Raw genomic sequence first — 241,393 nt, forward strand, 5'->3', positions numbered from 1 at the left:
CTTTAAAAAGCATCCTATTGTCTTTTTAAACCTAGAAATACAGAAAAAAGACCAGCAGAGATCAGGTAGCCCAATCTACATGGCTTAGATCAGCTCTGAGACTCCCACAGCTGTGGCCTCTTTCTATCTTTACACCCATAATTCATATAAATGTTAATGATTAAATGTGGAGGAAAAAAACATCACAGGAAGTTATTAATTTACAGAAACACTGAAGAAGATCTTTATCGGATCATTGTGGAGAACATGCATCCTTTCTGGTTTTATATTCTCTGACTTTTTATAAGCTAGTCACGTTTTATTACAAAGTTTCTGGCTTTAGTTTGTATTACAGCCTTTATTATAAAAATTAAAACGTTACAAGCACAGGTTATTTAAAACCTTTTGAAAATAATCACTGCAATAACATTTACCGGATGTCAAGGTTGACATTTTAAAGATATGCTTTTCAGTTTGAGTTTCTCGTGCATTTAATTTTTTCTATAATAACATATATGCATTTATTATGTATGAAATACTTAACCCCCCCCACATTATTATGGAAGAAAAACAGTCTCATTGGAATCTACTTTTTTTTAACACTGAATTTTAAACACTGAATTTTTTTAACAACGAATTTTAAACACTGAATTTTTTTATACATTGAATTCCTTACATTCAATTTTTACCTGGTAAAAATTGAGCTGCAAAAAAATTCAGCTGCAAAAAATTCAGCTGCAAAAACTTCAGCTGCAAAAATTCAGCTGCAAATAATTCAGCTGCAAAATAATTCAGCTGCAAAAAATTCAGTGGCAAAGAATTCAGAAGCAAAAAATTCAGATGCTAAAATTCAGCTGCAAAAATGCAGCTGCAAAAAATTCAGCTGCAAACTGCTGACCTTTTGGTGAATTTAAGCCAAAGCAATCTGCACTCGAACTAACTCTAATAGCTGTCTGTTAGTGGCTAACTGACGTTTTGTAATTCTGTTTAACAAAAAAAAAAAAAAAAATTCCTCATTCAGCCTGGAACAGCGCTGAACGCAGCTGTGGCACGTGACGAAATAAGCTAATTTCATTGGCTAGAAGCTGCTGGACTCTATCGAGTGTAGATTGCTTTGGCTTGAGTTCACCAAAAGGTCAACACTTTTGCAGCTGAATTTTTTGCAGCTGAATTTTTTTGCAGCAGTTTTTTTGCAGCTGAATTTTTGCAGCTGAATTTTTTTGCAGCAGTTTTTTTGCAGCTGAATTTTTTGCAGCAGGTTTTTTGCAGCTGAATTTTTTGCAGCTGAATTTTTTTTTGCAGCAATTTTTTTGCAGCTGAATTTTTTGCAGCTGAATTTTTTTTGCAGCTGAATTTTTGCAGCTGAATTTTTTACAGCAGTTTTTTTTTGCAGCTGAATTTTTACCAGATAAAAATTGAGTGTAAGAAATTCAATGTCTAAATAAATTCAGTATTTAAAATTCGGTGTTAAAAAAAAGGCAGATTCCAATGAGACTGTTTTTCTTCCATACATTATTCACCCCCTTGGCAGATATACATAAAAAATATGTCTGTATACCTTTTAGAGTTGATAAAAGATAAGATGGGCATCTATTAGAAAATAATAGTTAAAAGAGAGTGTAACATGCAAGCCCTTTTAATAATTTTGGCCCCTCCCTGCATGTTACCATGGAGATTTTGATAATTCGTGTTCAGTAATTACCTCCAAATGGTTGAGGTCATGAGAACTACTTGCAATCACCCTAATCTACTCCTCTGTCTATAGATTCTATAACTGAATTCAAGTTGAAAGTCAAAGGAAACATGATCTTTAATCTGCCAGTGGTGTGAATAAATCTGAGCTTAACTGTGGATTTTGCATCGCTTAGTTGAGAAAAGCACTTATATTGTGTGCACAAAGTAAAGAGCATTTTAATTAGTCATTTTATGTATATAAAAAAAGAATCAAAATACATTTAAGGGTTTATGCATTTAAGGATGTTTCATTTGGAGAAATTTATGTTTTTTTAAGGCAATGAAAATCAAAATGTCATGATAACATCTGATACTGTTGGAACCCTGATTTTTATGTAAACTAACACTGAATTATTCAAATGTTATTTTGATTTTTTTTTTTTTTTATACGTAATAAAACACTGAGTGTGATAAAACTTTGTTGTCTGGGAGTTTTCATGCATTTGGATGAATATACTGATCATTTAATTATTTTAAGCCTTTCTTTTTCATGCTAAAGGGTCTCAATTTTGTGCTTTACAACAAAGATGGCATCAACGATTGCGTCTCTGGAAATATCGGAAACGCGCATCAATAATTCACCTGATAAAAGGGAATTTATCCTCAGTCCTTTTAGACACGGGGATATATTTCAGTTGACGTCACATTTTAATCCCTAAAGAGTTTCTATTTAAGTTTCTGCTGCATTTGCACCATTTTCTTCTGATCACTGCTGCACTTTATAAATGGAAATGTTTATTTCACTGCTAAGCTGCTCATTCACTCTTGAAAAGCTGTATGCATTGAAATTTCATTTTGCATACACTCTGTTTATACAAAATGAATACAGTAAAGTTTGTCTAAGTCTAACATAGTCTGCTGTGAGCATGTGTTAATATGTGCTTTGAGGCTCCCTGTGCAGCAAAGAAAGAGAGGAGAAATGATCTCTGGTCAGGTCAGAGCCAGAGATCGCTGTAGCTGTGAATGATGAAGACAAAAATTATAAAGTTTAGCAGCAAGAAAACAGAAACTAACAAATAAATAGCTGGACCAAGCGTAATGAGGCCACATAACTGTGTGTGTAAAGCGCCGCTGAAGATGCCTGACCACTGGAGGGTTGATGAAACTCTGCTCCAGTTAATGATCTAGAAGTCGCTCTGTGGGGTTTGAGGCTCCAAGTCATCTTAGGTGACAGGTCATCGTGTTTCTGCTTGTCATTTTCAAGCTGCTCTCTCTAACACAGTGTTTTTCAATCCTGGTCCTCAAGGCACCCTGCTCTGCATGTTTTGGATGTTTCTGAGGTTCAGCACACCTGATTCAGATGATTGCAGTTCAGCAAAGCCTGATAATCTGCTATCAATTGATAACAGGTGTGTGAAAGCTGGGAAACATCTAAAACATGCAGGGCAGGGTGCCTTGAGGACCAGGATTGAAAATGCCCATGTCAGTTCCTGGGCTCCACAATATTCCGACGTCTAATGAAATTAGGTGGGGAGCACTGCTGCCTGCAGGTTCGATTCCCAGCCTGCGGTCTTTCTGCCTGGAGTTTGCATGTTCTCCCTGAGCATGCATGGGTTCTCTCTGGGTACTCCCCCTTCCTCCCACAGTCCAAAAACATGACTGTTAGGTTAACTGGCTTCTCTAAATCCTCCTTAGGTGTTAGTGTTTATTTTTTTTTGTCTCTGTGTTGTCCTGCAATAGACTGATCTGTCCAAGCTGTGCCCTGCCTCTCGTCATTAGACAGCTGGAAGTAATGGAGATAATGAAATGATTTGTTTAGTCAGTTTGGTTCTGTTTATAGTAAAAGTTATAAAGGCTGATTTAAGAAAAAAAAAAGCCCTATGTGACTTTGTTAGTGGAGATAATCAGCAGAGGGCGCTGTTGCTTGGTTTTAAACTGCCAATCATGTTGGGTTCAATGAAAATGGAAAAATAAAAATTAGAAACCTTTGGAATAATAATTCATTATTTCCTCTAAAGATCCATTTCGAGGTTATTTAACAACATATGCTTTAAACAAAAAGTTGCGTTTCTTCCCACCTGGTTAATCCCTTTAGCCGATCACTGTTGTGGTAATTTTTGTCAAGTTAATTGCATGTCATTTTCTAATTTTGGATTTTCTTTATTTTAAACTTACTTGTTAGTGTCATTTTTGTGTGTTGCATGTGTTTTTCTGATTTTGTTTGGAGGTCACATTACCGCTCACACCTGGACACGCCCACAGCAGCGGCACAGGTGTTCCCTATCAGCCAAGCAGCGTGCAGACTGGGACACTGATAAAAAGGCAGCTGTTTGGTTGGAGGGAGTGAGACACTGGACATGGGAAGCTGAAGCCGGACACGGAGAGAGCCAAACAGCGGGTGAGGGAGAAGCAGCAGGAGAGGTTTAGAGACTGGTTGTCGCAGGCGCGCTGGAGCGGGGCGCGCTGGAGCGGGGCGCACTGGAACCATAATCGGCTTGCCATAGGACCGCGCCCTCCATCGTGCCAGCTAGAGCACATCTTTTCACAGACTGTTCCATTGACTCTGCTGCTCCTGATGCCCTGCATTTTTATCTATCTTTTTTTTTTATCTCTTTCTTTTTAACTTATTTTATTTAGCAAACCTTTTTTTAGTGAACTCCTTTTTTAAAATAAATTATTGAACTTTTAAACTATTAAAATGTTTGAAGCTCTGCTCAATCGCCGCAGTCTGTTTTAGTTTAGTTTGGTTTATTTAGGATCCCCATTAGCTGTAGCAAGCTACAGCTATTCTTCCTGGGGTCCAACAACAAAACATGAAATAAAAAATTGCTAATGAAATAAAATTAAAATTATGTGGACATTAAAACAACATATACATATACTTATATACCCATATACATAAACAGAAACAATCCAAACTAATCAAAACAAACTACAAAGCACAGCAAGTGAAGAAGACAGTCCTAATCGTGTTTTACCTCCATATTTAATAAATGTTCTTTCAATGATTTTTTTAAATTTCCTTAAATCAGTTATCAGTTTAATGTAATTCGGCAGTAAATTCCCTGCTTTCATACCTCTATACATAACAGTTCTTTTTAAGGCATTTGACTTTACTTTAGGCAAACTAAAGTTTCCTTCAGTTGCATGCCTAGTCATGTATTCGTGATTCTCTGAACTAAAAGTAAGGTTTGTAAATAACATAAGGTGTTTTTAATACAGATACATTTCTAATCATAACAGTCAATGAGTATGAAAGTCTTTCTTTAACCAACAACCAGTTTAACTGTTTTGTTTTATGTTTTTTTTTTAGATGATCACACCACTCGGGTGCCACATTATCATGGTTGTCTGACTGTTTAAAATATTATGTGAATCAGCACAGTAACATTAAATATCTCTATTAAATTATATTAACTTCAAATGGAATCTATATATTTAGGCCTAATTGATGCCAATGTTATTAATTAAATATTTATTCAATAAATCTATTTATTTTAGTATTTCTAATTTTTATAAATCGTTGATACTTTTAAGCCATTGTTAAATTATATATTTATTGTACTAGTCTACCTAAAAAAATCAGTTAAACAGCTGCAGCTCATTCAGAACTCTGCTGCCCGAGTTCTCACAAAGACCAGAAAAGTGGACCACATTAGTCCAGTTCTCAGGTCTTTACACTGGCTGCCGGTCCATCAGAGAATAGACTTTAAAGTTCTGTTGCTGGTCTATAAAGCTCTGCATGGTTTAGGCCCAAAATACATCAGTGACCTCTTGACCCAGTATGAACCTACTAGACCCCTCAGGTCATCCGGATCCGGCCTTTTATCAGTTCGCAGAGTCAGAATCAGACATGGAGAGGCTGCGTTCAGCTTCTATGCTCCACATGTCTGGAACAAACTCCCAGAAAGTCTCAGATTAGCTGAAACACTTAGGCCCCGTCCACACGAAGTCAAAACGAACACGAAACGCTAATATTTTCCAGAACGTTTGCCGTAAAGACGGAGACGTAAAATAAATGTGAGCGTCCACACGAATACATGAAAACGCTGCAAAATGTATGCCAGGCCTGTAAGTGGCGCTGTGGTGCCAAAGCAAAAATAAGCGACGAAATGTTGGGCATGCGCACTAATATTTATACATGGTTGCCCTGCGGGTCCATTTTCGTGGTTCAGTCAAATTCAGGTGCTGAACTATGTGGTCGATATTGCTCTGTTCTTCCTGGAGATATTCCAGAAGAAGAAGATTCTGTTGTAAGCCCGACAGCAGGGTGAGTAGCATTAGCAGCAACCATTCAACACAGTACGGCGCCATTGTTGTTGTGATACTGTGTCGCGCATGCGTGTTTAGAGGCGACGCTATGACGCACTGCGTGTAAAAAAAAAAAAAAATGCGGTTAGAGCTTAAAGATGGAAACGCGAAAACGGCGTTTCAGAATCTTCCCACTCTGAAGGCTGAATAAAAAAAGATTGTTTACAGACCCCCGAAACGCCGGCTTCGTATGGATGAGAGGCTGGTTTGGTGAAAAATTTGTGCGTTTAGGGTTTGACTTCGTGTGGACGGGGCCTTAGTTTATTTAAATCCAGGCTGAAGACCCACCTGTTCTCAGCTGCATTTACTTAGATTCTATTCAAAAGTTAAATTTCGCACGTCTCTGTATTCTCTCTTTTTAATCTTAAATGTTTTTAATTTTGAATCACGCTTTTAATTGTTTTCTCTCCCTTTTGCTTATAATGTTTCACGTAAAGCACTTTGAATTGTTCTGTACATGAAATGTGCTATACAAATAAACTTGCCTTGCCTTGCCTATTGCATGTTACATGATTTAATATGACATTCTTTTTCTTTAAACACTTCAGATTAAAGTTTACATATGATGTTTATATTAATTTATTTGCTCTTATTTTTTTCTGCTCTTAACTTCAGCCTATTTCTGCTTTTTTAAACATTCACGCTGCATTTTTGCAGGAGATGCACATTTTCCTAGTTTCCTCTTCTACACTAATATATACATTATAAATCAGTTTCTTCTTTTCTAATGTATATCATAACAATTATATATATTTTTTTTGTACATTTATTTTCTGTTATTCTAAAATACTATAATTGCTTATAAATGTTTGTTTTAAGGTCTAAAGAATCAAGATGTAAAAAAGTAATAAACTTTCAGTCAGAGAAACTATAAAATAGAAAAGCTGTGAAAAACTTGAGGAAATAATGCAGTTTTAATCATTTTGGAAACTATTTCTTTGTGTTATTAGTTTTAAATAAACCAGTTTTATCTATAGGGAACCGAATATTTGAAAATTAGGGTCCAAGGGTCTGGGTGAGGTAAAGTTTTATGGAGATAAAAATGAAATTTTCTATTTCTGCTTATAATTCTGTCGATTTTTTATTTTTTGTCTTAATTGTTAGATATTTTTTCCCAAGTCTCTGCTGTTAATATTAATTTATTGGCTCTAATCTGTTTTTTTTTTCTGCTCCTGACTTCAGCCTATTTCTGGTTTCTTAAACATACACCAACCACTCTGCATTTTTGCAGGAGATGCACATTTTTCTAGTTTCCTCTTTGCTCACTCATCAGAGAGAAAAAAAATATCTAAAGGCATTTGGTGCAAAAAAAATGTGAAAGAATTATAAACAGAAACCTGTTTTGCTCATCTTTTACATTTTTCTGTTTGAATAAAGTATTTTATTTAATTTTGTTTTATTATTTTTGGGTGTATCTCTTTTCCGTTATACGGATGTTGTGAATCACATGACCGCTCGTGCTGCCTTTACGGTCTCACATAAATGTCCGTAAAATAGAGTTTTCCATGAAAACTCACTGAATTTAGCGACAAATTAAGTAGAGTGGATTTTATACAGATGGATTGATCATTTATTCTCGTTTTGTCTATTTTATCTTCGTAGTTTACCAATAAATGTTGGATAAGTTGCTTCCACATAGATTTAAGCTTTTGTGTTAATCATATTTCCGGTGGTCATTGAATGCATCATTGGTTTATTAGAGCAGGACTGCAGCTTGGAGCAGATCAGAGACAGACTGAAATGGTCTGCATGTTTGGATCTTTTTGATGTTCGCTGGAGAGGAAAACATCTGATGATGATCAAAGAGATGGAAGCGCTTTAGTTCCGCTGTCAGCAAAAAACAAAAACCTTCAACACGGTCCTGGAAAAAAGGACAAAGTTTACGACAGAGGCTATAAAGTTTAAAAAGTTTTCCAGAAGTTTCCGAGGAGAAAGATAGTTTGGAAAAGTCTTGGAGCAGTTTTGTTGGGAGTTTTCAGAGATGTCTGGAGGAGCGGAGAAAAGCGAAAACATTCCTGACGCGTCTGCAGGAAAAGGAATCCCGAACGGAGGAAACTCTGCAAAGACCCAGGAGGTGAGAGCAGGAAGACAAACAAGCTGCTCGAAAACTCCTGGACTCCTGAAGCAGAGGAGCAGCTGATGGAGAATATGGATCAGAAAAAATCAAAATCTAGATAAGTCCCTTTTTCTTAAAATAAGTGCATTTGTTCTCGAATTGAGAAGGTAACAGACACATTTTGCCAATAGAACAAGACAATTTACATTTAAAATAAGAAAACACAGTTGCATTGTCTTATTTCCAGTGCATTTTATCTAATTATCCTATTTTAAGAGTTAAAATACTCATTGCATTGGCAAATCATCTCATTTACCTGCTCAAATTAAGGGTAAATACACTTAATTTAAGAATTTCTTACTTATATCTAGATTGTTTTTCCAGTGAGGAAAAAGCCTTTCTGATCGTTGAAAATGATAAATGGATATTTTTTATCTCACCTGGACAGGATAATACAGGCTAATGCGTCTAAAAGTCATTATTCATATTTAGTTATATGTCCCATGCATCCTTTGCTTCTTTTGTCTCCATAGCAGGGCACAGAAATTAGTTAAAAATGTGTTTGTGTGTGTGTGTGTACCTGTCTAGCCATCAGAGTGAGGACCAGTTGTTGCAAAGTGAGGACATTTTGCTGGTCCTTACAAGCTGTTTTGCTAATGGTTAGGTTTAGGGCTAAGGTGTCAATTGGTTAGGGTTAGGGTGAGGTATGCATTGGTAATGGTTGGGGTTAGTTTTAGGGTTAGGGCGTAGAAAGGGTTGAAAATGACAAGTCTATTGGAGTCAACACAGGGTTCTCACTACATATAGCAGAACGTGTGTGTGTGTGTGTGTGTGTGTGTGTGTGTATGTGTAGATAGATAGATAGTAGAGGTGGAACGGGTCACAAAATCCTTGGTTCCGTTCACGGTTTCGTGGTCACGGTTTTCGGTTCGGTATATGTTGATTGTTACACCGAAATCCCATAAAAATTAATGCAATTAATGAAAAAAATCCCCAAAAATTAATGAATTGTAATTATTTTTAATGATCCGCGGAAACCCTGGATCATTTCCGCATGTTTTGCTGCTTTGAATTTAATCATCTGGCGCATGCTCTCTACGATCTCCAAGGAACTCAGAGCGGAGCGGACGGGAGCAACAGTGGAGGCTGTAGGCTTTGCTTTGTGCAGGCGGTCTGGAGCGCAGCGGGGCGGAGCGCTGACGGAGTATGAGGGATTTCGGGGTTAGCATGACATGTTGGTCGTGTTGCTGTTAGCATAAACAAAACGTGTTGCACAATGCTTGCACACTGTTGCACTTTTATCCCCACATTTCTTTCCCCTGTCATTGTAGGTCACTCTAAATGCAAAGTGGTCCCATACAGCAGACCTATAAAGTGCTGCTGGCGCGTCTTCCAACTCCTGTTCTTTCCCACTCGCCATACCCACACAATTCTCCACAACAACTGATTTTTTTCTGCTACACCCGGCTACGCTGCTTCGCTTCTTCTTCTTCTTGTTTACTACTGGTGGTCGGCTTTAGTCGCAGTACCGCCACCTTCTGCTCTGGAGTGTAAACGCTTCGCCTATGAGGAAAAAGGAGCAGCGCATGAACCGAACGAAACACATGCCAACTGAACGGTTCAGACGGTTTTCATAAACCGTTCCATCCCTAATAGATAGGGATGAGACCGTCGGAGGGGCAGGTGCTCAAAGTTAAAAGGGACACATGGGGCACGGATGGAAAACACGACACAGAGACGTACCTTGCTATACCACAAAAAGTAAAAAAAAAAAAAACAATCCACTGGACTTTGTTTCCAAGTTTGAAGACGTTTCTCTTCCCATCCAGGAAGCTTTTTCAATTCAGAATGTCAGAAACAGCGTTGAGTTCAAGGCTTTATACAGTCGCCTTGTTTTTGTTTAGAAAACATGCCAATTGAAACGGACGAAATGGTCCACCCCTTTGGAATGGGGGTCAATTGGCTTCTTTTGTTAGCCTGCAATGTCCTATACCTGTCTATGTCTCTGAAAGGGGGGTCGTTAAAGGGAATTGTTGGCCTGACTAAAATAGGCGAGGTCTTCTGTTCCCCTGTAATGTGGTTGGGGCTGCGATGTTAGCGGGAAGGGATCAACTCAGTTGCTGCATTGTAGGTTTTTGAAAGCTGAAATCTGAGTCCACTCTCCTCTGCTTAAGTTTGTTTTTTCTTAACATAGATGGCTTCCTTCACGCCACTCTTAAACCACCTATTTTCTTTGAGAAGGGCATGAAGGAAGCCATCTATGTTAAGTAAGAAAAAACAACGTTAAACAGAGGGCAGCCAACAATTCCCTTTAATGACCCCCCCTTTCAGAGACATAGACTTGTATGGGGCATTGCAGGCTAACAAAGAATCCAAATGGGTGGACCCATTCGTCCGTTTCAATTTGCATTTTTTCTAAGCAAAAACAAGATTTTGTTGGGCTGCTGTATAAAACCTCGAACGCTTCCTGGATGGGAAGCGAAACGTCTTCAAACCTGGAAATTAATTCCAGTGGATTTTTTTAAATACTTTTTTTGAACGATCATGACCTGGATGACTGAGAATCTTCACCAGCATACCTTTCTATACAACCGATTGAATTGTACCAACCCATTCTACAACGAATGTAACCTGGAATCACAACACAGCATATCACACCTACTCACATATTTGTTAGAGGTCAGTGCAAAGCGAGATGAGCCTGTGTTTTACCTCATGGGTAAATCGAACAGCTTCTGTTGAGGGGGTTGGTGCTGCTGTGTTGCTGGAGGTGGGCTGTATTGATCTGATGGTGTAGACGCTAAAAACAGCATGGGAGAGATAGTAGCTGATTAAACAAGTGGTATGCTTTCATTAAAAATGGCTCAGTGTGACTGACCTCCCACACTGCTGATAGTTTGGAGGAGACCACTTGCTGAGAGAGGCTGTTGCCAAGGCTGGCCACTTAAAACCAAGTTGCTCATTCGAAGCCACAAACACATGTAAGAGTTCAAGATGAAAGGTTTCTACCTGTATTTATTAACAACATTAATGGGAGAAAGACAATAGAGACAGGGTAGGTCTGTAATTATGTCTGTTCCTGAGTTTTTTAGTACACATCATAGTGGCATTTTACTTTTTTGCAGTTCTAACAGCAACTTCCTGTTGCCCCTGCTCTTAAAAATGGCAATGACTTCACTGAGGTTGACAGAAATATCCTTTTCAATTGCCAGTAAAAGAAGCTCTGACAACCTCTCTTCTGTGGAAAGGCTGCAAAATTTTATTTTGACCAGTTTGAGTTTTGAGAAAGAGCGTTCAACAGTAGCTGTAGAAACTGGAAAAGCGCCACGAGTCTTCTTTGGAGAAAAACCAGATTTGCATTGTCTTCTTTGAGCACTGAAAGAATAGATGTAACACTGATGGGTGAAGGACATGAGTATGAACTGTAGAAGACCTTTAGTTCCGTCTACCATTTGTCTTCTTCAACATTGTAGAACTTGTAGAGCCTTTTCAGAGCTTGCATTGCCTCTGCTGGAATTTGTGCTGCTTTCCAGTTCTCTGGGAGTGTTAGGCAATGGAGGGCATTCAGAAATGGAGTTATCTTCAGCTTCAAAGAGTCTCTGAAGCTCTTATGTCATTGTGTCCACAAAAAAATGTAATACCCTTTAACATGGTAGTACTGCTGCCTTGTAGCAAGAAGGTTCTGGGTGTTATTCCCAGCCTTGGGTCTTTCTGTGTGGAGTTTGCATGTTCTCCCTGCGCATGAGTGGGTTCCCTCCGGGTACTCTGGATTCCTCCCACAGTCCAAAAACATGACTGTTAGGATAATTGGCCTTCTGAATGAATGGTTCTTTGTCTCTGTGTTGCCCTGCGATGGACTGGCGACCTGTCCAGGGGTACCCCGCCTCTTGCCCGTAGACAGCTGGAGATAGGCACCCCTTGCGACCCCGCTTAGGCTAAGCGTGACGGAAAATGGATGGATGGGTGTATAGTCTTGCAAAGTAGGGAATGTGTGGTCAGCAGTTGCTGTTTTGGCAATACATTGCTGGCATTTTCCTCCTCTGAGCTTGACCAGGAATCTCAATTGGGGGATCCAGGCCCACTGATGTACCGAGAAGGCTGCATCTCAAACGCGTCCTTAAAACCTCTGATGTTCTCAAACGTGCATCTCGAACGCGTCCTCGGTTCTGCAGTAGGTCTACTGTATATCGTTCTGCTGCAAAGCATCAGAGGCCATTAGAGTCACCTGCAAGATTGGACAGGTGATGTACAGACAGGAAAAATTCAAAGCTGATGCTCTTGAGAAGAATCAAGTAACCTGACTCTGCCAGATGGATTTGCTCCGCATATCCATCTGGAAACCTTCTGTTGAAGTAATTTTGGGAAGGGGCGAAAATACTGGTTAGCTGATTGGCCTATGTTGGTGATAGACGGGCCAAATAAACCAATCAGATCAACGAAGCATATGATGTACTAACAGAGCGACGACGAAAACACAAGCCAGGCTTCTCTTGCGGAAACCAGTCGGGAGAAGAGCAAAAACATCTTTTCCTCTGAGAAAAGCCTCCAGAGCAGTGTTTTGCTCTTCTTTCAGTGAAGAAATACTCTGTAATTCCGATAAAACTTGCTCGATAGCCACACTAACGCTAGTTTCATCGACTGAAGCCGCCATGTTCTTTAGACTGAACTGTCGCGCTTCTCGTTGCGTCACACCTCAACCCGCCTCAAAGCCAACGCTGATTGGACATTCGTTTGGTGAACGGCTCCAAATTTTCTTCAAGGGAGAGTCTCCAGACTGATTAGCGAGTGAAATCTTGAAAGCTCGCAAGATCAGGATGGTCTCACGAGGCTAAAGAATCAATGCATCATCTGCTGAAGAGTTTTTGTGGGTTTTGTTGTGTCATTTCCTCAACAAACTGCATGACAGTCGGAAGGACCTTCCTTAGACTGTGAAGGGCAGTTTCTCTGCAGGCCTCTTACATGCATTTTTAATGCAAACTGATTTTTTTTTTCTCAGGAGACTTAGGCAGAGAACAGGATAAAACGTCGATCTGTCTTTTAACAAGCGCCTTTTGCATTTTCAGGATTTTGACCTGGCCACCATCTACGTGTCAGATGCCCAGAACAACAGAAACATTTACTTTGACACGTCCCCTCAGGCTGTCAGGTAAGACATCTTTACTGGAAACTGTTTGTTTGCCTATTTCCATTTGTAAGTCTTTGTTTCACCTCTCCTGGGTTTTATGAAGTCTAGCTTTGAATGTATTTTTAAAAACAATCTTAACAGTTGGGGTCGTAGAAAGTTTAGCTTAGAGGATGGAGATTTGATGTTCAGAGGTCTCTTTAACACCAGTGATGAGGAATTGGTTGCAGCTGTGAGGGATTCCTTTTATTTTTTCACTTTTGTAATTATTATATTAAGTACCTGGCAATTTAAAAGTAAATAATGTCTCAGACAAGCAAAACACAATATTTTCCAGATAAATGTAGTTAAAGGTATAGAGGACGATGTTTTATTTCCGGGTGGATCATTTCAATAAGTGGTCCTCCTATTTGTCAATCATTCCAGTGATACGTTTACGTAAGGTCATCCTACATGCTCCTCCCGTTAGCTTTCAGGCGTATATCTGTGGTGAGCTAGGGTTTCAGACAGTCATTGAAGCTCACCTTTCTCACCGCGGTTTTTTGAAAATGGCCGAGCGTTGCAAGAGAAAGTGTTCATAAAGTGTATGAGAAGGAATGAAAGGCCTCAGAAGAGGCAGATATATCCCATAGTGCTTTGCGTGGAGAGCTCTCCTGTGTCAGCTCTCCTCGCTGACACAGCTCCCCGCTGTCGCTAAAGGCTGTTGCAGCCCGACAGCGGCGACTAATAACAAAAATGGTGCAGGCATGTGGAGGAGGAGTTACGTGACCAACGGGGAACAAAAAGCAGTGATCATATGTCCAATGGGAAGGAGGATGCATGAGGAGAAATGGGCTCGTGCATGTTCTCGTATTCGTTTATTAGGTGTTCGCTCTCTGGAACGGGAACAGGGTTGTGCATGTGCATCTTTTTTTAATAGGAGAAGGTAGGTCTTTTAAAAAAGCTGCAAAACTCCTCCATTATACCTTTAAGTTCTCCAGGCTGTTGTCTTAAATAAAACAAATCTAAAGACAACTGAATCAGTAGTCTGATTTCTTTAGGATTCGAAAGAAGAATAGCAATGTTGTCTTCATACCAGGACAACAGCCTTGAAGCACACCTAGTAGGCTTAAATTATTATGATTCTCTTGGCATATTAGCTGTTATGCTAATATGGTCTTGTGTCTGCCTTTGCTTAAAATATGAGCAAAGCGAGATTTGATCAAAACAAACTATATTCCCTCTGAAAGAAAATCTGCACATTTATACATCACATAACATGTATTGCAGCTGAGAAGTGCACACACCTCCAAATTGTACATATTGTGTAGTTGATAAAAATTTTCCTGGTTGTAATAATAAAACAAAATATTAGGGATGCAGGATATTGGGATTTTGGCCGATATCCGATATGCCGATATTTTAAAACTCATGTAGCCGATAACCGATATCGATACCGATGTTAAAGCTGGACAAAAATAAGTAGTCATTGAAAATAGCAGTTTTGTTATCCATTTCTGACACTTTGAAAAATAATATACTCAAATATATTTTTATATGCTGATATCAAATAGATTTTTAAAAACGCGGTATCGATCTATTTTACTTTCAAAATCTCGTGAAATTTCATCGTTCTGTTACAAACTCTGGTGATATTTTGCAAATTCTTGTGAGATTTTGTTAGTAAAATAGATCGATACCGCGTCAATATATCAACATATAAAAATATGGCAACATTTGGTGAATTTTCGGGGGATTTCGTAGCATAACGATGACATATAGCAATATTTCATTAGTAAAAGAGATTAATATGGTGTTTTTAAATGGCAATATATCAGCATATGAAGATATTGTGATATTTTAATATATCAATATTTTTTCCCTCGTCTTTAGAAGTTTTAAGTCTGTAAAAAATAAGTTTATGAGGAAGAAGAAGTAGTATTTTTTTTTTTTTTTAGACTGATCAAATATCGGGTTAAATATCGGTGGGGTGGCCGATGTCCGATATTCAGTTTTAAGGCCGATACCGATAGGGGGCCGATTATATCGTGCATCCCTACAAAATCTATGTTTCTTATATTGTCAAAAGATCCTAGTTAGTCATTAGTAGTACGGGCGGAGAAGCATGAGCAGTCACTGGGGGGGTTATGTCTACACTGACAAGCCTGTTTAAAAAAAAAAAATGTTTTACTGCTTTGCATCCAGAGAAATTTAGGAAATTAAATCTTTACATCGAAAGGTCTTGGAATGAGGAGGTGGGGGTAACTAATGAGGATATGTGATGTGTTTATGTTTCCAGACTCTACCTCCTCTACAACCACTGGATCCTAAAGGTCCTGCTGTTCTTCTTCATCCTGGTCACTCTGTCCCTGGCCATATTCGAGGACCCGGCTGTGTTCTCTCTGCCCACGTGGGTACGATGGTAGACTCTGCTGGACACACACAGAATGTGCCCCCCCCACATCCCATGATTAGCATCTCATACCTTTACATCTTCTGTCTGCTCCATGTTCACAGCAGAATGACACACAAACCATATTAACCAGCAGCTTTCAACACAGTGTTTATTAGATATAAATCAATAAATTTTATTTATAAAGCGCCAATTCCCAACACACGTCATCTCAAGACATTTTACAGTTCAACTAGATCATCCAGTCAAATTGATTTAAAGTTTTCCACCTAAGGAAAACCAGGTGATTGCATTGAATCATTGGCTCGAAGGCAATCCCTCACACTAAGCATGCTTGTAGCGACAGTGGAGAGGAAAAACTCCCTTTTAACAGGAAGAAACCTATATATAAACCTTAAATATAATTAGATTTTAAAATATAGAGTAGAGAATTCTGAGAAATGGAAAATCGGTTATAGTAAGGGTGACTTTCCCGGATTTATTTCATTCTTAAAACAAAAATGAGAACTTCTGGTCACACTCTGAATATAAATCAAAGGAAATAGCTTTTCAAGTGTAAAGAAGATGCCATCTTCTACCCATAGTTAAAATGTTTTTCTTTTTCCCTTTGATTCATTTTAAACCAGAAATAAAACCATTTAAAAGGCTAAAGAGGTTTTAAGGTGCATAGATTATAACATGCCCTCTCTTTTTTTCAATCTCAATAGATCTTCAGCATTGTTTATATTTTAAATTTATTTTTCAGAAAACAAATTATTAAGCTGCAGTCAGTGTTTTGCTCCAAAATGTTTTTAAAAATACATAAAAATAATAGGACTATTTTGTTAATTCTTTTTTTTTTTTTTTTTTTATGTGGTTCAAGTTTAGACTTCAGTAATCTGAACATTTAACAGATGTTGATGAACCAGACATTACAGACCATTCTCCTCCCGCTGGGCGAGTTCCCTTTCAGAGTTATGAACTAAAAAAGAAACGCGTCATAAAAGAGCTTAATGAGCTCTAAAGTCCAATCTTATGAACAGTGATCGGTTCGTCTCCCGCTTTTTCACCAGAACTCGGAGGAAAACGTATTCAGTTTCTCCAACACTTTTTTATGCATCTTTTACAAACCATAAAGTGGCCTGCTCTCTTTTAAAGTAATGCCAATCCTTCAGGTTTCACTTGGAACTGAAACTTCTGTTTATTTTAATATATTAGGCGACATAAAAAGAGCAACAATTCAGCTTGTTGGGAAGCAAAAAAACAGGCTCTTCATCATCCTTTAATCAGTAAGGTGATAAATCCAGGTTTGCTAGAGAGCATTAGTGAACAAGCGGCATCATGAAGACCAAGAAACAGCAGATGGGGAAGGGAGAAGACGCCATGCATGGTGCAAAATAACGGTACAAATGACTATCTTCACAGAAAAACGTGGCGGTGGTGGTGGCACCATGCTGAAGGGAAAAATCGACTCTGGACCAAAGATTAGGTCGAACACCCTAAGCAGGCAGCCAGAGCTCCAGCGGGACGGTTTGGGGAGTGGCGGCGTGGTTAGGGCATTTTGCTTGGAATCCAGAGGTTCAAGGCCCACTCCCACAGGCTGCCACTCTGGCTTTCTGAGCAAAGACCCTTAACTCCCACAATGCTCCCCAAGGGGATGTGTTAAATGCAGTGTTCTTTTCGTTGCTCTGTAGTTGTGACAGTTTAATGACATTAAAAAAGCTGGAAAAACAAAGAGATCCCAGTGTTTGATGGGTTAGATTGGCCTAGTCAAAGTCTAGCTCTAAATCCAAGAGGAAATCTATAGAGTTTTCAAAATCACTAAGCTGCATCCATCTGGTCTGACTGGGCTTGAGCTATTTCCCCAAGAAGAATGGGTTTAATGTCAGTCTATAAATGGACAGCGGCCGCAAAGAAAAAAATGTTGCTTCCAGCAAGTTTGATTTGTATAAAAACGGTTTTCTTCAGACAGCTGGTAAAAAGTTAATCAGAGTGAATCAGTAGATCCAGAAGTGCTGCTGAAACGTTGTTTTCATCTATCCAGGTCACCATGCTGGTGGAGCTGCTCTGCCTGCTGGTCTTCACCGTGCGACTGGTCCACTACGCCAAGGTGATTCCCAGAGACAAATTCTGGAAGGACCCCAAAAACATCTGCATCATCGCCGTCCTCTTGGTAGGTCCTCGGCTACATCGCCTGTCCCCGCTTTAAAATGCTCTTAGGAAGAGGGGAGCGACCATGAATTTGGCACTAAAGATGAACTCAAGAGTCTGATTCACATTTTCAATGTAATTTCTATCTTTATACTTACAAAGGAAAATGACCAGAAGGGTAAAAAGTTAAATATACATTAACTTTAAACTACATTTGCATCCTATCAAAAAAACAGCTTATTTAGAACAAAAAAACACAGCTGTATCTATGTACACATAAAAAAAAAAAAAATAAAAAAAAAAAAAAAAAAAAATAAATAAATGTGTATGTATATATATATATATATATATATATATATATATATATATATATATATATTCCATTAGGTTTCATTATAACTTTAATAAAGGACAGTTTTTTTCTTCTGGTCCTGTTGCCTGGTCTGGTTGGTAAATGTAAATTTTCAGCTCTGAGTTTTCTGGCTTAGTTGTTTGGCCTCTTTGTTATTTACAGACATGCAATAGGCTCAATAAATGCTAGATCAATCCTGGTTTAATTCTTCTCGAAAAATGCAAACGAAGCAAAAAGAAACAAAACAAATGTACAACTATGTTCCCTTTCAGACGGCACCCAGCTGGTCCTCATCATTAATTTAGAATAACTAAGTAGTTGTAGCCAGCAGATATCTTATTATACTTAGCAGGTTAATAATCTATCGTTAATTTGAACTATTCAGTTAACAAATCTTTCTTTAAAGTCATAGGGAAGTAGCCGTTCCAACCATTGCATTTCTGAATTCTCCAGATTGGTGCACGACTTTACACGAGTGAATAAAGTGAATGTGATTGGTCGATTATCAAGGGGGCGGGATTGTTGTGGTGGAAGGTTCGCAAGCAGTTTGGTTGTGGTCGGTTTGTCGGAAGCATCTTGCTAACATCGTGCTACTTGGTCCCAATTGGAAATTCCATTGGGACCAAGTAGCACTAAATTGGTGACTTAGAAACGACGCTGTCAAGGAACGCTATGGACAGCGGAAACATGCAAGAGGAGGAGAGTTTAGTGTCGGAGGTCGTGGATGAGTCTCCTCCGTCATCCATTTTTTATTTAGAGGAGGAAAGCGGGGATGAAGATGTTGTGGAAGAGGACGCCAGGGCGGCAGAAGCTTAGTTTGGTGTAGAAGGCTTCCAGCCGTACGTGTTTATGCCCTTGCCTCGCAACGCTGCCAGTTCTGTTAGCTCTACGCCTGCTGAAGACACAGACGTCCATCCCCGTGAACACTGGGACGCAACTCAATGGGAAAGGAAAGGATTCTGATTTCTGATTTCAACCATTGTTTATATTAGCTGCGACATATGAATCAAGATGCTATGACCGAAAAAAGTTGATTGACAGATGACGGTTGATATATGATTGGCCGAATTTAGGTGTTCAGGCTGACGTAGAACTAACTGGCCTGCAGAAGAGAACGGGAAAAAAAACCCCCATAGATTTTAGGACAGGATTTTTTTTTTTTTTTTTTTTTTTTAAGAGAAATTTTCAATATGATCAGATAAAAAGTACATTTATATACATGTTTAAGGCTGAATAATTTGACATTCAAATATGATTTCCCTACGATTTTAAAAACTGAGTCATGGTATTGGCCTGGAGTAACGGTATTGGACGCCTTCTCCCTCTCTCCTCTTTCTTCTTTCTCTTCCCTCTTGAAAACCAGACTTTGGGGCCCTGATTTTTCAGCACTGATGCTTATTTATACATTTTTCTAAATTTGTTTAATTTTTTTTTTGTATCTCTACGTTAACTGATGCTTGCGTGACATTTAAGCTCCTGTATGAGCAAACTGCTGGTGACAGACGGGGAGACCTGATGCCACATGCAGGACCTAAGGACCAAACCATTTATTGCAATTTCATGGGCGGATAAATTATCTTTTTAAGAACACAAAGATTATTTTTTTCACTGCTGGATTTCCTTTTTATATTCGAAAAAATTATAGCAGGTCAAATCTTTTCTTCTTCACTGGAAAAAAATCAAAATGTAGATAAGTCATTTTTTTTTCTTAAAATAAGTGCATTTGTTCTTGGATTGAGGCGGTAAAAGAGATATTTTGCCAATGGAACAGGACTATTGACATTTAAAATAAGAAAACACAATTGCATTTACTTATTTCAAGTTCAAATGATCTAATTATCTTATTTTAAGAGTAAAAATATTAATTCCATTGGCAAACTGTCTCATTTGCCTGCTCAAATTAAGGGTAAATACACTTAATTTAGGAGATTTTTACTTATTTCTACATCGTTTTTCCAGTGTTTTGGGGGCCCTCCACACTCAAGGGCCCTTAGAATCTTCCTAACTTTTCTATGCGGCCCCTGATTAGGAAATCGACGAAAGGAGCATTTGCCTGTCAGTGTATGTTCGTGTTTTCTGTGTATGTGGGATGGATGCGCTGCGCCGAGCAGCGTTCCTGCCTGAATGTGCTGAGGAGACGTTCCTGCTGTTGTGACATATCCTTTAGCCAGAAGTATTGTCTAGTCAGCGCCTTTAAAGCAGCAAAGACTTCCTGGTGACTCTGAGGCTCACTATCAGCTAAAACAACATGAAGTACTCCGCAGTTGTAATTCTTCTTCTCTTTTTATGGCCCAGTTTAAAACCTTAGTGCTTCTTTTTCTAACTACATCATGTGCTCGTTTAGAAATGAATGTCAGAGTCGGTCTAAAAATGGCCAAAAGCTTAGTTAATGTTTCACCTTCAGGTTTGATGTGATCGCTCACTTTATTAGTCTGTTATGCAGGAATATTTTAAAATTTGCCAACAAAAGTTTTCTGTGTAAAAAAAAAAAAAAAAACCGCAATTTTTTTTTATACGTACTTGCAATGGATACAAATGTAGTTTTATAAATACCATTATTATTATTACTACCCATAAATATAATATAAAATCCACATTTTTCTAATTCCTTCCTTTCTCTTCCATCATTCTGATGTCGTCCACCATCTTAGACGCAGTCACCTGTATCAGCCAGACTCCATATGAGCGACAGTTCAGTTCCTAATAGTTGGAATATAAATACCGGCAAACATTGTATTCTAAGCAAGGCTTTGGAAAATTCATATTACACACTCTGACAATAGAATGGGAGCAGATCTATTATTCAGCCCTGATCTGGATTATTGATGACAGAAGCTCGTTGCCACCAGTGCAGAGCTTGCTCAACACAGGAAGGAGATGAAGGCAGTTGATTAGTAACTTTGACACCAGGAGCTTCTAGGCTGTCATTTTTGCCAGAAAGAAAAAACATTTAAGACGGTTTGAGGGTCAGAAAGAAACAGGAAGACGGACGGCAGAGGATTATTTCGGTTATTTTCTATGATGGACTTTCTTTTAATTGTTCTTGTAAAGAAAAGGCTGTTGTTTTGTCCACATACTTAGCTTAGCTTAAAAAAGTGGTTAACGGGCACCTCATATTGATATGTTGGAGGAGCATTTTACAGATCAGATCTAGTCCTTTTGGATTCTATTTAATTTTAACAAACTACAAAATTGGTTTCCATTTAAGGGTCCGACACTCTGGGACTTCTACATTAAAAGTCTCGGTCGGCGGTCTGCAATCTGTGGATCTAAAATGGCTCTTAATAGTGGCTAAAAACAATAGTCAGTTTTTGATATACCGGTAGTTTATTAACAAATACCCTTCTTACAAGCTTCAGCAGTTTTTTAAAAGAACATTTACATTTAATTTTAATTACAAAATGACATTAAAGAACCAGAAATATGCTTTTAGATCTAGATTTCTTGTCGTTTTTTTCAAATAACACAATATCATATAGAACAAAATCCAAACACAATGCATTTTAAGTTGTATCCTTTGTTTTAAAACTAAAAACAGCAAACGTTTTTGATATAGTTTATTAACAAATACCCATACAAGTTTCAGCAGTTTTTTAAAAGAACATTTAAATTTAATTTTAGATCTAGATTTCTTCTCATTTTTTTTTAAAATAACACAGTATCTTATAGAACAAAATCCAAACACAATACTGTTTTTAGTTTTAAAGCAAAGGATACAACTAAAAAGCATCGTGTTTGGATTTTGTTCTATAAGATACTGTGTTATTTAAAAAAAAAATTAGAAGAAATCTAGATCTAAAATTAAATTTAAATGTTCTTTTAAAAAACTGCTGAAGCTTGTAAGAAGGGTATTTGTTAATAAACTATATAAAAACATTTGCTGTTTTTAGTTTTAAAGCAAAGGATACAACTAAAAAGCAAACGTTTTTATATAGTTTATTAACAAATACCCTTCTTACAAGCTTCAGCAGTTTTTTAAAAGAACATTTAAATTTAATTTTCATTACAAAATGACATTAAAGAACCAGAAATATGCTTTTAGATCTAGATTTCTTCTTTTTTTTTTAAGATAACACAATATCACATAGAACAATATCCAAACACAATGCTTTTTAGTTGTATCCTTTGTTTTAAAACTAAAAACAGCAAACGTTTTTCCTATTTAAGATATTTAGCAAAAATATAAAGTTGTGTTTTATTTAAAGGCCATGTAATATTTGTGGCTCGAGGTAAAATGGCAATGGGAAGAGGCTTTGCAGCAATCGATGCAGACTCAGCAGATTCTGCAACAGCTTCTTCCCCACCGCCATCAGACTGCTGAACTGTTGTCTCAGACTCTGCCTCTAGCTGATAACACCAAACCAAAATATGCTGCATATTTGCACCATATATATTTAATGCTCTTAACTTCCATATCAATGCATTTTTTGCACCATGTTTTTTTCTCCCACACTGTTTACATTTGATCCCTGCTTCACTTTATGGAACGAAAAGGTTCATTTACTGTCTGAAAGGTTCTACTAGACAAATTTCCAATTTTGCGTGCTGTAATTTGCGCTCGCAAACTGGAATTTTGCGCGAGGGGCTGAACCATGATTGGCGGGTGATTTAACAAGAGCGATTGCGTAACTAGTGGCAGGTGCAAAACTGTTGGAGACGCCCTATTTAAATGATGGTTTTGTGCGTTTTGTGGTTTGCGGCAAAGTAGTTTGTAGTTTGTACAAACTAGTGCATTAAGAAATTTAAATCTTGTAGTGACACCCCCACCCCCTCCAAAAAAAAAAAAAAAAAATATATATATATATATATATATATATATATATATATATATATATATATATATATATATATATAAACTTTGGCAACCTTTATTCCCTAAGGTGGTATGTGGCTGAATTTCTACTTCACTGCAGTAAAAAAAACAAACAAAAAACAGGTGTTTTGTATCGGCCTGTAGAAAAATGCACATACCAAATGGCTCACAAGAAGTGACTGTGGATGAGATTACTGCGCGTACGCATCCCCGCAGCATTGGCATGTTGCTCCACAGGCGCAGGGGGAGAACCCACGACCCTGTCGGACAGCACTTCTGAAAAAACGAGATTGGGAGATCCCAGCTCTCGCTGCAACCGTACGCTGGAATGACCCAGATGCAAAAAAGTGCAATGTTGCAAGGAGTTTAGTGATATCTGGTATTGCGTGGGTCCTCCTTGTGGCTGGCTCCAAATCCCTTCGGAGTTCCCCCAACAGCTCCAAAATGGCAATGCTGGATAAACGATATGTTTTGATGATCGTTTCCTCGTTCATTCCAAAAATATTCACACGGAGTGAAAAAATGCGTTCTCTGCGTCTCCTTGCTTCATTTCCATGTCTCCTTCTTGCGACAATAACCGCTGCCATGTGTGCGCAATTACGCATACAGACCATTTGCACCTTCTTTTGAAACGTGTTAAATATAGAGTCAGATACCGTTAAAAAAAATTGCTTTCAGGTTTGATAAATCACTTTGCGAGTGCTAAATTAATATATTTACATGTTCTCCTCCCACAAGACGCACTTTTGCGTGTAAACGCCCCATATTGCATATTCATTACAGAAAAAGTACTAAATGGATAAGAGGCGCTATTTAGCACATTTTAAAGACCAAATCCTTTTAGCACGCTGTTGATAGATCAGTTTGTACATTTTTTAGCGTGCACAGTGAAATAGCTCACGTTTTTATATACGCAAACCTTTGATAGATCCGGCCCTCTGTGTATACAGAACGACAATAAAAGTTGCCAAAGTCTAAAGTAATTTCTAATTTGAAAGGTTTCAGACTCATTTTCATTTCATTCATTTACTGTTTATTTGAAAGGGGACAGTGTACATTAATCAACATTAAAACAATGTAAATATACCCGAGTTAGCTAAGGAGCGCTAATTTTCATCACTAGTCCCCCAGCCAGGTATAAAAAAAGTATAAAATCACAAGATAAAATTACAATACCAATTACATAAAAAAACCCACTATGGTTAAGAAATACAATTCATGTAAAATAATTAAAAATTCATTGTAAAATTATTTAAATATACACAGAAAACCTTAGTGCCCACAAATTTGTCTCTCTACAAGCCATTTTTTTTTTAATTCTTTTTGAATGAAGAGAATGACAAAGAGTCTCTGATGGTTTCTGGCGCTGTGTTCCATTGCTGAGATGCTCTCAGGAGAAGACAGCCCGACCAAAGGCTGTTTTTCTCCGGGGGATGATGTCACATAGTGGAGGTGGTGCTAAACCATGTCTGATTTTATAAATTAAACAGATGTTTTTGAACTTGATAAGATTGTTCCAGGTAAGTAACTGATATTTCCTCAGAATACTACAGTGGTGGTAATGGTATGGTTTTTTTATCCAGGATTTTTAATGCTTGTTTATATAATGTTTCTAATGGTTTTATTGTAGTAAAGTGAGTATTGGACCAACTTATTAGACAATATGTTATATGGGATAAAATCATGGGAAAAAAATATGATTTAGCAGCTTCAGTTGAAAGAAAAACTCTAATGAATCTGAAGTTTGCTAAACTAAACTTAATCCTATTATCCTGCAATAGAAAAAAATCGAAATCTAGATAAGTTGTTTTTTCTTAAAATAAGTGTATTTGTTCTTGGATTTAGTAGGTAAAAGAGAGATTTTGCCAATGAAACAAGACAATTTACACTTACAATAAGAAAACACAATTGCATTCTCTTACTTCAGGTGCATTTTATCTAATTTTCTTATTTTAAGAGCAAAAATACTCATTCCATTGGCAAACTATCTCATTTACCTACTCAAATTAAGTGTAAATACACTTAATTTAAGACATTTCTACTTATTTTTAGATACTTTTTTCCAGTGTGGTCTAGGTGGATCATTCTATAATATCTAGCTCTTTTTTTTTCTCCCATTTCCTTTCTAACCGACTACATTCTGCATTTAAACTGTTCCAGTCTGTGTAAACACACATGTTCCTCTGTGTGCCATCCAGCTGACTTTAATTGACATCATCATCTACGGAGGGCTGAAAGCTGCGAACTATTACAGCGTCCGCTGGTCTCGAGTGCTGCGCCCGCTCCTATTGATCAACGTCACTGAAGGACGGCAGGTGAGAAGATCCATGACCTCCATCAAATAGAGAGTTTGATGTTTTATTAAGACCAATAATCAGCCACTAAATGCAAGTTTTACAAATAAATAGATTTATTTGGTAGGAGTTTATGCACCAAAGGTAGGAGGAAGCGGAGGGAATATTAGAGTGAATTATTTTGGAAAAGTTCTATTGCTGCTGATCATGTACTTTGTCTGTTGGAATTTCCTGCTGCTAAATGTGGTAATGAATCAGTTTTTAATGAGCTGATGGCACCTGAACGCATCGTTAGCTTGTGTCCATGCGGATGAGGGCGAATGGTTTGAGACCCTCAGGGAGGAGATGCGTCATTGGTTTGTTTATTTTGCGTGTCGGTCTGTTTGTGTTCAGCTCCGCAGAGCGTTCAGGAGCATCCGGAACGCTCTTCCTGAGATCTCCTCCGTCTTTGTGCTCTTCATATTCAGCATCCTCATCTTCTCCCTCATGGCCCTCAAGCTGCTGGGCAAAAGGTATGACGGCTCATTTTTTTATATATTGGTGGAGCTGCTGGTAGTTATTGCACAGAGGGCAGGAAGACATGTAGCAACCATCCCTGGGTTGGGATTCAAACTCAACTAAAACTATGCTGAGGATTAAGGCTTCTGTATGTGGGTCTGATGATGATGATAGTTTTTTTTTAAATTTTGTATTTTTTGCTTTCACACTGCATAAAGTTGATTTTGGTTGAACAGGAATCTTTTCCTTTGCTCTTTGAACATGTCCAGCTTAAATCCTAATAATACTTGGTTAAATCTCTATATCAGGTTTTAGGGATGCACGATATAATCGCCCCCCTATCGGTATCGGCCTTAAAACTGAATATCAGACATCGGCCACCCCACCGATATTTAACCCGATATTTGATCAGCTTCTGAGTTTCTAAAGTCAAAAAAAAAAAAAAAAAAAATACTACTTCTTCCTCAAAAACTTCTTTTTTACAGACTTAAAAACTTCTAAAGACGAGGGAAAAAATATTGATCCATTAAAATATCACAATATCTTCATATGCTGATATATTGCCATTTAAAAACACCATATCAATCTCTTTACTAATGAAATATTGCTATATGTCATCGTTATGCTACGAAATCCCCCGAAAATTCACGAAATTTTGCCATATTTTTATATGTTGATATATTGACGCGGTATCGATCTATTTTACTAACAAAATCTCACAAGAATTTGCAAAATATCACGAGAGTTTGTAACAGAACGATGACATTTCAAGAGATTTTGAAAGTAAAATAGATCGATACCGCGTTTTTAAAAATCAATTTGATATCAGCATATGAAAATATATTTGAGTATATTATTTTTCAAAGTGTCAGAAATGGATAACAAAACTGCTATTTTCAATGACTACTTATTTTTGTCCAGCTTTAACATCGGTATCGATATCGGTTATCGGCTACATGAGTTTTAAAATATCGGATATCAGCCAAAATCCCAATATCGTGCATCACTATCAGGTTTAGTTATGTTGTTTTCTCCTCTGACTGATATCATAACTAATACTTTGTGCTCCGTCATCATTTATTTCATTACATTTAATCTTAATAAACCAGGAGAAGAGCTTAACATACTTTAATCTATAAATGTAAGATAGATTTTAGTGAATTACCAAATTCAGTTTTTTTTTTTAATGGTCATAAAAGTTTGCATTAATTCTAAATGGTGAGGCCTGCATTTTTTTTAAAAACATAAAAGGTATTTCAATTTTTAAAATGTTTTTATTCAATTTCTTACGTTTATTGAAAGTTACATTAAAGCGGCAAAAGTAAATCGAATTATGATAAATGCAGACTAACTTTTTATGTATAAAACTGTACGATTCTGTTCTTTAAAGCAACATTTTCAATGATTACTTTTTTTTTTTTCGGGAGCTTTTTACTGCCATCACTACTGTCAAATTGAAAAAAAAGAAACTGATTATTTATTAAACATTTAAGTAAAAATGGCCCAACCCAATGTTGATATTGAAGAATATTGGATTAATCAGAATGGGACATTTTTTGAAGTATTTTCTTAGAAACTCTAAAGTCTTTGTTCCCAGGATGAAGGTTTTATTGGAAATAAACAGAATAATTTTAGAGTAACTGAGCCTCATTTGAGTCAGATTCTCTTAAAGTCAATCAAGGAATCAAAATTCCCTTTTTTCAATTTCAAACATGGAACAAAGTTTTCACAAGAATTTCATTTTATTTGAAAGGATCTGATCCACTTCAGCTTTAGGTGTTTTCAAGGATTCTGTCTAAAGATTGTTTCTAACCCCGCCCCCTTCATTGAGAAACAATGCTTTAAACTGATCTCATATTATGCTTTTAGCTTAAAGGGAATCTGGATTTGCGTCCCTAAAACTCTCCCTCCTATAAAGCATTGTACCATGTAAGTTATCAACCAAAGCTTTATCCCTCAACTTTATCATCCAAAAGCCCTGATGAACAAACTTTTTGAATGTTTGTTTTCCCAAATCTTAAAGCATTTTGATGAAACTTAACAAAAATTCACTTGCTGATGTTTTCAGGGAGCATTTATGTCCATAGAAGACCAGTGGCGGTTCTAGACTAAATGTACCAGGGGGCCAGCAGGGGGCCAGCGTGTTTTTCATGGGGCCACAGAAAAGCATGAAACAGGAGAGCTGCAGGATGTGAAATTTCCATTCAATTTGGTTCAATTGCAATTAAGTCTTCCAACTAAAAATATTTCATTTTAGCTTCAAAATGGTCATTTGGATTATTGAAATAAAAATCCCTTAGCAGAGCAAAAAAAGCAAAAAAATAAATAAATAAATAAAATAAAGCTATTATTAGGTCAATATACATTCATAATTTAGTAATTTTAAATATTTTTAACTTAATTTAAAATTACAGTTTTGTATAAAATCAGACTTAGAAATCAAGAAAAACTGATAAATTCAGCTGTAGAAATTAGAGCACTTTTTAAAATTTGTTTTAAAAAAAGCAGATGATAAGCAGATTTAGCAGATGAAAACTGAGATCCTATCTCAATAACACTGAAGCTATCACCTTATTGTTTTTAAATAATTAGTAAAACAGATTTTTTTTAAGGAAAAAAAAAAAAAAAAAGAAATCAGTAACCATGTTCCAGCCATGTCATCATTAGAATTTCTTTTAGTGTTATGTCTTTGGTCCAGGGGGCCAGGACCTGATCTATAGGGGCACTGGCCCCCGTTGGCCCCTGTCTAGAACCGCCCATGAGCGTATTTGTTGTTCTTGTCTGCAGAGGCCTGACGACCATTGAAGGAACTCCCTACTTCACCAACTACCTGGACATCGTGTTTGAGCTGTACGTCCTCGTCACCACAGCCAACAGCCCCGACGTCATGTAAGGAAACCGCGCTCACATCTGAAGCCTGATCCCTGCAGCTCTAAACCTTCAAAAAACACTTACATTTTTTAGTGTTTTTCATATATTTTCAAGGCTCTAGGGCCTTTTTTTTTTTTTTTTTGAAAGTATTCAGACAGGAAATTGGAATAGAAGGAAGGGGAAGACATGCAGCAAAGCTCTGCAGGTAAAAAAAACCCCTGAAAAACGCCTCAGGTCAAGTTTATATTACTTGGATAGCTCTGAGAACAAACGATGTTGGGTTCCTTGTTTCCAGCAACTAAACAACCCACAGACCACTGGGGGAGTGTGAGGAAAGACTGCAGCGTTTTTCTTCTCATTTAGGCTTATTTCCCGGTCATATTTTGGACATTAAAGTCCTTCTGCATAACCTGTTTTTTTTAAGCCTTTCAAATTACTTAAAATGCAAATATACAATTTATACATCTTTAAAACTATGTGGTTGTTAATTTGTTAGGAAATACACAGTAAAAACAATCCAGAAATAAGTAAATATGCCCTAAATTAAGTGTATTTACCCTTAATTTGAGCAGGTAAATAAGATGATTTGCCAATCTTAAAATAGGATAGGATAATTAGATAATATGCACTCAAAATAAGACAAACTAATTGTTTTTTCTTATTTTAAATGTTAATTGTTTTCTTCCAAAGTGTCTCATTTCCCTCCTCAATTCAATAGAAAATGCACTTATTTTCAGCAAAACTGACCTATTTAGATTTCAATTTTTTGCAGTGTAGTTGTTTTCTTCCAATCCTGATCACTGTCCTTCAAAGCCAAGCCTCCTGTCCCCCCTGGGTGCCGCCGTTCATTTCCCCACTTCTAAACGCTGACGAATATAGAGACTTCTCTCAGCCATAAAACAGATTTTCACAATATAGAAATTAGCTCACAAAGGAAAGGTTGCTGCCCTGTGCAGGTTAGCAACTAAAAGAGCCACTTTGTCTAAACTTGGAGGCGTAATCAGGGCGCTTTGCATCACACGCCCCCTCTATGAACACAGAAAGGGGGCATTTAATTACAGTGCAGGCATAGTGTGGTTAGGTTAGCTGCTTTCTGGAGGGATTAAAACTCATGAAGAGCACTAAGAGATGCATGACTCAAGCGAAATGACTCTTTGCAGGATTTCAATGATGTAAGAGCATCATAACATAGTTAAAATGTTTATATGATATAGGTCATTTAAAACAAAGTAATCCAAATGTTTTTTGGTCTAAATCTGTGCTTTAATGTCGGCTCCAGGCTTTCCATCCCTGAATGTGTCGATTTTAAAGCTGTGTCGTTGTTCAGATAACAATGACCCTAATAACCTGCCTTCTGAGGCGCACAGAAACAAGGAAATGACCGATGACTAAGCATCTTTGTTTATCTGCTAACTTCTGTTTTTAGCACTGAATATTGTCTGCTTCTTGTTTGCAGGATGCCGGCCTACAACTCCAGCTCTATTTTCGCCGTATTCTTCATCTTTTACATCCTCGTCAACACGTATATCTTCATGTCGGTCTTCTTGGCTGTCGTGTTCAACAACTACAAAAAATACCTCAAGGTAGCGATTACTGACGGATGAATAAATACTAAAAACACAAAGACATTTTTCTAGAGCCAGGGTTGTTACACCCATATAAACTTCTGCCTGGATAGATCTATTGTTCTAATTTTCACATTAGAAGCTATGAACTAAAAACGCTGTAGGAAACCTTTACAATTTCAAGTTTAAATAAATTTATATATATAATTTTTTATTTATGAGACATAGATGACTACTGAAATGTCAGGTTTTCCTTTTACGAAAAAAATGATGAAAAAATGATGAAGCCGCCAGCCGCCATATTGGTACTCCCTAGTTAGACCGGTTGCAATGTAAACGATATGTGCGCTACAGCATCAAACAACGATGATGTTCTCATTTTCAGGGCGGCTTAAAACTTTTAAAATAAAGATAAATTCATCACTTTGACACACTTACTGTTTCATAGCATCAGTAGATTAACTTTAACTTATAATAAAAAATAGGCCCATCACATTGCATGAACGCAATGAAGTCTCTAAATCATCACAACAAAATTAATGTTTTAATGTAGCATACTAATATAGATGTGCCAAAAGTGCTAAATTGATTATGTAAATGTAATAGACGTGTATTGATGACATTGTTGTGGTGATTACACATTATAAACAATTTAAAGATTTAACATCAAATATGAATTACAAGTACAGGTCTGTTAATACTATAGTTTTTACCTATTTGCAGATTATGCATTCAAGATGCCATATACTTTTCTGCTGTGTCTGTGCATTAGCCTTTAAATATAAAATAGATTTAAAATAGAGCTAAATTAATAAACAAATTCAATACTTTCACAGAGCTTCAGTTTCTACGCTAGCAAAATCACATCAATTGGCAAAATAACAGGCAACCTCAAATTCATATTTTGCTTTTTGCTCATAGTTACTAGCCTGGTGAGACCATCCTGATCTCGCGAGCTTTCAAGGTTTCACTCGCTAATCAGTCTGGAGACTCTCCGTTAAAGAAAATTTGGAGCCGTTCACCAAACGAACGTCCAATCAGCGTTGGCTTTGAGGCGGGTTGAGGTGTGACGCAACGAGAAGCGCGACAGTTCAGTCTAAAGAACATGGCTGCTTCAGCCGATGAAACTAGCGTTAGCGTGGCTATCGAGCAAGTTTTATCGGAATTACAGAGTATTTCTTCACTGAAAGAAGAGCAAAACACTGCTCTGGAGGCTTTTCTCAGAGGAAAAGATGTTTTTGCTCTTCTCCCGACTGGTTTCGGCAAGAGTAGCCTGGCTTGTGGTTGTGTTTTCGTCGTCGCTCTGTTAGTACGTCATATGCTTCGTTGATCTGATTAGTTTATTTGGCCCGTCTATCACCAACATAGGCCAATCAGCTAACCAGTATTTTCGCCCCTTCCCAAAATTACTTCAACGGAAGGTTTCCAGATGGATATGCACAGCAAATCCATCTGGCGGAGTCAGGTTACATAGTTACAGCAAGGAAAAACAAAAAAACGAAACTGTTTTCTCACCCCTCGTGGGGTGGTATGTGTCATCCTCAAGCTCGGGTCCTCTACCAGAGGCCTGGGAGTTTGAGGGTTCTGCGCAGTATCTTAGCTGTTCCTAGGACTGCGCTCTTCTGGACAGAGACCTCTGATGTTTTACCTGGAATCTGCTGTAGCCACTCTCCCAGTTTGGGGGTCACAGCCCCCAGTGCTCCAATTACCACTGGCACCACTGCTGCTCTCACTTTCCACATCTTTTCTAGCTCCTCCTTCAGTCCTTGGTATTTCTCAAGCTTCTGGTGTTCTTTCTTCTTGATGTTGCTGTCGCTTGGGATTGCCACACAGAAAAAATGTGTATATGTATATATATATATATGTGTATATGTGTATATATATATATATGTGTATATGTGTATATATATATATATATATACACATATATATATATATATATATGTGTATATATATATATATATATACACATATATATATATATATATATATATGTGTATATGTATATATATATGTGTGTGTATATATATATATATATACACATATATATATATATATGTGTATGTGTATATGTATATATATATATATATATATATATATATATATATATATATATATGTGTATATGTATGTATATATGTATGTATATATATGTATGTGTATATATATATATATATATATATATATGTATGTGTATATATATGTGTGTATGTATATATATATATACATACACACATATATACACTATATTGCCAAAAGTATTTGCTCACCCATCCAAATTATTGGAATCAGGTGTTCCAATCACTTCCATGGCCACAGGTGTATAAATTCAAGCACCTAGGCATGCAGACTGTTTTTACAAACATTTGTGAAAGAATGGGTCGCTCTCAGGAGCTCAGTGAATTCCAGCGTGGAACTGTGATAGGATGCCACCTGTGCAACAAATCCAGTCGTGAAATTTCCTCGCTCCTAAATATTCCACAGTCAACTGTCAGCTGTATTATAAGAAAATGGAAGTGTTTGGGAACGACAGCAACTCAGCCACGAAGTGGTAGGCCACGTAAACTGACGGAGCGGGGTCAGCGGATGCTGAAGCGCATAGTGCGAAGAGGTCGCCAACTTTCTGCAGAGTCAATCACTACAGACCTCCAAACTTCATGTGGCCTTCAGATTAGCTCAAGAACAGTGCGCAGAGAGCTTCATGGAATTGGTTTCCATGGTCGAGCAGCTGCATCCAAGCCATACATCACCAAGTGCAATGCAAAGCGTCGGATGCGGTGGTGTAAAGCACGCCGCCACTGGACTCTAGAGCAGTGGAGACGCGTTCTCTGGAGTGACGAATCGCGCTTCTCCATCTGGCAATCTGATGGACGGGTCTGGGTTTGGCGGTTGCCAGGAGAACGGTACTTGTCTGACTGCATTGTGCCAAGTGTAAAGTTTGGTGGAGGGGGGATTATGGTGTGGGGTTGTTTTTCAGGAGCTGGGCTTGGCCCCTTAGTTCCAGTGAAAGGAACTCTGAATGCTTCAGCATACCAAGACATTTTGGACAATTCCATGCTCCCAACTTTGTGGGAACAGTTTGGAGCTGGCCCCTTCCTCTTCCAACATGACTGTGCACCAGTGCACAAAGCAAGGTCCATAAAGACATGGATGACAGAGTCTGGTGTGGATGAACTTGACTGGCCTGCACAGAGTCCTGACCTCAACCCGATAGAACACCTTTGGGATGAATTAGAGCGGAGACTGAGAGCCAGGCCTTCTCGTCCAACATCAGTGTGCGACCTCACAAATGCGCTTCTGGAAGAATGGTCAAAAATTCCCATAAACACACTCCTAAACCTTGTGGACAGCCTTCCCAGAAGAGTTGAAGCTGTTCTTGCTGCAAAGGGTGGACCGACGTCATATTGAACCCTATGGATTAGGAACGGGATGTCACTTAAGCTCATATGTGAGTCAAGGCAGGTGAGCAAATACTTTTGGCAATATAGTGTATATATATATATATATATGTGTGTGTATATATATATATATATATATATATATATATATATGTGTGTGTGTGTGTATGAATTACATATATATATATATATATATATATATATATATATGTGTATATATATATGTGTGTGTGTGTATGAATTACTTTCTGTTTACTCTATTATCTAAGGTTAGACACAATGCCAAAGGCTAACTCAGTCAATATCTTTGAGTCAGTCAGAGATAGCCAGACTAATGTTACACTGCACTACTGCTATTTCTGCACAAACAGATAAAACCTAACAATCAAAGGGGAAATCGCCACATAAGGTAAAAAAAAATAGCTGTAATTGCTCAAAATGTGTTTCCTTTTTCAGTTGACTTATTCAGAATTAATATCACTGAAGTAAAAGTTGAGCCATTTCTTGGAATTTTGTTCTTTCTGTCTTCAGGATAAAAGGATTTTAGTTATAAAGTCTGTAAAGATTCAGCATAAGATGGTGGATACTCCTCATCTAGATATTTCAACGTCTTTATTTTTTATTTTTTTAAGCTTTGTTGAGCATTTTATAACAGAGCCGATCACCTTTTGCTTCCTTAAAACAGGAGGAGATACGGCAGCTGGTGAGGGCCAAGCGGCACAAGATGGCGCGAGCGTTCGGCGTCCTGCAGGAGCAGAGGGAGGGAAGCGGGCCGCCTGTGGTCAGCCACGAGAACTGGACCAAGCTGGTCCGACAGGTGCGACCCGACATCAGCGACCCACACAGAGAGCTGCTGTGGAGAGTCTGCGATGACGACAACCAAGGCTTCATTGGTGGGTCCAACATGGCCGAAACGAGGCCTGGGCTGAACCCGAGCAGCACATTTCCTTTTTTTAACAGAAAGATGCAAACTAACATGTGGAAAATGATGCTAGTCATGATGCGGTTCACACTTCAGGCCTCAGAGAGGCGGCTTTGCTGATGCACTTTCTTCACACCTTTCCTCCACTAAGAGGAAGTGGAAGTGCCTGATCATGCTGCTCTGCTCAGACTTCTCTTTACGTTGTTCATCCAAACGCCATGTTCACTTTCAGAAGCACGTTTTTGGTTTATTTTGACGCAATCAACTCATCTCAACTCTCCTGTTACATTTTAAACTTTTATATTGTATTCTTTATAAGGAATGATTAGTTAATTTTAAATGAATTTATTTCTAATTAAACATCATATCCAAGTTTTAAACAGAAAAATAAGCTTGCATCATGTAGGAAGGAGATTTCATGTAGTTATGAATATGATCACCTACTGATTATTTTCTAATTATTATTAGAGCTCATCATTGATAGACTCAGAAAGTATTTACACTGCAAAAAAATTAAATCTGAATAAGTAATTTCTTCTTAAAATAAGTGCATTTTTTCTTGAATTATGGATTTAAGTGAGACATTTTGCCAATGGAACAAGACAATTTACATTTAAAATAAGAAAAAACAATTGCATTGTCTTATTTCAAGTGCATAATATCTAGATACCTTATTCTAAGAGTAAAAATACTAATTCCATTGGCAAATCATCTTATTTACCTGCTCAAATTAAGGGTAAATACCCTCAATTTAAGACATTTTTACTCATTTTGTAGTGTATCTGTTATCACTAATCTACTCTCATTTAATGAAGTAAAAACAAAGAGTAAAACACTAACAAAATGTAAACTTTAAAGGAGAATTCCGGTTTTTAACACTTTTAGCCCATTTTCTGTAGTGTCCAGGATGAAATCGAATGATCGACACCAAAATTTTGACAATTGGTCCTGTCTCTGCTATTTGGCTCATGCAGAATCCCCCCCTGGCTGCTTTAGAATGGCTTCCATAGTGCATGTCCGATAATGTCCTTAAAACAACCTTAAACGTTCTTTTTTTTAAATATGCTACTCACCGGGTCGTCAGCGCTGTTCAATGACGTTCCAAAAAAAGTTTTGTGAAGAAAAAACGTTCCTGTAGTGTTTTATTTAGCATTTTGTAAATCCCATTGAGTTCTGTTGGAATAGTCAATATTCCCCTGCCACCGGAAACGGAAATGGGGCCTGTTTACACTTAGTTGTAGTCTTTTCGCTTCACTCTGTGTACTCCGACGTCGAGGTGCTAACGTCTCTGTTAAACACTTTTAAAAAAACTCTGAAAATGGAATACGAAAGGTGGATTCTTGAGGACATATTGGACTTTGAGTTTGACGGTAGAGGATACCGTTTTGAACCGGAATATACTGAGGAGGAGTATATAGAGACATTGTCGCCAACTAGTGGTCTGGAGTGTGCAACACTTCCGATTCGAACGGGAGGCGGAAGTTTATAAGCGGTTGTGATGTATCGGAAAAAATAGTTCTGGGATTTACAAAATGCTAAATAAAACAAGACAGGAACGGTTTTTCTTCACAAAACTTTTTTTGGAACGTCATTGAACAGCGCTGACGACCCGGTGAGTAGCACATTTTAAAAAAAGAACGTTTAAGGTTGTTTTAAGGACATTATCGGACATGCACTATGGAAGCCATTCTGAAGCAGCCAGGGGGGGATTCTGCATGAGCCAAAAAGCAGAGACAGGACCAATTGTCAAAATTTTGGTGTCGATCATTTGATTTCATCCTGGACACTACAGAAAATGGGCTAAAAGTGTTAAAAACCGGAATTCTCCTTTAAACTAAGTCTTAAACCTTTACAATCCAGAGCCATTTTTGACTTCAGTCCAGCTAATAAAACCTGCTGAGAGCTGCAAACATGACATGAATCTATTATATTTAATAAATATCTAACATAGAAGATTTGTCCTTTTTTAAATAACTACTGTGTGAATTCAAATTTTAGAATTGAAGAAAATAATTGTGACAAGAGAATAAATGAAAAATTAATAAGTACCGGTAGCTGAAATCTGTAGGAAATAATGTTTAAAAAAAGAGAGAAAAAAAATGTTTTACCCACTTAAAAAAAACAGAAAAAATGTACTTTTTAATTTAATGTATTTAGTCAATGGAAAAAAATGCTAAGCCAAGGATTTGTTAATATATCTATAAATTAAGTTTATTTAGCCAAAGCTAAGCTGAGCCGTTAAAGAGCCACATGCTGCCACTTGAAATAAGTCAATGCAATATTTTTTTTCTTCAGGTGTAAATTATCTTATCTGAGAAAGTGTTTCCCTTACCTCCTCAATTCAAGAGATTAATCGTTTTGACTTTGTCCCCGATTGGAGTTATTTTAATTAGATAATCATGATTTGCTAGCCTCATGAGACCATCCTGATCTCGCGAGCTTTCAAGGTTTCACTTGCTAATCAGTCTGGAGACTCTCCGTTGAAGAAAATTTGGAGCCGTTCACCAAACGAACGTCCAATCAGCGTTGGCTTTGAGGCGGGTTGATGTGCGACGCAACGAGAAGCGCGACAGTTCAGTCTAAAGAACATGGTGGCTTCAGCCGATGAAACTAGCGTTAGTGTAGCTATCGAGCAAGTTTTATCGGAATTACAGAGTATTTCTTCACTGAAAGAAGAGCAAAACACTGCTCTGGAGGCTTTTCTCAGAGGAAAAGATGTTTTTGCTCTTCTCCCGACTGGTTTCGGCAAGAGTTTGATCTATCAATTGGCTCCTCTTCGTCGTCGCTCTGTTAGTACGTCATATGCTTCGTTGATCTGATTGGTTTATTTGGCCCGTCTATCACCAACATAGGCCAATCAGCTAACCAGTATTTTCTCCCCTTCCCAAAATTACTTCAACGGAAGGTTTCCAGATGGATATGCGGAGTCAGGTTAATGATTTACTCCTTTGGGAATCTTTTCTAATTTATTAGATTTTGGTTGTGGGAAAGATGATGGATGGAGTAATGAGTGGGTAACGGTAGAGAAGCTGCAGAGATGTGTTAGACTATAACTCTGCTTCCTCTCCATCCTGGGTTGTCAGTGTTTCGGAGGACTAACAAATTCGTCCAGATTCCTAGAAAGAAGAGCTGCACCATCTAAATTGGGATGAACGCCGTCTCTCCGAATCCTAATATGCAAATATAGTCATTTTCACACAGAAGAGTAGCAGACTGGCCAGGCTGTTTGGCGTTCATCAGAGTGAGAGTCTGGGAGGAAACATCTCTATGGAAGCTGGTTCTGCAAACAGAGCTCACGTTTTTTTTTTTTTTTTTTTTTTTTTATGAAGCAGAATATTAATGTCAGAAGTGTGGTTGGGATTTTATTTTATCTGCCTTCATGCACTGGGGAAAATCAATATCTAGATAAGTCATTTTTTTTTATTATAAGTGTGTTTTTTCTTGAATTGAGGAGGTAAGTGAGACACTTTGCCAATGGAACGAGAAAATTTACATTTAAAATAAGAAAAAAACTATTGCATTGTCTTATTTCAAGTGTATATTATCTAATTACCTTATTTTAAGAGTAAAAATTCTCATTCCATTGGCAAATCATCTTATCAACCTACTCAAAACAAGGATAAATACACTTAATTTAAGACATTTTGACTTATTTCTAGATCGTTTTTGCAGTGTGGTCTTAAAAGCGATAGGAAAAGAATATAAGACGGCAGCAATAATTCTGGATTCTACTCTCACATGTTGCCCTCCTCCCTCTAAACAGGTCTGAGCAAATTGTTTTGAACACACACTGGAAAAATGATCTAGAAATAAGTAAAAAATTCTCAAATTAAGGGTATTTACCTGTAATTTGAGTCAGTAAATGAGATAGTTTGCCAATGGAATTAGTATTTTCACTCTTAAAATAGGATAATTAGATAATATGCATTTGAAATAGGAAAATGAAATTGTTTTTTTCTTATTTTAAATGTAAATTATCCCGTTCCGTTGGCAAAATGTCTCACTTTACTCCTCAGTTCAAGAAAAAATGCACTTATTTTTAAAAAAAATTACTTATGTAGATTAACATTTTTTTGCAGTGCATGATGGCATTACTACGGTGGCCCTGAAGTGCAAACTGCAACTACAAATCTAAAAGCGCAACTACATTAAGTAAAATAAAACTATATAAAGCAAAGCGCAACTACATTAAGGAAAACACAATTACATTAGCCTACCGGAAAAGGTAGGTACCAGTGGCAAACATGAGACATCGCAGATTGGACAACGGCGCCGTTTGACCCTTGAACCGGAAGTCATTCTGCCTCCTGCGGCTTTTGAAAACATGGATATTGTCGGCGCCCCAAACTTAGCTGCCGTTATCCAGGAATATTTTGAATCAGGACATACGTACGAGGTGATACTGGATATGCTCAAGACTAATCACGAAATTTCAGTTAGTTTGCGTACACTGAAGACACACTGAAAAGTAGCTGGACTGTTCAGACGACGCAACTTCCGGTTCAAGGGTCAAACGGCGCCGTCGTCCAATCAGCGATGTCTCATGTTTCCCACTGGTACCTACCTTTTCCGGTAGGTTAATGTAATTGTGTTTTCCTTAATGTAGTTGCGCTTTTAGATTTGTAGTTGCAGTTTGCACTTCAGGGCCACCGTACATTACGCTGCTCCAAAGTTATAAAATGCATAACTGTATTTGTAAGAGACGTCTGTTAGTAGGATAAATATGTTCTGGTCCCTAAAGTGTCTCCCTGACTGCATGGCTCTCCTCTTTTGTGTCTGTTTATCCATTAGGCAAAGTGGCTTTTGTGCAGCTGGCTGACCTCCTGAATATAGAAGTGATCACAATCAAGTGCAGACCACATCCACTTCAGAGTTTATTCCCCAACTTGTACGAGTCGGCTCCGAGCCGCTTGCTCTGCAGAGTGGTCCAACACCGGTGAGCGTCCGAACCACCAGCTGCTGCACCTTAAAGCGTCTGATGTAAAGTAAAACATAAAGAGGAGGAAGGCTGATAGAAGCGTTTGGATTCTGTGGTTTTAGACATGAACATTTCTTCTTTTAATTTAAGGGGATTTGTCATCACTTTCGACCTGATCATCATGGTGAACGCCGTGTTTATCGGCCTGGATGAGGAGAATCCACTGATCTCCAACTCTGAGTGGGCTTTTCTGGCTCTCTACGTTCTGGAGATCCTGCTGAAGCTCTACGTCTTTGAGCCCAGGGCCTTCTTCTCCAAACACAGCTTCTGGAACTGGTGAGAGCCAGCTTGTTGCCTACAGCAATAATTATCCACTGCTGACTTTAATAGATTCCAAGGTAGAAATAAAACCCAAAATTAAATTATTGTTCTTTTTTTTTTTTCCTCTTGCTTCTTTTTCAAATATATTATTTCTTCACAAGAACAAATAACTGAATCCAGTTGTTGCAATTAGAAGAATTGATGCATAAATGTGTGAAGGTCGCAGTTCCTTTCGCTTTAATGCACCACCTTTCTTTCAGCAACAGGTGGGGGAGGATCAGTGCAGAGAGAAGTCTAGTTTTTCTGCACACTTTCTTTTTAAAGATCATTTGAACTTTAACAATGATTTTATGGAGACATTTTTAGCAGTTATGAAACCATAAATTCATCCCTTTTCCTTTTTAATAACTAAATAATTCTACATTTCTCTGTTTCACTTAATTAGGCTGTTCTGTTTTGGTTTATTTACTAATAAAATTCTACATCTTTTGGGAAGTTGATTATAACTTCCAACTAACTGAATTTCCTCCCAATACGGTAAGTCATGAAGCTGAGGTAGGTGACTGCTTTCCTTCCTGTTTGTATGTTTTTACCCACCGAGCTAAATGTCTGAAGCTCTGCGGACGGTTGCTGTTTGTTAAAGAAGAACCCAGAATCATGTTTTAAAGCTCTCTGGGTCTCAAAACGGCAAATTACAGGAAGCGAATGTTCTCTGTTAACAAACTTATACTGATTCTCTATTTACCTCATGAAAAACTAAATCCTATCTATATAATCAACGAGCCGTGTCACATCCGTCCCAAACAGCTTATCTACATCCCAGATTATAAGCACCAGGTATGTGGCACATCTGCCCTTTTTTTTATCAGCAGCTTTTTACTGCGTACATCCAGCCGCGCTTGGAGCAGCTTTGATGCTTAAAACAGCCGTTTCATTTAGGTGGAAGCAAAGCAGCTTCTGAGCCATGGAGCTTCAAAAAAAAAAAAAACACAAAGGGGAAAATATGGCACCATTTGCTGCGCAAAAAAAATGCTGTTTGCTGTGCACTAAAAAAAAGGATCTTACAATAAGTTTAAAAAAAAAAATTAAATAAGTGTATTTACCCTTTGTTTGAGTGGGTAAATAAGATGATCTGCCAGTGGAATTGGATCAAAATAAGACAATTTGCACTTGAACTATATTAAAACTATTATACTATGCACTTGAAATAAGATATTGCAGTTTTTTTTCTCATCTTAAATTTAAATTATTATTCCATTGGCAAAGTGTCTCCCTTACTTGCTCAATTCAAGAAAAAAAAAGCACTTAATTTACAAAAAAATTGACTTACTTAGAATTATGTTTTTTACAGGGTGTATTTTTTTACATACCAGACAGCAAACAGCCGGCTATGTTATTACAGCAATGGGACATGTTGGTTGTTTTTCTCGTCCGTGTTGGTTTTTAGTTTCAGATTTACTCCGTTTTTCAAAGAGGATCTTTAAGTTTCTCTTCACTGACGCAGATGGATCCAAGTTAGATTTGATACACATATGTTATAAAATAATAAACAAATTAATGTACAAATATTTTTACAGTAGATTAAAAAAAACTATTTTATCATTTTCAAAATTCATAAAAATCCTTTAGGCAACGCAATACAACTTTTAGCCACTAAGGGCCTGTGACTTTCAGGTTAAGCTCTACTTAAAGGCACACTATGCAACATTTTTCAGTTAATTAATGTGTTCCATAACGTTTTGGATGATTAAATGAGTCATTTCAGGTCGAATAAAGGTTTTCTCGGCCGCCCTGGTGGTCTGTAGGGGAAATACCGTACTTGCAACTGCAGGAGCCCTCGGCCCGCACCCACAGGCTCAGAAGTCTCGTGCATCGCGAGAGTCATTCTTGCTTTACGGCGAGAACTGCTACACGCCCCCAGTGTAAGGCATGCTAGTTGCTAGCGCGGTGGCGATATTTGTGCAGTTATCATGGCGGAACCAGCGAGAAAACAGCGAAAGCCCATGTTGGAGCAGGCAAGAAAGAGGAAAAGGGCTCTCTACCGCAGTAGACATGGTGATTCGTGGCGTTCGCCTGTCTGCTAAGCTCAAAATAACCGCGCCTGGCTTGACGGAGAAACCAGGATAACAGCTGAGCATATTTACGACAGTGCACTTTTACTTTCGCCCTCTGGGGGGAGCCTCGCTGGAAAATCAACACCGGTTGCATAGTATACCTTTAAAGCAACTGGCCACTCTGCACTGCCATGAAATGAACCATCTTTGCTTTGGGATCTGTCCACTTTGGATCAGCAGATGAAGAAGTCACGGAGTTCCTGTTAAATTAAAGCCCACATTTACTACTCAATTAAATCCAGAAATGTTTCTGATTAGGCAAGCATATCTGTTTTTTTCTTTTGGTAACCATTTCCAAAAAAAAAAAAAAAAAACCAATCCCCTGGAATTTGTTTCCAAGTTTGAAGATGTTTCCCTTCCCATCCAGGAAACTTTTTCAATTTAAATGTCAGGAATGGCGTTGAGTTCCAGGTTTTATCCAGCAGCCCAACAAAGCCTTTGATTCTGTTTAGAAAACATGCAAATTGGAACAGATGAACGGGTCCACTCCTTTGGAATGGGGGTCGTTTGGCTTTTTTTTGCCTCCAATGCCTCATACCGGTCTATGTCTCTGAAAGGGGGATCTTTAAAGGGAATAGTTTGCTGTAAAGGGGTTGGGGTTGCAATGAATTGAACATTTGAATAGAAAAAGCTTCCTGGATTTGAAGCAAAACGTCTTCAAACTTGGAAACAACGTCCAGTGGATTGTTGAACTTTTTTTGAATGGCTATGACCTGGATGACCGCAAATCTTCAGCAGCATTTGGAAAACTATATTTTTATCATGTCTGTCTTTCATATTTGGGGGAACGCACACTGCTCTACAGGGGAACTCTACGTTGCATCATTGATTCAGTGACTGATCCGACCCTCTCGGGTTCGTTAGAGGATTTTTCGATAACTGCAGCCCGAAATGATCAATACAATATTGACCAGAAGAGTCATTGAATATATTTCAAAGTAAGCCAATACTTTATTAATGCAACCTTGCGTAACATTTTTAGCCAAGTAAACCAAATGGATGCAGAGTCCTTTAGGTACGCAGATATTAAATGGTGCCTTAATGGTTATGAAGTGGAATTATTTAGGTATTAAATGGCATGAAATGGTTATGAAGAGGGGGGCGCCGGAGCTGGTAGTGTTTTGCTGGGGGAGTTGGTTCGCTTGTTCTTTTGACCTTGGATTCATCCGAGGAGTGATACTCACTTTTTTTAGATGTTATTTTATATTTCTGTAACTAAATCATTTTATTTTAGAGACGGTTTTTAGTTCCTGAGTGAGTTTAAACTATTTTCTTTCATAACTGATGCGCTCCATGAGATCTGGGGATGGCGATGGACGATAGTCCCGACTCTGATGAGGAGCTCAGATCCCAGGCTAGTCCATTTTAAATAGTCGGATGCTGGGCAGGAACCAGTCAGCTAGTCTCCAGATAAGAGGTTCTCCAATCATCTTTGCTGAAGATCGATCCAGGCAGCCCGCTAGATAGAGAACTGAGAGACGAACAAAGATCCTCTGGGAAAGAAAGCGGCAGCCTTTGACCTAAAAACCCAAATCGGTAAAAACAACTTAACCTTAGCCAGAGTTATAAGTGCATCTCTGCCCTGTGAATGCTTCAATTTTTTGACTTTATTGTAAGTGAAATTTAGCTTTCTCTTTTGCTATAAATCTAAAAGACAGCTTTTTTTTTTTTTTTACTAAAATATTTATAATAGCTACAATAATAAATGTTGCTCTACTGGTACATCTGATAAACAGGCTATTTAGTTGAGTAATCTTTACAACCTTATGGCAAGGCAAGGCAAATTGATTTGTATAGCACAATTCAGTACAAAGACAATGCAAAGTGCTTGATTATTAAAATACAGGAAGATAAAACAGAATCAAAGCAAGTAGGGAAAAAAAAATAAAAAAAAATGCAGAAACAAAAAAGAATATTAAAAACAGTTGGACTAAAGAAAATATGTTTCAGTTGAACTGTTTAACTAGAACAGTGGAAGGCAATCCTAAACAAATGTGTTTTTAGTTTTAATTTAATGGAACTCAGGCTTTCCGCACTTTTACAGTTTTCTGGAAGTTTGTTCCAGATAAGTGGAGCATAGGAACTAAATGCTGCTTCTCCATGTTTAGTTCTGGTTCTAGGTCTGCAGAGCAGGCTGGAGCCAGAAGACCTGAGTGGTCTGGAGGGTTGATACACTGATAGCAAGTCTGTGATGTATTTAGGTTCTAACCCATTCAGAGATTTATAGACTAACAACAGTAATTTCAAAGTCTATTCTCTGAGATACAGGGAGCCAGTGGAAGGACTTTACAACTGGGGTGATGTGCTCTACTTTCTTAGTCTTAGTGAGGACATGGGCAGCAGCGTTCTGGATCAGCTGCAGCTGTCTGATCCACTTTTTAGGCAGACCTGTGAAAACACCGTTGCAGTAATCAATTCGACTAAAAATAAACGCATGGATTAGTTTTTCCAGATCATGCTGAGACATTAGTCCTTTAATCCTGGAAATGTTCTTCAGGTGATAGAAAGCCGACCTTGTAATTGTCTTTAAATGCTTTTGGAGGTTCAAGTCTGAATCCAGCACTACACCTAGATTTCGGGCCTGATCAGTGGTTACTAGCTGAAGCTCCAGTTGTTTTGAGTATATTGTCCTTATTTTCAGATTATTTGGTGCAGTTGCTTGCAGCCTGCTGGGAGCAATGCAGCTGTGTGACTCCTATCAGAAACGTTCGGATGCTTTGGGGATGAATTACAAGAGCTGGATTGGGAACACAGTTTCACATGGGGAATAAAATCACTCATGTGTTTCCTAGTTATAAAACACACAAAAACATTTTTTTATATATATATTTTTTTTTACATAAAGTTGGCAAAATCCGTCCCTCTAATGTCTTCAATGATGTTCTCCATCCATTTCTTTTGATCCATTCTCATCACGTTTCTGAGGCTTAGCATATTTAGTGTTTGAGTGACAGGCTGCCAACTGAAAACTGCTTTTCTGTCTCCAGGTTTGACACCATCGTGGTCATTGCTGCTTTAATCGCCACAATCATCAACTCTGCCCTAAAATCATGTAAGGCCTGATTCTTCCTCATTCAATAAATGATTTGTTTAATTAATATTTTGTTCTTTAGTTCAACGGTAAGTCAGACCAAAAGACTATTATATCAATCATAAAACTCCATCCACTTGCATGGGTCAGTACCCGATTTTTTTCAACAGCAGCATCACAGCATGCAGGAAAAAAAAGTACAATTTATTATGTATAGTGAAAAACCTACTACTGTATTTAGGAGATGTACAGTTGCAAATCATAAGAATGAGCATGGCTGTCATCAGAGAGAGACTATGCTTTTAACTGGATGGCTGCTTTTAGGGCAAACATTAAGGTTAAAGGAATAGTACACCCAAAACATGATTAGCCTTCATTTTCTACTCACCCCCATGCTGAACAACACTCTGGAGTACTTTTTTGATATCTCAAATGCATCTGGAGATCTGGGAGGCTTCTTGCTGTCTGCTGACATTCAAATAATGGAGGTCTATGGTGCCCGAGGCAGAAAGGTCCATAAAAGTCCACAAAAAACGTGTCAATATTCCTCCATACTGCTCGTCCAATGTATTCCAAGTGTCCTGAGTGGGTAGCATCCAGAATTTACTCGAAACGAAGTCATTTAGAATGTTTTTAGGGCATAAACAGTAGTGTATAGAATTTCCTAAAAGCGCGTTCACGAGTCTACGGAAACCGCGGCAGACCAAACCAGATGAAAGTGCGCATTCAGCTCAGCAAAGAACTCATGCTCTTCCTCAACACTGAAGTCCTCAGACATTTTTCTTTCGTTGTTTCTTTCTTTGCACAGGTAAACAGCACATTTCTTCTTCTACGCTTGCATTATCGGCAGAGCAGACGCTGAATGCGCACTTTCATCTGGTTTGGTCTGCCGGTTTCCGTAGACTCGTGAACGCGCTTTTAGGAAATCCTATACACTACTGTTTATGCTCTAAAAACATTCTAAATGACTTCATTTCGAGTAAATTATGGACGCTACCCACTCAGGACACTTGGAATACACTCCAGAGTGTTGTTCAGCATGGGGGTGAGTAGAAAATGAAGGCTAATCATGTTTTGGGTGTACTATTCCTTTAAGTATTGAGGTGATGGTAGATGGGGTTAGTTTGAAGGTCAAAGCTCCACTAAAAAATTCTTAACTATTACAGAAAAAAAAAAGTGTAATTTCCTGCCTTCCATTGGAAGTAAAATAAACAGGAGTTTGGGCCAAATTCTGCAGATTTAATGACATAGAAAGAATTTCAAAAATAAAAGCCTTACATTTCAAAATAAAAGCCTTACATTTCTTTTTTTATTTATACAAGAGAGAACTGCACATACATACTATCATATGTCCCCTTCCCCTCCAGGGTAAACAACATAAAGTAAACAAACAGCAAAAAATTATAGCCAATTAGTTTTGGAATGAGTGTATTTTTTTTTCTACTTTTAGCTGTTAACATAATTTGCCAACAGAGTAAGATTTATGTTTAAAATAGGAAATGTCCTTTATCGTATGTCAAGTGAATAATATGCAGGGAAAACTAAGGAGTGAGTGGTAAACTTTTGCAGAAGCCCCCCCCCCCCACCCTCCCCCCCCACCCCCCCCCCACTGCAAAAACGATCTAGAAATAAGTCAAAGATTTTTAAATTAAGTGTATTCACCCATAATTTGAGCAGGTAAATTAGATAGTTTCCCAATGGAATGACTAATTTTACCCTTGAAAAAAAAAAAATTAGATAAAATGCACTTGAAATAATAAAAAACACACTTATTTTAAGAAAAAATGACAAGAACTTTTCACAACAAAAGAACATTCCCTGAGCCAAGAGCAATGAAATCAATAACAGAAATACTGATGCCACATATACAATATTTCAACATAAATGCAGCACGATAAACCAGGTCACCTGAAACTTTGAATACCCTACAAGAGAGAACTGTAACATATGTACATATACATACACACAAACCCACACCCCTCCCCTTCCCCACCAGGGTGCTCCCCCACAGGCCAAAAATACAACATAAAGTAAACAAACAGCAAAAAATTACATATATAATATATATCCACCTACATACGGTGGCCCTGAAGTGCAAACTGCAACTACAAATCTAAAAGCACAACTACATTAAGAAAAACAAAACTACATTAAGGAAAACACAATTACATTAACCTACCGGAAAAGGTAGGTACCAGTGGGAAACATGAGACATCGCTGATTGGACGACGGTGCTGTTTGACCCTTGAACCGGAAGTTGCGTCGTCTGAACAGTCCAGCTTCTTTTAAGTGTGATTTCAGTGTACGCAAACTAACAGAAATTTCGTGATTAGTCTTGAGCTTATCCAGTATCACCTCGTACGTATGTCCTGATTCAAAATATTTCTGGATAACGGCAGCTATGTTTGGGGCGCCGACTGTTGGGAGCTGGAGAAGTTCCATCTTTCTCCAGCAGAGTCCGCCATGGATCCTCCTGAGCTGAGCCTTCGACACATCTCATCATCAGAGGATCCACAGTATATAACCTGCCTTCAGACCTTGCCTCGACGCCGCAGTGTTAAATCCAGTTTGGTTAGCACCTGAGCCTAGCATCTTCTGAGAATCTTTGTTGCTATGAATCCAGATAGGATTCTAATCCTTTTGTCTCTGCTTTCAGGAATCCTGTTTTTCTCTTGTGAGCTCTGGATGAGCTTAACCTGCCGAGCCTGCCCTCTGAGCCAAACCCGAAGACTCTTCTCTGGATTCCCATACAGCTCTGGACTAAGAGCTGGAAACCCAAAGCCAAGGTCTGCCCTCACGCTAGAAGTAAGACGCTGAAGCAGTTATCGGACTCTGCTGAACGAAACAGTCTCTGGACCCAACAGTTCCTCTCTCAAAGCCTAAACCGGACTTCTCAAGGTATAAACCTGAAACACTCAAACTCAACTGCGTCCAAGCTAACGGAACTATCTCCCACACAGACTCCAGTGAACCAGCCCCCAGGCCTGAACCAGTACCAGTGTCATTTCCATGTGCTTGTGAACAATAAACTTGTTAAACTTTTATTCAGTCTCTGTGGTGTTCTGCATATTGGGCTTTTCAGTAACCCATCATGACACCGACAATATCCATGTTTTCAAAAGCCACAGCAGGCAGAATGACTTACGGTTCAAGGGTCAAACGGCGCCGTCGTCCAATCAGCGATGTCTCATGTTTCCCATTGGTACCTAACCTTTTCCGGTCGGTTAATGTAATTGTGTTTTCCTTAATGTAGTTGCACTTTGCTTTATGTACTTGCGATTTCCTTAATGTAGTTGCGCTTTTAGATTTGTAGTTGCAGTTTGCACTTCAGGGCCACCGTACCTACATGTATACATACCCATACATATACACGTACATACTTTAGGAAAACCGATGACAGAGCAGATTGTGATCCATTAGAATCACTACAGCCCAAAATCACACACCCAAATATAATTTCACCAAATGCCATCTTTGATTAAACTTGTCCACTTTAAGTTGTAAACATGCGGCCATTTTTTTCCATCATATACACTTGTTTTACCCTATTCTTCCACTCTGCTATAGTTGGTGACAAAACTTGTCTCCAGTTAGCTGTTATAGTTTTTTTTAGCTACTAATAGTAAAATGTGCAAAATATACTTTTGGTCTACGTTAAAATAGTCTGGTATTTTATTTAAAGCCTTACATTTCAGAGTGAATGTTCTGTATTTTTCTTGTCAAGCAACCAATGCTCAACACAGGATAAACATGTATTGTATCACAACATGTTTCATGTTCTCACGTAACTCAACATGTTCTGTTCTGGTGCAGCTGGCGGCTACACGAGCCGGCAGGTTCTGGACATCGTCTTCATCCTGCGAGTCCTCAGGTTGATCCGGGTGGTGGACAGCATCAAAAGGTTTTATTCTGGTGTTTGCTGTGATGCATTGATGGGGGATCATCTTCTAATACCTTCTTTCTGTTGGAAAATTGGAAGCAACATTTTTCTTTTTTGGTCATGTGAATTTCACATTTCGACCTGTCTTACACAGAGTAGTTTTCGTCTTATTTCATAAAATATATAAAATCCTTTCTCATCATCTGGATCATATGGATCTGCTGGAGGTTTCTTCCTGTTAAAAGGAGTTTTTCCTCTCCACTGTCGCTACAAGCATGCTTAGTGTGAGGGATTGCCTTCGAGTCAATGAGTCGATGAAATCAACTGGTTTTCTTTAGATAGACAACTTTGAATTAATCTGAGTGGACGATCTGGTTGAATTGTCTCTATAAAGTGCATTGAAATTAAATTATTTGTGAATTGGCATTATATAAATAAACTGAATTGAAGTATATTATTTGCATCCACATGCTTTAAAAAAAAAAAGACAAAACTGCAGCATTTTAAATATTAATGAAGCAGGAAGTTGCATCTCTACCATGCATGTCTCTCCAACTACTTTGTCTTGTGACTTGATCATCTGTGTTTATTTATGTATTTTAGGTCCAGCTAACAAACAAATGTTTACTCTTCTAGGTTTCGTACAATCATCAATACGCTGATCAGAATTGGACCGGCAATTCTCACATTTGGACAGCTCATCCTCGTAAGTAGATCGTGGTTGGACTTGCTGTCATGGCTCCTGAAGGCCATCAAAGTCAGAATGAAAACCTTAAAAAAATATTTGAAAATCACAGCAGCCTTTAAATAGAGTATTTAGCAAAAAGATCTATTTCTTTTCATGTTTTAATTTAGTTTGAGCATCTCTATCACTGAGTTATTTATCACATCTGAGTAATACAATCTATGTCAGGATTTGGTGTTGGTTTGAGGACCCAAATGCAGAGGCAAGTAGGCAGAGGTGAATTTAAGTGGGTTTAATAAGGTTCACAGGAACTGAGGCAGGAGTAAAAAAATCCAACAAAATAACAACGAACCAGAACCAAGGAGACATCACGGGAAAACCAAACTCTAGGAACCAGGGAGAGACGAGGAAGGCAGACAGACGTTAGACGAGGATCCAGCAAGCAGGAACTGAATAGGGAGGGCTTTTAAAGGGGACAGAGACAAAGAGGGGGCTAACGAGGGAATTGAAAACAGGTGAGGGCAGAGCAGAAAACAGAGCAAGGGAAAGAGGACACAAGAGGGCAGCAGAGGACAACAAATGGAAAACCAAGAAGACTGAATACTAAAAAGAAAATCATAACAGAAACAGAAACCTAACAATTTATACCATAAAGACACTTTGCCCATCAAAATTCAAACAGTTTTTTTAAATAAGAAGCAGCAAGATGCAGTTATTTTAAAGTAAATAATTTCATACAATACAAAAAAATAAAATGATAAATAAGCAATTAGTTTTGGAATAAGTGTGTTTTTTTTCTACTTTTAGCTGTTAACATAATTTGCCAACAGAGTAAGATTATTTATGTTTAAAATAGGAAATATCCTTTATCTTATGTCAAGTGAATAATATGCAGGGAAAACCAAGGAGCGAGTGGTGGACTTTTGCAGAAGCAGACCCAACCACTGCAAAAACCATCTAGAAATTAGTAAAAATGTCTTAAAGCTACAGTGTGTAATAATTACAGGGATATAAAGTCAGAAATTTAATATATTATACATAACTATGTTATTTATCATCACCTATGAGCTCAGCCTTTTAACCATAATATTTGCGTTGCCTTAGAATTCGTTATTTATAATTACATAGGAGCGGGTCTTGCAGCCATGGAGGCAGACATCTTTGCGCTACGGCAGCGCAGAGCCAACAAACTAGCTTTTGCGAGATCGCCCATTACGCTCGAAAGTAACTACGGCAAGTTGAGAGAGATGAACTGAGACGGTACTGAACAATAGATGGCAGTATTATGCCTGAGAAGCGTTTAGTCTGCCTGAAACCAAAGAAGAAGAAGAAGTAGGTATACTGCGCTTCAGTAACAAGAAAGGTGAACAAGGCGGCAGGCGTGAGTGACTTTGCAAACTGTTTGGCACTGTGTGGCCAAACATCAGACGAATGGAGGATCATGCCTACTCTGTATCACAACGAAAAGCGGCGGACACCGAACCCCCGTCATCTAAGAAGTGGAAACACGACGAGAATAAACGCAAGCGTGACAAGAAACGGCAAAAAACACGGATCAACATTGGCACGGCATTTACACGATGGAAGTCACTGATGGAGGAAAAAGGTTTTCAAAGTGACGCTTGAGTTGCCAGTTTTCTGTTGGACAGGTAATTAATCCTACACACACAATTGTCTTTTTATACACGTAATACCCCACCCCCACAACCCGTTTCAACCAAACTATTGTCAAGATGTCAGGTAGCATTACCTAGATAAGGCCACAGCTTCATAAAATTACCACAGCTGATAGTGGCGTGTGTGAGTGTGAGAGAGACAGATATATGAAGCTGCATATTAGCGAGATACGGATATATACCTCGGTTACATCTCTCCGGCTCCTTTGGAGATCTTCAAGCCTTTCCTCCTCTGCTCTAGTCACTCCACTGGTACCTCTCCCTCGCCTGGCCCTGGCTGCACGCTCACCCCGGCCTCTCTGCCCTCTTCCTCGCCCTCTTCCTCGCCTTGTAACCCCCGTGCCACAAACTTGACTTGGACTCTGTAAACGGGGAATATATATTCTTCCAGCGAACACAATCTCGCTGTTAAACTAATGACTACAATTACTTCGTCTGTTTATATCACCATGCAAAGCAGCTCACCAAAACGTCACAACGATGTAGAAAAAATAACGGGTATATTTATTATCTTAAGTCTACATGAAATCTATACCCTACACAGACTAATGAAATACTATCTGTAAAATTATCTATGTAAACAAACCTCATCAGTTGAGAAGGTAGGTGATGCAGACGTCGTGGAAGACATTTTGTCCCGTAACGCTCGCCGTACTGTTGGGGGGGAGAAGCGGTGGGGGGGAGATGTTCATGTTGCTGCGGTCTGCAGTCTGGACGCTAGATGTCGCTGAAAATTACACACTGTAGCTTTAAATTAAGTGTATTCAGCCATAATTTGAGCAGGTAAATGAGATAGTTTGCCAATGGAATGAGTAATTTTACTCTTAAAATAAGATAATTACATAATATGCACTTGAAATAAAACAATGCAATTGTGTTTTCTTATTTTAAGTGTAAATTGTCTTGTTTGCATTGGCAAAAAGTCTCTTTTACCTCCTCAATTCAAGAACAAATGCACTTATTTTAAGAAAAAATGACTTGTCTAGATTTATATTATTTGCAGTCACTGGTGAACATCCAGGGAACGGATATTGAGACAGTGGACTCTTATAAGTACCTCAGAGCAGACTCCTCCTGCTGAGGAGACTTTAGGGGTGCAAGGGGCGCTCCTAAAGACCTTTTATGACTCTATTGTGGCATCAGCCATCATCTTTGTAGCAGTGGCTTACCTGTAGCTGAGAGAAAGCAGCTAGATCAGCTGATCAGGAAGGCCAGCTCTGTGATTGGATGCCCTCTGGACTCAGTGCAGGAGGTGGGAAACAGACAGATCCTAACTAAATGAACTAAATGTACATCTCTGTTGGATAATGTCCCCATCCCCATGCATGAAGCTGGTGCTGAACCGGATAGCTCCTTCAGTGACAGACTGCTGCTCCTTAAATGCACCAGGGAGCGTTATCACAGATCCTTCCTCCCAGCAGCTGAAAGACTCTAGATCCACCACTGTTCACATCAACCTCATTTAAGTGACTAATACTGAAACTGCAAAATCGGCATTAATGTAACAACTTATTAAAATGCTGCGGTCATTTTGCACATCTCTGATGTTGCTGCCGTTTTACTGTAAAAATGTCCATAGCTGTATACTGGTTATTTATTCTCCAGGTGCACAGTTTTTATGCTATTATTACCCTTTACAGTATAGTATTCTATTTTGTATCTTTAACTCTTCACTGGTACGTTATTCTTATACACTTTTCTGAGGTCCTTATTTGTGTAACCATTGATTTCTATAATCTTTTTGCTGCTTTAAACACCAGAATTTCCCCATTTTGGGACAATAAAGGGATTTTCTATTCTAATATCTAATCACTTTATTTTGAGGGGAAAATCTTGATTCCATTAGCAGATTACTTTATTTTACAGCTCAAATTAACGGCAAAAACACATTTAAAAATATTTTATTTATTTATAGTGATTGTTTTGTATTGTAAAATAGATTCCAGGCTCCCTTTGTTTGGGCTCATAAGATGTTGAAATCCGAGGCTGAAGCTGCCATTTTGTCTTCTCAGGTGGTGTATTACGTATTTGCCATGGTGGGGATGGAGCTGTTCAAAAACAAAGTGAGGTTCTTTCCAGACTCCAGCCATCCGGAAGCAGCGTACTGTGGAAACCCTTTACTGAACGGCAGCACCTTCGCACAACTCAACTACTGCAAAAACAACTTCAATAACGTCCTGTCCTCCTTCGTCCTGCTGTTGGAGCTCACCGTGGTCAACCAGTGGCATGATATCCTTTCACTCAAACATCTCTCAAAGCTTCGCCGCTGGTCACCAGGAATCCTTACTTAGTTTAGACTTTGAAGATTAACTCCGAGTGCACTGGAAAAAATCAAAATCTAGATATTTTTTCTTAAAATAAATGCATTTATTCTTGCATGGGGAGGTAAAAGACAAATTCTGCCAATGGAACAAGGCAATTTACATTTAAAATAAGAAAAAAAGAATTACATCGTCTTATTTCAAGTGCATATTACCTAATTATCTTATTTTGAGAGTAAAAACACTCATTCCATTGGCAAACTATCTCATTTTTCTGCTCAAATTAAGGGTAAATACACTTAATTTAAGATATTTTTACTTATTTCTAGATGTTTTTTCCAGTGTGTTTGGCTCCTTTGGATTCCTTAATCTGATCCCACTGCTCAGCAACGGGTTTGCCACCGTCACTCATAAATCAGCCCTGATCTTCTTCGTCCTGTTCCACGTCATGGTTGTGATCGTCATCATCAAGTAAGATCTGTTATCATTTATTTATTTCAGTTTATTGCTATAGCCTCAATTCACAACATGTCATCTGTAGGCACTTACAGTTCTACAGTCAAATTGATTCATTGTTTCCTATCTAAGGAAACCAGTCCTACTTAAAAACATTCCCACTTATTTGTCCCCCCGCCCAGACACCCACACACAACATAATCTCATCCCTTCTGTTTTGTTTTTTAGCATCTTTGTGGCGTTCGTTCTCGAGGCGTTCTTTGTGGAGTATTCTGTGGGGAAAGGCGATCTGCAGACATCTCTGGAGAGAAAGATCGCGGAGCTTGAGCTTGCTATAGCACAGTAATGTTACTTCCTTCCTTCATGCACTGCAGTAATATGTACGTTACGATGTAACGTTCAAGGATTTATGTGGCTTTATGTTGGTCTTTTCAACAAGAGTAAGAAAAGTTGGATTGTTTTAATGTAGCTGAAATCTGCATGCTTTTCTTTTGCATTTATGATGCATTTTCTGAGGTTAAAGTAACAAACAAAAAAAGTTTCGTAAGATATTTGATCATTTAAAATCTACAATGGAGTATTAGGGCCTGGCTAAAGATAAAACATTTTTTTTTTTTTTTTGAGAATAAAGTCGTAACATTACGAGAATGAAGTCGTAACATTACGAGAATGAAGTCGTAACATTACGAGAATGAAGTCGTAGCATTACGAGAATGAAGTAGTGGCATTACGAGAATGAAGTCGTAGCGTTACGAGAATGAAGTCGTAGCGTTACGAGAATGAAGTCGTAGCATTACGAGAATGAAGTAGTGGCATTACGAGAATGAAGTCGTAACGTTGCGAGAATGAAGTCGTGGCGTTGCGAGAATGAAGTTGTAACGTTGCGAGAATGAAGTCGTGGCGTTGCGAGAATGAAGTCGTAACGTTGCGAGAATGAAGTCGTAACGTTGCGAGAATGAAGTCGTGGCGTTGCGAGAATGAAGTCGTAACGTTGCGAGAATGAAGTCGTGGCGTTGCGAAAATGAAGTCGTGGCGTTGCGAGAATGAAGTCGTGGCGTTGCGAGAATGAAGTCGTAACGTTGCGAGAATGAAGTCGTAACGTTGCGAGAATGAAGTCATAACATTGTGAGAATGAAGTCGTGGCGTTGCGAGAATGAAGTCGTGGCGTTGCGAGAATGAAGTCGTGGCGTTGCGAGAATGAAGTCGTAGTAACGGTGCGAGAATGAAGTCGTAGTAACGGTGCGAGAATGAAGTCGTAGTAACGGTGCGAGAATGAAGTCGTAGTAACGGTGCGAGAATGAAGTCGTAGTAAGATTGCGAGAATGAAGTCGTAAGATTGCGAGAATGAAGTCGTAAGATTGCGAGAATAAAGCAGTAACATTACGAGAACCCATTTCAGAAAGAAAGCTAATTTTACGACATTATTCTCTGAATTTTATGACTATTCTCGTCACTTTTAAAAAAAATTATATTTACCAAAAAAAAGAACTGGTCTTTGGGTCAACTTGATGCACAAACAAGAAAAATACCAGTGAGACTGAGACGAGGTTATCCCTGGAGAAAGGTCTGATGGAAGTACATTCGACAGAGATGGAGAAGCTTCCAGGACTCAAATCACAGATGAATCCATTTCAGCTGCTTTCTTTTCTTCCTAAGACTTTTTTTTTTCTCTGTCATGTGCTCTTACTGTATTTACCAGGGAGAAGCTGGAGGATAATTTGGTTAACGCCATGGAAACCATGGATAACGACTTGGGGAATGGGCAGTCACCCACAGCAAACCTGCCTACGCTTCTATTTAAGGTGGCCTCAAAAAGTAAGTCCTTGTATGAATGGTTAAAGTAAAGTAGGGACCTGGAACATGTCAAGCAGTTTTTATTATTTTCACTTTTACAACTGAAAAATCACAGAATAGATAGTTCTTTTATTTCTCTATACGTCTCTCTTGTGTTAAACCGTGGATGGTTTTGTGTTTTTTTTTTTTTTTTTTTACAGGGTACAGGACGGTGGACGCTTTGTTGCAGCGGATGTTCGAGGCGGATCTCGACCCGGAAGATTTTGCCGAGAATGACATTCCTGAAGAGCCGACTGGAAACTTTGCAAACCCAACTTTTGGCGCAGCATAGATGAAACTGTCTAGTTATCTATTCAACCATGTATGAAAGGGAAACTGTATCATTAGACGTACGTTTGCATGTTGAAATGTGCGGCTTGAGCCGGTGCAATGTGTCATCTGTGCGATCGTGTCATTATTTTATTTTTATACTTGCTTCCAGGAGAAAATTGTAGACGCGAAACAAATTTGTATTTTCAGATAAAAGAATATTTACACAGATGTCTTAAGTGTTGACTATTTAAATAAAAAAAAAAAAAATTTAAAAAAACATTTGAGAAGTAACCAGCAGATTTTAATGGCTCTGAAAAAAATAGCATGTTGTTTTTATTCTCTATCTGCGACCCCTAGGGGGTCCATGGTGGTACTGCATGGAGGTTGCAAAAGTTTTGGTTGATTAGACTTTTTTTTTTTATACCCCACCCCCTGCCCCCCTCCAATTTTTGAAAAATCTTTAAATCCACGTTAACATGAATCCAACAGACTGTAGTAAACAGATAAATGGAGGCAGAAGATCTTTAAGTCATCAATGCACACATTCAGGGACACAAAGGAGCTCTTTCAAGCTGGACACCGTTTCATTCACAACACCTGTCCCATCAACCAGGAATCAGAATCAGAAATACTTTAATAATCCCAGGGAGAAATTACTTTCGTTACATGACTCCATCTGTAATAGAGTGACTATAGGACCAGTTTGATATGACACCATTTCATGCAATATATAATTAGGGGGTCCCCGCTTCATCTCGCCATCAGTTTGGGGGGGTCCTTGGCCTGGAAAACGTTGAAGACCCCCTATCTAAATGACTGTAGCATCAAACCCTCAACCTATATTGTTTGCAAACTGTCATTATTTTGATGATTATGGGTTGTATGACAAAATTCAGTTTAATTAAGACCGATAAAAGGTTTTTAACATGGAATTTCTATGATATGATCTGTTACGAAGTGGAAGACTGCCTGGTTCTGCTGGAGGTTTCTTCCTGTTAAAAGGGAGTTTTTCCTCTCCACTGTCACTACAAGCATGCTTAGTGTGAGGGATTGTTGAAGAGTCAATGCAATCCACTGGTTTTCCTTACATAGAAAACTTTGAATCAATCTGACTGGATGATCTAGTTGAACTGCAAAGTGCCTTTAGATGACATGTGTTGTGGATTGGCGCTATAGAAATAAACTGAATTGAATTGAAGACTGCTATAGCTCTATAGCTGTCTAAGCCAGAACATGTAACTACTGGGGAAAAAATGCTGGATTTCAAGAGCTGTAATAAATGAGATTTGTGGAAATTTAGTTAGCAGGGAAAATTGTGCAAGGAAGATTGTGCAAGGCAACGGTGATAACTATATTTGGGAATTTTGAGATTTAGAAAGTTTGGACTGCAGCAAGAGTCAGAACCTCAGAGCCACATAAAGATGTAGGCAGGACATGGGCTCCAACTATTTTTAATGCTTCTCCTCGACCAGTGATGTCGATGATCAAAACTGTGTTTGGGAGAGAAAAACTAGAGACTATATTCAGTTGTTTCTTCAAAGTTCTGTTCATTTAAAAAAATAAAATAAATATATATATATATATATATATATATATATATATATATATATATATATATATATATATATATATATATATATATATATATATATATATATATATATATATATATATATATAGCAGTGTCTGAGATCAGCCACCAGGGGGCGCGGTAGGTCTACAGCTTGGAATCCAGAGAGGCCGAGGAAGCGTGTGATGCTGATGCTGAAGAGATGGAGCAGAGGGAGTGGAAGCTTCCCTGTTCCTCCGGACGGAGAGCAACATTCAGGTAAGACAGGCGGAGAAATCAGCCCGGATTTAAAATATTATCGAACTGGTCGCTGAGCCAAAAAGTAAACCGGTGTTCAGAATAGACAGTCTGTCTGTGAGTGTGAGGCCATGGGCTGCGTGGATGTCCGACTAAAAACAACACCAGGTTATTCCAGCTTCGCTGGCGGTGAGATATCTGATTGTTTAGTTTAATTAGTCAGGAAGCAGCGATGGAGGACAATATTTATTACTGGAACGGGCCCAAACAGGATGAGGCGTTCAGGTGATGCTGGCAGGGTGGGAATTACCAGCTTCCCATGCCTCACCCAGCGGCTGCTACGTTTAGATTGTGATTTATGGAGTTTAATTTGATATAGTTTGGGAAGACGGAGTGTGAAAGTGTGGAGAAATATAGTTTAGTTATGTATTTGCTATAGGATTCAATTCAGTTTATTCCTATCACAATACATGTCATCTGAAGGCACTTTCCAGTTCACCAGATCATCCAGTCAGATTGATTCAAAGTTTTCTATCTAAGAAAAACCAGCTGATTGCATCGACTCATTGAATCGAAGGCAATCCCTCACACTAAGCATGCTTTGAGCGACAGTGGAGAGGAAAAACTCCCTTTTAACAACAAATGATTGGCAAGACTTCACAGTTAAATGTTGTGTTCTGGTCAGACAGGCTAAAAGTGTTGCAGGTGCTCACATGGTATCAAATTTAGATTTTTTAAAATTTAAATAGTAAATATATACATTTTTATCCATTTTACCCGCTCAACAGTAAACTAAGTTTGCAGTATTTGAACTAAACCATCAAAGCAGCCTAAAAGCTGCAATTTACACATAGAGGAAAAAAACAAATTAAAAGGTTTGAAAATCATAATCAATAAAATGATGCAGATGTATTGCAGTTCTGCGTGGATTTTATGTTTGAAACCAAAATTTTTTCGTGAAGAGTTGTGAATGAGGTCAAGAAAGCTTGTAAACTAGAGCCATTGGAAAGTGGTAAATAACACATTATTTGGTAAAACAATCTCATTGGGGGTGATTGAAAGAAATGAAAATAGTTGTTTTAATGGTTATAGAGTCAGATATGTGGCGGGTAATGTTTGGTTTATCTAAAGGTTTTAATCTGTTACTGATTAAATGGGTTTGGCTGTAACTTAAGGACAGATTCTAATATATCTGCAGTGTGGGAACTATAAATCTGACAGGAGTTTAATTTTTTTATTGTTGTTTTGCACAATATGCTTAACTACGTATTTTTTGTTGTTGAATATTAGAGATTTTGCAGATATATTTTGTAGATACATTGTTTAAATTTACTTATATATTTCTAACCCTTTTATAGAATAGAATAGAAAATCCCTTTATTGTCCCACAATGGGCAGATTTACAGCAGCAGAAAGATTATTAAAAATGGTCACACGAGGACCTTAGAAAAATGTATAAGAATAACATAATAGGGAAGAGTTAAAATATAAACAATAAAATACTGTAAAGTTTTTTAACAATATAAAACTGGAGAATAAATAACCAACATGCAGCTATGGACATTTTTACAGTATTTGAAAATAGCAGCAACATCAGAGATGTGCAGAATGACAGCAGCAGGTTATTTAACTGACTAAGGTTTCTATCATTACATTTGATTTTATTTGTTCCTGCTCCCAGTGGTTGGAACCTTTATTCCACTCTGGATTCTTGTGAGTGTAGTCTTTGTTCACTTTAACCTTTGAAAAAAATAAATAAATAACAAACAGTTTTGAAAACCTCAGTATTCATTCTTTTCCTGCTTTGTGTGTCAACTTTCACGGTTGCTAAGCAACAGAGCATACGCCGGTAAAACCCGCCGAAGGGTAGACCTCTTCGAATTTACAGCCAAAACTCTTCCGGTCTCCTTATTTTCAAGGACTTCGAAGGATCCAGTCTAGGTAGACCGCGTCCTTGGAGGATGCAGCCCAGGTTTTCGAACAGAGCCTCTGATTAAGAACAGGGCTGCCCGCACTGACGCGGCTCAGGGATTACGTCACACGGAGCGTCGTGCGCAGTGAAATCAGGACATTTCCTCCAGGACGTGAAATACGGATATGTCCCGGGAAATACGGACGTTTGGTCACCCTAGGATATAGAGATGCGTCTACTAGGGTTGTCAAAAGTGTCGATACTCAAAAAAGTATTGATACTAAAACGTTGTATCCAGATAAGATACTCATTTTCAAAAGTATCGATACAGTCCTACCACCAGTGGCACCTAAACAATCATTCATCTAAAGTGCAGAATAGAGGAAAATGCACTTTCTGAACACTGTGTGATTGAATAATTCTGTGCACTTTTCAGTTTCAGACGTTTTTTGTAACCAGTGCAGCTGCTGAGAATTATTTTTGTTTGTTAACCGGTTTGGCTAGTGTCATTGCTATGTGTGCAAAGCATAGCCAAGGAAGGAACACTTTATTCTGTTAGGTAAGCTTGATAAAAAAAATAATATTGTGCACAGCATACAACCTCAAAATATTGTTCTTATTGTTTATTGTATTTATTTATTTTTGTATTTTATTTATTAATGAAATATTTCTGTTAAATTTATGGTCTTTGTTTTTATCCTTCTGGTATCGAGTATCGAATATTTTCCTGAGTATCGGTATGGAGTTGAGCGTTTTAGTATCATGACAACCCAGGCGTCTACCTCTATACCTGGTCACCATTAGCTTTGCTGGTTAGCTTTCAGAACACATATAAAATATATGAAATGATCAGATATCTTAAAAAAAAACTGAATTGTTTAACTGGACAGACTTCCACTGTCTTCTCTAGACCTGATACCTGTGTTATTCTCTTTTTTTGGGAGGCTAAGGCGTCTCCAATGCTCAGGAAAGTTCAGTCTGTTCTGGCTGTGTTCTCTGTGCGTCTGTGACCGGATGGCCCAGCCTGCAGCTAGCTGTGTCCTTTATTGAGGCCTCATGGTTCCTCCAGTCTGGGACCTTTGGCTCCAGGCCTCTCATTCAGATGCTTCTGTAAACTCATAGAAAATGTTGTAAACATTTTATTTTGCAGCAGTCTGGTTCTGCACTGCAAAAACTAATCTTAAATTATGTAAAACATTGTCAAATAAGTTTATGTTCCTTGAATGGGAGCAGGTTATATAAGACAGTCAGCCAAAGGAATTCGTATTTTTCCCCATAAAATAAAATGAAATATTATGTCCTTGAAATAAAATTGTGGATTTTTTTTTTTTTTTGTATTTTATACATAAATCTTCTTATTCCAGGGCTCTGTATGAGGTGGAAAAACGACAAAGCAGATAAATCTAAACATGTAACAGAATAAAAAAGCAACCCAGAGCTGATTAATTTATATCTTAAATTAGTATTTTTATTTTATTTTTTAAATAATAGTTTTTAGTGTCACAAACTGGAAGATGTGTAATTTTAAATGTAATTCTTGACTTTCCAAGGCTGGTTTAAATATAATTTATATATTATTGTGTATTTTAACACAGGAACGTGAAATAATCTATTAGATCATTATTAGAAATTGTTATATTTACTTAATAACATAAAATAATATTTAGCTGATGCCTGTATGATTACACACACACACATATATTTAATAAATTCCTTATTTATTTTTAGGTTTCCAAATATTTATGACACATTTACATAACTATTTAATATGTTATTAATTTTTTCTATTGTGGCACTCGTCACCCTCCATACCTGTTGCCCTTTTAAGAAGAACATTTTCTTCATTTTGTTTTTATACCTCTTTGTATTTTACCCAAAATATTTAGATTTTTTTCTTTAGAAAAATTCACAATAATTTTTTTATTTTAAAAAGTTTTAAATATAATAAATTTTTAATATTTATTTTTAAAAGTTTTCCATTTTTCTAATACCTTTTAGCATTTTTTTTTAGAATAATTCATAAATGTTTATAATTTTACTATTTGATTGTTAAAATGTCCTTTTAAAAATATTAAAAATATTTATTTTAAAAGCTTTTAAATTTAATAAATGTTAAATATTTATTTTAAAACGTTTTTCATTTTTCTAATACCTTTTTTTTTAGAATAATTCACAAATATTTATACTTTTACTCCACCTCAAAACTATTTTCCTACTATGACCTTCTAAAAATATTTATTTTAAAAAGGTTTCCATTTTTCTAATACCTTTTTGCATTTTACCCAAAAAATTTAGATTTTTATTTTCAGAATAATTCCCAACTGTTTATAATTTTACTATTTGATCGTTAAAATGTCATTCTAAAAATATTTATTTTTAAAAGGTTTAAATATTTATTTTTTTAAGTTTTAAATATTTATTTTTAAAAGTTTTTAATTTTTCTAATACCTTTTTTTTTTTAGAATAATTCACAAATATTTATTTTAGTTTTAAATATAATAAATCTTAAATATTTATTTACATAAGTTTAATTTTTCTTATACCTTCTTTTTTTAATAATAATTCACAAATATTTAGAATTTTACTCCACCTCAAAACTATATGATCGTTAAAATGTCCTTCTAAAAATCTTTATTTTGGAAACTAATCAACATCTCCGGACTAGTGAATTGGCGCTATATAAATAAACTGAATTGAATTGACTAGCTGTGACGTTCAGGGTTAAAGGAATAGTACACCCAAAACATGATTAGCCTTCATTTTCTACTCACCCCCATGCTGAACAACACTCTGGAGTACTTTTTGATATCTCAAATGCATCTGGAGATCTGGGAGGCTTCTTGCTGTCTGCTGACATTCAAATAATGGAGGTCTATGGCGCCCGAGGCAGAAAGGTCCATAAAAGTCCACAAAAAACGTGTCAATATTCCTCCATACTGTTCGTCCAATGTATTCCAAGTGTCCTGAGTGGGTAGTAAGGCTGTCAAAAGTATCGAAAGTCAAAAAAGTATTGACACCAAAATGTTGTCTCCGGATACAATACTCATTTTTAAAAGTATCGATACAGTGCCACCACCAGTGGCACCTAAGCAGTCATTCATCTAAAGTGCAGAATAGAGGAAAATGCACAATCAGAACACTGTGTGATTGAATAATTCTGTGCACTTTTCAGTTTCAGATTTTTTTTTTTGTAACAGGTGCAGCTGCTGAGAATTATTTTTGTTTTTTAACCAGTTTGGCTAGTGTCATTGTTATGTGTGCAAAGCATAGCCAAGGAAGGAACACTTAATTTTTTTTATCAAGCTTGCTTAATATTGTGCACAGCATACAACCGTTATTATATTTATTTATTGTATTATATTTATTAATGAAAATTTTCTGTAAAATTTTGGAGTCTTTGTTTTTTTCCTTGTGGTATCGAAAATGGTATCGAGTATCGAATATTTTCCTTAGTATCGGTATCGAGTTGAAAAGTTTAGTATCATGACAACCCTAGTGGGTAGCATCCATAATTTACTCGAAACGAAGTCATTTAGAATGTTTTTATAGCATAAACAGTAGTGTATAGGACTTCCTCAAAGCGCGCGCCAGATGGAAGTGCGCATTCAGCGTCTGCTCTGCCGATAATGCAAGCGTAGAAGAAGAAATGTGCTGTTTACCTGTGCAAAGAAAGAAATAACGAAAGAAAAATGTCTGAGGACTTCAGTGTTGAGGAAGAGCATGAGTTCTTTGCCGAGCTGAATGCGCACTTTCATCTGGTTTGGTCTGCCGCGGTTTCCGTAGACTCGTGAACGCACTTTTAGGAAATCCTATACACTACTGTTTATGCTCTAAAAACATTCTAAATGACTTCGTTTCGAGTAAATTATGGACGCTACCCACTGAGGACACTTGGAATACATTGGACGAGCAGTATGGAGGAATATTGACACGTTTTTTGTGGACTTTTATGGACCTTTCTGCCTCGGGCGCCATAGACCTCCATTATTTGAATGTCAGCAGACAGCAAGAAGCCTCCCAGATCTCCAGATGCATTTGAGATATCAAAAAAGTACTCCAGAGTGTTGTTCAGCATGGGGGTGAGTAGAAAATGAAGGCTAATCATGTTTTGGGTGTACTATTCCTTTAATTGCGGGGATTTTATTGTGAAAGAGCCTACCGGATGTTGTGGTGTGGCTGGTGTGCTGCTGCTGCTGATGGAGGCAGAGCTGCAGTGCGGACAAACAGGCTGGAGCCGGAGATCCAACAGCCTCGCTCACCGCCCTGCAGCGGGGCAGCCTCAGGCTGGAGTCGCTGGTTCCGGTTTTTCCTCTCATTAGTCTTTCGGATCTGATCCAAGAGGAGGAAGGAATCACTCCGCCTTCTCCTCCACCCTCTCCTCCTCCTCCTCCCTCTCCTTCCTCCTCTTCCTCCTCAGCATCATCAGAAGCTGCAGCATCAGATGAGTTCAGGACAGCAGCGTTCCTCCGATACTAGAACCTTATCTTTGTTTCTGGGTCTAGTTTCTGCGGACTCGGACGCCTGGATTTAGGACGGACCCGGTCAGGGCGCCCCCCATCCCCTCCATCCATCCCTCCCTGTTTGAGGAGAAATAAATAAATGGTGATTTAGTCCTGTGGGAGTCTGAGGCCCAGACCTCGACCCCTTCTTTAGAGGAACGGTGGGTTTTCTGGACCAGAACGTTTTGTGCCGAAGTAAAATCCCAGATGAAGATTCCCAAAAGGCGGAAAAGGAGCGGACGGTGTGCCAGGTAGGCCCGATCCGGACCAGTTTGGCCCCCCCGGTGTCGCTCATTACAGCATTTAGTGGGTGTGTGTGGGAAACGTTTACACTCGATGGAAGTGGAAAATAATTTCCAGCAACATTTGATCCAAATTAGACCCGAAAAGCCTGCGGATTAGACAGATTAGTGTTTCTGTAATGTTCTTTAATTCCTAACGTTGTTCAGTTTTGGCCAAATGTATTGATTGGAGAGATGTGATGGTGCGCATGCGCGCCGGGGACCCATGACTGTGCACTGCAGAGAGGAGCGGTTGATGCTGCAGGGATGCTGCGGTGGATGGAGAGCTGGATCAGAGCGGAAATGCGCCTCTCAGGCTTCCATATCAATCACTGCTTCTCTGACTACTTTTTATCTATAGTGCAAAAACGCATTTAAGGCTAGAAATAAAAACCTGCAATTTAAAAATAAACCGATGTTGATAATCTAAGCTGATTTAGATTAACCAGTAGCTTATTAATTAAATATCTCAAGCTTAAAAATAATATCAGAGGAGGATTATCATAATAATAAGCCTCTTATAATTAATTAACTTAATATTTGCCATAGAGCAGAGGTCTTCAACAGGGGGTCCCCGACCCCTAGGGGGTCCATAGAGGTACTGCATGGGGGTCATGAAAGTTTTAGTTGATTAGACTTTTTTTTTTTTTAACTATTCCCCACTGCATTTTTTTCCACTAATTGAAATGTCTTTAAATATAAATTAACATGAATTCAACAGACTGTAGTAAACAGATAAATGGAGGCAGAAGAAGCGACGCACAGGAGCTCTTTCAGGCTGGGCACCGTTTCATTCACAACACCTGTCCCATCAACCAGGAATCAGAATCAGCAATACTTTAATAATCCCAGGGAGAAATTACTTTAATTACAATAATCCATCTGTAATATATGGCCAGTTTAATAGAATACTATTTCATACAATATATAATTAGGGGGTCCCCGCTCCATCTCGCCATCAGTTTGGGGTCCTTAGCCTGGAAAACGTTGAAGACCCCTGGCATAGAATATAAAACAAACTAAAAACAGCCCATAGATAGAGCAGTATTTTACTATAGTAGAATAATTTCACACAAGATTTCACAATTTTCCTTAGAAATTTTCCATATCCTTCAAAGTTCAGTTCAAATTAATTTATTTCTATAGCTCCAATTCACATCATGTCATCTCAAGGCACTTTCCAGTTCACCAGATCATCCAGTCAGATTGATTTAAAGTTTTCTTTCTAAGGAAAATTAGTTGATTGCATCGATTCATTGACTCTTCAGCAATCCCTCACACTAAGCATGCTTGTAGCGACAGTGGAGAGGAAAAACTCCCTTTTAACAGGAAGAAACCTAAATATTTTGTCTAAATATTTTTGCGCAAGACATCAGATTTGCGGATATATCTTTAGTTTTTTTAATGAAAATAGACTTTAAACTACATGGACGGGCGTGTATTCCTTTAAGTCATGCACAAAAAATAAAAATTAAAGTGAGATTGCTTCAAAAACACTTAATAAAACACCAAAACTAAGTAATTAGATTTTTTTTTGTACATGAGTAAAGGGATACATGTCCGTTGAGGTAGTTTGAAGTAAATCTTTCGTAAAAAACTAATGGGATAAATGGGTATTGACTATTGGTATGCTGGTCTGACCGGGTATCCTCATCTCACAGAACAACGGCCATGGAACAATATTAACTTACTTTTTATTGATTAACCATTTGTTCAGCCTCCAGATTTAATTATCAATATTCTTTGTGGCCGTAACTAAGGCTTTTGGTGGGGGAAACGGGCCCGCAGCATCACCGATCATCTGCCATGCTTAACTATGGGCATTAGGGGTGAAAGAAAAAAATCATTACTGTCAAATGTCGTGATATTTCATTAGACGATATTGGTATTGATTTGAATTATGGCTGAAACTATGTTAGATGTAAAAAATATTTTATATTTATTGATTCTTACTTTTATATAACAGTTAAATCTCCAGCCACAAGATGGCAGCACAATGACAGAAGCCAGTAGTGACGTTTTCCAGAGGTGCATTTTAATAAAAATCGCAATATATCACCTTTGTTATTGTATTGGAATAGATCGGATTAAATTGTAGCGTGAAACCAACTTTAAAGGAATAGTACACCCAAAACATGACTAGCCTTCATTTTCTACTCACCCCCATGCTGAACAACACTCTGGAGTACTTTTTTGATATCTCAAATGCATCTGGAGATCTGGGAGGCTTCTTGCTGTCTGCTGACATTCAAATAACGGAGGTCTATGGTGCCTGAGGCAGAAAGGTCCATAAAAGTCCACAAAAAACGTGTCAATATTCCTCCATACTGCTCGTCCAATGTATTCCAAGTGTCCTGAGTGGGTAGCGTCCAGAATTTACTCGAAATGAAGTCATTTAGAATGTTTTTAGAGCATAAACAGTAGTGTATAGGATTTCCTAAAAGCACGTTCAGGACGCTACGGAAGCCGGCAGACCAAACCAGATGAAAGTGCGCATTCAGCGTCTGCTCTGTCGATAATGCAAGCGTAGAAGAAGAAATGTGCTGTTTACCTGTGCAAAGAAAGAAACAACGAAAGAAAAATGTCTGAGGACTTCAGTGTTGAGGAAGAGCATCTTTGCCGAGCTGAATGCGCACTTTCATCTGGTTTGGTCTGCCGCGGTTTCCGTAGCGTCGTGAACGCGCTTTTAGGAAATCCTATACACTACTGTTTATGCTCTAAAAACATTCTAAATGACTTTGTTTCGAGTAAATTATGGACGCTACCCACTCAGGACACTTGGAATACATTGGACGAGCAGTATGGAGGAATATTGACACGTTTTTTGTGGACTTTTATGGACCTTTCTGCCTCGGGCGCCATAGACCTCCATTATTTGAATGTCAGCAGACAGCAAGAAGCCTCCCAGATCTCCAGATGCATTTGAGATATCAAAAAAGTACTCCAGGGTGTTGTTCAGCATGGGGGTGAGTAGAAAATGAAGGCTAATCATGTTTTGGGTGTACTATTCCTTTAATACGTATTGTATCGCCAAATTTACACCCCTAATGGACGTGTGGAATTTTCCCATTTATTGGTGCTTTTTTTTTCATTTAACCCACCTGGACAGTTTTTTTTGTTTTGTTTTTTCGTCAAGAAAAAGCTAAATCTTAGTCTCATATATTGTAATTCTATAGTTGAATTTCCAATGAATCTGATAAATAGTTATTTTCTCTTCAACTTTCAATTTTCCTGTGTGAAAATATGCTACTGAGTAAAATATATTCTGAGGCTTTTTGTACATAATTAGCAAAGAGTATACCTGATCTGAAGGAGGAATATGTTTTACAATCAAGACTTAGAGATAATAACATTAGAAAATCATTTGTTAAACAGATGTATAAAAATTCCAGAGCAAAGTTTGACTCAGGTGGTGTTATTGGATTGGGATATAAGGATTTATTTTTCGATAGAAAAACTGGCAATCTATCAAATTTGAACACATGAATTGTTGTTTTTTTTACTTAGTTTTTTTTTTTATTTATTAAATCCACTAATCCGATCCGCTGCAGGTAGTATTTGCTGTAATCTTGTTTGACTTGTTTTTAAAAGAAACTTGCAAGAGGTCAGATCAGCAATACCTTGAGAATTATATATATTCTTTCTGATATGACTTTGCAACAGTTGATTTGTTGTTGATTTAAAACAGCGATGGACCATTTTCCACTGCTTTCCTAAAAGTGTCACACTGTGCTCTTGCTTTAGCAGCAGTGTGTCTGCCCAGGTAGGCACAGCTGCCCCGTCCACATGCATCCAGTTCACAGATACGGCGTTCTCCTTCTCCATCTAATGGCAGATTCACCATGAAACACTGGATTGGGTTCAGAAAAGCTGCAAACCGTTGCTGAGCTGTGGGGTACTGCAGTGCATTAATATTTACTAACTGTGAAGTTATTGTTTAAATTATTCCTTTTAGTCCTTTTTTATGTAGTTAACCCTAAACAAAATACAGTTCACTTCAAGTTGACTTCAATTGCTTCATAAAACCGAGTCCTCCTGCAGAGCAACGCAATGTATCACCCGTACTTTCTTATTGCAATACATGCATGTTAAAAAGTACTGTCTAGAATGCAGTAAATGTTGAGCCTTTGATTATCAGGACTTAAAAATCCTTTAATTTGAGTGACAGGTTTCTCCTGGCTAGAGATCATATTAATCTTATAGAGCATGCCAGGCAAAAAATCAGTGGGAGGAGCTAAAGGTTTGGACAATGGAGTTAAAAGGCTGATTTATACTCAGAAACCAGGTTGTCTGCGTTTGTTTAGCAGTTAACGCAGATATGCCACGCCCCTTTCGCAGACACTCTGCTGAACCAAAATCGTAGGTGACCGCAGACAGGAGGCCTCTGATTGGTCAAATCTACATCCGCTCTACACTATGTGTATTTCCTGTTTTGTACCTTACCGGCTTGTTTTGTCTGTATGACCGCCATTGCAGAAAACGACTGGTGAAGTTGGACCAGCTGGGACCCTTTTTCTACCTGGATCCCTGCTCTTTTTCGCCCTCATGTCCCTCCGTCGTACAAAGTTGCCCCCACTTCCTCACCGCCTTGACCGTATCTAGACCCACAGCTAGTGTCCCTAAAAACAGAAAACCGTCCGAACCGTTCGGTTCGACTGTCTCGGTTCGGTTCGCGTGTGTTGCGTTCGGTTCATGCGCTGCTCCTTTTTCTCATAGGCGAAGCGTTTACACTCCAGAGCAGAAGGTGGCGGTACTGCGACCAAAGCCAACCACCAGTACTAAACAAGAAGAAGAAGAAGCGAAGCAGCGTAGCCGGGTGTAGCAGAAAAAAAATCAGTTGTTGTGGAGAATTGTGTGGGTATGGCGAGTGGGAAAGAACAGGAGTTGGAAGACGCGCCAGCAGCACTTTATAGGTCTGCTGTATGGGACCACTTTGCATTTAGAGTGACCTACGATGACGGCGGAAAGAAAGTTGTGGATAAAAGTGCAACAGTGTGCAAGCATTGTGCAACACGCTTTATACTATACAAGATATGATAGATTTTCCTAACAATCAACATATACCGAATCGAACCGAAAACCGTGACTACGAAACCGTGAACCGAACCGAACCATGGATTTTGTGAACCGTTCCACCCCTATTGCGTTGTGGCGTGGAATAACATAGCGCAGACCACGCTTTGAGCATAAATCAAAAATGTCTGCCTCATACCTGCGACACACTGCTGTGGGAGGATAACCAGCCCTTAAGGCCCAGGCCCATTTCTCTCACTTGCACTCGTTTTGGACTCTAGCACTCGGTTTAGAGCGTTCATGTGTAAAGTTAGTGTGCCCCAATAAGTTTGAATGGGAATGGGACTCTCTTACACTACCCTTGAAAAACCGTGCCGAGACCGGTCCGAGCTCAGTAACTTGGATAACTTATGGTGTGTAAATGGAAAGCAAACTGAACTGAACTGAGCTAGACACAACCGGACCGAGCTAACTGCAGACCAGTTCCAGAGGTGGGCTCGGCTCGGTTTTTCCCTGGCTCGGTTCTCTGGTAACAAGAGCGCATGAGCAGAACGCGTTATCTCCGTCTGGCTGCACATCGCGATTCACACTCCATTCCAGTAGTTGGCGGTAATGCCCCTCCGGAAGTTGCTTGCCAACCGACACAAAACAGAAGAAGAAGAACAACTATAAACAACAATCGAAATCTTCTCCACGCAACATTTTAAATAATGGTTGCCGTCTTCGCCTCACCCTCAACAAACACCAAAGTACAGCAATAATAATCGAGCATAACTTTCTGAATGTGACGGGCGCTGCCATTTTGATTTGCTTGATTCCCTCCTTCTTCGTCTTCTTCTTCTTGTGTTTTATGGCGGTTGGCAAACAACTTTTGATGCATTACCGCCACCATCTGCTTGATTTCCTCCTTCAATACTGGCAGTAATACCATAGATCGTCACTAGGAGGCGAAGAGTTGAGGAACCGAGATAGCATGATGTGTAAACTGTCGTCAGAACCGAGCTCGGATCGGTCTTAGCATGGATCGGTTTTTCAAGGGTAGTGTGTATGGGGTATTATCGTTAAATTAATAATAAACTGATTGGGTTTTAACTTTGGCAAATCAAAGTCATGCCGACAACTATCAGATCAGTTGGAAGTTTCTTGTCGTCAGTGGTGAGGAACTACAGTACCCATTAAGGCAGGCATATACTCTATGATACTTATATCTTATTTATATCAGATCTATCATATTCAGCTACAACGCAAACCACAGGGTTCACTAGCTCTAAAGCGCTCTACCTGCTCACACTCTACGACCAAAAACCGCCAAATAGACTCAGCCCAGTAGAGAGATGCTGATCGGACTCGTCTATCAGGAAGTAAAGTCGGAGAAGAAGAAGAAATCCCTTCTTTAAACATGCTAAATACGCAAGCTGGAGGTAAATGGGCTCATTCTGCTCATTACTACAGGAAGCATGATAAAGCAATTTTTCTTGCACGACTGAGAAATTGGCCCAAATAGGGACAAAAAACTGCAGGATTGTAGTTTTTGATCCAAACAAAGGAAACTACTGTAGAAAGAAAAACACTACAGTTACTATTAAATAAACTTAACACTAATTCATCAGTGGTCTTTTTTTGTCACATAGATCCATTTAGTCCTTGCTTTTGAACTTGACCCAATGTTCTTACCTTTACTCCTAGTTCTGTTTAAATATATACATTTTTTAAAATGAAATGATGATAATAATGATCACAAAATGTGATTCAAGGAATTCAAATAATTATTATTTGAGGATGAAAGCCTTAAAAAACAAAACGTGATTTGAATCACTCTTTATTTTAATCAGTGAATATTTTTGTCTTTGTGAAACTTACCTGAGGAAGTTTTAGTAATGCCCAGAAAACCTCAGAAAAAATGAGGAAAACAAGCTTTTATTTATGTATATCTTAGGGGTGTAAATAATAATCGTTTTGTATCGATGCATCGATCCAACAGCCGACGATCCGATGCATCGATACGTCCGCAAGAGAATCGAATCATGTTTTTTTTTTTTCCTCCGGTCTATTTTTACCCATTTGCTCCTGGGCGTAATTGTCCTCCCGTGCTGCGGTGGCGCTAAACCTATTTTGCCCTCCTACCTCGCTTCCTGGTTATACTCTTACAGCAGTGTGTTGCAGTGAGCTTGACACAGAAATTTTTGATTTATGATCAATATTGAAGCGTGGTCTGTGCTACACGCTGTGGGTCTAGATACGGCCGAGGCGGCGAGGAAGTGGGGGCGAGTTTAATCCGACGACGGAGGGACATGAGGGCCAAAAAGAGCGGAGATCCAGGTGGAAAAAGGGTCCCAGCGTTCTCGCGCACCTCGCTCTTCTAGCGGGTCAAACTTCACGAGTTGTTTTCTGCAATTTCGGTCATAAAAACAAAACAAGCCGGCCTCCTGTCTGCGGTCAGCTACAATTTGGGAGAGGAGCAGCGGAGCGTCTGTGGAGGGGGCGGGGCATCTGGAGCCGAGGTATTGCATTGCACTCATTGCACTGATTATGTGCAGTATTTTTTGATGCAACTTTTCTACTTATGTTATTTGCTGTTGTTTCTGAAAAAAACAGCATAACGATATTACAGCTTTCATTGATTTATTTCAAACTTGAAACTTTGTTTAGCCTGTAAGGTGTAAAAAACAAAAAATAAATTAACCGATTAATCGATTAACCGAATCAAATCGTATCGTGGTGTATTCTTGAGTATCGAAAATAATCGAATCGTTGGGTCAGGAAATCGATACTGAATCGAATCGCCATGATGGATGTGATTTACACCCCTAGTATATCTGAAAGAATTACCAGCATAAATGTATTTGTGGAAATGAGGCTTAGTGAGGACCTTCTGCTGACTGAATGACAGGAACCGGTGTTCTGTCAGCTCAGCATACCGCGTCAGGCCAGCATACCCTTAGTGGTATCCTCTGTCTCCGCTCTTACAGCCAATCAAGCTGTTTTATTCCCCAATATTAGTCAGGTTTTTGTCATTGTTTTGTCCATAAAACAACAAAAAAAGTCCTTCACTAGGTCCGTTACGCACATTAGCTTCAAAGGTCCGTTTGACAGGGATCCTATTAAAGGATTATTAGGAGAATGAAATACTTATAGGGAGAGGATTCTACAACTGATTTGACAGGATATCTGATTTATTTGTCTTTGGTTTGTTTAACATGAGGACATGCGGATCATTTTATTTTTATTTGTTTATTTTTACAGTACATGAAATTATTTTAAGATTGCACATAAATAGATTAATAATTAAATGGGACTAATAACTGCTAATAACGATCATGCTGGGCTGACGCCCTGAGCTGACAGGACACCGGGACCCCGACACAGATTCATACAGCGTTTAAACGATGCAATGAAACCTCCCAGTTTTGCTTTGTGGTGATTCTAGCATTATATGGTCATTCCAAATGAAAACATTCTTTTTTTTTTTTTTTTTCTGACCTTTCTACTGTACAGTTCATCTCTGAGGTTTTAAAGATGTAATCCGTGTTGATGAAGTCCTGCCCCATAATGTCCTTCATTCCTGAAGCCAGGACAGGCAGTCGGTGGCCGTTCTCCTCATCCTCTGACGGTTAACTCTGCCCTCTGTTTTGGCTTGTAGGCTGACAAAGGAACAGGAAGGGTTTTTTCCCGCTCAGGATTTGTTGTAAACCATCAGGTTTTCCGGGAGCTCAGAACTATGGTGAGCTCTGAGTGAATTTATCAGCTCAAAACTGGAATGATGACAACTCGGCTACTGGCAAAGCATCCCACCCTCTCCTCCACAATAATAAACTGATAGATTGGTAGACGAAGGAGAATAGAAGAAGACGAGAGTGTGGTTTGATTGTAGAGGAGGTGTCTGTCAGGATGATTCACTTTGATTTGCTGCTGAGGTCCTGTTCCCACCCGTAGTTTACTGCTGCTGGACCACTAAGCCTCCTCCTCTATTGTACACATCAGTCCTGAATGCTGTTTTATTTGTACATATAGACATTATGTTACATCACTAACATTATACTTTATACCTTAGTTAAAATTATAGATTATTAGAGGATTAGTTAATGGTCATTAAGACTTTTTAAAGTGTCCTGAAATACGCTATTTGCATATATATATACTTATCTTTATGCAATATTGTAGTTTTAGATGCAGTTTTGATGGTAAAACACACAGAAAAAAGAAATCTAGCATCTGTTGGATCTATTTAAGCATTTTAGTTACTTCAACTCTAATTTTTTGTGTCTACATAATGTGAAAAATCAGCATGTTCAGTTGAACTTCATTAAAACTTAAACGATTAATTTAACTCTTGATAGCAGGTGCCATAAAATTGAAAATTATATTGTCACAAAGTTCAATAAATGAAAACGCGTGTTATTTTGTGTAATATAGATAGGTGTGACTAATGTTCAAGATGTTTAAGAGCTGAACTAAATGAAAAGGAACAGTCAAATTAATTCTTCTAAATTAATTCTTGACTTGAAGTAAACTGCTTCCCTGGTTGCTTAAAAATGCACTGTTGGTTCACACTTAACATCACAAAGACGTCAGGAAACAAAATATTTCAGGGGAAATAAATGTCACACGTAGGAACCTTTCCCATTTCTCTAGGTCTAGATTCAAAGTCTAATAATTTAATTTTTAATGGACCGGAAGAACGGCTCACAGAATAAGGAGAGGCGCACATCAACCCACAGGTCGCAGGATGATCTCCTTTATCACCGAGTTTTAATTGATTAAATAGTGTTAGACGGAAGTGATTGAGTTGCATTGAAGAAGCTAACTGGTTTTGAATTTACTTTGTAGATTTCTGCCAAAGCAACGGGTTGGTAGGACCTCGATCCTCTGCTGCAGAGGTCACAGATTAGCGGACCGGGGCCCAACTGCTGGCTAATCCGGACCCAAACTGATTTAAAACTAACTTCAATATGTCTAGCTTCAATTCAATTCAGTTTATTTCTATAGCGCCAATTCACATCATGTCATCTCAAGAAAATTTACAGATCATCCAGTCAGATTTATTCAAAGTTTTCTAATAAAGGAAAATCAGTTGATTGCATCGCCTCATTGCCTCAAAGGCAATCCCTCACACAAAGCATGCTTGTAGCGACAGTGGAGAGGAAAAACTCCCTTTTAACTAGGGATGGGATCGAAACCCGGTTCTATCAAGGACCCGGTTCCACTTTTTTCAAAACCCGAAAAACAATAACGTTTGGGCTTATCGATACCACTATCGAGTCTGGTCGTTTTTTTTTTTTTTCTCCGGAAAAGCGAAATGCAACTTATGTTGCAAAATCATCTCTTGTAAAGGGGGGGACCAAACCTCAATGGCCAAGCACATTAGTATTGTGCATGAAATAAAGGCCAAATGCAGTACCTTCGACTGTCTCTGGGTTGAAAAGACTCCTCCTCCTCCTGCTGCTGCCGCCGCACCACAGTCAGGCCCGTCTTCATCATCCACTCAGAGTACCACTGGTTAGCGCGCACACAGACTTTGTAGCTTGTCCGGTCAGTTAAAAATAGTAATTGTGAAATCCGTGTTGTAATCGGAAGCATACAAGCTAGTTAGCTTGAAAAGTAAATAAAGTTTCAGACGTGATGCGTGATGATGTGTTCAGATTGGCTCAGTAAAACGACAATTAGGTTATCATGATGCGTTCAAGTGTAACGTAAGGAAAAGGGAAATTTAGTTTTTGGCGAGAAACATGAGTAATGCAGTTGTATATTGCTCTAATTATTTTAGAATATATAATTAAACTACTGATGCCAATATTTATTAAAAATTACATTTAATTTAAAATACAATTATTTATTTGCTAAATATTTTCCTAATTACTAAAAACATGATGACATGAAGTGACAGTAAACAATACATTAGCCAACAATTGTGAAAATTTATATATTTTTTTTAAACCAAAACAAGAAATTTCTTCAAAATATAGGACATTTCTTCAAATATTTTTTTTCCCACTTCCTTTCTGTCTGTTAAAAACATATTGTCGCATCGTCTTTCCACCAAATAACAGAAAAGTATCAATAGTGGTATCGATAAAGACTCGGATCGATAAGGAGTATTGATAAAGGTATCAATATCAATAAATATTAACGATCCCCATCCCTACTTTTAACAGGAAGAAACCTCCAGCAGAACCAAGCTCAGTGTGAGCGGCCATCTGCTGAGGCCGACTGGGGTTCAAGGAGACAGAAGCAGACATAGAAAAAGAAGCATAGATACAAAAGGCACCTGTCCACCCGTTCCACAGGCGGCCCCCATCCAAGAAACACACAGCCAGGCAGAAGAGCTCCAAACCAGCACCTATGTCAGAGGATGAAGAGAGCACATCCAGTTAGTCACAGTCAGAGAAACAGGACTACACTGAAAAACAGGCTGTGTTTCAGACATCTATAAACAATGTTGATGGCAGCAGCACAGCTGATATTTCTCTCCAGGATGGAGTCACAGCCAAACAGGAACAGACCAGATGAAGCTACTATGAGAAAAAGCAGAGAGAGCAGAACGTTAGAGATTGAACTAACAGATTCTGCAGAGTGGGAGAATAGAGATAGAATGAAGCAGAATGATGAAAAAGGGGTCCCTATGTCCTCCAGCAGTCTAAGCCTATAGCAGCATAACTATAGAGATAGCTCAGGATAACCTGAGCCACTCTAACTATAAGCTTTATCAAAAAGGAAAGTTTTAAGCCTAGCCTTAAAAGTAGACAGGGTGTCTGCCTCACGGACTAAAACTGGTAGTTGGTTCCACAGGAGAGGAGCCTGATAACTAAAAGATCTGCCTCCCATTCTACTTTTAGAAATTCTAGGAACCACTAGTAAACCTGCAGATTGAGAGCGAAGTACTCTGTTAGGAACATAAGGAACAATCATATCTCTGATATCAGATGGAGCTTGGCCATTTAAGGCTTTATATTCCAATTTAATGAACTGTAAATAACTAATTACACTTTAAAGGTGGTATTGTTGCGATTTAAAGGATATTATTGTAGCTTATTTTAATGCATTTCTTTGTTCGACTGTTAAAAATATTGCGATGGATGTGCTTCAGGGGGAGGAGCCATTATGAGGTACCAATTAACCAATCAAAAGCACATCTAAAAACGTCTTCTTCAGACGTGAACTCCAACAATATCAGGAACCTATTTATCACCCAAAACAAAGCTTTCACAAAATATTATTAATAAGTTTATCAAAACACAAGCTTATATTGATAAAATGAACAATAGACCCTGGACATTTTAAAGTTAGCTGGTATTCTGAACAAATAAAAACAGTTAAAGTTAAAATGCTTAATGTAAAACTGTTGATATTATTGATAAAAATAGGTGGAATAATAATAAAAAGACCTGTTTTGAAAGCAGAGATTGGTCATATATGTCAACAACATAATATAATTGTGATATTCACGTATTAAACATCTCTATATCAAGTAAAACAGCAGTTTCTGATGTGTTGACGGGTATGTCAGACTGTTGCCGTGCTTTCAGGGAAACTTAGTGGTCCCTCTCCTCTGCAGTGGCCGGAGTCTCAGCAGCGTGTTGAATTCTGCCGCAGGTTTCACTGCATCTCCAGTGTTGCAGCTGCCGGTGGCTGCGTATCTGTTGACGATATCGGTACTGCTGTTAATGAACTGTATCACTGAAGATACAGAGAAGCCTCCTCTTTTCCTTTGCAGTCTTTCCAGTCCTCTAAGAGGGCTGGTCAGACCGGAAATACAGAGAGCACTCTAAATATTCCCCTTAGTGCGCCTGAACTCTGCATGCACCGATGACGGCTTGGGCATTGCATGCGGAAACAGCATGGTTTGGGGACTGACATGCATCATTTTGAACTTACGGTTATCCCGCAAATTCACTGGAAGCTGATAACCATCCATGGCCGATATCCAAGAGGAGGAAAAAAAAGCTGATGTGAGACTGATGTTAGCAGTCACTAGAGGGGATGAAAAGGTTTTATGCTTCTCTAGCTCAGAATAATCACATCCTTTGAGATTATAACACTTTGGAGTTGAAACAGTTAACCCATCCTTTTTGTTTAAGAAGTCACCTTTAAACAGATGCTCTGATGTTTTAAATCTGCAGCCACTTTAAATGCAATTAACTATAAAGGTTTCCTGGATTCATTTTAATTACATTTTGAAAAGCTCAGTTTAGAAAGGGTTTAAATGAAACTCAAATTATTCAGATAATCAAGAAAGGGAAGAAAAAAGTTGTCCAGCTCAATTTTACGTGAGGAAATTCTGCTCGGTCATATTCTGAATTAAAACTTCCGAAAGTTCTTTAAATATTAAATTATTACACACTGTTCAATAAATGATAAGTGTTGTTAATTCAGATTAATTTTCATGTGAATGTGCTTTACTGGAGGTATCCATGTTTGTCAAAGAACACTACTGCCACCTACTGGTTAGTGACGTCACGGTGCGGTATCGGCTGTTGATCAAGTCCCAGTGCTGTATCTGGTGTTTGTCACAACGCGCTATTATCCAAGTCATCTTGAAAACATTCTTCTTCCAAATGTTGGCAAGTTGGCAATCATTGGATCATGAATCGGAAAAGTGAAATTACTCATTTGTATCGTAAGTCTTTGAGTCTGTTAGATAAAGTAATAGCTGTAATAGCTGTAAGAGATATAAATAAAATGCCCATTAAAGGAGCCACCACTGTCTTCGACATGTGTTGCGGCCATGTTGGATTGTAAAATCAGGTTTAATGATAGGCGTATGTCATATGGTGCTAATTACGTACCATTATGGTTGCAAGCAGATAACAGATTCTGTAATTGGAAATAATAAAATTAAGATGCAATCCAGACTTAAAATATAGATAAATTTTTTTATTTTTTATTTTTTTATCCCTTTATTTTATTTTTCAAAAGTTTTTTTTTTTATTCTCTTTTTCACTTTGCATTTTACGAATTGCACTCTTTTCAGATTACATTTTACAGATCAGATCACCTTTACTTCTAACTTGACTCTGCCAGATGGATGTGCTGGATTTGCTCCGCATATCCATCTGGAAACCTTCCGTTGAAGTAATTTTGGGAAGGGGCGAAAATACTGGTTAGCTGATTGTCCTATGTTGGTGATAGACGGGCCAAATAAACCAATCAGATCAACGAAGCAACGAGGAGCCAATTGATAGATCAAATTCTTGCCGAAACCAGTCGGGAGAAGAGCAAAAACATCTTTTCCTCTGAGAAAAGCCTCCAGAGCAGTGTTTTGCTCTTCTTTCAGTGAAGAAATACTCTGTAATTCCGATAAAACTTGCTCGATAGCCACGCTAACGCTAGTTTCATCGGCTGAAGCCGCCATGTTCTTTAGACTGAACTGTCGCGCTTCTCGTTGCGTCACACCTCAACCCGCCTCAAAGCCAACGCTGATTGGACGTTCGTTTGGTGAACGGCTCCAAATTTTCTTTAACGGAGAGTCTCCAGACTGATCTGCGAGTGAAACCTTGAAAGCTCGCAGGATCAGGATGGTCTCACGAGGCTACTTTACTTTTGGGGGCTTCTCTCTGTAGGGCAGAGGGAAGCTGCATTTCTGTTGGTCTGCATGGATGTTAGCAACAACATTTTTAGGCCCGAGCAGCGAAGCGCTGCGAGAGCCTATTATATCTATTAGGTTTCTTATTATTATTTTTCTTGTCTCACTTTGAACGCATTTTACGGGGACTTAGCATGTTCAAAAACTCAGGAAAACTTGGCAGTAAATTGTCCCCTCGCATGAAATCGCATGATTTTAATGGAATCCAAAATGGCCGCCCCCAAATTACTCCACAGCGCCCCCTAACGTGATTTGGGGTAAACCGTAAGTCACAGAGATCTAAAATTTTGCACACAAGTAGATCTCCTCAAATCATGAAAAAAAGTCTCTTGGAGGTATGCCCTAAAACCCATAGCAAGTCGGCCATTTTGGGTCAAAATGCGATTTTTGGCCATTTTTCATTGTTATTATTTTTATATGTGTACATCCAGTGTGACGATCTCTGTACTGGGCCTGAATTGAACAGAATGGGATCTGTAAAACACAATAATAATAAAAAAAATATTAAAATCCGCAAAACGCAATCTGAAAAAGAGAAATATAAAACAAAAAATGAAAAAGAAAATTAAAAAATACTTTCAAAACACAAAAAAGAATAATTCTAAAGAATAAAATCCGAGAACAAAGCAACGTTCCTCTCAAAACAGTTTTTTGATTAAGAGGCTTTTTAAAGGTTTATTTATGTATTGATTTTGTTTTTCTTTAAATTTCTATTTATAGAACATGTTGCTTGCTTCCAACAATAATGGAACTAAATTCACCCCATACTTTAATCCAAATAGGCATGAGCTACTGTGACATTTAACATGTGGTTAAAATACCACGCCAATATTCACAAAATCAACCAAATTAAAAGTCATTTTAATTTAGGGTCATTAAATATTTTCAATAATCGTAGTTGTTTATTGTTTTTTGATTTTCATAAATAGATTAAATCTGAAATATAAAGAAAATCTGTGTTATTCAGTTGTTTTGACGTGCAAAGTAATTATTCAGATTATTCTGAACTAGATTAGTTATAATGTGTTTAGATGTATAACCTGTTTAACTAGTTGGGCTTTGTCAGTTTTTTTGTTTAGTTTTTTTTATTTAAAACCAACTATTTCTGTTCTTTGCAACTGATTGTATTTTAAAGTGGTAAAACATGGCCATGTTGTTAAAGTGTAGAAAGTGAGAAGTCTCCTGGAGCAGTTGAGGAAGGGGGAATGCTTTGCTGCTCTAAGTTCATAGATCTAGAAAAATCTTTGCTCACTCCTAAATTAAACAAAAACAAATTAAAAAAACGTGACTTTTTCCACATTTTCTTGAAGTGGATCATGATAATATTAACTAGCAGGGCAGAAATATTTCTAAAACAAGCTTAAGAACAAAGGAAAGTTTTTAAAATGTATACATTTGCTCAATTTTCACTCTTATGACAAATAAAAAGTACCAACTTTATACACTTCTTTTGAACCATAGATTGGCAGAATTTATTTTTCACGTAGGCAGACGTTTCCACTCTTGGCAGTCAACTGCATATTGCAGATGTCAGGAAACTGAAGAGCCTTAGAACATCCAGCTATAGTTTAGGCTCAAATCTGACCCCTTGTGATGGAGTTTGAATCTCCTCTGACCCTGATTGGATCACTTCCGTGTGCCATGCTCAGCTGTTGGTTGATGTACTTCTGGTTTTCAAAGATTGGCTTTAGTCGATGCCTGCGGCTGCAGCCAGGCCAAGGCCAAAGGGCCCAGCTGCTTCCTCTGCAGAAATGATATTTGCTTCAATTAGTGCAAATACCATCACACTCCCTCCCCTCGCCACAACGCCAACTGCAACCCTCCTACCAGCCTGTAGCCTGATCCAGCTCAAGAATGGCTTCTCATAGCAGTCAGCCATATCTAATGCTTGTTGTTATACTGGACTGCTATAATTCTCAGAGGAGAAAGCTGGAGGTTCATCTCCTGGTATCCGATGATGAAATATTCTACCTTGCATTTCCTGTCCATCCTCTTTTCTTCTTCCACCTCCTTCCCTTTCCTCGCAGATAAATGGCTCTTTTAAGCTTGGAGCTGCTCGAGTTCTGGCTAGTTGGCAGATGCAGTGCCTAGTCCCCGGCCTCCAGGACAACGGCAACATGAACGGGACGTCCGAGCAGGCCGACATCCTGCCGCCAAACTGTATGGTTAAGGACCGATGGAAAGTGGTGAGCAGATTGTGTCTGTTTTTAATCTTTTCTGTCTGATGTTTGTAATTTTTTTTCTTGGAGTTCTGAGAGGATGTAGGTCTAAACTCTGATTGTCTCCTCGCCGTGTTCTAGCTGAAGAAGATCGGCGGGGGAGGGTTTGGGGAGATCTACGAGGCCTTGGACCTGCTAACACGGGAGAACGTGGCGTTGAAGGTGGAGTCGGCCCAGCAGCCCAAGCAGGTTCTGAAGATGGAGGTGGCTGTTCTCAAGAAGCTGCAGGGTGAGAGCTCAGAAGCATAAATTGGCCTTAAAGGAATAGTACACCCAAAACATGATTAGCCTTCATTTTCTACTCACCCCCATGCTGAACAACACTCTGGAGTACTTTTTTGATATCTCAAATGCATCTGGAGATCTGGGAGGCTTCTTGCTGTCTGCTGACATTCAAATAATGGAGGTCTATGGCGCCCGAGGCAGAAAGGTCCATAAAAGTCCACAAAAAATGTGTCAATATTCCTCCTACTGCTCGTCCAATGTATTCCAAGTGTCCTGAGTGGGTAGCATCCAGAATTTACTCGAAACGAAGTCATTTAGAATGTTTTTAGAGCATAAACAGTAGTGTATAGGATTTCCTAAAAGCGCGTTCACTTGTCTACGGAAACCGCGGCAGACCAAACCAGATGAAAGTGCGCATTCAGCGTCTGCTCTGCCGATAATGCAAGCGTAGAAGAAGAAATGTGCTGTTTACCTGTGCAAAGAAAGAAACAACGAAAGAAAAATGTCTGAGGACTTCAGTGTTGAGGAAGAGCATGAGTTCTTTGCCGAGCTGAATGCGCACTTTCATCTGGTTTGGTCTGCCGCGGTTTCCGTAGACTCGTGAACGCGCTTTCAGGAAATCCTATACACTACTGTTTATGCTCTAAAAACATTCTAAATGACTTCGTTTCGAGTAAATTCTGGATGCTACCCACTCAGGACACTTGGAATACATTGGACGAGCAGTATGGAGGAATACTGACACGTTTTTTGTGGACTTTTATGGACCTTTCTGCCTCGGGCGCCATAGACCTCCATTATTTGAATGTCAGCAGACAGCAAGAAGCCTCCCAGATCTCCAGATGCATTTGAGATATCAAAAAAGTACTCCAGAGTGTTGTTCAGCATGGGGGTGAGTAGAAAATGAAGGCTAATCATGTTTTCGGTGTACTATTCCTTTAAGGGGCATCAGCAACAGAGCAGCTCATTGCAGGCTTATAATTATCCATCATAAAAAGAGAAAAGTTTAGCTGCACCATCTGAGGGTAAAAATAAATTCAACAATGGTCTGTTTATATCTTAAAATGATCATTGCATAAATCAGCCGTCTTAATAGCTGCTTAATGCGCTGCTACATCAGCTAATTAGTTCCAGTCTCTTTCTGCTGAGGTAATACTGTCTCTGCTCTGGCACACTATGAAGTGTTTGTAAGAACCACTAAGCTCCAATATAAAAAAAAGATTATTAACTCCTCCTCTTTTGGTATTTAATGTGGTGAAGAATACAAAGTGTAAAATGAACTAAATATAGATAGACTCTGATTTGGGGATTTAAAGTTATTTTTAGATTTTGTTAGGAGAGTGCACTGCAAAAACTATCAAGAAATAAGTAAATATTTCTTAAATTAAGTGTATTTTCCATAATTTGAGTAGATCAATAAGATGATCTGCCAATGGAATGAGTACTTTACTCTTAAAATAAGATAATTGGATAATATACACTTCTTATTTTAAATGTAAATTGTCTTTTTCCAAAGTGGCAAAGTGTCTCACTTACCTCCTTATTTTAAGATATAATGACTTGGTAAGATTTTTTGCAGTGTGTAACTTAACCTTTAAATGTTTGTTGTTGTTTTTTTTTTTTTTAGGTAAAAACCACGTCTGTAAGTTTATCGGCTGTGGAAGAAATGACAAATTTAACTACGTGGTGATGCAGCTTCAGGTGAGTCAGTGTGTGGGTGACTTTAAGCAGTAGGCTGGCGGCGCCCTTCAGCAGCAGATTACAGCCTTTATTCTGCATTTCTATGCTGCCATGTTGTCCTTTTAAGAGGTTCAGAAAAGAAGTGGTGTGGTGTTATTGCATTGAAAGGGCTCCTGTGGCAAAGACTCGTACGTTTTAATTCCCAAATAGTTTTTTGTACTCTGAGAAAAAAGCTTAGAATGTTTGCTTTCCAGGAATAACCTGTGTTGTCTTACTGTAGTTTCCCAGATCAGATCATTTAAAGATAATCTCTGATTATTTAAAGGCTTTAAACATCTAATAATAAATAATTCAGTAGATTTTTTTTCGATCTGAAGACCAAAATCCAGTCTATAAATCCTCAAACACAACGCTATATCTGACATTTTCAATTTAAAAACCTTCTTGGATGGGAAGCGAAACTTCTTGAAACTTGGAAACAAAGTCCAGTGGATTGTTTATTTCTTTATTTTTTTTACTTTTTTGGAATGACTATAACCTGGATGACTCATAATCTTCACCAGCAAGAAGAACTTCCTGGTTTGCACATGTGCAGTATGCAAGAATCTGGTAAATTGGCTTGTAGACGATCGTAAATCTGCTTTAACAGCAGAATTTGCTAACGAACACCTAACGAGGGCCGACTGAATTTCAAACATGTTTGATCCGGTAGTGGTCGTGAGAGGCTAATTGCCCCTCATTACAATATCATACGCAGGACGCATGATGAAGCTAAAACTGGGGCTGATCCAAAACTTCTCGCATGGCTGGAGAATCATATGGAAGTAAATCTGTGTAGCTGGGATTTGAATTAAAAATGCCGCCTAAATTTAAATGTTGTATGTTTGTACTTACTGTTTCAGTGTTAAAATATATTCAGAACACATTTTTGACCTAAAAAAAAAATCATTGTCATTATTTCTACATGCTTGAAATTTCATTTGTTATTTTCTCTTCAAGCTAAAAATTCACATTACTATTTCAAAGTGATTACATTTTCAATACTTATTTTTCAGTTTAATTTTTCAGTGTTAAAAAAATCTGCATATAAAGAAATGCAACCTTTTAAAATTCATACTCAATATTTTCAGCCTCCTGAGATTCAACTGGCTCTGTTTTAACTGGCTCTTAAATTCGGCGTCTAAATTCAGTGTAAAAAGGGAAGGGTTACTTCAGGTCACAGACATTAGCAATGGATTGTGGCGTCCAACAACCAGCCAATCCCGTTACGTTTTCTTAGTCACGTGACATGACGCTTGTGGCGCCCATACTGACGGAAAACCAGCATAACGGAGCCGGTCATGCAAGCTAACGCTAACTAAACTACAGAAAAATGAAAGTAATAAACTCACCGTTGAGTTAGCGTTAGCTTGCATGACCGGCTCCGTCATGCTGGTTTTCCTTCAGTATGAGCGCCACAAGCAAGCAAATTTCAGTGGCATTTTTAATTCAAATCCCAGCGAAACAGATTTACTTCCATAAAATCAGCCCGAAAAGGGCAAAAACTCGTACAGTGTCCATCTGGCTAAAGTGCCCTTTCCTTTCTCCTGGCTCCTTCTAGTTACTCTTCGTACACCTGCTCCCTATCAACTAATCATTCCTCCCATTCTTTCTGTCTCCTATATATACACCTCCTGTTCAGTTACTCCTTGCTGGATCCTCGTCATTCTATTGGCTTGCTCCTCCCTAGTTATTTGGTTCCTCAGATTCTGTTGATCGTTCCTGGACTATTGCTTCTCTATTTTTACTTTTTCTTTAATTTTTACAAGAAATTACCTCTGCCTCTCTAGCGCTGCATTTGAGTCCAAATCAAATTCACAAACCTTTACACTGGTGGTTAGCGCAATTAGCGAATAAGCTAGCAGTAGCCTCCATGTGTTCGCTTCAGAATACACATCTTAGTCTTATTTCTGGTCTATGACAGAAAGAAGCTAAAAACACAGCAGGATAAAACATCAAATTGTAGCTTTACTCTGCTAGGTCTTCCTGTTTTCTGTTCAAAGTCTTGCTCTCTCTCTGCCAAACGGAACCTCAGACATGTTTTGAAATGTAGCAGAAAGTGCTGAAATTAAGTTATGTCTCCCAATTCCCAATTTTTCAGCAAGCTAGACAGCCAGACAAGGACACTCCAATAATCAAACAACTTTCTGTTTTCACTTGTTTATTGAAGAGTGGCCTCTGACCACTGCCATCACTTTAGCCTTCGTAAACTGTAACATACAAACATTACAAAGTCAATCACTCTTGCTGCAAGTTAAATAAAGCATTTTCCATAAATAACTCTAGTGTACAATTATTCACACCAGTTACATAATAGACAAGAAACAGTTGTTTTCACAAATAAACGGTACAAACGAACAAATCTTGTCTGAAACACAACGTGAAAGATAGCAATCAGCTCATTTCCCAAACTGCTTGGTGCTGCATTCCACCATCTTGGATCCACAACTTCCTTTAACGTCACCAAATAATACAGTAAATTATCCAGCAGGGGGAGCCCTAGTGCGGTTTTCAACCAAAGAGGCAGCACATATAGATCAGTTAAAGTAATGTGCTGCATAGGAAATTAAAGGTTTTTGAGATCAATAATGTTGTGGCATAGTATAAACCCAACCCCATGGAAGTTTTTACTTTTAATGCACCACATGTAAGCCAGAGAGAGCCTCTTTGGGTATTTGAAGTGGTTTTCACCTTCCAGCTCAGCAGAACCGGAAGCATTTAGTCGCATGTTTGCATGTTTTGATAGATGGGTGTTGGATCTTTTTACATACATGGAGAATCTCTTTTGTTCTGCTGGATGCAACAAATTCAGCATGTTGAAAACCACCAATAATAGGAAAGCTGAGGCAAACATGATCAACGCTTCTTGTATCGAAGGGGCAGTTTGATTTCCTCCATATGTTGTTTCAGGGTCGAAACCTGGCCGATCTACGGAGGAGTCAGCCCAGAGGAACCTTCACCATGAGCACCACCCTGCGACTCGGCAAGCAGATCCTGGAGTCCATCGAAGCCATCCACTCAGTGGGATTCCTGCACCGCGACATTAAACCGGTACGAAGAAACAGACGGTCGATCTTTAAGCTTTTAAATCAAAGAAAACATCTGATATTAATCAGCTTTTTGTAACCCCATTAATGAACCACGTTGGATGGTTTTGTTGGAAAATCCTTGTTTACTACAAAAAGAGTTTCATTCTTCTCCACATCATATATTTGCCTTGTTTTTTTTAGTGAAACAAAGAAATAGGGAGGAAACAGATGATTGGGAACCTTTGTTCTGAATCAATTTACATAATAACAGTGGAACAAAAGCTATAGAACGGCGGTGATTAGGGGGGTGGGATTAGGAAACGCAGGTTATAGGATAAAAAAAAGACTGCAGGCTTTAATCAAACTGCATTCAGGATGAATCCATGAGTCTAAAACCATTTTATGGTTCTCCAGCTGCTCAGAAAATATTTAGAATGGATAATAGTGAAGAAGGAAGAAGCTCTGGCCAGTTTTCTTTTTATCTCTAACTTTACATTTGGAAAAGAGTTCAAAGCTCTTTGACATTTTCTGAGTGATATTTTCTCGGGTCAATCCAACAACCTTTACCCGTAGAATTTAATATTAATATAGTCCTCTGTATTTCATGCTTTTAATAGCAAAGCAACGCGTTCACTAAAAAATATTGGTAAAGCATCCCTGTGTGAGAAATACTGCAATCTTAAAGTGAGACATCCAGTTAGGGATAGGAAGATTAAACATTTATTTCTGATGCGACAGGAAAGTCTCATCAGACTTCATGGAGTGATGTCATAGCCATATTCACAAGTAGAGTAACAATACATCGATTCAAATCAATATAATCTGTACCCATCAGGTTACATCGATGCCAAATTAAAAGCTTTCTGGAGTGTAAACTGGTGATTTTTTTTTTAGAATTTCTTTTTAAGAAGAATTATATTTGAAAATCAAAGGAATAAGTTGTGTTTTATCTGCAAAAGGTTGCATTATTTGGGAATATATTGCATCACAGCGATTGCAGAATTGTTAATTATATTAAATAGAAATCGTATCAGGACAGGATTTGATATCAGGAACTGTTCGCCCCCCCTCCCTACAGTGCATTTTTATATTGTATTTGAAAAAAATGCAACTAGAAAAAAGTTTTTTCTTCTTCTTTTTTCCACCTTTTTTTTTCTTTTTCTTCCATCTGATAAAGACAAAATGTAATTAAAAATTAAAATCCGAACATATAAAATCCGTAAATAAATTAAAATAAAACTTAGTTTGAAAAAATTGCAAAAATGTTACTCAAAATGTTACTTATTTCTGGATTTTATTTTAGTTTCTATTTTCGTTTAAGAAACTTCTTCTTTGGTTGCAACAATAATGAAACAAAATTCCCTCCATACAAAGCGTTCTCCAAACTAAATAAAGAAAAAAATAATAATAATTTCAAACAAAAATCAAAAGAATTGCATAAAAAAAAATGTAGAATTGTGTTTAGGTTAAGAAACTGAATTTGCCGTCCTTTTCCTACCAGTCAAACTTTGCGATGGGCCGGCTCCCCTCAACCTACAGGAAGTGCTACATGCTGGACTTTGGTCTGGCGCGTCAGTACACCAACACTTCTGGAGAAGTTCGACCGGTAAGTAGCCGGTATGACTGAACCACACCTCAGATAACCGCCTGTAGAGCTGCAGAGAGACAATCTATATAACTCTCCTTCTACTGGACAATAAATACACATAGTAAGATTCTGGAAATAATGTTACATCTAAGCAGTTTTCTGTCTTTTTTTTAATCTATTTTTTTTTACATTTTGCTGTTTTATAAACTAAAAATCAACAGCTGTAGTTGATAAAATAAATCAACTAATGAAAAAGTCTGGGATGAATAGAAATCTGTACCTGAGCTGCATAGTTAGGGAGCTTTAAAGGTCACCTCAGACCTTAATATAATAATAATACTGGAAACCCCACATATATATTAACATAGTTTATTAGAGAAAGTGAGAGTGTTTTTAACTGGTCAGGGGCTGCTGGGTCAAAGTTTGTCCTAAGTTGGACAGTGATGGCTCTTTGCTTTCAAGGCGAGGGAGGTTATTTTTTATTTATTTATTAATTGCAGGCAATTACATCCATTGAAATATACAAGTGAATGTATAAATGTAGTATATATATATATATACATACACGTCTCCCAAGTTTTTTTTTTCCTTCTTTTTTTTCCTTAACGGCAACTTAGAACACAGAAATGTCGGAGCAAAAGCAGTTAGAAAAAAAAAAAAAATATATATAATGTTTTTGGAACTGAGAACAAATAAACAAAATCACAATTGTGTTGCCAGATCAGTTAATTAATTACATAGTATCTTTCTGTTTTCTAGCGTACCAGCAATGATAAATCGTAAAATAATAGTAATGGTTTACACAACATCAACAATAGTACAGGGACATACCAACAATGGTAATGGACAAATACCGGCAATGGTAAGAAGAACTACAGGCACGCAGCAACATACAGTAACATGGATTTAGGACATTCTCTGCACACACTGTGACCAGATCAACTCTTTGAATAGGATTTTAAATCTGACTCTGACACATGCACCGAAATAGTATTCTGGGTGGGATTTTGATCAAGGATTATAGCGTATGAAGAACCAGGGGGGTCTCTGAAAAAAGGCATATAACTATTTAATAACTATTTTAAGTTTAATGCTTAAATGATAAAATTTTAAATCCAATTCAAAAAGCATTCTGTAATTGCACATTTGAAGTTACAAAGAAAAAATTTACATTTTTGCTGCTTGACGTGCCTCATCAACGAATCAGAGAAGCTGATCTGGGAGCTGGCAGGGAGTCAGACACAGCACTGCTGATGCAGAGGGCTATCATCACTCCTCTGAAACAGTTTATTAACGCCTAAATTAACTTTTTAATGTCAAAACCTTCTGGCAAAATGTCTGATTTTATTATTCTGGTGCCTGCAGTTTGGATAACGTACATGAAAAACGCCTTCCAGCCGCCGTGAACAGTAGCGGAAAACTCGCTGTCAGACCCCCGTACCCCCGGGGTATGGAGGTCTGACAGCGAAATAATATTTGAAAGCAGTATGGTAACCTTGATGAACTGACTGCAGTGATTAAGTTTTCAGGTGGACTTTTTCCACTTAAAATTATAATAAAGCTGCTTTTTACTAGGGATGGAACGTTTTATAAAAACCGTCCGAACTGTTCTGTTCGACTGTCTCGGTTCGGTTCGCGTGTGTTTCGTTCGGTTCATGCGCTGCTCCTTTTTCTCATAGGCGAAGCGTGTACACTCCAGAGCAGAAGGTGGCGGTACTGCGACCAAAGCCAACCACCAGTAGTAAACAAGAAGAAGAAGAAGCGAAGCAGCGTAGCCGGGTGTAGCAGAAAAAAATCAGTTGTTGTGGAGAATTGTGTGGGTATGGCGAGTGGGAAAGAACAGGAGTTGGAAGACGCGCCAGCAGCACTTTATAGGTCTGCTGTATGGGACCACTTTGCATTTAGAGTGACCTACGATGACGGCGGAAAGAAAGTTGTGGATAAAAGTGCAACAGTGTGCGAGCATTGTGCAACATGTTTTGTTTATGCTAACAGCAACATGACCAACATGTCAGGCTAACCCTGAAATCCCTCATACTCCGTCAGCGCTCCGCCCCGCTGCGCTCCAGACCGCCTGCTCAAAGCAAAGCCTACAGCCTCCACTGTGGCTCCCGTCGCTCCGCTCTGAGGTCCTTGGAGATCGTAGAGAGCATGCGCCAGATGATTAAATTCAAAGCAGCAAAACATGCATAAATGATCCAGGGTTTCCGCGGATCATTAAAAATAATTACAATTCCTTCATTTTTTGGGGATTTTTTCATTAATTTCACAAATTTTTATGGGATTTCGGGGTAACAATTAGGGCTGCAACAACGAATCGATAAAATCGATAAAAATCGACTTTTAAAAGCGTTGGCAACGAATTTCATCATCGATTGTGTCGCGCGATTAATGCGTCATCCACCGCTGCCGTCATCACTGCCACTTGACTGAAACGGGGGAAGAAGAAAAAATACAGCAGAGCGAGCCAGCGCCGCAGGTGAAGTGTTGCCAACTCAGCGACTTTTCAGACCCCTCCAGCGACTATTTTTCAAAAAAGCGACTAGCGACAAATCTGGCGACTTTTTACGGTGTCACTGGCGGCTTTTGGAGACTCTTACGTGAAAGCATGTATCATTCCTACTCTGCCGTGGGGCGCCTCCCCCTACTCCCGCAGGAGTCCCTCTCAGCGCTGCAGTCAGAGCCTCAGCGTCCAGACTGCAAATGAAGCGCGCATGCACCGGGATTGTGCGGAGCAAATTGATCACAATAATTAAAATAGCCTGCGCTTTGTACAGTGAAAAAAGTCGTAACATGCAACTTTTGTAAAAACAAATTAACATGGCACGGAACCACCGAAACCACCGATACTTGTTGTTTGGTTTTAAAGTGGGGAAACGTAACGTTAGTTTCTCAGGTAGCTCATCTGATGCTTTCCTTACCGTGTTAGTAGGTTACAGACAGTGATAAGGTTGGCTACTTATTTTACTTTTAATTTCATTTGAATTAGCTTAAGCAGCGTTTATATTTACTTTATAAATAAATTAACTTGCAAATTATGAGGGCAAGGCTTTAAAAGTTTAAATCTTCTGGCAAAGATAAAGTAAAGAAGATCCTGCAATTTATGGAAGTAAAGCAGAATAAAATCCAGCAAGATCAGTAATATGTCAATTAATTATATGCCACATTCCCATGTAAATATCTGTTTTTGGAGGATGTGTTTTTTAGCACCCCTAGTTCTCTCAGTTTTTATTCCAAATACAATTTATAATTTGAATCACAGGGCTATTTTTATCTCTATGGTTCAGTATTTTCTCAAGCAGCAACTTTAACTGCTATACTTTCCTGTCTTAAAAGGCAGAACTCTTCTAGTAAAAAAAAAAAACCTCATTTGTTGAAATGGGGGGGCCTATTGTTTGAACCCCTTAGGGGCTTTAAAAAAAAAAAAAAGTCTTTTTTTGCACTTTATGAAACAAAGTAGCCTATATTTTGTGGATGTACAGCTACATTTCTCATGTAAGTTTGCATAGTTTTAACACAAACATTTATTTTTCATATTGCACCAGGACAGTTAATGAGCAACCTGTACTTGTGTGCTTGTTTGTTCTGTCTAAAATGTTTATTTTGGAATAAAGAGTATAAAATATAAAAAATATTTTTTGTCCGATTCATCGATTAATCGACAAAATAATCGGCCGATTCATCGATTTTTAAAATAATCGTTAGTTGCAGCCAAGGGCGTAGGAATATGTTTACAATTGGGGGGGACACATGTCGGAAATCTGAGATTCGTAAATATTCAACAGAAACATATCTTAAGTACGCTACTTAAAAAAAAGGCTATTTAATCTTTTAATTTATTCCTTTATAAATGTGTTTGCAAAAATAATGCATTTAAAATTTACATAATGCATTTGTTCATAAGATGTGAGCATATCACCAAACAAAATGACTGGAGTCTTTTATTAAGCAAAGGGAGATGTCTTTCAAGGGCTTCAGCCCTTGGCATATTTAGTGTCCGCATACGCACTAGAAAATCAAAACAATTCAGTAGGCCACACAAGTGCAAAGTTTGATATGTTTTATTTTGTCAAACTTGCAATAATGGTCAAAAATGAATTTATATAGGTTGACTGACAGAGGGAGCTGACAGTGTGTTGAAGAATTATGGACAGGGCGCTTTGAAGCATCTGGTTCAAAAACGCATTCTAAATCTTTGGTAGAAATCCATCCATCCTTCCATTTTCTGTACACCCTGTCCCTTAGTGGGGTCGGGAGGTGCTGGTGCGGGGTCCACCCTAGACAGGTGGCCAGTCTGTCCAGACCTTTGGTTGAAATCGCGCCTTTAATTCCAATTTGCAGTGCAGAACAGAGAAAACTACAGAGTTGTCAATGTTGTGTTAATCTGTTTATAGTGTAAAAAGAGGAGCCAGCAGTTTATTTGAGGAAATAAAGATGCAGAAGTTAATTAGTTGGTTAATTAGTGGTTGTGCAGCAGTCCACTGCACGACCAATGCGGCCGCCGCTGCTAAGAATTAAAATGAATTCTCCCTGTGGTTAACTAACGATCAGGAGCACGGCAGGTATAACATCTGTCCATTTCGGCGAATCAAAACCATGCAAAAAATAAAAAATCCTCGTTAAACGCACGCCCAGACCGGGCTAATTTCAACACAAGTTGTGTTAGGTGACTGTTACTCACACTGACGTTTCTCTTTTAAAAAAATCTGAGTAAGTCCTACTGCTGTTTCAGCCTTTTAGTTGGTGGTGGCATTGTACTGAAATGAGATATAAAAAAAAATATATAAAAAAAACATTTTGGCTAGCGTGGCAAACGTCTAGAGAAAGTTAGCAGTTAAATATTGGATGAGTGATCAGCCCAAGATTACGGAAGAGGATTAGGGCCACTGAAAAAAAAAAGTTAAGTAATTTTTACATTTTATTTCAGTTTAATACTGACTTTTATTTTCAGAATTAAGACTTTTTTTCCTCAGAATTCTGACTTTTTTTCTCAGAATTTTGGATCTTAATGTAGATGGGCACCATGAAGGCAGAGATGTGGAGCACTCGGCTTCACTGACAAAGATGTGAGTTGTTTGAGGTGGCCAGTGACACATTGGTGGAAAATGACAGAATTAGGCAACTTTTGACGTGCCAGAGGGGTCCCCTCATTAATGGAGGAGCAGAAGGTCATTAAAACAAGAGAGCTAGTCTCTAAAACAGACATGACTATGGCTTGATGCTAACATGTTTGTTGTTAAACATACTTTTGTTATATTACATTTGTGTTGTGTTTTCCAAATAGTGTAGAAAATTAATGGTGGGTTTATAATGTTTAACTTTTATGAGCAGGACAGGAAGCAGAGAAGTGTAGCATTACCTCCAACTAGTTAAACTCATAATTATGAAGTTATTCAACAAATTCCTCAAGTAAAAAAGTGCAACTTTTATTTTTTATTTATTTATTTATTTTTTTTTTACCAGATTTGTTGATTAATTTCAGAATTATGTATTCCTTCCAAATTTCCAAATCTGAAGAATTTTTTAAACCAATATCTACATTATTTAACATTTAGTTTATGTTTTAGCAGTACTTCCTGATATATTTCTTTATACGTATATTTTACATTTTCTTGCACAGCAAGCTCAGCAGATTTGAAACTGTGTGCTTGTGTAAACACAAGTAGTCAATCTTTACTCTAAACATATATTCTGGTTATTTTTTAGTTAGACCTTCTTGTTTTTATATATCTGTATAGTACCCCCCCCCCCCCCCCCCCCCCCACCACCACCACCACCAAAAAAAACTGTAAATTGATTAGAAACATTAATCATCTGTCAGATTTCTGAGAAAAAAGTCAGAATTCTGAGATTAAAGTCAGAATTCTGAGAAAAGTCAGAATTCTGACTTTTTCGCCCATGTTAAACTAAAAAAAATAAAAAATCAGTTAACTTTTTTCAGTGGCCCTAATCCTCTTCCTACAAGACTAAGATGACTAAACCAAAAAGATTGTTTCTATATATGAAAGTGAACTGACAACAAGATGTTATAAATAAGCAATATTCATAGCAGCATTCCCGACAGACCATTTTACCTCATTCACAAGTTTCTGACTTTCTGTATCGCTGTTTCCCTCCTTTCTGAGTGCTCAAACACTCAACAGTTCACAGAGGGGAGGGGGAGTACAGTGACGTAACGCTATGCTGCGCCTTCAAAATAAAAGCACGATAGTTAAAAAATTGTCAAAATCTAATATTTTGCGGTACAATTTTTTGGGGGGACATATACACCTGGCTTTTATATTGGGGGGGACATGTCCCCCCCGTCCCCCCCGCTTCCTACGCCGCTGGTTGCAGCCCTAGTAACAATCAACATATACCGAACCGAACTGTGGATTTTGTGAACCGTTCCACCCCTACTTTTTACCCACTGAAAATATAGCAAAGCTGCTCTCCGCCATTGAACACAGGAGAAGCAGAAGCATCAGACTTATCTGGACACACTTTACTGGATGCTCTTTAGTAGCATCAAAAATGCACTTGAGGCACATCTGACCTTAATGTGAGCAAGCATCAATAAGGAAGCAGACGAAGCTTTTTTGATGCTTCCAGCGCTTGCGTTCTGAACGTAGCATTATGCTGCATCCGATGATGTCAAATCGAGACATTAAATGATTTCATGAGACAGATTTCACTTTGAGGACACAAAAAGTGGTGTATTATTATGTCAGTTTGGTGGAACCTCTTATTACTACATCTACATGTCCACATAAATGGGAACATCCTAAAAATATCATTATTACCATTGTTGAACACATTATTTCTTGCTTCTTTTTAACTTTGCCTTGTTAATAATAAAAAAATTTTATGCTCCAGCAGCAGAGCTCGGCCTTTTGAGTCCTGAAATTGGTATTTTTCTCCTCTCATTCATTCCATCTGACTAGATTAATGTTTGCTGAGACCAAATTTCAAATTATTTTTGTCATTAAAGAAACAATTATTATTTTAAGGTGAAATAAACATTCTAATCTAGCTTTTATGAATCAAGAATGAGAAAAATTATAAGTGATGTACAGTTATTGATGCGCTGACTGGAAAGCTAAACCCAATCTGACCTTAAAGTATTTATCTAAGTGGTGAAGCGAGGAACGGTCCGGTGCTTCAATAAAGAATACAGTTATTAATGTATTTATTGATATTGTAAAGGACTCCCCCTCCTCCCCGTGAGGTGGGTGTGTTTGCTGCACTGCAGCATCTCATCGCATTACTGTCTCGTCCTTCCTGCCTGACATCCTGAACCGCTGTGATCAATACAGAGTCTCAGAGATGGTTCTGGGATGGAACCGGACTGAGCTCCGCTTCGGAAGCTGCTTCCTTATGAAAAGCTTAAAATGCATCTAAATGTTTTCAGTGGTTTGGAGAAAGAGCTGCAGTCTGTCGGGGATGGAGGTGCGCCCCTGCAGTGGGTGTCTTCTGCTTCATCTTGCGTTTATTTCCTTTCTGTCAGACTGAACTGTGAGCTATTTTTAGCTCAGTGAGTACGTGAGGTGCATCCATCTACTGCTGTTCTGTCCCTCCTCCTCTTTCATTTCTGTTTTTTTTCCATCTTCATCCTCATTTTCCACCTCCTCCAACCTCCAAAGCTCTCAGATATACTCCTTGCTCCACCTCTCCTTTCTTCACCTTCTCCTCCTTCATTTCTTCCCGTCACTCCTCCTGCAGTGTTGCGTTGCGTCTGTTGCAGCAGTGAGATGAATATTTGATGCTCTGACGTGCGTCACTGAGTGAAACTCTGGATGCAGCTCCCTCCTGCCTGCCTTTTATTCCACAGTCATCTTCTTTCTACTGCTTAGTCAGCCAATATATTGAGCGGGCCGTACTTTCACTCTCTCGTTCTCCTCCTGTCGATGTCCCTCTGACGTCGTTCTCTTTTCCATCCATCATGCTCAGTCAGAGGAACCTGACTCCAGCGGAAGCAGCGCTTCTTTCAGTTGCCTCCAGAACATCTGCTGACATTTGTTTCTTTGCTGTAGCAACAAAAGGGTTCACTCGTCTTAAAGGACGGATAAATATGTTGCAGCTCAGTAGAAATGCAACCTGCTGTAGTAACTAGTTACTTTAACTCATAAGTTATTCAGGTGAAATTAGGAGAAAATCATTCTTCTTCTGTTTAAATGTCAGAAAGCTGAATGTCTGTTTCAGTGGGTCTTAGTTAATCTCTCTCTAACGCTACGTTCACACCGGACGTAGCAGGCACTGCAGAAGCAGCGAGTTTACATGCAAAGTAAATGGTTGACGCGCGTCAAGGCGCAGCAAAAGGTCCCGCAGCGCGTTTTGAGCAGCAGGCGCAGCGCGTCTGAGCAGCTGAAGCAGCGCGTCGGGAGCGTTTAAGCATCTGACGCACCGCAAACGCGCTGCTGCTCCAGATGGAAACATTGAACTTATGCTGCTCGACGCACCGCGTCAACCAATCAGAGAAGCTGATCTGGGAGCTGGCAGCGAGACAGACACATCGCTGATGACACAGAGCGCTATGATCGCTCCTCTGAAACAGTTTATTGACGCATAAATTAACTTAAAATGCAGAAATCTGCCGGCAGAATATGTTCGCTTTTATTATCCTGGTGCCTGCAGTTTAGATTATTTTGATGAAAACCACCTACCAGCTGCCGCGGTGAACCGCGAGGAGGCGACCCGGCCAGAGGCTGCTGTTGAATAGGAATCCATATTAAAAACATATTAAAATTACTTTATTCCCACTGATCACAGCAAATATAGCTGCAAGGCAAAGAAAGGATAGTGAAGCTCCGCCCAACGCGCGTCAGACTCACTTTTGCACCGCGCAGCCAGAGCAGCAAAGCTGCTTCAGCCGCGCGTCAGAACTAAACTGGTACAAGCAGCAAAAAGGAAGCAGCAGACGCGATTTTGCTGCGCCTCCTGCGTCCGGTGTGAACGTAGCATTATGGTTGTTTGAGGGCAGCTTCAGGAAGCTGCAGCTGCCAATACAGCCTCTAATGCCGGGCTTACACTGTGCGATATTTTCAATCGTTGCATGCAGCTACAGCCTAAACTGTATGACAAAATCGCAGGGTTTAAAAGTTCCAAGCTCATGATGCATGTTCTAACACATGCGGCCCGGCGCTCTGATGCAATCTACCTGCTTACACTGTATGTCCAAAAACCATGGCTATGATCGGACTCATCAAGAAGGAGGAGAAGAACTTCCTTGTTTGCACATGCACAGCGCTCGAAGTTCTGGTAAATTGACTCGTAAATTGACAACTAGTTATAGTTATCAGTCACTTCTTCAAAAAATTAACTGAGTGATTCAGGGAAATGAACTCGTTACTAGCTACTGTTTATGTTTTAAAATGTCGAAGAATTTATGTTCAGTTATGGGATATAAGGTGTTTGTTCCAAAAAAGTAATAGAAACAATCCACTGGACTTTTTTTCTAAGATTGAAGACGATTCGCTTCCCATCCAGGAAGCTTTTTCAATTCAAATTGTCAGAAATAGCGTTGAGGAGACCAAAGCAAAGCCTTGTTTTGGCTTATAAAGCATGCAAATTGAACCTAATGAAGGGGTCCACTCATTTAGAATAGGCTGTTATATATAAGATGTTTGCTATTTATTGTTTTGCAGGATCTTTCTTTTAATTTAGATCTTATATGTTTTCCGAGTATAACTTTTTTTTTTTTTTTTCAGCAGGGCATATCCCAGACATTGAATAACAAAAAAAATGTGAAACGTAAAATTTTGTTTAATAAACACAATAATGTTCTTGCCCTGCTCATGTAAAAGGCCTAAATCTGTAGCGACAGTCACCAAAAGTAGCCCAACTACAGGCCTGTCAGGACCTTGCTGTGACCAAAACCTTGATCTGATACTGGGTGTAAGATTTGTTATCGTGTATTTAAGTAAATATGGTAAAAAATGTTATAATTCTATTATTTGTAAAAAGAAAATATAGGTTATTTTTTATGTTTTTAACATGCTTTAATAGAGATATCACCAAACCTTTCAGCATCTGACCCATAGAATGGTCGACTCTTTGGTATTGGCGATCATTACGCGAAGCTTTTGTTTCTTTAAGCACTTAAAATAAATGTAAATTGTTCAGATTATGTTTTGTTGTTGATCTCAAGACCCAATACTGGTTCATCAAGGACTCTAACTTTGAGTATTAGGGCTTTAGTAGAGCTTTAGCTGACATCTTTTCTTTATTTCATTAAATAATAGTGTCAGGTCTAAGCACCTAGAACATCATACATACATACAGGGAAAGAAAGAAGGCACAGAGACAATTAATTTAGTTAGGAGAGTAGGAAGAGACTGCAGAGTTTACACTCTCCACCCCACTCTGCAGTCTTCAGCTTTCTCCTTGCTATTTATTGAAGAAAAGGGGATGTCCCTAATTACACCAACTGAGGTTTAACTAAAGGGAAAGGGGAAACAAAAGGATCTTACTTTAAACCTCAGCACATATGTTAAAACAAAGCATGTGGTTGTTTTACAATTGATCTGTTCCAAGAACACATGTTTAGAAGAAACATGTGATAGAGGCTGTTCAGGCCTCCTTCACAGCCCGTCCGTTGCATGACCTTTATCTGGAACAATCTTAAGCAAGAGTTAATAAAAGATGAATCACACATTCACACAGGTCATTTTATTTTGTTTTTCACATGTTGACTGTGCTTTATTTTTGCCTTGTTTTATGTTTCAGTGTTATTTTTGTTTTTCTTACAGTTCCTTTGGACTTATGATTTTGACGTGCATGCCTCCCGTTTCTCCGTCACCTCCATGAATCCCCAGGGATGTGAGTGGTTTCTATAGCAACAGAGGGGTCGCTGCAACATCACCAGCACAACGCCGAGTTAAAACCTGAATCTCAAAGGAAAAAAAAAAACATCCGTTTGTTCTGAGTCTCCCCTTACAGGAGGGGTTTCAACCTGTGGCTCCAGAGCTTCACGGGGCTCTTTGGACTTTGTTTAATGGCTCTTAGTAGAGGCTAAAAGGAGATAAAGAACTGACTCATATATTTTAATAACAAACGCCAGTCTTAGGAGCTTTAGTGGTTTTTATAAATAATATTTGAATTGAATCATCACAAAAGAACGACATCAAGAGAATCTGAAATATGTTTTTAGAGCAATTTTTATTTTAATTAAGCTAAAAATACCAATAAACTTGCAGTTGTTTAAGATGGCAACATATAACCTGACTCCGCCAGATGGATTTGCTCCGCATATCCATCTGGAAACCTTCCGTTGAAGTAATTGTGGGAAGGGGCGAAAATACTGGTTAGCTGATTAACCTATGTTAATCAGCTAACCAGAGCAGTGTTTTGCTCTTCTTTCAGTGAAGAAATACTCTGTAATTCCGATAAAACTTGCTCGATTGCCACGCTAACGCTAGTTTCATCGGCTGAAGCCGCCATGTTCTTTAGACTGAACTGTCACGCTTCTCGTTGCGTCACACCTCAACCCGCCTCAAAGTTCCTTTGGTGAAAGGCTCCAAATTTTCTTTAACGGAGAGTCTCCAGACTGATCTGCGAGTGAAACCTTGAAAGCTTGCGAGATCAGGATGGTCTCACGAGGCTAGGCAACAGATTACCTATGACAAATATTTGATAAAACATTTTTTTTCTATTCCTTAGGTAAAATCTATAAATGGCTTTCTTTACACATTCACCACGTTGACAAACCTAAGATGCAAAATAAGGGTCTAACTACGGATCAAATCAAGAAAAAAGCAAAAATGCTAAAACAGTAACTTGTAGTGATTTTGAATTATTTTTCTTTTCTGAATTTAACAGCACAGATGGTTAGAATATGTTGTTGTGAAAAGATGTTTGCAAACGTTTTTTTTGCATTTTTGCTTTTTTTCAGTTCCTACATATATCCGATCATAATTCACTATATCAAAGATAACCTGAGTAAATACAACAAACCTTTTTTTTTAAAGGTAGCCTATGTGGAAAAGCATCAAGCTCCTGTGTTAAACTACAATTTTATTAGAATTGATCAGTTGTAGAGTGAAAAAAATCACCCAAAAAGGACCCATCTGACAACACGAAGCTGGCTGGAAGGTCTCTAAGGGCAACAATTCATGCATATATCTAAAGAGGTTTAAGAAAAGATGAGGAGGAAAGTCTCAACCTATCTAACTGGAAATGTTGACAAAGGTATGCAGTTCCTTTGGACTGAAGATGTTTTTTATTAGATTTGTTTACCTTTAGGCAATACTACGCAGTTGCCTAGAGCCCCAAGTTCCTGGGGGCCCCATAAAACTCTGTTTACATGTATGGCTAATACAACTGTTTCTCATTTGTGCACAACTGTTTCTCATTTGTGCACATTAATTATGTATTTGATTAAAAATCCTGTTTTTAAAATGCCATCAGAACACTAATAAACATGTTCAGAAAGGTCCAATCAGACAGCAGCAAACCATTTGAAAACAAGTGATGCGGAGAGCAGTGTTGCCAACTTAGCGCTTTAGTCGCCATATTTAGAGACTTTTCAGATGCCTCTAATGATTTTATTTTAAAAAATCCAGCAACTTTATTCTGCTACTGGAGATTTTGGAGACAACATCTAAAAGCAGCGAACTCTGCTCTCCAGAGCAAGTAGATTGGTAACCCCGCCTCCTGCTCTCCTCCATCTTGTCTGCTGTCATGATTCATGCAGCTATTATTTCATCCAAATGAAAAATGGAGAACAGATAAGCAGATCATGGCTTGTCTACAGTGAAAAGAAGGACTGGGTGTTTTACTTTGGCCTTTTTGGAAACACAGGAAGGAGCAATCAGCTAAGTGAGCTTAGTGCTTGGAAAAAATCTTTCATTCCTTTAGAGACAGCATGAAAAGTCAACTGAGTACAAAACGTAGAGAAGAAAAGGGGCAAGAAGAGAGGGACAAAACCTAGAACAAATAATGGATTCCTATTCTATTAACATTTCTCTATCTGTAGAATGGGTCTGTTTCATGTGTTGTCTTCTCAATTCAGAGGGCCCCCTGCCTGTCTTTGCCTAGGGCCCCAAATTTCCTAAATCCGCCCCTGATTAAATTAACATTTCCATTCCATAAAGTGCAACAGTGATGAAATATAAACAGTGTGGAAGAAAAAAACATGGTGCAAACAAAGCATTTAGTGTTACATGACAAAGTTCAGAGTTGGCTACAATAGAGACGCGTTGTCTTTGCCTCAAACTCTCCACTAAATAAACAAAATAATAATTTAAAAAATTAGTTTATTTACTCAGGTTATCCTCTTTTGATACTGGAAGTAGTTTAAAAATATGAAACACTGCAATTGGATATAAATACGAACCAGAAAAAAAAAACAGCTTTTACTGAGTAAAATATAAGGAAAGGCTTTTTATCACCTTACTTTAAATCAATCTGCAGTGAAGAAACTATGATGTGGAAAAAGCTGCAGCTGATTCAAGCACACAAACCCTGTTTCTATGAATCCTTGCAGCTTGAATGATACAGAAGTAGAAGTAGCATTCAATCCTGGAGCATTTCGGTATGATTGTGGGCTTTATTAACTGGACTTCATGGTCAGTAACTCTCGGCTAAAGCTGGACGCTGTGTAGATGTAGCGTGACCCTCTTGTGATGCTTCTGTCTGTCTTATTATTTGGCTTTGAAATGTATCTGCTTACATCACAAACATGAATCCAAAGCAGGGGAGTGTTTTTTATTTATTTTTTGTTTTATTCATGGCTCTGTTGAGTCCATATATGTGGTAATTGAGTCATTATCAGACATTTGCTCTGTAGCAGTAAATGTCTTTAGGAACACATTGTGGGCTATTTGTTTATTGTAAACCCTGGGCTGCGAACCAAAAACTCGATGACAGAGCCATGCAAACTGATTTCAGTGAACAAAACATTCCAACCTTTTAAAATCTTGTAGGGGAAGAATAAATACTGTCCTGGCTTTGTGTGCCGTCAGTATGTCTGAAACCAACCAAAGCACTTCGGTTCACTGTCTCCTATTTCCATCTAACAGAAAAATGTTTGGCAGCAAAGCATTCAACTATCTAACAAAAAAAAATCTGACAGAATGTATTTCAAGATTAAATAAATTCATCTGAAACAGATTCAGCTAAAGCTAGGTGAGTCACCCGTCCTGCAAACAGGAAGCCTGGGTTCGTTACCCAGGCGGAGACGCTAAGCAAAGACACTTAACCCCACACTGGTCCCCAGGCGCCGCACAATGGCAGCCTCCACGTCTCCCCAACAGATGGGTTAAATGCACAGAGTTCATTTCGTTGCTCTGTTTTTGTGGCAGTGTAATGACAATAAAAAACTGAAAAAAAAAAAAAAATAGAGTTAAATTCAAAATCCCAGTTTATTCCAAATCTTGTATTCTTTCTAACTTTTGTTGGTGTCTCCAAAAGAAAACCAAACGATGGATCGTTGAGCTGTGGTCTAAAGGTTCAGTGTATTCTCATTATGAGTTCGTATGAAATCGTACGAAAAGTTATGCACCGTAATTTCGTACGTTTTGGACGTTTTTTTCGTTGTATGCGCATCTGACGCACCATTCACGAATATAGAATATAAATTACAATTAGCCCTAACCCTAACCCTAAGATATAAAACAGCAAGCAACGTAGTTAGAGACATGAATAAGTGATGATTGCACTGTTTTTCCCAGTTTTACGTCCGTCTGCGGATCTGCTTTTTTTTCTGTCTGCCAGCGCATGCGCACTGATGTGGTTTTTTGAGGAAAAACGTCCAAAACGTACGAAAGAGTGTGCATAACTTTTCGTACGATTTCATACGAACTGATAATGAGAATATGTTGCAGTGCAGTGAAAGGTTTGCTGATCTGATCTGCCGACTAACTTTGCTCTGTTGTGTGTTCAGCCAAGGACTGTGGCAGGTTTCCGAGGGACGGTCCGCTATGCTTCAGTTAACGCCCATAAGAACAAGGTCAGTCCTGCTTGCTTTTTTCATTTGACTCATTATATAATTATTCTCCAAGTTTTTACACACCCCAACAGAAAATCAGGAAGCTTGCACGTTTCATAGATTGAAATAACAAAAAAGTAATTCACAAACAGATTTAATTAAAAATGTGTAGAGGATAACTTTTTCTCACTCTTTCAAATGATTTTTGTTCACATTTATTTTAATCAATTTAATTGTTTTCCAAATTCATTTTACAGATTTTATCTTTTCAAATATAGTTTTTTTTTTCAAATTTCTTTATATTTCATTTTTTTCCCCGAATATTTTTCTACAAATTTAAGTTTTTCAGATATTCCGAGTTTAATGAATTTTCAAATTGTGTTTCAAAGATTATATAATAGCTTTACTTCAAGTAAAGAAAACAAACCCAGACAGTAGCTCTGATAAACATCGACCTGTACGACGCTATCGCTAACATCCAGGCAGACCAATCAAAACGCTCCCTGTCCATCGGAAAGCCGCCTCTGGAAGTGAATAGAACATGATCTGTTAAATGCAATTGGAAAAGAATGAAATTTGTGAAACTCGATCTGAAAAACCAATTAGCAAAAGAAAATTTTAACAAAATTAATACAAAATATAAAATCTATAAAATTATTTTGAAATAACAAAGTCCAAAAAACATGCAAATAGATTAAAAATCAAAATCTGAGAAAAGAGCAAATTTACTCTTAAAACTTTTTTTTATTTAAACGTTTTTTCAAATTTGTATTTCTGGATTCCATTTTTTATTCATTCTTCAAGTTTTTACACACCCCAACAGAAAATCAGGAAGCTTGCACTTTTCATAAACTGAAATAACAAAAAAATAATTCACAAACAGAACTTTAAAAGATGATTTAATAAAAAATGTGTTGAGGATAACTTTTTCTCAGACTCTTTCAAATGATTTTTTTTCACATTTATTTTAATCAATTTAATTGTTTTCCAAATTCATTTTACAGATTTTATCTTTTCAAATATAGTTTTTTATTTTTTTCAAATTTCTTTATATTTAATTTTTTTTCAAATATTTTTGTACAAATTTAAGTTTTTCAGATATTCCGAGTTTAATGAATTGCACTCTTTTCAAATTGTGTTTCACAGATTATATCATATCTTTTCTTCAAGTAAAGAAAACAAACCCAGACAGTAGCTCTGATAAACATCGACCTGTACGACGCTATCGCTAACATCCAGGCAGACCAATCAAAACGCTCCCTGTCCATCGGAAAGCCGCCTCTGGAAGTGAATAGAACATGATCTGTTAAATGCAATTGGAAAAGAATGAAATTTGTGAAACTCGATCTGAAAAACCAATTAGCAAAAGAAAATTTTAACAAAATTAATACAAAATATATAATCTATAAAATTATTTTGAAATAACAAAGTCCAAAAAACATGCAAATAGATTAAAAATCAAAATCTGAGAAAAGAGCAAATTTACTCTTAAAACTTTTTTTTATTTAAATGTTTTTTCAAATTTGTATTTCTGGATTCCATTTTTTATTCATTCTTCAAGTTTTTACACACCCCAACAGAAAATTGGGAAGCTTACATATTTAACAAAAAAATAATTCACAAACAGATTTAATAAAAAAATGTGTTGATTTTTTTTCCACATTTATTTTAATCAATTTAATTGTTTTCCAAATTCATTTTACAGATTTTATCTTTTCAAATATAGTTTTTTTTTTTTCAAATTTCTTTGTTTATTTTTTTTTTCCTGAATATTTTTCTACAAATTTAAGTTTTTCAGATATTCCAAGTTTAATGAATTGCACTCTTTTCAAATTGTGTTTCACAGATTATATCATATCTTTACTTCAAGTAAAGAAAACAAACCCAGACAGTAGCTCTGATAAACATCGACCTGTACGACGCTATCGCTAACATCCAGGCAGACCAATCAAAACGCTCCCTGTCCATCGGAAAGCCGCCTCTGGAAGTGAAAAGAATATGATCTGTTAAATGCAATTGGAAAAGAATGAAATTTGTGAAACTCGATCTGAAAAACCAATTAGCAAAAGAAAATTTTAACAAAATTAATACAAAATATAAAATCTATAAAATTATTTTGAAATAACAAAGTCCAAAAAACACGCAAGTAGATTTTTTTCAAATTTGTATTTCTGGATTCAATTTTTTATTCATTCTTAGAGTTTTTACACACCCCAACAGAAAATCAGAAGCTTGCACGTTTCATAGATTGAAATAACAAAAAAGTAATTCACAGATTTAATAAAAAATGTGTTGAGGATAACTTTTTCTCAGACTCTTTCAAGTGATTTTTGTTCACATTTATTTTAATCAATTTAATTCAATTCATTTTACAGATTTTATCTTTTCAAATATAGTTTTTTTTTTTCCAAATTTCTTTATATTTCATTTTTTTTTTCTTCGAATATTTTTCTACAAATGCTCCCTGTCCATCTGAAAGCCCGCTTCTGGAAGTGAATAGAATATGATCTGTTAAATGCAACTGGAAAAGAATGAAATTTGTGAAACTCGTTTTGAAAAACCAATTAGCAAAAGAAAAATTTAACTATAAAATCTGCAAAATTAATAAAAAATATCAAATCTATAAAATAATTTTGAAATGACAAAATCCAAAAAAACATGCAAATAGATCATTAAAATCTCAGAAAAGAGCAAATTTCGTTTTTTTCAAATTTGTATTTCTGGATTCCATTTTTTTTTTTATTCATTTACAAACATGTTATTTGTTGCAACAATAATGTCCAAAATCCCTCTCTCCTCTTTCAAAGTGATGCAAAGTCGTCTCAAAGTCGTGCCTTTCTGTGCCCTTCCAGGAAATGGGTCGCCATGACGACCTGTGGTCCTTGTTTTACATGCTGGTGGAGTTCGCTGTTGGCCAGCTACCGTGGAGAAAAATCAAAGACAAGGTCAGATGATTTGAAATAAAACATCTAAATATGCTGTTAGGTTTATTCAATAATGATTATAAAATTAATGTGTGTTTAATTTGTGCGAGGGGATGCTCCACTCCTGTGTCATGATCCAGTCTTCATGAACTGATCAATTGTTCTGTCAGAACAATACTCTGCTTGTAACCATGCGTCATGTTCTGTTAATAAAATGCTCTGCGGAGGAGGTCCAGTGGGAGACAGTGCGTTTGAGTCTGGGGTTCAACTGTCTCTCCTTTCTGCAGAAATTGTATCCGTAAATTGTGTATTTCAGTTCTTCTTAAGCAAAAACCTACATTTTATGAACCCGACATATGCGTTCAGACATCAGTTTGAAAAACAACCAAAATGTGGTTTTATTTTTTATCCGTTTTAGAAATTAAACACAGGCAGTCTGTTCAGCTGCTCCTGTGTGCAGGGGGTCGCCACTGAAAGTCAGAGCAACTTGTGTTCACGCACACTTGGCCGAGCTTTTACGCCCGGAAGCTCTTCCTGATGCAAACGGGATTTGAATCGGGGTCACCTGCATCACAGACACAGACTTAGAGCGCTACATCACAGAGGGTCACAGAAAATAATGATTCCTGCAGGACATTATTTTGCTCTCATATGTGCTAGAATGAATCTCACTGCCTTAAAGGAATAGTACACCCAAAACATGATTAGCCTTCATTTTCTACTCACCCCCATGCTGAACAACACTCTGGAGTACTTTTTTGATATCTCAAATGCATCTGGAGATCTGGGAGGCTTCTTGCTGTCTGCTGACATTCAAATAATGGAGGTCTATGGCGCCCGAGGCAGAAAGGTCCATAAAAGTCCACAAAAAACGTGTCAATATTCCTCCATACTGCTCGTCCAATGTATTCCAAGTGTCCTGAGTGGGTAGCATCCATAATTTACTCGAAACGAAGTCATTTAGAATGTTTTTAGAGCATAAACAGTAGTGTATAGGATTTCCTGAAAGCGCGTTCACGAGTCTACGGAAACCGCGGCAGACCAAACCAGATGAAAGTGCGCATTCAGCTCGGCAAAGAACTCATGCTCTTCCTCAACACTGAAGTCCTCAGACATTTTTCTTTCGTTGTTTCTTTCTTTGCACAGGTAAACAGCACATTTCTTCTTCTACGCTTTCATTATCGGGAGAGCAGACGCTGAATGCGCACTTTCATCTGGTTTGGTCTGCCGGCTTCCGTAGGCTCGTGAACGCGCTTTTAGGAAATCCTATACACTACTGTTTATGCTCTAAAAACATTCTAAATGACTTCGTTTCGAGTAAATTCTGGATGCTACCCACTCAGGACACTTGGAATACATTGGACGAGCAGTATGGAGGAATATTGACACGTTTTTTGTGGACTTTTATGGACCTTTCTGCCTCGGGCACCATAGACCTCCATTATTTGAATGTCAGCAGACAGCAAGAAGCCTCCCAGATCTCCAGATGCATTTGAGATATCAAAAAAGTACTCCAAAGTGTTGTTCAGCATGGGGGTGAGTAGAAAATGAAGGCTAATCATGTTTTGGGTGTACTATTCCTTTAACTAAATGTAAATCTCCCTGAGTGATTTTAAATAATAGGAAATAGAGCCTAAAGCTTTAAAATCAGAGTTGGCAGCACCATAGATTGTTGCTGCTCACCTAGAAAACTCCTCCTCTCTAAACTGGCTGTTGCTTCCTATTGATTCCATCATCATTTCTAAAATTAATCAGATAAAACCCAAGTTTCTTATGACTTGTTTACTGACAGGATCAACTATATTGGATAAAGACTGATGTGGATTTTTGTTTCATTGCTCAGGAACAAGTAGGTCAGATTAAAGAGCGTTACGACCACCGGATGCTGCTCAAACACATGCCTTCAGAATTCAATATTTTCCTGGATCACGTCCAGGCCTTGGATTATTACACCAAACCAGACTACCAGGTACAGTAAGCGCACGGATACCTGTAATCCCAGCACTGGCGTTCTCACTGATGTTACTTTGATGTCTTTTAGCTGTTGATGTCAGTATTTGAGAACAGCATGAAGGAGCGAATCATAACGGAGAATGAGCCCTTCGATTGGGAAAAGGGAGGAGGCGACGCTACGCTCTCGACCAGTGCCTCCACTCAACCACAGCACAATACCCGACCCACCGCCGCCATAGTGGGGTAAGAGCCTCCAAACGCCTGCCGAGCAGGAACTGAGACGGATTCAGTAGAGAAGATGAATCCTTTATCCTGGATTATTGCTGAGTATTAATTAAGGGCCCACAGATGTAGCAGGAGTGTGTTCATGTGACGTAGGTAACCTGCTTTTCTTCTTTAGTATGCCGACATCCATCCATATTAGCCAGTGGTAGGCCTGTCACGATAACAAATTTTACTGAAAGATTAATTGTCTCAAAAATGATTGCGATAAACGATATTGTTTTAAGACCTTTTTACACTGATTTAATGGAAATGACTTAATAATGCATGCATTTTCCTGCCAAAGATAAACACTTATTTTCAACAGAACACTTAACAATGGAACTGGTTAGCAAAATAAAACGAGAAATAAAAATCAAATGGACTCTCAGTTACGGTGGCCCTGAAGTGCAAACTGCAACTACAAATCTAAAAGCGCAACTACATTAAGGAAATCGATATGGACAACAAATAATGGACAACGGCGCCGTTTGACCCTTGAACCGGAAGTTGCGTCGTCTGAACAGTCCAGCTTCTTTTAAGTGTGTCTTCAGTGTACGCAAACTAACAGAAATTTGGTGATTAGTCTTGAGCATATCCAGTATCACCTCGTACGTATGTCCTGATTCAAAATATTCCTGGATAACAGCAGCTATGTTTGGGGCGCCGACAATATCCATGTTTTCAAACGCTGCAGCAGGCAGAATGACTTCCGGTTCAAGGGTCAAACGGCGCCGTCGTCCAATCAGCGATGTCTCATGTTTCCCACTGGTACCTACCTTTTCCGGTAGGTCAATGTAATTGTGTTTTCCTTAATGTAGTTGCGCTTTTAGATTTGTAGTTGAAGTTTGCACTTCAGGGCCACCGTACTCAGTCTCTGTTAACTAAAATACACTTGAATAAAAACTAAACACAAGATAAAACCACAGTGGAAATAAAAACGTTGTATGTAGACGTATCACGTTTGTAATATGTATGTTTTTGTCGGGAGTTCATACTCTCTATCAAATGTCTGCAACATTTTTTGAAATGCCGGCTTTTCAACAATATTAAATGGGAGAATCTCCTTAGCAATTAAATGAACTACGGCGTCTGTGAGCGCGCGCCACTTTGCGCCATCCTTTTTGCATGCTGCCTGTCGATTAATTCCTTCAGTGATGGTGGACTGTCGTGAACTTGAAGACGCAGGCGGGCCACCGCTTGTACTTTTTGACAGAAACTTTGCTGTTTGGTTGCGGTTTGGTTGTGCTTTAGGTGCATGGGTAGGTTGGTTGTTTTGCTGCTCTTAGTTGCTACTGTTTTATGACAGATGCGACATACTGGCTCACATAGGTTCAGCAGTTCGCCTCGGTCATTTGGTTTGAATCCGAAATACTCCCAAACTGCGGCTGTTGCGCTCGACTTTGAAACAAGCTCCATTTCGAGCTTTTTCCCCCCAACATAAGATGTTTTTTTTTACCTTGCTAACTCCTCTAACTCCTCACGGGACTCTTACGCTGCAGAAGTACAAAATGATGCGCGCTGACGAACTGATGCCATAGTCGACTCTTCCTCCCTCCTCAAAAATGAGGAAGGGGAGGGGTCAGAGGATAGCACCGGAGTTAAGCCTTTTCATCCAGCGTCATCAATAGAAAGAGATAAACACAGGCAGTGACGATATAGCCAATAAATGAAATGACGTGGGTAGTTTTTATTTATCGTGCGATTAATTGATTTATTGATTATCGCGACAGGCAAAACCCTCTGGTAAAAGTTGAAGTATCAACTTGAAGTCTTTACTCAAGTAAAAGTGAAAAAGTATGTGCTCCAAAAACTACTTAAAATATAAAAGTATAAATTAACCTTAAAAATAAAAACAGCCAGATGCCACTATATGAATTAAAAGCTAAATTGTTCGACTATTTCGAAAAATTCTCTGAGATAGGGCCAAGGATGAGGGAGGTCTTGTTGGTCTCAGTCTCCCGATACGCTCTCGCCTGTGTCCGACCTTTCAGACATTTCAACATCTTTTTCTGAATCCCACATTGCAGCATGGCATAGACAATTCACGTTAGCAGTTTGAAGAACACCTGCTTGCTTCTGATGATTTCCTTTAGCTAACCAATGAGTGTTTGCGTTCTATGACTCATCCAATCACACTAGTTTTCACTAGATGTGGATGGAGCCAATGATCTTCATTGGATGGAGCACATGACGGGAAATAAAAATGTATAAACATTAAACCAAAGTCAAGAGTAACGAGTAACGTTTGTTTTAAAATCAGAATCAGGCATACTTTAATAATCCCAGAGGGAAATTAAATTAAGGAATAGAAAGCACAGATACTTGTGTGAAAATGTAATAAGTAGAAGTAAGAAGTAGGAATAAAAATAAGTAATACAGTGAAGTATAAATACCTAAAAAGTGTACTTAAGTACAGTAACAAAGTATTTGTACTTTGTTACTTGACACCTCTGATATTAGCATAGCTACTGATGACACTTAAGGGCTGGTTATCCTCCCGCAGCAGTGTGTCGCAGTTAGCTTGTCGCAGATGTTTTTGATTTATGCGGGTCTGCGCTACCTTATTCCACGCCATAACGCAAGAGGGACAATCATGAACTAGCTGTGGGTCTACATACAGCCGAGGCAGTGAGGGAGTGGAAAAAAGAACATTTGGAGGGACATGAGTGCGAAAAAGAGGTTTCTTCTTGTTAAAAGGAAGTTTTTCCTCTCCACTGTCGCTACAATAGGGGTGGAACGGTTCACAAAATCCACGGTTCGGTTCGCTGTTTCGTGGTCACGGTTTTCGGTTCGGTTCGGTATATATTGATTGTTACACCGAAATCCCATAAAAGTTCATGAAATTAATGAAAAAAAAATAAATTAATTAATGAATTGTAATTATTTTTAATGATCCGCGGAAACCCTGGATCATTTCCGCATGTTTTGCTGCTTTGAATTTAATCATCTGGCGCATGCCCTCTACGATCTCCAAGGAACTCAGAGCGGAGCGGACCAAACCGAGAAAGTCGAACCGAACGGTTCGGACGGTTTTCATAAACCGTTCCATCCCTACGCTACAAGCATGCTAAGTGTGAGGGATTGCACTCGATGCAATCAGCTGGTTTTCCTTAGATAGAAAACTCTGGATTATCTGGTGAACTGTAAAGTGCCTTGAGATGATATGTTGTTAGTTGGCGCTGTAGAAATAAACTGAATTGAAAAGAGCGGGGATCCAGGGGGGAAAAGGCTCCCAGCGTTCTCGGGGTGAAATATTTGCGTTAAAGGTACACTATGCAACCGGTGTTGATTTTCCAGCGAGGCTCCCCCCATAGGGCGAAAGTAAAAGTGCACTGTCGTAAATATGCACAGCTGTTCTCCTGGTTTCTCTGTCAAGCCAGGCGCGGTTGTTTTGAGCTTAGCAGACAGGCGAACGCAATGAATGACTAATGCTGCGTTCACACCGCAGCTGGCGCGACAGAAGCAGCGAGTTTACATGCAAAGTCAATGGTTAACGCGCGTCAAGGCGCAGAAAAAGGTCCCGCGGCGCGTTTTGAGCAGCTGAGCAGCTGAAGCAGCGCGTCGGGCGCGTTTAAGCATCTGACGCAGGGAGAGAGACACAGCGCTGATGATCAGAGGCTATGATCACTCCTCTTAAACAGTTTATTGACGCCTAAATTAACTTAAAATGCAGAAATCTGCCGGCAGAATATGCAGTTGGATTATTTAGATGAAAAACACCTACCAGCTGCCGCGGTGAACCGCGAGGAGGCGACCCGGCCCGAGGCTGCTGATGAAGGGATTCCTACTGTCGGCGCACCGCTGGTATGTAGAGGTCTGAGCGCCTCCGACAGAAAAAATATTGAAGGCAGGATGATAATCTAAATGAACTGACGGCACTGATTACGTTTTCAGGTGTATTTTCTCACTTAAACACATATTAAAACTACTTTATTCCCACTGATCACAGCAAATATAGCTGCAAGGCAGAGAAAGGATAGTGAAGCTCCGCCCAACGCGCGTCAGACACACTTTTGCACCGCGCAGCCAGAGCAGCAAAGCTGCTTCAGCAGCGCGTCAGAACTAACTGGTACAAGCAGTAAAAATGAAGCAGCAGACGGGATTTTGCTGCTTTTGCTGCGTGAACGTAGCATAACTGCACAAAGATCGCCACTGTGCTAGCAACGAGCATGCTTTTAACTGGGGGCGGGTAGCAGTTCTCGCCGTAAAGCAAGACCGACTCTCGCGAGACTTCGGAGCCTGTGGGTGCGGGTCGGTGCTCCTGCAATTGCAAGTGCGGTATTTCCCCCACAGACCACCAGGGCGGCCGAGAATACCTTTGTTCAACCTGAAATGAATCATTCAATAATCCAAAACATTATGGAACACATTAATTAACTGAAAAATGTTGCATAGTGTGCATTTAACTGCGACACACACGCAGACCACCTGGTTTCTGAGCGTAAATTAGCCTTTACAGTGGTAGCAGGAGATAAATGCTGACAATCATGGTCCTGGAAGGACCTTAAAGGTTCTTAAGTATGAAATTTACCAAGGTTTGGGAATTCTGCATATATTGGTTCACATTCCCTTTGTCAACTAAAGGTAAACTGCCTTGCTCATAGGCGCATGTTGCAGGGGACCAAACTGGAACCCACATCTTTCAACCTCTCCTTTTATAGATTAGTTTTATAGATTAGTTTAGTTGATGATTATTTTTACTACTTATACACTATTTCTGAAGTGATAAAGATGTTGGTTCTATTTGTAGATCAGTGAAAAATGGCCGCTAGGAGGCGCTCTTCAATGCCGTCTTTTATCAGCCTTCTTTGCTATTAAACTTTTTGTCATATTCCTGCTTTTCTGAGTTTGGCAGGATCTATTTTATTTGTAAAAACAGTTTGTTGACTCGTGCCTTACGTCCACAGAGCAATTGTGACGCCGGTTCCTGGAGACCCTCAGAGAGAAAACACCGAAGACGGCCTGCGCGATGAACATTTCAGCGATCAGGAGAACGCTCCTCCCCCGCCACCGAGCCGGCCGCCGCCAGAGACGGCTACGCAGCCGAACGCCAGGGAGCCTGGGGAGGCCTGGGAGGACACAGACTTTAACCGCAACAGACTCAGGATCAGTCTTAACAAGGTCTGACTGTAACAATCTGGAGCAAAACCTCACATTGGAGTTGATGTCCAGCTGTTTTTCATAGTTTTTTTCCCCCCTGCTGTTTCTCAGGGGCCTGAGGAAGATGAGGCGGGTCGAGCGGCAGGTCCTGTGTCGCCAGTTCGAGGGGGGGGCCCTGAGTCGCCGACAGGTCAGGGTCGGTCTTTACGATATCGTCGGGTCAATAGCCCCGAATCTGACCGCCTGTCTGCTGCTGAAGGCAGAGTGGATGGCTACGGACAGAGGTAACCATAGCAACACTGGGGGTGTTTTAACTGGGAGGTACATTTGCTTAACTCTTATTTACTGAACCTGATGGAAAATAATAATCTTACCCATTCTTCAGGCTTTAGGGATGTTTGTGGGAATATTTGATCAATTTTCATGGAAAACCTTTGGTTACTCACTGCTGTTAAACCAGCAGGCCTGGTTTAGACAGGTTCCAGTTCCCAGTGAAGATGGCTTCCCAGACTTCACCGTGATTCATCCTGAATGTGTTTGATGAGGCTCTATGTCGGCACGTCTACCTCCTCAATGTTAAACTAAATCATTCATGTCTTGCTTGTTAAATAGCTGCCAAATTGGACAAGCCTGGAATTGACCTAAAGGGCTCAATATGCTGAAGTCCTAAGAGTTATTTTAGTTACATTTAAGGGGTGCAGCTCAGTTCTTAATAATTAGCCCAAAGCATTTCTGTTCAGTTTTTTTCTATAGCGCCAATTCACATCATCTCATCTCAACTCAAGTTTTCTATCTAAGGAAAACCAGCTGATTGCATCGACTCATTGACTTGAATGCAATCCCTCACACTAAGCATGCTTGTAGCGACAGCGGAGAGGAAAAACTCCCTTTTAACAGGAAGAAACCTCCAGCAGAACCAGGCTCAGTGTGAGCGGCCATCTGCTGAGGCCGACTGGGGTTCAAGGAGACAGAAGCAGAGATAGAAAAGGCAACTGTCAACCAGCTCCACAGTCTCCACCTCCTGCCAGACAGACAAGCTCCGAGCCAGCTCCCACGTCAGAGGATGAAGAGAGCAAATCCAGCCAGTCACAGTCAGAGAAACAGGGCTATTCTGAATTATTCCTTCTTTCCAAAAAGGCTCAAACTTTATGGTCAAGCAAGCAAACGCCATTCTCCTGGTAAATGCAAAGCCAGGGGCTCTAATTTAATAAACATTGCATTAAATCAATGGTAAAAGTCTACGAAAATGGAGCCTGGAAACAGAGCTATTGATTCATATATGACTGGATGTTCAGTTATTAAATATAAAATGTTTATTATTAAATAATGAATTCAATAGATAATTTAAAAAAAGGGAAATTGTGACGCAATGTCCCTTTAAAGATAAACTTACAGTTACCAATGCTGTTGTTATGTGTTCCCCCAACACTCTTCTTCATGAGTGTTGGGTGGCTTCGTTTACAGGATCAGTGGATTGAAGCCACGACTGAACTAAAACGAAAAATAATTAAGAAATCAACATCTAGCTCATCAGGGTTTAAATGTTAAAGAATTTCACGTTTCTCTGCTTCTAATGATTTCTGTTTTTCCTCCAGATCCAGGATGGACATGCTGGGATCTCCCTCTCGTCATGTTTACTCCTCTCAACCAGCTCAGATGCTCTCCGTCGACCCGGGTTGCCGTGGCGACCGTCAGGCCAGCGGACGCCAAGAGGTGTCGGTGGCGTCTGTTGACCAGGAGGCGCACAGCAACGCTTTCATACGGTCTGTCCCGCTGGCCGAGGAGGAGGACTTTGACAGCAAAGAGTGGGTGATCATCGACAAAGAGGCCGAGCTGCGGGATTTCCATCCCACTACGTCAGGAACCACTGATGAGGAGCCCGAGGAGCTCCGCCCCCTGGAGGAGCAGGAGGAGAGGAGGCGGCTGAGGGCTGGAGGTGAAATTAGCAAATTCTTTTTTTTTAGAAACTGCGATAGAAAGCAAGTTTTTTTGTATATTTTTAATTCTGTTTTTTTAACACCTTGAATTGTAGAGAAGAAGCAAAGTTATTTTCTTTAAATGTTTGTAGAGCATATAGAGACACAGTGGTGGTAGCATCATCCTAGGGGCTCTGATGTGATTTAAAGAGTGGACGGAACCCCGTAGGGGAAGAACTTCCTCCAGATCGTCTCTTCTTGCAGTCTCAACATTCTGTGTTCTTACAGGAGGGGAGCTGGTGGTTCGGCCCAAAACTCACACCCGCGACAGCAGCCGCGGGATGCTAACGCTAACGGAAGAAGAGGCATCGAGGAGAAGCGGCGGGAGCCCCGCACAGTCGCCCTGTCACTCACTGCCGTCGGGACGCCCACGCAGGAGAGAGTCAGAGCCGACCGGACCTCAGAGACCGGTAAGAGACCCAGGCGTCCGTTTAGTGGAGAGCTCAGCTCTCTGGAGGAACGGCTGGGGGTGGACAGATGAGCAGAGGGATGGGCTGCCATGCACTTCACTGCTGAAGCAGTTGTAGTGAGGCGCTGCAGCCGCCGCCACTCATCTTTCCACCTGCCGACATGCAGCTTCCAGGACGAACCCAGCATGAAAGGAAGTTTTGCTAATTCCCACATTTAAGATCATGCAGTTTAAGATAAAAACATTAACAGGAATATAATACAGCATTATACAGATATAAGATACTAAAAGGAGGAAACATTTTAACAATCAGACTGGAATCAACCTTTCTCCTTTCTGTCTCTTCTGTTGTTATGGGTCCATTTAAATGATCAATATTTGCTCTTTTTTTACCTTTGATCCAAATACATCAGATTGAATTTTGATTCTTCCATTTTAAAAACATCACTATTGTGTTTTTTCATGCATATAAAATGATTGAAATTTAAATGAAAAATACAGGAAATTAAATATGAACTAAATAAAATGAAGGATCTTTCTCCGATCCTCTTCTGAATGTCGATTATAATGTTTTCTGCAGAAATGCAGGGACACATTAGATGTAGTTACTGAATAAAACAGTTGTAACTGAGGCTACCTGATATGGTTTATGGCTTTATTTTAGCGATACAAAGCAAAACCTTTCTACTCAAGCTGGGTTTGCCCTTTAGATATACCATAACCAGGAGAGGCTGCCGTACTTCTGCTGGAGTCGGTTTGCAGCTTTTCCTCAGCAGCTGAACACACCTTACATGCATGTGGAGCCACCAGACTGTGCTAACAAGCTAGCACAATTATACTTTCTTTGGATTAAATGGAGTTTATGGACAGCCTATTCAAAAGAAATGTCCAAAGTAGAGAACAGGTAGTGGTAGGGTGTATTTTTTTTACTGAAAATACAATCTTTTCAATGTGAATTCTGTTGTTTTGAAAGGCTATATACTTAGCTTATATCAGTAACAATAAGTTGCTTTAAGGTAACAGAGGAATGATTAGTTTTAGCATCCCAAAAAAAACAAAAAAACAAACCACTGGACTTTGTTTTCCAAGTTCAATTAGTTTTAGCTCATATAGAGAGAAACCAAGATTGTCAACAGCTAACAGGAAGGCATACTATATTACAAAAAGTTTCAGCTTCTCTCTGGAGTGAAGTAGAAATGTTTCATCTCAGCTAAGCTAAGGGTTTTCCAAACAGAGACTGCCTTTTTAATGCTAGCTGTGCTAATTGCGCTATTCACTAAAAAGTAGAAAATTGGTAGTTGGTTTCAAATATAAACTCGTGATCAATTTGTCTTTTTGAACAAACAGTTTTCTCTGCCCCTGCTTCTAATATGTATAATTAATGATTAGTCAAAGACAGGGAAATGATCCTAAAAGCTGTTTTTACATCTTTATATATAGGTTGTGGGAATACCAATGTTAAGGATGGGTTTACAAAATCAAAAGATTAGCAGTCACTTTTCTGGATCTCTATTTCAAAAGTGTCATGATTTTATCAAGAGCTTGGACCCACATGCAGAGAGACCAAGGGAAAGGTTTAACAGGTTTATTTAGGAGTTTGTGAAGAATCCAGTGTTGCTCTGAACACTGCTCAACTGGAACTGAAAGGTGAGGGAAAGACACTGCTATTTCAGGCTCAGTAGGAAATTTGATCCTCGAACTTGAAGAGGAGAATTTTGATAGAAAACTCCAGAGAAGTAGCTGACTCTTTGATTCCAGTCTGTGTGCGGTAGTTCCCGTGTTTGTCTGATTCGGTGGAAGGCGGTTACCCAGAATGCGGTTGTTTGTTGGCACACGGAGAAGCTAAGTGCCACCCAGATTTCCTGCGGTACTTGAACGGGTCATAGTGGAGATTAATCCCTTTCTCAGTGTGAAGCTCAAATGATCTCTTGAGGGAAAGTGGGTTCAAACCTTCAGTTTGAAGCTCAGATATTCCTTCCAGGGAGAGAAGGTCCGAAAAATCCAGTTTGCAGGATGACTGCATGCTGAGAAGATTAAAACTCAGGTTGACAAGAAGTCAGTTTGACTCAGCAAAACTCAGCTTGGCTAGAGTACACAAAACTGGCAAACACTCTGGCGTGGAGGTAGTGGCAGTCAGGAGCTTAAGAACGCTCCGTTAATGAGGAAACCATCAGCAGGTGTGTAGGGATGCGGACCAGAACCAGGCGCCTCCTGGTGGAGGAAGGGTGACAAACACAGAAAAAACACAAACACAGACAGGAATCCTGACAAAAAGAGTCGCAACCAATTAGAAAGCTACATCCAGCAATAACTCCCAAAGAACCTTAGTGTCCAGTTTAGTGGATGTTAGTTGTGGACCCAAATGCAGAGCTGAAGAGGCAAAATTTTATTTAAAATCTACATGGAAGGATAAGCCCCTACACAGGATGTACCACAGCAACATAATCAAAGTGACAGATAACAGGAAATCCTACCAATGCCTATACAAAGCCGGACAGAAGGACAGCACAGAGGCCCTCATCAAGGCTGCACAGGAGCAGGCCCTGAGCACTAGAGCAATAGAGGCCCAGATCTACCACACCAGACAAGACCCCGGTGCAGACTGGGGTCAAAGAGGCCCCTGAGACAATCCAGCACATAACTGCAGGGTGCAAGATGCTAGCAGGGAAAGCTAACATGGAGCGCCATAACCAAGTGGCTGGAATAGAATACAGGAACATCAGTGCAGAGTATGAGCTGGAAACCCCAAGGTTAAAGTGGGAAACGCATCCAAAGATGGTAGAGAATGATGAAGCCAAGATCCTGTGGGACTTCCAGATACAGACCGACCGAATGGTAACGACAAACCAACGGGACGTTGTGGTGGTGGACAAAAAGCAGAGGAAAGCCGTTGTGGTTGCCATAGCGATACCAAGTGACTGCAACATCAGGAAAAAGGAACATGAGGAACTAGAGAAATACCAGGGGCTCAGAGAAGAGCTGGAGAAAACCTGGAAGGTCAAGGCATCAGTGGAACCTGTGGTCATTGGGGCCCTCGGGGCAGTGGCCCCCAAACTGGAGGAGTGGTTACAGCAGATCCCTGGAAATACATCAGACATCTCCGTCCAGAAGAGTGCAGCTCTAGAAACAGCAAAGATACTGGCAGAACCCTCAAGCTCCCAGGCCTCTGGTAGAGGACCCCAGCTTGGTAGACAGAAGTAACTATAAGGAGCTAAGGGGAAAGCAAAGGGTACTGGGGGCAGCAAAGAATAACCAGTGGAACCAACAGGATCTAAAGGTAACTAGAAGGAACTAAAAAGAAACTTGAGGAGAGAACAGACTAATGACTAAAAAAGGAATGACTAGAAAAAAACTAAAGGATAAGAGGGACTGAAAACAACCAAGGCTATGGAAAACATGACCTAGATCATAGCGCTTCATTTAATTGTTTTCTTCTATAATGTCCACTATTATGTTAAGATTATAATGCAGATCTTTCATAACCAGGTTTTATTTTAGTAAATAGTGACATATTAACAGAATCTGGGCAGTTCACTACTTTATATCTCACCTGTAGATGTGTCTTTGTTGAGCGAGAACACAAAATCAAAAAAGAAACCTAAAACCGGGTAGGATTCATAATCTTCTTGCTTTTTATTCTCAGTTCAAAATCAAAACCATTCCTGGTAGATGGTGAGCGGCTTTTTGCATGTTTCCGCTGCTGTTTTCACGTGTGCTTGGTATGAGCTCTCTGCCATCACCTTAATCTGTAGCTCCCTCCACAGATTCTGTCTAAGATTCAATGTAGGAATCTGGCTGCGTCGCCTCAAATGGTTCATACTTCCAGTCAGCAAACATGAGTTGATCAAGTTAACTGGGCTTTCTGCGATAACTGAGCAAAGTTTGGATGGCTTTGTTTTTTTTCTGTGGAGTATTCTTGCAGCGTTTTTTTTTTTTTTTCTCTCCATGAACACAACCCTACCAAGCTTGCAGCAACAGATTATTCCTAAAGGTTAAGCATGTCTCTTATAATGTAGAACAGTAATGCAATAAAAAAGCAGAGCCTAAGAGAAGGAGAACACCTGTGTGACAAAGGTTGCAGCCATGTGGATGTTGATTTTGGAAACCTTTCACAAACAGACACGCATCATACATGAGGTTGGTTTATCTGCCTGTAGGAATGGGGAAAGAGGTGAAAAATACCTGCTGCTCTCTGACAATTTTATTCAAAGCTCCATCCGTCTGAGTGTTGGTGATCAGTGTGGGAGGAAGTCAGTGTGTGGGCGACTGAATGATGTGTTAAATGTAACCGCGGTCGTCTTTGAACAGCCCGTCCTGCAGGAGGCTTTAATCGCCTCATTATGCCTGACAGGTTGTAAGGGTGAATGTGAAATAATAGCTAATGTTTCCAGAATTATCCTGTAATGCTGTTTTTCTGTGGTGACAGTGTTTGTCTGATTATTATGCAGTTCTTTTGTTTTTTTTTTCAAATAAAGCTTAAATACGAGTAAAAGGTTTGGTGGTTTTATTGGACACAATTTTTAAGCAGAAATGATTGATAAAAAACAAAGAAACTGATCAGAATCCCAGATCAATCAGGCTGCCTGAGCTGCTTCCAATGTCATCAGATAAAGACATAGATGCTGGTTTGGTTGGATGGTTTTACAGGAAGTTAAGAAAGAATCCCAAAAACTAGGGTTGCACCAATTGCAGTTTTCTGGCCGATTTCCGATCACCGATCTTTAAAAAGTCTGACCTGCCGATTCCGATTTTGGTTGATACCGATTTTATTATTTTTTTGCTATAATCAACACTGTGTTACAAGATCGCAATTCACTTTCAATGTTACAATCTTTTCTTGAAAATCATGCCCTTGAACATTAGCCTTGAACCATTATAAACTTGTTTTAACTGAGGTAGAGCCTTGACATAGAAATTAATTAAATAATAAATATTAATTAAATAAAACAAACTTAAGACTACAACATTGGTCTTTTGATTTTTTTACATTTCAAAAAAAAAAAAAACTTCAACAAAAGATCAGATTAGAGAACTGTTTTAAGGTTTTTACCAAAAATAAAGTGCACAGTAGTATTTTGCTTTTACAAAATCACAAGGTTTAAGGTCCTTTGAGAACATACTAGCAAATTAAAAGAAAATCCCCCGATGCAGCAGCTTTGTGCCCATTTAAATGTATAAGCCATCTAAACAGTAACTTGCAAAATCTTACAATACAAAATCTTTTAACAACATTATCAGGGGTAAGCTTTGATCTCACAGTCTTATTGGAGTCACTTGAGCATTAGTGGCAGGTTTTTCTTAATGAATAAAAGCATTTCTGCTTTTTCACCACTCAGGCGACTTCTTTTCTCATCTACTACATGTCCAGCCAAGCTAAACAGGCGTTCACTTTCAATGCTTGTATAGTAGCTTTGTTTTTTTCCATTGCTCATAAGAGCTAACAGCGGGCCACCAATGGACCGTTTTCTTCCGGTGGCTTTCGCTTTAGCCCTAGCTTGATTGTTCTTTTCAAATGCTGCATATTCTGCGGCGTGGTGGTTTCTTAAATGCCGAACAAGGTTTGTAGTATTAAAGCTTTTGGAAGTGGTTCCACCCAGACTAATTTCGGCCTTACAAGAATTGCAAATTGCGAGCTTTTCGTCTCCTTCTTTAACAGTATAATAATTCCAAACCAACGACATAGCAGCACCTGGTGACCTGTGAACTACGACACTGGATGTTGTTACAGTTCACTCGACCCGGTGGGCGGGTCTTTCAGTCAGCCGTCTCTAAGAGCAGAAAAAATATGGAATAGAGACTGATTTTAAGACACTCGCGGAGGTAAATAGATCGGTGGTTAAGATCGGTTTCCTATGTATATATCAGCCGATCGCCAATCACCCCAAATGAAGGAAACCGGGGCCGATCGATCGGTCGGCCAATTTATCGGTGCACCCCTACCAAAAACCATAACTACAAATTTTTTTGCGGCACTAGTGGCTCGTTCTTCGACAGTAGGTGTTAGGGTTGTTAAGTTCCCCCAACTTTAACCTATAAAAAATGAAACAAAGACAGTGTAAGATTTTTCCTGTAATGCTTTGCAAAGAGGAGAGCAGTATCAATCTCTGCATCTTCGCTTGGCTCGACACTTGCCGGGCTTTTTATTGAGCAGTCAACACAATACAACAGCAGGCGTTAGTTTGGATTGCGCAATCTCTTAGACATAGCATTAACTTTTAAGATAGGGAAATTGTCTGGTTTCAGTATACGCTTTACAAAAGGTGTCGGGGGTCATGAACTTTCACTTCTGTGCTGCTCAAATGAAAAACAGGAAAGCAGTCTTGTAAAACATTTGACCGTCTAATGACCTTCATACACTATTTCCAATGATGAGAGTAACATATAGAAAAACAAATGATTGAGAGCAATATAAAACATATAAATGAATAAAAGGATAAAAACAACAGAAATCATAATAACTCCAACAGTAGGCTGACAGGACAAGGGGTATGACAGAGAGTGAGAGACATGCGGCATGTGACCACAGGTCAGATTCGAACCCGGGTCAACCTCGTCGAGGACTAAGGCCTCCGTACTTTGGCTGTGCGCGCTAACCACTGCTCCACCTGTACGCCCCGATATAATATAGTTTCAATATAAGGAAAATAACAGTCTGACCACAGAACAGATACATGTACAAACTTTTACCACATTTATAAAACTCATCCAATAAAACATTTAAGAAATACTTTAAGGAACAAAACATGTCAAACTACATAAAACCACAAAAGTCGGTCATTTACAAATGTTATCATAAACTGTAATACATGCTGAAATTTGGAAAATGTCAACACTGATAATGGATAAAGTGATGCTGCGATATATATTGATGTTGAATTATTGTGCATCTTTAACACCAACATAAAAGAGGGATGCCCAAATGCAGCTTTTTCATTTCTGAGATGATACCAATATTGTAGCTTTGAGTATAAAGATATCGACCCTGCAAATCTTCCATCGTTTCTCATTTACAGTGTGGAAAGTTCTTATTTCTAAGCGGCAGAGCAGCATTCAACAACAGGCATTAGAATAAATTCACCAACGTTACTAACTCATGTATTGCAAGTCAGGATTAGTGGATAGATGTTGAGAACCTTGATGCAGAGAGGATTTCTTTCTAAATTTCATAAAGAAGTAAAAATATAGAAGCCATAATCCCAGAACCAATTGACAAGAACCAAAAACTAAAAGGAGGCGTCAAGGCATTTAGAGAATCCAGCAAACAGTAACTGCAGAGGTAGTAATCAACTGATTGGGAGCAGGTGTGGACAGAAGGAACTATAAGGGAGCTAGGAGAATGAGGCCGTCACAAGGGGGCAGCAGAGAGTAAACAGGAATACATAAGTGCTCAAAAACAACCAGAAAACATCTAGAAAACACAAATTGGAAATGAAACCCAGAAAACAGAATGACATAAATCAAAGTGCAACTGAAAACTCAAAAAGAAAACTTCAACGGTCCAGAAAAGGGAAGAATCGTGACTTTACATCAACTTTAAGCAGAAGTGGGATGTTTGCTGATATTGGAGATTTTAGTTTCAGGCCAATATATTCAGACTGATATCTGATCTGGATATCAGATAGAGAGATCCTTGCAGCAAACAGTGCCCAACTGTAAGAATAAAGGCTTTAATGTTTATTTATTGCTAGAAATTAATTGTATGGAGTGTAGTTTTGTTAGTTTTATCAAATACCCTGTGCTAAATCCTTAGAGCCACCAAGCCTCTGAGGTCTGTTTATCTGCTTTATATGTCTTGAGGCTGAAGTTCTTTCCTGCTTCTTTTTGCAAAATTGTTTAGTCAGAAATAGATAGGGAGAGTTTATATTAATTAACAGTCAGTTAAATCACATGCATTGCACTTGCCTGGCGGGCAATGATCGCAAAAAAAAAAAAAATATATTTATAACTCAAAATTACTTTAAAATCACTGACATTCGCTGAAAACTACCCACAAGCGTTGCCGGCGCCATCTTTGTTTTTTTGTACACATTCTCGCGTAAAAATTTAAAAAATATCCACTGGACTTGGTTTCCAAGATTTGAAGACGTTTGGCCACATCTCCAGGAAGCTTTCTCAATTCATCAGCACATTCTGGCGTGATTTGAAAAAGCTGCATGATTTTCCGCTAGATGGCGTGATTCAGCTCTTGGGGAGAGAATTCTGCAGAGCAGCAGCTGGATGATGAATTTAATCTATACTTTAATACACGCTAGATTAAAAAATGATCAGTCAGGGATTAGGAAAATAATAATAATAATTGTATGCGCACAGTGTAAATATTTCTATCATATGGCAGTCTTCTGTACAGTGGCCATACATTAAAAAATGTTCATTCAATTTTGTCTCACCAATCTTAAATTGGTGAGTAGTAGTAGTGAAAGTTTTTAACCTGTCAAGTTTTTTTTAGATTTTTAAAATTACAATTTATATTTTTCCAAGCACACAACAGTTTAAAGCAAAGTTTAGTTTGAAAAGAATGAGCAGGAAGGATTGAAAAGCATGTTAACACGGTAATGTAGGCTTGAGTTCATTATCTGACGCATGCAGATACACACCAGGAACCTGGAAACTTAAAAATACTGAATTATAAAAAACAAACATGTTTCATTGATATATATACAAAAATGAATATTAGGAACTATATTTATCAAACTATACTGGGCAAGTAAAGATTGTTTCTGGGCAAATTAAATGTGAAAGTCACTTGCCCTTTGGGCAAGTGGTAAAAATCCCTAACGTCAACCCCTGACATGGATCTTCTTTACAGGAGTAACCGATTCAAAATCAGCGGGTTCTGAATAAAGAAAATCATCAACCAGTAAAGGTCTGAAGAAATTTTTAATTATAATCCGTTACGTTAAACAGAATTTAACATTGAAATAAAATTAGGTGTTTATGTATCCATGTTGTACTTTGACTTTTTAATGAAAAAAAAACTAAACAAAACAAAAAAAAGAAATAGAACATTTTTCCATTTTAAAATCTTAAGTGTTTTTTTTTTTTTTAAGTAGAGAACACCAATCATTCAGTTTGGTATATAAACAATTTCCTGATTCACATATTTTATAAAACACCTGAACTGAGTTTTTTTCCCCTTTCTTTTTTCTGTCTTAATGTCGGCAGTGGGCTTTAGGCTGCCCTGCAAGGCTTTAAACCTGGGTTTGAATGGAGACTAAGCCGTTCTCAAGCACAAATCAAGGAGCTCATTTTGAGCCTGGATCCAGATTTATTGTTGATTCTGTTCATGGTGGAGAATCCTGCTTCACAGCAGCAGGTTGAGCCAAACATCCTCTAAATGTGGATAACCCCAGGCTCACACCGACTCCGGTCTTACCGTTGCGGTGCGGTGGGTGCGGCGCCGCAGTGATTCCAAGTCATTAAAAAGACGTAAACCTCTCTCACCGGCTGCTGAGCTGTCCGGCTGCGGTTACCGAGACACTCCGGCGCTGCAGAAAATTCCGCAAGAAAGCTATCCTTGCGGCGTGCCGGAGCCCTCCGCAACAAGCTCTCGCAAATATCCTTATTTGGGCCGTGTTATCGCGTGAAGTTACGTGAACTCAAGTGAACTTCTGTTAAATCTCCGGACCTGTTGCCGGAGCCGCAGAGCCGCACCGCACCGTAGTCAAAAGGGCGGTGTGAGAGGGGGTGTGCGGGAGTTGCGGTCTCCGTCGGCTCGGTAACCGCACCGGAGCCAGTGTGAGCAAGGGGTAAGTACTCAAAACAAACATCCAGTTATTTAAATCTAGTCGTCAGTGTAAAGGGACAAATAATAAAAAAGCCAGTCAGTAGTCTTCTAAACAGCCCTTTATGGATGGTTTACAATGTAAAATAATAAGACCGTAATACAAGTTATTATGCAAATTAATGTCATGTTACAATCATCAGGATGATATTTGCAGAAAACAGGAATAATGGATGCTTGTGATATCTTCTTTTCTATTGAAAAAAAAAAAAAATCAAAAATATAGTTCTTTCACTGCAGGGTTCTGTCCCTGGCTTTATTTTTATTTATTTTTTTTACAGTTTACTGTCTGGCAATTTTTTATTTATTTATTTATTCGTTTATTTGACAGGGACAGTACAATTAAACATTGCAACCAAACAGGTGGCCGATGTCCAAGTACATAAGGCTTGTAGCCATGGGCTAATTTGCAGCCTTCGTCCCTGGTTAGGCTTTTAAAAGGTGTTAGCATTAAGGGGGAGGGAGGCTAGTAACGACACACAAAAAAAACAAGAGAAGTTAAAACAAAAAAAACAAAAAAAATGTACAGTACAAGCCAGTTTAGTGGTCACACTCTTGATTGTCTTTGAGCCATTTTTTCAATCTTGTTGAGAAAAGTCGAATATCAGTCTGTGACTTAAGCTCCAGAGGCAAAGAGTTCCAGAAATGTGATGCTATAAGAATAATTGTCTTGATGCCAAAAAGAGCCCAACAGATTTTACTTTCACAAGTGGAGCAGTACGGCTATCGCCATAGTGCTCCACTTGTTTCATGCATATAAATTGCTTTATTATAATTATGCAGGGAGTTTTACAGTTTATATGAACACTGCAATGTAAATAGAGCAGCAAAACAGAAGAAGAAAAGGAAAAAAAGGCGAAAAGATGAAAGAAATATGAGATAGAAAAGAGACAATGACAAAACATTTTCAGTTCGCTTCATCACCTGTAACGAGATGTAAAAAGAACAGCACAACCGAAAGACATGGTACGAGACACAGAATAAAGCAACACCTTGAAACTATCGCTGAAGTAGTGATGTTATGAGATGAGCCGAGGCCTCCATGCTTGTGTCAAGCAATAGAGTGGGCGTTTCGCCGAAGCGTGTGTCGAGGCGTGATTCATTTAGGGGAGGGGCCAAAATTGATGACGTCAGAGGCCTCGCTACCGTGAAACCACGTGACCGCTTCACGAAGTGGTTCGGGGAGCGAAAGAATTCTGAAAGGCATCTAAACAGCTTCAGTGTTTGTGGTTTAGATGTGGGAGTTTGGAGGAGAGCTGCTGTCAGCTGGATAGAGTTTGGATAGATTCTAAGAATAGATTGGTTGTTTTTCCAACCAATCTAGTTGGTTAAAACTAATTTGGTTAGAATAAACAATGTAATGATCAAAATCTAAGGAAACCACCGGAAAAAGTCAGTGTTAACACGTCACTTTTATACGGAGCCCCTCTGATGACATGGTCAAAAAAATTTTTTTAATTGTGGCCACGAAGTAGTATTTTGTGGCCACGCAATAAGTATAACGTGCGCACGAAATACTACTTCGTGGCCACGCAATAAGTTTAACGTGCGCACGAAATACTATTTCGTGGCCACGCAATACGTTTAACGTGCGCACGAAATACTTATTAATAATATTAATATCATTCCTGGACAACTGGGTAAGCAAATCGAGTGCGCCTTCTCTAAGGTCTAAGGCGCGCTCGATTTGCTTACCCAGTCGGTCTCCGCCAGTCACGTGACATTTGTTGCTAAGACGCCATTTTAGGTGGAAAAGGCGTAGTGTAAACAACCGCAGCATAGCTAAACGAAGGACTAAAGGCCCGTTTACATAGCAGCCTGTCCAAGATAAGTCATTACAGTTAACATAAGCCTGAAAACAGGGGCGGATTTATTGATATTATTAATAAGTATTTCGTGCGCACGTTAAACTTATTGCGTGGCCACGAAGTAGTATTTCGTGCGCACGTTATACTTATTGCCTGGCCGCGAAATACTACTTCGTGGCCACAATTAAACATTTTTATTGTCCATGTCATCAGAGGGGCTCCGTACTTTTAAGTAGTATTTTCCTCCCTAAAACAGTTAACTATATAGGTGGGGTCATCTGTAAGAGACAGTCTCACACTCCAGAGGTTGATGGTTCAAGACCTGTATCTCACTTTTGAAAGTTGCGATTAAACTTAATTATTTTGGCTGATGAGACTAATTTGCATTGTTTTTCCCGAGTAAAAATATAGATTGGGTAAATTAGGTCGGTTTAACCAAAAGATTGGTTGAACACTACTTCCAACCTGATTAAAACCAAAAAAACGCGGAAAAACTATCATTTTTGAATATAAATGACTTTGAATATAATTCACTTTCTGCTTGACTTTATTTCACTAAATGATTGTTCTAAGAAATTTTACAATTAAAAAAAATTACAAAAGATTTTATTATACACATCAACCATTAATAGTTTCGAAGGAGCCTAAAAGGGGAAAGAAAGAACAGTTGCAAAAAATAAAAAAAATCACAGATTTTATTACAAACTGTAGTTCTGCTTTCCACCAGTAGGTGGTGACATGTTTACATGAAGCCTTGTGAACTGTGGGGATCGTTGAAGCAATTTGGCCAAACGGTTCAATGCCTCATGAGGCTTCATCTCACCATCACTACGCTGAAGTAATATTATTAAGTCTGACATGTACTCTGTGTTACCTGAAGATATGAATGTAGGCTTTCTGTCCCTGGCTTTTAGAAGGCATGAACAGAGGAGTTCACGCCTTCAGCATTCTTGCATGTGGCTTTTCACGGTTTGTAGTCTTACACTGCAAAAAATGTAAATCTAAATAAGTCATTTTTTTTTAAATAAGTGCATTTTATCCTGATTTGAGGAGATAAATGAGACACTTTGCCAATTGAACAAAACAGTTTACATTTGAAATAAGAAAAATCAATTGCATTGTCTTATTTCAAGTGCATATTATCTTATTAACTTAGGCCCCGTCCACACGAAGTCAAACCCTGACCTAAACGCACAAATCTTTCACCAAACCAGCCTCTCATCCATACGAAGCCGGCGTTTCGGGGGTCTGTAAACGATCTTTTTTTTATTCAGCCTTCAGAGTGGGAAGATTTTGAAACGCCGTTTTCGCGTTTCCATCTTTAAGCTCTAAATGCATTTTTTTTCTTACACGCATGCGTCATAGCGTCGCCTCTAAACACACATGCGCGACACAGTATCACAACAACAATGGCGCCATACTGTGTTGAATGGTTGCTGCTCATGCTACTCACCCTGCTGTCGGGCTTACAACAGAATCTTCTTCTTCTGGAATATCTCCAGGAAGAACAGAGCAATATCGACGACATAGTTCAGCACCTGAATTTGACTGAACCATGAAAATGGACCCGCAGGGCAACCATGTATAAATATTAGTGCGCATGCCCAACATTTCGTCGCCTATTTTTGCTTTGGCACCACAGCGCCACTTACAGGCCTGGCATAAATTTTGCAGCGTTTTCATGCATCCGTGTGGTCGATCACATTTATTTTACGTCTCCGTCTTTACGGCAAACGTTCTGGAAAATATTAGCGTTTCGTGTTCGTTTTGACTTCGTGTGGACGGGGCCTTATTTTAAGTGTAAAAATACTCATCCCATTGGCAAACTATCTTATTTACCTGCTCAAATTAAGGGTAAATACACTTGATTTAAGACATTTTTACTTAATTTCAGATTGTTTTTGCACTGTATGCCAGGGGTCACAGGTCTTTACACTGCAAAAACCATCTAAAAATGAGAAAATATGCCTTAAATTAAGTGTATTTACCATTAATTTGAGTAAGTAAATGGGATAATTTGCCAATGGAATTAGTATTTTTAGTCTTAAAATAAGATAATTAGATAATATGCACTTGAAATAAGACAATGCAACTGTGTTTTCTTATTTTAAATGTAAATTGTCTTGTTCCATTGGCAAAGTGTCTCAATTACCTCCTCAATTCAAGAAGAAAATGCACTTATTGCAAGAAAAAACGACTTATGAAGATTTCAATTTTTTGAGGTGTAGACTACAAACTTTAGACATAGACAGATTTATTTTTTCATTTTGTATACAAAAAGAAGAGAGGAGCTACTCTTGGTCGCTAATGATAAACAATGGAAACAATAAAATGAAATAAGATTAAAGGATTGCAGCATCCAGAGGATGGGAATTACTATCTGGGTGCTTAGAAATTTCTTTCTGAGTTTCCCCTGAATGGAGAGCTGGTCCTCACGTTTGTTCAGGAGGAAAGATGAAGGCATGTCCCCAGAAAAGAAATGAGGAATAACTCTGGAACCTTTGACTGCTTCCTGGATTTCACTTTGTGTTTCCATTTTATTTTCCTTCTGCAGGATTTTCCTTCATGGGTGTGATGATTTCATGTTTCTTTATCCATCTAATCATCTAGTTCACCTGTAACTTTCTGTTCTCCTTCAGTCACTGACTGATGCATCAGGTCCTCCATGCTCGGTGGCTGCTGTTTGAATGCTGGCTGTTCTACCAGTGAGAAAATGTGTGCACAGATCCGTTAGCGAGCTCTGCTTCATATTTTTTGGTTGATTTTGTTTTCATTTTCTTCGTCCGCCACCAACCATTGAGGACCGCCTCTTTTTTTTGTTCCTCCTCTCTAATTCTTTATCCCCTTCCACATAACTACCGATGCCTTTGCCCCCAACCTATCGCTTTAAAAGTACACGGTATGTCAAGTTTGACTCACCTGAGGAGACAAAGAAAAGAGCGAGGGGGCCATTGGGACAACACAAGAAGAAATAAAGTGATGTTTCGGGGTAAGCACAGTTTAGGAATAGTCCTGTACCTGTTTTCTCACCCTCCTTTCTGTTCTTTTCTTCTTCTTCTGTTCAGACATGTTTTTTTTCCCCCCTTCTTTCCTTCGTTGTGTGTCTGTTTTGTGTGCTTGATGACTCCATCTTTCTTTTAAGTTCCCTGATTTGTTTGCATCTTCAGTGGTAAATTTTCCTTCAGAACCGAAGAGCCGAAACCTGTGGAGGTTCAGGCTGTCGTAGAATAGTCAGACAGTGTGTGCAATGCTTGTGCTGGTGACTTTGTGTTCCTTTAGCTGCTTCTTTGTGGGAGAAATGTTTTCCGAATATTTTTTTCCCCCTGATTTAGGGATGCTAATCTAATGAAGTAACATACTCAGCTAAAAAGCTTAAAAGCTCTACTGTCCTGTTAGGTGTTTTTTCCAGTTTCTAGTTAAGCAGATAGGGTCAGATTTACACCAATAACCCCTCCCAGCTTCTCTCCCCAGGCTCCTCCCCACATGATGTCTGACCAATCAGCTGCTGGCTTTAGATATGTGAAAGCATCCTCTGCTCTCTCATGTCTAATGTCTGTCAGGGAGGGGGAGGAGACAAAAACACCACGTTTATTAGACTTTCTTGATACGATAAATAAATAATTTAAGTCTTTAAAAAAGAGTCCTTCTCAGCTCTTTAACCTCCTCTTCCTCCCTCTGTCTGATTGGTCTGTTGCAGTTGGAAGATGACAGACACCAACCACGGCCCAATCAACTGAGGAGGCTGGCCTCCTACGTCTTCTCCTCCTCCACCCTGGAGACGGAGCAGTACCCCCATGCAGGAGGCAGCTTCATCCAGAGAAGCCGCTCGGCTGAGAGCAGCCCCGCCCACGCCACTTCTGCCACCGCCTCGGCGCGGCGCCGGCATGCGGGCACTCTGCCGATGCCCGGCAGTCCCCGAAGCAGGCACTCGGTCCTGAACGTGTCGAGGTCGCAGCTGCAACAGATGTTAGCCAAGCTCATGAACAAGAACAGCAGCTGAGATGACGGAGAGATGGACTCATGACACACGCCCGTATACCCTAAATTACATCCAGTTTATTTCTATAGCGCCAATTCACAACACGTCATTTCAAGGCACTTTACAGTTCAACCAGATCATACAGTCAAACTGATTCAAAGTTTTCTTTCTAAGGAAAACCAGCTGATTGCATCGACTCATTGACTCGAATGCAATCCCTGACACCAAGCATGCTTGTAGCGACAGTGGAGAGGAAAAACTCCCTTTGAACAGGAAGAAACCTCCAGCAGAACCAGACGGTTAGGTACACACCTAAGGAGAGGAACATAGCACACAAAAACTCAGAAATGCAGGACTGGTCAGAGAGCGTCTTTAGGCTGGGGCAGAATTTCGCCACCCCGAACCCCCCTCCCCCCGCACAATCAGGAGCCTCATCCTTTAAAGTGACAAGGAAAACACAGAAAAATTAACATTTGATTGTACAACAACAAACCCCCAAATACATTGATTATAAGCTTATTTGTATTAGTATTACAACATTTTGTTTTTAAATTAAGTTGCTTAGTTTTGTTTTATAATGTATTTTGCATTGAAAGAATTGACAGAATTCCAAAAAAGTAAAAAAAAACAATGCGCTGGACTTTGTTTGTTTTGTTTTTCTAAGCCAAAAGAAGGCTTTATTTTGGTCCACCTTATAAAGCCTAGGACTAAACCTAAACCTAAACCAACCGTTTCCATTATTTTAATGAAATAGAGAAAAGTTGTCGGCTAAAGCTCTACTAAAGCCCTGATTCCCAAAGTTAGGGTCCTTGATCTGCCAGTATTGGGTCTTGAGATCAACAACAGGACATAATCTAAACGATAATCTTTTATTTTAAGTGCTTATAAAACAATGAGGTGATTTTCTGAGATTACATTTTTACCACATTTCCTTAATTAAAGTACAACAAATCTTACTCCCAGTATCAGATCAAGGTTTTGGTCACAGCAAAGTCCTGACAGGCCTGTAGTTGGCCTAGTTTTGGTGACCGTCGCTACAGATTTAGGCATTTTACATGAGCAGGGCAAGAACATTATTGTGTTAATTCAACTAAATTTTACATTTTATGTTTTTTTTGTCATTCAGTGTCTGGGATACGCCCTGCTAAATAAAAGGTCTTAATTTAAGAAAACATCTAGCAAGATAATAAATAACAAACACCTTAAATATAAGACAAAAAACGACCCCCATTCCAAAGGGGTGGACCCGTTTGTCCGGTTCAATTTACATGTTTTCACTCTATAAAGCTTCGAACTCATTTATTTCTGATATTTGAATTGAAAAAGCTTCCTGGATGGGAAGCGAATCATCTTCAAACTTGGAAACAAAGTCCAGTGGTTTTTATTTTTTTGGAATGACAATGACCTGGATGACAGAGAATCTTCACCAGCTTAAAATAAGAATCTACATCAAGATCTAATTGCTTTTATCCAAAACATGAATTATATTAATTGTAAAGGTTATGCGGACATTTGTTTCTTAATTGTGAAAAAGTAAGAAATAAATATAAAATTTAGTTGTTGATTAAATAAAGGGCTGAAGTTTAGTGGTGTTTTTATATATTTGCTGTTCTGCTCATTCTAGTATTAATATAACTAGCTCATTTTTAGCTGAATGGTTAGAATGATGTATTTTTTTACACCATAACTGTGAATTTCTCACTCCAAAATATTCCCAAACAACAGGATTTGGTTTTCCTTTTAAGCAAGGAAAAAAAGTAACTAGTATTGATTCAGCAAGATAATCTGGAGTGCACAGGAACGGGTGGGGGAGGGGCAAAGTTAAACTAAAATTGACATGACAGGAAATCAGAGCAGACATGAAGCTGTAACCTTCCAAAAACCTGTTGGACCTTCATCCCGCTGACCAGCCCATGCAAAGCATGAATGCTTGAGTTAAATATAACATTTAACTAATAAGATTTGATTTTTATTTTGCAAAGCCACCCCCCCCCCCCCCCCCGGCCAGATCTGTAACAACATTCAAAAATATGAATATGCTCATTGGCTTACCAAACCAATGAAAAGTCACAGCACTGAGAGCTAGATCACATAAGCCCTATCACAACACGCAGCAGCGCTGCTGGGTTAATAAACACACAGGTTCATACATCCACACACACGTAGCTCAAGATAAAGGATTTTTTTTAAGAAGAAAAGGATTGAGGAAGAATCTTGAAGACTGAGGATATTTTTCATGCAATAAACTCCAGAAGCCACTCAGCAAAGCCGGCGTTGCACACGCCACAGACCTGGCGGGCTGAGGAAAACAATGTGAATCTGAGGACTCCCCCTTCTGGGAAGTTAATGAGTTTGAAACCAAGTGGAGCTGCTAAGAGACTGTTAAGCTTTTCAGTTTTTGTGCATTTTTTTTTTAAATCCTGTCACCTTTTTTGGCTAGAACAGAGGAGCGATCGTAGAGGTATGCAGGTCGTCCCAGCGATCAAGCTTTTGCACGAAGACTTTGTGGAGTCCAACCATCCCGCTCAATGAGCAATACGCTGCTGCTGCTGCTTCACATCATGTCTTTATATGCACAAAACCCACCAATCCATGTGTCTCTTCCTGACTCCTTTCCTCATTAAATGTTGTCTGTGAAAAATGTTTGGAGAAAATCTTTTGGAAGTTGTAAAGTGATTTTAGCTAGATAAATGGAAGTAAAGCAGAACTTTAGGGCCCTAAATTTCAAAATTCTCAAAGCATCAAGAAACAAAAATCCTGACACTCTTAAAAACTGATTAGTAAGTAAGAATGCACACTGGCATTTAATATGATGTTTAAAAAATAACTACATAAATAATTTATCATGAGAATGAAATAATCCATACCTTAAGTTTCTTTACAAAAAGAAAAATAGTACAAATGGATCCTTTAAATCCAACAAAAATAAAATGAAAACAAAGACAAGATAACATTCTAATAAGCTTGATAGCAAAAACAAAAATATACTTTTTGCAAGACTTCAAAAATATTACTACAAATTTGAAATGCAATGCAGCCCGGTTTCAATTGCTGATCACTTAGTAATTTATTTGCTTGTTTTTCTGACTTTTTGTATTTGAATTGTTTCAGTTTTAAAATGTGCTGTGAAAGCAGTCTGCATGGGGCTGATGCTAACTGATAACATGGTGAATGGAGCTGCCACTACCTCACAGCAGGCTGCATGGGCAAAATCTAAATGGCACCAGGCTAACTCGAGTCAATGCTAACTGACAACAGGCTGTATGGGGCAAGTGCTAACTAACAGCAGGCTGTGTGGGGCCAAAGCTAGCTGACAGCTGGATGTGTGGGACCAATGCTAACTGGTATGAGGCTGTGTGGTGCCGATGCTAACTCACAGCGGGCTGCTTGAGGTAGATGCTAACTCACAGCCGGCTGCTTGAGGCAGATGCTAACTCACAGCAGACTGCTTGAGGCAGATGCTAACTCACAGCGGGCTGCGTGGGGCCAATGCTAACTAACAGCAAGCTGCTTGAGGCAGATGCTAACTGGCACCAGGCCATGTGGTGCCAATGCTAACTCGTAGCAGACTGCTTGAGGCCAAAGCTAACTGACAGCAGGCTGCTTTGAGCTGATGCTAACTGACAGCAGGCTGCTTTGAGCTGATGCTAACTAATAGCAGGCTGCTTGAGGCAGATGCTAACTAACAGCAGGCTGCTTGAGGCAGATGCTAACTGACAGCAGGCTGCTTGAGGCAGATGCTAACTGACAGCAGGCTGCTTTGAGCTGATGCTAACTGACAGCAGGCTGCTTTGAGCTGATGCTAACTGACAGCAGGCTGCTTGGACCTAATGCTAACTGACAGCAGGCTACTTGAGGCAGATGCTAACTGGCACCAGGCCATGTGGTGCCAATGCTAACTCATAGCAGACTGCTTGAGGCCAATGCTAACTGACAGCAGGCTGCTTTGAGGTGATGCTAATTATGAGCAGGCTGCGTGGTGCCGATGCTAACTTATAGCAGGCTGCATGGGGCAGAGGCTAACTGGCACCAGGCTGCGTGGTACCGATGCCAACTAACAGCAGGCTGCTTGGAGCTCATGCTAACAGCGGGCTGCGTGGGGCCAATGTTAGCTGACATCACGCTGCATGGGGACAAAGCTAACTAACAGCGGGCTGCATGTAGCCGATGCTTACTGACAGCAAGCTGTGCAGATCCAATGCTTACTAACAGTGGGCTGCGTTGGGCCAATGCTAGCTTACAGCACGCTGCATGGGATGAAGCTAACCAACAGCAGGATTTATTGGTTAATGCTAAATAACAGGAGTCTGTATCGGACCGACGCTGATAGCAGGCTTTACTGGGCGAAAGTTAACTGACAGCAGGCAGTTTATGTTAAATGTGGCTGATCTGAATGCGTACGCTATGAGCTATATTGTTAAATGTGACCTTTATGCCCGTAGGGGGCAGTGTGTCAAAGATGGTGCTTCTTTTCTACTGTAGATAAACGGATGATGTGCTGTAAGAGTTTCCTGCTACTGGCTTCAGTAGAACTTTGATTGTCAAGTCCATGTTTTGAGAAGTTGGACTTGGACAAATATTTAATGAATGTTGTCAGCTTTTTCTGTCCCTCACCGAAATGATCACTGTTCAAATACAAATACTTAACCTAAATGTAAAAAAGCAGACATTGTGGTACGTATCGACCTCTCTTTGGTGAGCCTTGCTTTCTTCTGTAGGAGTTTAAATGATAATTAAAATGATCCTAAAGCAGCAAGTTCAAGGTGTCCTCTGATAGATTCTTTTAGATGTCCTTTCTACTGTGAAAGAAACGTGAAGAACTGTTACTATTTTCCAGGTTTATCTCTCTTTTTGTTTGGTCAATTTTTTGTAGTATTAGATATTATGGACTTCAACTCACAAACACAACCACTCACTGTATATACTATATTTAAAAACATTTTCTCATGCTATTAAATACTTAAATTAGTGTCAAATTTAAAAAATAATGTCTATAAGTAGTTGGAGATATTACATGGTGCCTCTGAGGCTTTGTTCACGTGCTCTTAATATTTAGCAAAAGGGACATTTTAGGGGGGAAATCACATTTTAAAAACATTAACTGAAGTGGAAAAATGTTAAACCATTTTAATGTGTAGTCTGGGAAAATGGGAGTGTTATGAATATAAAGTAGTGGCTTGACTTATTTATTCGATACTTTTCTTTGTATTGCTAAAATCTCTTTTATCACCACCTACTGGCACTCTAGGGTTACTGCAGCATTTTTTTCTTTATTTATTAAAAAAAACAAACAAACAAAAAAAACGTTTTTGTAACAATTGTGAGTATGGAAGAGGATTAGGGCCACTGGGAAAAAAAAAAGTTAACTGATTTTTAAATTTTATTTCAGTTTAACATGGGAAAAAAAGTCAAAATTCTGACTTTAATCTCACAATTCTGAATTTTTTCTCAGAATTCTGACTTTTTTCTCAGAATTCTAAAAGCTAACAAACATGTTAGCATCAAGCCATAGCCATGTCTGTTTTAGAGACTAGCTCTCTTGTTTTAATCACCTTCTGCTCCTCCATTAATGAGGGGACCCCTCAGGCACGTAAAACGTTGCCTCATTCCGTCATTTTCCACCAATGTGTCACTGGCCACCTCAAACAATTCACATCTTTATCAGTGAAGCTGATCGCTCAACATCTCTACCTTCATGTTGCCCTTCTACTCTAAGATCCAAAATACTGTGATTAAAGTAAGAATTCTGAGAAAAAACGTTTTTTTCCCCATGTTAGACTGAAATAAAATTTAAAAATCAGTCAACCTTTTTTTTTCCCAGTGGCCCTAATCCTCTTCCGTATGTGAGAGAATAAAAGATGAGGATCGAAACAGTTTGTAGCAGTTACTCAGGACTTGGAAGCCATAAAGCTACATAAGGATTGAGGAAGCAGAGCTTTGATGCGTGACGCAGAACAGATGCAGTTTTTCTTTATGCTTTTGGTAAAGTTCTACCTTAAAAGTGAAGTTGTAGTGGAAGAAACTTCAGGAAAATCTTTTCTCTTTTTGCAATTCTTTAAAAAGCAGCTTGCATGTCTAGCTGATTGAATTCTTATCATCCTTGTGGTCGAGCAAATATTCCTTTCCTGGCAATATTGCATATATCATTATGACGTTGGCTGGGATTATGTGAATGTTGGGCAGATATTCTGTTAGTGTTCCTTCATTAGATAAGACATTTTTCTTTTGGGTATGTTTTTGGGAGAGATTAAATAAATTATATGACATCAATTTTTCCAAAGTAGCTTTAAAATAAAACCTTAAAAGCTAAATTAAAAAAAGTTTATCTGCAAGAAAAAGTTGATTTGACTGGGAAAAAATCTAAATCTAAATATGTCATATTTTCTTAAAATAAGTGCATTTGTTCTTGAATTGGGGAGGTAAGTGAGACTCTTTGCCAATGGAACGAGACAATTTGCATTTAGAATAAGAAAAAAAAATTGTATTGTCTTGTTTCAAGTGAATATTATCTAATTATCTTATTTTAAGAATAAAAATACTAATTCCATTGGCAAATTATCTTATTTACCTGCTCAAATTAAGGGTAAGTACACTTAATTTAAGAAATGTTGACTTATTTCTAGATCGTTTTTGCAGTGTTTGGGGGTCAAGTTACTTTTCATGATCAAATTTGCTCCTGGTTCTTATAAGAACATCAGAATTTTGTATTGCTAATTAGTCAGCATTAGCATGCTAACAGTAAAACAGTAAAGGTTTAAGCTAAATGTCGCTATGATCTAGAAGCATGGTCATTGTAAGGTCATGTTGAGTCAAACATCCTACAGCCGTTGGTTGGTTTGTTTACTGATGATGTTAATATTTTATCCTCTATCATCTCCACCCAAAATAGCATTAAGTTTAGCCAAGGCGGCTCGCTGTTTATTTAACATGTCGACACAGAAAGCTCTAAAATGGAAATCAATGGTAAAAAAGAGCAAAAGCTGGATTTTTTTTATTTCATGTCCAGTTGTTTTTCATTTAAGTTAAATTCAAGTCTTCCAGTTGATGCAGTAGCTTCTGTTTCAGCCGTTTTGTGTTTAAGTTCAAATGAAACTAATGTGAATTTAATGTTTGACTTAAACTAACTGAAGTTTGAAGGTTTTGGCTCGTTGGGTGGCTTATGAATGATTAATGTTTTTCTATTTCTAAATGAACTAAAGGATGTTATTGGTTGTGTAAATAGATTGTATTTAAAGGTGTATCTCTAACAGTTTTCTTTAGATCATCCTCTTTCTGTCATTGTGCTTCCTTTTTCTTCACTGTTTCCTAACATCACTGACGCACTTTATCACCGTAGGTTAGACTCTGGGATCAGGTTGGGGCAGATGGGCTCATGATATAATGCAATTAGCCAATGCAATAAATGATGTGAGATTTTATAAAGCTAACATCCCACATGTAGAAAATTGTATTATTATATTCAAATAATATAGCAGTATTTTTATCCATGCATCTATCAGTGTCAGTTTTGTGCTTGCTTTAGTCCCACTGACCTCACATTCAGATAACCGTTCAGCGTTTGAATAAATTCTGACCAACTGCTTCCATTTTATGTTTAAATTCAACAAAACAAGGCTTTTCTTGATCAATAGACTTAAGCCCCATTTATACTTCCCTTTTAAACCGTGCAGAGATGGGTCTGAGCACAGTAACCGAGATAACTGTTGAGAGTAAACGGCACAAACAACTGAACGGGAGCGTGCCAGACACAACCGAACCGCGCTAACACGGTACTGGTTCATCAGTAGCGCTCGGCGCGGTTCAGTTCTGGCTCCCTTCACTGATAACAAAGAACACCTGAGCAGACGGCGTCATCTCCTTAGTCAGCCTCCGTGATCATGAAACTTCGGACATTCATAAAAATCCTAGCTTCTCTACCGTGCCACAAGATTTCCATGGGTGATTCTACTTGGCAGTGTGATAAACTTCAACATCTTTCGTTGTTTCCTCCGTCTCTAAGCCCTGATTTAACCATCGTTTGTCGTATCCAGTTCCGAAAAGCCGACTCTGTCAAGTAAATTCCCCAAAGCTGCCTTTTTCGCATGACTTTCCGCAAACAACGAAATATCACAATGATAACACAACAGAACTTCCTGAATGTTACGGGCGCCGCCATGTTGGTTTGCTTGTTTACCTCTAGAGAGCAGTAGTACCGCAGATTGCCACTAGGAGGCAAGGAACCGTGCTAGCGTGGTGTGTAAACAGTCGTAAAGAACTGAGCTCGGAATGATTAACTGATACAAGCTCGGAACTGATCGGCTTGTTGTGTAAATGGAGCTATAGACTATTCAAAATGTTGTCTGGTTCTTGGAGAGCGGTTTGCTAAAGTACTGAGCTAATGCTAGCATGTTTTCCCTATTGTCGTTTGACTTGTTGATGGCTCCATTCATAGCATGTTTAGTGGTGAAGGATAACAAAATCTTCCAAATAGGTTGTTATTCTGCTATGTGTTTGGAGCTTTTTGTAATAAACAGATCGCACATCTCGGCCCACGCACCGCATCTCTCGGCGCTCAGTCCAACGTGTGGTTTTTGGACGAGCAGTGTGAGCGTTGGTTCGCACAGTGTGAGAACAAACATCGTGAGCTGCGAACTTTTAAATCCTGTGGTTTCGTCGTACAGTTGGAGCTGTAGCTGCGTGCAACGATGGAAAATATCGCACAGTCTACGCCCGGCTTAAGAGAAAGAGAGATATGCTGTCAAGGCAAACAGCCAGTCCTATTGGTTGATATTTAATGTTGAAATTAATAATATGAAAAGAATTCCTAGAAAGTGAATTCTGGATTTGCAACCATGTATGAAAACGGCACATCAACCATATTGCAATTCAGGATAGGTTCACGAATTAGAAAAAAAAAAACAACATATATTTTTGCAAGAAACCTGCGATTTTAGTCCGTTCTTTATGTCACCTGGATCTTTCTTTTCTGTGTTAAAATTTTGTAGACTGAATGCTGGTTTACGGCCATATTTCCTCTTCTTTTCCCCATCTTTGGGTGGACCTGTAGTTGCGTGTTTTCTGACACCTTTCAAGCAGCTCAAATGGCACCTGTCATTCTTGCATACATCGCTTAAGGCTTAAAGCCTATAAGTTAGTTAGGTTAGCTTACTTTTTTAATGGCGCCATTTTTTTCCTCGATAGCTGAATGTTTTTAGCCTCGTGAGACCATCCTGATCTCGCGAACTTTCAAGATTTCACTCGCAGATCAGTCTGGAGACTCTCCGTTGAAGAAAATTTGGAGCCGTTCACCAAACGAACGTCCAATCAGCGTTGGCTTTGAGGCGGGTTGAGGTGTGACACAACGAGAAGCGCGACAGTTCAGTCTAAAGAACATGGCGGCTTCAGCCGATGAAACTAGCGTTAGCGTGGCTATCGAGCAAGTTTTATGGGAATTACAGAGTATTTCTTCACTGAAAGAAGAGCAAAACACTGCTCTGGAGGCTTTTCTCAGAGGAAAAGATGTTTTTGCTCTTCTCCCGACTGGTTTCGACAAGAGTTTGATCTATCAATTGGCTCCTCTTCGTCGTCGCTCTGTTAGTACGTCATATGCTTCGTTGATCTGATTGGTTTATTTGGCCCGTCTGTCACCAACATAGGCCAATCAGCTAACCAGTATTTTCGCCCCTTCCCAAAATTACTTCAACGCAAGGTTTCCAGATGGATATGCAGAGCAAATCCATCTGGCGGAGTCAGGTTAATGTTCAGAAGCGTTGACACTTCGCTTGTACACGACCTTGTGTGTTATCTGAGCTCCAGCTGTCTTATTAACTATCTGGTCAGAGCAGGAGTTAGAGTTGCTCGGATTCCACAGACAAGGAACCAGAAAATAAAACAAATAAAATAGGCTAGGATGTAAAAAAAAAAAAGTAAATGAAGCATAAGAATATTTCATGCTTGTCGTAGCTTTATAGCTTACTGGGAATGTGGCTGATATTAAATCACAAAAAGTAAATCAAGTACCAACCGTTTATCAAAGCATTGATGATAACTGAGTTTGTGTTAGGACACATCATTACTTGCCAATAGGAATCAATGCACTTGGTTAATTTTATTAGCAATAAATACTATTATTTAGGTGCATCAAACTGTTTTAACTCCCTTTCATCAGATTTACCAACAGATTCTGCTTTGAAAGCTTAGAGTCGGTTATGAGCATTATAACTCAGTGTTGAAACCAATGACCATGTAAGACAAGTTGTTTCTTTAAAACTTTGAAAGAATATTTTTGTCCTTTTTTTGTGTCTCATTGATTGAAGGAAGACGGATGTGTGCTCAGACTGCAGATTAGTCAGGTTTGGTTGGGTGTTTTCTTCTCCTGAAGCAGTGTAATTCTCATTATTGGTGTCATTTTAGGCGATTCCAAAACGTGGAAACTAAAAAAGTTCAGAGCAAGACTTCCTTGACAGGCTTGGATATATGTTTTGTACAATGAGAGCCAAACTGTTGCTTTCTCAACATGTTTAAGGGCTACATTACGTAAATATGCACCATTCGCTTGTTCCTTGAGCTTGATGCCACCCACAGCTCCCGTTTGTTAAGGAGAAAGCTTGCCGTTGCTTTCATGCTGAGTTCAGGATGCCCTTCCTGTTTTTATACTTTGCATAATTTTATAGTACTCTTGGGGAATGTTCAAAGTGGACTAGCTGCTAACTCAGAACCTTTTTTTTATTTGCAATTAAACAGTTTTACTGTGCAAGATTGTCACCGATAAACATTAACGCTAATCATGCCGTATCGTTACATAAGAAGTTACTTACAGGCAGGAGAAGTCTGCGCGCTTGGCCTGCTGACAATCCTGAGATGAAAAGAAGTGACAGGCGGCCTGTCAGACAGTTTCTTGTGTCATTAGACTGACCGCTGACTGTCGCCACTCTTTGCATGAGATCAACATGCGTCATACTCTTCTGACTGTGCGGTGACTACTATCAGCACTGTACTGTAATGACAACAAGAACACAGTGAATTTAAACCTCTGATTCCAAGAGGCCTGTGATATTTATTAATTTATTTTCTTGTATATATCTACTACTTGAGAAGATACTCACGGATCAGAGCTGCTGAGCCCAAAGCTTGACTTAACATGACATGACGTGGGTTTGGGCATTTTGTTTCCTGATTCCTATCGCACTTTTTATACTCCACTGTCCATGTGATTGTTCACATTTAGCATTTCAGTGATTGGCTAAGGATGGAGACAGTGGTGCATCATCATTATAATCAAAATATCTTCATTAAAACTACACCACTGCAAAGATTAGCCAATTTCTAAACTTTTTGCAGACTGTTCACCTTAGTTTATTAATTTATTAACGGTTTTCAACATAAATATCAAAATTTCAATGATAATTCTCCCTATATTAGTTTACAGGTGAGAAATAAAATGTTCGTTTTTTTAAAAACCCCGTACTGAAAGATAAAATTAAAGGCTTTGTATAAATGATTTGTGTATTTTAAATTTAAATCTTAGCGAAACATTTTGCCAGTGTGATAAAACATAGCACTGCAAAAGATTTTTTAAAAAGGGCTCTAGAAATTAGAGGTTTATTTAGATTAAGTTACTATGAATTATATGTTTTTATAAGTACGCCAACATTTGTTGATTAAAAATGTTTTAAAATCATAAAGAAATTAAAGATTTAAGCACTACTTCAAATGAAATGTTTTTTTGTTCAGCAAATGGACCAAACTGTTTTGGGAAACATTTTCCTAATTTTCTAACCACACAATAAAACATATTGGAATTATAGAAATAAATAATAAAGCATTTTGTTACTTTATATTTGCTTATATTTGTGCCGATCTCCATGGGGTTTCCATGTTAAATAAATCAATCGTAGAGTAAAAGTGAAAACAAATTCAATACTTTTTCCTTTTTTGTTGCATTTACTCACAATTTTCCACAAAATCTACATCATCGACTCAACGCTTATCCCACTTATTTATCGACAATAGAAGTTAGATCTGTTAGGAAGTCGTTTCTGATGTGAAAGCTCTTTTTGTCATGTTGCGGTACGCTGGACTAAAACAACCTTAAGGCAAAGTTCTCATGTGACTGAATGGACAACAGAAATCGCAAAGATTTTATATAAAAGAAAAAACAAAAAAAGTGCTCAACTGTCCCTTCAAATGTTCTCGCAATAAAAGTCGAGTTTCTTTGTCGAAGGCAAAAATGACTAAAGAGCTCACCGTGTTTGTTTGGTGTGATGATCCGTGAGTGTCTCTCACTTGTAAAAAACATGTATAAGCATTTGTTTTCTATCACAGTATTATTGTACAGTCCAGCTTGTATAATTTACAGGTAAAGCATGCATTTTAAACTTTTTTAAAATCCAAACGATAAACTGTGTACATATATACAGAAATGTAGACAGGAATTAGGTTTGCAGTTAAACTCTAATAGCATGATAGGTAGTGGGGTTTAGTAAGTATGTACAGGCTGTATGATGAATCTTTGAGGGGAAACACTTGAAAAATCACCTGATATTAGACTTTGTGCTAAAGATGAGCTCTGCAATGCATTTTTTGTGCCTTTTATATCAATGTATGTAATCTAGACAATCTTGAAAAAGCTTGTGTACAACCAAAATGAAAATAAAACGGTTCTGGAGCAAACGGATTTGTTGATGTCAGTTTTTTTTTTTAAAGTCACTTATATTAATAAAAGTATCTTTAGATTTCAGAAGGTGATTCTACAAAAAAAAAAAAAAAAAAACACCAGCAATTGGCAGGTACATTCACTTTACCCCATTTACACTACCCTGGAAAAACTGTGTCGAGACCGGTCCGAGCTCAGTAACTGAGATAACTTATCGTGTGTAAATGGAAAGCAAACTGAACTGAACCGAGCTAGACGCAACCAAACCGAGCTAACTGCAGACCAGTTCCAGAGGTGGGCTCGGCTCGGTTCTCTGATAACAAGAGCGCATGAGCAGAACGCGTCATCTCCGTCTGGCTGCACATCGCGATTCACACTCCATTAGGGTTGGGAATTGAAAAGATTTTCACGATTCCGATTCCCTTTTCGATTCTATGAAACGATTCGATTCTTTATCGATTCTTTTTTCGATTCCAATTTGGGGAAAAAAGGAGAACAAACAGTTTGATTATCAGCATCAACTGTGTTTACTTAACTATTGCACAATCTTACAAAATCAACAAGATCAAGATGTCCACAGGAAATGTGAAACTGGAGTAACATCTGTGTTTAAATGAAAAATTAATACAAGAACAAACTTAATAACCAACAATGTCTAATAACAAATGATGGGATAATAACCTATTTTAAATAACAAAAAATACTAATTATAAAACAGTAGTAGGGAAAATTAACAGTTATTTTGCAGAAAGATGAGCATATCTGCTTTTTCTGGAAGGATACGGGATCTTTCAGGGCTTATGGTGTCTCCAGCCATGGAGAACACCCTCTCAGATGGGGTGGAGGAAGCCTGCACACAGAGGTAGTTTTCAGCCAGTCAGATAGCAAGGGCAGCGTATCTTGCTTGTCCCAGCACCACAGTGTGGCGCTATCCCTGCAGGGGATGGAGGGCAAGCTTTTATAGAGCTGGATTTCCTGATCTACCCTCTGGGCTAAGGAAAGACGGGGCTTTGATTCACAAAGTGACCGCAGCTCGTTGTCTTCCTCCTCGAATAGTTCTTCCAACTTGCGTAACTTACGTAACGTACGTAAAAAAACGTGACGTAAGTCGTGCTCCCCAGGGCCGGCGCTCTAGGCTCTGGTGCTGCGGGAATCGAAAAAAGAATCGTTCAGCGAGCTGCCAAACGATGCCATGGAATCGGAAAATACGGAACCGGTTCTGAACAGGAACCGGTTTTCGATTCCCATCCCTACACTCCATTCCAGTAGTTGGCGGTAATGCCCCTCCGGAAGTTGCTTGCCAACCAACACAAAACAGAAGAAGAAGAACAACTATAAACAACAATCGAAATCTTCTCCACATAAAATTTTAAATAATAGCATTTTGAATAATAACACCGAAGTACAGCAATAATAATCAAGAATAACTTTCTGAATGTGACGGGCGCTGCCATTTTGATTTGCTTGATTTCCTCCTCCTTTGTTGGCGAAAAACTTTTGGTGCATTACCGCCACCAACTGCTCCTTCAATCTTGGCAGTAATACCTCAGATCGTCACTAGGTTTCATACTTTTACTACTAGCTTCATGTTAACATATATATGGTCAGTTAAAAAAAATAGATAAAGTGGTCTAAGCCCGTCCAGACAAAGCTGGGTTTCCATAACAATGTGACAGCAGGTACCATACTGTGCATGTGTGCAATGAGTAAAGGTCAGTATATGCTTGTGATGCATTGCCTCTGCAACCGTGAAATCTGTCTCTGTGCGTGACCACGCCTCCCGCACAGAGGTTCTGCAATTGTCGTTGCACACCTCAAAAGAATCCTGACTATGCGTCGGACGGTCCTAAAACCACTCAGACCTCAGGCGGAAGTGCGCAGACAAAAGCAGCTGTGATTGATCCTTGGTATGCCTTCCCGCCTGTCTGTGTGGTCGTCCTTCTCTATTCGGTGCTGGGGCGCGCCATTTTTAAAACCAAGGAAAAACTACAATGGACAACTACAATGAGAGGTCAATCGAGGAGGTTCGGAAGTACAATCCGCCGAAGTTCTCGCGAGTTCTTGAATAGGCTCCCCATTGCGCTTAGGTGGGAAACTGCTGTGCATCTCTAGAAATTCCAGACCGACGGTACAGAAGCATACCAGCAAAAACTGGTTTGAGACCAGACCCAAGCCACATTTGATGTGTGCGATTGCAGAAGTCCAATCTGCCCTTAAACAAGGAAGTAATGGAAACAAAGAAAATCCAAGAGAAGGCGTAATACTCCAAATACACATATGTGATTCCTACATGCACAGGATAAGATCCACACATGTACACAAGATCCACACACGCAGGACAAGATTCACCAAAGTATTTCTGGTTTATAAACAATTGGTCCTTAAACTTCACTGCATTTTGTGGGGATTTTGAGACTTCCCTGACATGCCTCGATACAAAAATGCATTTTTTAAGCAGGGATGGTTTGCCACCAATCACAAAGCTCCCTTGTATGAGCCAATCACAAGAAAGTACTGCACGTGGGAGGAGCCCAGGGCCCACATCCTCTGCCCCCGCCCCGCTCACGTACGTCGTGCAGAGGACTTGTGCACTCATTTTAATCAATGAGAACAGTTCCACATCCACCGCTACTCCTTCAAACATCACTGTCCTCGTACGTCTTCTACATCCTTCATCGTCCAAAGAAGTAGCAGAGCTATTTTTAGCTGCGCTCCTGTCCGGCAAGGTGCAACTGCACCAAACTGGAAAAAGAACGATTAGAAAATCCAGTTTATCAAATTAAAATATAGTAATGACAGATTGGTAACTACAAATTAGAGCATAATTCTTATATAGTCCCGAAAACTAAGACCGTTTATTTAAATTATTGGATGCAAACTACCGTTACTTTAACATGGCAGCAAGCAGATTTCTAATGTTCATCGAAATATTTATTTTATACCGAGAAGCTTAAAACTTTAATCAAATCCATTCCTTCCAAGAGCGAATCTCACATATTCAAAAGGAATTTCTTATCACAGGCAAGGATGAAGAGATGCTGAGTTTGGAGTTAGAGAACAAACCAACTTTGTAAGTGTCAGGTCTAAGCACCTAAAACATTATACATATATACAGAGAAAGAAAGAAGGCACAGAGACAATTAATTTAGTTTACTCGTCGGGAGAGTAGGAAGAGACTGCTGAGTTTACAAATCTCCAACCCACTGTGCTGGTCTTTAGCTTTCTCCTCGCTATTTATTAAAGTCAGGGGATGTCCCTAATTACACAAGCTGAGGTTTAACTAAGGAAAGGGACACAAAATGATCTTACTTTAAACCTTAGCACATATGTTAAAACAAAGCATGTGGTTGTTTTACAATTGAATTGTTCCAAGAACACATGTTGAGAAGAAACATGTGATAGAGGATGTTCAGGCCTCTTTCACAACCCGTCCATTGCATGACCTTTAGCAAGAGTTAATAAACGATGAATAACACATTATATCATAAAAGTTCATTTGTACACAACCCATGAAACACAAACGGAGTATAAATAGAATATTTCTAACAGTATGATTATTCCTTTTACAAAGACCCACAACGAAAAAATAATGTTTGGGCAGAAACGTGTGTGATTGATGCTGATGGTGAGATTTATTTATGTCATATTAAATTAAGCGTTCATTACCACACGCTTGAATCATTTTGGTGAATGTGTGGATCTTGTGCTGTGCGTGTATTTGTAAAAAATTGAGACCAATCTAACTGCACAGAGAAGAAGGAATTAAGATGAGAAGAATAAAAAAAGGGATGGGAAGATGGATAAGACAAGATTAGCACTGAAGGTATAATATGAATGTTGGTGTTATTTGCAATGGGAGATAAAATTGCTGAAGCTCTTATCTAGTTGATAAATGCGTGACTAAATACTGCCACCAGATGGCGACGGTCTACAACGGTGTTTGCTGATCCCATCCACTGCATGAATTCTGTTTAGGTTAAAACAAAGGACTCAGTAAACACTGTTAGCAATGGCGTAACTATCGGTAAGTAGAGACAGCAGCTGCTTAGGGGCCCACAACCTTTTAGGGCCCCCATCACTGACACCCGGTTGGCCCCCATATGCAATTGTGGACTAGGACGTCTCTTTGCAGATGTAATGGTGCGAAAAATTCCTCTTAAACCCACCTGATACTGAAGTGACTGACCGCACCAGACCGTATTTATACCGCAACAGATTTCACCATGATGGTGAGCTGTTTAAACACGACACCAATAGCAAAGCAGACAGTGGGACTTTTAAGTACTGTGTTAATAACTGTGTATAGTTCATTAGACGGTTGGAAAAAATCCACTCATATAATATGTGTCATGGTTTTGATTTTGTTGTGCTTTACTTTGCTCCATGTTTTCTAGTTTTATTGGTTTAATTCCTATTTTGTTTTAGTTTCTAGATTTATGTTAGGCCACTTGTGTGTTCCTTTCCCCTTGGTTCCCTCGTTGTCTCCTCACACCTGCTCCTTGTCAGCTCGTTAGCCCTGCCATCGTCTCAGTCAGCTGCATATACTCTCCCTCTGCAGACACTCCTTGTTGGTTCCTTGTCGTTGCTGGTTTCTCATGTTGTTGTCTCCATGCCTCGTCTCTCCCTGGCTCCTTGTGTTTGGTTTCCCATACTCCATAGTTTGGTCTCCATAGTTCTGGTTTGCTTTACAATTCTAGTTGGATTTTTGGATCCCTGCCTTGGTTAAACTGTTTCCTTTGATTAAATCTGCAAGAACTCACTTCTGCCTCCCTGCCTCTGCATTTGGGTCCAGAAACACCAACCAAAATGTGACAATATGTTTCAAACCGCAATAGATCTTAAAAGAACAATGTATTTGAGTATTTTATTTTTTACAATTCGACTTGGAATTATGGGTAATCCAGAAGGTAGATTAAAACCATAACCGTTACGTACAATGTGTTAGCGACAATGTATACCAAAAAGAGGTACTTAACTGCATTCCGGAAAAAAAAAGGAAAGAAGAGCTGCTGGAAGAACAGAACAAACTTCCCAAAACAAAGACTTTCTTTTAAAGAACTAAAGACGGAGACAAGGGCATTGCAGCTGCAGTGAGTAAAGATGGTGACCAGGAGATGAATGGAGAGAGGTGAATGAGGAGGAGAGCTGTGAAACTCAACCTAGCCTGATGGCTTTTTGTGCTAACAATGGGTGGTGATCATAAACTACTGAGAATTGCATAATTGTATCTTCTTGGCGGATTTATTGAACCGTCGCCGTATCCTGAACCTTTATAACGTGTTGCACTTCACATGGGGCCACCCAGATAATGTTGCTTAGGGGCCTGTTGTGTCGTTACACCATTGACTGTTAGGATGAACATTTGACGTATCATGCTTTATTTAGCATAAAGTTATGTCTTTTTGTTGTTTTCATTTAATAGGAATAGTGTGATTCTTCAATTAAAAGATAACCAGCAGCTACATCGACACACACACACACACACAAAACTCACAAATAATAAGAATTTAGTTAAAAAGTGGAGTGGTAAGACACCAACAAATTTAAACTAGCGGTATTCAGAATTGCTCTCTGCTTACTAACATTCTGAATTCTACAAGATTGACAGCCTCAAATTGTGAACTCGGTGTGTAAGCATGTGAGAGTGAATGTGAACGAAGATAAGTGTGAAGCAACATCAAAATGACTCTTCGTTTTCTGGTCACTTTGTCTTCACTGGAGAAAATCAATATCTAGATAAGTCAGTTCTTCTTAAAATAAGTGCATTTGTTCTTGGATTGAGGAGGTAAAAGAGTCATTTTGTCAGTGGAACTAGACAATTTACACTTAAAATAACAAAACACAACTGCATTGTCTTATTTCAGGTGCATGTTATATAATTATTAAAATACTCATTCTACTGGCAAACTATAACATTTACCTACTCAAATGAAGGGTAAATACACTTAATTTAAGACATTTTCACTTATTTCTAGATCGTTTTTCCAGTGTTCAGCAACAATATGATGACCAGTACCTACCGAATATTAGCTGTAAGATCATCGGCTGTGATTCTGATCTTGCTCTAACAGATGTGTGTCTTAGAATAAAGACTCTTGGATTGGTCTTCAGAAAAAAACTGAGCAAAAGTTCAGTTTCCTTCCAATTTAAGCTTCTTTTAGTGGATATCATGACCCGGGTGACTGAGAATTTACACAACCATGTCGCATTTATCATGTTGGTGCGGGAGTGTGAGCATATTTCCAGAAAACAAGGATTCCTGGATAGGTGTTGAAAAGTCCAGTTCCCTTCCAGGTAAACCCTGTTTTGTGGTGTCCTAGAATAGTTCCTGAAATTACTTTTATCTGGATGTATGAGGCTACTGATGACCGTAAACCAGGTTCACAGTGGTTGGAAAAAGGAAACAGCTGCAAACCTTGGTTAGAGGCAAACCCTGGCTATTGAGGGCTATTGAAGGGCTCCTAGAAGACGAACCCGAACGGCAATCTTTCAATCAGAGTTGCCTTAAATCTAGTTTAAATTGAGTCCATTGTAATAAGATGTTGTTTTTTTTGCTTTTTTTTTACAGGTGTTGTCACCTACAGAGCAGAGCGTCCCGTCGCCATCCTCTCCTGACTATCGAACAAAGGGTCAAGGCGATGAGATGGAGCACTTCCACATCCTTCCTCAGCTGCAGGCTAAGAGGGCAGACTTCCTCACTGTCATGTTGACGGGTACTTTGCCTCAGCGTAGGAGCTTTGCCACGCCGGACGAAGAGGTCCAGGAACCTCTTGGGCCGAAGGACGATGACGTAACTAAAAGCGATTCCAACAGCGAGGCCAGTCAGAAAAGCACTGAACGCAGCCAGGATGCTGCACCCTCGACGCTCATGGCGGAGGACCAGAGAGGACAGAAGGAGCACGCGTCGGCCGCTGATGCAGATCCGGACCTGGAGGACGCGTCAAAGACTCTTGTTCTGTTTTCACCTGGAGACACTCGCAAGTCCCCCTGTGGTGGGGAACATGTTCTCGAGGGGGAATTGGGGACACCCTCCGGTCTAAATTCTCGTAATGACCGCCTACTGACAGGGGAGGGGATTCAGCCTGAACTCTCTGAAACTGGCCGCCTGTCTCCAGCCCTCAGGTCAGAACTGAGACCCTCGACTCCCATTGCTCCCGGATCACCTCCCTTCACCAAAGTTGAGCGCACTTTCATTCATATTGCAGAGACATCACACCTCAATATTATGTCTTCCAACGGTCACTCCGCAAAAGAAACTGACCTGGGAGACTTTGCTCTCACGAGGGAATTGGCTGCAGAGGTTGAAACCCATGAGCGGAGGGATGCACCACTGCCCAAAGAGGCTGCAGAGGAGCCTGAGCCAGACAAATCCAGTACAGAAGATAAGCAACCAAAAACTGAAAATGGTCCGTCAGCCATCTTCGCCATGTCTTTGGAGCCTGCCTCTAAAGACTCCTCACCGGTTTACGATCAAAAGGATCAACCCCATGAAGCTACGAAACAACTTCCCTCCAGTGAGGACGGTTTAACGCTTCAGGCTGCTGGAGCAGAGCTGCCGGCTGGTACTAAGCCCAAAATCCGAAGCAGAATCCCCATTCTTATCTCTGAAGAGGATTCGGGCTCAGAACAGTCCTCTTCCTTTTCGGCTCGAGCTCGGCTTCAGCAGCGGGCGAGACAGCTCGACCTGGCTCGCTTGCTGGTTCAGAAGCAACAGGGTCGCTGGATGAGGAGGCGGATGCTGTCCGGGACTTCGTCATCCTTGTCCTCTGGAGACGACGAGCGCCTGAGAGTTTCTGAGACTTTATCCATGACGGGCTCAGAGGAGGACATGCATACCTCGGACGAATCCAGAAGGAGCTCCCGTCTCAAACCCACAGAAGAACAAGGGTCCAAAGAGTGCAGGAGCAGAATCCCTAGACCCGTCACTCCCGTAAAAAGACCTTCTGGGGGTTTCGGCGTCGCTGCTTCTCCTCTCTCCTTGCCAGACTCCAAAAATACAAAAGCGGTTTCTTCCGTCATAAATGGGTAAGCCTAATTTTTCTTTATGCTTTCCAAAAATGAACACTTTGAAATATTGTCACATTAGAGCCAAAAACGTCTAAGTATATTATTGGGATTTTATCCTGTTTTGTAATAATACATAAAATGTATCTTTTTTTTTTATTTAATCTAATGTCAGTTTCTGAAAACCAGCTCAAGAGAGCTAACCTGACTCCGCCAGATGGATTTGCTCCGCATATCCATCTGGAAACTTTCCGTTGAAGTAATTTTGGGAAGGGGCGAAAATACTGGTTAGCTGATTGGCCTATGTTGGTGATAGACGGGCCAAATAAACCAATCAGATCAACGAAGCATATGACATACTAACAGAGCGACGACGAAGAGGAGCCAATTGATAGATCAAACTCTTGCCGAAACCAGTCGGGAGAAGAGCAAAAACATCTTTTCCTCTGAGAAAAGCCTCCAGAGCAGTGTTTTGCTCTTCTTTCAGTGAAGAAATACTCTGTAATTCCGATAAAACTTGCTCGATAGCCACGCTAACGCTAGTTTCATCGGCTGAAGCCGCCATGTTCTTTAGACTGAACTGTCGCGCTTCTCGTTGCGTCACACCTCAACCCGCCTCAAAGCCAACGCTGATTGGACGTTCATTTGGTGAACGGCTCCAAATTTTCTTTAACGGAGAGTCGCCAGACTGATCTGCGAGTGAAATCTTGAAAGCTTGCGAGATCAGGATGGTCTCACGAGGCTACAACAGAGCGGTGGCTCTAGAAAAATAGGTTCATGAGTGATTGAAGCTCTGGCAATCTCTGCACATTTATTTAAAAAAGCCACAACTTCTCTTCCATTTATGGAATTTATCCAATAGTAATAAATAATCTGTACCAGTATTGTCCTTTATCACAATCAAAGACTTTAAAGTCTTCTGTTCCTCTGTCCCCCATGCCTGTACAGGGGAACAGAAAACCTCGCGTATTCAGCCAGGCCAATAATTCCCTTTAATGACCCCCCTTTCAGAGACATAGACAGGTATGGAGAATTGCAGGCTAACAAAGGAAGCCAAACGACCCCCATTCCAATCGATTGTTTTTTTTTACTTTTTTTGAATGACTTAATTTAGCAAGTAGTGTTAGCAGCTAAGTAGAGCTGCAAATAAAAATTAGTTTGCTAATCAATTAATCTGAAGATTATTTTTTCAATTAATAATTAGATAGCTACGGAAGAGGATTAGGGTCACAGGGAAAAAATAAAAAAAATTAAATGATTTTTATTTATTTATTTGAGTTTAAAACAGGAAAATGTTGGAATTCTGACTGTTCTCAGTATTCTAAATAAGATAAGTTTTCTTAAAGAAGATTTTTTTTATGGAATTAAAGCAGGTGAAACAAAAAATCTACGCTTGAGGAGTTCTCGATAGAGAATATTAACAGTCCAAAAAAAATGTTTAATCTTAAATGAAAAATGTTTATATATATATATTTTTTTACAATTGTGGTTTAAATTAAGTGGGCTACTCTGTCAGCTTTAGGCATATTTAGAGTCTACTGTTAAAGATAAGCTCTGTGTCTACACCTTGGAGCTTTCTCTCTCTCAGGAAGTGGCCCCGATAAGCAGTTAAAAAGACATTTTGTACTTCTCCAGCCTGCCACATCATCACGTCATTACATTACACACCTTAGCAGATGAGGAGACATCCATGGTTCCAGCCTTATCAAAATATTACACTTTGTTCTTAGCTGAGGGATACGGAAGAGGATTAGGGCCACTGAAAAAAAAAAAGTACTGATTTTTTTAATTTTATTTCAGCTTAATATAAAGTCAGAGTTCTGACTTTAATCTCAGAATTTTGACTTTAATCTCAGAATTCTGACTTTAATCTCAGAAATCTGACTTTAATCTCAGAAATCTGACTTTAATCTCAGAATTCTGACTTTAATCTCAGAAATCTGACTTTAATCTCAGAATTCTGACTTTAATCTCAGAATTCTGACTTTAATCTCAGAAATCTGACTTTAATCTCAGAATTTTGATTTTAATCTCAGAAATCTGACTTTAATCTCCGAATTCTGACTTTAATCTCAGAATTCTGACTTTAATCTCAGAAATCTGACTTTAATCTCAGAATTTTGATTTTAATCTCAGAAATCTGACTTTAATCTCAGAATTTTGACTTTAATCTCAGAATTTTGATTTTAATCTCAGAAATCTGACTTTAATCTCAGAATTTTGACTTTAATCTCAGAATTCTGACTTTAATCTCAGAAATCTGACTTTAATCTCAGAAATCTGACTTTAATCTCAGAATTCTGACTTTAATCTCAGAATTCTGACTTTAATCTCAGAAATCTGACTTTAATCTCCGAATTTTGATTTTAATCTCAGAAATCTGACTTTAATCTCCGAATTCTGACTTTAATCTCAGAATTCTGACTTTAATCTCAGAAATCTGACTTTAATCTCAGAATTTTGATTTTAATCTCAGAAATCTGACTTTAATCTCAGAATTTTGACTTTAATCTCAGAATTTTGATTTTAATCTCAGAAATCTGACTTTAATCTCAGAATTTTGACTTTAATCTCAGAAATCTGACTTTAATCTCAGAAATCTGACTTTAATCTCAGAATATTGACTTTAATCTCAGAATTCTGACTTTTTTTCTCAGAATTCTGACTTTAATCACAGAAATCTGACTTTAATCTCAGAATTCTGACTTTAATCTCAGAATTCTGACTTTAATCTCAGAAATCTGACTTTAATCTCAGAAATCTGACTTTAATCTCAGAATTCTGACTTTAATCTCAGAATTCTGACTTTAATCTCAGAAATCTGACTTTAATCTCAGAATTCTGTCTTTAATCTCAGAATTCTGACTTTAATCTCAGAAATCTGACTTTAATCTCAGAAATCTGACTTTAATCTCAGAATTCTGACTTTAATCTCAGAAATCTGACTTTAATCTCAGAATTTTGACTTTAATCTCAGAAATCTGACTTTAATCTCAGAAATCTGACTTTAATCTCAGAATATTGACTTTAATCTCAGAAATCTGACTTTAATCTCAGAATATTGACTTTAATCTCAGAAATCTGACTTTAATCTCAGAAATCTGACTTTAATCTCAGAATTCTGACTTTAATCTCAGAAATCTGACTTTAATCTCAGAATTCTGACTTTAATCTCAGAAATCTGACTTTAATCTCAGAATTTTGACTTTAATCTCAGAATTCTGACTTTTTTTCTCAGAATTCTGACTTTAATCTCAGAATTCTGACTTTAATCTCAGAAATCTGACTTTAATCTCAGAATTCTGACTTTAATCTCAGAATTCTGACTTTTTTTTCTCAGAAATCTGACTTTAATCTCAGAATTCTGTCTTTAATCGCAGAAATCTGACTTTAATCTCAGAATTCTGACTTTAATCTCATTATTCTATTTTTCCCCCCATGTTAAACTGAAATAAAATTAAAAAATCAGTTAATTTTTTTTTCAGTGGCCCTAATCCTCTTCCGTAGAGGGACACCGCTGTCATTCCATTTCCAAATATTAGCCCCGTACAGAAAAAGGATTATAAACTGTATATCCAGAGGAAATGTATATAATTAGTTAAACTATTGTGGAAAACATCAGTTCTGACACGCAACAGGCAGCTAATATTAAGGTGTAATAAACTCACACATCATCAATGATAATTATCCTAACAATATACTCCAGTTAATGATTAATCAATTTCTAAATTTACAAATATTTCAATAATCGAGTATTGACAATTAATTGTTTCAGCCCTACAGCCAAGCATAGAAAACATAAAAACAGACAGAAAATACACAATTCCCCAAAATATTTAACCCCAACTAACTTAATCTATTCAGCCAGGCTTCATCCGGGAACTCAGACCTTTCTGGTTAATATGACGATTAGGGCTGAATGCTTGTTGCTGTGAATAAAAAGTTGGATCAGAAAACTTCTGATTTAGAGGAGCTCAGTAACGAAACATGTTAGGATTTTATTTGAAAAAATTATGAAACATGGATCATTTTCTCTAATATTCAGGTTGTTTTGATTTTTCCCCTAAAAGGCCAATAAATACATTGAAGTTTTTGGTTGTAATGTGACTTATTTTACGAGGCGCAGTAAATAAGATTCCTTGAATTTTACTCTAGCAGACTATTATCAATGTGCTTCTTTCTCCACAGAAATCAGAAAGCTGCTCAGCCCCCCCAAAGGAAACCTAAGCCTGTCTCATCTAGGTCCTCCTCCTCATGCCCTCGCCCGTCCGCTGCGAGCGGCAGCCCCCGGATGCCCCTTCGCACCCTGCTGGGCGGCCGCCGTAGCCTTAGCTCCACCCACTGCAGGACTGACAGCCCCTCCCCTCAGAGGACGTGCCCGTCCAGGCAGCCCCTTTCAGTTCGGTCCCCTACCGTCCCCATGCTGCCACCTAGGACTACAACAGCTATGCGTCGCAGCGCCTCCCAGGAAGCCACAGCGCAGACCTCCGTAGCCGCTGGCCCTGCCAGGACCAGGCCCAAACCTGCCGCTGGGGCTAAGCTTAAAGCCAATGCCAGGGATAAGGTGGTGCCTGCTAGATAATACAGAGGAACTCTAGAGCTGAGACCTTTTTGGTGTATTTTCAGTCTTTAGAACAGCTAAGCCTCAAAGGTGATCACCAGAGAGACTGTGATATTACAATAACCTCTAATTCATTTAATGGAAACTTTTTTCTTTTCTTTTGAAGGACATCTAACTGAACTATATTTGGGCTTCCAGTCTCCTGACTGACTGTTGTACAGGAGTGTTGCTGCCATGGTGCTATGGATGCGTCTGCTGCTCCCTGGTTGATCCCTGATTTAACTTCCTCCTCCAGCTGAGAGTCATGGCTCCCATTTTCAGATACGATCACATAACACCGAACCCCCGGCTTCCTGCAGCTATGCTAGTCTTCTGTCGACAATACTCTGCTTGGTTCACATTGCATGATAATGTATACCATAAATGCATTGAATCTGTAAGGGGGAAGCCAAACTGGGTGGATTTAATGCAGGATTATGTTGGTATGATAAAAGATTCCCAGATCTAGCCTGTACTCCCTTTGGCCTGGAATGAAAGAGCATTAAAAGTGGACTCAAAAAAAAAAAAATGCTTGGCTGCTCTCCTCCTCCTCATGGTGTGACACTGGGCATGCTTTAAACATGCTATTTTTTTGAAGGTTTATTTTATTTATGCTTTAAATTGTACATAAACCAAATCATTTCCAAGAAAGATATCTTTATTTTTTATCCTGCCAAAGGCGACTCGTTAAACCTAAATCTTTGACCTTGTATTCCAGCGGGTTGGTTATAGGCCTATTTTTTCTTGTTCTGTTTTAATTTTCTTATTTTTTATTTTTGATCGCATGAGAAAAAACAAAACAGGGTTAACCATGAGGGGAAGTTATTTCTGCTTAGATTTGGTGCTGAATGTTGGAGCCCAGATGCAGGGCACTGAGCTGTGAAGTAAAGTCTTGGTAATGTGGAGGAGTGTCCTGTCATTCATTTGGTTTCTACAAATCTATCTATCTATCTATCTATCTATCTATCTATCTATCTATCTATCTATCTATCTATCTATCTATCTGTCTGTCTGTCTGTCTGTCTGTCTGTCTGTCTGTCTGTCTGTCTGTCTGTCTGTCTGTCTGTCTGTCTGTCTGTCTGTCTGTCTGTCTGTCTGTCTGTCTGTCTGTCTGTCTGTCCCTGTATTGTCCCAAAATGGGGAAATTCTGGTGTTTACAGCAGAAAAAAGATTATAGAACAATAGGTCACACAAATGTGGACCTTAGAAAAATGTATAAGAATATCATAAAAGTGAAGAGTTAAAAAATAAACAATAAAATACTGTACTGTAAAGAGTTTTAACAATATAAAAACTTTGCACCTGGAGAATTAATTACCGATATACAGCTATGGACATTTTTACAGTAAAATAGCAGCAACATCAGAGACGTGCAAAATTACAGCAGCGTGTTATTTAAATGACTAAGGTAGAAACTGTAAAATCAGCATGAATGTAACAACGTATTGAGGTTGATGGGAACAGTGGTGGTTCTAGAGTCTTCCAGCTGCTGGGAGGAAGGATCTGTGATAACGCTCCCTGGTGCATTTAAGGTGCAGCAGTCTGTCACTGAAGGAGCTGTCCAGTTCAGCACCAGCTTCATGCATGGGGGGGGAGACATTATCCAACAGAGATGTTCATTTAGTTAGCGTATTTTTCCCACCTCCTGCACTGAGTCCAGAGGACATCCAATCACAGCTGGCCTTCCTGATCAGCTGATCCAGCCGCTTCCTCTCAGCTGCTGCACCATTGATCTACAGGCAGGGTTCCCTGTCTGGTTACAGGTGTCCAAATGTTCAGGTGCGCTCTGGGGTTGCGGTGATAAATAAGCGGACAAATCTGAAATGTGTTTCTTTGCCATATTTTCTCCTGGCTTCTGTCATAAGACTACGTACATTTACTAGTCTGCAGCCAGAAGCAGGAGGCCACGCTCTAGCTTGCTTGACGTTGCCATGACAACGTAACTCCCATGAACAAGGGTCGAGTAGGCCTTAAAATAAATATATTAAAATCCAAATACAAGTAACAGCAAAATAAAAAAAGTCGAGATCATTTCCCAAAATACTCATAATAAATGTATAAATTGTGCAAAGTTTTTTTCAATACATTTTTTAAAATCTTCCTCTCGCCTCTAGGTGGTGCTGCAGCACCCCTACTTCTTGTAGGATTTCTTGAAACGCTAATGTGGAAAATGTTTGGTGTTTTCTTACTCAAGGCTTGGATTAAATAAGTTAAGAACCTGAGATTCCTTACAACTGTGTCATAAAAATCTGAAATAAGGAAGTCTGCTCCCTTTATTGTAGATTTTATTTATGATGAAAATCCAGTATATTTTAATGTTTGAGATATATTGAGTTACTATCTCATTATAATGAGATACTATCTCATTATATTGAGTTACTATCTCATTATAATGAGATACTATCTCATTATATTGAGTTACTATCTCATTATAATGAGATACTATCTCATTATATTGAGATACTATCTCATTATAATGAGATACTATCTCATTATATTGAGTTACTATCTCATTATAATGAGATACTATCTCATTATATTGAGATACTATCTCATTATAATGAGATACTATCTCATTATATTGAGTTACTATCTCATTATATTGAGATAGTTTTTTTTTGTTTTTTTTTTTACAGAGTGGCGGAAACGGGCTTCCATACATACCAGCTGTATAAGGGAGAAAGAGACTTAATTCTATGGTCAGATAAACCAAACGTAGTTTAAGATCTTGGCTTGCGGCTCAGCTTTTTGTCCACTAGGTGGAGCTAAGGACCACGGTATACAGGTGTTTGGCCGCGAAGAAGAGCCAATATGGCGGTGCAGGTTGAGTTAAATTGTTTGGAAAGTTTTCCCTCACACCTCAGTCCTCTGGATGTATTAATATTAGAAAATCCATTCGAGTCTATTTTCCAAAATGATACTAGCTCACCGACCGTCCTCTTCACCCCGCAGCGGCCTCAGGCCAGTGACAACACCGGCATTTTACTGCGAGTTCATCCGACCACTGCGGAGGAGCTCACCAGCTGCGGGGGAAGGATGGCGGACAGCGACTCTGGACTCCAGCTCCGCCTCTTCACCAGCGAGTATTTCCAAAACCACTACCGGCTCCAGCGGCGCCCATGCGTAGGAACCGTCAGGCCTCTGGAGCCGCTCAGCCTGGATAGAGTCGTTCTCGGAGCCCGCAGCAGACAGAGCCTTCTCTGGGCCGGCGCGGAGCAGTTCACCGGCGGGCTGCTGGAGCTCTGTCGCCTCGGTCAGGAGCCGCTGGTCCGACAGGGAGACCCATTACTGCTGCCCCATCATCCGCTGTTCGGGGAAGAGTCTGTGCAGGTGAGACTCTGGGCCGAAAACCCAACACTTAAACTACTAAAACGTGTTTATATTGCTGTTTGATTATCAAATCAATTTGATTTATTATGCGATTTTCATTGTAGTAGCCTGCAGAGGGCTTTCCAGAGTTAAATTCATTACCCCATTGACAACCAGCATAAGTATACATAATCAGAGGCGGATTTAGGAAATTTGGGGCCCTGGGCAAAGACAGGCAGGGGGCCCTCTAAGAAGACAGCACATAAAACAGACAGGGGCGGCGCTAGATGGGGGGCCAGGGGTGGCCATGGCCAACCTAAGCCGATCACTGGCCACCCCTGTGGCCACCCCTACCACTTTTCCCCCTCTAGTACAGATGATGGCAACAGTAATACTCTCAAGTGGAATATTCAAACCATTTTAATTTTCATATATTAACATTTACTTGACAACAAACATACAGTCATTAATTATGCACATAAATATACTGAAATTAAAGCTAAGTACAGAATTCATGCTCTTTTCAGAACTAGATTTTGTGTTTTATGGGGTAAAGATAAAATTATGTGTCTCTGCAAGTCATCTAGGAGTCTTCAGTGAAATCATAGATAAATAACTATTTTAATAAAAACGTATTAAATAATCAATTTATGTAGATATTTTTACTTGTAAATATCTTTTTTTTGCAGAATGATTATTGATAAAAATAAGTAATGACAATGGAAACGATGTTTGCCCCAGAAACTAAACCTGAAAGAATTGTATCAACTATATATGCGTCTATTTGTTAGCAAAGGCTGGAGGAAAGGATAGTTTATCTTTATTTAGAAAACATGGATGTTGTGCTCATTAATTTTCATGTTGGAACAGTGTAGCTTAACCCTAAGGTTCTGGCACCTATCCACTTATGGCCACCCCTCAACTTACATTGGTTATTGAATAGCCACCCTTTTGTTCTGGCTACGCCTCTGGAAACAGACCCATTATATATATATACATTTTAATAGAATAGACATCCATTATCTGTTCTAGGTTTTGTCCCTCTCTTCTTGTTTTCCTCTCTATGTTTTGTACTCAGCTGACTTTTCATGCTGTCTCTAAAGGAATGAAAGATTTTTTCCAAGCACTAAGCTCACTTAGCTGATTGCTCCTTCCTGTGTTTCCAAAAAGGCCAAAGTAAATAACCCAGTCCTTTTTTTCACTGTAGACAAGCCATGATCTGCTTCTCTGTTCTCCATTTTTCATTTGGATGAAATAATAGCTGCATGAATCATGACAGCAGACAAGATAGAGGAGAGCAGGAGGCGGGGTTACCAATCTACTCGCTCTGGAGAGCAGAGTTCGCTGCTTTTAGATGTGGTCTCCAAAGTCTCCAGTAGCAGAAAAAAGTCGCTAGATTTGACGCTAGGAGCTTTTTAGAAATCAAAGTGCTAGAGGGGTCTGAAAAGTGGCTAAATATAGCGACTAAAGCGCTAAGTTGGCAACACTGCTCTTTGCATGGTTTGTTTTCAAATGGTTTGCTGCTGTCTGTTTGGACCTTTCTGAACATGTGCAGCAAATGGACTGATCCAATATGGTGGACACTGAAGGGGGGGCTGAGATACAGTTAATATTATAAACATTCTGATGGCATTTTAACGAAAGGATTTTTTTTTTCAAAAACATGATTAATGTGCACAAATAAGGAATAGTCACATTAACCATACATGTAAACAGAGTTTTATGGGGCCCCCAGGAACTTGGGGCCCTAGGCACCTGCCTACTATTGCCTAAAGGTAAATCCACCCTGAGTATACATAATTACAATTATACACAGCCCATCTTATACTGACATAGACCGAAAATGAAAAGTGATTTGGTTAAAATAAAAATTCAAAGTTTGTTTCATTCCTTTTTATAAGGGTTTAAATCCTTAGTTATTTTTATGATAGGATATGGAACTACAACTTTCAAGCCTGGCCTTCGACTCCTTAAGGAAATATATTTCTATATATTAACTAAACCTTTATGATTTTCTGCCTTTGTAATACTGGCTGTAACTTTTCGGGGTAGAAAAACGTTTCTAACACTGATCATTTATTGAACAGTATCAAATATTTTCATATTTAAAGAACTTTCAGAAGTTTGAATTCTGAATATGAGCGGACATTTCCTTTAAGCTCAGTTTTTATGCCCGCCATTCCTTACATGCGCCTCCTTCTGACTTCGTATCTTCCTTCGTCATGAAGACAACATCATGCGTCGGGGTAGAGATTAGAACGTTCAGCCATTTTATCCAGTTTTTTGTTTTTTATTTTTGCAGTCATATTGTAAGCAGGACTTCTGTGTATCTATCTGTTAAAGGAGCATTTTCTACATTAATCATCTGTTTCCAGGTTCATCTTTAACGCACCGTTCTGCAGAACTCTGTGTAGCTGTGTTGTTTTACTCGTCTCAATTGTCTCTTGTTCTTGATGTGTTTTAAGGTGCAACAGAACCTTCTGGAGCTCCTGGTTCTGGACTGCAGTCCTGTAAGGCAGGGGAAGATCACAGCAGACACCTCTCTGGTTCTGACGGAGTGCTGGGACGCTGTGGACCCTCCTGGCCGTTCTTTGCCCCCCAGGCCCCCCCGTCTGTGTGTTTCAGACTTTGCTCACTATGCAGACAGCCTGGCCGGGTCTCGGTCTCTCCTTGACAGCCGGAGGTGTCTCGGTTCTGGGCTGCCTGACGTCTTGCAGGCGTTGGAGTGCAGGTTGGACGTATGCGTGGTGGACACTCAACGATGGTCCAGGGTCAAAGGCCCGCAGGGAGAGCTTGTGGACTCAGACGGCTGCGTGTTCATGAGCAAACAGCTGCTTCTGAGGCTGGGTCTGTTCAACCACGAGTGGGTGAGGTTGTCTCGGTCTGCTGGGAGCTACAGAGGACCGGAGGAAGAGGTCGATGTCAGGGTTCGCCCCTGCAGAGAGCGCCTGGTCTCTGCAGTCGTGGTGGATCTAACACCAAGTCCAGAACGGGAGATTCACGAGGATGTGGGCTTCATCTCAGCCACTCTGTGGTTCAACCTGACGGAAGGAGAAGCAGTTCCCTGGAAGAACTCTGCGCTGAGGATGAAGGTAATATTAAACACTATAAAACACAGTCTGAGCTGCAGCTGTTCTGATGTGAACAGCTGCTGGCTGGAGCATAAATTAAACACAAGTCAGTCAGAGTTCTGATAGAACGGATCAACATGGACATTGGTTAAAAAATAAGAGAAGAAATCTGAATATTTAGTGAAGCAGCCCGACTTTGTGAGTAATCTGGAGCGCAGCCATGTTTTATGCTAAGCTGATATCGACTGCATCAGTTCCCACCAAGGGGGACGACTCAGAGGTTTTTGGAAACATTACCACATCCTACTGGCCTTTTGTTAATTTTGCGTTTTTGCTTTCCTGCTAAATAAAGCCCTTTTGTGTATTCTTACCATAACACTAGTTCCTTCAAAGATGGATATGACTGAAATAGTGATGGGATTACGTCGGTGTTTAACGAAGCAGGGGCTAAAATTACAGGAGGATTCGGTAGAACTTACAGTTGCTGTAAACCAGTTTAATTAATTTTGGATGTTCTTTGATCACAGCAAGTAAAGAGCAACAACATTGCCTAACCGCAAGTAGAGCTCAGAGCTGTAAAACATGTTGGATTGGGATTATTAAAACATGTTGGATTGGGAATATTAAAACATGTTGGATTGAGATTATTAAAACATGTTGGATTGAGATTATTAAAACATGTTGGATTGGGATTATTAAAACATGTTGGATTGGGAATATTAAAACATGTTGGATTGAGATTATTAAAACATGTTGGATTGGGATTATTAAAACATGTTGGATTGGGATTATTAAAACATGTTGGATTGGGATTATTAAAACATGCTGGATTGGGATTATTAAAACATGCTGGATTGAGATTATTAAAACATGTTGGATTGGGATTATTAAAACATGTTGGATTGGGATTATTAAAACATGTTGGATTGGGAATATTAAAACATGTTGGATTGAGATTATTAAAACATGTTGGATTGGGATTATTAAAACATGTTGGATTGGGAATATTAAAACATGTTGGATTGAGATTATTAAAACATGTTGGATTGGGATTATTAAAACATGTTGGATTGGGATTATTAAAACATGTTGGATTGGGATTATTAAAACATGCTGGATTGAGATTATTAAAACATGTTGGATTGGGAATATTAAAACATGTTGGATTGAGATTATTAAAACATGTTGGATTGGGATTATTAAAACATGTTGGATTGGGATTATTAAAACATGTGGGATTAGGATTATTAAAACATGTGGGATTAGGATTATTAAAACATGTGGGATTAGGATTATTAAAACATGTTGGATTGGGATTATTAAAACATGTTGGATTGAGATTATTAAAACATGTTGGAATGAGATTATTAAAACATGTGAGATTGGTAGTATTAAAACATGTGGGATTGGGATTATTAAAACATGTGGGATTGGGATTATTAAAACATGTGGGATTAGGATTATTAAAACATGTTGGATTGGGATGATTAAAACATGTTGGATTGGGATGATTAAAAGGTGGGATTGGGATTATTAAAACATGGGATAGGGATTATTAAAACGTGGGATTGGGATTATTTCAACATGTGGGATTGGTATTATTAAAACATGTTGGATTAGTATCATTAAAACGTGGGATTAGTATTATTAAAACGTGGGATTAGGATTATTAAAACATGTGGGATTAGTATTATTAAAACATGGGGGATTGGGGTTATTAAAACATGTGGATTGGGATTTTTAAAACATGTTGGATTGGGATTATTACAACATGTGGGATTGGTATTATTAAAACATGTTGGATTAGTATAATTGAAACATGTTGGATTAGTATTATTCAAACATGTGGGATTAGGATTATTAAAACATGTGGGATTGGGATTATTACAACATGTGGGATTGGTATTATTAAAACATGTTGGATTAGTATAATTGAAACATGTTGGATTAGGATTATTAAAACCTGGGATTAGTATTATTAAAACGTGGGATTAGTATTATTAAAACATGTGGGATTAGGATTATTAAAACATGTGGGATTAGGATTATTAAAACATGTGGGATTAGGATTATTAAAACATGTGGGATTAGGATTATTAAAACATGTGGGATTGGTATCATTAAAACATGTTGGATTGGGATTATTAAAACATGTGGGATTGGTATTATTAAAACATGTTGGATTAGTATAATTGAGACATGTTGGATTAGGATTATTAAAACCTGGGATTAGTATTATCAAAACATGGGATTAGGATTATTAAAACATGGGGGATTAGGATTATTAAAACATGTGAGATTAGGAATATTAAAACATGTGGGATTGGTATTATTAAAACATGTTGGATTAGTATAATTGAAACATGTTGGATTAGGATTATTAAAACCTGGGATTAGTATTATCAAAACATGGGATTAGGATTATTAAAACATGGGGGATTAGGATTATTAAAACATGTGAGATTAGGATTATTAAAACATGTGGGATTAGGATTATTAAAACATGTGAGATTAGGAATATTAAAACATGTGGGATTGGTATCATTAAAACATGTTGGATTAGTTTCATTAAAACATGGGATTAGGATTATTAAAACCTGGGATTAGTATTATTAAAACGTGGGATTAGGATTATTAAAACATGTGGGATTAGGATTATTAAAACATGTGGGATTAGGATTATTAAAACATGTTGGATTGGGATTATTAACACTTGTTGCATTATTAAGACATGGGATTTAGAATATTAAAACATGTTGGATTGGGATTATTAACACTTGTTGCATTAGGATTATTAAAGCATATGGGATTTAGAATATTAAAATATGTTGGATTATGATTCTTAATATCACACAAATTATGTAAGTGGGCACCTATTATTATTTTGTTTCTAGATAAATACCTCGTTTAGATCTTGCCTCCTCAGCTCCAGTCATACCGCTATCACGCTGCCTGGCCCTGGCTTCATGTCCACCATGACCTCTTCCTCCTTTCAGACAAGAAGGGATTCATTTTAAAGACCCATTGGTCATATTTTGGTAATCAAATGTAAAAGCATATCAGGAAAAGTTAACTGATGTCAGTGTTTTAAGTTTCTGTCCTGTGATGTGTCCCTGTGGAGGGGGTTTGCTGAGAGGTCTGCAGACTTTAGCTTTCAAAGAAAAACCTCAGGGATTAACGATCAGCTGATCTAATGTTTTTGTGTTGAATCAGAGACTGAAACCAGCTCCTCCAGATCTCAACCAGAACTCCTCCAGTTTCTGCCGCTCGGCTTCTCTGCCGTTCGCCAGTGAGCTTCACATCCAGCCGGTCCTCTCCCCGCAGTGCGGCCACCTCAGCTGCGCTGACAACCTGCTGGCTGAGCACTTCAGCACGCCACGGTGAGGGTGAGGGGGCTGCCTAGCGGTGGCACAGTCTTCTCTATTGTGTGCATTAGCAGGGGTTCAAGCTGTGTGTCTCCTAACCAGCCTATTGTGACAATTTCCAGAGTGGTTTCACTGGGAGACATCCTGACGGTTCCTGCTAAGAACCCCCCAGACCTGCTGGAAAACAACGCTGACAGGATCCACAGGTACAACGTGTTAATCTGCACGGCTCATCCAGAACAGACGCCTGATTAAAGCTCTGCAAACTGAGCAATAATCTGTGTGGAGCTAAACTGGACCCGAAAAGTTGGACCAAAAACAGTTTGATTTGGGAACTAAAGAAAATAAATTATTTGAAACTCAAAATTAGGGATATCCAGATGCAACTTTTTCATTTGCGATCCCGATATCGCAACTTTCATAACTGGTTGATATCGATATTTACCCGATACGATATAACCACAAATTAGACCTGCTTTCATTAATTATTTCATATTGTAAAAATGCTCGATCAAGTAATACTACTAAAGCAGGGAACAAAAGTAAATGACAAAAGGTTTACAGAACCGTTTAACCGAAGCAAAGTGTTTCTGTGAGCTTGAAAATATCGGTTTTAGATGCCGGCCGGTATCAGTTTTTCAGTTGCCGATATTGATATCAGATCAGGACATCCCTACAGGGGGAAAAACTGCTGGCCTCTCTGGGGTTTATGGAGCTAAATTGGGGCCATAATTTTATAAAAAAAATGTAACCTCGAAAAAAATAAAAATAAAATAAAAATATATATATTAGGGCTGCCAAACGATTACAATTTTTATTCTAATTAATCACAAGGTTTCTTGAATTAATTTTGATTAATCGCTAGCCTACATATTATTGAAAAATACAAATTTTCTGTGGCAACTTAGCCATTGCTTTTTTTTTTTTTTTAGCAAATACAGGATGGGTGAATGGAATGTTTTTCGTTTAAAACAAACAGCTTGACTTTTTAACAATTACATGAGGTCATTTTACCTATTGTTTATTCATCTTTTAGCCAGTTGTTAAGGCAAACTAACTGGTTTACATTTTCTGAATGTAAAGCGGACCGTTCGGTGAGGGCGGTCTGACGCATGCGTGTCGTAACAGCTAAAGTTGAAGCCCCAACAAAGGAATGCTTGGCATTAAGATGATATTTAAAGGAATAGTACACCCAAAACATGATTAGCCTTCATTTTCTACTCACCCCCATGCTGAACAACACTCTGGAGTACTTTTTTGATATCTCAAATGCATCTGGAGATCTGGGAGGCTTCTTGCTGTCTGCTGACATTCAAATAATGGAGGTCTATGGCGCCCGAGACAGAAAGGTCCATAAAAGTCCACAAAAAACGTGTCAATATTCCTCCATACTGCTCGTCCAATGTATTCCAAGTGTCCTGAGTGGGTAGCGTTCATAATTTACTCGAAACGAAGTCATTTAGAATGTTTTTAGAGCCTAAACAGTAGTGTATAGTATTTCCTGAAAGCGCGCACATGCGCGCTCACGACGCTACGGAAGCCGGCAGACCAAACCAGATGAAAGTGCGCATTCAGCGTCTGCTCTGCCAATAATGCAAGCGTAGAAGAAGAAATGTGCTGTTTACCTGTGTAAAGAAAGAAACAACGAAAGAAAAATGTCTGAGGACTTCAGTGTTGAGGAAGAGCATGAGTTCCTTGCCGAGCTGAATGCGCTGGTTTGGTCTGCCGGCTTCCGTAGCGTCGTGAACGCGCATGTGCGCGCTTTCAGGAAATTCAGGAAATCCTCGGTGAAACGAGCAAATCACAACATGTTTATTTATTGTCCGGTCTTTGTTTGTTTTTTTTTATTCATGAACTGTACATCCAGCCAGCCAACTGGTTCTTCTAATTCCTCCATCTCGCTCATGTTGGACAATTGAATTGTGGGTAAAACAGGGCAGGACTGCGTTAATGCGTAAAAAAAAATATCACGTTAATTCCAGAAATTAATCATCTCGCGTTAACGCGTTAATTTTGACAGCCCTAATATATATATATATATATATTTATTAGGGGTGGAACGGTTCACAAAATCCACGGTTCGGTTCGATATATGTTGATTGTTACACCGAAATCCCATAAAAATTTATGAAATTAATGAAAAAATACCCCAAAAGGAAAGCAAAATAATGGATTGTAATTATTTTAAATGATCCACGGAAACCCTGGATCATTTCCGCATGTTTTGCTGCTTTGAATTTAATCATCTGGCGCATGCTCTCTACGATCTCCAAGGAACTCAGAGCGGAGCGGACGGGAGCCACAGCGGAGGCTGTAGGCTTTGCTTTGTGGAGGCGGTCCGGAGCGGAGCGGAGCGCTGACGGAGTATAAAGGATTTTGGGGTTAGCATGACATGTTGCTGTTAGCATAAACAAAACGTGTTGCACCATGCTTGCACACAGTTGCACTTTTATCCCCAGCTTTCTTTCCGCCGTCATCCTAGGTCACTCTAAATGCAAAGTGGTCCCATACAGCAGACCTATAAAGTGCTGCTGGCGCGTCTTCCAACTCCTGTTCTTTCCCACTCGCCATACCCACACAATTCTCCACAACAACTGATTTTTTTCTGCTACACCCGGCTACGCTGCTTCGCTTCTTCTTCTTCTTGTTTACTACTGGTGGTTGGCTGAGCGCGCCCCCCACCCCCCCATCCCTGCTGCCAAATCAGATTTGAGATAAAATCTGCATGTGCAACAAAAGAAAAATAATCTACTAAATAGATTTTTCTTTTGAAAAACATTTTTGTTTTTCAACATTTTAGGTTAAATCTTTTTATTTTTTTGTTTTTTCACTTCATGGCCCTAATTTAGCTCCATAAAGCTCAGATGTCATGCAGCATGGAGCGGCGACTAATAGCTTAGGTGTCTGGAAAAACTATTCCCAGCTGTTGCTTTCAGGAACCAGAAATGTTTTTTAAAACATTGTCCATACTCTGGTTTATTAAACATGCTTCCTTGATCTAAGCTGGAGACGTGTCCTTTAACGTTGCAGGTGTCCGGTGCTCTACTTTAAAGTGCAGAAGGTGCTTCAGTCTGATGCAGAAAGAGGAGGAGCGTTTCTGGCTGATAAAACTCACACCTCTCTCTACATGGTGAACATCTACCTTTAAATTTCCCTCCTGCTCCTGTCTGTAGACTCTTTCCAAGCACAGTAGCACCATTTTCTTGGATGTTTTTGATTCGCTGCCTTTAATCATCCGGCTTCAGCGCTGCAGACGATTGGTTATTGTTAATGTGTTTTTAGGGAGCGTCTACCAACAGCCGGGTTCCCCCCTGCTGCGTGGAGGCAGAACCTCTGTGGAGCAGCCTGTCTCCTCCAGGCCTCAACAAGACCGTGGACGTCCTCATCCGCCTCATCCTGCCTCACCTGGAGCACAGGTAGCTCCGCTGTTGAGGTTGATCCTTATAAGGATTGAGGGAGTTTAGAGTGACCACCTCTGTGTTTTGTTGTAGGGACTCTCTGTCCAGCTGCACCGTCCTCCTCCACGGTCCTGCAGGCAGCGGGAAGGTGACGGCGGTCCGAGCGGCGGGACGCAGGTTGAACCTCCACCTGTTGAAGGTGCGGTTCATTAGTATATCCTCCTGACTTATTTTTTCTTCTTTTTGTTCTGTTTCTGGGAGAAGCCGTCGTTCCTCATGTCGATCTCTCTGTGAGCAGGTGGATTGTGTCACCGTGTGCGCAGACACTCCCGCCGCCATTGAGGCGAAGCTGAAGTCGGCGTTCCAGCGAGCCGAAGCCCTGCAGCCCTGCGTCCTGCTGCTCAGAAACCTGCAGCTCCTGCTCAGAGCTGGAGGTGCAGCTGAGGACGACGGCAGGGTGCAGGCGGCTCTGTGTCAGCTGCTCAGCAGCACCCCCGCCAGGTTGGTACCTGTTCATGATGATTTGAGGTCAATATGTCTACTTTCACAGGCCCTTTAGAGTTGCAAATTGAAGTTTATTAATTTTATTGCAGAGATGCATCCACTGTTGTATCTGTAGTACACATACCAATATAAGTGTTTATTTCTGTTCATTTTTGATATGAAAATATCAGCTTTAATTAAGACCATCAAGGTGTTGCCGTATAGTTTATCGTTGAGATGGCGTTTCAAGTATTCAGGTACTTTTTAAGTCCTTAATAGCCTCCATTTCATAGCCCCCTTCAGGTTATCTGCCATATTGGTTCCCGTTTAGAGATCAAAGTATTTTAAGGCTGAATCCAATTACAGTATTTTAACACCAGGTGAACCGATCCTCCATATTTGCTGCCTTTAAAAAAATAAATTACAGTAATTTGTGCTGAATGCATTAATGACCTAACCTGACTCCGCCAGATGGATTTGCTCTGCATATCCATCTGGAAACCTTCCGTTGAAGTAATTTTGGGAAGGGGCGAAAATACTGGTTAGCTGATTGGCCTATGTTGGTGATAGACGGGCCAAATAAACCAATCAGATCAACGAAGCATATGACGTACTAACAGAGCGACGACGAAGAGGAGCCAATTGATAGATCAAACTCTTGCCGAAACCAGTCGGGAGAAGAGCAAAAACATCTTTTCCTCTGAGAAAAGCCTCCAGAGCAGTGTTTTGCTCTTCTTTCAGTAAAGAAATACTGAAGCCGCCATGTTCTTTAGACTGAACTGTCGCGCTTCTCGTTGTGTCACACCTCAACCCGCCTCAAAGCCAACGCTGATTGGACGTTCGTTTGGTGAACGGCTACAAATTTTCTTTAACGGAGAGTCTCCAGACTGATCTGCGAGTGAAACCTTGAAAGCTCGTGAGATCAGGATGGTCTCACGAGGCTGTTAATGACCCGGCTATAGCAAGAAAAAAAAATCCTGGTTATATTTGCATAAAATATCGGTCCGCTGGTCTATCGCTGTTCAGTCGTCTCTAATCTTCCTCTTGAAGATGCAGCTTCATTGATTCTCTGTGGGGTTCATGTCAGGCTGCAGGATCTTTGCTTCCAGTGTTTCCTCTTGAAAACAAAAAATTTAAAAAGTCTTAGGCGATTCTGGGACGTTAGGCAAAATCTGCGAACTGTTCAGTCATGTTTGTCCTGAAATTAGTAGTTTAGGTTTTTTGGATCCAGTCCTTCAAGCTGTCCTGCAGGTTTTAGACGTTCCTCTGCCTGTTAATAAACTATCTATTTAAATGACCTGTGCTGGAGCAGAGAAACCTCTAACCTTTACTTGGGGATGCCTGATTTAAACAATCAAAGGTGTGAAGTAGGGAAGTAAATCGTTGCCATATTTCAAATGAAAAAGCATTTTCAGAAATGCTTTTTCATTTTAAGAATGTGGCTGCATTGTTTGACTAATAAATGAAATGTAATCAATAATCCTGTTTGCATTTTCATTTTCTTCTTCAACACTGCTCATCCTTTTACTCAATCAAAATGAAAGACATTTGAGATTTATTTTTTGAAATGCACCCCAGCAAAGACATACCAAAATTCAATTTGAAAATGAAAAAGTTGAAAATGAAAAAGTATTTCTGGAAAGGCTTTTTCATTTGAAATATGGTAACGATTTGCTTCCATAGTGAAGATGTGTCTTGTCCTGAGTTTATGTCGTCATCGTTCTCACGGAGTGATGCTAACAGTCATCTGGACAATCAGACTTGATGTAACGCTCCTGTGTTTTCTCTCAGTGTGGTCGTCGTGGCCACGGTGTGCAGAGCTCGCGATCTCTCCTCTGGTGTCATGGGGGCGTTCGTCCACCAGGTGGAGATGGAGAGCCCTGCAGAGGAGCAGCGGCTCTCCATGTTGGTCAGTCTGGGTCGAGAACTTCCACTGGGGAGAGACGTGGACCTGCAGAGGCTTTCCAAACTAACCGCAGTATGTATCTATCTTTGCTTCATTGAACAATGAGCTTTCCTTAAAGTCTGGAATTTTTGTTTTTATCTGCCTGAGTTACATTTCCTTCTGAGCACACAGCTATGAACTGTTCTCTGTAGGGAAATAAAACCCAGTGATTCTCTCTGTGCAAAGACACTCAAAAACAGAATCTAGATATTGCCATTCCAGAAAGGGGTCGGCATTCATTTGTCTTCAGAAATGACCCCAACAGACATGAACTAGTGACGAGTGTTTCACCCTGGTTTCTGCTGCTGTTTCCAATCTAAACCCCTCAGTTTCTCCCATACACCTTTACTCTTTCCAAAAAAGTTAAAAAACAATCCACTGGACCTTTTTTTTTCCAAGTTTGAAGACGTTTTGCTTCCCATCCAGGAAGCTTTTTTAATTCAAAGTGTCAAAAATAGGGTTGAGTTTGAGGCTTTATAGATCGGACCAAAAACAAAGCCTTTTTTTGGCTTAGAAAACATGCAAATTGAACCTGATAAACGGGTCCGCCACTTAGGAATGGGGGTTATTTGAGTTCTTTGTTAGCCTCTAACAAAATCTCAATCTCTTTTTCTGACTCTATGGATTTAAAAAGCTTCCTGGATGAGAAGCAAAACATCTTCAAACTTGGAAACAAAGTCGATTGGATTGGATTGTGTTTCAACTTTTTTGGAATGACTATAACCTGGATGAGTGAGAATCTTCACCTGCACCTTTGCGCATCTTCTCAGGGCTATTTGCTGGGGGATCTGAGGGCTCTGCTGACCGAAGCTGGAAGGGCCGCCTGCAGAAGGTTGATCCACGCCTGGTGAGACTAAAACAGTCTGATCATTTAGCTCAGATTCTTAATTATCTATCCTATCTAATAGGAAAGAGGAGAAGGTCGTCAACAAATGTGGGCTTTGGTGATTATATTTACACTCAAAGGCAGCGCTATCATTTATTTTAGATCTCTGTTGGTAAAAATATTATTTTTCCTCCAAAAAAGGTTTATATTTATTTATAGGAATGTATTTAAATCTCATCGAAATCCACCTTCATGACAAGAATTAAATGAAATGAAGCCCTGATTTGCAACAGATCCTGAGTGTTCAGAAAATTAAAGGAAAAGTCCAGTCAGCAAGGAATTAATGAATATAGCATTAATCAGTAAAAAATAAAAACAATAAGTCTGGGAGCGGACATTTTTTGCCCAAATATAGTAACCCCTCCCTCCTGCCATCTTCCAGCAGTGAGGTCACGGTGCGGTAAGCCTAGCGCCATTCTCCCCGCTTTCCAAGCTAAATCAATGGGAACTACTAGACACATCTGCAATCAACAACAATTATTGAAGATTTCCAGATGACTTCACCATTGAAATTCACCAGAGCTATAGTGAAACTGACAATGCCCACGTGCATGGCAGCTGGATGCTGGAATACATCCGGGAAAAGTGAAAAAAAAAAGAGTTATTCCACCTTTCTGATTCCTGATCCTCCACGGACGGGTTGGTCGTTGGATCGCCAACTTGAAGAGGGAGGATTTGCCATCGAACTTCTGGCCAGAGAAAAAACCCGTAATATGTAGCCAACATTTGGAAGAAGAATGTTTTCAAGATGACTTGGATAATAGCGCGTTGTGACAAACACCAGATACAGCACTGGGACTTGATCAACAGCCGATACCGCACCGTGACGTCACTAACCGGTAGGTGGCAGTAGTGTTAATAATAATAATAATAATCAATCCAATTTGTACCGCACTTTTCATTAACAAAAATCTCAAAGTGCTGCACAGTGCAAATAAAATCAAAGATAAAAATTAACATCATAAAAATCATGTGGAGGCAGAATAGGCTTGCTTAAATAAAAAAGTCTTCAAGCCTCTTTTAAAATCAATCAGTGGTTGTGGAGCTCTCAAATGATCTGGGAGAGAGTTCCAGAGACGGGGGGCAGCGACAGCGAAAGCCCGATCTCCCATGGACCTTATTAAAAACTGATAAAAATCCTTTGGCTAAATTCCCATCAGAACGCTGATAATATTAAGTGTGTCTCAGCCCCCCCTTCAGTGTCCACCATATTGGATCAGTCCATTTGCTGCACATGTTCAGAAAGGTCCAAACAGACAGCAGCAAACCATTTGAAAACAAACCATGCAAAGAGCAGTGTTGCCAACTTAGCGCTTTAGTCGCTATATTTAGCCACTTTTCAGACCCCTCTAGCACTTTGATTTCTAAAAAGCTCCTAGCGCCAAATCTAGAGACTTTTTTCTGCTACTGGAGACTTTGGAGACAACATCTAAAAGCAGCGAACTCTGCTCTCCAGAGCGAGTAGATTGGTAACCCCGCCTCCTGCTCTCCTCTATCTTGTCTGCTGTCATGATTCATGCAGCTATTATTTCATCCAAATGAAAAATGGAGAACAGATAAGCAGATCATGGCTTGTCTACAGTGAAAAGAAGGACTGGGTTATTTACTTTGGCCTTTTTGGAAACACAGGAAGGAGCAATCAGCTAAGTGAGCTTAGTGCTTGGAAAAAATATTTCATTCCTTTAGAGACAGCATGAAAAGTCAGCTGAGTACAAAACATAGAGAGGAAAACAAGAAGAAAAGGGACAAGAAGAGAGAGACACAACCTAGAACAGATAATGGATGTCTATTCTATTAACATTTCTCTATCTGTAGAATGGGGCTGTTTTATGTCTTCTCAGTTCAGAGGGCCCCCTGCCTGTCTTTGGGCCCCAAATTTCCTAAATCCACCCCAATACACCTACTGCCAGAGACCAGAGGGAGGTGACTTTACTGATCCGTGTTCTGTCTGCATCTCTAAGTCTTTAACAGAAGTAACTCCAAAGAAGATTAAACGTTAGTTTGTGTAGAAGATGAGCCTTAAAATGAATTTCTGCTGTGCATAGATCAACAGTTAAGCTGGTCAATAACAGATTGCAGATTGTTCTGTCGAATTGTCTGATCTTTGAAGTGTTGTTTGTGCAGCCGTGGCCGGCGGCAGGAAGACCTGTGCGCCTGTGGGGTCACCATCACAAACCAGGACTTCATCTGCGCCCTGGAGATGCTGCAGGACGCCCAGTCTAAAGCCATTGGAGCTCCAAAGGTGACGGTTTGAGCTGCTCAGGTTCACTTTTGTCAATTTCCTTCATCATCAGTTAAAACCGAACCAGAGGGGCTCTCTCCTCTGACCTCAGCAGTTAAAGGAAAAGTCTGGTTAGTAAGGAATAATCAATGGATTATTATAGCTAAAACTGATACCATTGCTGTGATTTTATGAATTTAGCGTTACCGATACCGCACCGTGACGTCACTAACCAGTAGGTGGCAGTAGTGTTCTTTGACAAACATGGATGCCTACAGTAAAGCACATTCACATGAAAATTACTCTTAATTAAAAACACTGATCATTTATTCAACAGTGTGTAATAATTTTATATTTAAAGTACTTCCAGGAATTTGAATTCTGACTATGACTGGACTTTTATGGAGGACCAACTCTGTCATATTTAAAAATAAATACAGAAATAAATAAATGCTCAATAACTATAAACATACAAGTAATTGCCAACAAAAAAGAAATTCAATTATACAGTAAGACATAAATGTATATAACTTTTAATTAGCTTCTTTATTTATTTGCCTTTGTAATATTTACCTTATTTATTTTTTTGTTCTTTATTTTATTTTTTTTATATTTCTGCCTGCCCTTTTTACATTTCTGCCTGCCCTTTTTACATTTCTGCCTTCCCTTTTTACATTTCTGCCTGCCCTTTTTACATTTCTGCCTTCCCTTTTTACATTTCTGCCTTCCCTTTTTACACTTCCCTTTTTACATTTCTGCCTGCCCTTTTTACATTTCTGCCTGCCCTTTTTACATTTCTGCCTGCCCTTTTTGCGTTCTGCCTTCCCTTTTTACATTTCTGCCTGCCCTTTTTACATTTCTGCCTGCCCTTTTTACATTTCTGCCTTCCCTTTTTACACTTCTGCCTTCCCTTTTTACACTTCTGCCTGCCCTTTTTACATTTCTGTCTTCCCTTTTTACATTTCTGCCTGCCCTTTTTACATTTCTGCCTTCCCTTTTTACACTTCTGCCTTCCCTTTTTACATTTCTGCCTGCCCTTTTTACATTTCTGCCTTCCCTTTTTACATTTCTGCCTGCCCTTTTTACATTTCTGTCTTCCCTTTTTACATTTCTGCCTTCCCTTTTTACACTTCCCTTTTTAAATTTCTGCCTTCCTTTTTACACTTCCCTTTTTAAATTTCTGCCTTCCCTTTTTACACTTCCCTTTTTACATTTCTGCCTGCCCTTTTTACATTTCTGCCTTGCCTTTTTACATTTCTGCCTGCCCTTTTTACATTTCTGCCTTGCCTTTTTACATTTCTGCCTTCCCCTTTTACATTTCTGCCTGCCCTTTTTACATTTCTGCCTTCCCTTTTTACATTTCTGCCTGCCCTTTTTACATTTCCTGCCCTTTTTACATTTCTGCCTGCCCTTTTTACATTTCTGCTTTCCCTTTTTACATGTCTGCCTGCCCTTTTTACATGTCTGCCTGCCCTTTTTACATTTCTGCCTTCCCTTTTTACATTTCTGTCTGCCCTTTTTGCATTTCTGCCTTCCTTTTTTACATTTCTTTATGCATTTCTGTCTCATTATGCAAATGAGGAGGGGGCGTGTCCTGGAGAGTCAACTTCTGCTCATTGGTTGGCGGTCCATCTTCTTAACTCGCAGAGCTCAGAGTACTAGTTAAATGTTCTCTTTTCTGTTGCTGTTGTTCAATAAAAGTATGTTTTAAGATCATTTGAGGCGAGAACCTTTTACTTTTAAGCATCTCCATATGGCCCATTCACAGATTTAAAGCGTAATTTAAAAGAAAATGTTCCGAACTTGAGAGGACCGCGGCACCAGCGGAGCTCTGAACCTCACGGCAGCCAGGTTTAACCGCAGCCCGTCTGCAGCGGCCCTCTCTCAGCGTAGCCGTGTGTGAAGCATGTTGGGTAGCATTTATTGAGCATTTATTTATTTATGTATTTATTTTTAAATATGGCAGAGTTGGTCCTCCATAGACTTTTCCTTTAACAGGTGTAGAAAGCAGAACATGAATCTTGGTTATTTTACAGCAGTATGTTGGCAGGACTTTTTTTTTCCACACTTAATTCATAATGTTTGTCGGGCTTTTCAGGGGAAAAGTGTTTTTCGCTCTAATAAAACATCTCTCTGACAGTGCAGGGTTTAAAATGAATAAAACCAGACCATTACACCCTGTGGTTTCCATCCTGGCTGGCAGTAAAACATCTAACCTGGTTCATTCTTAATGAGCAGATCCCTAACGTCCGCTGGGAGGATGTTGGCGGTTTGGAGCAGGTGAAGAAGGAGGTCCTGGACACCGTGCAGCTTCCTCTGCAGCGTCCTGAGCTCCTGTCTCTGGGCCTAAACCGGACCGGAGTCCTGCTGTACGGCCCACCGGGGACAGGGAAGACTCTGCTGGCCAAAGCTGTGGCCACAGAGTGCTCCATGACCTTCCTCAGGTAGGTTTACTCCATGCAGCAGGTCTGCACTCCCTGCTTCAGAGCTTTACTAGTTTCTAAAGCTGGGTTTAAGCTTCTTCTCATCTTTTCTGCCACAGCGTCAAAGGTCCTGAGCTCATCAACATGTATGTGGGTCAGAGCGAAGAGAACATCAGAGAAGGTTTGTATCATCACTCAACCTTTAGACCCCTTAAGAGTCTGGGTTTATTTTCCTCTTTAAGGCGTCTGTTTGTCTTTATTTCCTGTTTTTTTGTTTGTTCTCTGTAGTTCCATGTCAAAGAAGAATGGTTATTTTTACACAGACATGTAAATAATTAGTTTTTATCTAGCTAATAGCTTTTTGAACTCTTTTTCAACTTCTGAGGAACATTTTCACTCTGATCCTCACAGCAGAGCCGCCATTTTTATATTGGAAAATGTCACTTCTGAGGCGACCAGTGTCCCTATAAGTTTATCTCCAATCAGTTTTATCACACAAACATAAGTTTTGTAGTGGCTATAAATTAGCTAAAAAATACTGATATCCAGTCAGACAGCTGCTGGAGCTCTTTTCGTCTTTTAGCTCAGACACTAATAAAAGAAGAAAAATGTTAGCTTCAGTTTATTGTGCTGAATAAAACCCTACAGAAACGATATTTTTTGTAGAAATCACAGATTTATTTAAAGATGTGACCCAAAGATGGGAGGAGATGTGTGGAACACAACAATGAAACGGCAGAAATGGAAAAATTTGTCTTCTTACATAACATCTAATAAGCACTACAGACTGCTGTTGATTTAGTTTCCATTTATTTATTTGTATTTAACCAGATATTTCAACTGAGGACTCATCAGGCCAAGATGTAATGGCGTGTTGGGTTGTCGGCGCCGGTCTGTGCTCGCCGTGCGCAAGCCCATAGAAGCGTTTTACCCTTTTATATTTGGCACAGATGTCGGTGCAGTACTCGCAAAAACCACAAGGGGTCGATGATCAAGATAACTGGTGGAAATGTTGCAGAGATAAAGTGAAGAATCAGTTTATGTACCACTACAGGTTTCCCGCGGGTCCTTAAAAAGTCTTAAAGTCTTGAATTCTTCAAAATAAAACTAAGGCCTTAATTGGTATTAAAATGTCTTAAATCAGTCTTTTTGTCTGGAAAATATGAGCAAGTGTAAATGTAACCAAAATTGTCTCCAGCCAAGAGTTTTCTCCATGGCTAAAACCAGGGAACATACATGAGGCTCAGTGGATTTAGTGCAAGAAGTCATTCAAGCTCAGAACGATGGGAATTAAGGCAGTGGAGTCGCACATGCGAAGCACGAAACACAAAGCGTCAAAATGGAGTTACAGAGAAACAGCCGGTATTTCTCAGTTTAGTTCCACCCTTGTCTCTGCAACGCCTCCACTTATCACCAAATCAAACATACTAAGAAAACCATACAAAGAAAAATAGCTGCTAAAAAGACTTAGCACTGGTTATGTTGGGGCTTTAAAACTGATTTGTTTTGTTCCCTGCTAAAACAAAGTTTGTGAATTCAGTTAAATAATTGTTCAAATATATCTGTCATTTGTGTGTTTTTAGCTTTCTTCCTGTATGGGAAGCTTTTCAACATTTGAAACATTAGTGCAGTGGTTTATGTTAAAATAAACCTTTGGGTTAAGTTGTCGCAAGCAGGTTTTTCTGGTGTTTCTTGTGAATTTGGTCTTAAATTTTTATTTCAAGTGGCATTAAAACGTCTTGAATTTAACTTGCCTTATGCTGTAGGAACCCTGCACTATCAAAATGGCCGAGTGCAGTGTTGTCACTACCCGCTAGTTTTAATTTGGCACATGCTAGCAGCAGGCACGACGGAGAATAAATGTCCCGAATTCACACATTTTGGCATTTACCTGCCAAAATGAAACTGCCAATGAGGAGAGTGGGCCAAACTCCTGCAGAGCTGAAATAAAGAGCTGATGAAGCCCCATTTTCTGTAGAAGTTCTTACTGCTGCATACTAAGAAGCACGTAGCAGTAAGAAACATGGAAATTGAAATGGACGAATGAGTTTAATTTGCATGTTTTCTAAACAAAAACAAGGCTTTGTTGAGCTGCTGTATAAAGCATCAAACTCAACGCTATTTTTGACATTTTGAATTGAAAAAGCTTCTTGGATGGGAGAGAAACGTCTTCAAACTTGGAAACAAAGTCCAGTGGATTGATTCTTAACTTTTGGTAATCAATCAATCTAGATGTTATTTTCTTCAATTATTCGATTAGTCTTACAGATGCTTAAATTAATATTTCATTTAAAAAAGCAAAACGTAAATATATATGTTTATCCATACATATAAATCAGATTTTGTTTTTACTGGAATAAAGCTTTTTATTTACAAACATGTTTATTGTTTAAAATTGTAGCTTTCTTTTAATGACTCTTAATACCCCATTATCACTACCCTATCAGGGAACCGAGCCAGGGACACGCTTTTTCAAGGGTCGTGTAAATGGGGTAATAAGTCGCTCTTTTAGAAAATGATATGTTTTAGAAACCATGAACCATTTCTCTCTGTAAGAATTCAGTGACTAAGTTAGTTGAGGATTATTTGTCACTTGATTTATCTCGATTGTTTCATCCCTTGTCTCCGATTTTGTTTGGGTCAGTTTTCCACAGAGCACGCTCCGCAGCTCCCTGTGTCGTCTTCTTTGATGAGCTGGACTCTCTGGCCCCCAACAGGGGGCGCAGTGGAGACTCTGGTGGGGTGATGGACAGGTGTGTTTATCTTTTTCTGTGGACTCCTGCTTCCTTCTCTCTGTGCTCGGCTCCATTACCTTCTGTCTGCTCCTCAGAGTTGTGTCTCAGCTGCTGGCTGAACTCGACTCGCTTCAGTTGTCTGCTGGAGTTTTTGTGATCGGAGCAACAAACCGTCCTGATCTGCTGGACCAGTCGTTGCTCAGACCTGGCAGGTAGGAAAACCCTCAGAATTATAAAAGCATGATTGTCCATAAGGTGAACATCAGATTCAAGCTTTCAAAAACCTACAATGCAGCAATTGAATTGATCCCTTCCCGCTATCTTCGCAACCCCAAATCCCATACAGGGGAACATAAGATCTCGCCTATTCAGCCAGGCCAACCATTCCCTTTAACGACCCCCCTTTCAGAGACATAGACAGGTATGGGGCATTGCAGGCTAACAAAGAAGCCAAATGACCCCCATTCCAAAGTGGTGGACCCGTTCTTTCCGTCTCAATTAGCATTTTTTCTAAACAAAAACATGTATAAAGTCTGGATCTCACTATTCTAAACACTGTTTCCAGAGGCGTAGCCAGAAAATTTTTAAAAGGGTGGCCATTCAATAACCAATGTAAGTTGAGGGGTGGCCATAAGTGGATAGGTGCCAGAACCTCAGGGTTAAGCTACACTGTTCCAACAGGAAAATTAATGAGCACAACATCCATGTTTTCTAAATAAAGATAAACTATCCTTTCCTCCAGCCTTTGCTAACAAATAGACGCATATATAGTTGATACAATTCTTTCAGGTTTAGTTTCTGGGGCAAACATCGTTTCCATTGTCATTACTTATTTTTATCAATAATCATTCTGCAAAAAAAAAAGATATTTACAAGTAAAAATATCTACATAAATTGATTATTTAATACGTTTTTATTAAAATAGTTATTTATCTATGATTTCACTGAAGACTCCTAGATGACTTGCAGAGACACATAATTTTATCTTTACCCCATAAAACACAAAATCTAGTTCTGAAAAGAGCATGAATTCTGTACTTAGCTTTAATTTCAGTATATTTATGTGCATAATTAATGACTGTATGTTTGTTGTCAAGTAAATGTTAATATATGAAAATTAAAATGGTTTGAATATTCCACTTGAGAGTATTACTGTTGCCACCGTCTGTACTAGAGGGGGAAAAGTGGTAGGGGTGGCCACAGGGGTGGCCAGTGATCGGCTTAGGGTGGCCATGGCCACCCCTGGCCCCCCATCTAGCTCCGCCTCTGACTGTTTCTGACATTTTGAATTGAAAAAGCTTCCTGGATGGGAAGCAAAATGTCTAGTCCAGTGGATTGTTTTTTTTACTTTTTTGGGAATGACCATGAACTGGATGACTAAGAATCTTCACCAGCATATAAAAGCATGTGTGGAACCAGTGGGGTGATCTCACGTTACCTTTCTTTTCTCTCCGTCTTCCTGCAGGTTTGACAAACTGGTCTATGTTGGGATCAATGAGGACCGAGTGTCCAAGCTGAAGGTTCTCAAGGCCATCCTCAGAAAGTAAGAACAGCTCGTTAAATGGGGGGGGGAAATAAGTTGGGCTCATTTGGAACATCGGGTTAAATGTGCTTTAAAATTGTATCTCAAGCCCCTGTCACACCTTGAAGATTTAGACCAGTGTTTGCCTGACGTACGGAAAAATCGGGTAAAAACGCTGGCATACATTGAATAAGTTATGGTTTAGTATAAGCAATGAGGGCGCTGAAACACGCTGGCACACGTCGACATACGTCGAGAAAACGTGTGCCAGGGTATGCCATAAGTGGGCCATAAGTTCCAGGTAAGTTATCCGATCGTTGACATCCGTTCAGTGTCGGTTACTCATCAGTCGTGGCATCTAGCTTATCCAAAACCTCTGAGTAACTTATCATGAACTTATCTGGATAAGTTACGCATATCAACGTATCTGACGTGCCTCAGACGAGCGCTGAACGCGTTTCTAACTTCCAGCTACTGTATAATGGCGTATTGGCAGCGTTTTGGTATAAAGGGGGTTCACAGGAGGAAACCGTCAGTTCTCCTCCAGACTTCATCCCTATCATAGGGTGAGCCAGAAGGTGAGTGATGGATCCTCCCTGCGTTCACGCCCACCACCAACAAACTTCCTAGCTGAATCTGCTGCCACTGCAAACCTTTTTATCCATTCTTTTTTGTGAGGCGGCCGGTAAACAGCAGCTAGGATAATACCGTGATCAAAAAAAATCTTTTTATGCAGAACGGGCGCCTCCGAGCGTCTGAGGGGAGCAGCTTTAACTGATGCTTCGTAATGCGCATTACGCTGCCGTGTGTTATGCATAAGTTAGGCTGTCATTGAACACAAGATATGGACTTTTTATTAATACGCTATGTATATATATATTAGGGCTGGGCGATAATTCAATAACGATATATATCGATCGATAGACGTGTGGCGCAATAGAAAAAAAGAGGGTCGATAAAAGTTCGATAAAAAAAGAAACGCAGTTTTCCTTCCTTCTCATTGTAGCCTAGCATGTAGGTTTATGCTAGTCACTACTTCCTCCCAACCAATCGCAATCGCGGACCCAGGCATGCCGTCACCACGCGCCGCCCTCTCAAACCACAACACAGAGCACATGAAGATGTCGCAGCAAGGAGAGGCGGAGGGAATTGTTCCAAAGAAGGGTTTTTGTAGTTCGGCAGTCTGGCAATATTTCGGTCATGGTAAGTCAGACAAAAAACAAACACAGTCATCTGGAAAATGTGTCGGGAACCAGTGAAAACCAGTCTGATAACGAAACCAACTTTTTTTTATCATCTCAGCCGCTCACACCCACAGGAGTACGAGCTGTGGAGGCCCTGGCGCGGCTCTCCTCCGAGGAATCTTCGGAAAATATATATATTTTCAGTTCTGGGTAGTTTCCCACGTAGTTCTAACAATTGAGATAAAAATGCTGAGGGGCCAGAAACTTCAAATTAATAACTCAGGTTAAAGCAGGAAACGGGGGCGGCGGTGGGGCATTTATTTATTTGTTATATTTATTTTGGTCTCTTTTCTGGTCACTTTAGTTTATTCTTTGTCAGTATTTAATAACATAACTCAGGTCTCTTAAGTTATTTTTCTTTAAAACAATTCTGTTATGGTTAAAAAAGTTGGTTAAATAAAGATTTAATTGGAAGTCTGTGTTTGTGTTCTTTATTAAAATTAAATCATTTAGCAATATTATAAAAAGTCCAGGCAGAGCTGCACATAAAATATGGTTTCAAATCTTTTCAATAATTATCGATATCGATCAATATGCATTTTTTTTTATCGATAAGCTTTTTTCCAGCCCTAATATAAATATATATATATATATCTATAGATATATATATATATATATCATATGCCAGCGTTTGAGTAGATTCTGGGACGTCGGGCGTACGCTGGCTAAATCAGCAAGGTGTGACAGGGCCCTGGAGGAGCGTTTCCTGTTTGAGTTGACGTACCTTCAGCGTGCTTCTAGGTTCAAGTTGGAGCCTTCTGTGAACCTTCAGGACATCGTGGATCGCTGCCCCGCTGTCGTGACCGGGGCTGATCTGTACGCTCTCTGCTCAGACGCCATGACAGCTGCCATCAAGAGGAAGATCCATCTGATCGAAGATGGTAAAAAAAAAAAAACACAGCTTCCTAGATGTTCTGCTCCTGCATGCTCCCCTCGGCTACAACAACAAAAAATGGCAGTTTCTCAAAATGTGTACTTGTGCGTTCTCATGTGCTTGTGTATTTGAAAAACATCATCGGCCTCAGCCCGAGTACTAAAGTACTGAAATCTCAGAGCCAAGTAAAAGTATAAGTACCTCTCCAAAATATGACTTTGGTAAAAGTCCAAGTCACTGACTGAAATGTTACTTGAGTAAAAGTCTTAAAGTATCTGAAATGGCTTGTACTTAAGTTTAAGAATTACTGTAAAAATAGATATACTCAAGTAATGTAGTAAAAAGTAGTGCAGTTTGAATGACTTTTTTTTTACATTTTGGTCAACTTTGAAGGTTAAATTCACCTAAAATAATATAAACAACCAAGTGTTGGATAAATTTAGACTGGCTTTGCGAAAAAGGCGTATCCTATTGGTGTTGCTGAACGAGCCCAGGCAAGACCCGACTTTGTAGTCAGCAGGCGGGGTCAAAACACTTGCTATTTTACTCAGTAACTAAACCAAACATGAAAATGTATCGGAGTAAAAGTATGCAATTAAGTTTGTAAATGTAGTGGAGTAAAAGTGAAAGTTTTCAAAAAAATTTATACTCTTGGAAAGTATAAAGTACTCCAAAATATACTTAAGTACAGTAGTGAAGTATTTTTACTTCGTTACTATACGACACTGCCTAGACCGAGAACAGACAAATTCCCCGGATGTTGTTCTCACCCCTCCCTATTTACCCAGCATGCATCAGAGCAGACTTGTCCGTTCTCGAGACTGACAGCTGTCCCAGCATGCACTGCGGCAGCAGCAGCTTCGACGTTAGCGCTCACAGAGCTCAGAGTATTAAGTTAAAAGTTCTCTTTTCTGTCGCCACTGTTCTATAAAAGTACGTATTAAGATCATTTGAGGCAAGAACATTACACTTTTAAGCGTTGCTATATGGAATATTTACTGATTTAGAACATTATTTAGAAAAAAACTCTGATGTTGAGAGGACCGTGGCAACCAGCAAACCTCTGAGGATAACCGCAGCCAGGGCTAACGTTAGCCTGTCTGCACCGTCTGCAGCAGCCCTCTGGCTATTTGGCGATTTTTTTTTTTTTTGCTTTATTTGGCAAAATGTTCATTTGATTTGTGTTTATCTGACTGTTTATCATTATTCCCCCACTAAATGAAAAAAGTGAATTTATTATTATCTGTAGACTATTAATAACAGGAGGTGAAATGCAGCTCTAGACAAGCTGAGCGTGTGGTGATGTCATCAGTACGCTTCTGTTCCAATTTACCCATATTTATGCTGCGTTCTCCCTGAGTCCATACTTTCCCGTGTTCTTCTCAAGAACATACTTGGCGAGAACAGGAGTCCGTACTCTCATTCTTGTGAATTGAGAAACGGCCAATGTTACATTTTCTTTCTCATAAACCAGAGAAGAAATCCACCTTTGTTTATCCAGAGCAGCAGTTTTTCCTTCTCTATGATCAGTTTTTTTTTTTTTCTCCTCCAGGTCTGGATTCGGAGGACTCTCCCATTTTCCTCTCTGAGGAGGATTTCTCAGTTGCTCTGAAAAACTTCAAGCCTTCTGTTTCTGAGAAGGAGCTGCTACGATACCAGAACATTCACCAGGAGCTCTCTGGAAAGTAAAAACCCTCTGTGAGGCCTTTTTTTTTTTTTTTTTTTTACTGATGTCTGAGAATCATTATGAATAACTGTAAAAAGCAACAAAATGTAACATGAAAAAGGTTAATTTATAAAGAAACAAACGGAAATAAAAGAGTAGAGCTCTTTAAACAGAGAGTGGGTGTCTGTTTTTTTTCTTTTTTTTCTTGGATTTTTAAAAAGTGAGCTGTTCAGATCTCCTTCTGTGTGAAACGTTAAGAAATTTATAAGATTTCTGAAAATTGTTGAGCTGAAATTTCAAACTACATACAAAATAAATATAAAGAGTCTGATTGGTTCCTACAGAGGAATTAGGTCAGGTAGGAAACTTTTCTTGTACTCCTTGAAGTTGAAGTGTTTTATCAATCACCTGCAGTCGGATAACTGGGAATCTGGACCAGCTGGAAAAACACCAATGGACTTCCCTACACGTTGACAATCCAGATTGGTATTAATCGAACCAGTTTTGCAGAATATAGGGGATCTTGGTGATGTCGTCTATGTTTGCAAAGTTCAGAAGTAAATTTCCCATATTGGCTCAGAGAGAAGAAGATCTGGTGTCTCAACCCGTTTTGTTTGGGCAAGCGGAAATTCTCCCATTCTTAACCTTTAAAAGAGCAAGTTGCCCCGTTTTTGATCACTTACAAATGGAGTCCCCTTTTCCCTCACTGAGGTCTAGAATCACAAGGTCTATAGCCAGCCATTCAGCAAAGATCCTGCTACATGGCTGAACATCTTATTTTAGCATTTGATCAATTAGATGAGCCCTTGAATGATATATTACCTACTGGAAATGAAGTTTGAAAAAAAAAAAAAAAGTTAACAATTTAAGAAAAAAGATAAAAAGCTAATTGAAAAGTTAAACAGTTAATAAGCCCAGTTAACAATTATATTTAGGCATATAAACTAAAAAAATGTGTCAGTATCAGCATTAATGTCTCTAAGGTTATGTTCTAACAAAAAAAAAATGTGTTTCTTTAATTCGTCAATTTCTTATAGAAGCACTTTGGGTATTTTTCTTAATGTGTTCAGGCAAGCTGGAGTTTCTTTTTACTTTATAACATTTAAAAAATATGGATATATTGATGGTAAAACAATTAATGTCAAAGGTTGGCTTGAAATTTTGATTTTCTGAGTATTTTACTGAGTGCCCTATAAAAAAAGTTAATATCCAAGTGTCATTAATGTCACTAAATGATAAGTTACTAAATTAAAACTGATAACGAAGTAGGAATTTATTTGAATCGTTTTTTAAAGTCCCGTTCACCAAAAGCAGAAGGTCAGTTTATTGGTTGATTAATTGTGACCTAAATGATGGAGAACCTTTGCCTGCATTATTAATTAGCACCATGTTGTCTAACCTAATCACAAATCAAACTTTATAAAGTGTTTTTAATGCACTGGGCAACATATATGGAGTCAAAACAGCCATTTCAGATTTAAAATTCAAATCTTTTATCTACAAATCCAATTTGAAAAGCTTTTTCTAATTATACATTCTAAATCGATTATTATTGAGGAACTGTAAATTGATTTATGAATCCAGAATTAGAGCAATTTGAGAATGTATTTTCAAATCCTATTTCTAAATGGAGATTTAAATTTCTCAATAAATTAAATACAAACACCTTTCCTAATCACATGTAAAAATGTAAGTCATTTTCTGTTTTCTTTTTCGATTTGCATTTTCAAATCCTTTATTAAAGTTAATTTTCTTTTGACGTTGCCCTCTCGATTTAAGGATTATGCGACCCGTCTGCACCATGAACACCCTGAAAACCAGGTAAACCAATCACAGTTGCTCCTCAGATGTAATCAGCCTCCTTATTGGTTGGACTGCCACACTGTTTACAAAATGACCAAAAGCAGGAAGCTGGTCAAGTAATGTCTCTTTTCTTCAACTCGTAAGTAAAACTTCAGTCTTGTACTGATTGAATCTCTGCCATCCATGACTCAATATCCTAAAAAAACATTTTAAAGGGTAATAACTGGCTCCAAGTCATCAGGAGACATGGAGATTTAATAACATTTGTCCCAGATACCATTACATATTCATGTTCTCTGATCAGTGATAATTGATTGACTTTATTGAGTGAGATGTAACGATAAATTTACTTACATCAGCTCAAATAGTCTGAAAGAAGAAGGTGCCAAAAAGAAGATGGGGTATATATGCGTGTATATATGTGTATATACATATATGTGTATATAATATAAGGCTTAAAGAACAAATCGTCTCCAGTCGGCGGCCAACATTCGACCGGTTTCAGTTTGCCTTCCGATGCTATATATATATATATGTATATGTCTATGTGTATGTCTATGTGTATATATGTCTATGTATATATATATGTTTATGTCTATGTGTATATATGTCTATGTATATATATATGTTTGTGTACATGTATATGTGTATATATATATATATACAGTGATGGGACTAACGGCGTTACTAACGCCGTTACCTTGTTTTAGTAACGAGTAATCTAACTAATTACTTTGACTGTAACTATAACGCAGTTACCATTGCAGGCACCCCGTTACTGCGCGTTACTCAGGTCGCACAATGAACCTTTTTTCATGATAGGACTCGTGCGCAGCTGCGTGAAGCTGACACCCCACCCACGTCAAAAAACTCTGCAATTAGACTGAATGGTTAGTGCAACGTTAGTGCAGATTTGTGCAGAAAAAAATATTGTTTGTGCTACTTTTGTTTAAGAGATATTAAAGATTATTTTTTTAGGTCATCCAGAGGTGCGCGCCTTGTCATGAGAGAGGGGAGGATGAGATTCTGTCTGTCAGTTGAATAGGTGGGTGTTTCTGCTGGTGGGTGTTAACGTACAGCACACACAGAGAGATGGAGAGTGAGGAGGACTCCAGCAGCAAAACAGCGTTTTCCACATGGAAATACCGGTGTTACGTAGAGCTGCGTTTCCCCATCACATAACGGTTTCCTCTGCATCTCCACACAGCGCAGGCGGCAAGAGTCACCGCGCAAGCGACAGGAAACGCGCATGCTCGCTAAAGGTGCGCAACAGTCGCTCTGTGCTCGCGCCACAGGAGAACTATGGTACGGTGGCCGACAGGTGCAAATGCGCAGCAAAAGAGAAAACATGCAAACAAAAAAAAAGACACGCTCACAAATTAAATGCGGCAAACAAAAAGCAAATAAAATGCAGCAAACAAAAAAGAAGACACCCCCGAATGAAATGCAGCAAACAAAAAGAGAGACGCAAACAAAAAAGAAGACACCCCCGAATGAAATGCAGCAAACAAAAAGTGTTGAAAACGGAAGTGCTCCAGACCACTAGGGGGAGTCAAAGAAAATAGTATTCATTTCTATGGGACCAGATGCAAGATTCTGAGAAAGATATTTGAAAGAAAGTAAAGGTACGTATTACTATATTTCTTTTTAGATACGCCGTCTTTTATAATATTACAGAATAACAGAATAATTTATGGGTAGCGTGATAGACTTTGTGATAGACTCACAAAGTCTATCACAAAGCAGAGATGGGAAGTAACGAAGTACAAATACTTCGTTACTGTACTCAAGTAGATTTTTCTGATATTTTTACTTTACTTTACTACTTATTTTTATGGCGACTTTTTACTTCTACTCCTTACATTTTTACACAAATATCTGTACTTTCTACTCCTTACATTTTAAAAAATTGGCTCGTTACTTTAGTTTTGAATCACTTGAATGGAGTTACCGTTATTATTTTTCACGTCATCAATACCAAATTCAATCTAATTGGATGGGAATCTGCGTTGCATTTGACGCACCACTACAAGATGAATCGACAGATTCGGCGGTATTCATTGGCAGCAAATCATTGCAGCTTGGTGGCGGTGGCGTTAGCATAGTATCTAGTCCTATTGGCAGACATCCATTTAAAATGTAGGCAACGGCATGAAAAAAGCGGTTTCTACTTTTACTTTTATACTTTAAGTAAATTTACAAGCCTGTACTTTGTTACTTTTACTTGAGTAAAGAAGTTTAATCAGTACTTCCACTTTTACCAGAGGATTTTTTAACACAAGTATCTGTACTTTTACTCAAGTACGGAAAGTGAGTACTTTTGCCATCTCTGTCACAAAGTCTATCGCGCCACAGGAGAACTGAGTTCTCCTGTGATAGACTGAGTGATAGACTCTTCTTAGGATTTATAAGGAGAGCTGCTGACCTTACTGGGTCAGTCTGGCCTGGTTACAGAGAAGGTAACATTGCTGTGCAGCACAAAAGGTATTTTGTCTGAAATGATGTAAATACTACACTTGTTTCCATATTATTTGTTTTTTTGCATTTTCCCCTGCCTCTCTGCTCTTATTTTTGGGAGGTGTGAAATAAATATGATAAACTGAAGACGTCGACATGCCCTCCATGATTTTTTTTCTCATGATTTTGGAGTCAAGTTGACCGTATCGAGGTCTAACACAGAGGCTGTTAGGAAGAACCCACGACAGATGTAAAAGCACACAAGGTCTACTACTTGGTATTTATACAAAAATTACAATAAACTGTTGACAAACTCACCTTTGTTTTCTGAAATATGACCACCAGCTTTCGATGCGTTGGTTGGCTGTTGAGGAGCCATACATATGGCTGGCAACGCTCAAGCTTTTCACAAGTGGTGGAGAAAAAAAAAAAAGTAACATTTTGAGAACCTCCAGAGACAGTGTGGCCTAGCACATCCACAGAGTTGGGAATCATGTGTCGAAAACTATATCAAACTGAAAAACATGGTGGACTTATAAACAAACAAGAATCCAAATTTTAAGGTCGCACACAAACAGTAAACAGTGTAATAACTGAACAGGTTTGACAAGTTAAATAGATAGCATTTTGTTTTGTTATGCATTTGACCTTAATAAAGCCCAAACCCAGGGGAGTTTTGAATCCCAAAGTCCATGTCTCCTTTAAACTGATGATACGTCTTGGACATTGGTATTTTGATAGTGTTGGAGCAGGTGCTACTGACAGGAAAACGAGAAGTGGCCTGAAAGATCAGTTTTGGTGGTGGCAGAATTGAAGATGGAAGTAGTGTGTTCAAGCCGGTGGCAAACATCAGGACGTCCTGGAGAGAGAAACCCGTTTTTTGTTCTAGAAAAGAAGCAATGAGTTTATGTATCAGATATTACAATAACACCAGAATATAGCAATAAATCTTAAAGTCCTCCTTCTGCGTCAAGGAGAAAGTCTCTCCAGAATCCTAGCACTCTTGTTTCCTCATGTCGTCTGCTGCTACCCTTTTCACTGAGCTGAACCTCAAATATTTCCTCCAATATTTTGGATGTCAGCTGTTCCACTCTTGCACGCATAAATGGCCTGAAGATGGAAGCATGCTGCTCCAAAGCATTCTGGAAGTTCAGTGTTGAAAGGCCATCCTTGAATCTATAAAAAAGTTTGAAACAGAAATCACCTTAATTATTATCAAAAGAGCTGATATTTTTCAGTAACACAAAGAACATTAATATGTCTAATCTATTTTTATTATTTTTATTTAGCATAGGTAATATTGCTGATGCACTGTGTGTGTGTGTGTGTGTGTAGATGTGTGTGTGTGTGTGTGTGTGAGTGTGTGGGTGCTGTTGTAACCATTAATCTCCCGTTCAGTTCAACCTTATAAGCGGAGATACATACTTGATATTACTATAATTAAATAACTTGCAATTAATTATTTGCAACGTTCAAGCTTTTCACAAGTGGTGGAGAAAAAAAATAAATAATGTAACTTAGTGAATTTCCAAAAAAAGTATTCACTAATCTACTTTTTCAAGTAGTAATAAGTAATCGATTAAAGTTAATTTTTACAAGTAACTATGCCATCACTGCTTACCAGTGTCTTGAGCTTGTGCCAAGATCTGCACATTCACATGAAAAACAGAAAACTTGAATTGTTCCTAGATTTTGTCCACAGAAACAGCAAAACATGGCCACCTAAAAAAGGTAAATCAGAATCAGAAATACTTTAATAATCCCAGAGGGAAATTACTTTTGTTACACGCTCCAGTTACAGTTTTACATGATATATACACACATCCAACTATACAATATAATAAAGATAAAAAATAAGAATAAACAGAGATAAAATATATATACACATATAGCTCTTCTGTATATATATCTGCACGTATATCTATGCATATGTAAAAACTAAATCCAAATAAAGTGAAAAGTCCAATTAAAGTGATAAATCCAAGTAAAGTGATAATGTTGTTTTCCTCCTCTGCAACCACGGCGTGTTTTCCTCCAGAGTTCGGGTGGTATTCCAGTTGTCTGGCTAAAACGCCGGCCGGCATTAGAGCGATCAGCTGTTCTCTGGAGTAAACAAAGGCAGCGTGTCCCGGTGGGAGCAGCATGATAAAAACAGCACAAAAAAGCACAAAACCTCCCCGAAAAATACCTCATTATAGAGGATAATACTTCACAGAGTCACTGTGAAAAAATAAGAGCAATCAAAAAAAGATAAAAATACGAAAGTTAAAAGCGTAACAGGAGCGGTGTAACTGCAGCACGCTGCTTTCGCGCATGCGCACTAACTGGTATAGTCTGCACATAGGTCCTCTTGTGACAGATAGGTGATAAATCGAATTCACTAACTATCTATCTATCTATCTGATTATGATTAGCATTAGCATAATTGCTTTGCTAACTCGGGCAAGCATCTACGAGACCGAGCCCAGAACGGTATGACTGACACAAAGTCTATCACGCTACCCATAAATTATTCTGTACTCGTACTCGTACTCGTCGTCTCCCGCTTTATCCGGAACCGGGTCGCGGGGGCAGCAGACTAAGCAGAGACTCCCAGACTTCCCTCTCCGCAGACACCTCCTCCAGCTCTGTTGGGGGAAGCCCTAGGCGCTCCCAGGCTAGCCGAGAGACATAGTCTCTCCAGCGTGTCCTGGGCCGTCCCCTGGGCCTCCCCCCGGTGGGACATGCCTGGAACACCTCCCGAGGGAGGCGTCCAGGGGGCATCCGAAGAAGATGTCCGAGCCACCTCAACTGACTCCTCTCGATGTGGAGGAGAACCGGCTCTACACAAGCCACTCTTGAACCACAGACAGCGTCAGAAGCGTCTAAAGAGAAACAGGACTGGACTGCTGGTGAGTGGTCCAAAGTCATGTTCTCTGATGAAAGTAAATTTTGCATTTCCTTTGGAAATCAAGGTCCCAGAGTCTGGAGGAAAAGAAGAGAGGCACTTCATCCACGTTGCTTGAAGTCCAGTGTAAAGTTTCCACAGTCAGTGATGGTTTGGGGTGCCATGTCATCTGCTGGTGTTGGTCCATTGTGTTTTCTGAGGTCCAGGGTCAACGCAGCCACATACCAGGAAGTTTTAGAGCACTTCATGCTTCCTGCAGCTGACCAACTTTTTGGAGATGCAGATTTCATTTTCCAACAGGACTTGGCACCTGCACACAGTGCCAAAGCTACCAGTACCTGGTTGAAGGACCATGGTATCCCTGTTCTTAATTGGCCAGCAAACTCTCCTGACCTTAACCCCATAGAAAATCTATGGGGTATTGTGAAGAAGAAGATGCAATACACCAGACCCAACAATTCAGAAGAGCTAAAAGCCACTATTAGAGCAACCTGGGCTATCATAACACCTGAGCAGTGCCACAGACTGATCGACTCCATGCCACGCCGCATTGCTGCAGTAATACAGGCCAAAGGAGGCCCAACTAAATACTGAGTGCTGTACATGCTCATACTTTTCATGTTCATACTTTTCAGTTGGCCAACATTTCTATAAATCCTTTGTTTTTATTGGTCTTCAGTAATATTCTAATTTTCTGATATGATGAATTTGAGATTTTCATTTGTTGTCATTTGTAATCATCAAAATTAAACAAAATAAACATCTGAAATATATGAGTTTGTATGTAATGTATGAATATAATATACAAGTTTCACTTTTTAAATGGAATTACTGAAATCAATCTACTTTTTTATGATATTCTAATTTTATGACCAGCACCTTTATCTTCATTTTAGGACTAAATGATGCTCAGCAGATTGTTGTTTTTGTTCCCAATCTTTCCATGAACTTGTTAGGAAGCCCCCAGACCGTGTTTGGTGTGGATGAAAGGTTTAGAGGAGGAGAAAGGAGGAAAAACCCAGAGATGATCAGCCTGTTCCGCTGTGAATCGGTGCAGTTTAGGAGCTCCAGTAACAAAGTGCGGAGAGCCTGAGAGATGTTCATGAGCTGAACATGAAGAGAAACAAGTCCGCTATGGAGGCATTCCACTGTCAGCCTGTAGAGCCGAGAAAACACCGAGTTTTCACCTGTTTTATGCTGCCGAGAAAACACAAACACAAGCCGTCCATGTTGGAGAGAGGAGCCCAGAGCGGGCTGAGTCTCTGCGGTTCTCACGGTGTGTTTAAGAGCAGCCTGCTGCTCAGGATTTCTCATTCACCATCTGATTGTGGTCGAAGAGCAAACAGACAGAAACAAGAAGAAGAAAATGGCAGAAGTGGCTCCAGCTCCCGCCGCGGCTCCGGCCAAGAAGAAGGCGTCCAAGCCGAAGAAGAGCGGCCCCAGCGTCAGCGAGCTGATCGTCAAGGCCGTGGCCGCCTCTAAGGAGCGGAACGGCGTGTCTGCTGCCGCCCTGAAGAAGACTCTGGCTGCCGGAGGATACGATGTGGATAAGAACAAAGCCCGCGTTAAGATTGCCATCAGAAGCCTGGTCACCAAAGGCACCCTGCTCCAAACTAAGGGAACCGGAGCCTCTGGCTCCTTCAAGATGAGCAAGAAGGTGGAGAGCAAGGCCAAGAAGCCCGCTAAGAAAGCAGCCGCTCCTAAAGCCAAGAAGCCCGCTGCCGCCGCTAAGAAGCCCGCCGCAGCGGCCAAGAAGCCCAAGAAAGCGGCAGCAGCCAAGAAGCCTGCAGCCGCCAAGAAGGCAGCCAAGAGCCCCAAGAAGGTCACCAAGAAGGCTCCTGCAGCCAAAAAGTCTCCCGCTAAGAAAGCAGCCAAGCCTAAAGTCAAGAAGGCAGCAGCAGCCAAGAAGAAGTGAGCTCCATCCTGCACACATCAACAGCCCCACAAAGGCTCTTTTAAGAGCCAACACCTCCTTCTTTAAGAGCTTATTCTGCCTTATCACTAAATGCACATCAGCTTTTATCTCCAGGAACAACAGGAACCTAACCAGATAGTGATCCCACAACAGCTCTGATTACACTTCTTCTACAAGTTGAGCCATTATAAGGATCTGATGGAATCAGTTTATCTATTTTGCCATTTAATAACATATTCCCAGCAATGGAATCTGTTTAGCTAGATCTTTTCCAGATTACGAATATCATGATCTAAGTTTATGTTTTATTTGTACTAAGTGTAAGTACAGATTAATTATCTTTTTTATTTTGCTCTACTAAATCAACATACAGCTGCGTTTAAACTATGTACCCTATAAGACTACAGAATGCTAAGATATTATTGTGCAAAAATGTTAGGAAATGTTCTACAAAGACTGAAACTTAACCATGAGAATTATTTTCATTTAGTGCCAATACTAAAACCCTGTCTACCTGAGGTCTATGGAGGACCAAATCTGCCATATTTAAAAAATAAATACAGAAATAAATCAATGCTCAATAAATAAATAAGCATACAATTATTTGCCACCAAAAATACAATAAAAATAAATGTAAGTACAAATTAAATTATACAGTGAGACATAAATGTATATAACTCTTTTAATTAGCTTCTTTATTTATTTGCCTTTATAATATTTATCTTATTTATTTTTTTTTGTCCTTTATAATCTTCAATTTTATTTTTTAATTACTTAAAAAAATAAAGTAATGTAAAAAGTAATGTAAAATGTAAAAAGGGCCGGCAGAAATAAATAGCAGTGAAGAAATAACTAGGGTAAAAAAAAACAAAGGAAGGATAAAACAGACAAAAATATAACATGCACATAAATAAATACTTAAAAATATAAGTAATTAAAAAATAAAGTTGAAGAAAAAGAAAAACTTACAAATTTAGGAACATCTACAGGGGATAATTATTATAAATACAGCAGAGGATTAGGGCCACTGAAAAAAAAAAAAGAAAGTTAAACGATTTTTAAATATTCTTTCAGTTTAATATGGAGGACGAAAAAAAAAAATCAGAATTCAACTTTAATCTCAGAATTCTTAGTGCTCTGAGCTTAGTGCTTGGAAAAAATCTTTCATTCCTTTTCAGACAGCATGAAAAGTCAGCTGAGTAGAAAACATAGAGAGGAAAAAAACAAAGAGAGGGACAAAACCTAGAACAAATAATGTATTTCTATTTTGTTAAAAATTTATCCATCTGTATAATTGGTCTGTTTTATGTGTTGTCTTCTCAATCCAGAGGCCCCCCTGCCTGTCTTTGTCTAGGGCCCCAAATTTCCTAAATCCACCCCTGTTCTTGAGTAAAGGGATTTTTTGTCATGTGATTATTTATATATATCTTTATATATTTGTGTGTGTGTGTGTTCCTCCTAAATCTTTAAGATTGATGGGGAACCATCCACAATGATTAAAAATTTTCCTTTTAGAATTCTAAACTAAAAGCTCCTATTTTAATTGCATTTACAACTACAGGATATATTTGAAGGCGTGTTTGATCAATTTTCAGTTTATCTTTATTCCCCTGAATTATTTAATTGCATTATTGTCCCATTTCTGCAAAATCTACTTATTGAGGAGTGTGTGGCTCTGAAAAGAGCCTTTTATTTGATGTTTTCAGAAGCAATACTTTTTATTTAATAAAGTTAATAAGGTATAGATGGGAGTGACAAGATACGATAAATATAAATTTGTAATAGAACTCCACAGGGATTATGATCTGACCTTTATTATTCTTACTCACGGTTAATTATGTTTTTACAAAAGTAGATCAGAGTGCATGCAGTCATTATTTACTGATGATGGAGACTAGTGGATGAAAAGGAAAAATGTAACATTAGTATATGTGAAAATACAAAATGCTCTTAAATCTGTTGAAATTGTTACGCTTATAACTGGGGATTTAAATGCTCAGAAGGTAAAACAAAGACTGGTGTATTCAGCAATAAGAAAACTGAGGAAATAATTTAAAAAGGTATGGAGAAAAAAGGAAATCTATTTTTGTTTTGCAGGTGGAAATGGGGGATATTTCTTTATATCTAAGAGAAAAACTAATTATGTTGAATTATTGGGGAAGTTTGCAGTTGCAAATTAAATAATAAATTAAACATCAGGGGCATTTTTTGGATATTGTTAAATTAATCATTGAAGATTCTTCCTCATATTTCCGCATTTCCCACATTTGTCTTGGTCCGTTAGTCATTTCGCGCCTTGTTTTAAAATTTCTGACTTAACCAATTGCTGAGTTAAGATGGTGGTACCACGTGTTCAATTTGGTCAATCAGCAGCCATCTCCCGTCACAGGACTATTTATAAAGCCGCATTTTTCGTCAGACCTTCATTCGCATAGTGTGAAGCAAACATTTCGTGATGGCAAGAACCAAGCAGACCGCCCGTAAATCCACCGGAGGAAAGGCTCCCAGGAAGCAGCTGGCTACCAAGGCTGCCCGGAAGAGCGCCCCGGCTACCGGCGGCGTCAAGAAGCCTCACCGTTACAGGCCCGGCACCGTGGCCCTCCCGAGAGATCCGCCGCTACCAGAAATTAGAGGTGGGCAATACCGGGATTTTTTAATCGATCCGATACCAAGTAAATACTGGGTCAGTATCGCCGATATCGATACCGATACCGATACTTTTTACATTTAAGCTGCACTTGCCTGTTGCTTTTTTTCTATAAAGTTCTCAATCGTGGAATAAATAAGAGATTATCTAATGTTAGCTTATTTTAGCTAACAATTTTTAATGGGATAAATGTACTGGGTTTTTTCAAGGTCTTAACTACACTTTCTGAGTAATATATGATGTATAATGAAGTGCTGCAGACGATGACCACTGTTATCTACCTGGATATTCTCTGGAGGACTGAAACGCTTGGGTCAAAGATGTCTGTCTGAGGCTGGAGGCGGGTCTTTGGTCTCTCTCTCCATCCAAGTCTGAGTGAGCACTCACCCAGCAACCGGCAGCGCGGTTGTCTGTGTGACGTAGTGCTGAGTGGGCAGGCCAAGCTAAGCCTGCGCGCTGATTGGCTGGCGCCGCTGAGCCATGTGACTGTAGGAGAGGGGAGGGGGAGCAAAGTGCTGTTACACATATGGGGAAACTGGTGACTCCGCAGCAGTCAGCGCGCGCGAGAGAGGATAAAAAGTATCGATCTTGTTAAACGAATATTGTTCAATATAAATACCAGCGTTGGTATCGATAGTATCGATCCTGGGATCGATCCGCCCACCTCTACCAGAAATCCACCGAGCTGCTCATCCGCAAGCTGCCCTTCCAGCGCCTGGTCCGGGAGATCGCTCAGGACTTTAAGACCGACCTGCGCTTCCAGAGCTCCGCCGTCATGGCTCTGCAGGAGGCCAGCGAGGCTTACCTGGTCGGTCTCTTCGAGGACACCAACCTGTGCGCCATCCACGCCAAGAGGGTCACCATCATGCCCAAAGACATCCAGCTGGCCCGCCGCATCCGCGGAGAGAGAGCTTAGATTACTGCTCCAACACAACAACGGCTCTTTTAAGAGCCAACCAACTACTCTAGAGCGCGATTGCTAAAAATACACCTTTACACATTTAGTATGTGACCAACTGCTTCAAAAAATATACTCGTATGAAATGAGACAACTTATTTAAACTTTTTTTTTTTGGTTCCCCCCACACAATTCTAAATTCTCTGAAAAATAAATCTCTTGGGTGATTCGTGGAAAGCAGTCAGGTCCACTGTCTGGCATTTGAGAAACTATTCACAAGAATACACCCAGTATGGCAAACCATTTTATCATAAAAAAAAAACATTTCACCTGCATGTCCGCAATTACTTTTAAGATATTAAGAAAAACTGACTTGCAAAAAAATAGACTATCCTGAATGATAATTTAAGGAATCTCAAATTGTATGAGTACTGAAAATGATTCACGATATCTTAAATTACATTTTGGAGTCAAAATGCAATTTGAGATATCTAAAATTATGTCACCATATTTGTCATTCTAAGTGTCACACATTATGGGAAAAAACAAAAAAAAGTTGCATAGCTAAAACTAGTTTAGCTATAATCATGAAAGGATTGTTTGTATGAATCTGTTCACACACAAAAAAATAAATAAATAAATAAATCACGAAGCATTAAAGTAGGCATGTGGTGCCATTTGCTGCTAAAGTATAGTGGCACATGTCACCAAAGCTTCTTTAATGATACATTGAGCCTGGGAGCGTTTCTGCTCAGTTTTTAACTGAAACTGTGCTCAATTTCAGCTCTTGCATTGTCTAAGCCAAGTGATGTGATATTTAAATAATTGATTTATATTATTTTGTGGAAATATAGATGGCAAGATGTTTTATCTTATTTTATCTTTAAATGTCTACTGTTGTAATATATTTCGCCTAATCGCAATTTTTATTGGTAACACTGAATATTGAGGGGAACTAAACGTGACTCGATTACCAAAGTGAAAACCTTCCTGTCTGCCAGCATTCCAAATTAATTTGTGATTTGGAGAAATGTTGCTTCAGAATAGGGCTTGGTCGTCATGACGTAATTACTTTGCGTGGCCGCCATGTTGAATGCCTCTTTAATCGCGGCTCAGACTACTGCCTATCAAGGGCGTAGGTTTGATTTCAACTTTGGTAGGGACACTATTCTTCAGTTTCATTGGTCCTTTGCAAAAATATGCATGCTCTTTTTTATGCTTAATGTGAGCTTCAGGGCTCATTTTGTTTAAAGAGAACAGCAGCATTTCTTGCTACATTAATACAAATCTTATAAGCACTACATGCACTAGATGCTGTTTATCAATATTTAAAGCATAACTGGCTCTGATGAATGTGGAATTAGGACTTTTTCCACTTTGAAAAGGATTGCATTTAAATTTACCTGCTACTAAGACAGTGTCTGTTTAACCAAATATAGTCTAAATATGTGGATTTATCCTGTGTTTTCTTTTGATGATATAGAATTGTGCAGAGGTAAAACCCCACTCTTATTTTTTTTTCATCTAATATGCTCTCTCTGGATCATGCAAAATAATACATTCAAGGGACAGCAAATAAATGTATTGTATTTACATGTGCACTGGAACTAGAACAGGAACTGACACTGAGCATTTAAAGTATTAATATTAGAAGTTGTACATCTGGGCTGTAGTTACTCTCTGTATCTAATTTAATGTATTTTATCTATGGCTGAAACAATCAATCATATTAACAAATTATTTAAATAATCGTGAACTATGTAATTGATTAATCGTAAACTGGAATATAGGGCCACTAAAATGTGCCTTTAGCCGACAGAGCGACCCACTTAGAGCAGGAATTATACCAAGATTGTAAAAAATATGTAAACATTTTGCATTTAAGAAGTAAAAAAAAAAAAGTTTTTGTCTGTCAATATTTCCATCCAGAACTCCTCCAAAGGAAACGTTTAAACGTTTCTGTTTCACCTGGTTTCATTTCATAAAAGATCTTCTTTAAGGAGCCTTTGGCTATCTGATTAAAAGATAAAATAACAGAAATCCTAAAGTTGTTAACTTACATTTGTCAAGTTCCACAAATCATAAAACTCTCTCCTTCTTCTTTACAGAACTCCGATCAGAAGCTTTCGCCTGTTTTAGCGTAGATAATAAGTTTTTTTCATTTGGACTAGTTTCGTAGCCCAATATTAATTTATTTTAGCGTCTTTTTTTTCGCGCTCCAATCACCCGCGCACATACAGACTAGAAAACACGCAATCAGAAAGAGAGAAGGCGGAACTTAAGGCAGAATAATCAGAGAGTTAAACCGCGCAGCACAGCTGATGCGCTGCTATGTGAACGGGACAGGAAAGAGCAGGCAGCTGCAGCTACCAGGCAGAGAAGCTGCGAGAGGAAAAGAAGCGGCTGCTGTATAGTAAATTATAAACATGTTGTTCACATCCAATTATTGGTAGGGACAAATAGGTCCGTCCAAAATTTTGGTAGGGACATGTCCCTATGGTCCCTATGTAAACCTACGCCCATGCTGCCTATGACTACCGCGTACTTTACTCCCTCTCAGCCGTGTTTTAATTTGATTAATTTCACCTTAACTTGATTTCAACCATGGTAAACTGTTGCTGTATTGTGGGCTGTAACAGCTCAACACATGATCGCCATGGGAAAAACATAGAAAATGGGTTAACTTTCCACCGCTTTCCTGCCTGGAGGCGTAACCATGGAGACCAAGCGTCAGAGATAAAGAGTCGTCGGCTAGCTTGGATCGCGGCTGTAAGACGACCGAACATAAATTTCCACAGTATTCCAATGTCATTGAGAGTGTGTTCCCTGCATTTTCATTCTGGTGAGTTAAAGATGCACGGTTTTATTTTATAGTCTACATCATTTCTTTCCTTTAAAGTTGGGATCTTTTAAGGGAAAATAATAAAAACGGCAGCGGGAAAATGCTCAAATACGTGAGAAACCCGGAGGGTTGGCAGTTAACGTTACTAACTACACCTTTGAAACACATAGCAGCTAGTTAAAAGTACATTACATGCGTGAGTGGTTGTTAGCATTAGCGGTTAGCAGTTACTAAACTAGCAGGCTCCAGAGCCCGTCTGATCACAGCTTACCTTCGTAAGGATTACTGTGTTCCCACTGTTTGCTGGCTTTATGATCTGCAGCTCCTGAACCCATCCATTCATGAACTGCACATGAGACTCCAAGGACTTGTAGCTTAGGAACTGTTTTGAAGTATAGGCGCTCACTCATCAGTGCTCCACTCATTGTTTCAAACATCATATGGATAAAAATTATTAATAATGCTGATTTTGTCAACATACCGGTCCCTGGCTTCTCTATTTAAGGTGTCCCGGTAAATTCCAGATCCTTTTCGGGATTTTAACATCTTTTTTCTCTCTACTTCTACGTCTCTTCTTTCAACAACAACGTTGTATCAGAGCTATGTTTATGTTCGCGTAGGCCTCAATATGGCCGCCACGTCCCACAATGCAACGCGGATCCCGAGCCCTATAGCTGATATAGAACACATAAACTGAAACTTCTAAATTTATGTGAAATCAAATTTAGTTTGGTAAACTTCAGTTGTTTAAATTCAACAAGTAAAATAAACTTATTTTTAAGGCTAAAGTACACATTTCAACAGAAGACTATTTCTGCCAAATGAAAGTAAAAAGATGCCAAATACAAAGTCATCAATATAAGATACTAAGTCATAATAACAGGATAAGTATCTCATAATAAGGACTTTGGAAGTCAAAGTTTTAAATTTTTTTATCTCATTATTATGACTTTGTATCTCATATTTATGACTTCAAAGTTGAAATTAGGATTTTGTATCTCAAAATTATGACTTTAAAAGTTTAAGTTTTCACTTTCTATCTCATATTTATGATTTTTTATCTCAAAGTTATTACTTTCTATTTGACATTTTTTTATATTTTCATGTGGCATTAACGGCCTTCCATACTTTGAGACATAATTCATACTGTTCTGAGTGGGCGACAGGGGGATTTTGCTACATGTAACCAATCAGTGAGCACATATGCGCCTATAAATACTCCCAATGCTCCCAAGACCGGAGGCAAGACCAGGACCAGGACCAGGACTAGGACCAGGGCCAAGGCTAAAGCCAAGAGCCGCTCCTCCAGAGCAGGGCTGCAGTTCCCAGTTGGCCGAGTTCACAGGCTGCTGAGGAAAGGGAACTACGCTGAGCGCGTCGGTGCCGGGGCTCCTGTGTATCTGGCTGCAATGCTGGAATATCTGACCGCTGAGATCCTGGAGTTGGCTGGAAATGCTGCCCGCGACAATAAGAAGACCAGGATCATCCCCCGCCACCTGCAGCTGGCTGTCCGCAAAGACGATGACCTGAACGAACTGCTTGGTGGCGTCACCATCACTCAGGGAGGAGTTCTCCCCAACATCCAGGACAAGAGGCGCGTGTGTTGCTGCCGTCTAATTCTGAAAAAAAAAAATGAATGATAGATGAAAATATAGAGCTCATAAATACATATATTTCTAGTAATAAAGGTTAAATATTAAAAGCATAATTTCACGTGTTTCTTGTATATTGTTTGTTTGATACGGGGGAACGATTCTTAATTAAGGGGGGAACCAAAGGGTTGCAGCCGTGGGTCGGAGTGTTACCTTTAAGGGTCGGTACCTGTGGATCTGGAACATCAGTCAGACACCTCGCTGATTCCTCTGCCTAAGCCACCAGTGATAAGGACACTGGATAAACTACATAGCAAATGACTGAAGATTCCAATTTTCTTTCAAGGGAAGGCGGCCAATGAGGTACATTTTAGTTTAATTTACTGTTTATGACCGTTAAGATGTAAAAGAGTTTGAGTCATATTGTATGGTCGCTTTTTTCCTTTGTCTTTTCGGGAAAATGATTAGTTTTGTTTGCTTTTCTTTCTGTATGTTTTAACAGTTCTCACGGCACACCATCATGCTTCTTGTGTGACTAAAGTCAGTATCTAAAGAGCGACTTGGTTTCCGGTGTTGTGGGTGTTAGCAGAAGTGGCTATACAGCAGCTAGACCCGGTATCCTAAAGGATATATTTCGGCAGCAAAAGAAGGACTCCACACTCTGGTTGCGTTTGTGCTCTGAGAGAGGAGGGGCGGGGCACACCCGACCCACCTGAACTCTGCTTTTTATTAACCATACCACGTGACAAAACCAGTTCATACATCACTTCTATTTACAAATCTGTGAAATAAAAACATAAATCAGAGCATAAACCTCAACACCCCCACTTGCTCTGACGTTAATCCTATTTACAATCATTAATATTTTAAATTACATTCCAAAGATAAAACTGTCAAACTTGACTAACTTGAATGTCGTTACTGGTTTGGTTAATACATCTGCTACCATCAGTTCTGTTGGACAGTAATACAGACTGACCTTGCCATCCCTTACAGTTGATCTCACAAAGTGGTATTTTATGTCAACATGTTTACAGCGCTGTCTCTTTACAGGGTTTTTGGCTATTGCTATGGTCCCTTGGTTGTCTTCATAAATTTTTGCTGGTACATATTCATAACAGTCAATGTTCTTAAGTAGCTGTATCAAATATAGACATTCCTGAATAGTTGCGGCTAAAGCCATGTACTCAGCTTCACAGGTAGACAATGCGACCGTTGGCTGCTTTTTCGTTTTCCAAGAAACCAAAGGTCCCCATTTAGACAAACTTATACAATAACCAGTTGTGCTACAGCGATCGTTTACATCAGCGGCCCAGTCAGCGTCACTGTAGGCATGCAAGCCTAAATTTCCATCCTCACATTTTTTGTAACACAGTTCCTTTTCAGAAGAGCCTTTAAGGTATCTTAACACATGTTTCACAGTAGTCCATTGTTGTTCTGTTGGTTCTGCAAAATACTGTGACAGCTTACTCACTATAAAGCTTAAATCAGGTCTTGTACAAGAAGTCAAATAAATGAGGCTGCCTACAGCTTCTCTGTATTTTGCTGCATTGTCTATCCTTTTCCCATCATCATTATAGTCCTGTTTCTGTTCACAAGGAGTAGCTCTAGGTTTGCAGTCCTGCATGTCAAACCTCTGCAGTATTCTCTTTACATAATTTTTCTGAGACATTTTTACACGGTTTTCCCCCTGTTCAAAATCAATCCCAAGAAAATATTTCAGCTTTCCCAAATCCTTCATTTTAAATCTTGCCATGAGAACCTCTTTAACACTTTTTAGTGCTTTCTCATCAGTAGCAGCAATGATCAGATCGTCCACCCATACTATAAGTATGACTTTATCTTTTTCCGTCTGCCTGGTGTAAACACAATAATCTGCTGGATTTTGCACAAACTTGTTTTCACAAAGATAATCATGCAGGGTATTGTTCCAGTTTCTCCCTGCCTGTTTAAGACCATATAATGATTTGTTTAATTTGCACACAACCCGTTCATTTCCGTTTGGTTCTTCTTCATAACCTTCTGGTTGTTCCATGTATATCTCACGATCTATCAATGCATGGAGATAAGCGGTTTTAACGTCCATTTGGTGCAAGATAAGGTTTTCTTGTGCTGCTTTCTGCATCAAAACTCTAATACTGGTCAGGCTTGCAGTAGGGGAGAAAGTCTCTTCATAATCAATACCCCTCTTCTGACTAAACCCTTTTGCCACGTATCTAGCTTTGAACTTGTCAGTTCCATCTGCATTCTTTTTCACTGCATAAACCCACTTCCCCCCCACTGCTTGTTTGCCCTCAGGAAGTGTTGTTAAAGTGAATGTATCATTTTCTCTAAGAGATAACATTTCTTCATCCATTGCTTTTTTCCATTCTTTTGAGTATTGAGAATGTACAGCTTGTTCAAATGTTAAAGGTACATCACATAGAAGCCTGTAGCAATAATCAATATTTGTTAACACTAGGTCGTCGAGTTCTTTTTCTGTTACATATTCATTCAGGTAATTTGGCCTTTTTCTTAGCCTAGAAGGGTAACGCTTTGTATCATGATCTGCATCACAAATGGCATCATCTTTATTTTCCGCCTCTAAAAGAGTGGCTGGACTCTTTTCAAGTATTTCTTCCTCCTCTGTGTTTTCCTCCTGTTTTGGCTCTTTATACTCATCTGTTTGCTTTGTGATCCTATTAGGTATGTCAAACTCATCCTCTAATATGTCAGTTTGTGTCTTTTGCTCCATCACATTTTTAGTTAAAAACTTCACTAGTCTATGTTTTAAGACTTTACCTTTGTGAGGAAAATAAATTAGGTAGGCTGGGCTGTTTTTGTCATATCCTACAAAAATTCCCTCCTCACATCTTGAGTCCAGTTTTCCTTTTTCTTGTTTGTAGGCAAAACAGGCTGAACCAAACTTCTGCATCCTGGATAAATTTGGTCTTTTCCCACGAATCATCTGATAAGGGGTTTGCCCTGTACGTCTATTAAAACACCTTTTTCTTATTTGGGCCGCTGTCTGAACTGCATATACCCACATTGTTTTAGACAAGTTGGTCTCTATCAGCATACATCTCGCCATGTCAAAAAGTGTACGCCAGTTTCGCTCTGCAGTGCCATTTTGGTGTGGCGAATAAGGGGCTGATGTCTCGTGTCTAATGCCATGTTTACTCAGTAATGTTTGGAAAAGCTTCCCAGTAAATTCTGTACCATTATCAGACCGTATACATTTTATCTTGCCGTAGGGCGCCATGTCTGCAAAGAATTTTTCTGTTGCCTGCACAGTATCATTTTTATGTTTTAGGAAATAAACAAAAACTGCACTTGAAAAGTCATCGGTAAATGACAACACATATCTGTAGCCCTCTCTGGACTGTGGATCTATTGGCCCGGCTAAATCTGTGTGCACCAGCTCTAATGCAGCTCTAGCTCTTTTATCTGGTTCACTGTTCTTCCATTGGGCAAATTTACCTTGGATACACACTTCACATGGCTTTGTTGGTTTTTCATTATTACCTTTTATGTTCATTCTATCAACAACACCCTGTAAGTTTTGTATATCATTATAATTGCAATGCCCCAAAATCTCATGCCAGGTTTGCATGTCATGAGAACCTTTACACTGGTCATCGCATTCATTACTCACAGTTTGTAGATAGTACAGTCTGTTGTGCTCTTTGATGGGGAAGTTTGTTCCATCTCTGTGTACCAAAGCATCTTGTCCTTGCTTGAAGATCACTGTTGCCCCATTGTTTGTGGCTGCTTTTACAGAAAAAATGTCTTGTGGATAAGAGGGGATGTACAGTGCCTGCTTAAGAATTGTCTTGTGGTGTCGCCCCCTGCTGTCCATCAGAGACACCTTTGCATCTCCTCGTCTTTTCGCCACTCCATTGCATCTGGTGCCATCAGCCAATTCGATGCAATGTGTCTCGGGTTTGAAGTTGTCATCAAAATCTTTAAATCTGCCAAGATCTGTGATGATATGCGAGGTTGCTCCGGTATCCACCATCAGACCTTTGATTTTGGTTTAGTCACGCCTCCCAATCTCCTGGTCAGCATCAGTCAGCCGGAAAACATATTCTTTACCGTCCTCTTCTTCAGCAGCTGTCCATGCCACATCCTGTCTTTGCCTTCTCCTGCATTCATCCTCTCGGTGTGTGGAGTTTTCACAAATATTGCACCATTTTCTGCGGTGGCACATTTTAGCTATGTGTCCCCGTTGTCCACATCTGAAGCACACCTGGTCGACGCCGTCTGCTCTCCTCTCGCTCATCCGCACCTGTGCATGCTTTAGGCTTGATTGGACCCGTGCTTTCATGACGTTGTCCGCCGCAGCAGCCGTGCGTATTCTCTCTGTGTCTTCATAACTCCTTAATTTGCATTTAAAGTCAGAAAAAGTCATTTTATCTTCACTTTGTGTGACATAAATGATGAATGGTTTGAATGACTCTGGCAGTCCTTTCAGAATCATAGCGATAAGCAGGCCATCACTCATAGTTTCACCTGCATTTCTTAATGCTGTTATAGCGGCCTCAGCTCTAAGAACATAAGTTGTCACATCTTCGCTGCCGACTTTTTGCAGTGAGGTAAGTTCTGTATATAGACCGATAATGCGAGGTTTACCCTTGCCCACATAAAAGTCTCTCAAAATCCTCAGAGCCTTCCGTCCATCATCAGCAGCTTCACGCATTATCAGCGATAAACTTGTATCATCTAGGAATTGGATAAGCTCCGCATACGCCTCTGCGTTTTTCGTGTCTTCATCTTCTTCTTCTCCGTCTTCCTCTTCTTTCTTTAGAATTACGTCCTTTAATCCTTGTAACCGAAGGTGGCCAAGAAACTTTGCCTCCCACAGCTCGTACTTCTCCGCATCTCCGTCAAAAACCAACCGTGACCACCGGTTACTCCCTTCTGCAGTTTTTCTGTTCATGGTGCTGTGTGTTACGTCTTTCCTTGCCGGTGGTTCACCTGCGCTTCTGGTACTCTTCACTTGGGTCTCCGTGTGTAGCTGGGCCCATAACCTGTTAGCAGAAGTGGCTATACAGCAGCTAGACCCGGTATCCTAAAGGATATATTTCGGCAGCAAAAGAAGGACTCCACACTCTGGTTGCGCTTGTGCTCTGAGAGAGGAGGGGCGGGGCACACCCGACCCACCTGAACTCTGCTTTTTATTAACCATACCACGTGACAAAACCAGTTCATACATCACTTCTATTTACAAATCTGTGAAATAAAAACATAAATCAGAGCATAAACCTCAACAGTGGGAATTACCCCGAGAAACCCGCCAAGAAGTAAAGCTTCGACACCTAAAAACAACCAACGGCTCTTTTAAGAGCCACACAAATATTCTCAAGAGCCGGATTCAATTAAAATGCTCTTATGCAAATCAAGTGAAAATACACATAAAAAAGTGGTAGTTATAGTAAAATGAACAGTTTTAGTGAACTATATAGTGCACTTAAAAATGCGTTTGTTTTGGAAGCTTAGGAAATGATTATCTTGTATAAAAGCTCTAATGTGGTAACAAGCTGAAAGGAAGGGTTTGCAGTCTTCAAATAAAGACGGTATGCCTTCAAAAATTAGTTTGATACGCCGTTATAACAGAAAACTAAGCTCTTTTATATGCCAAAGTTTTTCTTAAACATTTTCACTATTCTGAATGTTTAAGAATTTTTGATGGGGAGAATAATTCAAGTTATCTTCAACCACATTTTGAGATATCTCAACTAAATGGAAGGTCAAAAACGAAAGTTTATGCTTTATCTGTACTGTTCTCTCAATTGACCTAATAAAAAAAAGAAATGGGTTTGACTGTTTAGTATATTAGAAATGTCATAGGAATTTCTGCCTATTCAAGATTTCAAATGGCCAGTTAAAACTGTACATTTATAATTTAATTTAGAAAGAGTATATTACTCTGAATTGTCATGCAGTCTTGGCCGACGCGTTCACTTACAAGAACATGCCTCTGATTTAGAGGACCCTAAGCGGAGTGGATTTCTTACTGTCTTGTTTAAAGTATATAAAGGGAAGCAATGCATAACTTTGGTTCTAAACCTAAAAGTGTCAAAATAGGAAGTACAGACTGGTAAAATGTGCTAATTTTGGTCAAAACTGTCTTCAAGTTGATGAATAAGGCCCCGTCCACACAAAGTCAAAACAAACACGAAACGCTAATATTTTCCAGAAGGTTTGTTGTAAAGACGGAGACGTAAAATAAATGTGATCGTCCACACGAATGCATGAAAACGCTGCAAAATGTATGCCAGGCCTGTAAGTGGCGCTGTGGTGCCAAAGCAAAAATAGGTAAAAACAGGCAACGAAATGTTTGGCATGCGCAGTAATATTTATACAACAACCAAACCGGAAAATGGCCCTGCGGGTCCATTTTCGTGGTTAAGTCAAATTCAGGTGCTGAACTATGTCGTCGATATTGCTCTGTTCTTCCTGGAGATATTCCAGAAGAAGAAGATTCTGTTGTAAGCCCGACAGCAGGGTGAGTAGCATGAGCAGCAACCATTCAACACAGTACGGCGCCATTGTTGTTGTGATACTGTGCATGCGTGTTTAGAGGCGGCGCTATGACTCCCAATTAAATCGAAAACTATATAATTAGGAACTATCATAACCAAAACTCTAGGTGCAACTTGAAACATTGAAAACTTAATCAAACATGTAATTCCAAACTTAATTTGTGGCCTTAAAATGACCTTAACATAGTAAGGAGAATCTTTCTATCCAAAATAGAGTGCCTCTCAAGACTGACTTATTCTACTTGCAAGATTGCTATCACATAATAAAGTAAAAAATCTTGGTGTTTGTTTTTGATCAGGACCTGTCATTTAAATCCCATTTCAAAGAGGTTTCTAGAATTTCCTTCTTTAGAGATCTGATTGTTCCTTATGTTCCTAACAGAGAACTTCACTCTCAATCTGCAGGTTTACTAGTGGTTCCTAGAATTTCTAAAAGTAGAATGGGAGGCAGATCTTTTAGTTCTCAGGCTCCTCTCCTGTGGAACCAACTACCAGTTTTAGTCCGTGAGGCAGACACCCTGTCTACTTTTAAGGCTAGGCTTAAAACTTTCCTTTTTGATAAAGCTTCTAGTTAGAGTGGCTCAGGTTATCCTGATCTATCTCTATAGTTCTGCTGCTATAGGCTTAGACTGCTGGAGGACATAGGGACCCCTTTTTCATCATTCTGCTTCATTCTCTCTCTATTCTCCTGTTTCTCGTGACTGGCTGGATGTGCTCTCTTCATCCTCTGACATGGGAGCTGGCTCAGAGCTCATCTGCCTGGCTGTGTGTTTCCTGGACGGGCCGCCTTTTACAGTTTTTTTTTTGTATCTCTGCTTCTGTCTCCTTGAACCCCAGTGGGCCTCAGCAGATGGCCGCTCACACTGAGCCTGGTTCTGCTGGAGGTCTCTTCCTGTTAAAAGGGAGTTTTTCCTCTCCACTGTCGCTACAAGCATGCTTAGTGTGAGGGATTGTATTTGAGTCAATGAGTCGATGCAATCAGCTGATTTTCCTTAGATAGAAAATTTTAAATTAATTTGACTGTATGATCTGGTGAACTGGAAAGTGCCTTGAGATGACGTGTGTTGTGAATTTGCGATATAGAAATAAATTGAATTTAATCCCAAATAACTTGATTAAAACCATGAAAAATGAAAATGAACTTAATTTGGAGGAAGAGACTACACTGCCTTAGAAGAGTAAAAATGGTAAATGGTAAATTAGATACAGCGGTCTGAAGGTAAATGATTTTGAGTGTCTTAATATAATCTTGGATTTAATTGTCTAAAATCCTGGATTACAAACTGAATTATTTTGGTATTGTGTCCCCAATTACCTCACTAACATATTTGGAGGTCTCAAACCTCAATGTACATACATTCCCTGTTAAACTATCAGAGTATGATAAAAAGAAAAGTGTTATTATATTGGAAAACTATCTATAAATATAGCTACTCTCCACACTATCATATGGATTAACAGGTTCATACTATATCCCAATTCAATTCGGTTTATTTATAAAGCGCATATCCTCTGTAGGAGATGCTGCATTTTGAAAATTTGTTCTGGTGATCGGTGGGTGGGGAGGAAAAAGGGGGGAAGAACGCCCGCGATTGCTGAAGAAGAGTTTTTTTTTTTGTGGGTATATAATTGTATGTACCCACATATTATTGTTTATATGTATGTATAATTTTGTGTTGGTGTGTATATATTGGATAAAAAACAAGTTTAACAGGAAGGTAACTAAGTTAATTTAAGTGCAATTAGAGGCAGAGGGGGTATGAATAATAAGTGTTTATTCTTTATACCTCTTTTAAGACAATTTCTTTTAATCAATGTAATTTCTCTGGCTGTATATACTGACAGGTTTATTTGGTGGAGGGTTTTTTTCTATTTATGTTTTGGTTAATTTAGTTAGTTTGGAAATTGGTGTCTGGTTTGGTTGATGTTAACTAGTGTCTTTTGTGTGTATTTGGTTAATTCATTTATTGTTGTTTTTCAAATTGTCTGAAATAAATTCCTATTTATTTATTCATTCATTCAAACTTTCAACAATGAGGATGAAAACTAAAAGTAACCATAAGGGGGCCAATTTTTATTTAGAAAGCTGAATTTTTATTTTAAGAACCTAATTTTACTGTGATTTTTAATGGTTTTACAGTCAACAATATGCCTCATATAGAATATTTTAATCACATGAATACAACTTTTATGAGTAAATCATTGTGGATTGAAAAATGAAAATACTCTATATTTGCCTAAAAAAAAAAATCGAAAAATAAATGTACGGTTGTTTGTGCTGGTGGAGATTCTCAGTCATTCAGGTCATAGTCATTCTAAAATGTTAAAGACAACAATCCACTGGACTTTGTTTCCCAAGTTTAAGACGTTTAGCTTCCCCTCCAGGAAGCTTTTTCAATTCAAAATGTTCGAATAAGCGTTAAATTCCAGGCTTTTATAGAGTAGCCAAACAAAAGCCTTGTAATAAAACATTAACATTGAAGCTGGAAAACCAGCTCCATCCCTTAATAATGGGAGTTGCTGAGGTCGTTATTGGCCTGCAATACCCGATCCTTATGGAGGACCAACTCTGCCATATTTTAAAATAAATACAGATATAAATAAATGAAACAGAAAAGAGAACTTTTAACTCAATATTCTGAGCTCTGTGAGTTAAGAAGATGGGCCTCCAAGCAATGGGCAGAAGTTCACCCTTTAAGACACAGCCCTCCTCATTTACATAATGAGGCAGAAATGCATTCAGAAATGTAAAAACGACAGGCAGAAATAAATAGCATGGAAGAAATAAATACAGTGAAAAATACAAAGGAAAGATAAACAAAAATATTATCACATGCCAAAAAATAAATACTTAAAAAACAGTAATAAATAAATAAAGTTAAAGATTAATGATATGCTTATTTATTTATTGAGCATTTATTTATTTCTGTATTTATTTTTCAATGTGGCAGAGTTTGTCCTCCATAGATACTGGCCCATTCCTCTGAAACGGCAGTGGTTAAGGGTCATTGTCAGCCTGACTGACCTGGTGAGATATTTGGTCCCCCTGCATAGAGATGGGAGTTGAGATGGTTTGGGGGGAAAAAACAACCTTAAACAGAGCGGGTGGACTCAGGTTCCAGCTCTCAAAAACCTGATGATTCTTCCCCATCCTGATGATGTCTTTGTGTCACAGACCCTGGTTGTGTGCACTGAACCGTATATGACAGTAAAGTAGGGAATCTCAATCTATTTACTGACTTTTATTGTATTGTAATAGACCTATAGGCCCTGTTATAATATATATTACATATTATAGAATATGGCCCTGAAATAGTATATCATGATTATACTTTTTTTAAACTGGTTTGTGGCTTTTTTTACTGTGGTAATGTTTGCCTGATGGATGCAGTTCTAATAACTGGTGGAGAAGGTGAGATGAATCCCTTTGGTGCCATCAGCACCTCTGGCTCATATCCTCTGCAGGATTGTTTCTGTCAGAGACGCTGCAGCTTCAGCACCATATTGAGATGCAGGATTCAGAGCACACAGCTCTATGAAAGGTCCTGAAAGGGGAAGAGTTCTTCTGGAAGGTTTATTATCAGCAGATGTGAGGATCATGATAAATCCTGAAACAAACAGCGCGACAAGTAAGAAAGCAAAGCAGCAGAATCAACGAGATGCGGATCACTACCAAGTTATAACAGTGAATGGTGATAATTTGATCTTCTGATCGGTGGGTGGCGCTATAGGACCACCATGGAGAGGTGGAGAAGTAGAACGGAACCACCTCTGTCTTCTAGCACGTCCTCAGGACAAAGATAAGAGCGACTGAAGCCTCCATCTTTATCACTTCTGTTAGAATAACAGCGAAACCATGAGCGGAAGAGGCAAAGGAGGTAAAGGACTCGGTAAAGGAGGCGCTAAGCGTCACCGTAAAGTTCTCCGTGATAACATCCAGGGAATCACCAAACCCGCCATCCGCCGTCTGGCCCGCCGTGGTGGAGTCAAGCGGATCTCAGGTCTGATCTACGAGGAGACCCGCGGTGTGCTCAAGGTTTTCCTGGAGAACGTCATCCGTGACGCCGTCACCTACACCGAGCACGCTAAGAGGAAGACCGTCACCGCCATGGATGTGGTGTACGCTCTGAAGAGGCAGGGCCGCACCCTGTACGGCTTTGGAGGTTAAACTCTCACTCCTGCTCAACAAACACAACGGCCCTTTTAAGGGCCACACATCTGCTTCCCTTCAAGAGCAAAATTTCCAAATACGAATCATAAAACATTAGATAAATAAATTTCCAGAATGTAATAATTTAGGCACTCTGCCGTGGAGCTGAGTGGCTACAAACACTAAAGTAGTTAAAACATTAACAATGCAAAGGAAAATTGACCATACCTACATGATTTTACGGCTTGCTTCTTGAGGGGCAAAAATAAAATGAAATACTTAAAAATGTATGTATTAAATGGCCAAGAGAGTTTAACAGGATTCATCGTAAGACCAGAGAAATTTAGTTTATGCAATGGTATCATCAGGCCCACTTTGACTGGAAGTTTTGCCCCAATAAAAATAAAAATCATTGACTGCCACATTATCACTTCATTACATCATTCACATATTTCTAAACGTGACTACGTATGTCGTTTTGTACACCTTTCGTATTTCCCTTTTTTAGAGGTGCAGCAGTGATCAAATGTAAACTGTGGGAGAATAAAAAACATGGTGCGCATTGATATGGAAGATCAGAGCAATAAATAATTATGATGCAGTTTTGCAGTGTTGGTTTGGTGTGGGTCTGATGCAGAGGAACATGATTTAGTTTTTCCAACAGTTCAGTGGTCTGATGGCAGATTGCTGAACTGTTGGAGACATCACTGGCTCCAGCCATATCATGGTAACAGTGGTCTAACTCTAGGATCATCTGGATGTAGTGGCAAAGCTCTCTGTTAACATTTATTCTCTCTATGCTCTCATTTCCAAATGTTCCTGTTAGAAACCTGCTTGGAAAAACATCCTTAAACTCCAGGAGAAATGTGGAGCCAGAGTTATATTTAATGGCTCCTACCTAAATGAGCAGCATTCAGGTTTTAGTCTCAATGAAGCCTCTGATGGATTTAGATATGTTTCTTTTTTTACTCAATCAGTCCCCAAATAAACACAATTAAACGCTGTTTTTCTTTGTTTGGGCTCTGAGGATGTGGCGCCTTTTGTGTCGCTGCTAAACAGATCGGGCGGGAATTTTCAAACCCATGTGAAGCTCCGCCTCCTCCGGTAAACCTTGTGGGCAGCTCAGCCAATCACAGCCAGGGAACGGTACAGCTCAGTTTACACTCAATGTGTTTATAGAGGAGTGTTTGGCTCGCTGCAAATCATTGCTCTCTGCTAAGAGTGAGGAACCATGCCTGAACCCGCCAAGTCTGCGCCCAAGAAGGGCTCCAAGAAAGCCGTGACCAAGACGGCCGGCAAAGGAGGAAAGAAGAGGAGAAAGAGCAGGAAGGAGAGCTACGCCATCTACGTGTACAAGGTGCTGAAGCAGGTCCATCCTGACACCGGCATCTCTTCCAAGGCCATGAGCATCATGAACTCCTTCGTCAGTGACATCTTTGAGCGCATCGCCTCAGAGGCTTCTCGTCTGGCTCACTACAACAAGCGCTCCACCATCACCTCCAGGGAGATCCAGACCGCCGTGCGCCTCCTGCTGCCCGGGGAGCTGGCCAAGCACGCCGTGTCTGAGGGCACCAAGGCTGTCACCAAGTACACCAGCTCCAAGTAAACTGCGCAACCAACATTACAACAACCCAACGGCTCTTTTAAGAGCCACCCACTGCCTCTAAAGAGCTAATAATCCTACAGTTGTTTTAATATTTGCAAACCTTCCTATCTGTCAAACGAATACACGCAGTAAATGGCGATTGCAGCTTTCCAAACGGCATGATGGTATGGCATGCCGTTGTATCATTAAAAATCAACTTCTGACTTTATTTCAGTTTTTTTTTTTTTTAGATTAAAGCTTTTAACTAGGAAAAACTACATTTTGATTGTCTGAATGATAATTTTAGATGTCTAAAAGTTAATTATGACTAGTGAAAATGCCACCTAAACCGTCAAACTAGTTCCTAAACAAAAAAAAGAACATATCCCTGGTTTTATGAACAAATGAGACAAATCCAAGGGTAATCCTGCTACTAGATTATATAAATGAGGCACACCCTTTTTAATTTAGTCTTTTTCTATAAGTATTTTTTAAGATTCAGGTGTCTTTCCTCTATAGCTCATATGTTAGGTGAACCACTGATCCAAAATCTGTGTGAAATTGCTCTATCAGGCTACACAGTCGGACATGAGGTCGACGGTGGCGGACTTACAGAGTTCCACTTCCTCATCTGCCAGCACACTCTGCCTCGCCTTCAGCAGCTGGAAAAAAAAAAAACAATGAATCAGCGCACTGCATATGGACACAACACATCTATCAATGCACCTGAAAAATAGTCAACAAATAAAGTCTTACCCTCTTTCTTCTGGCCCGACTCCGAGCAGATAGCCTGGCAGCCTCCGTACGCAGCGTGCTGGCTAGCAGCGTGTATCTGAAGCTCCTGCATACCGTCTCATAATACGTCTTACAGGCAGCTGGAAAACAATTAAATGAGAGTGGTATGAATAAAAAAAAAAAAAAATCTAACGCAAGTCACAGTAACAAGGAAGGAGAAAACATTAAAACAAGTCATTTACACACAATGTCGTCTTTATCAACATCGTGCAAATCCGAGCAAATAGGAGGTCACCGCCTCATTGTGAGGCGACTGTAGTCTGTGAAAAAAAAAAAAGTACAGCTATGGTCGGTATCCATCCGTATCCATGTCATTTTACCGCAGAATGAAAGCATATTCTTTAAACCTTACCCCTGCCGGTTCATAGCGCCTGCAATTAGTCTCCGAGTTGTTAAGACGGCATAATGCTTCCTGTGAATCACAAAAAATACACTTTAGTAAAGCTTTAGGCTAGGCTGCTTTTAGCTTACCTAGCTAGGCTAGGCACAGTAGAGACTGACACGGGAGTGGATTTTCACTCCTGTCCCGTCCCACTCCCACAGAAAAAAATGGTGTCCTGTCCCGATCCCAGGCCAGAGTAGAAATCTAAATCCTGTCCCGTCCCGTGACGAACTTGAGATGAACTTGAGATGACCGTGGCAACCAGCAAAGCTCCGAAGCTGACGGCAGCCAGGTCTAATGCTACGTTCAGACCGGACGCTGCAAAAGCAGCAAAATCGCGTCTGCTGCTTCATTTTTGCTGCTTGTACCAGTTAGTTCTGACGCGCGGCTGAAGCAGCTTTGCTGCTCTGGCTGCGCGGTGCAAAAGTGGCTCTGACGCGCGTTGGGCGGAGCTTTACTATCCTTTCTCTGCCTTGCAGCTATATTTGCTGTGATCAGTGGGAATAAAGTAGTTTTAATATGTTTTTAAGTGAGAAAATACACCTGAAAACTTCATCAGTGCAGTCAGTTGATCCAGATTACAATCCTGCCTCCCAATATTATTTCTGTCGGAGCCGCTCAGACCCCCACATACCGGCGGTGCGCCGACAGAAGGAATCCCTTCATCAGCAGCCTCTGGCCGGATTGCCTCCTCGCGGTTCACCGCGGCGGCTGGTAGGTGTTTTTCATCTAAATAATCCGATCTGCAGGCACCAGAATAATAAAAGCGAACATATTCTGCCGGCAGATGTATATATTTTAAGTTAATTATGCGTTAATAAACTGTTTAAGAGGAGGGATCAGAGCGGTCTGTGTCATCAGCGATGTGTCTCTCTCCCAGCCAGCTCCCAGATCAGCTTCTCTGATTGGTTGACGCGGCACGTCGAGCAGCAAAAATTCAATTTTTCCATCTCGAGCAGCAACGCGTTTGCGGCGCGTCACGCGCGTCAGATGCTTAAACGCGCCCGACGCGCTGCTTCAGCTGCTCAGACGCGCTGCGCTTGCTGCTCAAAACGCCCTGCGGGACCTTTTGCTGCGCCTTGACGCGCGTCAACCATTGACTTTGCATGTAAACTCGCTGCTTCTGTCGCGCCAGCTGCCCCCGGTGTGAACGCATCATAACCACAGCCCATCTGAAGCGGCCCTCTCTCGGAATAGCCGTGTGTGAAGAATCGCTGGTGATGATGGCGATTTTTTGTCGCAGCGGCCCTCTCTCGGCATAGCCGTGGTCACGGGATTCCCGTGGGATTCCCGTGGGATGGGAGTCAGTATTAGTAACGATCACGGGATTGGGACGTGCAGGATTAAACATTAACGGGAGCAGACGGGAGCGGGAGCAAACCAATAGTAACTTCCGCTCTGAGTTTTTCACCCGCGCTCAAAAACAACAAGAATGGGAGTGGAGCAGGAGCGGGAGTCATTCTGAATGGGAACACAGGAGTGAAAATCCACTCCCGTGTCAGTCTCTACTGTGAATGGGCCATATGGTGATGCTTAAAAGTATAATGTTCTCGCCTCAAATGATCTTAAAACGTACTTTTATTGAACAACAGCAACAGAAAAGAGAACATTTAACTTAGTACTCTGAGCTCTGTGAGTTAAGAAGATGGACAGCCAAGCCAACCAATGAGCAGAAGTTGACTCTCTAGGACACACCCCCTCCTCACATGTAAAAAGGGCAGAGAGAAATAAACAGCGGCGAAGAAAAAACTAAGGTAAAAAAATACAAAGGAAGAATAAAACAGACAAAAATATTATAACATGCACATAAATAAATACTTAAAATATAAGTAATTAAAAAATAAAGTTGAAGATTATAAAGGACAGAAAAATAAGGTAAATATTAAAGGCAAATAAATAAAGAAGCTAATTAAGAGTTATATACATTTATGTCTCACTTTTTTGGCAATTAATTGTATGCTTATACATTTGAGCATTTATTTATTTCTGTATTTATTTTTAAATATGGCAGAGTTGGTCCTTCATTACGGAAGAGGATTAGGGCCACTGGAAAAAAATAAAATAAAAAGTAAACTGATTTTTAAATTTTATTTCAGTTTAACATGGGAAAAAAGTCAGAATTCTGACTTCTCTCAGAATTCTGACTTCTTTCTCAGAATTCTGACTTCTTTCTCAGAATTCTGACTTCTTTCTCAGAATTCTGAGAATAAAGTCAGAATTCTGACTTTTTCCCCATACTATACTGAAATAAAAAAATCAGTTAACTTTTTTTTTCCAGTGGCCCTAATCCTCTTCCGTACTTCATAGCCCCGAACCATCGACTAATAATTAAAACCATTTTAATTGAATCCCGCTCTTGAGAATATTTGTGTGGCTCTTAAGAGAGCCGTTGATTGGTTTCAGGTGTCGTAGCTTTACTTCTTGGCGGGTTTCTCGGTCTTCTTGGGCAGCAGCACCGCCTGGATGTTGGGGAGAACTCCTCCCTGAGCGATGGTGACTCCACCAAGCAGCTTGTTCAGCTCCTCATCGTTGCGGACAGCCAGCTGCAGGTGGCGGGGGATGATCCTGGTCTTCTTATTGTCGCGGGCAGCATTTCCAGCCAACTCCAGGATCTCAGCGGTCAAATATTCCAGCACCGCAGCCAGATACACAGGAGCACCGGCACCGACGCGCTGAGCGTAGTTCCCTTTCCTCAGCAGCCTGTGAACTCGGCCAACGGGGAACTGCAGCCCTGCTCTGGAGGAGCGGCTCTTGGCCTTAGCCCTGGCTTTGCCTCCGGTCTTTCCGCGTCCAGACATGATCTAGCTCTATCTTTGAGAAGGGATAGAATGTACCAGGGGGCGATGCATTGGGAGTACTTATAGACGCTTATCTGCTCACTGATTGGTTACATGTAGCAAAAACCCCTGTCGCCCAATCAGAACAGTGCAAATTACGTTTTTTTTGTTTATGGCAGGCCATTTTATCATAAAATCAGCTTTAGTTTTTATTTATTTGTTTATTTATTGATTGATGGGGGGTTGCAACTGCCCAGTGATCGAACTGATCAAATAAAATCTTTTTATTTATATCTGGCTTCTTCTCATGGAGGAAAACTGCAGATTTATGAAGACCTTTTCTTTTTTTCCCCTCATTGATCCATAGAGGGGCTGGTCAGTGGGGCAGTAGATAGTCCAAAAACTCAACTCAGGTTAATTGGCTTCTGTGTGTGTGAATGGTTGTTTGTCCTTTTTGTCTCCGTCTTCCTGCGATGGACTAGCGACCTGTCCAAGGTGTACCCCGTCTCTCACCCACAGAGAGCTGGAGAAGTTAATTAAAAAATGTGTATTCCAATTCAATTCTGACTAGTCTAAATGACGTCAGAATCATGTGTAGGTGGTCTCCAGTTTAGGATGTCTTAGGTAAAATTCTGATAATTGAATCGTTAAGGATAGTCAAAATGTATTTTTTGCTAGTAAAATTTGTTTTAAGTCTTAAAAATACGTAGCTTTTATGATAAAATAGCTTGCCATAAACGTGGGTTTGTGTATTGTATTTCAAACGCCAACAGTGGACCAGTGAAACTATACTTTCCACAATTCAGACAGATTTTGTTTTTCCTATTAGACAATTTATAATTGTGTTAATAACCAAAAAGAGAGGGGTATATGTACACACAAATCTATAAAGGTTTTTGTAGATAAAAATAATTACTATGAGGGGCAACATGTATTCACCTCAACAGAATACACAATTACTTCTAACCCACCTAAGTATATTTAAATGAGTAAGCATTTATTTATAATTCAGTGGATTTTGCTCTGGAGTAGTTGGTTGGCTCTTAAAAGAGCCGTTGTTGTGTTGGAGCAGTAATCTAAGCTCTCTCTCCGCGGATGCGGCGGGCCAGCTGGATGTCTTTGGGCATGATGGTGACCCTCTTGGCGTGGATGGCGCACAGGTTGGTGTCCTCGAAGAGACCGACCAGGTAAGCCTCGCTGGCCTCCTGCAGAGCCATGACGGCGGAGCTCTGGAAGCGCAGGTCGGTCTTAAAGTCCTGAGCGATCTCCCGGACCAGGCGCTGGAAGGGCAGCTTGCGGATGAGCAGCTCGGTGGATTTCTGGTAGCGGCGGATCTCTCGGAGAGCCACGGTACCGGGCCTGTAACGGTGAGGCTTCTTGACGCCGCCGGTAGCCGGGGCGCTCTTCCGGGCAGCCTTGGTAGCCAGCTGCTTCCTGGGAGCCTTTCCTCCGGTGGATTTACGGGCGGTCTGCTTGGTTCTGGCCATCACGAAATGTTTGCTTCACACTATGCGAATGAAAGTCTGAGGGCAAATGCGGCTTTATAAATAGTCCTGTGACGGGAGAAGGCTGCTGATTGTACCAAATTGAGCACGTGGTACCACCATCTTAACTCAGCAATTGGTTAAGTCAGAAATTTTAAAATAAGGCGCGAAAAGACTAACGGACTAAGACAAATGTGGGAAAGGCGGAAATGTGAGGAAGAATCTTCAATGATTGATTTAACAATATCCAAAAATCGTCCTTAATGATTCATTTAAACGAATAAAGGGGAAAGTTTCTATGGAGGACCAGCTCTACCATATTTAAATATATATATATATATATATATATATATATATATATATTAAATATTTTTATAAATTAGCTTCTTTATTTATTCACCTTTGTAATAATTACCTTATGTATTTATTGACCATTATAATCTTCAACTTTATTTAATAATTATTTATTTTTTTTATGTTTATTTATGTGTATTTTATAATAATTCTGTAAAGTTTAGATAATGTTCAGTAAGACTGCTGCAGAAAGATTATTGAAAATGGTCACACAAATGTGGACCTTAGAAAAAATGTATAAGAATAAAATAATAGGGAAGAGTCAGCTCCGCCTGGAGCTCAGAGCTGCTGCTCAGTCATGGCTGCCGATTGGAGAGCCACTATTTAGCAATAGGATCATGAAATAATCCAAGAAAAAAAAAAGATAAAGTGATAATTGATCAAATACTCCCTCAAATGCTAGAAAATTGATTGATGGATGTATGGATGGATGTATGGATGGATATATATGCTGTATATAAAATAAATAAACAAATAGTTAAGGATAGTCAGGGGCGGATTTAGAAAATTTGGGGCCCTAGGCAAAGTCAGGCAGGGGGCCCTCTGAATTGAGCAGACAACACACAAGACAGACCCATTATACAGATACAGATTTTAAAATTTCAGACATACATTATTTGTTCTACGTTTTGTCCCTCTGTTCTTGTCCCTTTTCTTGCTGTTTTCCTCTCTGTGCTTTGTAGGGGCTAGAGTACCCGAATAGAACCCACGCATGCTGAGGGAGCGCAAATTTATATATATATATATATTCATTCCGTAAAAATTCAAAAAATATCCACTGGACTTGGTTTTCAAGATTTGAAGACGTTTCGCCACCTCTCCAGGAAGCTTTCTCAATTCAAATGTCAGGATCCGCAGTGAGTTTGAGTCTTAGGCCCCGTCCACACGAAGCCAAACCCTGGCCTAAACGCACAAATTTTTCACCAAACCAGCCTCTCATCCATACGAAAACGGCGTTTCGGGGGTCTGTTAACGGTCTTTTTTTTATTCGGCCTTCAGAGTGGGAAGATTTTGAAACGCCGTTTTCGCGTTTCCATCTTTAAGCTCTAACCGCATTTTTTTTTTTACACGCATGCGTCATAGCGTCGCCTCTAAACACGCATGCGCGACACAGTATCACAACAACAATGGCTTCTTAGCGGCGGCAGCGGGCTTCTTGGCTTTAGGAGCGGCTGCTTTCTTAGCGGGCTTCTTGGCCTTGCTCTCCACCTTCTTGCTCATCTTGAAGGAGCCAGAGGCTCCGGTTCCCTTAGTTTGGAGCAGGGTGCCTTTGGTGACCAGGCTTCTGATGGCAATCTTAACGCGGGCTTTGTTCTTATCCACATCGTATCCTCCTGCAGCCAGAGTCTTCTTCAGGGCGGCAGCAGACACGCCGTTCCGCTCCTTAGAGGCGGCCACGGTCTTGACGATCAGCTCGCTGACGCTGGGGCCGCTCTTCTTCGGCTTGGACGCCTTCTTCTTGGCCGCTTTGGCCGGAGCCGCAGCGGGAGCTGGAGCCACTTCTGCCATTTTCTTCTTCTTGTTTCTGTCTGTTTGCTCTTCGACCACAATCAGATGGTGAATGAGAAATCCTGAGCAGCAGGCTGCTCTTAAACACACCGTGAGAACCGTAGAGACTCAGCCCGCTCTGGGCTCCTCTCTCCAACATGGACGGCTTGTGTTTGTGTTTTCTCGGCAGCATAAAACAGGTGAAAACTCTGTGTTTTCTCGGCTCTACAGGCTGACAGTGGAATGCCTCCATAGCGGACTTGTTTCTCTTCATGTTCAGCTCATGAACATCTCTCAGGCTCTCCGCACTTTGTTACTGGAGCTCCTAAACTGCACCGATTCACAGCGGAACAGGCTGATCATCTCTGGGTTTTTCCTCCTTTCTCCTCCTCTAAACCTTTCATCCACACCAAACACGGTCTGGGGGCTTCCTAACAAGTTCATGGAAAGATTGGGAACAAAAGCAACAATCTGCTGAGCATCATTTAGTCCTAAAATGAAGATATAGTAGCAGCAGCAAACACACTGAAGATGGAGGCTGGTGACGCAGCCACACTTCCTAACAACGTTGATCAAAGTCAACCTTTCTGCTTTAAACTCCTGATAGGAAGAAAACTTCACTTCTAAATGATAGTTGTGCTTGAACTAAACATTGTTGTCTGGATAAAGTTTTCTCAGCGCTTTGTCAGTCTGCGCTTCCTTTACACAGTTAGTCTGAGGCAGATTCATGTGGAGCTAAACCAGTGACAGTTTGCAACCTGTCACTGGTTTACTGCCATAGATTACTGGGATTTTAGCTCAGTTTCTGTGTCCCATTCAATATCAATAAACATATTTTGATTTAATTAACTTATTTATTCATTTTTTGAATTTTTAACTTCTGTAATAGCCATTCTCTGGCTGACTCCCTGGGATAGAAACAATGGGTTTGAATATTATCACCTGCTTTCACCATGTGGTAACTGTCAGAAAGCTCTTACACATTGTTTAAACATAAATTGGACTGGAGACCAGATGAAGAAAACATGTTTATAGAGGCATCTAAAACTACCAGAATGTCTCCAATGTGGGACAATAAAGGGATTTTATTTTCTATTTTCTATTCTAAAAGCATGAAGGACTCTGGGCCCTGAGGACCAGCACAGGGGACCGCTCCAGTCATTAAATGAAAATGTGATCATTGCTCTAACTATGATTATCTACTAAATGTATCCTAACAGAACTCAGAACATTTCTGCAATTTCTCTAAATAGTTATTTTTTTTATTATTATAATTTTTTTTTTTTAAGAGTAACTCTAAAGAGTTTTAATCATATTGCTTTCCAGGTTTTCTTCTTTTGGATTGCTCATGTTTTAAAACCTTTGAAGCATTGGATATCAACATTCAGATTTGCTTTTAGGTAGACCGCTAATCTTGTATTAACTGTATTAACTTCAATTTTGTATTAACTGCTTTTTCTATATGTAAATTAAAGTTTTGTGGATGCGATGTCCCTTTGCCATCTTTTTATGTAATAGATCGACACAATCGAAACATTCTCATGTCTAAAAATCAAACATTCAAGATGTCTGGATGGGCAGAGTTATGACTTTTTAAATATATCCTGTTTTTAGATCCAGATGCTTTAACAAACAAACAGCATGGGTGCATTTAAAGAAACAGACGCCCGGTGCAGGGTTACTCTGGCAGGCCTTTTTATGATAAAAGCAGCTTTAGCAAACTTACATTCAAGATATCTTGAATTGGTTTTTGACTAGACATATAAGTTAATGAAGATATCTGTATTTTTATTCTGACTAGTCGAAATAATGCAAGATTTGCTATTCATTTGTCTGGGTTCTCAAGTTTAAGATATTAGCAAAACATTAGTGACTATCTGAAAGGTATATTTCAGATATCAATTGAATTATGACTAGTTGTAAATTCAATTTCAGATATCTCGCCTTATGTTCTGACTAGTAACAAATCAGGTTAAAGATATCTTAAATTACCTCATTATTCAAGACACAAGATCTAAAAACTAGTTTGAGATATCTTGAAAAATCTAGACCGACTTTGTCTTTCATATATTTTGAATTATCATTCAGAATCGTCAAAATCACGTTACATTTTTGGTGGAAATCTAAAAAGTGCATCTGCTATATAAATTAGGCTTACTTAAGTTATACATTTATGTATTTTTGGAAAATTATAGTATATTAGTAATTATAGTAGTGTAGTAGAGTATATAGTTTTCCTCAATATTTGGTTGCTTTGTTTGCAAGGTAAGAAAATTCATTTGACAAGCAAGTAAATTCACATTACTGGATGAAAGGGGAGGAGAATGTATTGTTTTACAATACTGCTGAGCACATAGAGGATGAACTTTACGTTTTTGTACTTTTAGCATTAAGGGTGTACCTCATCTGTCTAAGTAGAAAGGTTTACATGACCAAAAGCTATTTAAGAAAAACTGTAATTTTGCTATCTGAAAAAAAAAATTAGGCTTAAAAATGGAAAAACAAATGAGTGTGTCTCATGTTACCAGCCTAGTAGAGCAATTTCACATGGATTTTGATCAGTTGTTCAAATAACAGGAGCTCTTGAGAAAAAAATATCAAGATATCAATATCAAGCAAGATTAACCATTGGATTTGTTACAATTGGACACAAGACAAGGGATACATTGATTTTGTTACGCAACAGTCTTTGGTTCAGGAAGTTGTTGACAGTCCCCAAAAGAAACACCCTCAGTGAGAAGAGGGTGAAGTTATCTTTAAGTGTTATTTTCACTAGTCATAATATAGTTTCAGATATCTAAATTCATTATTAGCATAGTCAAAATGCAGTTTCCCCTAGTTAAAAGTTTGACAACTTAAAAATGACAGTCAGAAGTTGATTTTTATGATAAAACAGTCTGCCATAGCCAGTTCTAGACAGGGTCCAACAGGGGCCAGTGCCCCGTAGATCATGTCCTGGCCCCTGTTCTGAAGACATAATACTCTAATGAGGATATGCGCTGGAACAGACATGGTTACTGATAGGAAATGAAATGGGTCCTTTGGATCTATTTCATTTTTTTTCCTTTACAAATTCTGTTTTACTAATTATTTAAAAACAATAAGGTGATAGCTTCAGTGGTATTGAGATAGGATCCCAGTTTTCATCTGCTAAATGTTTTTCAAAATAAAAAAGAATTTTATTTTTTTTGTTCCAATTCAGATTTTATAGAGAACTAATTTTAAGCTTAAATTAAGTCAAAAATATGTAAAATTCCTAAATTTTGAATGTATATTGATCCAAAAAGACTTTTTATTTTAGTTTAATCTAATTAAATAGGAATTTCACTTTATGCTGTTCTATTTGAATCCCTGTGCCTGTTTTTTATTTCATGCTTTTCTGTGCCACCATGAAAACACACTGCCCCCCTCCTGGCCCCCTGGTACATCTGGTCTAGAACCGCCAGTGCATAGCACACCCTTTGTACCCAAACTCTCACCATTCACTGCAGGCATTTGTCTGACAGAACCTGTTCAATACTGTTCAATACTGATGTCCCCAAGTGAATGTAGGACAGTTTGCCAACAGGAAGTAGGATCAGTGCACTTTTGGAAAACAGCCGTCACCATTTACTGCGTTAGTTTAACAGTTGGCAAAGATTAAAACAATAGAGGAAGTAGGATCATAGCTCTTTAGAGGCAGTGAGTGGCTCTTAAAAGAGCCGTTGGGTTGTTGTAATGTTAGTAGCGCAGTTTACTTGGAGCTGGTGTACTTGGTGACAGCCTTGGTGCCCTCAGACACGGCGTGCTTGGCCAGCTCCCCGGGCAGCAGGAGGCGCACGGCGGTCTGGATCTCCCTGGAGGTGATGGTGGAGCGCTTGTTGTAGTGAGCCAGACGAGAAGCCTCTGAGGCGATGCGCTCAAAGATGTCACTAACGAAGGAGTTCATGATGCTCATGGCCTTGGAAGAGATGCCGGTGTCAGGATGAACCTGCTTCAGCACCTTGTACACGTAGATGGCGTAGCTCTCCTTCCTGCTCTTTCTCCTCTTCTTTCCTCCTTTGCCGGCCGTCTTGGTCACGGCTTTCTTGGAGCCCTTCTTGGGCGCAGACTTGGCGGGTTCAGGCATGGTTCCTCACTCTTAGCAGAGAGCAATGATTTACTGCGAGCCAAACACTCCTCTATAAACACATTGAGTGTAAACTGAGCTGTACCGTTCCCTGGCTGCGATTGGCTGAGCTGCCCACAAGGTTTACCGGAGGAGGCGGAGCTTCACATGGGTTTGAAAATTCCCGCCCGATCTGTTTAGCAGCGACACAAAAGGCGCCACATCCTCACCCCCACTCCCTTTATAGTTCTTACTTATGGTTAAAATCTAAAGGTTGGATTCAGCTTTTAAAAATAATGTGAGATACTAACATTTAATGAGTTACAGTTGGAAGTGAAGCAATAAAAAACTCCCCCTAGACATGCTGATTAAGAGGATTTTATAGTAAGAGGTGAATAAAGATTTATATATGACTTAATCTCGACTTCTGCCCATTTATTTAGCTGTCATTAAACACAGTTGTCTATATCAAAGCCTAATTTTTTTTCGTAATTTGGGTCAAATTCTGTTCAGATTAGATTGCTTGGGAGAAAAAAAAAAAAAGATTTTCAGTTAAAATGGTCAACCTCTGACCGAATAGCCCTCATGAGTTTCATAGAGATTTCGACAGAAATGCTTGTGAAACCTCACCCAATTGATAAAACTAGTGATAGACCCTGGTTTAAAAACCATTTCACTGAAATTAGCGTTGTTATTTTCGTACCCAGTGCAATGACTATATATATATATATATATATATATATATATATATATATATATATATATATATATAATATCCAGTGAAATAACCCTCTATAATAATCCTGCAGACTTCAGCTGTCATATGTGGAAATGCTTAAATTACGGTGCCATCTTGGGGAGGTCGACCTAAACCTGCTTCTTTAAGCAGAACAGAGGAAGGATTCCACAGCACTGCAGTGTTTTTGTGTAAATGTTCACATCAGTGCTCAAGGAATAACTTCGTAAAGGCATCAGAGCTTTGGAAGAGATTACAAACAGCTAAATGTGAAGTTAAAAATTTTTTAAACAATTTTATTTGTAAAGCTCTTAAAAACCACAACTGAAGGACAAAACAGTAACATTGGTAACATTCACATTAAAAAAACAAAATACTGTACTGTAGTGTTTTAGACGTATGAATACTTTGCATCTAAAGGAAAATATACGACATTCACATATGTGGAGAGGGATGCGCTTCAACATTTATACAGCCCACCAGAACACGCCATTACTCTTAACTACACCAAGTTAAATATACAACCATTTATTTGCACAGAAAGAAATACTGAAAATGTGTTCAATATTCAGTTTGAATTAAAGTTTGAGATTCTAAGCCTGCTTAAAACATTACAATGATCAGAGGGGTCGACGGCCACAAGATGGCGCCACCCAATACGTCAGCGCCCACAGGCGAAAGTGATCGATAAGCTTATATTGTATTTACACTAAAAGCCGTTTTCTTTTGACTGTCCAGTTAAATATAATAAGTAAATTTCTACACATTGTGATCAATAATGTCAAATGTGGATTTAGCTCTAGAATAGTTAGTTGGCTCTTAAAAGAGCCGTTGTTGTGTTGGAGCAGTAATCTAAGCCCTCTCTCCGCGGATGCGGCGGGCCAGCTGGATGTCTTTGGGCATGATGGTGACCCTCTTGGCGTGGATGGCGCACAGGTTGGTGTCCTCGAAGAGACCGACCAGGTAAGCCTCGCTGGCCTCCTGCAGAGCCATGACGGCGGAGCTCTGGAAGCGCAGGTCGGTCTTAAAGTCCTGAGCGATCTCCCGGACCAGGCGCTGGAAGGGCAGCTTGCGGATGAGCAGCTCGGTGGATTTCTGGTAGCGGCGGATCTCTCGGAGAGCCACGGTACCTGGCCTGTAACGGTGAGGCTTCTTGACGCCGCCGGTAGCCGGGGCGCTCTTCCGGGCAGCCTTGGTAGCCAGCTGCTTCCTGGGAGCCTTTCCTCCGGTGGATTTACGGGCGGTCTGCTTGGTTCTTGCCATCACGAAATGTTTGCTTCACACTATGCGAATGAAAGTCTGAGGGCAAATGCGGCTTTATAAATAGTCCTGTGACGGGAGATGGCTGCTGATTGGACCAAATTGAACACGTGGTACCACCATCTTAACTCAGCGATTGGTTAGGTCAGAAATTTTAAAATAAGGCGCGAAAAGACTAATGGACTAAGACAAATGTGGGAAATGCGGAAATATGGGGAAGAATCTTCAATGATTGATTTAACAATATCCAAAAATCGCCCTTAATGATTCATTTAAACGAATAAAGGGGGAAGTTTCTATGGAGGACCAGCTCTACCAAGTTTAAAAATAGAAACAGAAATATGCCCCAAAAATACAATACACAAATAAATGTAGGTAGAAATTAAATTATACAGTGAAACTTAAATATGTATATATCTTAATTAGCTTCTTAATTTATTCACCCTTGTAATAATTACCTTATTTATTTATTGTCTATAATAATCTTCAATTTTATTTATTAATTACTAATTTTTAAAAGTGTTTATTTATGTGCATTTTATAATAATTCTGTAAAGTTTAGATACTGTTCAGTAAGACTGCTGCACCTGTTGACAGGTATGTTGCTTCACGGAAGGTTTAAGAAGTTATCATTTAGTCATTTTTTATTACGTTTTTCTTCTCTGCTCTTTGAATTATCCTTTTCCTAAATGGGAGGCTATCGTATGTAAACTTTTAAGCACAACCGAGACCCACACTGATAATACTACAACTTCCCCATAAAGGGACGATAAAGGGATTATCCATAATGAGCAGAGTGAAAGTCTCTTTTCTCAGCTGTCTCCAGGGCCAGATTTACCATTAAACCATACTAGGCAGTTGCCTAGGGCCCCAAGTTCCTGGGGGCCCCATAAAACTCCTTTTACATGTATGGTTAATACAGCTATTACTTATTTGTGGGTCTGTTTTGTGTGTCGTCTTCTCAATTCAGAGGGCCCCCTGCCTGACTTTGCCTTGGCCCCCGATGTTCCTAAATACGCCCCTGTCCAGGGCATCACTAGATGTGCTAAATTTGACATATTTTCCCATCAAATCAAATAGCCATGCTTCTTTTCAGAAAAACAGTGGCCAGATGGGGTGTTTTTAAGTTAGTGTAGTCACAGCTTTGATTACATTTAAAATTTTCATTATTTAGGGTGTATCTGAGAGGCACATAGATAAGACCGTCCCATATGGCATTGGAACAGTTCAGTTATGACTAAAATAAACAGGATATGGTGATTTTTTTTTTCTTTCTAATGAGCTGCATTTGAATATATTTTATATTTAACCCAGCAATCATTATACTATTCTTCTTCCTGTAAGGTTTAATGGCGGTTGGCAAACTAGTTCAAAGTGCATTACCAACAACTGATCAGGAGTTAACCGAGGACAACAGGAAACAAGACTCACCCCCAGAAAAAAAAGAATATATATGTATTGCTTTTTTTTCTGAACTGTTTAACTTAACCCAACATAATAAATACTTAATTCAATTCGCCGTCATAATTTCTAATTTAGGATTACTTATCGTAGCTCTGCCAACTGGTGGTCCTATTCGTTTTACCATCATGCTTTCAACCATTTCCCAAAGGGCGTAGGTTTGATTTCCACTTTGGTAGAGACACTATTGGTCCTAATTTCCATTAATGTCATTTTAACTATGCAAAAATATGCATGCTTTTTTATGCTTGACATGAGCATCAGGGTGCATTTCGTTTAAAGAGAACAGCAGCATTTCTTGCTATATTTATATTAATTTTATAAGCACTACACACACTAGATGCTGTTTATCAATGTTTGAAGCGTCAGCGGCTCTGATAAATGTGGAATTAGGACTTTTTTTCCAATTTGAAAAGGTTTGCAATAAAACTTACCAGTCACTAAGACAGTAGGTAAATATGTGCCTATTTCTTTTGAAGATATATAATTGTGCAAAGGTAAACAGGTGAAACACACTCTTATTTTTTAAATGCTCTCTATGTATCATGAACCAACGCAAAATAACACATTCAAGGAACGGCAAATACATTTATTTTATTTACATTTAGTGGCATCATCTAAAAAAAAACAACACTAAGAATTAGACTAAATTTATGCCAATATAAAATCACTTTTAACAATTATTGAAAAAAAATACATAACACCATCTTGTCTGTAATGTAATAATATCCAAAATAAACAGCTGGATTCAAGCATTTTTATCAAAAACAGCAATCAGCAGCTTTCGCCTCTTTTAGTGTAGATAGAATTAAGTTTTTTTTCATTGGGACTAGTTTCATAGCCTAATATTATTTGAAGTAACTAGCGTGAATAAAATTCTTATTACGTGCTCCAAGCATACGGACTAGAAAACAGCCAATCAGGAAGAGAGAAGGCGGAACTTGAGGCATAACAACCAATGAGAGTGGAGTTAAACTATGGAAGCAAATCGTTACCGTACTTCAAATCAAAAAGCATTTCCAGAAATGCTTTTTCATTTTAGGAATGTGGCTGCATTACTTGACTCAAATAAAATTATCAATCAAATCGTCCTATTTGCATTTGCATTTTTTTCTTTAAGACGGCTCATTTTATGCCATAATCAAAGAGAAAACACAGCGGACATTGCTTTTTCGTTTTCGGGGTCTGCCAGCAAAGTACTGTCAATAACTCGAAAACGAAAAAGCATTCTGAGCGGCGGGCGAGGCAGAGAGATGTCAGCAGCTGCTCTTCCTCAGGTCCTTGCTGACCAAGCTACCCTTCTTGTTCGGTAGGGGGCGCTGTGCACCTCTGCAATGCATTACATTGCAACTCCGTTAGAAGCAGGCACTTGCTATAAAGCAGCAGCGGCCTCCCTCAGTAGCTCTGCCACTGTTTTGGTCATTGTGGTCGTCCAGTATGTCCCGATAGTCAGACCCGGCAAAGCAGACATACACAGTGCCCCCTACCGCACAAGATGGGTAGCCCGGTCAGCAAGGACACATCTTTGATTCCCCCGATGATTGCAGAGTCATCTGAGAGTTTCTAGAGATGACAAGAGTTTGCGTGACAATGGAAGTGAAAATATGTTCCACGTTAAAAAGGAATGGTGAACTATCAACTTCAGCTCTGACATTTAAAGCAGAGATACTTTAAAATAAACAACAAAAAAAGAACAAAGCAAATTAGACTACAACGCCCCTTTAATGGAGAAGAGAAACAAAATTCTTTTTTCAAACATAAACCGTGTCAGAAATGGAAACTCCAATATAGATGGCTTACAGTGTGTCTTTCACAGGGGTCGCCAGCTTCACATCCATATACAGGAGAGATTTGCCTTATAAAACTCTGTTTACATGGATAGTTAATACAACTGTTTCTTATTTGTGCACATTAATTATGTTTTTGATAAAAATCCTTTTTCTAAAATGCCATCAGAACACTTATAATATTAACTGCTGTCATGATTCATGCAGCTATTATTTCATCCAAATGAAAAATGGAGAACAGATAAGCAGATCATGGCTTGTCTACAGTGAAAAGAAGGACTGGGTTATTTACTTTGGCCTTTTTGGAAACACAGGAAGGAGCAATCAGCTAAGTGAGCTTAGTGCTTGGAAAAAATATTTCATTCCTTTAGAGGCAGCATGAAAAGTCAGCTGAGTACAAAACATAGAGGAAAACAAGAAGAAAAGGGACAAGAAGAGAGGAACACAACCTAGAACAGATAATGGATGTCTATTCTATTAACATTTCTGTAACGGGTCTGTTTTATGGGTTGTCTTCTCAATTCAGAGGGCCCCATCCCTGTTTTTGCCTAGGACCCCAAATTCCCTAAATCCGCCCCTGTCCATATTACATGAGTACGAGCAACACAACATAAAATGTTGTGCCACATTGCCCATATTAAAAAATGTCTGACTAATCTGCCTATCTAGTTATAAAACATATTACTGATGTTCAGGCTGACAATGGAAAAAAAAAAAACAGATGCTCAAACTTTTACACCTGACTTCCTGTTTTCTTATTCTTCCTCTTTTATAAATCTGTACCGCTTTTGGAAAGGACGTATGAAACAGAGGTTTGGAAAAAAACCCAGAAGAGTGCATAGAACAGTTAATTCTTGGATCCCATCCGGAATAATGTCCGATAGAATGAACGTGGAGCCTGGATCTGACAAACATGTTCACTTTGAACAGGACAGCAGGGAAAGCATGGTGGATATCTATGTGAGTACAGAGAGCCTGCGGGTGTACGACACCCCTTGGGTGGAGGACACGTTGCCAAACTCTCCAGGACCTTTGCAGAGTCAGTCCATCAGTAAGGACACAGCTTCTTTTTTTATTATTTGTGTGTAGTTTCCAGGTTGTTGTTTAGTGGCAGATAATAAGAACACATTCAGTGCATTTTTACCTTTTTAGCCCCATTGGTGTGTTATACATTTATAATTTAAGGTATTAACAATACTTACCCTCTGTTAAGTGTCTTTTGTCAGTGAGACGTCTGTGAAGAGGAGTCCTTACAGATTTGAATGTCTCGGTGTGGTGTGTCTGTTTCTCCTGATTGGAATCATCTGCGTCTGCGTCCTGAGTAATTCATTTTAAACTAACATCTTAAAATTAGGATTTCATTACGAATTTGAGTGTGAAGTAGTGATTCTTTTTTTCCTTTCTGTTGCATTAGAGGCCAACGACAGCAGAACCTGGAGAAGCGACAAAAAGCAGTTAGAAAGGGAAAATGATCAATGCAGGAACCGGAGCGAACACTTAACTAGTGAAAACCAGGAACTCAGAAATCTTGTTAAAGACTTGTGCAGCAAGTCCTGCGGTAAGAAACCTGCCACAAAAAAAAAAAACACAAGACAAGTTCATATATTTAATATTTTCGCTGGTACGAAGATTTATGTGCTGTTCTCGGCCGAGGGAAAAAAAGAAGAAGTAGACCATCGAACGTTATATTTAGTTTTACAAAAGCTCTTTAAAAGGCTTGAACTTCTGATGTGTGGTTCCTCCTGTTCAGCTGAATTAACTGCAGATCACCGCTTTTCCCCTCATAGTTAGGAGAAATAAAAAAATACCAAAGTGATTTTCATCCTCATTTGTTTCCAAAAATAAAATGCCATTTACTTTAATGTTCTCTGTCAGTTTACTATTTCACAAGTTTGCCTCCACCCCATAAAACTCTGGTGAATACAACTGTTCCTTATTTGTGCACATTAATTATGTTTTTTCATAACTACATTGAATCAGTCCATTTGCTGCCAACTTAGCGCATTTGACGCCTAATGCAAATTTAGTGACTTTTTTCTTCTACTAGAGACTTTGGCAACAACATCTAAAAGCAGCGAACTCTGCTCTCCAGAGCAAGTAGATTGGTAACCCCGCCTCCTGCTCTCCTCTATCTTGTCTGCTGTCATGATTCATGCAGCTATTATTTCATCCAAATGAAAAATGGAGAACAGATAAGCAGATCATGGCTTGTCTACAGTGAAAAGAAGGACTGGGTTATTTACTTTTGCCGCCACCTTTTAGGAAACACATTAAGGCACAATGGGCTAAAGCCGGCATTACACTGTATGATTTTTTTTGCCCTTTTCGGGGTGACTTTCCAGTCATGCGAGAATTTTCTGATGGGGCCAACTTTCATCCTGATTGTGCGTGGTGTAGTGTACGGGGGTAACGAAGGGCGATCAGCCTCTAATGAACACTTCTCCATCAGGAATCGTAAAGTCGAGAGAAAAATCAAACATGTTTGAAATTCAGTCGGCCGTCATAAGGTGGGCAAATCGCTCAGTGCGCAAACAAGGATTCTTCTTCTTCTTCCTCTCAGATGAAAACCCAGCAGCATGGCGGGGGTACAATGAGTGAAATGGAGTTCGTTCTGTAAAATTGACAGACCGTAGTAGCCACGTTTGCTCAGCCATGACTTTGTCCAAATACGTCGTCGCCTTTTCTTTTTAGGGCTTTCAGCACAAAATTGCACAAATTTCACTCTAGTGAGCTTCGTGTTCCTCTTCTACTCGTTTAGCTCACGGATAGACGAATCCGAGTAGCGCCATCTCTTGTACAGTGTGAGCTGTAGCTGCATGCAACGATTCATTCCTTTAGAGACAGCATGAAAAGTCAGCTGAGTACAAAACATAGAGAGGAAAACAAGAAAAAAAGGGACAAGAAGAGAGGGACACAACCTAGAACAGATAATGGATGTCTATTCTATTAACATTTCTCTATCTTTATAATGGGTCTGTTTTATGTGTTGTCTTCTCAATTCAGAGGGCCCCCTGCCTGTCTTTGCCTAGGGCCCCAAATTTCCTAAATCAGCCCCTGACTATACTTAAGTATTAGTTTATTCTCTTGGTACATTAGTATTTTTGAATGGAGGACCAACTGCTACATAATTTGAAAAATAAATACAGAAATGAATAAATAATCGCCAATCAAATCAATGGAATAAGAAATAGAAAAAATAAATATAACTTCTAATTCAGTTATACAATGTTATCTCTTTTAATTAGCTTTTTGTTTATTCAGCTTTGCCATAATCACCATAGTTATTTACAATCATAATTTTCCACCTGATATTTTAATGTTTTCATTTATTGTAACGTATTTATTCTAAATAACATTTTTGTCTGTTTTATCTTTCCCCTTTTTTTCAACCTTATTATTCATAGAGCATTTATTGAATTCTATTATTCTTATTTTCCACACATAATCAGATCTCTAATTGCACTCATTTTGTTCCAAGGTTACTATCTGTAGTTTTTTTTTTTTGACTGGGAAAAAAATGTAGTATTTGGCCTTATTTAAATTCAGGAGTCATTTATATTCAGTTTAAAATAATGATAAGCATTTTAATAGTTTTGTTGGGAATAGATTCAAGCAGGCTGCATGTGCCAACAGCCGGCTTCCAGAATTTGCTTTGTTTTTTGCACGATTCTGAATCATTTTAATCATTACCTGTTTCTAATAAAAATATGTATGCATTAATATTATGGATTAAGAGGTGGCTGGACGCACAAAGAATTAATTCCTACCAAAAAAAAAAAAGAATGAAGAAATAAAGGTGTGTCTAAAGCTTTGGAAATGGATGCTGGTCATTTAAGTTCATACCTTTTTATATTTAATTGCTTCATACCAGGCAGGTTTGGACATGCAGCACCAATCTGTATGCAGGAATAAAAGTTCAGATTGGTTATTTTTAATAATTTTAATTATTTCAGAATAATGTGTTCTGCTGTAGTTTAAGTACATGGATAAGAAGCTCCATGTACTTTGTTCACAGGAAAGAAATGGAAGAAAAAAATTGGGTTTTGTCAATTAAAAAATAAAACATGAGTGAAAAAAGTATGTTTTGCGGTGAGTGCACAGTGAGGGACATTTCTCTGAAACCTTTGGTACACCAGCTTCCTCCAGCGTGAAACCAGCTTCCTCCTTTAGATGGAAGGCTGCAGATTAGCAGAGGGTGACATACATGTAGGAAAGCTCCTCTATGGATCATCCATCCATTTTCCGTCCATGCTTATCCCTGCTGGTGTCGCGAGGGGTGCTGGTGCCTATCTCCAGCTGTCAATGGGCGAGAGTACTCCCTGGACATGTGGCCAGTCCATCGCAGGAGACATAGTCATTCACACTCACACCTAAGGAGAATTTAGAGAAGCCAATTAACTAAATTAACCTTCCTCTCACAGTCCAATAATAAACTGGACCGTGAGAAGAAGCCAGAGTACCCAGAGAGAACTCATGCCTGTTCAGGGAGAACATGCAAACTCCGTGCAGAAAGAGCCTGGGCCAGGAATCCAACCAGTAACCTTCTTTCTGCAAGGCAGCAGTGCTACCCACTGCACCACCGAGCAATGGATCAATGCGGGGAAAAAAGAGAAGATCTTCATAAATCTGCAGTTATTCTCCAACAGAAGAAGCCAGATAATTGTTCAGTTTCCTTTTGTTGTTTTGTGACAAGATTTCATTTGATCAGTTCTTGCTTTTTTTGTTTAAAAGATATCTGAAAGGGTATCATTCAGTCGTGATATACATTTACCCTGTAAGCATTACTTTAAATTTGTTTTCATCTGTTTCTCCTACTGGAATACAGGACACCGGAAAAAAGACTGTGAGTCGCTGGATATAAATAAATGAAGCAGGACTGAGCGTCCATGGCAGTTTGAAGGTATAAAGTAAGTACTTTTAGAAAAGTTAGTCACTCTCCTTAAAAAAGAAACAAAAAAAAGAAAATATCTTTAAAATGTTTCTTCTCATGCTAAATATTCAGTTGTGTTCTCTCATCAGTCGTCGTTTCAGTTCCGACTATAAAACTAAAAGTAAAACTTACAAAAAAACATTAATTGAAGAGCAATTAAAGTAATCTCCTTTCTAGGCACGTTTAGGAAAATCTTTACATTTTAGTTACATTTTAACTGTCTGTCTGTGTTCCTCTGTTTCAGGTTTTGGAACCGTGAAACAAGTCTTACATCTACCAAGAAAATAATCTACTTTTTGCTTCTGGTTATTGCAAACGGATTTTAGGACATTTTGGTTAAGTTTGGGGACATAATCCCTCTAAAATGACACTAGTGATCTCATAAAATAAATTTATGACAGCCCAAAATAGAGACCAACAGACTCCCTTACCAGGAAAAATACGATATCAAAAGCACAAAAAGCTGCAAATCTATGAAAACGTGAAGAAGTAAACGGCTGGAGAAGACCTGCACCCAAATTTGCTGCTTATGTCATTTATTTATTACTTACAGCTTCACAAGTAGAAACAAAGATGTTGCATAAGCATCTGTAATAGTGTTCCACCCTCAATTCACCGGAACTCTTCCCTCGTCCTCTAATTACTGCAGCAGATCTACATTAAAGCAATATAAGAAGCACATGAGAATAGATATAGAGCTTAAAGGAAAAGTCAGAATAGTCAGAATTCAAACTTCTGAAAGTTTTTTAAATCTGAAATTATTCCATCCTGTTCAATAAATGATCAGTTTTTAATTCAGAGTAATTTTCATTTGAATGTGCTTTACTGGAGGCATCCATGTTTGTCAAAGAACACTACTGCCACCTACTGGTTTGTGACGTCAAGGTGCGGTATCGGCTGTTGATCAAGTCCCAGTGCTGTACTCGTTTTTTTTTCCACTTTTACCCAATGTGCGGTTTCTTACCGCACTGTGACGTCACTGCTGGAAGATGGCAGGAGGGAAGTGTTACTATATTTAAGCAAAAATGGCCAGACTCAGTGATAGTGACGAAAATTATTATTTATTTATTTATTTCATTAAATCACCGCAAACGTATTAGTATTGCGTATAGATAATGATCCATTGATTATTCATGCTGATCTGACTTTTCCTTTAACAGGTAACAGTAAAACAGAGCTCCTCTAGTCTTGGATCTCTTCGTTGGCTGCTCATGTATTTTAGAGTTCATTTTAAAATCCTTCTGTTTGTCTTCAAGGTTTTAAAGAAACTTGCCACTCTTAACTAACAGAGATTATCCTGGTAGTCTCCACCTCTAAGTGGAATCTTAGAGGGGACAAGGTGTTCTCTATCGGGGCCTCTAATTTATGGAACGCTCTGTCAGACCGGCCCCTATGCTGTCCATCTTTAAAGCCCATCTAAAAATGTATCTTTACGAACTGCCTTTCAACCCGACTGAGACCTAATTTCAATTACCGGTAATTTCCTTAATTTTCTCTTTGACCCTTTTATTAATGGAATCAGTTCTATTGTGCTGTCAAATTTTATTTACATTCTACATATGTTGTTGTTATGTGTTTAGTTTTATTAACCAATTGTGAGGTTTTTCTGTTTTTTTCCCCTTGTTTTGTTACCACTGATGCACAGCACTTTGTTTCAGCTGTATCTGTTGTTAAAGCTCTTTATAAATAAAGTTGATGATGATAAAGAAATGTCTTTCACACCATTAAATTTACAAATACTTACCCTTCAAACCTGCTTTGAGTGAACAACACCACACACTCTTGACCAGGGGCGGACTTAGGAAATTTGGGGCCCTAGGCAAAGACAGGCATGGGGCCCTCTGAATTGAGAAGACAACATATAGAACAGACTCAGTATGCAGATACAGAAATTATAATAGAATAGACTTAGATTATTTGTTCTACCTTTTGTCCCTCTCTTCTTATCCTTTTTGTTGTGGTTTTCTTCTGTGTTCTTTTGTCCCTTTCTGTAGTAGTCTAGGCAAAGGCAGGCACGGGGCCATCTGAAATGAGAAAACAACACACAAAACAACAGGTCAATTATACAAATTGACATTTTAAGAGAATAAACATGCATTATTTTACCTTTTATCCCTCTCTTCCTGTCCTTTTTTCATGTCTGTTTCATTTTACTCTTTTTTTTCTTTTGTTTTATTCTCTTCCTGTCTTTTTCTCAGTCTGAGAAAAAGACTGAGACTTTCTTATTCTTTTGTTTCTTTTACTCATTCCTCCTTGTTTCCCCCTTTTTCTCTTCCTGTCCCCTTTTCTTGTTGTTTTCCTCTTAATGTTTTGTCCCTTTTTCGTAGTGGTTGTATTCTCTTTCTCCCTAAAATTTCATTTTTCGAGCCTTGGCCTCAGCAAATCTTGCAATGAGAAGATCCATATCCACTGACTTCCTGACTTCTTGCTCAATGGAGAGAACAGCGAGTGCAGACAGCCTTTCCTGTGACACTGTTGACCTTAGATATGTTTTAATTAGCTTCAGCTTTGAGAAACTTCTCTCACCTGAAGAGACTCTCACAGGTAGAGTGAGCAGAAGTCTGAGAGCTATACTCATATTTGGATAAAGGTCTAGGATATTCTCCTTATAGATATAATCAAGCATCTCAGATGGTGATGAGATATGTAGGCTATAGGGAAGGATCTAACTGCTCCCTTTACCTCAAGTTTCATATCCTCTGCATCAATGTCATCCATCGTCTGCTCAAGTCTCTGGCAACATTCATCCAGCTTCCCTTCCTTCTCAGTGCTTCTCATGACATCAGTGGAGTAGAGAAATCCATAAAGCTCATAAAAGGTTTCCATGTGTGAAAATCTCTCCTTTAATGTCAATTAGAGGCAAGAAAAACTCTCTTTTTTAGGTCTCTTCTGCAGTGGATTGAAAATTATATATATATATATATATATATATATATATAAATAAATAAATAAAATATATATATAAATAAAAGATAAAAGGTGCATGTCACAGGAAAGACTAGTGATGTTACAAATGACAATTGCTTAAACTACAGAACAGTAAATTATTTAATTTATAATTAATGTGACCCTTAACATCCCAAGCTGTACACAATAAAACACATCAAATCAGTGTCAATACAAAGCTGTAAAGCAGAGTGAGATGTTGGTAATAATTCCTTATGTTTTTTGAATGTATAACTTAAATTATTAAAGACTAAAACACCTAAAACTTATGGGTGATTTTACAACATTTAAAAGCCTGAGATTTTCCTGAAATTCAACATAAAAACACCTAAATAATAGATTTTTCATCGTTTGTAGCAAATCCAAATGAAATTAGAAACTTAATTTAAAATGACCCATTTTCAATAAGGTAAATAAATACTTATCAATATAGGGGGAATGTCCCCTTCGACAGCTTAATACTCACTAGTTGTTCAACTCCACACGATGGATCCTCCTTAACAGGTGCCAGACTTGCCGCTGAGTTTTCAGCTGTTTGCGGCAGGTTACTGCTGCTGCTGCTCGCCGCTGCCGCAGTGAAGAAGCCGAACTCAGTCATTTTTGGTAACTTTGAAAGCAGCTTCCTACTTTCATTCTTTTTTTCTCCTCTTTTCAGCACCGCTAGGGTAACTTCTTTTCATCTTTTTTCTTTCCTTTCTTTTCTCTTCTCCGCTCTGCTCGTCTCGTCTCTTCGCGCCGTTTGTTTTTTCAAATAGTTTGCTGCAGTGTGTTTGGACCTTTCTGCCCATGCGCAGCAAATGGACTGAACCAATGTAGTGGACACTGTAGGGGGGGGGCCCCGAAACACAGTTAATATTATAAGCATTCTAATGCCATTTTAGCGAAAGCATTTTTTTAAAAAACATAATTAATGTGCTCACATAAGTAATTGCTGAATTAACCATACATGTAAAATGAGTTTTAGGGGGCCCCCCAGGAACTCGGGGCCCTAGGCAACTGCCTGGTTTTGCCTAATGGTAAGTCCGCCCCTGCTCTTGACTATAGCAGCAAAATATGAAAAGAGACAGCAAAATAAAGCCTCCTTATATTTTATATTCATGTTGATTGTGTCTGTGTCCAATGACATGAAAGAGAAACCCTAAATTCAGACATAACAGAGAACAATTCAAAGGTTTATTCAGGGAATTCCTCAGATGCTGCAGAAAACCGGTCAGTTGGGAGACAGAAACCTCTAAGGCAGAGAGATCCAGTTAGTAGCTGGATTGATTCTATATTTCAAACAATTAAACCAAAAAAAAAAGCTACTGAGGACTCAGAAAATATGTGAAGAGAGGAAAGAAGGTGGGTTAAGAGCAGCATTAGATTTGACGGTGCACTGAAAAAAAATCAAAATCTATACAAGTCATATTTTTCTTCAAATAAGTGTATTTGTTCTTGGATTGAGGGGTTAAACGACATTTTGCCAATGTAGCAAAACATTTTACACTTAAAATGAGAAAATACAATTGCATTGTCTTATTTAAAGTGCATATTGTCGTATTAACCTAATTTTGAGAGCAAAAATACTCATTCCATTGGCAAACTATCTAATTTACCTATTCAAATTAAGGGTAAATACACTTAATTTACGAATGTTTACTTATTACTAGAACGTTTTTCCAGTGTGACGTCACTCCAGTCCTGGAGGACTCCGGGCTAGTTTAGTGATGGTCAAATGAGACAGGTGAAAGAAGAAAAACATTGACTTTCTAAAAAAAGGGCTATCCATTTAGTTTTTCCAAGGCAGAGGCAGAGCCTGTTGGTTTAAGGAGGCCATCCAAGCTCTCATTGATTAACATGACAGACTCCACACGACACACGTGATTGGGGTGAAGCGCAGCGCTGACGGAGTATGTGGAATCTTTGGGTTACAGATCATGGGACTTGGCGAGAGGTGATGGTCAAGAAGCAGAAATTCAGACGATGTCATTAAGTCAGACAACTCTGTGAGGTCCGGAGGTGGCAATCCAAGCCATTATCAGGCAAACAAGGAATGCTTGACATTTACTGACCGAGGGTTTTCTATAATCTGGCCCCATCGATGGGTTTGATGCTTGCTTAAAAAGGCTAGAACACAGGTTTGAAGATTAAAATCTTTAGATGTGAGTGTGTGTGTGTGTGTGTGTGCATGGTTGTGTGTCTTTGCGTGTCTTGCCCATAGGCTGCTGTAGATAGACACCGGCTGCACTGCGACCCTGACGAAATAAAGCAAAGTTTCTTTTGTTGGATGCTTCATCAGAGGCACTGTAATGCAGTCCAGTACAGGTGATCCTACTGCCATCAAGATCTGGAACAACAGATTAAAGAAAAAAATAAAATTGTTACAATATTAGATTTTTCCTTTCAGGTTGCAGAGTCTAAAATCCGGGATAATTTATCCAACTCGCAGGCA

General features: G+C 39.2%; 9 protein-coding genes, 2 long non-coding RNA genes and 1 pseudogene across 12 annotated transcripts; 8 read left to right on the plus strand and 4 right to left on the minus strand.

Moving 5' to 3' along the window:
* The first annotated feature begins 7,653 nt into the window (after positions 1-7,653).
* Positions 7,654-56,101, plus strand: tpcn3 (two pore segment channel 3). 2 transcript variants are annotated; one of them, XM_038278025.1, is made up of 20 exons: positions 7,654-8,038; positions 13,084-13,166; positions 15,421-15,535; positions 17,558-17,686; positions 25,028-25,144; positions 25,517-25,635; positions 28,409-28,510; positions 29,949-30,075; positions 34,140-34,347; positions 39,168-39,312; positions 39,445-39,630; positions 40,423-40,452; positions 44,717-44,781; positions 48,574-48,661; positions 49,277-49,346; positions 53,014-53,230; positions 53,643-53,733; positions 53,947-54,060; positions 55,418-55,533; positions 55,713-56,101. In XM_038278025.1, the coding sequence occupies exons 1-20, from the start codon at positions 7,946-7,948 to the stop codon at positions 55,841-55,843; spliced, it is 2,346 nt and encodes a 781-aa protein (XP_038133953.1). In that variant the 5' UTR covers positions 7,654-7,945; the 3' UTR covers positions 55,844-56,101. The 2 variants fall into 2 exon arrangements, with proteins under 2 accessions (XP_038133953.1, XP_038133954.1); XM_038278026.1 differs by lacking the exon at positions 40,423-40,452.
* Positions 56,102-72,978: 16,877 nt separating this feature from the next.
* ttbk1a (tau tubulin kinase 1a) lies at positions 72,979-156,443 on the plus strand. The gene is made up of 16 exons (XM_038278027.1): positions 72,979-73,057; positions 80,944-81,102; positions 81,217-81,364; positions 82,988-83,061; positions 85,990-86,130; positions 87,610-87,714; positions 102,557-102,622; positions 105,454-105,546; positions 107,369-107,494; positions 107,567-107,721; positions 112,650-112,863; positions 112,954-113,126; positions 114,438-114,778; positions 115,047-115,228; positions 149,998-151,454; positions 155,622-156,443. The coding sequence occupies exons 1-16, from the start codon at positions 73,055-73,057 to the stop codon at positions 156,013-156,015; spliced, it is 3,831 nt and encodes a 1,276-aa protein (XP_038133955.1). The 5' UTR covers positions 72,979-73,054; the 3' UTR covers positions 156,016-156,443.
* A 2,365-nt stretch (positions 156,444-158,808) lies between these two features.
* On the plus strand, positions 158,809-185,263 carry pex6 (peroxisomal biogenesis factor 6). Its single transcript, XM_038278029.1, has 18 exons — positions 158,809-159,363; positions 161,808-162,434; positions 165,627-165,793; positions 165,901-165,984; positions 168,809-168,908; positions 169,061-169,194; positions 169,270-169,375; positions 169,475-169,677; positions 171,451-171,637; positions 172,375-172,451; positions 174,615-174,732; positions 176,950-177,155; positions 177,254-177,315; positions 179,779-179,887; positions 179,965-180,081; positions 181,335-181,412; positions 183,377-183,516; positions 185,062-185,263. The coding sequence occupies exons 1-18, from the start codon at positions 158,845-158,847 to the stop codon at positions 185,196-185,198; spliced, it is 3,171 nt and encodes a 1,056-aa protein (XP_038133957.1). The 5' UTR covers positions 158,809-158,844; the 3' UTR covers positions 185,199-185,263.
* Positions 185,264-190,396: 5,133 nt separating this feature from the next.
* Positions 190,397-191,092, minus strand: LOC119778710. The gene is made up of 2 exons (XR_005280110.1): positions 191,057-191,092; positions 190,397-190,611 (listed from the first exon to the last, which is right to left on the minus strand). It is a non-coding gene; the product is annotated as an uncharacterized LOC119778710 (long non-coding RNA).
* A 2,596-nt stretch (positions 191,093-193,688) lies between these two features.
* On the plus strand, positions 193,689-194,839 carry LOC119778680 (histone H1-like). The gene has a single exon (XM_038278030.1). It carries the CDS (start codon positions 193,689-193,691, stop codon positions 194,235-194,237), a length of 549 nt encoding a protein of 182 aa, XP_038133958.1. The 3' UTR covers positions 194,238-194,839.
* A 1,781-nt stretch (positions 194,840-196,620) lies between these two features.
* Positions 196,621-197,808, plus strand: LOC119778681 (annotated as a pseudogene).
* A 3,444-nt stretch (positions 197,809-201,252) lies between these two features.
* LOC119778704 (histone H2A-beta, sperm-like) lies at positions 201,253-202,264 on the plus strand. Its single transcript, XM_038278053.1, has 2 exons — positions 201,253-201,273; positions 201,860-202,264. Exons 1-2 carry the CDS (start codon positions 201,253-201,255, stop codon positions 202,262-202,264), a joined length of 426 nt encoding a protein of 141 aa, XP_038133981.1.
* A 10,218-nt stretch (positions 202,265-212,482) lies between these two features.
* On the plus strand, positions 212,483-212,911 carry LOC119778711 (histone H4). Its single transcript, XM_038278059.1, has one exon. It carries the CDS (start codon positions 212,597-212,599, stop codon positions 212,906-212,908), a length of 312 nt encoding a protein of 103 aa, XP_038133987.1. The 5' UTR covers positions 212,483-212,596; the 3' UTR covers positions 212,909-212,911.
* Positions 212,912-214,082: 1,171 nt separating this feature from the next.
* On the plus strand, positions 214,083-214,539 carry LOC119778705 (histone H2B-like). Its single transcript, XM_038278054.1, has one exon. It carries the CDS (start codon positions 214,122-214,124, stop codon positions 214,494-214,496), a length of 375 nt encoding a protein of 124 aa, XP_038133982.1. The 5' UTR covers positions 214,083-214,121; the 3' UTR covers positions 214,497-214,539.
* Positions 214,540-218,046: 3,507 nt separating this feature from the next.
* LOC119778682 (histone H2A-like) lies at positions 218,047-218,467 on the minus strand. The gene has a single exon (XM_038278031.1). The coding sequence runs from the start codon at positions 218,448-218,450 to the stop codon at positions 218,067-218,069; it is 384 nt and encodes a 127-aa protein (XP_038133959.1). The 5' UTR covers positions 218,451-218,467; the 3' UTR covers positions 218,047-218,066.
* A 6,898-nt stretch (positions 218,468-225,365) lies between these two features.
* Positions 225,366-225,882, minus strand: LOC119778683 (histone H2B-like). The gene has a single exon (XM_038278032.1). The coding sequence runs from the start codon at positions 225,861-225,863 to the stop codon at positions 225,489-225,491; it is 375 nt and encodes a 124-aa protein (XP_038133960.1). The 5' UTR covers positions 225,864-225,882; the 3' UTR covers positions 225,366-225,488.
* An 11,925-nt stretch (positions 225,883-237,807) lies between these two features.
* On the minus strand, positions 237,808-239,728 carry LOC119778654. The gene is made up of 3 exons (XR_005280102.1): positions 239,429-239,728; positions 237,943-238,040; positions 237,808-237,857 (listed from the first exon to the last, which is right to left on the minus strand). It is a non-coding gene; the product is annotated as an uncharacterized LOC119778654 (long non-coding RNA).
* Positions 239,729-241,393: the final 1,665 nt, after the last annotated feature.

Source organism: Cyprinodon tularosa, unplaced genomic scaffold (genome assembly GCF_016077235.1).
Source record: "Cyprinodon tularosa strain WSP-4 unplaced genomic scaffold, ASM1607723v1 ctg137, whole genome shotgun sequence".
Classification (NCBI taxonomy): Eukaryota; Metazoa; Chordata; class Actinopteri; order Cyprinodontiformes; family Cyprinodontidae; genus Cyprinodon; species Cyprinodon tularosa.

Excerpts from the sequence above, each read along its gene's own strand:
- LOC119778711 (XM_038278059.1), top strand. The coding sequence starts at position 212,597 with ATGAGCGGAAGAGGCAAAGGAGGTAAAGGACTCGGTAAAGGAGGCGCT.
- pex6 (XM_038278029.1), top strand. The coding sequence starts at position 158,845 with ATGGCGGTGCAGGTTGAGTTAAATTGTTTGGAAAGTTTTCCCTCACAC. Across the intron at positions 165,794-165,900 it reads GAGCACTTCAGCACGCCACG|AGTGGTTTCACTGGGAGACA; the intron begins GTGAGGGTGAGG and ends GACAATTTCCAG. Across the intron at positions 174,733-176,949 it reads AAGCCATTGGAGCTCCAAAG|ATCCCTAACGTCCGCTGGGA; the intron begins GTGACGGTTTGA and ends CTTAATGAGCAG.
- ttbk1a (XM_038278027.1), top strand. Across the intron at positions 83,062-85,989 it reads ACGTGGTGATGCAGCTTCAG|GGTCGAAACCTGGCCGATCT; the intron begins GTGAGTCAGTGT and ends ATGTTGTTTCAG. Across the intron at positions 115,229-149,997 it reads CGACCGGACCTCAGAGACCG|GTGTTGTCACCTACAGAGCA; the intron begins GTAAGAGACCCA and ends TTTTTTTTACAG.
- tpcn3 (XM_038278025.1), top strand. The coding sequence starts at position 7,946 with ATGTCTGGAGGAGCGGAGAAAAGCGAAAACATTCCTGACGCGTCTGCA. Across the intron at positions 17,687-25,027 it reads GCATCATCGCCGTCCTCTTG|CTGACTTTAATTGACATCAT; the intron begins GTAGGTCCTCGG and ends TGTGCCATCCAG. Across the intron at positions 34,348-39,167 it reads CGACAACCAAGGCTTCATTG|GCAAAGTGGCTTTTGTGCAG; the intron begins GTGGGTCCAACA and ends TTTATCCATTAG.
- LOC119778683 (XM_038278032.1), bottom strand. The coding sequence starts at position 225,863 with ATGCCTGAACCCGCCAAGTCTGCGCCCAAGAAGGGCTCCAAGAAAGCC.
- LOC119778680 (XM_038278030.1), top strand. The coding sequence starts at position 193,689 with ATGGCAGAAGTGGCTCCAGCTCCCGCCGCGGCTCCGGCCAAGAAGAAG.
- LOC119778705 (XM_038278054.1), top strand. The coding sequence starts at position 214,122 with ATGCCTGAACCCGCCAAGTCTGCGCCCAAGAAGGGCTCCAAGAAAGCC.
- LOC119778704 (XM_038278053.1), top strand. The coding sequence starts at position 201,253 with ATGGCCGCCACGTCCCACAAT. Across the intron at positions 201,274-201,859 it reads TGGCCGCCACGTCCCACAAT|ACCGGAGGCAAGACCAGGAC; the intron begins GCAACGCGGATC and ends AATGCTCCCAAG.
- LOC119778682 (XM_038278031.1), bottom strand. The coding sequence starts at position 218,450 with ATGTCTGGACGCGGAAAGACCGGAGGCAAAGCCAGGGCTAAGGCCAAG.